Below are 288,358 nucleotides of genomic sequence, written 5' to 3'. Positions count from 1 at the left end.
GGAAAGAGAGTTAGAAACAGAGACTTATTTGCTCTTCCTGTACATGACCTGGGGTGGGGGTGGGGGTATTGCCATTACATGAACTATAGACAATCAGTAGATTTTAAATCCGTACATATATCTAATTAAATAGGAAGTTTATAGACATTATAGTTTATAGTTTATAGTTTATTTAATTTATAGACCGGCCCCTCTCCCCGTAGGGACTTGGGGCGGTGTACAGACCATTCATAATCAAAACAACAAAAAATAACATAAGACATAGAACAGAAACAACACACACACACTGTCTGTATATAAAATCCCAAAACCAATTTAAATACTTAAAAACAATTTTAAAACCCGTTTAAAACCCCAATATAAAATTTAAAAAGCCATCCAGGAAGGTTTGAATAGATGTTAAATACAGTTACGATTATAATTGTAATTAGGCCAGACCAGCTACTCGAAACAGGTGGGTCTTGAGTTTCTTGCAGAAGGAGCGGAGATCAGAGGTGGTTCTAATATCGGGGGGGAGGTCGTTCCAGAGGGTTGGGCCCATCACAGAGAAGGCCCTACTCCTAGGCACCGCCCGCCCGCACTGTTTAGCGGATGGTACCCAGAGGAGGCCCTCTCTGTGAGAGCGGATTGGTCGCAGGGATGTATGGGGTAGAATGCGATCCCGCAAATAACTAGGTCCCGAGCCATGGAGCACTTTGAAGATGACGATCAACACCTTGAAATGCACCCGAAAGGCCACAGGTAGCCAGTGCAGCTCGCGCAGGAAAGGTGTTACATGGGAGTACCTAGTACTCCCCATAATAACCCGCGCGGCTGCATTCTGGACCAGCTGGAGCCTTCGGGTGCATCTCAAGGGGAGCCCCATGTAGAGAGCGTTACAGTAATCAAGGCGAGAAGTCACTAGGGCATGAGTGACTGTGCAAAGGGCGTCCCACTCCAGTAAGGGACGCAATTGGCGCATCAGGCGAACCTGATGGAATGCCCCCCTAGCCATGGCCGTCACATGATCATCTAGCGACAGCCGGGAATCTAGGAGGACGCCCAAATTGCGTACCCTATCCACTGGGGGCAGTTGTTCCCCCCCAATGGCCAGAGATGGAACACATTGGCTAAAGCGGGGCGCCGGTAGCCACAGCCACTCCGTCTTGGAAGGGTTGAGTTTGAGTCTGTTGTCGCCCATCCAGACCCGCACGGCTTCCAGACACCGGGACATCACCTCGACGGCTTCGTTGGGGTGGTTCGGGGTAGAAATGTACAACTGAGTGTCATCTGCATACAGATGGCACTCAACCCCGAATCCTCGAATGATCTCGCCCAGCGGTTTCATGTATGTGTTGAACAGGAGAGGGGAGAGGACCGACCCCTGTGGCACTCCACACGTGAGCGGCCTCAGGGTCGATCTCTGCTCTCCCGCCAACACACATTGCGTCCGACCGGAGAGGAAGGAGGAGAACCACCGCAAAACGGTGCCCCTCACCCCTATCCCCTCCAGACGACACAACAGGATACCATGGTCGATGGTATCGAAAGCCGCTGAGAGGTCTAACAGGACTAAGATGGAGGAACAGCCCCCATCTTTCGCCCTCCAGAAATCATCCACCAACGCGACCAAAGCCGTCTCTGTGCTGTGACCCGGTCGGAAACCGGACTGGCGCGGGTCTAGATAAGTAATTTCCTCCAGGTGTCGAGGGAACTGCTGCGCCACCACACTCTCGACAACCTTCGCTAAGAAGGGAAGGTTGGAGACAGGACGATAATTGGCTAACTCAACTGGGTCTAGGGAAGGCCTCTTAAGTAGGGGCCTCACCACCGCCTCTTTCAAGGCAGCTGGCAGGAACCCCTCCTCCAGCGAGGCGTTCACCAGACCCAGGAGCCAGTCATGTGTAACCTCCCAGGTTGCCAGTACAAGCCAGGAGGGGCACGGGTCCAATAAACATGTGGTGGCCCGCAGTCGCCCACGTAGCCTGTCCATATCCTCGGCGGCAACAGAGTCAAACTCCTCCCAGATAGGTACCTCAAGACTCACCTCCGGTGTCTCCTCATGATCACTGAAGTGGACCCATTCGCTCCGGATCTGAGCGATTTTGTCCTGCAGATATTCCCCAAATTCCTCTGCCCTCCCCTGTAAAGGGGCTTCCCGCGACCTCTGTGAAAGGAGGGAGCGGGTCACCCGAAACAGGGCGGCAGGGCGGTTTTCTGCAGACGCAATAAGGGTGGCATAATATCGACGTTTAGCCACCCTTAGTGCCACAAGGTAAGTCCGTAAATGGGCTCTTACCTGTGTTCGGTCAGATTCGGCACGAGAGGATCTCCATCTGCTCTCTAGGCGTCTCTTGTGGCGCTTCATCACCCTCAGCTCCTCGGAAAACCAAGGGGCCAGGGTGGTTCGCTGCCACCGGAGAGGCCACAAGGGCGCTACCCGGTCCAAGGCCCCGGCCGCCGCACTGTTCCATGCAGCCACCAGGTCCTCCGTCCGGGAGCAGGTCAGGGCAACAGGAGGTGGCCCAAGCTCCGTCTGGAACCTATCTGGTTCCATCAGTCGCCTGGGGCGGAACCATCTAAGATCCTCTGGTTCCGCCTCCCCGCGATGGGGGGTGGCGTCAGGGAAGTCCAGCCGGAGAAGCGAGTGATCTGACCATGACAGGGGAGTGATCACCTGATCCCCTATTCCCAGATCACTCTTCCATCGACCAGAGATAAAAACAAGATCCAGCATGTGTCCTCCCTCGTGTGTGGGGCCCTGAATTATTTGGGTCAGGTCCAAGGCTGTCATGGAAGCCATGAACTCCTGAGCAACCTCGGATGATTCACCTGTCGATGGCAAGTTGAAGTCCCCCATGACTAATAGTCTAGGGGTCTCAACTGCCACCTCCGCAATCACCTCGAGGAGCTCAGGCAGGGCCGCTGAAGCATAGCGAGGAGCCAAGTATGCAATCAGCAGGCCCAACTGACTCCCTGGGCCCCATCTCACACCTAGAGTCTCACATCCGGATATCTGAGGTACGATGAATTCTCTCGGTGTCAAGACTTCCCGTATAATGACCGCTACCCCACCACCCCTACCCCGGGCACGAGGCTGATGGAATACACGGTATCCTGGTGGGCACATTTCCACGAGGGGCACACCCCCCCTCGTGGCCCAACCAGGTTTCCGTGATCCCTGCAAGGTCCGGCTCCCCCTCAGAAACCAGATCATGGATGAGGGGGGCCTTATTAACAACGGACCTTGTGTTGCATAACATCAGTCTCATGCCTCGGCTCTGTAAACCCTGACCACCTAGGATGCGGGGGTTGGTACAAACGACCGGGCGTAACCAACGCCCCCGGTCTCCCAACCGACTGCAGGATCTTCTTCTGTCCTCGCATCCACCCCTTCTTGCGACCGTTGGAATATAGGAACCCTCTAAAGGAACGTTATACTGACTCCCCTCCCCCGCTCCGCTCCCTTCCTCCTCAGCCCCACCTGTTCGCCTGGCTCTACTCCTATTCCTGGTCTGGCTAGACCCACCCCCCACCCTGGATCCCTTTAAAACATTTAACAAACATTTACACTAAAACCCCCGGAGCCTCCTCTTCTTCCACCTCTCTGGATTAATACATCCGTCATCAAGGTGGGCCCTTGAAAGGGCAGAGGGCCATATTTGCGAGTGGGGGGACTCCCGCAATAAAATCAGGTCTACCCTAGAGTAAAAGTAAACCATGGTTCAGCAGGGCCTCAGATCGAATTGAGGGTGCTATAGATATTAAAATTACTTTACAAAGATGTTAAAATAGGTGCTGCATACAGCACTGAGTCCAGGAGAAAGGGAAATGCAGAGGGATATAGGGAGCCAGGGCCTGGATACTGATGATAAAAGGCCATAAGTCCTGGGTGGGGATTATGGGTGTAGCAGACCAGTCCATCGGTCTGTAAATGGTCTATAGATGGTCAAAGGATGGGCAAAAGATGGTCAAAGGATGGGTGGGCAGTAGAGAAACAGTAGGGAGACAATAAAAGCAGATGGTCGATAGATGGTAAACCAGGGATAGTAACAGGGCTAATGGGCAATGATGAAGATAAAGGGCTGCTACCTTCGCTCCTCCCCTCTCCTTCGCTCCAGCAGCAGCCATTGCCTCTCCCTGTGTGTCCCAATATGTCCAGCACCACAAATCGCCGAGTCGCGCTGCTCCAGCCCCAGGGCCATTTCACCAACCTCCAGTGCCTCCGATGCCTCAGCCAGCCTCCAATCCTCACGCCAGCGTTTTGGCCCTTCGGCCCTTCGTCAGGCCTCCAGGGCTCCCAGCGCCCGGCTCCACGGCCTCTCCTGGCCCAACCAGCACTGAAAATGGCTTGCATCGCTCCTACTACGCCCAGCCGCTCCGTACGTTCGCACACACACCATATGTAACACACATGCCAACCGCTTTTGTCTCAGCTTTGCCCCGCCGTCCCACGCCGCCCCACACCATCCACGCCCGGCATCTCAACAGTAGAGGTGGAGGCTGAGGCGACGGAAACAGCCGTAGCAGCAGCCGGCGCTGGCTCTCTCTCCTGCTCTCCGGCTCTCTCACCCTCGCATTCTCGGCCGAGTTTTCGATCGCCAGGCCACCCTGGGGACCCGTTGGGGTCGTGATGGAAAGCCAGGGTGACCCTCTCCAGGACCCGGTCCTTCCGGCTAACGCAGGGGACCTAGTAGCATCCCTATTCACGCAGGCAAGCCCCGCACGCCTGCGGAGCTCAAGGGCAAGCCGCCATAGGTCCAGAAGCTCCTCCCACCCACCTTGGTGATATCCAAATCAAAATACAATTCACCCCACCTCCATCAAATGGATTTGAATTGCAACTAGAGCTACAATGAGATGATTCCAAAGCTGAGACATGAACGTTGCTAGGTTTCACATTTTCAGTCTCCTAGGTGAGATTTAGATTGTGCTTCCAATGATTGAAGTTGCCTTTATTTAAGGTTCACTTTACCAATTTTCCACAATAAGCATATTTTTATATCAGAAAAGAGTACTTTGAGAATGGCATACTTTATTATTTTTCTACCCTTTTATTCAAGAGTTTTCTGGCAGACAAGATGGCACCTTAAAACACAGGGAGTGGATAATATAAAGAAGGTACTTGCAGACAGACTGACTTAACCTGGACATTTGCCACATGTTTTAGCTTCAACTACTAAAGTTTCCAACAACAGCAAAGCTTACGGAAAATTCTGGGAACTGAAATCTCTACTTTGAGAGGACATCCACACTGGGGAAAAATACACTGGAATATTTTGGAGCCTATTTGAAAAGATGGCTACTACTCAGTAGAAGTCTTCAACATGTTTCCCTCTCAAGAAGACACAAAAAAGCAGAGTTATATAAGGACTTCAACTGAAGACCAACTAACAGCCATATGTAGCAATTTAGAAGTCTATTGTTATTTTGACCTCTTGAAATTATGAATGTCTTCAGATATGGATCCTATAGCTTAAAAGATTATTTGATAGCCAGTAATTCAACAAGTACACCTTTTTTTAGTACAGAGAAGTTATTGGAGCAGCTCTTCTTCAACATTTTAAATGATATGTGAGACAACATCCTGAGAACAGATCTCTTGCCATTGCAAGTCAATAGACTTACAAAAGGCTCTGGGGAGTCATCATATAGTCAGCATTGAGCAGAACATATGAAGGAAAGAGAAGGAAAGGAATAAGGCTTTAGTATAAATATCTGTTGCCTTTCTCTGTGGTTCCATACGCATAACCAGAGAATTAAGTTTTGATGAATTGACTGTGGTGCTTTCTTTGATATATTCATTTTTCTTTGTAAATGTTTGCTACATTCTGGTTCTGCTTTGGTTTGTGGTTTTATTTTTGAGGGGGTGGGGTTTGGGGGGAGGGTTCTCCTATGTATGTATATCCCAAAGGTAATTTTTCAAGAGGCAACTGGACTTTCTAGTTTTAAAACCAGAAAGTCCAGTTGCCTCTTGAAAAATCACCTTTGAGACAACCATGACCTGAATAACTGAGAATCTCTATAGACATGTGCATGTATACTTTTTTTCTCCAATATACATATTTTAGCAAGTTCTTTTTCATAACAAAATCCTTTTTCTACACAATTTGTTAGCAAGATATACATTTCTAAGTGTGGTGGTGTGGAAAAAAGCAGTTTCAGTGATGAATGAATTGTTCTGTTCCACCTATGCTCAAAGAATATAATAGCAGATTCCTCTGCTGTGCACTTCAATAACACAACTAGTTCAGGAGTGCTGTAGTTGTTTAAGAGGGATTGGAAACCTTCCATTAATGTAAAGGCAAGTAGAGACTAAAGACCTGCATTTGCGACTATAAATTCCCATTTGGGGGGAATTCTTTAGCATGTATCCTCCATAATTCTTGCCACTATCAATGCCGTTTGCTTTATGTTTTCCCCCTGCTCTGTTTGGTTTTGTGCTGAGGAGATACAAGGTATTAAGTAGAAGCTACTGATCATTTTCTTTGCTGCTCATATGCACAAATATAGATGAGATGCACAAATATAGATGCGATGACCAACCAATAAAAGCAGAAAGCGGTACCAGGGTTACAGGACTATCTTGCAGGCCTTGTCAAGTCCTGGATAACACTGACCTCTGACAGCCCCTTCCTCTGCTCCATTTGTTAGCAATCATAGCAAAGCAAGAGAGATTCAGTATAAAGTCTTACAGTAGCACAGTTTTGGACAAGGCTGTTTACTCTGGGCTTATTATAGGTAACAAGGTGCCTTGGTGAATGTTGCAATGTATATATGCACATGAGACACGAACACAATGTTATCAAAGCACAATGTAGAAAAACACTTTTTGATGTGGTGAGGAAAAGAGACATTTCAAGAACTCTGTTAGAAATTGCAGTGATAAGAGGCTGCGTTTGCTATTGTGCAAGACTGTTTCAATGTAACACAGACTTGTGTAAATCAGAATTGCCTTTGCACCCCAAAATCCATAATCAGATGAATGAAGAATGTGCAGCAGTAGAACAGCAGACAACAGAGAATGACTTCAGAAGAGCTCAATTGTCTGCTGAGTTCACATATCAAAGGCAGGAAAATCACTAAAATCAATTGGAAAAGCCATTTACCAGGAGAGGAAAGTAGAATTTATTTAGGGATAGAGCTTATGTCATTTCTTATATTCAGGCAGAACACTTCCACTCAGCATGAGGTAGTTGTACAACCTTAGGGGATCTGCCTAAGATCAGTGCAACAGACATTTGGGTTGAAATGTCACATATTTTCAAAACCTGTGCTGTAGTTTTAACGATGCTTGCATTGGATGGTTGCCATAAAATGAGGCGTTGCCTCTTGGTAATAGCCAATTAAACTATCCTGGATAAGAATATGTAGTTTGTTTCCGTTTATTGCCTAACCAATCTCCCAAATACCTTCCTTGACAATGGGGAAGGGTTCTGTAGATGATTTCAGAATGTACTACATGAGTATTTGGTAATTATAGTCTATTAAGTACAAATTCTAATAATATTATGTAACTAATACCAAGACTACCATGGACTCCTACAAATGGATCCTAGATTAGGCACAAAAATGTTTGCCTTTCAGGGAAACAAGGAGGGAGGCTGGGCCGGTATGCAGGCAGGCAGACAAGAAACACATGCAAAATGGCAGAGACTAGTCATGTCTGACCGGTAGTCTTCTAAATGTACAGGGTTTGGGATAGATTTTTTGGGATAAATTGTTTGGGAATTTTGGAACCTGTAATCGGAATACATCTGGAAAGGACCAAGTTGTGCATTAATGTCATAAACTGGGCTGAACTGGAATAAATGCTGTATAATACCCCGTTTCCCTAAAAATAAGACCTCCCCCAATAATAAGCCCAATCAGGATTTTGAGCGCATGTGATAAAATAAGTCCTCCCCTGAAAATAAGCCCTCCGTGAAATATATTGCAACACAACAGCAGCCATGAGGTGACCACGCTCGCCGCCTTCTGCACCTCAAAAATAATAAGATCTCCCCGAAAATAAGGCCAAGTGCTTATTTCGGGGGTAAAAAGAAAATAAGACCCCATCTTATTTTCAGGGAAACATGGTAGCAAGGAAGAGGAAGAGGAGGAGGGGGAGAAGGAGGAGAAAGAAGAAGAGGAGAATGCTGTGACAAGAAGATTCTCAGGTCAAGTTTCTCTTTAGCCAAGATAATTCTGCAATCTTATACATAGCAAAAATTGGGATTCATGAATTGGGATTCACTTCTACGCTAATGTGTATAGGATTGTCCTGTTTTATGGAAGATGCTTCATTTGACAGTAACCTATAAATGCTAGAAATATTAAGACTATGGTACAAAGTTTGACAATGCCCTTTCTTTTAGCAGGATTGTCATAGGTCTTCTTGGGGTGATGTATAATGCAAACCTACTCAAAGAGCAATAAATAAATTATTGTCCATTATCTACAAATATTATTTATTAATATGTACTTATATGTGCATATATTATTACTGAGAGCCAGTTTGGTGTAGTGGTTAAGGCACTGGGCTAAATACTGAAAGACCATGAGTTCTGGTCCCGCCTTAGGTACAAAGCCAGTTGGGTGACCTTGACCTCCCTCTGTCTCAGCACTAGGAAGATGGCAAACCACTTCTGAAAAAGCTTGCCAAGAAAACTGCAAGGACATCTCCAGGCAACCTGCAAGAATTTGACATGATTGAATAGAAGAAAAAAATATCCCTATTATTAACCTATAGGACCAGAAGCAGAGTTTTGCTTGTGCAATTGAACTTTCTTGCATTCTTTCTCCCACAGAATGGCAAGCAATAAAGAATACTCTTTTGTTTCAACCAGTACGTATTATTATTATTATTATTATTATTATTATTATTATTATTATTATTATTATTATTATTATTATTATTATTATTATTATTATTATTATTATTGCATCAACAGAAGTGTATCACAGCGGCCAGTTGTTTCACCGGATTTGGCATTAATTACTAGTCGGGCCCCACCCAGGGGTCTAGGACGTCGTAATGTATTTTCGTAATATGTGTGCAGATCCAAGCAGTGCAGCCTTTTGCATTTGACTGATGGTGATTTTGTCAATTTTTAACTATTTTAAATGTAATTCCAGTGCTTTTGGAATAGCACCCAGTGTGCCAATTACCACTGGAATTACCACTGCTGGTTTGTGCCATAATCATTGGATTTCGATTTTTAAGTCCTGGTATTTCACGATTTTTTCATATTCCTTCTCGGCGACCCTGCTATCACCTGGTATTGCGATGTCTATGATTGTAACCTTATTTTTCTCAACCAGTGTGATGTCTGGTGTATTCTGCGCCAGTATTTTATCCGTTTGTATGCGAAAATCCCACAAGATCTTGACCATCTGACTCTCGACAACTTTTTCAGGCTTATGTTCCCACCAGTTTGCTGCTGTTTTAATATTATAATTTTTGCACAAATTCCAGTGGATCATTTGTGCCACTGAATTGTGCCGCATTTTATAGTCAGTCTGCGCGATTTTTTTTACAGCAGCTGAGTATGTGGTCAACAGTTTCATCAACTTCTTTGCAGAGTCTGCATTTGGCATCATCAGAGGATTTTTCGATTTTGGTCTTAATGGCATTTGTTCGGATAGCTTGTTCTTGCGCAGCCAGGATTAGTGACTCTGTTTCTTTCTTTAATGTACCTGCTGTTAACCATAACCAAGTTTTTTCACTGTCCACTTTATCTTTTATTTTTTCCAGAAATTTATTATTATTATTATTATTATTATTATTATTATTATTGTTGTTGTTGTTGTTGTTATTGTTATTATTGTTATTATTGTTATTGTTGTTATTGTTGTTATTATTATTATTATTATTATTATTATTATTATTTCCTTTTGAATTTTCATTTCGTGTTGCACTGCGGCAGGTGTTATTTATTTATTATAATAAAGGTTTCTCTCTTTTCAGCTAAAAAGAGAGTTCTCAAGGTAGTGTAAAAGATCAAAGATAAGATACAACCCCCAAAGCTTGGAAGGAAGATGATAAAAGCAAATGCAGGCACTAGTTCTTAGTTACAAAGATTTTACAATGACGCATTTGGAATGAAACAGTTCAAGAAAAGGAGCCAAAAGTTGATGACTTTCTCTCTGCTCAGCTAACGGAGTAGTTCTCTTTCCTAACTTAAAAGGTTGCTTCCCAGTGTGTTTGATGGCTGCTTCTACTTCATGGAAGGGGTAGGAGAAAGTGCCCATATGTCACTCTGTCATTACATTGGATGGACATCCAGCTTGGATTCCCTAGATTTGTTTTTCCATAGCTTTTCCTATCTGCTAGTTGGTCCTGCATGTTTGAGGAGGTAATTGTAATTGCAATGGAGATGCTGTTACGTTTCTTCTACATTAGCACCACAATGTGTCTTCCCATCAAGCCCCAATTTAATTTTTCTAATAGGAGGATGCTCAAGGATATACTGGAGAAAAGAGGAGGCAACCCTAGACTTTGTTTTTTGTAATGTAGACTTAGCACTTCCCTCCTAGCTGTGCCCATCTACAGTAAAACTGAAAAGCTTAGAGAAGCAAGCTTCATAAAACTCCCAGACTAGAACCGACCAAATTTCAAGTATGTGAAAGCTGGATTCTTCCATTTAATCAAGGAATAGGAGGAAAGTTCATCCATCCATCATTCCATTGTAAACTCAGCATTCTGATTCCAGGCCTGCTCTATGGGGCTTTGGATAGAGGGAAAAAGACAATGTGGGTCAGCAAGATTTCTTTCCAAGTTCTGAAGAAATATTTACCTAGATCTACTTAAGGGTTGCATAATCCGAGATGAAATAGTATTCTGTGGGCTCTTGGATAGTAGGGTGGCCCATTTTAAAGCAAACCTCTGTGCAGCTATGGGCATTGTTATTTTGGGAGGTGGGTAAGGAGGGCTTTGTGAAATCACAGCCTAGAATCTGATAACTTACCCTGACAACTGAAGCACTGCATACTTTCCCCCCCAATCTCCTAGCTTGGAAAGTTGATTCTAAGACATCTGATGTGTCACCATATCTGATGGTGTCTATTACATGCGAAAGAGAATGATGCAAGCAAAAGAGAGATCGGTTGGTTGTTTTGTCCTTGCTTTTGTGTGTCAGAAGTCTTTGTTGCATTGGGTCCTGGTCAGCTGAGTGTGGTTGCCAGATCTCTCTTACAGTGTTATTGAAGAATCCATTGGAAAAAGAAACGAAGGCAATAAGACAAAAAGAGCCAATGCTATTATATGTATTCAAGTGTACGGAGGGAGCATTATCATTGTGAACCTTTGGCAAGGAATGGAGATGGGGAAAAGTGCAAGATATTGATTCTCTGTAGTGGGGAGAATTCATATAATAAGCAGCAAAATCAGTGGTCAATTATTTTCACGAACTTGTTCATGCTACCACTGAGCAATGGAACAAATTGAACTGACATAATAAATGTAGAATAGAAACATTGGTTAAGGGGGAAACTGTCAACTCTGGTTGAACTCTTTCCTTTGTGGGGAACACTCTTATCAAGAGTTACAAGGAATGGCTTGCTCTCCAGAATTAGAAATATAAGCTGCTGGTAGCAATATTATAGCTACTGTCAACAGCAAACACTGACAGCTTTAGAGGAACCAAATGAAGGTAGCCTTAAAAAAAAGGTTAAACTTGATTTGTTTAGCAGCTAAGAGTATATGCATCTGAAGTATTCTTCAAAACATACGTAACTGCAACCACACAAAATAGTAGCTGGCCTTTTTTTGCATGTGTGGCAAACAACTGCCAGCAACATAGCAGATGACACAAATGTACATATACATCAAGGCAAGTCAGTTCATACATTGTATGTTATTTGATAGAGATAAATAGATCACCAACAATCAAACCTAATTTGTGTAGAGATCAAGAGAGTTGAGAAAGCACAACTGCAGCAGAGGTAGATTGCTGCTGGTTCAGCCAGGATCGGGTGAACTGGTAGTAGTGGCAGCAGGAGGCTCCACCTACCTGCCTGGACACTTCTGCAGAAGTGCAGAAGTGTCGTGCATGTGCACAAGTGTGTTTACGAGCAAATTGGTAGTAAAAATAATAGAAACCCTCCACTGAACTGCAGGATTTGCACAACAGTAGCAATCTAAATCTATGCCTTTTGTTTTAGAATAATTCCCACCTACTGTCTACAAAAGTCATCTTCAAGTCCCTCAACTAAATCTCTGCTTTGAGTTGATTCCATAGTTGGGCAGAAGAAACATCGTGAGTCTATGTCTGCGTTGCTTTAAGATCTTCTTAGAACAGCATAATGATTGCTCCTGAGGATCCTATGAAGCTGCTTACAGTAGGGACACAAAATTAGGTTGTTTATGGATACTCAAGGTGGGGTATTTTTCATTTTTCATTGATATTCAACTGAGATATGGCCACATTGCAAGGGAGTTTCTCGTTCTTGTCCCAACATCATTTATACCAAAGCTCTTCTTGAACCCTGTTTCTTTTCATATATTCAAAGGAACAAGGATTTTATCTTCTGGAAAACGTACTCTGTTCTACCATCCAACAATGGAGATCTGTATAGTGGGGGGCCATTGAGACCAATACTCAAAAGTAGATGTTCTGATTGGAGCATAACTTTAGTAACACCTTCACCTACGGATACACTCAGCAGTACATGCATGACCACACAACTAATCATGTAATCACAAAAAGGCCTGAGCAAAGTCACTTCAACCTCATTCCCATCCGTTGGCAGAGAACAGGCTCTACATATCTTAATGCTACACCAAATTGACCTCATTTTATCTATAGGGAAATCCAAGTTTTATGAACAATTGTGCATGAATTCTGCTATAAAAGAGCTCAGAAAGCCCACACCGAAAGCCCCAGATTCATCTAATTAAAATCAGCATTTTGTGCTCTACTGACAGATATGACATTTGTTTCCCTATGATCCAGTTCTGTCCCTTTATTTTAATCAGAGTACACTTCAACTGCTTTTATAATTACAGTACTTCAGTGTCCTTGGGCTCTTTTTGGCATTGTTATATCACTAACAATAAGGTGTCAATTCAACTCTCCCCTCACCCTGTCAATTTCTTCTTCAATAAAGAACAATTGAATGGGGTGGAGTGGGAGACAGGTATTTATGATCTATTCAACAAACTTATATGGCCACACAACTCACACAGAGTGACTCGAAGCAGTGTACAGCAATGGAAAGCCACAATTTAAAACTTCCAAATTTCCCCACCTGCTCTCCATTGAAGCAGTAACAAACACAACCCAAGAAGCCACTTGGTTGGTTGCATTCCCAAGACTAAGGCCAGTACCATGTCTTCATAATTCCAAGGCCCTTTTTGAAAAGTAACATGATGGAGTCCAATGCAATTCTGGGGGACTGATGTTCCATAGGGAGGGAGCCACTACAGAGAAGACCCTTTTCCTTGGTCTCCCCAATGTATATTTTCTCAATAGATGGGACCTGTAACATGCCTTCCCTTAGAAAATGGGAAGATGTAACAGTGGAGAGATGGTCCTACAAATAATGCAGCCCCGAAATGCAGCTTCTGCAACAGAGGTGACACATGTGCATATTGGAGCTTGCTGTGGGTTACTGTGTTTTGAAGCAATAAAACTTCCAGATACTCTTCAAGGCAAGCCCACTTGACAATATATTATAGAGTACATTATAATAGTCTAAATGAAAGATGACTAGGGCATGGGTAATAGTCGATCCAGAAATGAGCCTAGCTGGCACACAGTATGCAGTTGTTCATTGGCCCTCCTAGCCATAACTACTACCTGCTCCTTCAGCATGAGTCAAAGTCCAGAAGACTCTCCTGATTGCACACTGGGTCTGTCTGGGACAATGCAACCCCATCCACAACCAAAGCAGAAGCTGAACTAAGAAGCCCTGATCAAACATTGTTCCATCATGCTCGCTGAAAAAGACAAATGTGCTACAGGGGAGAAAAGTTGTAGAGGCAATGTTCATTGGTCCACAGTTAGAAAATATATCACACTAGACCAGTTGTGATCTTCCTTCCTTTGTCATCGATCTGGATTTGTGCAGGTCTGCATCCTATTTTTAAATTGCATAAATGTACCAGTAATTCATTAATCCTGCTCTCTACCCATCCCGATTCCTTACAACCCCTTACAATGTTCATGAAGCAGACTATATATATCACAGATGTCAAACTTGCTGGGTCACATTGCCGTCGCATGATGTTTCATGCTGTTTTCCACCTTCGCGGAGCTGGGGTGGCTGTGGCCTGCATGTGACACATCTGGCCCGTGGTATGCCAGTTTGACACCCCTGAATGGTTCAATGGGAAAAATGGAAGTGGGATAGAGAAGATACTTGGCCCTACATGAAAGAATAAACACCATAAAGAAGATGACCAGCACCAAGGGGAAGAAGCTTTGACCACACCTCAGAATGCGCCCCGCAGGGGGCAACAGCCAGCAAAAGTTATTTAGTATTGCTGCACCAAAATAAGGCAACCTTCTTTTCACACTGTTTTGCCATGGGGAGACCCTATCAGTTTAAGCAGGAATATGAAGTGGTCACAAAAGACTGCTGTAATTATGAGCTAGTAATTTAAGAAGGCCAGTGTTGGGTAATCAAGGAGGCATATCAGGGCACACTGGTGGTGATTTCAACTGCAAGTGTGGAAAAGGACTTCAAATCTGCATTGCCATTGCTCCTTATGGCCAGCCATGGCATTCAAATGACATTCCTGCAGCTGTGCCTGCAAACTGCAGCAACTGCTGTTGCTAAGAAGCACTTTTAAGCAGGAAACCAATTATCCAAGCATGATGTATTCATTTTAAATAAATGAGAAGGAATTCTTGGGAGTGCATGATAGATTGCAAAGGGCTTCATAGACAGAGCTGCTGGATAGGCCAGTTTTTGCTGGTCACCCAGAGGGCAGGAGTTCTCATACTCAGAGAAGAGAAAAAATAGCTGTTCATAACAATGCAAAAGTGTCGTTGTTGTCTCATGGCAGCAGATACCTATGGAAAGTGATGAGCTATAGCTATTTGATTTGTCAGCATACAGTGCGTTTCATATATCATTGTAAGCATAATTCAGACCATATTTCTCCAAACTAAAGTCTCCATTTTGTATGAAGCCTTTACAGTTTAATACACCTTTTGAGAGCTCCCACTGATCAATTTGAATGAGTTAAGTAGCAGGTGCTTAGTAGTAATACCTTATCAGCTTCAAGATAAAATAAAAGTTGGGTTCTGTTCATTTTTCATATTCATCTGCCAGCAGGCAAAAAAACATTCTCTAAGACATTTATATTTAAAGAAACGAAAAGAAAAAAAATAGTTGTCTCAACACTTAAGGGAAGCTATACCACTACATCCCACAACAATCAGTTTTGAATGTAGTCTAATATAGGTAGTCCTTGACTTAAGACTACAATTAAGACCAACATTTCTGTTCTTAAGTGAGACATTTGTTAAGTGAGTTTTGTCCCATTTTATAACCTTTCTTGTCACAGTTATTAAGTGAACCATTGCGGTTGATAAGTTAGTAACATGGTTGTTAAGTGAATCTGGCTTCCTTATTGGTTTTGCTTGTGAAAAGGTTGCAAAAGGTGATCACATGACCTTGGGACACAGCAACAGTCGTAAGTATGAACCAATTGCCAAGCATCTGAATTTTGATCATATGATCCTGGGCCTGCTACAAAGGTCATAAGTGTGAAAAATTACCGTAAGTCACTTTTTTCAGTGCGGTTGCAACTTTGAACAGACACTAAATGAACTGTTGTAAATTGAGGACTACCTGAAACTCAATATATTCTTGAAATAATATTTTTTATTTCATAATGCCACTGAATTATTATTTATTTATTTATCCCATTCCTATACTGCCTAAGTGTAGGAATGTGATAAGTGACTTTAGATGGTTTACAACAAAAACTTGTCAAAAAAAGATAAAAGTATAAAAAAGAGCAGAATTAAAAGCAGAATTAAAAGATAGGGTTACAGTACTAAAAGTTAAACAGGTGGAGCAAACACTCTCATGACATCAACCATCCCCAGGGATGCCTACCGATCTTCAGCTCCCATGCCAATTGGCAGAGCCGGGTCTTAACACTCTTCTGAAGGCCAAAAGAGGGGGGGGGTGTCATTTCACCTCTGGAGGTAAGGTGTTCCAAAGAATGGGGGGCACTGGCAGAGAAGGCAAAGTGAGATCCGCAACATATCTTCCCTGCCTGATCAGGTGGGATGGGACAATATAATTGGGACAAGACAGTTCTTTAGGTAACTTGGTTCCACTTCAACTAAATCCAGTTCAGATCCTGCAAAACAGAAAACGTGGAGATTAGGTTCACACCAGTAGCTACATACAAGTGGTTCAAGCAGAGAAACATGCAGTAAAAGTGTATCCTAGTTTGAAATTGTACTTGTAGAACTAGCATCTATTCCTACATGAAATTCTCCATTGCTTAACTGAGAGAATCAAGGTTACTTAAGTGTCTGTTCTGCTGATGGAAAACTGAGGAAAAGAAGTAGAGAATGCACAGCATAGAAGGTATTGTTCAGATATGTTCTGCCTAAGCAGGTATTTGAATCAAAATTGAAAACAATTTCCACATCTTAGACCAGTGCTTCTCAATGCTAGCCATTTTAAGAGGTGCTGACTTCAACTCCCAGGATACCCCACCTAGCCAGTGATATTCTAGGAATTGAAGTCCACACATTTGTAAATAGCTAAGGTTGACAAACATTACCATAACCAAAACCTGCAGAAATCTTGAAAAAGCAAGGTTTCTTTGAACCTTCCATTAAAGTGAAATAATTTTATGTAAGAGGAGCTCATCTCCAACTGAAAACTATTTTAACTGAATGACAGAAATGTTCAATAGGACTAATAATATGGCCATGGCGCTTTAGTGCTATTAATGTTAATTATATAGTTCTCCAAATGAATTGTGTAACAATCAAAATATTAATCATGCAATACCTCTAATTAGGATTAACCTATCTGCACAATGTGCTAAGGAAACATACCTAATTATGTATCGTATTGCTGATTTAGATATGCACACACATACAGAGAGAAAGAAGGAACAAAAGATATAATAAGGAAACGACTTGCAATGTTAAGACACTTTCTGAGTTTTTCAGGGTGATTATATGAACATATGAATTAAATATTTTGCCATCTGATTAAACATGCATGGTATCCCTGTAACAAAAGACACAACAATGAAGTTAGGGCTTGTGATATGCCTGAACAATAACTGTTTTGTGTTCCTGGTTGGGTGATGTATAGCGTGGTAGGCTGCTAAATCTGGACTGCAAAACTCCCGATAACCATTAGATGCCAGTAAATGATACAGAAAAATCTGAATACTTGATGTCATCTAACGGTTGTATGGATGTTTGCATCTTAGATCTGTATTTATGTAGCTATTTCTGGAAAAAAAATGACATTAGACACTTTAATGTTCTTAAAGCTGGAAACTTACCTAGACGGTGTCTACTAATCCTGTATTGTTCCCTGTGAATTATACAGAGTACGGTAAATGGAGTCAGTGAAAGAAATGTATCCATATGAACATGTCCCTTGAGATAATATGATAATAAGAATGCCACAGGATATTTTAATAGGAATACTGGCCCAGGCAGTAAATAGTACTGCTCTTTCAGTCTCACATAGCTCCCTGTAAAAATATACCTAGCCTGGGCACTTTCCATCCTAATGAAGATTTTGACACAGAAATGGCAGAAAGAATCCACTGTTATGGTAGATGTTACATTATCAGTGAATATACAAGAAATTAGATTTCTTTCTCCCATAAGAATTGCATGGATCATATCAATGACTTAATGGCCTGTATTTTATTAATTTTTTAAAATGTTGCCCAATTCCAGAAAGATTCTGGATGGCTTACAATATGTCCAGTATGGTAAAAGAAGTAGTGACAGAACCTGGAGCTAGAGTCAAAAAAGGAATCAACATTGAGTCAAAAATTGTTCTTAGTCACAAATGGGCTAAGTCCAACTTTTCTTGAATTCCATTGGCTGTTTTATAGCACCAAAATAGTGTTAACTGTTAGTTGAGTAGATTCCTGTGTATAGGCATGAGGAGTCATAAATCAGTTTAATTGGAACTTCATGTGTAACCCTTAGTCTTCCACACACCTAACAAATATATGGTATAACGTAAACCCGACTAAAACAACATGACCATTGAGGAGCCCTGCAGTTTTTGTGAGACCCTCCTTTTTGGAATCAAATCAAAGGCTGATTTGAAGTCCACAAAGACTGCAGAAAGGGTGACTTTGGGTGGAAAAGTGTATTTTTCAGTTAAATGGTCCGGGGCCAGACAGTGGTCCAAGGTTGACTGGTCCTTTCTAAATCTTCCCTGAAAATATCTTCTGGAAGGATATGTTCACTTTGGACCCAACCCACCAGTTTTAAATAAACATATTTTGCATATATCTCGCTTATTGTGTTAAGCAAGTTAATAAGTCTGTAATTGTAAAGGTTAAGTTTGTTGTTCTTATAGAGAGAGATTGCTATGGCCTCATTCTACTCACATGAAAAATGTGCTGTGCTCTTAATATAGGTAAATAGAGCAGCATTGGAGCCCACCGATTTTTATTTTCTCTTAGCAACTCTGGAAGGATGAAATCACCTCCAGGAACTTTACCAGGTTTTAACTGTGCAATGAGATCTTAAACCTTGGCTATAGACACAGACATTAGGAGATGCATTAGAATGGGGGACCATCACTGGCTGTTTTTTAATAATTCTGAGCTGAACATGGATTGAAAGCAATTCTCCTAAATATCTGCTTCAAATCTGAAGAAGTGGATAGGGTCCTTTTTGGAATGAATTTGGACACTTGTAAATTAGTTTCTTGCACCTCTTGGCTGATACAAGTGGATAGAGAGGGAAAGACAATCTGGAAGTATGTTGTGGTAGTAATTCCGCCAGTGAGTCTTGAAGGAACTAGTAGTTTGCAATCTCCTCAAGAAACCATCGTGTGACTAGTTGTCTTAATAAATTATCAGCTTGTTTTCAACCTACCATTTTTAGGCAGGATGGTTGGCAGTGTGTTCAAGGAAACAAATTATTTGGATTCTTTCCTGTCTGAACTCATGCTTTTGTGACTATCTTGCAATGGGTTCACATGAACGAGGCAGATCTTTCAGCAGCATTCAGTCCTATCAACCATGGTATCACTGCAAATATTGGTGATTGAAGTAACTGCTTTACAATAGAGTTTGTCATTCCCAATTGGGAAATTCCATCAATACCAACTGAAAAGAGTGTGAGCCCTTGAACATTTCAATGCAAGGTAAGCCTGTAATTGGTCATCTCACCTGTATTTTTCAAAATCTACATGAAAACATTAACATATTTCTTTATTAAATCTTCAGTACCATTCCATGGCTCCAATAAAACCAAAACTAAATCATCAGTTAAAAAAAAAAAAAACCTTAGTTTGCAAGTCTCTTTTTAAAAATTTCAGGCCCAGAGGACATCCTTGTCTTATTCCCTTCTGTATCTCACATAGTTTATTTAAATTTCCCTTGACAATAATATATGCCTTCTGGGGTATATTCATCGGTTTGATTCATTGAATAAAATTTTCCTTGAAGTGCATATTTTCCAAAAGTTTTCTCAATGTCTTGATCACTTCCGGTTCCTGCTGGCGACAGATGTGCTGTCCGCCACACGTCTCCTCGGTTGGCTCGGTAAGGAGCACAGGGGGCCTTGGAGGGGTCCCCTGCTGAAAGGCGGCTCGCTGAAACCCCCCTGGAATTGGCGGGAGTGTTTTCAGCCTCGCCTAGGAGCCAGGGAGCGGAGGGGGGGTTTGGGACAGCTTCGGGCTGTCCGCCCTTTTGCCGAATGGGCTCTGGGAGGAAGGAGTTTATCCAAGGAAGAGCAGCTGAATGCTGGTGGTGGGGGAGCCATCCTGATCTCCTTAATCATAATTAAAGGATAAGCAGCAGACTACTGTAAATTCGTGTTCAATTTGTTTGAAATTGAAGATTAGAGGGGGGTGTTTCTTCTCTTTACCCCCCCTCGGATTAAGCGGCATTTGAACTATCTCTCTCTACATTGGAATGGAGAGAGAACAAAGGCTGACTCGTCACTTGAACTAACTATGTGAGAAAGATCGCTATCACAATTGCAAGAGATGATTGCTGAGCTGTCTTTTTTAAAAAAAACTTTATGGAGATCTCCATTCTTCTCCCTGTGAAAGGAGGAGCCAAGATGGCTCCTTTCCACTTTGTTTTTGCACTTACAAATGAAGTCTGCCTTTTGAAACTACCTTCGAAAAAAAAACCCTCTGGTATTGTTTTATTACCCTCTCTGAGGGAGACTGGGACCTCCCCTGTTACGTCGTCTTCCTGGATTTTGATCATTTGACTTTTCCCTTTCTGGTGTGCCTCGGTGCCTTGGAACTGTGAAGGAGAATTAACTCTTCACTTTCGGATTTGCCTGCCTCCTTGGACCAGCACAGCTGCACAATCCACTGACACCATTTTCTTTGTAAAAGACTTATATACATCTCTGAACTTAGACAAATGGTGCCTAAGAAACAACCAATGGGCAAGTCATTTTCGGCTCCTGCGTCTGCCACCTCCAGTCCAAGCATGCAGCAAACGAAAATTACTTCATTGTTACAACAAGAAGGGTCTGGAGAGAGCCCAAAAGAGCTATCTGTTACCCAAATGTTTCAAGAAATTATGAGGGGTCAAAATGAGTTGAAAAAAGAGGTGACAGATCTCAAAGAAAAACTCAGAGATGTTAAACATCATATTTCAGAAAATAAACAGAGAATTGTGGTGTTTGAGGAGGGAGAGGCTGGGCTGGGGGAGGAGGTTAAGGCAATCTGGAAGGGAAATGTAGACCTGGAAAACTTTATGGCAAAAATAGAATTTGAAAGAATGTCCTTTTTTCTCAGATTCCAGAACCTACCAGAGACAGAAAATGAAGACCTTAACGATATTATGAGTACAATTTTAGAAGAATACATTAAGAGAGACAAAGAACAGCTGTGGTGGGATATGGATCTGGTTTACAGGATTAATTCAGCATAAGCTAGAAGTCATAATGGGTCAAGGGAGGTACATGTTAAATTTCTCAGGAGGACCACAAGGGATGAAGTGCTTGGGGCCCAAAGGGAGGGACCACTAAAATATAAAGATGAAGAAATTACCATTCTTAAGCAAATTCCGAAAAAGATAAGAGAAAGAAGGAGGAAGTATTCCTCCTTATCAAAGAAATTATATAATAAAGGAGTTTGGTTTAGGTGGTTATTGCTAGAGGGAATGTTGATCGTTTGGGAGGGAAATAGAATTAGAATTAATACAGTGCAGGAGGCTGAAGCCTTCATTAAAAAACATTTCTCTCTCCTAGAGGACGAACACAGGGAAGGTAGTGAAAAGGGTAGCAAGGTACAAGATATGAAGGAGGGCGGGCTGTGGCTCCACCTGGGGACAGGGAGGTAGGAGCAATATCGAAAAGGCTCAGGTCACAAAAATAAAAGTATTTGAAATATTTGTAATTGTTGATATACTAGAAAGTGACAAAGGAAAAATGATTGAACACATGGTTGATAAAATGTAGAATAAGATTCTGTTTTTTGCTTATCTTTTATATGTTGTTTTTAATATTGTAAAAATTGTGAGATTAGGAGGGATTTCTACCACTAGCGTGGGAGCTGCCAAAATTTTCTATGTACCCCTTTACCTTTTCCCATAAATGTTTAAAAACCAATAAAATTCTTTTTAAAAAAGTTTTCTCAATGTCCAATAAATAAATAAGTCCTGTAAAATTTTATTTTATATATCAGCTAATATTGTGATAAATATTTTATAATCATTATTCAACAATGAAATAGGTATGTAATTCTTAGCTGAAATTAAATCTTGCCCTTCCTTTGGTAATAAAGCAACATTAAGCTACTTTCTAAAATTCTGATATAGCGAATCCTTGCAAAATAGCATTCATTGTGCTTTTAAGTGGATATACATTTTGATCTTCAAAATGCTTATAATTTGGTTGCACATCAAAGACCAGTTGCTTTCCTATTTTAATTTTTATGGCCTCTGATATGTCAAGAGATGCTATAAGCTTATTCATAGTTTGTTTCTGAGATTATGAAAGCTTTGGTAAATTTTAAATATTCATTATCTTTTCCAGCGGATCTTTTCCTGCCTCTTGTATAAATTTGAGTAAAAGTCATGGAAGGATTTCTGGATACTCGCATTATCTGTTAAAACAGCATTGTCTTCCTCAGTCTTAAATATCATTTTCCTTTTTTTTTCCTTTCTCAGTTTATATAACAACCATTTCCTAATTTATTTGCAAATTTGAAGTTTTTCTGCTTTACTTATTTTAATTTAGGCTATTTCTCTCACAGTTGATATAATTGTTGGTGTAAACATTTAATTTGAGATAAAATAGTAGAATATATTGGTAATTTCTGTAAATTTTCCTCTTTAGTTATGTTTCTCTAATATAGTCTGCATTTGATACTGAGTTTTCTTTTTCCCTTTTGTTGAAATTTAATACAGTTTGAGAAAAGAAAACACAGAGATTATTCATTTACCCATAATATCAATTGCATCTCTACTCCAGGTCAAACAGAAGATACAATAGAAGTATTGACAGCCTAGAGTCTGTGAGTGATTGAACATTCTAGACGAGTCTTAGACAAAATCATATAAACTTACACATAATCAATAAGAACACATACTTTATTAGAAATTATAGGAAATGTAAATAAATAATAATGAGAATTTATTTTACTGGCAAGCATCTGCTTGTAATCACTTCCAGGAGGAACTAAGTCCGAGACTGGAAAGAAGTAGCAAATGGAGTAAGTGCTTATGGCCATTTATGTCATTTGCTTCTTCTTCCTCACCTTTGCCATTAAGGAAAATTAATTATGTCTTACAAAATAGACTGATGATGATTGGGTTTGACCAGGGACGTGCGGTCAGGGGAGGCAGGGGAGGCAGAGCCTCACTGCTCTCATCATGAAAATAAAAAAAAGGGAAAAGGCACTGAGGAGCCTTCTGCACACGTGGTCCGGGAATGGGACCATGTGTGCAGGAGGTTCCTCTAGCCTCAGCCTCCCTCCTGCACAAGTGGTCCCATTCCCCGCCTTCCTGAGTCAACATGAAGGGGACCGAGGAGCGTGAGCCGCGGTCCCATGGAGCACGCTCCGTGGTCCCCTTCATGTTGACTCAGGAGTCAGGAAGGAGGGGAGTGGGACCACGTGTGCAGGAGGCTGAGGCAGCTTCAGCCTCCTGCACACGTGGTCCCATTCCCCACCTTCCTGAGTCAACATGAAGGGGACCGCGGCTCGCGCTGATGATGTCACCAGCCTCACCAGCCATAAACCTCACCGCACATCACTGGGTTTGACAGTGGCTTCCATTTGCCTAAATGGGGGGTGGGGTGGTGGAATAAATAAAAAAGATGTGTTAACAGAAACAGATGGCAGCACCTGTTCCATTTTGAGCTTGATGCTTAAGCTAGACTGGTCCTGGTTGAAATGTGGAGAGGAAACCTCTTGGGAATAATACCCAAAGTTAAATATCTATGGAGATTCTCAGTCATCCAGATCATGGTTGTCCCAAAGGTGCTTTTCAAAAGGCAACTGGATTTTCTGGTTTTTCTTTGAAGACGTTTCTTCAGAAGCTTCTTGGATAAGAAGCAAAACGTCTTCAAAGAAAAACCAGAAAGTCCAGTTGCCTCTTGAAAAAGCATCTTTGGGATTCAAAATTAAACTTGATTGAGAAGTGGGAAAAAACCCAAAGCAAACCATTTACACGTTCTTTTCAAGAAACCCACATACATTTGTTCATAAAGTTACCAAGAGCTGAGTTTAGCTTGAAAGAAACTGTTTCTTTCACTCACTTTAAATCACATTCTCAGGTGATAATTCAAAGCAACAAATCTAATTTGTTCTATTCAAAGGATGATGGGAAACCCAAATAATATCTCTGCAGGACCCAAAGCACTGTTGTTGAGCATGACGAAGAGTTGTTTTCTTACACTTAACATGTCCTACAAATAGATATATGCATGACCCATCTCCTGCTGTGGCCACCTGCACTGAGAATGCAAAGCTAAACATGCACTAAGAAGGAATAGCGATGATATTTTTATTACTCTGATTAGTTAATGTTTATGAAGTATTCAGTGGGGATCTTGATACAGAACAATTAATATATAAGTCATGAAGCCAAGACCCTGGCATGGAAACATTAAGTTTTGAAGTCTGATAAAGTGTTGAGTATTTTGGAGTTGTGTTGACTTTGGAATTCATTAAATGTTTTGGGGCCTCATGTGATCACTTCAACAGCCTGCAATAGAAAATTACTGGGGGAGGAGGGGAATCTCATTAATAGCCTTGTGCAAGGACCAGGGCCGGAGCATTGCAATTTGAATTTAGATTTCTGGATTTGTATGTTCAAGGATAAAAGGAGAATGATGGCTCATTGTCCCATGGACAAAGATATAAAGTGAGAAAACAAGTGCCCCTTGCCCCATTTCTGAATTACCAGAACTATTTCATAAAGTATGTGTGTGAGTGTGTGTTTGTCTGTGTCTGTGTGCGTGTGTGTATGCATGCATATTAAGTATAGAGAATGTAAACTCCAGATGGGAAGAATGAATAAATTAAATATGAAAGACTCAGTGTTTCTCTCTCAAACATTGCAATCTATATGCTGCACTAATCTTGAAGGTCTTCAGTAAATTGAAACTGGCCTATAGCAATTGGGGTTTTCACTTCAAATTGTTCTAATTACATGCAAACAAAATTACTTTGTACAGCATAAGCAAAATCTCCCCAAAACAGATCAGTTTGCTCCAGTTACCTACCTTAAACACTGCACAACTATCTCATCAGAGAGCTTACCGAAACCAGGAATACAATCTGATGGCAAAGTAGACACAGAACATCACCCAGCCAAATGAAATAAGAACAGAAGTTTTAGTCTCAATTGGATTCCCACTCTAAAGTATAAAGTTGCTTTCTGATATGGTCAGTGTAATGACAGTAGGGGGGCATCCTTTAGAATAAACAGTCTGTTCAAGCATCTGTCCCAGACAAGGATCAGAAATATGTCTCTCTGTAGGTCCCTTTTTTTGTTCAGACTCATGACCTCTTCTTCCCAAGTAGTATACCACCTTTCCCTCTGAAATTCTTTTTGAAAAATTGCTTTATGAAATCCTTTTTCTAGGCTGGATTCATATAATGTAATTCAGTTTGTTGTAGCCACAAACTGTACACCTTCGGATTCAATCATAAAACATTATGGTGCATTATATGGCTAGGTTCACAGAATACATTAACTCCAATCCAAACATAACAAATTATGGTTTATAGAGTGGATGAATGCTACCTAAAAAAACTTTGTGTGGAAATCTCAGTGGACTAATATGAATCAGGGTAGACAATATTGTATGAGATGTATCAATTGTCTGCCTTAGGACTTGCTGACTTCAAACAGTCACATCACTTCTTTGGTCAAGTTTTGCATTAATTAGGCTTGATCTGTATTGTTCTTGAAACTTAAGGATAATATAGATACTTGTGGGACCATTGAAACGACCAGTTCTTACTTCATGCCAAAGCTTTTGCACTGGAATCACGTACCATATATCAAAGCAAAACAAACTCTGTGACAGAGTCAAATGCACACCTACTGTAAAAGAACAAAATTTGTAAAAGTAGCATGTACACGGTGCCAGAAGAGAATTGTATTAGCCATTAAGAGCAGATGGCTAAGTAAACTGATTGCCTAAGAAGCCAAGGGACCAGGGTTAGGCGAGGAAAAGATACGGCAGCAGCATCAAATATTGCATGGCAGCACATTTAACACTGTAGCACAATGACATCAATACAATATGACAAGCAACGTAAGCTGAGTGTAATAGCCTGCAGTGGTAACGTGCAGCAAAATAATCAGAGTTCATTTGAAGGTTGAGAGACCGACCGACTGAATGTTTGGGTAAGATACTCTGGGATGTGGCTATCCTTGGTCACTTAAAAGTAAATAGCTTTCCAGCCCTATCTACCTAGATCTCCTTCAAGTCACTTTAGAGGAGGATTAGGGGAGAGATAGAAAGGAAAAATGAAAAGGATTGGTGCTTTCAGAATGAGACAAGGACACAACAGATTCTCCAGATGAAGCCGCAAGTCTCCCCCTAATTAGAAGTAACATAAACCTCCTGATTGCATCTGAGATAAGGGAAACTACAAAGCATGGAGTCAAATACATTTATAACCCTAAAACATTGCACACAGCAAAACAAGAGGAATCTAGCTATACTAACAAATCATGGGGATGGGGTGGGGAAAAGAGTATTTGATTCCTCTCATTTTGGGACTAAAGTTACAAGAAGGTAGCGATGGACCCACTCATGTTTCTCTTGTGCTGCAATTAGTAATCCTTTCTACTATCCCCGTCTATGAACTCTTCTGAAAAACAAAATAACACAAATATGTTTGTGTTGTTTATCTTGTATCTGGCTGGGAATGAACACTTTTCCAAAAATGTAAAAAAACTCAAAGACCAATGTCAATCCTTTATGAGCCCCATAGAGAATTGGATTCCCATCCCTGTCTTCTACATTTATGCATAGGATTAATAGAGAAAGCCCAGCCCCCTTTGGTATAGGCAATGCTCTGGGTTATTTTCATAATAATTAAACATGATAACTCATGGAAGCTAAAAAAAAAAAAAAGGCCAGCCAAGAAATTTGGAGAATGTTAATAAACAAAGACTGCTTAGCATGGACCATATTTCCTTAATTTCACAGATAACTCATAAAACTTCCTTCCAATTTTTCTCCATCGCTTTCATGGACCAGAGACCATGGACTCTGCACCTGAGGACAGAACAAGAAGCAATGGGTGGAAACTAATCAAGGAGAGAAGCAACTTAGAACTGAGGAGAAACTTCCTGACAGTTAGAACAATTAATCAGTGGAACAGCTTGCCTCCAGAAGTTGTGAATGCCCCAACACTGGAAGTCTTTAAGAAGATGTTGGATAGCCATCTGTCTGAAACGGTATAGGGTTTCCTGCCTAGGCAGGGGGTTGGACTAGAAGACCTCCAAGGTCCCTTCCAACTCTACTATTGTATTGTATTGTATAGGAGGCATAAAGTTGGATCTCCATTTGGCTGTGGTCAAGAGGACAGAAAAATCACCCAAATTATGCCCAAGAGATTAATAAGGTGGGAAAATAGCTTCACAGACATTCAACTTTCTGGTGTTATAGTAAAAATTCATTCACAGCTGAGCTTTGTTGAGCTTCCAGGAAGCTTCAGTCAAGTTTTAGCCTGCCAAGGGGAACCTGGCAATTACTTCTCAATCTAGCCTACAGTCCTGGAATTCCCTGGCAGTCTACTATTCAAGTACCAAGCGCCTGACCGTGGTCTGTTTCCAAGGGCAGACAAGGTTGTGTCTAAATATATGAAACCCTTTGAGCTTGAAGCTTAGACTAAATGGTTTTTCTGGAACTTCCTGACTGGCTCTGAAACGACCATATCTACTTTAAGAGGACCCCACACAAAAAGTTTTCAAATCATAGATAGGCCTCTATTTGTGATCCAAGTAGAACCCCTGGAAACATTTTGATTCTTCCTCTTAAATTTCAATTATGTAAACCAGTTTGAACTGAATTGCTATTACAGAATTAAAGTTCTAATGCTGTGGTTATTGCAAATATGGCATATATAGGCATATCTCAGAGTTAATAGCCAGCTTTACTGCAAAATGTTTTAATTGTGGACTTCTTTGATTAATTTTAGCTATTTATTTCCTTAATTTCACAGATAACTCATAAAACTTCCTTCCAATTTTTCTCCCTTGCTTTCATTTGCTTTCAAGTGGTTTGAAACAAATGCGTGGAATGACTTTTCCTTAGGAACTCTACTAAACATGCTGAAAATTCAATCTGGACACTCATTTCCTGCAAACTCACTCCAATTCAAAAACTTTGAGTGCACTGCTATGACTTCTGTTTTTTTTTTCAGTTTTCCATTTGCAATGACTTCAGCAGCTGAGCAAAATATGTTCAGACCCTGAGTGACTTCAAAATTCATATACTAAAGTAAACTTAATTTGATATATTTTTAGTTCTCAGATGTGGCCACTGCCTTCCCTATGCCGAAATGAAGGGTTGTATTGCAACTACTGTGATCTATCAATTATCAGAAAATCATTATCCTGGCTCCACAATATGTGCCCAGTTGCTCAGTTGACAGATTTCCATCATGTAATTTTATATTCTAATAAATCCAGTTACATGCTGTTTAAGATCCAGGGAATAATATAAAGAATGAATAAGTATCCAGCAGTGGCTAATCCTTTCCCCCAAAGGAAAGTAGGGCAGTCCTGTAATTAGTACTTGCAAGCAAACTTGAGATAAATAAAATTTAGACCAGAGGAAATGTTTATTAATGAGATTTTTCAGGTATGTGAGGAAGAATTTGCTTTTGTTTGTTTTGTTTTAGCAAAACCAGAGTATATCAAATCTTTAGCAAAATGACAATGAATTAAAAAACGGATTATGATGGACGTTTAAAGTACGGATGTTATAATTTTTGAAGAGGCCACTAAACATTTCTGCCTTTCATCACATGTCATCTGTTATTACAACATCAACTTCACAAGTATCAGTGATGTCTGAAATCCGAAACCAAAGCTGTAGAGTTTACATAGCATTTGGGGGTGTCTTCTGCTTAAGTGGTTTTCATTGGTTCCTTTTTCTGTGTTGTACATTCAGGCTTTGGTAGGCTAAGGGTAGAGATAAACTCTACCGATTCCTCCTGACCAGTGGCCTAGTGACATGAGATGGTCTCTGAACTTTATTATTTTGAAAGGATGCTGGCAGACTTTCCCTGTTACATTTCAAATTGTTAACTTTATACCCAGTCTCCCTGAGCCTAGATCACACCACAACAGCTGGCTGTAAAGCTCTTGAAAATTGGCCTGGTTATAATCCATGAGTCACAACCAGATAAAATTATAGCCAAGCAAGATGATCTGAACATTTTCTGTAACACCTAAAAGGCCAGGCCACAACTGACTCAGGATGCCTTGTGGTCTTCCCAGGATTATGGTGCTGGAGTCATTCATCACAAGAAAGATTACTGGACCCAGAAATATCTGAGATCTGTGTCAAAGGTATTCATAGTTAAAAATTCATTATCCTTTTATTTTCAGATATGCCCGGAAGCAGCTTGGCGTTTTCACAAAGGCAGGAGATAAACATCTTTACAGCACTTTCCTTCTTTAATTTTTTAAACTGGCACTGTCGCCTCAAGTCAAGTGCAGAACTTTCTCTGGATATTGCAATTATTCCCTACTATTATTTTGATAGGTAGTTAATTTAAAATGGAAGGCCATGAAAATTCTCTATTTTAGAAAGTCCCTAAAGTCAATCTGAACATTTTTGTGAGCTATAAAAAGACGAATGTAAGAATAATCTCATGGTACTTTTGTTACTCACATTTCAATGAGATGTGGCAAGCAGCTAATTAAAAAGTTCATTGTACAATTCTACATGCAGTAATCACTACTGTTTCTGTATCTCTTCACTGACATCTCTATTCTAACTTCCACCCGCTAGGAACATTTAGATAGATGAACTCAAATTAGGGTGAAAACTTTGCATTTTCTAGAAAATGTGATTCACTATAGATCAAGATGATAAAAAAGAAAGGGGATCCTCTGCATAGGTGGTATTCAGCAGGTTCTGACCAGTTCTGGAGATCTGGTAGCGGAAATTTTGAGTAGAACCGATAAATACTACCTCTGACTGGCCCCGCCCCATCTATTCTCTGCCTCCCAAGTCCCAGCTGATCGGGAGGGAATGGGGATTTTGCAGTAACCTTCCCCTGAAGTGGGGAGGGAATGGAGATTTTATAGTATCCTTCCCCTGCCACACTCCCAAAGCCATGCCATGCCCACAAAGCCACGTCCACAGAACCGGTAGTAAAAATTTTTGAATCCCACCAGTGATCATCTGGTGCCAGTGGAAATCTTTGCTCTTGGAAGTAACATGAACTTTGAGTGGTGAGTAATGAAAGGGTTAATCCTCTCCACAATTTGCTCCATTTTACTCATCTAGATTCTTAAAAAAAAAACATTTCATGTAATGCAGGTAGTCCTTGACTTGTGACTAAATTTTCTGTTGCTAAAAGAGACAGTTGTTAGGTGAGTTTTATCCCATTTTACAACCTTCCTTGCCACAGTTGTTCAGTGAATCACTGCGGTTTTTAAGTTAGTAACACAATTGTTAAGTGAAGCTTGCTTCTCCATTGAGCCGAGGTGGCGCAGTGGTTAGAGTGCACCACTGCAGGACAGGCTACTTCAGCTGACTGCTAGCTGCGGTTCGGCAGATTGAATCTCAGCAAGGTCAAGGTTGACTCAGCCTTCTATCCTTCTGAGATGGGTAAAATGAGGAGTCAGATTGTTGGAGGCAATATGCTGACTCTGTAAACCCGTTAGAGAGGGCTGTAAAGCAGTATGAAGCGGTATATAAGTCTAAGTGCTATTGCTATTGACTTTGCTTGTCGGATGTTTATAAAAGGGGATCACATGACCCTGGGACTCTGCAACCATCATAAATATGCATCTGCTAAGCACCTGACTTTTGATGACATCATCATGGGGAAGTCGCAAGCGTGAAAAATGGCCATAAGTCACTTTATTCAGTGCCACTGCCATTTAGAACGGTCACTAAATGAACTGTTGTAAGTCAAGGACTATAGTATACAGTTTGGCTTTTTATTTTGTTTTACATATTACATCTGCCCATCCCACCAGATCCAGAGGCAGGACATGCTACAGGTCCCACTGGCAAGGGAGCTTCACTTGCTGACTCCTAGGTGGGTGTGTTTTTCCTGTGGTGACCCACACTTTCTGGAACATTCTTACCTCTAGAAGCGAGGTTTGCTTCAGATCTTTTAAATTTCTGAAACTCCCTGGAGACCTGGTTATGGCATGAGGTCTGGGAACCCCAAGGGACTGGTTAAATTCTGAGATAGCTCCAATGTAATTAATACCTCCTCTTCACCTAATACTTTTCTTTAAGTTTTGTGCCTTTTATAATTGACATTTTTAAATATTAACTTTAATACTTGTTTGTATATGTTTTTAGTTTTGCTGTATCTGCCCACAGTGACCTGTTTGTGAGATGGGCTGCCACATAAATAAGACAAATAAATAAATATATTTTGGTAAGTTAAATAATCACACTTAAAATATTAAAAACAACGTATTAATGGAAGCCCAACTTTAGTTAACATGTAAGTATATGGAATCCAAAAGCCACCTTCGGGCTGTTTCAGATCTGATTTGGTTTTCACAGCATGCTTTGTTCATTGGATCATAGTGTTTAGAATAATTACAATAGCATACATTCGCATATTGTACTAAGAAATAAAACATGGTTTAAAAATTGCAATGATTGGATTGATGTAACTTGTTAAGTCAAAACCAAGCAAACCACATTGTCGTTTACTATAATATGTGAGACCAGTCTATATGAACACTTAGGTAACAACATAAAGACTGCATCACTCACAACACTGCAGCCATATAAGAACTGATCAGAAACACAAGATCCATATTATATGCATATGAGTGAACCTCAGCATCAATGCTAATATTCAAGCATCAACCCATATCGTGGTTTAACTTACTGGTTCTAAGCAATCAAAACTGTGCAATATAGTTATCCTGTTGATATATTTGTTTATTTATAGAGTCATTAATCCTCTGAAGAAGTAGTGTTGACCCATAGCAGGATCTTTACAAATTTAAATTTATTTTCACCTCCTACAGAAAATTGAAAGAATTCTTTTGAAAAATCAAGGGTGCGGGGGCGGAAATGAGCCTTGTTCCCATCCCTTTTCCCCACCCCGTTCAAATAGCAACTGTTAATCGGTGAATGAAGGCACACTCAGGCTTCAGAGTAACAAACAGCTCTTTATTAGTGCAAGTCAACTATGCACAATCCAGCGAAAGTTCAGTCTGACAGCAGCCCTTTTATAGGGAGCTGTCAGACCCTTTGACCAATCAGATTGAATTTCTGTTCCCGCCAGAACAGAGGACCTTAGTGTAAACTATTACCAATGTTTCTGGCATCTAACACCCCTCCCCTCTTAGATGGGCTCAACCGACTTGTGATGTAGTCACGCAGGTAGGCGGGCTTTCTGGGAGCTCGCCTAGGCCTGCGCAGTTCAGTTGATGGGTGTTCTTCAGTCAGGTCGGATGGACCTGTTGTCTCCGCGGCTTCGCCTGGTGGAAGCTCCTGGAAATTCTCACAGGCCGCAGCTGGAGTTTCTGGAGCTGGTTCACTCGGAATTCGCTGCAGGCCTGCAACATTTACAGATAATAATAATAATAATAATAATAATAATAATAATAATAATAATAATAATAATAATAATAATAATAATAATAATAATAATAATAATAATAATTATTTGATTAGCCGCAACCCTCTCCCGAAGGACTCGGGGCGGCGTACAATCAAAACAAATAAAATACAGATAGAGACAACATACATACATAAGAAACAAAAACATCTACATGTGCATGGAGGAGGTAGACTAATAAGTGAAGACAATTAAAAAACACAATTTAAAATCCCATTAAATAAAATTACCGAATTAAAAAACCCGTCAGGAGCGTTATGCAGTTATGGTTGAGCCAGGCCAGCTATTTGGAATAGGTGGGTCTTGAGCTTTATACGGAAGGAGCGGAGGTCAGTGGTGGTCCTAATATCCGGAGGGAGGTCATTCCACAGGGCTGGGCCCGCCACAGAGAAGGCTCTGCTCCTAGGCGCCGCCCCTCGGCACTGTCTGGTGGACGGCACCTGGAGAAGTCCCTCTCTGTGCGAGCGGATGGGTCGCAGGGATGTATGGGGCAGAATACGATCCCGCAGGTAACTAGGTCCTGAGCCATGGAGCGCTTTAAAGATCGTAATCAAGACCTTGAAACGCACCCGATAGACCACAGGAAGCCAGTGCAGCTCGTGCAGGAGAGGTGTCACATGGGAGTACCTAGTACTCCCCATAATCACCCGCGCGGCCGCATTCTGGACCAACTGCAGTCTCCGAGTGCATTTCAAGGGAAGCCCCATGTAGAGAGCGTTGCAGTAGTCCAGGCGAGACGTCACCAGCACATGGGTGCCCCGGTACCTTAGGAATTGAGTTATCTGTGGAAGGAGTGAATTCATGCTCCTTTTATGTAAGGCTTTGGCTAACTCATGTTGCCTAAGACTGGAGTTGGAGATGCGGCCACTGAGTTGGTCAATGTGCCGTCTCCAATTTCGACTATCCTCGAGCTCTAATAGATAAGAGCGAGGTCCAGTGATGCCTATTACTGTGGCAGGAATCCAAAGAGTTCCCCCAGCATAGTTGTGGGCATAAACATGATCCCCTATGCTAAAGTTTCTTATTTTGCCATTCGAATCTGGGGGTGATGTAGCAGAGTAGTTTGGGTGTAGCCGGTCTAAGTGGGACCTTAGCTGGCGACCCATTAGAAGCTCAGAAGGGCTTCTACCAGTGGTAGCATTTGGCGTGATGTGCTATATGAGGAGGAATGGATCAACCCGTGTTTGCCAATATCCCGGGCCCATCCTGGATAGGGCTTCTTTTGCAGATTTCACCATTCTTTCTGCCTGACCATTGGAAGCCGGATGGAATGGAGCGACCAGGGCATGTCTGATTCCCTGTTCTGCTAAATAGGTCTCGAATTGCATGGCTGTAAATTGGGGCCCTTTGTCAGAGACCCAAACTTCGGGCAGGCTGTGAGTGGAGAAACGTCTCTGTAGTTCCCTGATGACCGCTTCTGCCGTGGTAGAGGTCTAGCCATTTCGAGTAGGCGTCCACAACTACCGTAAAGGTCTGGCCATGAACAGGGCCAGCAAAATCTATGTGCACCCTACACCATGGTGCTTGAGGTCGCTCCCACTCCTTAGCAGGCACCTCTGGGGGAGCTGGTCTGGACTCATGGTACGGTGTGCAGGTAGCCACCCACTCTTCTATCTCCCTGTCCATGTTAGGCCACCACACATAACTCCTGGCCAAAGATTTCATCCTGACAATTCCAGGATGCCATACGTGCAAGGCCTCTAATACTGCAATGCGCAGTTTGGGTGGAACAACGACCCGGTCCCCCCACAGTAAACAACCATTTATTACTGACAGTTCATCACGTTTGCAGTAAAACATTTTAAATTCAGACCCCACAGGCCCCTTGGGCCACCCCCTCCACACCCAGTTCAAAATCTGTCGGAATGTAGAGCCTTTTGCTGAGTGGCGGGCGATGTCACAAGATGAGACAGAACCAACCTCAAGACAGTCAATGAGGAAGACTGGCATCTCGGGGGTAGGGTCTGCAAGCAGTTCAGGCAGTGGGCATCGACTCAAGGCGTCGGCATGCCCCAAGGTAGAGCCAGGTCGATGGACAAGGCGATAACTGTAGGCCGTGAGGAAGATTGTCCATCTGGTTATTCGCGGCGACAAAGAAGCGTGGGTAGGCTGGTCCGCAGCCAGCAATCCCAGCAATGGTTTGTGGTCCGTGATAAGTTCAAAGTCACGGCCGTAGATGTACTCGTGGAACCGTTTCACACCAGCAACTGCAGCCAGAGCCTCACGGTCCAGTTGGCTGTAGTTCCGCTCGGCAGCAGACAATGTTTGTGATGGGCACCTCAGTTCCATTGGGCATGCGGTGGCTGAGGATGGCTCCTACACCAAACGGGGAAGCGTCGCACATTAGGACAAGTGACAGGGTCTGGCTATATTGGACCAAAAATGTGTCCGCTGACAGCAGTTTCTTCACCGCGGCAAATGCGGCTGCTAGGGAGCTGTCAGACCTTTTGACCAATCAGATTGAATATCTGTTCACGCCGGAACAGAGGACCTTGGTGTAAACCATTACCAATGTTTCTGGTATCTAACAGCAACATAGAGTCAACTCTGGCTGAACTTGAAAACTAACTAGATCATCTCTACTTTGCAACTGCATGAACATGATTTTTAAAAAATGTCTAGGCTTGATGAGGAAGTTGAAAAAAAAACTGTTGGAAGAAGTTTGCTTGTCTAAAAAAAAGCATTGCCAGAGGAAAGATTTATTAACAACAACAAAACAAACAAAAAAGCAGAAAGAAAATCAAATTATGGCCAACTATTGGCCATATTTTCTAGTGCACATTCACTGGATGAGTGTAACTACAGTAAGTACATGCTTCCACCTTAACAACAAATTAGCATAAGAAGTCGGAAAGTCTACTTAATAACCTACTCCCTTGTAATCCCCATTCCAAGTACCTTGGAGTAACATTGGACTCAGCGGTGGGATCAGTGATGGGTTTCAATTTTTTTTACTACCGGTTCTGTGGGCATGGCTTATTTTGTGGGCATGGCTTGGCAGTGACCGGGTGGGAATGTGACTGGGTGGGCATGGCCAATTTAGCTACCCATTTTGCCAGTTTAGCAGTTTATTAAGCAATACACAGCAGCCCCCTTTTCTATTCTTTTTAATACTGCATGTTTTTGCTGTAGGTTTTTCTTTTTTACTAGGGGGGAGAGGTTGGCTATGCCTGGGGATTTCTGGGAATTTCTCCTCTAAAATAATCAAGATGATATAAGGTCTCCTGCTGCAACAGGGGTTGGACTAGATGACCTCTGAGGTCCCTTCCAGCCCTGGATTGCTATGCTGTTTCAAAGCATCCTCTGAAGCTGCGTCTAGTGCCAGGTTTGTGGTCCTTCCTTCCTCTCCTTTTTTTCTCTCTCTCCCTCCCTCCCTCTATCCATCCATCCATATCACATTCACTTTCCCTTACCTTTTTCTCCCTTCCCTTTCTTCCTTCCACTATTGATTAGCTTAGCCTGAGCAAGTATAGCTGGCCGCATTTTCAATAAGCTCTCAACTCCATGCCAGAGGTCTTCAAATTTGGCAACTTTAAGACTTGTGGACTTCAACTCTCAGAATTCTCCAGCCAGCAGAACTGAATTCTGGGATTGAAGTCCACAAGTCTTAAAGTTGCCAAGTTTGCAGACCTCTCTGCTCCATGCACGTGGGGATCCCCAAATGGTGAGGATTTCTTTCTTTCTCTCTTGAATTCCCCCCCCCAGCTTTTGCTCCCCTAGGGCTGCAGGGAGGCTTGCTACCCCCTTCCCCACGCTCTTTTTTGGGCCTTGCAAACCTCCTTAAAGTCTGCTGGGAGCCAAAATGGCCACAGGGCCCTCCTGCACACACCCCTGCTCTATTTTGGGCCTTGCAAGCCTCACTGAAACCTGCTGGAACCAAAATGGGGTTGGTGGGGATCCTGGAAGGGGCGGGGGAAGGGAAGGTTGCAAGCCTGGTGGGGATGGTGGGGGTGGGGGTGCAGCAAGCTCCGGGGGGGGGGGGAGGCTAGAGAGACTTACCTGTAGGCAGGAGGAGGAGGCAGCTCAGGTGGGCAGAGCAGTTGCACTTAAAATAATCTGCGCATGCGCACAACAGTAAAAAAGGGAAACATTACATTTTCCCATGAAGATTGTTCTGCGCATGTGCAGAACAGAAAACCAAGATGGTTTTCCACCACCGAGGATAGTACCGGTATGGTCATGTGTCTGCTGGAGTTACTACCTATTTGCCCGGACCGTACCATACCGGTAGGAACCCACCTCTGGGTGGGATTCACTTACCTTCCCTAGTGGTTTGCAAATTTGAGCTTGCATGTGCCGCGTCTGCCCACTGCCTTTTGTGCATGTGCTCGCACATTATGTTGGGGCAGGTGGGCGGAGTCTCCCACAGCTGAACCGGAAAGAACCGGCTGAATACCATCTCTGATTGGACTGCACTCTCTCCTGTAAGATATATCTAAAGAATACAATGGCAAAAATCAATACTAGGAATAACTCAATAAATTATGTGGAACTAAATGGGGAGTTTTAGCTGCCACCAGTGGTGGGTTCCTGCCGGATCGCACCGGATCGCGCGCTCCCTTTCGGCGCTGAACCCGGAAGTACGTTCTTGCCCCGCCCCTGGCGACGGGATGATGCTTGCCTGCGCTCCATCAGCTCGGCTGGGACCGGAGACGTTTCCTCAGCGGAGCGGAGCGCCTGAAAGGGACGCAGGCTCAGCCTGCCAGGCTGCCACCGCTCCACTGAAGACATTGCTGAGCAGAGAAATGTCTCCGGTCCCAGCCGAGCTGGTGGAGCACAGGCAAGCGTCATTCTGTCGCCAGGGGCGGGGCAAGAACGTACTTCCAGGTTCAGCGCCGAAAGGGAGCGCGCGATCCGGTGCGATCCGGCAGGAACCCACCACTGGCTGCCACCCTCCAGTCATCAGCCTGAGGGTTGGTTTACTCCGCAGCAGAATACAATGCCCCTCTAAGGCTTTAGCATCTGCCATACTAGCAATAGCAATAGCATTTAGACTTATTTATATACAACTTTATTTAGTTCTTTACCATCTGTAAGTGGTTTACTGAGTCAGCATATTGCCGCCAACAATCTGGGTCCTCATTTTACTGACCTCGGAAGGATGGAAAGCTGAATCAACCTTCAGCTGTTCAGAATTGAACTCTGGGAATGAGCAGTAAGTTACCCTGCTCATAGTGGCATTCTAACCACTGTGCCACCACCGCTCTAGTAAGTTAGACGCCAGATTCAAGGACACCATGAGGATTATAAGTGGATGCATATTAAAACCTCTTCAACTTGCTAGCTTCCTGTTCTGAGCCATATAGCACCACCAGCTACACGAAGGCAAGTGGCCTTCATATAGCTGGTGAGAAAATACAGAAAAATTGTGAACAACTCTCTCCTATCAGTGCATGCTGAGCTTTCTCATTTATCAGCCAGAAGATTCAAATCCAGGAATCCCCTACTGGTATTTGCACATGTCCCCAATATCTTTAATCAATTTCTAATGGAAAGCCAAATGGGTTGCTGAATGCCCAGACACAGTAGATATATAAATGGCCCTACAAAAAAGGTGCCAGCTTTTAACTACCATATTTTTCGGAGTATAAGATGTACTAGAGTATAAGACACACCAAGATTTTGAAGGGACAATTAAAAAAAAAAGTTTTTGCACTCTGCAGACCTCCCAAAAATGGCCCGTTTCTCGCAAACATGGGCCTGTTTTTTTTTCTTCAAAAAAAAGGGCATGAGTAGCCTTTAGGAGGCTTGTAGAGTGCTCCTAAGGGGAGCCCCCCCTCCAAAATGAACAAAAAAGGCCTGGTTTTTTTTTTGCAAAAATGGGCCATTTTTTGCAAAATGACCCTGCATAGCCTTTAGGAAGCTTCCAGAGTGCTCCTGAGGGCTGGGTGGGGGGAGCAAAATTGAGCAAAAAATGGCCCATTTTTGCTCATTTCTGCCCTTTCCAGCCCCCAGGAGCACTCTGGAAACTTCCTAAAGGCTATGCAGGGTCATTTTAGTGAAGGGGGCAGGGTTTCGGGAGGCAAAAAAATGCTGTATTCAGTAAGTACATAAGACGCACCCAGATTTTCAGCCTCTTTTTTGAGGGAAAAAGGTGTGTCTTATACTCTGAAAAATGTGGCAACAATGGACCATTCTGGAGAGGATTTGCACAGTGCAAACGGGGCATAATATCCTCCCCTCATAACTGTGTGGTCCCATGTCAAATTGTAGATCACATTGTGACCAGCTGTAAGCTGAGGGTATATACCACTCCAGTATCTGATTTTTTTAAAAAATATAAATGATGCTGTGCTTAAATGGTTAGATGGCCTAGACTTTGATGTTTGAACATACATTTTTTAAACATTATATTTTATTGTGTTCTACTAATCTAGGTGAAATGTTAATATATATTGCTAGTCCTTGTGCGATATGCCATATGGTAAATAAATAATAATACTGGATGAGGGTTTTAGCTATGGTTAATACATGTCTGGGGAATGCAGTAAGTATATAGATTAAACTAAGAGAAAGTTCATGATATGAACTTCCCAGTCTGAGTTCATGCCAGTGTAATGCTATTTTTTAAATAAAGAAGGCAATTTGTTACCGATTTGAACTCTATGTATAGAGTATCTGCTCCAGAAAGGTAGAGTCTAGTTAGAAAGTAGGTCTTTTAGTGAATCCATTTTGCACTTGGCATTTAAAAAATGCCGTAAGAAATCTCAGCGGTCAGTTCTGCCAGTAGTGTTGTCAGAAGACATTTACACCCATTTAAGTTCCTATTGCCTCAAATGATTTTCTTCTTCTGATTTGCCTACCTGCTGTTTTACTGTCGCAGGATGGCAAGTGACAAGAGGGGTGAGGCAGATAATAAACAGAAGTGAAATGGGTGGGGGGACAATGTAGTAACCCTTGGCTCTTGCGGCACAGATGATTTAAAGTTGTAGTATAGGATTTTCACATGCTGTCTTACCACTGTTCTTATAGCATTGGCTGTCCTTATTCCAAGGAGTGTATTTCCTATCTATGATACCTGTGCCAACTCTGTGGAAGGATTCATACATCTCCCAAAACACCAATGACTGTCAAATATTATTAATTTTATTAGATTACTGGGAAATGCTCCCCGTTTTTATCTGTTAAAAAACTATACATACTTGTGCCAACGATCATTTTTTTGCAATACTTTCACATGCTTACTTTAATGTAAACGTGGAAGTGTTTAAACTCAATAATTGGGGACATTTCCTTTGGGAGTATTTTCCTCAAGTTTACAAGGTTTCCTCGACTATTTAAACATGTTGCAAAAAGTAATTGATGTTTGCAATCTGGATTTGGTCCATAGAACTGACTCTATTATCTCTGAATTAGAAAAATGTCTCTTGACTGTGATTAAAGTTTTCTGATATGTTTTTTTTAAAATAACACCCACATTATCATTCTGCATCTATGACCTACTCATGAAAGTGAGTTTAGATATAAGATTTATTAATCCTACAGGTTATTCCTTCCTATTTTAAGGGAAAAAATTAAGGTATTGCTAAATATGAGCCACTGGAACCTAGAAATCAGTTGGAAGCCAGTAAAACAGGTCATATTCTACATGGTGAGATAACATCCAGACTTCAAAACTTGTTTTTGTTGTCAAGTTTGAATTCTTACCCCCAAGGCACATCAATGGGATTTGACACTGGAAATGAAATGTATTTGTGATATGGATTTCTCTGTCCAGCAAGTTATGCTAATAAAGGCTTTTTTGTGCCCTTGACTTATTCTACATGTAGTTTTTTGGTAAGATTTTTGGGCCAGAATGACTGGTCCAAAATCATGCAACTGGCTGTGGGTCTAAGAAGTAGAAGTAGAATTAGACGTAGAATTTATAGTTTCCCAGTTTCTAGCCTGGTGCTTTTAACCACTACATGAGCCTGGCTCAAAGAGTTTACCTCTCTAATATAATTGACCAATATACATAATTGGCATTAACGAAATAGGGTTGATTGTAACTGAAATTCAGGGGAATCAAGATGGATTTTTGAATACATTCACATTTATTATAGTTTCCAAATATATAAGCCAGGTGAGAAACTGCTTCTAGTCATCTCATCAACATCATCAACATAAGTTTTGACTTTACTATCCCAAGCAGTCATGAAACTCTGAGGTTATACACAACCAGATTGTTTTGCTTGCTAGGTTACAACTCTTTACAACTAATATAAATTAATTATGTTGGTTAGATTACATTTCTGGTCTTTTTTCCTCTGTTCAGAATACCAAAGATCCATTTCTATTCAGCAGCTGCTCTTTATTCATTGCTGAAATGGAAACTTGTTGAATGCTTTCTCTAGATATTGCAATATAATTAAATGCATATATTGCTTCCATTCTGACTTTCTGCCTATGGCAGAAAGACAACATTTAGGTCACTGAGAGATACACTATATGAAAACCTTGTCAAAAGAAATTTGTGCAATGTTAATGTTGTTATATCTTTTAGTAACTTGAATAGATTGGTCATTGGGTAGGGGCCTGACATATCTTCATAATGTTAAAAGAAGGCTGTTTTAGCAAGGGTTTTTTGTGTTGAAGTTTCCAGATGGAGGGCTTGAACACTAGTAATCAAAAGGAGCCTCCTAGAATTTTATCTTTTCTTCCTTAATGGATTTAAGAATTCCAAAGAATGGAAGGAACCATGCCTAAAAACAGCAGACTTACAAATGGAAAGCAGGAGGGACAAAGATTAGATACTGCACTAAACAGCAACTGGATTTGTTTAATGTTGGTTTAACATGTTGCATGAATCCAACCAAAAGTTAAATCATGATTTAATGCACGGTATGAACCCAGCAAGGAACATTTGCAAGAATACAACATAGTTATTGAACAGTAAAGACTTCATCTAAAAGTCAAAAAAGATCAGGAGATGCTGCTGCTGTTGATTCATTTAAAAATATTTACACATTCCCTTAATCCAGCCACGCTGGGCAGTACCTAGCAAAAAAAAAAAATCCATAATAATTTGTCAAAGCTCCTTTAAAGCAATAACTAGGGGATCTCACAGACTAACTCACTATGGGCCAAATACACTCAATTTCTTCCTTGTGGAATCATATCAGCACTTTGCCCATTCAACAAATAATATTCAATGAAGAATAATTTCATGGGTATCATGGGTATTTTAGAAAGTGCCTCATTCTTTTTCCAGTAATCTTATAATTTACTGAGAACTACTTTGGTCTCACTGAAGAATTGGAAGCTAAAGTTTACTGTAGCTTATCAGGAGATTGAACTGATAATAGCTGGCATATCTTGCAATAGCAGAGAGAAAGCAGAGAGAAACTATGATGGTACTATCCTTGGTTTAGTAAAGTTAGTCAATTTAAAAAAACTGGTTCCATGATTATGTCCAGAATTAAAGATTATCTGAAATTCTATTACCTGTCCTGAATTCATCAAGTAAAAAGGGCCATAAAACATTAAATACTACATGGGCATATTTTTGTTTATTATGAAGACTTTTTAAAAATAAAATTCCGAGTTGTTTTACTATGCTAGTTTAAAACCTGGGTATCTGTCTTCGTACACTTTTATTCTGCGTTCATTGCATAAATGATGTGGGTTAGGCCTACTGCCTTAATATATGAGTTATATGTGTTCACCACAATTGTACAGAAGTAGAATTACAGAACCCTTAAGATCCTATGATTACTGTGTTACTTTATTGGCACCTAAAGACTAAAAACCTGAGTCCATAAAACTTCAAAGGAACAACCATAGACAGTCTTAAAATGGCTGATGACAAAGAATACTATTGTACTAGGACCATAAAACATTTCAGTAAAGCACTTCAAGCACAGTATACAGAAGTATATCTTTTTAAATAATATAATCCTTTATGTACATCAGTATCATATTATCTGATAAGTATGGGGGGGGGGTAATCTAGTTTCAATTGCTTACATCGACTATTGTTCAAGACAGTTGCACATTGACAAATTAAATTATTAAGGAGCCTACACTGTCAGTGCTGACTTAATTTTATTTGCTTGGGATAAGCAAATGAATACGAATTAAAGGTGATTTCATTCCTACAAATTAAAGATGATTTCATTCCGGTCATTAACTCCTTTAGGAAAAAAACCTTACTACTTTGCATGGATTAAAACACAAGAATGGAGTCTGAAAGATGAAAGGATTGTCTGGCCTATAGACAGACAGCTACTAGTTGGTGAAAGCCTTGTTCTTTGCTGCTTCAGTTTAGCTCTCCATACCCTCTATTCAGCTTTACAGACTATTCAACAGCCATTTTTCCTGCAGTTATTGGCACAGCACTCCACGCATACAAGAAAGTATGATTACCGTGTGCTTTTATATGCTAACAAGCAGCAAGCTTTGAGCTTTTGGCTGTATACCAACAGCTAGAAAATTTGATCTCTACAGAAGGACCAGCTCTGTCTATGTTTATGGGTCTACATTTTATTTATAGTTCTATTCAATGATGAGAAACACAGAAATCAAAGAGATGTCTTGGAAAACTTTAAAGAACAATCAATAGGAAGAAGTATGTGCAATCATCTGTCCCTTAGAGCTAATACATGCAAAGTGAAGTGTTCCTTGTGTGAGTGTCTGTGGGAGGGAGAGACGGTGCAAAATTCAGCCAGAAGTAAAAATTCTGATTGTGCCCTAACAGCACTAAATATCTTATGAAAGCACTGTATAATTAGCTTCCAGGCAATGATAGAAGTAAATGTGAAAAACCAAATAAGGAAAGTAGGAAAGCACAAAAGGGGAGAGGAAAGGCTATAACAAAATGTAATATCTGCAATAAATGTAAATATTCTAACAATCCAAATGAATGCTTTTATATGGAAGAAAGCAGCAATGTACATTTGTTTTTTACTCTAATAATAATTACTTCTTTTTGTGCATATGATTTAAAAAAATGTAAGACAAGATTTGAAGACCATTCTTGAATTACTATATCTAAATCTATCTAATAAAATGAAATTCAATGGTGAAAAGAGTAAGGTTCTACATTTAGGCAACAAAAACGGAATGCACAGGTACAGTATAGGTGGTACCGTGCTCAATAGTAGTAACTGTGAGAGGGATCTTGGAGTTCTAGTGGACAACCATTTAAATATGAGCCAGCAGTGTGCAGCAGCTGCCAAAAAAGCCAACACAGTTCTAGGCTGCATCAACAGAGGGATAGAATCAAGATCACGTGAAGTGTTAATACCACTTTATAATGCCCTGGTAAGGCCACACTTGGAATACTGCATTCAGTTCTGGTCGCCACGATGTAAAAAAGATGTGGAGACTCTAGAAAGAGTGCAGAGAAGAGCAACAAAGATGATTAGGGGACTGGAGACTAAAACATATGAAGAACGGTTGCAGGAACTAGGTATGTCTAGCTTAAGAGAAAGAAGGACTAGGGGAGACATGATAGCAGTGTTCCAATATCTCAGGGGTTGCCACAAAGAAGAGGGAGTCAAGCTATTCTCCAAGGCACCTGTGGACAGAACAAGAAGCAATGGGTGGAAACTAATCAAGGAGAGAAGCAACTTAGAACTGAGGAGAAACTTCCTGACAGTTAGAACAATTAATCAGTGGAACAGCTTGCCTCCAGAAGTTGTGAATGGCCCAACACTGGAAGTCTTTAAGAAGATGTTGGATAGCCATTTGTCTGGAACGGTATAGGGTTTCCTGCCTAGGCAGGGGGTTGGACTAGAAGACCTCCAAGGTCCCTTCCAACTCTACTATTGTATTATTGTAAATACTTGGCCCAGAAGCAAGGTTGAATATTTCTAAAAAGAGAACAGTTGGTCAAACTTGATTGCTTGGGGACAAAGGATGGGGAAACTATACTATGAGTGGATGACTGGGCAGTAGACACTACAGGAAATATAGTGCCGTTACTCAACTTAAAACAGTTCCCTTTCTATTTCTAGAACCACTCCTCACTTTAACTAAGGGCTAGTTCTTCCATTATATGAAATGAGGAGATTATGTCAGATGTCGGGTGGTAGATTCTGCATACTGTAGTCTGAAAGAAAGGAAGGAAGGAAGGAAGGAAGGAAGGAAGGAAGGAAGGAAGGAAGGAAGGAAAGAAAGAAAGAAAGAAAGAAAGAAAGAAAGAAAGAAAGAAAGAAAGAAAGAAAGAAAGAAAGAAAGTGTTTATGCCACCTGATCTTTAGCTTGTTGGTTCAATTGCTGCAAAGAGGCAATGGTTAATTCAACTGTCACCTACATGTGGAATACAGAGGAGATGCCATCTTGTTTTTTGCTCTAGATGAATACAATAACAATAATTAGACCACATAATGTGCACAAAAAAGGTAATTACTTAACAATTGTTGATAAGAAAGATAAAAAAGTCTGGATAGTGAACATGGTAGTACTTGGAGACAGTGGAATACAGGAGAAAGAACTGGAAAAGTTAACAACATACAAAGAACTACAAATAGAAGGACTGCAAAAGCAAGCCAAGGTAGTACCAATAGGCAGCTTGAGCACAATCCCAAAACAATTGGAGCACCACTTGAACACTATCGGCATTGATAAATTCATCATCAGTTAACTGCAAAGGAAAAGTTTACTCAGAACAGCTTATACCCTGTGACAATACTTTCAACACCATCAAACATTGACATTTGTCTGTCCCAAGTATGTATGTATGTGTATGTATGTATATATATATATATATATATATATATATATATATATATATATATATATATATATATATATATATATATATACATACATACATACATACATACATACATACATACATACATACATACATACATAGTATTTGTGCTGATAAATAAATAAAGGGAGACTAGTATAGATCTATTTCAAGCTATTTAGCTCTCATCAGCTAGCCATACTCTTACTGGGATTCGAACCTGGGCTGTATTACATATTAGGCAGATATCTTAATACTGCTTCATACTTGCTTTCACCAGAGCCTACAATATTTACATATCATTTGGGGCTTATGTGGCTCTTCCTTCCTCCCTCCCTCCCATCCATACTTGTGGTTCCAAAGCAGCATGTAGAATAGATTTTTCTTTTTTAGTGCTGTCTCCCTTTTTCTTGTTCTCATCTAATATATTGATTGAGAAGAGTTGCTGATCACATTCCATGCCTAAGAACCACAATATGTCAGCTCAGCAGGACTCTGAAATTTAGTTACTGGGGAAAGGCATTGTATTCGGGGAACCGGAGAGTGCATATTGTATTACCTGCAGACTTTACTTTCCCATCATCTGTGTGAACAATATTTACAACAGGTTCTCTTTATATTATGAGGGACATGAAGAGCAGCATCTGTTAACTGGCTTAATTATGACACTTGATGCTTTTGACTTTCTCAGCATAACAGATGTTTATTTTGTGGCTGAGTGAAAATGGGAGCACTCTGAATAGACTTAACTCCCAACCTCTAAGAGTGAAGATTATTGGCTCACTTTGACAGTAACCCGGGGTAAGAATTGAGAAAGTCAGGTGAAGGTTTGAAAACGTTACAAAGACCGTGCCAGACGGAATTACTTAAGAGAACAGGGAGAGAGTTAGGTAATTTCAAGTATCTGAACTCCATGATCTTATTGAGGCAATCTCTTTCAATGAAATCTCTCTCTTTGCTTGCTTCAGTCCTCATGCGTGTTCTATTAAGTTCCGCTGGGGCTGTGACCCAGGGTAATCCTCAGAAAGAAAAATAGCTGAGTTGCTAAAGCCTCAGGAATAAATCCCATCGTGTGGAAAACTAATATCGCTGCTGTTTCTTCAGGGGGAAATACGGAAATGTCTCTTGAGGCAACGCTGCCAGGGAAGTCCCCAGAAGTGGAAGAGGGCTGTTGCTCCTCCCGAGTATTCCTTCCCCCTCCACAATTTGTTCAGCGATAAGGAGCGGAATTCGGCAAAAAAGCCGCCCAGGACTCCAAAGCATGTGCGCATTTGCTTTCACCTCCCGCTTTAGTAGATAACTACCGATAAGCGCCGAGTCAGGAAGTGGAATTGCCGGACTGGTTTACTTGCCCCGGCTCCTCTTTCCCTTTGAGGAGGCGGGGAGGGTTATTTCTACTACCCCTCGAGGAGGCGACAGATTACTCCCCCCACACACAAGCACTTTGGGTGACCTCGGGGCTACACGCTCGCCTCCCTGCGCCTTCTTCCTTCCTCTTCGAAACACGCGCGGACACGGCCCTTGCAAGGCCGCAAGTCCTCTTCCCAGGGCGGGAGCTCCGGACGCCCAAAGCGCGCGAAAGAAGCAGCTCTGCCGCCGCTCTGCCCTACTGCTCCCGCGAAGCCCAGCCCTGACGAGCCTCCCGCCTGCGGGCTCCTCCTCCTCCTCCTCTGACACCGACGCCGCCCATTTCCAACCGGCGGGCTCTAGGCTCCGCCTCGCCCCGCCGGCTGCCCGGTTTGGCTGGTTTCTGACTGTGCTTGGTGTTGCCGCTGCCGCATGCTGTTTCGTGCCGTTGCCGGAGGAGCAGGAAGATGGCGGAATCGGAGCCGGACTGCAGCGCGCTTTTGGATGAAGAGCTTTCCTCCTTCGTCTTCAACTATCTCTCCGACAGCCAGGTAGGGCTTCGGAGTGCCGGCTTAGTCTCGGGGAGACCCGCAATTCTCCCCCCCCCCCCACGCCCGGCACGTTCGGAACACTGGCCGGGATTCTAAATGGACCGCGGAGTCGCCAGGAGGGGGAGAGCCTGGAGCGACGGGGTGCTAAGCTTGCGGGGTTCAGTGTGTTCAGATCCCCTGTGCACCGACCGGTACATCTCGGCTACAGGGACTTCGGAACCCATGAGTCATTCGGGACCCCAGCTCTGCTACCTGTCAAGAACGGGCGGGGGTTACAAATTCCCTGCACCGTGAAATTTGGGGCTGGGGGATTCCGATCTGTCATGCTTCGCTGGGATGTTTTACGCAGCGGGTGCTTGATCTGACATGCACTCGAGTTTCGAGCATTAAAAGACGCCGCATGCCCGCATTTACTCTGCAGAGAATCCGGGGCGCCGGGAATGAGGGGTGTGTGGTTGCATTAAGACGCAACTTGGAAGTCTGGTGCAGAAGATCCCGAGAACAGCCATGCCTTTTTCTTTTTAAGTGCTAACGGTGCAGACTTAGATCTGCGAGGCAGGAGTGATCCCCCTTAGAGAGCGCGGAATGTGCGTTGTGTGTATATGTGTCTGTTTGCGTAAGCGTAAGGACTTTTGATTTTTTCCGTAGCGGATCTTTTCCTCTCTCGGGAATGGGGAGAGGAAAATGGAGAGCTCGCTAGTTGCCCGGCGGTCTGACACATTCCAATGCATCCAGGGCTGTGGAGCCAGGAACGCGGCCCTTTCGGGTGCCCGGATTCGTTCAAACGGCAGGGGGGAATGGACGAAAGTAGGGAGGGAGGCTGGTCCCCTACTCGCTGCAGGTTAGATAGGATCCGGCGGAAAAGAAGAAAAAAAGAGCGTTCTTTTGGAGACACTTAAGTTGAGGATGGCTCTGCGCACCCCTCTTCCCATTCATATTGCTCTGGAAACCCATCCGAACACTTTTCAGCACCACTCACACGTGGACGAGTGGATCACTCTGCTGGTGTCCCAGATAACGAGTCTGGGCTTTTGCAGTGCTGCAGAGCTGTTCCTTTTAACCTTACCTTCCCCCCAAACCTGAACGCCATTCGACTCCCCCCTCCCCAGAATTAAAAACTATGGATGGGGGAATGAGAGAGGCTGAGGGTGCTATCCATGGGAAATGAAAAGAACAGGGTACAATGTTTATTTACTCCCCCCTCCCTTCTTTGGGCTTGCTGTTGCTTTTTCTTTTATCGTGGGGAGGCAAGATTGGCAGCAATTCAGTTTGACTGTGGGAAAACAACGATAAATGGATGCTGACCCCCCCACCCCCACCCTTCCATTTTCTCTTAGGGATTTGCTGGTGGGAGCACTTAATGTCTTAGGGTTGTATGTGTGAGTCATTGCTGATTATATACCCGCAGCTTTAGGGTGAGGGTGGTGGTGGTAATCTTAGTTGCTTCAAATAAGCAATTTTGCAGATTGCTGCCCCTTTTGGACCGAGTTGCATGTCAAAATCAGATTAAGGCATTTTTGGCAGCCCTTGCTGATCACGAGCGGGTTCCTGCTGGAAGGGCAGCAGGCTGCATTCCTTTCCATGAGGAGAAGCAGAAGAGCTCTAGAGTGAAAGCTTCAAGACCATCATGATAGCTCGTCCTGTTGCAGAGTTTCCTATGGTTACAATTCCATGCCTCCCTTGTCTTCCAGGTTTCCCCATAAGTAGAAATGGCCCCAATTTGGGGAGTGGCACATAATAGTATTCATTCTTTCTTCCTGCTCTCTCTCAGGTTTCTTCTTTTAATTGATTAGAAGAAAGCTGGGGAAACTCCGTTCTGGTTTGGTCCTAGACAAGCAGGAACAGCTTGTCTAAGTCACACCAATTCATCCAAAACATATTTTGTGTTTATCTGGGAGACAGAACCAGGCTGGACCAACTCCAAGCTGGTAGTCTGTAGTTTGAACACTTCTGTTCCAGGGCCAGTACTGGAGCTTTCCAGTTTGTCATGCAACAGTGTTGACTGGGAGGGGGAGGGTGTGGATGAACTTTTCACAGAATTAGATACAAAATGGTGACATCTGGATTAGAGAAAAAGGAATGGAATATTTTGTAAGTAGGGATTTTTTTTTTACCTTGCAAGGGGTTATTTAGGTGATGCCTGATAAAGAATAAGGAAACTCTCATGGATCAATATAAAAATGTGTTTGCTTTCAGAAAATACCAGCAACAAAACCCTCAAGCAGAAAAGTTAAAGAGATTTGTACAAAACCCTCTGGTTGTGTTCTTTCAGATGAAAGATCTGACATTCTGCAGCTAGTAATATAGTTGGTACAGTTAAAAGTGGATCTTTTTGTATAATGATAGAAAAACCTGAGCTGTCTGGCCTTGTGTATTCTAAATTTGCAAATGTAAATGGAGGTACTAGAATCTGTATTTTTGGCATGTTGGATATGAAAAAACCAAGTGAGTGAGCATTTCCCGAAAATCTGAACCATGTACAAAGATTATTTTCGCAAGCTCTGATGTAATAAACAGCTTTTTGTACCTAAGTAGCATCAGTACAAATATGTAATTTAGAAGGTACATCCCCAAAACACTTCTGGTAGGTTAATGTGTGCTTTTGGTGCATTATTAGAAGGTGTTGTTAATCTCTGGATTACTTTTTCTCTTCCCTTGCTTGTGCAGAAGGCTAAAGAATTGAAGTGGCATATGATTGCTTTGGAAATGATTGGGGTTGTAACAGTGGTTTGCACTTGTACTTTAACCTCTGACGAAACTGCAGTGAAGGCTCCAGCCTTGAATGCTGTCACATGCTTTGCTTGTAACTAGAAGTGGGAGGTGGTTCCTAGGCCTGCCTCTTGACGTCACTCTCCATTACTACATTACTGTACTGAACTTGCCTCTGCTTACAGATGGGCTGCTGAGTTCTCAATGAAGTCGGGAAGCTGCACAAGATCAGATTATTTTACGAGGCTAAAGTGTCAGGAAGCTCGGAGAGAATGAATGATATTCCTGTCTTTCACCGAGTCTCTGAATTATTTCAGTTCTTTTCTGTTACTTACCATGAATACCTTCTTCCCTTTTTTTCCTTCTGCAGCAAACATTACAGGAGGAAATGTATCTCAAAGTCTTGTGAATGTTGATTATATAGTACAGGAAACTGGAAGCTCATCAATTTGAAAGTATTTAATTTTAGTTATCTAAATACCTTTTATGTCTTGTTGGAGAGGATATTTTCCAAAATGACTGCATTGCAACACTTAGATAATAGAGCCTGCAGGCTGGTTTTCTCATTGGAATGGGCCTGCTGAGCATTGAACTGATACAGTTTATGCATTAACCAGCAGGTTGCATTCTGTGGTGCTAGTTTTGAGTTTGTGTCTATTGCTGAGACACTATGTATTGTAAGATTTCTGGAATTTTTCTGTCTTAGAAGAATAGAAAGGGGGGTTCCTTTTCTATATATTAGTATTTAAAATAAAAATCACAACACAGGCTGCCCCGGAGAGTATTTCTTTGTTCGGCAACATCTTGATAACAGTTCCATTAATTCATAGTTGGAAATATAAACTATGTTTGATAAAAAAATAAAGTGGTTTACCTTCTGACAGATAATGTCCAATGAATTCATAGATTTTTTTAAATAATGCATCTTTTCATTGCACAAGCTACTGCAATTGGAATGTCTGTCTTCATTAGTTGAATGAATTAAAAGTAGGATTTTTTTTTGACAAATGCTATAAAGTTTTCTTTAGGAGAACATGTGATTTTTTTAAAAAAATGCCTTAATATATCCCTAATATCTTGGGGAATAATTTAAGAGGAAGATAAGGGATATCAGGTTGTTCACTTGTTTTACGTATTTCAGCTCTGAACAAAAATGTGGGAAAGCCAGCAAATTATGGCTTTTATAATCACTATTAATGAAGCATTCTATTTTTTCTTTCTATTTTCTATTTTTTGGTGCCCTAGATAGTTTATTTGCATTCTTGGGAGTGACAAAGTTGTCTTTTATTATTGTTCTTATCAGTGTTTCATTTTTAAAAAAATACTATGGATTTAAACTATATTTGTTCTTCCATTGTATCATAACAGTTCTTGCTACTGTATCTTTCTCATCTCCCATCCTGAATAAAAGTTTTGGTTTGTCCTTCCAAAATAAAGCATAAATTAGCAAATAAAGGAAGTAGGATTAATCAAATACACACACACACACATACACACACACATATATATTGACTAATATTTTCTTTCTGACTTAAAACTGAAAAATCACTCTACTGTATTTATCCAATCTCTCATGATTCAAATAACATCCAACTCATATAAATTTCCATAAAACTTTCTGGATTCTCTGAAACTCATGCAGCTTTCGTCGTCTTGAGTAGTTATTCTAAAACTGCATTTTTCAATTTTTATTTAACTATTTTAATATAATAAATTAGGACTTGCATCTCTGGTGATTTTGAAAAAAGTTAGAATTATTTCATTTTTTAAAAATTCTAGAATATACTTTATATTCCAGACAGGAAAGCAAGCAGCATTATATTCTTAATACTGCTTGCTTTCCTGTCTTTGGCAAATGCCATGCACAAATTGAAACTAACAGGGGAACAGCATATTCAGAAAACTTCATAGAAAGAAAACTCTTTTGGAGATACATCACTTCAGTTCCAAAAGTTAAATCCTGTTGAAACTAGTGGGATTTATTTCCGGTTAAAAGTGTATACGCTTTGAATATAAAGCTGAAACGATGTGATTATGGGAAGGCAAGAGGCAGAATGTTTAAGCTGTGGAAATAATGCCTTTGTGTGGCATTATATTTTTAAGTGAAAGTTAATCTAAATTGCTTTTCAACATAGATTCCACTCAGACAGGTGTAAATTTAGTGCCAGACAGCTGTATAGATTGGATCCATTTGTTTATTTTGAGAGTCTATAAAGTGTGGGCAGTAGTCAGCAGGCATCTCTCTCCACAGCAAAGTTATGCCAAGTTTTACTGAAGCAGAAATCTCAGCAGAATAATACTGTCAATTTAATCTTAGCAAGTTTGGCTTCTGGACTTCTTTTTATCAGAATACTTAATAAATGATTCTAATATATGCACCACGTTGCTATTGGCTAGGAACTGATAATGCCACATGACTTTTATGATAATAATGATTTGACAGTTTACCAAACCACGGATCTAGAAATACATTGTGTCTAACAGTACAAAATTTGGACAATAGTATACTCAAATGCCTATAACAATGTTGGTGAATCTTTTTGGCACCAAGTGCCAAAAAGGGAGCACTTCGCACCGGAAAATGTTCTTCCAGTTTCCGGTGCATGGATGTGAGCAGGCCAGCAAGTATTCCGGTTACTGTCATGCATGTGAATACATTGATCAGTTGGCCAGTGTGCATGCTCACGCCAGAAAACAGAAGACCAGCTCTTCTGGTTTCTGGCACTACCGCACACACATGCATGCCTGAAACACGAAAGAGGAATGGGTGACATTGCATGTGCCAGGCAACATGGCTTTGTGTGCCACTTTGGACACATATGCCATCGGTTTGCCATCACAGGCCTATATCATTCAGCTGGGTAACCAAGAACCAGAAAATCTCCACAAATGAAATCATTAGATAAACGAAGCATCATACCATGCATTTTTCATGATGGCCAATCATTTGCAAGGAGAAAATATATTTTAAAATGACCTAGTCATTTCACTGGTTCTGGAGTTAGCTTCTGGCACCAGTATCTTCTATAGTAGGTGTTTGTAACTCTTCATTTGGGGCTTCGATGAAATATGTGATATGCCTCAAGGGGCAGTTGGTGGGTCTGGAGCCACTACCCTTGAGAAGAAGACATTCTCCATAGATGTCTCAAAAGGCAACTGGACTATTTTTTCCCTTGGGGAGGAAGAAGAAGATACTTTGCTTCATCAGTTTTGATAGTGCAGAGAATGGAAGGTTCACCACCACAATTGATGAAGCTTCTTGGATCAGAAGCATAATGTTTTCTTCTTCCTCAAGGGAAAAAAACAGTCCACTTGCCGTTTGAAACAAAAAGTGAGACAACTATGACCTGGATGACAGAGAATCTCCATAGACATTTACCATAAAACTTTACAAACAGGTGATTGTAAGGATTCAGAATTGACACCATTTACCATATTTTTCAGACTATAAGACGCTCCAGACTATAAGATGCGCCTAGCTTTTGGGGAGAAAAACAAGAAAAAAAATCTGCCTCTGCCTCCCAGCAATTTGCCTCTTTGCAGCAATAGCAAACAGCCTGGTCAGCTTCAGCACAGCCTGATTTAGCACGAGCAGCTGAATGGCAGTTGGATCTGCCTCCTCGAATACTGCCTGTCAGCTGTTCTAGGCTGCGAGGATTGCCCCTGTCATTGATTGCTGCCACCACCAACCATTCCAGGTGGCAGAGATAGGAGATGGCAATGGCAATCCCTGGGGCCTGGAATGGGCTGAAAATGGGATGCGCGGAGGCCAAAAATGGGGCAAGTGGAGGCAGCGATAGGCGGAGGCAGCGATGGGTGGTGGTGGTGATTCCCACAACCTGGAACAGCTGATAGGCTGCTCTGGGAGGCAGATCCAACCACCAATCAGCTGCTCGTGCTAAATCAGGCTGTGCTGAAGCTGACCAGGCTGTTTGCTGCAAGAAGGCAAATTGCTGGGAGGCAGAGGCCGAAGGGTGGGGAGCGGTGGGTGGGTGGGGCTTCAGCAACATTTGCTCTGTAAGACTCACAGACATTTTCACCCGCTTTTTTGGGTCGGTGGAAGTGCATCTTATACACCGAAAAATACAGTAATTATCAGAAGGCATTTTTTATCTACAAGACTAGGATTGACTGCACTGGAATGACTCCAATTTAATTGTTTTGTACTTGCAATGATTGTTGACAGGCATTTTATGAACATGTCCATGAGGAACAGCAGTGTCTGCATGAATGATAAGAAATGAAAAAGAGTGATTAATATTAGTCTAAAAACGTAGCCTTATATGATGTGGAGAACAATGTGGCACTTTCATTTCATAAGAAGGGAGTATGGCCAACAGAGTTAACGGATGCTTTATGTTGATAGTTTTTATTCATTGAAGCTACTGCCAGTTTATATGGCTTTAAAAGTAAGGGGACAGTTTTACAAAGAATGGATATAGAACATTTCTGTTAATAAAGGGATTTTAAACTGTCTAGTTTAGAAACAAAATAGTACAAAATGTTGTATATTCATAATCCTTATTAACTGCCAAGAGTTGCTGGAAGTTGTGTGGTATTTTGCTATATATACAACAATGTGAAATCATAAATGTCAATTCTTTAGTTCATTGACTTCTACTTTGTTTCAATCTAGTGAGATTTATTTATTCAGTGTCTTAGTCTGTGCATGTACCTTATATTCTTCTTTCTTGTTTCCATAATTAGTATGCATATATTTAGTAAGGGACACTGACCTTCCAAACCAAAGATTTAGATGGGATGTAGAAATAATGCTAATCTGGTTAAAACCAATCACCCTGACATGGGCTCAGTCAGAATGTTGAAAAAGGTACTGGTATATGTCAGAAACAAACCTGGATATCTATACTCTCACTCTTTTTCTGGCTTATCTGTACTTTCTCTTCACCAACCTCAAAATGGAAAGTGAGCTTTTTCCACAGAAGAAGTGAGGACAATGGGCACATATTGATTGGCTTAGGTGTTCAGATTTATGGAATGCAGACTTCTAAAGAATTCTAAATAAAAAGTTACAAATGCATTGATTTAGTTTCTTGCTCCTTTTTCTTTGTTCTGAATATGATCCATTTCTTTTGTATCTATGTTGTTCATATTATGGTGCAGGGCCTATTTTCTAATAACAACAGAGAGACCTTTTCAGAAGGCAGTAGGGCTCCCAATGCCCCACCTACACAATCCTCACATTTGGACAGCCTTGTTCCTATATTGATTGGTGCAAATTTAAGAAGGAGCTATCAAAAGCCAACTATATTCATTAAAATGTTGGGCTAAAAGAAGGGGAATCCAGGATCAAATCTGTCCTCAACCATGGAAATTCACTAGGTGGATTTGGGTCAGTCACTTTATTTGGTAATAATAACCAATAATAATTTGGTTATTTGGTAAAATGGGAAGAGGGAGCACTGCATATCACCATGAATTCCTGTGTAAAATAGGAGATATAAATGTAATACATTTTATAAATATATTCCTAGATGGTTTCCTTAGAGATCATGATAGCAGAGCTTTAAAAATAAAAAATGGAACATTTCCTGGTAAGTGTTGGAGGCAAACAACCGGTCAATGCTACTGATAGCCTGGAATAATATACATTCATATATAGACATATATAATGGACACAAAGCAAAATGAAAACAAGATAAACAGAATAGTCACAAGCAGGGAGAAAAAAAAATACAGCACAAGTAGTAGCAACTTTCTTGCATGCTTGATTTACTTGTTTCTATGTACCTTTCAGAGGCAGCTTGTAGCCATGGTTTGAAACAGTTTGCAACCTAAAGATGTGGCCAAACGTATTGGTACCTACCTACTTTCCCCCAAATAAACTCAATATGTAGTGAAATAAGTGAGGGTTATTCTGTATTCTATAGAGACCATCAAGCAAACACTTTGCTTTTGATATATGACTTACCATATTCTGGTATCTGCCGAGCTGATATGATTTGGGAGGATTGGCAGGGTCAGAATTCCTTCAGTTAAACCATGCCAAAAGACTTTGGAAATGCATTTTCTCTGTGGAATGAGGTTCATCCCAGTTTTTGAATGACCCTCAGTCTATCGGTGTTTCAAAAGTCTTTGAAGATATGGCTTTTCACCCAGGCTTTTGGTGAATATGATTAAAGACCACTTTAATTCTTTTTCTTTGTTCCCCTTTGGGGGGGGGGGGGAAAACAAACTTTGTTTTTTTGACCAATTGTGTTTCTTTTGTTTTATTTTGTGTAGTTTTCTTGCTTTTTTCTTGTTTGCAAAGATTTTTAATAATTTGTAAACTGCCCCAAATCTCTGAGAATTGGGTAGTTTATATATTTAACCAGAGGAATGCTGTCGATATAGTTTACTTGGACTTCAGCAAGGCATTTGATAAAGTAGACCAGAACCGACTACTAGATAAAGTAGAAAAATGTGGGTTAGACAGCATCACCACCAGATGGATTCGTAACTGGCTGATCAACCACACTCAACGTGTAGTCGTCAATGGAATTGCATCTACAAGTATGCAGTGGAGTACCCCAAGGCTCTGTTTTAGGCCCAGTACTCTTCAACATCTTCATCAATGATCTGGATGAAGGGATAAATGGGGAATTCGTCAAATTTGCAGATGACACCAAGATGGCAGGAATAGCCAACACTCCAGAAGATAGGCTTAAGATACAGAAGGATCTTGACAAACTTGAACATTGGGCACTATCTAACAGAATGAAATTCAATGGTGAAAAAAAGTAAGGTTCTACATTTAGGCAATAAAAACAAAATGCACAGGTACAGTATAGGCATTACCTTGTTCAATAGCAGTAACTGTGAAAGGGATCTTGGAATCCTAGTGGACAACCATTTCAATATGAGCCAGCAGTGTGCAGCAGCTGCCAAAAAAGCCAACACAATTCTAGGCTGCATAAACAGAGGGATAGAATCAAGATCACATGAAGTGTTAATACCACTTTATAATGCCTTGGTAAGGCCACACTTGGAATACTGCATTCAGTTTTGGTCGCCACGATGTAAAAAAGATGTGGAGACTCTAGAAAGAGTCTGCTCTCAGAGAAGAGAAACACAGATGATTAGGGGACTGGAGGCTAAAACATATGATGAATTGTTGCAGGAACTGGATATGTCTAGTTTAATGAAAAGAAGGCCTAGGGGAGACATGATAGCAGTGTTCCAATATCTCATGGGTTGCCACAAAGAAGAGGGAGTCAAACTATTCTCCAAAGCACCTGAGGGCAGAACAAGAAGCAATGGGTGGAAACTAATCAAGAAGAGAAGCAACTTGGAACTGAGGAGAAATTTCTTGACAGTTAGAACAATTAATCAGTGGAACAGCTTGCCTCCAGAAGTTGTGAATGCCCCAACACTGGAAGTCTTTAAGAAGATGTTGGATAGGCATTTGTCTGAAATGGTATAGGGTTTCCTGCCTAGGCAGGGAGTTGGACTAGAAGATCTCCAAGGTCCCTTCCAACTCTGCTATTGTATTCTAACCATTTATTGTTATTTAAATTACCAATCAAATAAATAATATAACAAGGATGATGATAGGCTTCATTCATATAACTTCAATAAAAGTTGGGCAAGATGCTATAACTTGCAAACATAGAAATGGCCCTGTTCATCCATATATACCCTTCCTTATGCCCTGTTGGTCATATGTTGCTTTCATTTTCTCTTACAATGATATACTGTATCTTTGCCTCACCAGAAATAAATGGACATGATAAGCAAAAAGTTGAAAGTGGTGGAAGAAAATGTTAAGAAGGTTCAAGTGAGATGCACTGTTAATTTGGCAGTCTCTACAATTATGCAATTAAGATAGGATGACTGAGATGGGACAATGAGAATCCTCATTTGGAAAGATAAAATCTGGAATGTAGTTTTATGCATCCTTATTCGTATATATATATATACACCATGAAAAACAAACATCTGTAAGTCAGATTTGCTGAGGAATGCTCAAATCAATTGTTTTGGGTAGTAAATACGTGTCGACATTTGGATTTTAAAACCCCCAATGAAGTGTCTATATTTGGAGGAGCAAGAAAGAAAATCCTAATCACCATTATATTGTTCTATCTCAATAAAATATAGGGAAGGCTTGTGATCTGCTTTCTAAGAATAACATATCCCCTGCAGCCTACTGAAATTCCTACACCTATAGTAATCAGGATGGTACAGGTAGAAACCAAGTCCTATCACTCCCATAATTATATCAGATAAAAAATAACTTCACTAGATCTACAGCCATTCAAAGAGAACACTGGGGATATTCTCTTTCCTGTTCTGAACAGAGAAAAATTGGACAAATTATAGTTGTAGCTCTTTCAAAGACATTTCTGTGATTTTTCTGCCCTTATAGGGGGACAATATGTATCCTTGTCTCAGTCTCATTCTATTCTGAACGAATCTGTTTTTCTAAATTCACTTCTTGCAACATCCCCTTTTCACTTCAAAGGTTTCTCAGAAAAATAATTGGGCATTCTGACATATCCATGAGTCTTCATACATTCTGTCGTCTGGCAAGATCTGCATAATCAAAGATTGTTGTAGTATAGTCAATAAATGATGGATCTCTTTTTGATACTCACTTGGTCTTTTCACTATCCATTTTCTATTAGCTAACTGGTGTTGTATTCCTTTCCCTATTCTGCAATTGCCTGCTTGCTTGACATTTCTCATTTCATTTCTTTTAGTTTCTCTTTGTAAGAGGTTAAACAAAATGTTAAGCAAACTGAATTGATTAGGTATGCCAAAGTGGTTACTGAATGCTTATGTACCTGAAATCAAATCAAATCAGAATAACTTCAATCACAGTTGAACTTGAACAGCTAAAATATCTTTTTGTCCCCTTTTTCAGAGGATAGAAATGAATGTTCACTGATGTACTTCAGCATCCATTCATTATTTGCATTTTCTCAACACATGAGATGGTCTAGAATTTAGCACAATCTCATGTGTTGAGATTTCATGCTAAAAGCTAGGAATGTAGTCCAACTCAAATTTGGGTTTTTCTTTTGATTAGAGATTAAAGATGCCCCTTGCACATGGAAGTTTTATGAAACTGAAAATACATTATTACCCAAGAATCTTACCTACTTCAGAGAGTAATTCCATGCACTTTATCTGACATAAAGCCTTGCATATAAAAAAAGGTCAAAAAAATCAGTGACTAGGAAAATATTTTAATATCAGAATAGCTAAGGAGTTTGTTAAATAAAATTATCTTCATTAAAAATGATTAATTCTTTAATAAATGATGTTGCTAGTGGTGCTATTGAAGAACACTATAAATGCATAAATACAGATTTTGTTTGCCATTTAGTTCCATGAAAATTTCCCCACAATTATCCTCCTAAGGCATTCCTTATCTGAAATAGATGAAATCTGCATGAAGTGCCTTTAGCTCAGGCAGGTGGCTCAAGGACTTTCCCATTGAAGGGATTATTTATTAATACTATTGGATGTATGTATAGTTAATTACTTTCACAAGCATTTTTAAAAGATAATTTTAAGTAGGAAGCTATTTAATCAAGACCATCTTGATTAACGCAAAGGAGTTGGCTCTTGCACCTCAGTTTGTTCATCTCTAGCCTGCTTACAATAAAACTGATATGGCCTGAGAGAAACACTAGTGAGAACAAGAGCTTCTCATAGAATCACTCTTGCTGGTAAGGCCAAACTGGTATAACCAAGGGGAAAGCAGGTAAGGCTCTACAGGTGCAAGAAAACCTAACTCCCTCAGATGAAAGAGGTGCAAAATCAATTTTAGAGGAAGTCACCGGCAAACTTCCATTATTGCTCAGAAAACTATAAGGACCTGGCTGAAACATTTAAGCACATTTCAGTGACAGATGAAATGTTAAAAAGTAAAGTTGTTGACTAGAATTATGACAAGGCTAGATGGTCATGCAAATCTGGAGAAGTGCAGTTCATTTCCCCAAACGCTTCCAGGCATAGACTATGGAGTTACAAAGCTCCACTGTCTCACAGGAACAGATCATGAAATATTGGTGTCAAATATATAGGTTAAACTTAGAAAATTAAAGAGGTTAGTATGCCAGCTAAATCTGATCTGAAAGAAATAGAGTCAGAATATAAGATCAAGAGAATGAACAGATTCAGTACATTTACTTTATGTGAAAGAGAACCTCAGGAACTATAGGAAAGGAAAGAGACATCAGGAAAACTGAAGCAAAATTAAAAACAAAATTTTAAATTAGCTTTCATAATAAATATACGCTAATAAAAGATTAAAACTTTGAGGTACATGAAGGACATACGACAAGTGAACACAGACTTCCAAGCCAATGTCAAGTGAGAAAGAACGAAGGAAGATATCAAGAATGTCAACAAACAGAGTTCCTAAGAAGGTAAAGTGGGAGGGGGGATCACACAAATATTCAAGAATAATCACATAAGGGATGTAAAAAAAAGACAATGAGGTATTTTAAAAATGGAAAGTCTACCGAATGTCTTTACAAAAGGAGATTACAGAATATCAAACAGTTGCAAAGAGATATGTTCAGAAACCCACCCCTCTAGAAATAAAGCCTGACAGGCAATAGACCAAGATTGCAAATTGTTAGTTAAAGCGCTAATAGCTCTCTATATATTATAGCAAAAGACTTAGAGAGTAGAAAAGACACAGCTATATTGAAGAAGTGAGTTGCTAAATATAAATTATAGAACCATTGCACTAATTCTTCATGCACCCAGAGACAGACAGACATACACGCAATGACACAGTCATCTTCTGACACTTGTTTCACAGCAAGCCTGCAGCATGTTAGAAATTAACCAAATATGTAAAAACAAGGCAATCCAGTGCTAGTGTTTACAAATATATCCTTTATTTGTACAGTTTAATTTCAATTCTTAAATTAGAGCTATATGTAGAACTAAGCCCCTGTCACAAGGAGGAAGTAACTCTACTTCAGCTTAATGTTTTCCAGATCTTGGTTATTGTAATGGTAAGAGTACAGAAGCCTGTCCAAACTGTCAAAAATAATTTCTCAGAGACATTGCTTTTCTTTTTTATATTCTTTCAGATTGTGATATTGGTTCTTGCAGAGCCATTTATCAGATTAGTTATTTGTTGTTTGGATGAAGTATTACTGTACATTAACAATGTGATTTTTCCTCCTTCACAGTCGTGTTATAGCTCAGATGCTTTCTGACAATGGATCTGTTTCTGTTCTGGCTGAGAAACAAAACCAAAACGTTCATTCTGCTTTTTTTTTTCCTCTTCAGTTTCTGTTTGACTTACTGGTTGTAGGCAGACAGAGTTGATTGTCAGATGTTTGTCAAGGTTTTTTTTTTTTACTAAAATTTCCACCAATTTAGATTCTGCACTCTTTTCAAGAAAATTTAGTGCTTTCTAATAGTGCTTTTTCAGCTTCAGCAATTGACGAATGAGAAGAGTGAAAGAGAAGCTGGAATCAAAGCCAGAAATCTATTTTCTTTTTATTGTATATATGTATTTTTTCTCCCGCTTGCAGTCATCACTAAATAATTCACTCATCAGATGTATGACATTTTCTTTGATCCATGTATACAGGTATTGATATAGGTATTAATGGGAAAAATAACACCCAAAAGTTCTTATATAGTATACAGGTCAGAAGCAAGATTGACATTTTGCAGAAAACTAATATACAGTTGCAATTGGAAGGCTACAGATTTTTATCAGCAGTTCCTATTTGCTTCCCACAACTTCCGGTAAAATAATGGAGATTTGAAGATTACGAGCTGGGAAATCATCTTCAAACATGGAAAAATAACAATTTAAATAAAACTGTAAACTATGAAGGTAGATAATGAATTGTGACTCTTAATTGGTGTTTTTTTTTAAGAGTACAGATCATGCTCTCTACTTATGAATAGGTTATATTCCAAGAGGCTGTTTGTAAATCCATTTTATTCACAGTTCCAAACAAGCATATATGTATTGGACACGCTGCAAACTAATATTCTTCTGAGTTCCAGGACTTTCTAAGTTGGACTTGTGGACAGGTTTGTTCATATTGGTGAATGTACATAGCATGAAAATTGGTAAGTAATGTTTTAAGCGGTTCTTGATTGACAAGATTTGACTTCAAGGATCCTTGCTCTCCTTCATTTTTTTCAGTTTAACTGAGTAGTTCAAAACATTCCCACCAGGCCATGATCAGAGGGCTAGGAAAGTATGTGAAGAAAAGCTGTTCCTTCGGTTTAACAGAAGCATTTTGAGGCAATTGTGAAGCATCTGAAAGGAAACATTCCCCTCTTATCAAACGTTCCAACTGATTCTTTGTGGATTTTTTTGTTCTGTCTATCTCTGTCTGTTATGAATGATTCAGTACTGTTCCCCATTAGTCCATTTTGGTTTATTGTTTGAAGACTGAACTGGCAGCATCTTTATTTGTTCATACTCTGACTTTTGAGGCAAGTGATGTCAATTTATCACTTCCCAATGTCTACTTCACTTTCTTAGTTTATAAATTTGATTTATATGGCTTCTGTCTCACAGCAGTGACTCTGGACAGCATATAAGGATTAAAACAACAACCTTGTAATTTGTTAACATGGTACAGGTTACCTCAACTTACTACCACAATTGAGCCCAAAATTTATATTGTTAAGTGAGAAATTTGTTAAGTGAGTTTTGCCCCATTTTATGACTTTTCTTGCCACATTTGTTAAGTAAACCATTGCAGTTGTTAAATGAGTAATATGGTTGTTAAGTGAATCTGGCTTCCCCATTGACTTTGCTTGTCAGAAGGTAATCACATGACCCTGGGACACTGCAACTGTCATAAATGTGAGTTGTCAAGTATCTGAATGTAAATTACATGAACATGGGGATGCTGCAATGGTCAAAGGTGTGAAAAATGGTCATAAATCACTTTTTTCAGTGCCATTGTAACTTCAAATGGTCACTAAGCAAACGGTTGTAAGTCAAGGACTTCTTGTATTGAAGTTTAGTCTAAAAGCTGGCATTGGAATACCAAGATATATGTGTGACTAAGAAAAAATGGCATGGGCCTCCCCCGTCCAATATGTTGTTTGCAACCCTAATGTGCCAGGATATTGGTGGCCTAGCTCCAATCACTGATTCTCAACTTGGATATTGCATTCATGTCTGGCTTCTCCATCAGTGTTGTGGGACTATGTTGACCATGTATACCTACACTCACACAATGAAAAATGGATACTTTATGTCATCACATTTTGAGATTCAAGATCAAAATCCATTAGTTTCGAAGGAGAACAGGATTAAATATAAGGACTAAAAAACAGCATTCAGATTGCTAGGGGAAGCCCATAAATCAGGACATGAGCCACTGGTACAAGCAATAATGAAGTCCTATCCCCCACAAACATATCTGGTTTTTCTTTAATGCTCAAGGTTGTGGTACATCTTGTGTTAGTAAATTCTATAGTTTAACGATTCCAGAGGTTAGCAATATTTAACCCCAAGGCTACATTTTGTTCTAGATTATACAATATGATCAAACATCCTATGCCAAACATGATCTGTTTAGACATTCATCAAAGCCTACATTGGGTTTTAGGATTGTTGGGTTTTTGTTTTGGCTGAACCTGATTTCCATTAGGAAAAATGGTATCATATACTTGGTACGATCCTAAAAGTCATAGTTCACCTCAACATCATGAATTCGCATGACTGATTAACCAACCATTGTGACATTTGCAAATAAGGAGAAAACAAGGCAAAATGAGTGCCTTGTAACACCCTGATACAATTGGGACACAGAACACCTTAAAATATGTTTAGTTCATTTAATGGACAGACTAGCATTCAGTTTGTTCTCAGAGTCCCCTGATTGGATGGATGAATGAATGGACGGACGGACAAACAAAGAAACAAACAAACATGTGCAATAGTGAGCTCAATAATCAACCCCAATGAATGTAATTTCTATTAGTTAGGGATGGCTTTCCAGGGCTGTTTGCACACTCCATTTTTCAGTTTTTTGGCTGAATAGTTCAGTGGTTAGCAGAGCAGGGAAAAAGGTTATCTGTGACCAAAAACAGTTTGCTTCTTTATTTACAAGCAGTATTTTTTCTTTATTTAGGTAGACATACCATTGATATTTCAGTTTATGAGATCATTCACTGCTAATTACTGCCCAAAAATGTGATTGGCATAGTTTACAAATATTGTAAATGAATAAATAAGTATTAGGTGAATGAATAGAACAATATAAAATAAAATACTATCATCCTAAATAAATAAAATTACTATCAATAAAATATCAGTAAAGTGGATTTCAGGATAATAAAATTTATTAGAATTATGATGGAAAGAATACAATCATCTGCTGAGTACCAGACAGATTATTTCAGGCTTGTTTAGAATGATGATTTACAACCAAAGTATCATTACTGAAAATGCCTGTCCCCTATTATTTATTACAGTGTCACTTGAATGAGGCATCTAAGAAGAAGGCTACTTAGTCAAATACTCCAATCCTGATTTATTTAGTTTCCTCTACAGATTATAACACTAATTCCATTACTCTTTTCTCCCTAAGCAGCAAACTCTGAAGGTAGAACATATAAAACAATGTTTGCACAACACTACATAACTTGTCCCTCCCTGCAAGTTTCTAATAAGGGCCAGAGGCAGTAAAGAGAAAGAGATTCTGTGGTATGAAGCACATAAACACCATAGGCCATAAATCAGGAAGTTAGTTTAGCTGAAGGGTAGTCTTGTGCTTCCAGGGTCTTGAGTTACTCATAGTGAGTAGGTGTGTAAATCTGACAAACATATCTGTGAATAATGTGCAGAGGCTTACAATACTTACTTTTCTGTGAAGTTAAAGCAAATGGACTTTGGAGCCCTTAGAAGTACTGTATTTGTTGGATTTCTTGTGCAATGTCCTTATCTGTAGAGGCTGCCCCATAGTACCAAATCATGACTTGAGGATTGTGTTACTCCATCAGTAGGGCCTTTTTCAGATGTGGAACAGAAAGTCAAAAGCAATGATTAGAATTTTTTCTGCCTCTGGATCTTTCAGAATTACCTCAGGGGAAAAAGCCCTATTCAACAACTCCTTCAAAAGTAAGGCAATAACTGACTTCGATCTCTCTCACAACCCCTCATGATTTTCCAAATCTGTTACTTCTCTCTCTTACTGTCCTTTGCTCTGTTTTCTCTGTTCTGGAGAAAATCTTGGGAGTCACAATATTTATTTAATAACTGAAGCAAGCATAACTATTTTCCACATTTCATATTGTAAGCCAAAGAACAATAAAGCTTGATGACACTCCTAATAATATTATATCAATAAGATGCTGCAACTACAACATACCATAAAGCCTTGTCATAAAACCCAAATTAAATGGTGAATGACTTTCTTTTGAAATACCCAAAGTCCTGCCCATTTTCTCAGCCACTCTTTTATTGTTTCTCATATTTTAGTTTGTTGTTTATGTTTCCTGACTTTCTCTAATCTTAAAAATAGGAGCAAATAGTTGTTACTTCTTTGGTTGTGCTCAAAGATTACAAAGGTCAAAGTGCTTCTTTTCCCCCTGGGATTAGTATATGATAAGGCTTCTGAAACTCAGAGAAACAATAGTTTATTATCTCAGCTCACAAGGTTGTTTTAGACACTCAGAAATGGTGTGAGAGATTCTGGATGTTTGTCTCTCACCTAGTATGAATCAAGAAGCAAGAGATTCTTCAACCAATCATTCTGCATGTGTTAGATAATCAGGAAAGTGTGCAGAATGATCTCAAATATTAGTTTACCATAAAATATATAGACCTCTGGCGTTAAATTAAAAGGCAAATAATACTTGAACAGAGAATTTTCTTCTTTCAAACTAATGGACGTTTGTTTCCTAGTCCATGTTTTTATTAAAATTGCAGTGTTAAAATACAAGCAGAAAGAAAGTAGAAACCAATCAGTATCCAAATGGGAAATTTGACATTTTGACGATTGTCCAAAATTTATCATAAGGTATAAAAATATAATTTCTACCCATGAATTGAAGAAATCTTGCTCTTTATTTTCATTGCTGTATATATCACCCGTGAATTATTTGCTCCTCTGTTTTCAATTTTCCATCCTTTTTCATAACTAGAAATGACAATTGTTACTTTTGAACCTTCCTTCTCTATATAGAAGATAACACTGATTACTTTTCAAAGGTTTGCGCTTTAACCTACTGTTTAAGCTTTTCTGTGGCTATTGGTATTTGAAAAGCAGTCATTTTCTTCTGTTCTTAATGACATTAGTGAGGTTAACAAGGCTTTCATGGCCATGCTATACATAGTCAGATAATTGGAAACCAGAAGTGGGAAATCATGAAGATAGGGTTAAGTAAAAGAAGTAAAACATTCAATATATGGCCTTGAAAATGTCAATCAGATTTCAATTTCATTTGCTAAAGATAATTCAACATCTTTCTCTTAGATAGTATGTCTCTTTGGAGTAGTTTCATTCTACCAATATTCAGAAGAGCATTATTTTCTTACTGGAGAAATATATTGTTCTCCTTCCAATGTGTTGTTTCCTTCTTCAGCTTTTACTATGTGGATAGTTGAGTAGAAACAGGTATTTTCTTATGTGGCTGAACCAAATGTGAGTTGTAAATAAGGCATGAAGTTATGACTTGGGTGAATTCCATTTGAGTTTTGGGCAGGGTATGTAATTGATTGATGTCCAATGCTGGAAATTGGATGTTAAGAGAATACAGCTCTGCTATCTCTTTAAAACCTCAAATTCTCCTTCTCCTCTCTGTTAGGATTAGACATTGTCCACAGCTTTTTTCAATGGTTATGGCCTCTCCTCTGAAGCTGTGTTCAGAAGATGATATTAGGGGAATTGCTGCTTGCCAACTAGTCAGACCGCTTATACCTCACACTGTTCAAATCTGCTTGAAACATAAACATGGGAGGTATTAAGGAGTTTTGCAATGGAATTTTATCGATATGCTGATAATCTCCAGTTTTGTTTTACTACCCAGTTCTAAGGCTTTAGTTGGTGCTTTTGAGCATTATACAAGTTTAACTATAAGCTATATGAAATAGAACAAGCTGCAGTTATATTCAGACAAGACCGAAGGTCTGATTCATTGATTAAGTTTAGTTTGTTTTGAAGAAGATTGCATTCCTGATGTTGGGAACTCCCATTTGCTTAATGTAAGAGAGGTTGCTTCTTGATATGCAGCTGTTGCTGAATTTAAAGATAATGGTGATGGTGAGGAGTGGTTTTCTGCATTAATGGCTAGAATGTCAATGTGGCCCTTTCTGAGACAATTGGGACTGGGAGCAGTTAGTCCATGGGTGTCGAACTCGCTGCATCACATTGCCGTCCCATGATGTTTTGTGATGTTTTTCTCATTCAGGGAAATAGGGTGGGTGTGGCCTGTGTGTGACATATTTGGCCCGTGGGCTGCCAGGTTTGACACCCCTGAATTGTCATATCTTGATTGTATCCTCTCTTGATTATTGCAATGTGCTCTGGGAGAGTTTTCTTACAAAAAATCTGGAATTTGAAATTGGTGCGAATTGCAGAACTAATTCATTAATATATTTCATGATGTCTTTACTGAAACCTGCAGTGGATGCCAATTGCTTCCTGGACATAATTTTAGATGTAGGTGCAAGTCCACATAGTTTTGGCCTGATTATCTGAGTGATTGCTTTGTGATGAATTTACGTAGCATTAAGAGCTGCAGAGAAGGATTATCTGAAGATGCCCCTGATCAGCAATTTGGTTTTTTACTTGTATAAGATTTTCTCCTATGTTGCTAACAGCCTATGGAATATACTTCCACAAGAGTTGATTTTGGCTCTTACTCTGTCAGCAGTTAGAAAATCTGTAGCAACTTATTTCATAGATTTTTATAGATAATCAATTTTTTTACATGATGTTAATTTATGCTTCAACTTAAATAAATCTTAACCACCTGAAGTATTCACTTTAGTAGCAAAGTGTTTAAAATCGAATAACAATTAAGGATTGACCAATTAGTCAATAAATTGAAGCAGCATAGTTTATTTTGTGAATCAGTGTTTTGTAGCAGAGATGACTTTATTTGCAATATACTCATTCAGCATTTATGATGCCGGTTGTGTGTATCTTATTAAAATGATCGCTTTGGGTTTTTTCATTTACTGCATGGTATGTTTCTCCTTCACTGCTATTTTTATACTTATTGCTGGAGGAACTATTTCATAAATGCCACAGAAGACATATTATTGCAGTTGGGTGGTACCAGTACTAATTTGACAGATTTGCCTTTAATTTTGGCCCAGACCTTTTGGATAACCATTTTTTTCTGGAGAGAAACTTCATTTAGTGTTGCATATTTGCCAATGCAGAGAGAGCAACTGGTAAAATGGCTCATTTTTTGTTGCCTGCAACTCTTCAACTATCTATCTGCATGTGTGTGTATATATAGAGATACCTTCCTTTGTGGCGCAGATATTCCAGCTCAGGCGTTCCTGATTTAGATTCTGTTCTTCAGCCAAGCTGCTTGAAGTGCTAGCTGATAGGTCTTGTGATTTGGTCCCTGGCTGACTGGAGTGTGCATAAGGTTTGCTCTGTGTTTTCCATAGGGATGCAGAAGATCTCTTGGTTACTTGACTGTTTAGCTATGTGATATTCCTGTTGTTGCCTTTTAAAGGCATTAGTCTGTTAGTAAAAGGAAATATATTCAGAGTTTTGATTTGCATGGCCTGTTGGCCTCTGTGAAGCATTCTCTCTACACACAGACACACTACCCTTTTTTCTCTGTTTATGGCCTGATTATAGCCGTAAGAAAGAAATTGCTGCAGCACATTTATCAGCATCATCATGTAGCAGTGCTACTGAACTACGTTGTGTGTGTGTGTGTGTGTGTATGTGTGTGAAAACAGACTGAAATCATTGAGTTTATTATTCTGTTTGAGCTGAGGTCTCAATAAGAGTCATTCTATTCAGTGACTTGTTTTGTCCTTTTTCCGAATGGATTCATATAAATAATCTAACATAGCTTTTCTCAGTTTGGCGATAAATTTTTATTTTGTTAAAAAAAAATTAAAAAATAGTTAGGGCAGCAATAGCCATAGCACCTAGACTTACTGTATATATCACTTCATAGATCTTTACAGTGGTTTACATAATCAGCATATTGCCCCAAACAATCTGGGACCTCATTTTACCGACTTTGGAAGAAAGGAAGGCTGAGTCAACTTTGAGCTGGTGAGAATCAAAGTGCGGCTATCTTTTGATGTTACACAAATGTTAACTTATCATGTGGTCTAGATTAATAATAAGCTGTATAATATAAATAATGTAAAATAATAGCAATAAATGCCTGAAGGTAAAATTCAATTTTAAAAAAAAATGAGATTGGGTAAGTCTTTTTTTTTTCTCTTGAAAAAAAGGCCAATTCAAAACAAAGCAGGAAACATACATCATAGCAATTCACTATTGCATTTTACTTGTAATTTTGGCCTTTCAATGCTGTACTGCAGTTCTTTTGGCTATTATAGTGCACGATAAATTATTTTTACTTCTTGATAAATTCCAATGTCTGGATATACAATTAAGTAGAGCATACACATTTCTGACAAGTGATCAGTATAACACGACTAACACACACTATCACAGTTTTGTGATAAAAATAAAGTAATAGTAGAATAACACAATTTATATGAATTGATGTTCTAGCTCTTAAATTTCTTTTGTAGTAACTTGAAGTGATATTGCAAGATACTAATATTCACAAACAAAATGTTTTATTTGCTGCATTTTAAGATAAAATGACTACCTTTAATACGTTTTTTAAAGTAAAATATCTCTGGTTTATGTAATAGGATATTTAAGCTTGTTATTTCAAAGGTCACATAGATAACTAATATCAATTTCATCTATTTTAACTTCTTAGCCTCAGTTAATTCTCCCAAGACTTTTAACAAATATAGAATTTCAGAGGCAGCAATGGTATCAGGATCAAAGAGACCAAATAACTAATACTTAAAATTCAATTAACAGTCTCAGAAGCACTCTTCCTGAGCTTTGAGATCTACTAAAGGTTTAAAAAAAGCTTTCAGCAGTTCAGAAGTGCTCAGGGTAATGTTATGAAACCCAATTTACTCCCCACCAAGATTTACTAGTTATTTATAAATTGGGGCTGTCTTAAAAATATTCATAAGTAAAGGTGTCTGTTCTGTGAAATGTTAATACTGTAGCTATATTGTTTAGTGATTATAGAAATTTCTGACAGAACTGACGGGCATTGAGTTTTGAGAAGCCTGGATAGAGTATTTGCCAAAAAAACACATCCTGCAGAATTTAATTTATGCCATGGCTCAGCTCTAGCATCCATTGTCAAGAGCAGGGATCAAATCAGAAATATGTCAAATAAATATAGATGAAAGTGTTCCTGAGTTAGAACAGAGGGCATTTTTCTCACTACTTAATAAATATATAGGACTTCTCATAGATTCCCTCATACTGAGGGAAAAGCCCACAAGCTCAGATGTATATGCCCCTGGCTTTTTTTAAGTTACCTTAGAAATTAAGTCATATGATCATAATCTCTTAGATCCTGTTTTCTTTTCCATATGTAGCACCTTAGCAGATGTAAAATGCTGAGGACATACCTTCGTTCTCAATAGACTGAGTAGAGAGGCTAAGCAAGTCTTACGCAATCAGAATCCATCATGCGTACAGTGCATTAAATAGAGCAATAAGCTTTTTATGAAGTCTATTTCCACACTTGAATCTGGGATTTAATGCATGGTTGCTTAGAGAGACTGAGGATTTCAGAGGTCAGCAGAGCTAATTGCAAGGCTGAGAGCTGCTCAGGACAAGTGGGGCCAGAGGTTACCACATATACTAAGGGAAGTAAGCCAATCAACTGATGAACCAGTTGGAATCTCTCCTGCAGGGATCAGACTATAAGCTTTTAACTGTTTGAACTTACAGTGAACAGGGACATGTCTGTTGTATCATTCAGAAGGTGTTCAGAAGGGTAAAGTTAGAAAGGAAGCCACTTCTAAGCTGTATTCAGTAGATTTTGCAGTGGTGGCATAGTAGTATGGCATTTTCTATAGCCATAGATTGTGGAGAAAATACCACATAGTGTGATTTTTGCTTAAAGGCAAGTGTGTCTGAATATCAGGTTGTTAACAATTTTATGTGGATGTCCATAAGTTAATGTGAGAAAGGGTACATACGTGAGTCTGAGATCTACCTTAGAGCCCTGCATTTGGAGATTCTGAACTATCAGATATAAGTAACATATCAATTTTATATCTAATGAATTATTGATTTAACAGACCTTCCATGTATGGCTTATCTCATAAGCATTTCCTGTTTAAAAATACAGGTTCTGGTATACTTTATTTGATGTCATCCAGACTGAATTTCTTTTTGAAGAAATCTTTCTCCAAGGACAAAAATGTTGGACTACCTATTATGAATAGTCATATACTGAAAATTCAGCAGGAATCCTGATTTAGTATTACCTTGTTCAAAGTTGTGGCCAGGGAGGCCTGAATTGGAATAGAATTGTCGTATTGTGACATATATAAAGTATATGCTATATAAATATGTAGCATTCCTTCCTTAAACCTGTTTCTATGCTAAGACAAAACACACTGAAGAGCTACTCTAGTTCCATGAAGTGCTTTGTGGTGAAAGAAACACCATTGAAGTTATTTTCTTGAGGGTGGAGTAAGTATATGTGTTTTTTCAGGAAAAGGATTGACTTTTAAAAACATATGGGGGCACGATGACTCAGTGGTTAAAGACCCTGAACTTGTCAGCAGGCAAGCTGCAGCCTGGATGTGAGACCCCCAGCGCTGTGTGATGGGGCAAGCTCCTGTTACTTGCTTTACAAACCTAGCAGTTTGAAAGCATGAAAAAGGTGCGTAGATAAATAGGTACACTTCGGTGGGAAGATAACAACGGAAAATGAATTTATTATCATCATATTTATGAACGGCAGCTATCCAAGGCAGTTGCTAAATGAAGATTACCTGTACATGATTTTCAGTTTCAACGTTTTCTGCAGAGCAATCTTATGAAGTTAAAAGAAAATGATTGGCCCTAGCACATGCATCCATCTACTGTAGGCTAACCCCATATTCTAACTGTGATAGTCATGCAAGCTGTCATATAGTTCAAGAGAATATTGAGTCTGGCACTTCTTCAAAATAAATATAAAAACAGCAAGGATAGTGCCCTGAAAGTCAGATAAATCTTCAACATTCTTTTCAGTGAATTGTTTTAAAAATTCAGAATAACTCCCAGTAGAGAGACTGATAAAAAGATTGTTCTGTGATCCACTTAGTATAGACTCTTAGGTATATCCCAGTCACCTTTTTCCTCCAATTTCTTCTCTTTCCTTATTTTACTTGACAATCTTCAGCTGTCTTGTGAGAAGTGATGATGTTGTCATAGCAACCAACATGGCTGCAATCTTGTTATGCTGCTCCCATGCAAGACACAACCATAATCTAAAAATAATAATCCTTGCTCATTTCTGTGAAGAACTGATCTAGATTTTGTCACAGAGTATAAAAAGCAGATGTTTAGAAAGAGGTTTTTAAGTGTTCAGTTGAATACTAGAATTAGTAATTTTGGCAATATTTTAGAATGTCAACTTCAACTCAAAACAAAGTCGTGAAATAATAATAAATATGCAGCTGCACCATAACACCCCAGACTTAACAGTTGTCCATAAAAAAGACAAAAAAATCTGGATAATAAATGTGGCAATACCTGGAGACAAGAGAAGAGAAGAGAAAAAACTGGAGAAGTAACAAAATACAAAGACTTGCAAATAGAAATAGAATGACTTTGGCAAAAGAAAGCAAAGATAGTACCAATAGTAATAGGTGTCTTTCGTGATACAAATTAATACAATAGCAGAGTTGGAAGGGACCTTGGAGGGCTTCTAGTCCAACCCCCTGCTTAGGCAGGAAACCCTATATCGTTTCAGACAAATGGCTATCCAACCTCTTCTTAAAGACTTCCAGTGTTGGGGCATTCACAACTTCTGGAGGCAAGCTGTTCCACTGATTAATTGTTCTAACTGTGAGGAAATTTCTCCTCAGTTCTGTGCATTTCATTTTTCTTGCCTAAATATATTTACTATTTTCACCATTGAATTTCATTTTATTAGATAGTGCCCAATGTGCAAGTTTGTCAAGATCCTTCTGTATTTTAAGCCTATCTTCTGGAGTGTTGGCTATTCCTGCCAGCTTAGTGTCATCTGCAAATTTGATGAGTTCCCCATTTGTTCCCTCATCCAAATCATTGATGAAGATGTTGAAGAGTACTGGGCCTAAAACAGAGCCTTGGGGTACTCCACTGCATACTTCCCTCCATGTAGATGCGGTTCCATTGAGGACTACACGTTGAGTGCGGTTGGTCAGCCAGTTATGAATCCATCTGGTGGTGATGCTGTCTAAGCCACATTCTTCTACTTTATCTAGTAGTAGGTTATGGTCTACCTTATCAAATGCCTTACTGAAGTCCAAGTAAACTATATCGACAGCATTCCTCTGGTCAACTAATTTTGTCACTTTGTCAAAGAATGCAATAAGATTAGTCCGGCATTATCTGTTTTTGATAAACCCATGTTGGCTTTTGTCTATTACTTTGTTTACTTCTAGGTGTTCACTAATTCATTGCTTGATTATCTTTTCCAGAATCTTTCCTGGTATTGAGGTCAGGCTGATAGGTCTGTAGTTTCCTGGATCTATTTTTTTTTCCTTTTTTGAAGATGGGAACCGCATCAGCTCTTTTCCAGTCCTCTGGCAGTTCCCCGGTGCTCCAGGATCTCTGAAAGATATAATTCAGTGGTTCTGAGATCTCGTAGTGCAATCCAAAAGATCTGGAACACCACTTGAGTACCATCGGCATTGACAAAATCACTATCAGTCAATTACAAAAGAAAACGTTACTTGGAACCACTTATATCTTTATGCCATCAAACATCTGCTATTCCAGATCTTTTGGAGGAATCCAATAAGTGGAAAAAATGCAAAATCCAGTCTAAAAATCTAGATTGTTGTTGCTATTATTATTATTTTCTCCTCATAGAAATGAATAGGAGTGGCATTCCTTCCACTTTGGATCGCTGAAATTAACACCTATACAAGTATCTCAAGAAAACGACTATTCCTTTTTGAATAGAATATATAAATACAAAAGGACGTTGCTACTACTACAATCTGATATTTCATGAAGTCAAAGTAGAAAGTTCATAATTCATATGTTCAACTATATAAAGTGGACTCTGTGATCTTCATGTATTGTTTATTTATCCCAAATGTGCTTTTTCAAGAGGCAACTGGACTTTCTTGTTTTTCTTTGAAGATGTTTCTTCAGAAGCTTCTTGGATGAGAAGCGAAACACCTTCAAAGAAAAACAAGAAAGTCCAGTTGCCTCTTTGAAAACACCTTTGGGACAACTATCACCTGGATGACTGAGAATCTGCACAGATATTGTTTATTTAGGGATATGTTTGTAGGTAGTCAAAATATCTGTGTATTTATTTTCAGTTTCCTTGTTTTTGTATTGATTATCAAATATTTATATTGTTTTGTCAGTCTAAAGTAAGCCCATCTAGAATTTGCAAAAGAATTATCTTTCTTGCCTTCCATCTCACTCACCACACTAGGTTTTCTCTTTGCCAACATATTTTTTTCCTTCAGCGTGGGAAGCAATTGCTTTAAAAGAACTCTTTATCCAAGTGGGAGCAACATTGTGTTTTTCAAAGTAGGGTTTTTATATATGATTAATCACATGGTTTCGTTTTATTCTTCATTCTCTTCTAGAAGTTGCCACTTTTTTTACTGTCCCTGAGAGAATCATAGTGCTAGGAGCATTTTCTAAACTTGTAGGAAGATCAGTTCAGCAGAACTAGGGCTTTTAAAAATATCTCTAGTTGATGTCTTTATTAGACTAGAACCCCCCTTGTGCTAGACTATGATCATGCAAGTCTCTAATTTTGGAACATCTGGAAGCAAAAATACCATGTATTGGCAAGAGAGTGTCTGCAGGTGCAGTGATCGAAACAATCCACTTTAAATTGGTAAATCTCACTTTTATTCCAAAATCATAAGTTATATTTCTTGCTCCCTTTTGAGACATAGGCAGTATTTGGGAGATTGATTGACAGATTTGGAATTTTAAGGACATCTCATGTTCATGGACTAAGGAAGTGGCTTCCACATTGATCAAACGCCAGCTGTGCTAAAGTGGTCAGAAAACACTATTTACTGTAATGCAAAGTTATGAAGTTTTTCTTGCCATCTTCTTTAATTACGTTGGGAGGAAAATCCATCTGGTTCAGTTCCAAGCTGGGAGAAAGACATTGGAAATATGGAGGCTGATTGGAAAGAGAGGTTTTTAATGAAGCAGAACCACATGTGATTCTGGGCAGCTGACAAATTGGAGTTGAGAGTGGGTGGGCTTTTATACCTTCTTTGGGCTTTGTATTTGAGCTTCCTGTTCCTGTGCAAGAACATGTCCGTTAATATTCTATTGGCTATTGTCAGATTCCTATAGGGTCATGTAGGGGTCATAGCTGGCTCTATAGGCAAAAGAGGAAATACAAATCCTAGTTGTTTGTCTGAGCTAATCTGGTCAACCTCTGGGTTATTGGACTGCTCTTGGGGTCGTGCAGTGAATATCTGCTGGGCGCTATTAAGAAAGACAGAGTCTGCTTTCTGTCTTTAAGAGCATGTTTCTCCATTTTTCCTTTAGAGAAATATAATAGTCTGCCTTTTTAATATTTCCCAAAATATTTCATTCTTCTTGGGGGTAGGTGCTGACTTTCTACAGTACCTTCCAATTTGTCTCAACAAATTCAATTTAAGAATTGTTTTTTTCTTTGGTTATGTTTTCCAAACAAAGATGTGAACACTAGCCGCCGCCCCCCCGGCAAATATTGTAAATATAGAACACATTTTTGGACAGAGCTCTCTTGGAAATAAAAAATAATCCTGGTCCATTATTTTAAAAATGTAAAAAGCAAGGCAGTATGAAGAACCTGTTGTACTTTAGCACATTGATGCTTACCAACTTATTTTGAGAGGGAGGGAGGGAGAGGGAGAGAGAGAGAAAGAGAGAGAGAGAGAGAGAGAGAGAGAGAGAGAATTAATATATGTGTTAGAGAAAAAGATAAAATATTATTGGAAAACTGTGGTTTAAAATTCATTATATAAAAGATTCTTGGATTCTGCTGGGATTCAAGTGGTCTGTAATTGAAATGATCTCTAAATTTACGTTCAATTTCGTTATTCTATTTCTTCCTCTTTCTATATAGAGCAGCCTTTTGGCTCATCAGTTTCACAGCATACAAAGATCTTAGCATATTAACAGGTACATCCAAGAAACAAAGTTTTGTTTAGTTATAACCAACAGTCAACTTGTGCCATGTTTTTTTCTATTTCTCTACAGGTCTTATGGCCAGGTTCTGGGCATATTCATCCATAAAATGAACCCCAAGTTTGCATAGCATTACAACATAAAGGCTGTATAGTTTTTTAAAAAACAAACAAACTTTGCATCGCCTTTCTTTGTGCTATTAGATGTCCCAGGGAAAGTATTTTCCCATCATGAATCATGCAAATGCTCGTACTATAGTAATATAAGAAAAGCAGGAGTACTTTGAGGGTTACGGGAGAAGAAAAGTAAAAGGAGATTAGACTGATAAACATGGTATAGCTGTGTCTTCCAATACAGAAATGGCCTAAGCAAATCAGGAGGGAATGCTTTGCAGATGTTTCTGTTGATGTCCTCAATATTTTCTGTCTGAGGCATTTACTACACCTGTCAAAGGTGAGGTCAGATATGCTAGTAGTAGAAAAGATTCTTATAAAAGAAAGCATCTCTATGCATATATGTATGTAGTGATCTGTCATATGGCAATCCTACAATATAAAATTTGCAAGCAAAATTAGAATGCAGATGCACTACTTTGTTAAACATCAGATTTATTGGGACTCATTTAGGCAGAACTTTTTGCAAAACAAGCTTATGAAAGTATTTGTATTTATGCAAAGTATATGTATTTGAATATTTGAATATTTTGCCTGTGAAAGAACATGTGCGCTCAGATGTGCAAGCAGCAGCATGTATAGACACACATATATATTCCTCTATCAATGTGTGTTGTAATGTTCTTGCTGTTGCCAGTGCCATAATAGTTTGCAGCATGATTTAATGAACAGCTTTGGGAATTGGTTCCAATTCCATCTTCAATCTGACACTGTAATTAGTGCCACCTGCTTCCTTTCCTTATTCCTTTTCTGTTATTCAGCAATTGAACAAGCAGAGGAGAATGTAGGGTTCTTAGGCAGACTTAGGTTCCCATAGGGCTAAGAAAGGAAATGTGCCTACAGACAACATGGGAGAACTACAGCCCTCGTGAGTGGTTTGATAATATGAATATGTACTACGCTGAAAAAACTCTGAAGATATATGGATTCTTAGGGACCCGCTGCAATTTCCTTTTGATAAATGTAGGTTAACGTAAAGGATGCATTTTAAGACGTTTTCATAGGGCAAAGCATGCAAATGCAAGCCCCACTTCTGGTTGGAGTCCCTCAAAATCTTGTTGAGATCCCCAGAACTTTTCCAAGTTTGCTATCAAAATCAGTTTTTAATGTGATAGAAAGGATTTTTAAAAATACTTGGGGTGGAATCACATTAACTATATTTTATCAATGTAATTTAAAATAAAGTCAATTAAGAAAAATGAAACTTAATTTTTACGTCATCCAACACTTTTTCTAATTCTGGCCTTGTGTACTATTTGGAATAGTCCCCCCAAGTTTCTTCAGATCACTGTAGAATATAAGCATATAAATCCAAATAAACAAACATTAAACAAACTAAGGGTGGCCCCTCTGCCAAAAAGAAGTAGCAAATCTGTCTTCGAGTTACTGAATTTTATTAAGGTAACGTGACTTGCAAAATGAATGACATTGCTCAAAATTTGTTCCTGGGCACCCAGAATCTTTATGATAAGATGGGCAACCTTATAAATTAAAATAAATAATTTTAAATAAATAAGCCAACCAGATTTTTTCATACTAAAAAAAATATTGTTAATATCAAATGTGACATTAACAAGGAAAACATGAAGGGGACTGCAGTGCTGGTAGGAAGAGCTGAGGACATTAGTAGCATTATACTTCAACCTCTGTGGAAATGGTTTGAGCATGCTAAGTTTTTAATAAATTTGGGGTATGGCTAACAGCTTCTTAGCATTGGTTTCTTGCATTGTGGCACTTGTCAACTCCATAGAACGAAGTTCACCTTTCTTGCAGATCTTCAAACAGAACTGAGCAGCAATCTCACATGGCTGTCCTACTTAGAATTTTCTGCATTTAGGATGGGTGGGTGGACTAAAGAGGTAAGTCTTCTTTCCATGGTTCTGTAAAGCTCAGTATAAAACAGAATGAGACAAAACTGTTAAGCAAAGGTTATATTTAAATCAGACACTTAAGTTGAGTTGTCAGCTTTTTATTAGCTTTGCTCCTGTTTCTTTAAAAACTGCAACACAGAATTTAAGCTTATGACCCACCTTTGAAGGTATAACAACATACTCACAGTCATGTGATTGCAATTTGAATGCTTGGCAACCAGCTGACATTTGTGATGGTTGCAATGCCTTGTGGTTATGTGATCATGATTTGCAACTAGTTTGGAAAAGCAAGGCCAATTGGGGAAGCTGAAGTCACTTAATGTCCGTGGTGATTAATTTAACAACCATGGCAAAAGTAGTCATAAAATTGGATCTGCTCATGTGATGACTTGCTTTACAACTGCAGAGATTTACAATGGAAATTTTAATCCAAATTAGGGTTGTAAGTTGAGACCTGTTAATACAGGATACGCGGGTATTAAAAAATATATATATATTACTGCATATACTTATGGATAAGCCCATCCACAGATAAGCCCAACCCAATTTTGGGGTATATTTTTGCACCTAAAATTATTGGCTTAACTGCAAGAATATATAGTAAATTATCATAATAAGCTACGATCAGAAACCTTACACATGGCTGCCAGCTTTTGGTGAGGGGAAAGTGGATTACTACCGGCATATAAACGTAGAGATCCACACACAGAAATTTAATATGTTGCTGTTTCTGCTGTAAGTGTGTGTGTGTGTGTGTGTGTGTGTGTGTGTGTGTGTGTGTAAACAAGTCGTCCTCATGACAACAATGAATTTTCCAGTCTCAATAGTGAAGTGGTGTGGTCATTAAGCGAGACATCACATAATCATGACTTATAACGTTCCCTGGTGGCTTCCCCATTGATTTTTGCTTGTTGAAAACTGACTGGGATGGTTGCAAGTAGAAGTCATATGACCACAAGATGCTGCAATTGTCATAAAGGTGAGCCTGTTGCCAAGTGCCTGGATTGAAATCATGTTACTGCGGGGGGGGGGGGGCACACACTGTGACAGCTATTAAGTGTGAGGAACAATCATAGGTCATTTTTCAGCACCGTCATAACTTCGAATGGTCACTGAAAGAATGGCTGTAAGTTGATGACTCCTTGTACCGAAATGGGTTTGAAGCATTGTTCTGGTTTGAGCTATTATTTCATAATTGCCTGATGTTTGTCTTTAGTTCTGTGCCAGGTAGAAATTCAGGTGCTAGTTTTTCATAGATATCAAATGCATTTTATCAGAATAACTCCTAGTTAAGGCGTAAGTATTAAAGTAGGGTTGTCAGGTTGTACCAGTGCTTTCCCTTCCTTGTTTCCTTGATCAGAAATATTTGGAAATTTGGGTGTGTGTGGATATGAATGAGTGAGGACAAGCAGGGACAAGGTCAGACAGGCACTGAATAGTAGCTAGTCATGTGAGGCCAACTGTAGTCTTGTTACAACCTAGTAAAATATTAGCACTCTACATTGTAAAACTCTTGAACTTTCACCTAGAACTAATTGCTCTTTACTCTTTAAGAACAAGCAAAACTCAAAACTATGGCAGGGTTTGAAAAACAAGTAAAAGCAAACAGAAGATGAAAGATTCGCATGTTGGGAAGCTCTTTTCTTCGTAATGCGTTCTGTTCCTTCCATGATTGACATTTAGACATTGTGGAAATGATTGTGACATCTTTTTCAGAACCCTTGCTGTTTGAACAATATGAGAATTTGCAGACAGTGAATGAAAAAGCAGACACGCTGAAGGTAGAAAAGTAGTTCATTATTTCTGCAGTGGATACATTTCTCCTCCAATGTGATTATGCCTTCCAGGATGGGATAGTTTGCTCCCAATCTGAGTGTGCTGAATAAGAGAGTGATAGCTTCAAAGGTTAACCAATGCTGAAAGTGTGAATGGTGTTTGGAATTGCTTTTAGTATTCTTTTTGTTTGCAGTTACAAACCCCTCCACTTTTTTTTAAACAAATCATGTTTCTCATCCTGGTTGGAATAATATGACTACCACAGAGATGATCAAAGACTTGGATCAGAGACTTCAAGAACTGTTCTCAAGGAATCTCTTTTTGTCCCCTGTCTGCTTTTCTCTTAGAAACTCATCACCGTTTAAATACAGCTAAATCTAAGCCCGTGATGGCGAACCTATGGCACGCGTGCCCAAGTGGCACGTGCGGCACCACCCATTCCTCTTCCAGGTTTCTGGTGCGCATGCGCGCACAATGATCAGCTGGCCTTTGTGCGTGCAGCAGTGTTGGAAACTGGAAAAGCTGGTCTTCCATTTTCCGAAATCAGCATGCATGCCAGCCAGCTGATCGTCATGTGTGCATGCACACCAGCAATTGGAAGACTAGCTGGCCGGTGCACATGCTCCCTGGGCAGCTCCTCTTCCGGGTGGCGTCTCAGACAAGCTCACACTCCCTTGCATCTCAGACAAGGCTCACCATCACTGATCTAAGCTGTTCATCCTTGCTCCCATTCCTTTTACAGTACAGGCTGCTTGTCTAAGAAAGTTCAGTAATCTCTTCTGTCCCATTTCTTTCCTTCTTTGGTTGTCCTGATTGCTTGATGCCCTGGCACCTATTCTCTCTTTCCATTGTCTGCATCTAAGGCTGTTCCTTCCATTCCAGACACAAATAAAAGCAGTAAGAGAGGAAATGGATGCCAACAAGGGCTAATCAATTGTGTAGTTCTGCCTGTCTCCTGGAGTATAATTGGAGACCAACAAGGAAGATAGAGGATTCCTCTATTATTGATATAAGCTTGGTTGCCAGCACTTAAGATAGATGCCAAGTTGCAGCCTATTTGGCATTTCAGATTCAGAAAACATATTTTTATTGCAATATTATACCCCCCCTCCCTCCCTGACATCATTAAAAAGATTTGGCTTGAAGTTTAGAGTAACTGGAAACTGCCTTCCATTGTGACATCATCATCAGAAAAATGAATTAGGATTCAAAGTATCCTCTTTTGTTTTGTTTTGACAGAACTGAATTTGGCAGAATTTCATATAAATATGGATTTAAGTAAATTGTATCAAACAGAGCGATGCTTCTGAATAAAAATACAGGTATATAGATTTGGGCTTGTGAAATTTTTTTTTTTATTTCTCAAAGCCTACAGAATAAATAAATTACCATATTGTTCACTCTATAAGACACACACACACACACACACACACACACACACACACACCGCCGCCCAAAATGGATGGATATGTCTGTGCATCTTATGGAGCAAATATCGCAGCGGGGCCATGGCGATGAGGTCCTTTTACAGGGTTAAGCATAAATTATACCTAGATGTTTGTGTAAGCAAGTATCTAGTGTGGGAGAATGGCTCAGATGACTGGCCTTTTCTGTGGTATTCTCTGCTCTTTGGGACTCTCTTCCCATGTAGGTGCATATGGCCCATAGACTCCTAACCTTCCCAAGTCACTCGAGTGAGATGGGTGGTATATAAATGTAATAAATAAATAATAAAAATCCACTCAGTATTATTTCTACAAGCCTTCAATTCACGTTGATTCATATCATGCCATCTTTTGAACCTTAATTAGTTTTTTCTATTTTATTTATTTTGTTCAATATATTTTTACTCTTTTTTTTTTGTTACATTTTTGTTTCAGAGTTGTGTACTGCCCAAAAGCCTTTGGGATTGAAATAAGTTACAAATGCCATTAAATCAATAAATGGATGAATAAATATGTATTAAACAAAAACTATTTCACCATATGAAATAATCGGTTGTCCCTTAATTAATAAAATCATAAATATGTGTATATGTTATGAAAATTGAACACATCGGGTAGTTGGAGAGATTAAAATAAAGAAATAAAGTAATTTGTCAGTTCTGTGAATAGAAAGGGAAAAAAGCAGAATGTTATTACTACATTCCAATTCCTGATCCCCCAATGACTTTCTAGTTGCTCGCTCATCCTGAAGCTCAGCAATTATAATCTTTTCTGCATTAGGAAGTTATTCAGTGGGATGTAGACGGAGTTTGACGTAGTGGTTAAGATACTATCCTAGAAATCAGGAGGCTGTGAGTTCTAAGCCTCCCTTAGACATGAAAGCCAGCTGGGTGAAAAATACTATAAAATTTAAACCAGGTTAAGAACTATGGAAATGATACTTTCACTTCAGAAAACAGGACAGCAGATTCTGTTTCGTCTCAATTCTATACTGCTGGTTTGTACCTGGAAAGGTTTTAAGAACAGTCAGAATGTCCTGACCCTAAATAATAGGATCAGCCCATGCATGCTGAAAACAGAGAAGACACCCTTGCGTTGAGCTTCTCCTCAAAGGCTATATTTGCACATCCATGGTCTCTTCTTGGCTATAGTGCATAGATGATTTAGTCCTAATTGGTTCCATTTTTTAAAACTCTCCCAGCCTAGTTCTCATCTGTGTGTGTGCGCGCGCGCACAGACACACACGCGTATTTATATATATATGTTGTATTTATGCTGATAAATTTATATGTGTGTGTGTGTGTGTGTGTGTGTATTTGTGTTACAACCCCTGGTATGCCCAAATATGGGAGGGAGCTCACTACTCCCCCTTTCTGTCCTTCGGCTCATTACAGAGGACCATCTAGGCAGAAAACCATATTTTTATTTTTAATGTTGCCTTTTTATATTTGTGTTATTTATTTATTTATTTATTTATTTATTTATTTATTTTATTTTATTTATTTATCAGCACAAATACAACACACATATACACACATGCGAGCTCACACACATATCTCAAGCACTGCTTGTCAGTGGTGGGTTGCTAACCGGTTTATTACTGGTTCACTCGCGCAATGCTTCTGCTCATGCTCAGAAGCGTACAGATGGGTGGGCGGAGCCTGTCACCACCACTACTACTGGTTCGGCTGAACCAGGAGCAACCCACTTCTGATGCTTGTGTTACTGAGATTACTCATCCCTTGACTCAAATATATATCCATTTGGACATTGAGTTTATTATCTACAAAACCAGTTAAAGTTTTTAGCTTTATTGTGCTGTTTACAATGACTGTCGCAAAAAGACAATATTTTGGTGTGGTTCTTTAAACATTAAAATCAGCCTTAAAGTCCCTTCGGGGAGAGGGAGCGGTTTATAAATTTAATAAAATCAAATTTAATAATAAAAACATAAAGTATTTGCTGAGCAATCCTAATTTGATGGCCTTCAATGGGTTTCCTTGTAGATATTTTAGTATCTTAAGTACAGGTAGTCCTCGATTTACAACAGTTCATTTAAAAACCCTTTGAAGTTACAACGGAACTGAATGAAGTGACATAACTGGTTTTCATGCATCTCCATGGTCATGTGATCAAAATTCAGATACTTGGCAAATGGCCCAGATTTATGATGGCTGCAGGGTCCTAGGATCATGTAATCACTTTTTGCAACCTTTTGACAAGCAAAGTCAGTGGGGAAACCAAATTCACTTAACCACGTTAAGTAACATGTTACTAAGTTAACAACTGCAGTGATTCACTTAACAACTGTGGCAAGAAAGGTTGTAAAATGGGGCAAAAACTCCCTTAACAGATGTCTCACTTAACATAATTTTTCGGTTCAATTGTAGTTGTAAGTTGAGAACTGCCTGTAATTTTGTTTTAAGAGAGCCCTTATTTTTTAAAATAGATTAAAAATCTATTCACAAAAGTAGCCGAGATTTGTTTTGCACCTTGTTAGTTGGTTATATAAGTTGCAAGCAGCTCAGGAATGTGCTGCCCGGCAGGAGGTCTGTAACCCTCTGAGAATCTTTCAAAAGTCTTCCTCCACCTAGAACTAACCAGTGGTAGGCTGCCTTGGGTTGTCGGGGGTCATTTTGAACTCAGACTGCTTTGGGGTCTCTGAGGGAGTTGCATTTCAGTGGAAGAGGGAAACAGTTTGTCTTTAAGTTTCAGAATTAAAATGTCACGTTCTGAAATAAAAGAATATCAGATTTAGTTTCAGGTTGAACTTTTAGCTGAAGCTCGTATCTCACTTTGCCTTGTAATACATTCTTGAAAGTGAAAGCAATCATAGGGGTAAAAAGGGGCTTGGCCTATATTATCTTCATTTTGTCTTTTGCTTAAAAGATAGGGAACCTGTTCCTAAACTGTTAATTGCTGCGGATTTTGAACATCCGTTTTTCATTTTCATTGTAGAAGAAAATAGCATCAAGAACATGTGACTTTTCAAAAATGGTCTTGTCAATACAGCGTGGACCACAGCTCCAAAATCTTGGGCTGTGTTTGCATTTGTCAGCGTATACATATTTTATTCTTCTAGCTCTCCTCGGGCTACCGGTCAAATCCTTTTTCCTCCTGAAACATCTGGATCCCCATGTAACCAACATTGTTTACTTGGAGCCATGGGAGAATTTTTGGAGTGGGAAAATTTTTGGTGCATGCGTAGCTTCATCTTTGCTTCAAGGCAGGAGGGAAGGTTGCTAAACAAAATGTGAAGTTTAGCCGATTGCAGATTACAAATTAAATGTAATTTAATTTTGTAAGCTCTACAAATTATTTATATTTGGAAGTTTTCCTCTGGAGAACCAGATGGATATTTTTTTGTTAAGCAATTTGGAAACGAGAGAGCCCTTGTGGTATTTGCAGCAGTGGTGTTTATCTCCTTGGAAGCGCAGTAAGATTCTTCTTACTGGGAGAGGTGAGACAGGTTAGTTAGAACTGACAGTGCCACTGATGTTTAAGCACTCCTTGTTAAAGCCAAATGACCATTCCTATTATCTCCCTCGGTCCCTGAACTTTTAGAAACAACTGCTCTGCCAATTCTTAATCTGGTTAGTGTCTTGTCATTTTTAATTATCATATGTTTATAACAGAATAGAATAGAATAACAGAGTTGGAAGGGAGCTTGGAGGTCTTCTAGTCCAATCCGCTGCTCAGGCAGGAAACCTTATACCATTTCAGACAAATGTTTGTCCAATCTCTTCTTAAAAACCTCCAGTGTTGATTAATTTCTATCCATTGCTTCTTGTCCTGCCTTCAAATTCTCTGGAGAATAGCTTGACTCCTTCTTTGTGGCAGCCCCTGAGATATTGGAACACTGCTATCATGTCACCCCTAGATCTTTTCATTAAAGTAGACATTCCCAATTCCAGCAATCATTCTTCGTGTACTGTATTTTAGCTTCCTGTCCCCTAATGGTCTTTGTTGCTTTCAAAGCTCACTGCTTGGTTACGGACATTTCAGAATCTTTTTTTTTTAAATCCATTCCCAAATGAATGTGAAATTGTCTCTCTGGTGGACCAGGGTGTTCCAGCTACTGTGAACATTCCATTTTTCTCCTATATTCATGCTAGTGATTCAGCTTTCATATATGTCTTTTGTTCTAGTGAATATTACACATTAAACCTTTTTTAGCTGTCTTAATTACTTTGCCTTAATTTATTTACCTGTCCCTGTTTTTACTTGCACTCAATTGTCAGAATGTTTATACAGCAACATGAGTTTAATATGACTTAATTTTAATGATAACTACAGGAATCTTTCCACATTTTAAAAAAATGAAAATATGGAAACAATTCTCCATTCCACTCACTAAAAATCAGTTAGTTTAAAAATGTGAGGGGTTAATATTTTTAATTGAATCTTTTCAACAACACTGTTGCTTAGCTGTGTTGCATATTAACACTAGAAATTTATATGCATGTTGTTGAACAGTTCACTCTGTAAATCTTGCTTTCACATGTATGCACTTGTTATCAGCTGTAATATAATAAAACATTCTCTTATGACTATTATGAGCTCATAAACCCATATTTTGGGAGGACACCCATAATCAGTTACATGCTAATGTGCTGTTGATTACTTTTGAAATAAATGTTTTTGCAAATAACATTCTTTGCAGTCTTAGACAGTTTTATATTAACATGCCAGTGGTCAAGTTACTAAACTTTAACATTAAGCTTTGCAGGGGTGTGGTGAGGTCAGTGAGGTATGTTTATAGGAGGCAGAAGGGCAACAACTGAAAGTTTCTTTATTACTGTACTTCTGTGCAATTTGTGCTTGTTCTCCAAGGTATTAAAGGCATGGCATTGGAGCCTTTCCAGAAAACAAGGAATTGATATTGAAAGGATAAACTCAGAGAGACACAGATTAAGATCTGTATTTATAATTAGTGAATTAATATAATAATTAATCTCTTACAGTTACAGGTTATACAAACAAATAATTAGGAAGCGCTCTATAAACTTTCATTGTCTTGTAGCATCAGCTCTGAAATTATTATTTCCCAAAGTACTTTTCCTCAGAAAAACAGACTTCCTATTATGTATTTTAATCCTCCTTCCTCTTGTCAGGAGTCCCTTGACCCTACACCACGGGCTAAGAATGGTGACTGTTAAACAATGTCATGTTGAGAGAAGTATTTTTGGTGTAGAAGTAGATGTATAAGATGGACTTATGTTATGAAATGCTGTGTGAGTCTGTAGCTTACACCCAGAAATTCCTTAAGTGGAAAATGGGTGTGTACCTCTATATGCAGGAAACTATCTGTGAACTTTATTTCCAGATAAGAGAACAGGCGGCCAAATGTTGAGATGTGACTCATGTAAATATCTGCTTCTTAATCATGTGGGATAATGGAAAAAAACTATCCATGTGCCCAATAAAGCTGTTTTTGTGGTTGGTTTCTTGTGTAATGCTCATTGGTTTGTTACCTTTTAAAAACTTAATTCTAATTGCAAACAATTGTTAGTGATTTCTAAGCTGCTATTATTCAGAACACCAACTTTCCCTGCCTTTGTTGCTTTTCCCCCCTTTTCTTCTCTGTTCCCTTTTATTTAGTCTATGTGATCCAAATAGGAGAGCTACTGTAACTATATCTGTCTTTGACTGGCATCCGTGTCATGAGATAAGAGAATTCAGAACAAAGATACCACTATGGGATAACAGGTGTCCTAAGTTGAACCAATGTGCTGGAAGTGTTGGCACTATGAGGCAGTATATGCCTGGAGTTCCCATCCTCTGGCCCTGCCTCAATTGAATTCCATGCCAAATGCTAAAAAGTATTTGGACTAAACATTCAACTGAGACTTGTTTAAGAGCTAAACATTATTTGATGGTGGTGGAAGAGCTTGGCCAAATATTGAAAAAAGTATAATAGTTTTGGAGGAAGATGTTTACTACTGTATTTTATTTTAAAAAAACATGCAGATCTATTTGGCTGTGATGAAAGAGTCCGAGTAAAGAGACAAGTAGTTATTGAAATTGTACATGGCAGTGCATGGTTAAATGTAGATTTGAAGTGTGTCTGTGTGTCTGTGTGTTCTTCTTGTACTATATGTGGACAAAGTATTGAATAGCAACAGAATAACAGATAACAGAATAAAGGAATCTTGGAGGTCTTTTAGTCCAACCCACTGCACAAGCAGAAAATCCTATAACATTTCAGACAAATGGTTGTCCAATCTCTTCTTACAAACTTCCAGTGTTGGGGCACTCACAACGTCTGGAGGCAAGCCTTCCTACCGATTAATTGTTCTAACTGTCAGGAAATTTCTCCTTAATTCCAGATTGCTTACTTCCTTGATTACTTTCTATCCATTGCTTCTTGTCCTGCCTTCAGATGCTTTGGAGAATAGGTTGACCTATTCTCTTCTTTGTGGCAGTCCCTTTGATATTGGAGCACTGCTATCATGTCACCCCTAGTCCTTTTCATTAAACTAGACATACCCAATTCCAGCAACCGTTCTTCGTATGTTTCAGCCTCCAGTCCCTTAATCTTTATTGCTGTTCTCTGTAGTCTTTCTAGAGTATATTTTTTATATTGTGGTGACCAAAACTGGATGCATTATTCCAAGTGTGATCATACCAAGGCATTATAAAGTGGTATTAACATATGATCTTGATTCTATCTCTCTGTTAATGCAATCTAGAACTGCATTGGCTTTTTTGGCATCTGCAGCACACTGCTGGCTCATATTTAAATGATTGTCCACGAGAAAGCCAAGTTCCCCATTGATTTGGATGCATTGAAAACTTACTGGAGAGAAAAACTGCAGGGCAGATTGTATCTCAATTAAGGTGATAGCATGTGCAACAAAGGTGATAGCATGTGCAACAAAGTACAAACGTACTGAGAAAAGACTTGGGTGCTCAGCAATCCATATAGAACGAGCAGTCCATCCCCAGTGTGTAACTTTTGATCTAGTAACACCACCTATGAATTTTGTATTTAAAATTATTGGCAGGAGTCAGACGTGTATTTGTTTCTTGACTATTATAACTCATACAAAATTTTGAGTCTAGGGTTACAGCACATACTACTGTAGTTGGCAAATCTGAGAGTCATTATCCAGTTCTTGTGGCTATACCACCTTGGTATATTTTAAAGAATGTTCAAACTTTTCCATTTTTTTTCTTGTGCTATATATTGGTGAGAAACAAATTGGGCCCTTTAAATATTTGCACTATATCTCCTATAATGCAGAGACATAGACCATGTTATGCATCTTTGGGTTTACTTACTCTTTTTTTCTTTGAGTTTACTTATGTCTTTGTTTCATTGTTTCTGAAAATATTTATAGCTCATTCCATTTCTAAAGGACTCTAGGCAAGGTTCATGGTAAGTGTGCTCCAAAACATATAGAATGCATCAGTTAACCTACTTTAAACTTATGGTTAGGAAGATAAGGAGTCCTTACGGATTTACTCTGCTAATGGTTGCTGACTAGGGGGCGGTGCTCATCTCCATTTCAAGGCCATTGAGCCAGCGCTGTCTGAAGACATTTCTGCAGTCATGTTGCCATCATGATGTCACAGAGCTTTGTTACTTTCCCACCAAAGTGTGGTACCTATATACCTACACGTACTTGCATACTTTCAAATTGTTATTCTTTTTCTTAGCATATTAGTTACATCTCTTTATCCTTAAGAGTTTGGGCTCCAGTGGCCAGTGAGATATGTAAAATGGAAAGCACTCATAGGCCTATAATTTTAACTTTTAATGTGAGAAAGGGACCTGTTTTTTATAAATACATTTTAGTACCTTAAATTCCAGCTCAGTTTAGTATAGACACAATATTCTCTGTTTTAAATTCTCCATATTTAATCACTCAGAATAAGTACTATTCAAAAATTTATGCATATTTTAATTACTAATGCAGATTATAATTCCTGCCTCTTTTCAATTTATTAAAAATTATGATTGAAAGGTATTAAAATGATCACTCATCCATGTTAAGTACATTTGAATATTTGCATCAAATGAAAATTACGTTATAGAATTACTGAACTTTGGGTCATTTAATCTAAAAGGCAGTTTTAGACATGATTCTTTGGTATTAAGCTGCAATGAACTCAGTGAAACTGTGGGCCACATGCATAGGACAGTTCTGAATAGGTATACCATAACTGTATGCCCTTTTCTGTTGAAAATCTCTTACAATCCATCGTGACAGGATATTTTCTACAGCAGAGATGTCAAACTCAAGGCCGAGGGGTCGGATCTAGCCCATGGGGTCCTTAGATCTGACCCTCAGGGTCACCCTGAAAACAGCCCATTTTCGCTGGCAGAGCTCTTGGGCCACCACAGGCACCCCTGACACAAATGACGTATAGCTGGCCTCCCAAGGTCAAACACAAAGCTGATGTGGCCCCCAGTGAAATTGAGTTTGACACCCCTGTTCTATAGGGAGCTCGGAATATGTCCGTATTACAATGGCTGCTGTTTTTTAAAATCAAATATCCCTCAAAAACTCACCTTGAAGCTGCCTCTATCAACTTCAAAAGGTTGTTTGTGTGTTCCTATTTATTGAATTAAGAACTCTAAAAGTTGTTTTAGATGGTCTGTAATATTAAAATTATGGCTTTTAAATAGGGTTCCAAATTTTGTATGATGAGAACTCTGTTTAAGTGGTTCAGACCTGATTCATTACTACATGTGGCTCTATTGAATTTCTTCCGGTGTCCTTGTCAGTCTTTGATTTTTGTAAATTTGTAGATTAATTTTACCCTTTGCTTCTAAGCTGCTGTTTTAAAGTATAGAACATTACTTTTGATACCTTCCCTCCATATTGCCATAATTGTTCAGCAGCACTAGTTCATACATGCATTTGGTGATTTCCCTGCATGAAAAGAAACAGCCAAGTTCCTGGTAATTGTGAAATTCACTGTAACATTTAATCTGTATATCTGTATTCTTGGGTTCAACAGCCTTGCGTGCTGGCAAAATGTCCTAAGAAATATGTTGAATATAATAAAGCTATATAATCCCAAGTTGCAGGAGAGGTTGGTTGCTTGCTCAATATAAAAGGTGCCACCTCCAACAAATATCAACCAGATATGCATCAAAGTAACTATAGAAACTTTATAATGCTCTTTATTTCTGGGTAAACTTTGGAAGGGAGTGTTTTATGATGATGGTGTCTGTAGTGAAAGATTCTTTATTTCTGTGACTGGAAATTAAGTTGTGGGGCAGTTGAAGGTTCTAAAGAACCTAATCTTCCCCATCAAGGAGTAATGTCATCTTATGAAATACTACAAGAACATTAGTGAAGCAAAGAACAATATGATTATTGAATCTACACATTTGAAATAAATAAATTCCGAATCCTGGCAATATGTATACTGTATAAGTCATTTTGAAATAGGGATTCACCTGTATGAACTCTTCAGATCCTAGGCCACAACATTTCTAGGTATTCTTACTGATTTTCTCATTATTGTCTAGTTCTCATTACAGCACAGAACACCCTCCTCCCCAGTTTCTAATTAATTTGGCCTTGCACCTTAATTAATTTGATATGCGGTATCATACTGCTTGTGCTGCTCATTTTGTTGTAGAATTTGCAATATTTAATAATGCACTTTTTTCTTCTCTTTCCACTTCCTTTTCTTTAAATCCCTTTTCTTTCTTTTATCCTGTATCTGGTTCAGTGCTCTGGATTAGCAATAAATTGTATTTAAACCAAGCTAATGTTTACCTTCTCTTTTTTGTAGCTAAGGCAAATGTATCCACTTAGTGAACACTAAATAATGAGCTCAGTAGGAATGTAGTAGCAGAGAAAAGGAGGAGAATGAATAGCAGCATAGACGCCTGGAGATTCAAAGGAATGGGAAGAAGAAAAAATTGGAAGCCATCAAGATAAATAGTAATCCGGTAAAGGAATAGAAGTAAGAGAGCATTCAGAATAGGTATTTGCGTAATACTGTGTGGGAAGTTCAGAATGTAGGTCCCCTCTCTGTCATATTATGTAAATTTCTTCCTTGTTTTCTGTGTTGCATGTGAAGGCATGGAATGATGGAGAGAATTTTCTGACTTGATAATTTCTTCTGTATTGCCTCAAGGAGTCAATTACCGGTAATGTTCATTGCGCTAATAAAAGTATTACTTAGAAGTACAAATGGGAAGCTGTGTTTTTATTTGGCCTTTCCTATAGTACGTAAAAAATGGCTTTTTAAAGGGATTTTATCAGAACTCATATAGTAACAAATAATATTTATAATATATACATATGTGTGTGTAAATCCTTGGTCCACTGCTTCTCGGGTTTGGTAAGTATTTATGTAACAAACTCTGCATAAGTTTTCAAATGTTTTTTTAAGATTTACTCATGACAAGATTCAGGAATTCTAACCTGCTATTGTATTTATGGTTTAGGTTTCTGGAGCTGTCTGTTTACAGAAAACAGTTTTCAAACAATGGAAGCTTTGTAACTTACAAAGGCAAGCTTTTGGTATTTCCTCAAAACCAATGGTTGAACTATTTTTGCACCACAACCTCTGTATACTTTGTGTTGCAACCCATAACTATAAAATTCATATAATTAGAATGGATACATTTACTACACAAAAACAATCAAATAGTATATCAACAGGAGGACCTGTTACCAGAGTGGTATGGTAGTTTTATACTCTCTGCACCTTAAGATTTAATTCTTGAGCTGTAGCTGGGTAATATATAAGCGATTTACTCAGCAGCTGTGTTCACATATAATACTAATCCAAAGTCATAATCATATTATGACTTAGAAGAATGTAAGCGCTCAGCCAATCTTTGTTGTTAACAAAGGTTTTTGAAGGTAACTGCTGATAACTCCTGAATATTGCTATTTATGGTGTCCTGTTTAGAAATCTTATGTTTATGGGATTTGAGTTATGATTACTTTTTTCTGTATTATTAAAATTATATTTTCTTTTACAGTATTTACTGTAAAAACTTGAGATATTACAGGTTTAGAAAGCATATAACAGTTTAGTTTCTAGACTGGATGTGAACGATGGCCAAGTCTTGTCAAGAGTCACGTAGTCATTTGCAGAGGTGGTATTCACCAGATTCTGATCAGTTCTGGGGAACTGGTAGCGGAAATTTTGAGTAGTTCGGACAATTGGTAAATACCGCCTTTGACTGGCCCCACCCCTATCTATTCCCTGTCTCCCAAATCCCAGTTGATCAATAGGAAATGGGGATTTTGCAGTAACCTTCCCCTCAGGGTTAATGGGTTCCGGCTTCTGCTACTGTCAGTTCGCTCAGGGACGTGATTCGCACGCGTGTGTGTTTGATGTGCACTATGTGCATGTGTGTGCTTGATGCGTGCTACGTGGACATGTGTGCTTGATGCATGCTGTGTGCACATGCACAGTAGTAAAAATGCTTCTGTGCATGCACAGAAGCAAAAAACAAGATGGCACTGCCGTAGGCGCTGCCAATAGAACCGGTTGGGGGTGTGGCAGGCCAAATTACTACCTATTCAGCCGAACTGGGCCAAACTGGTAGGAACCCACCTCTGCTTCCCCTGGAATGGGGTGGGAATGGAGATTTTAAAGTATCCATTCTCTGCCACATCTACCAAGCCACGCCCACCAAGTCACACCCACAGAACCGGTAGTAAAAAAAATTGAATCCCACCACTGCTCTTTTGTAATATTTACAGTTATAAATACTGATGCTGTAAATCAGTGATTTTTAGTTTTCACATCTTAATTTACTTTACTAATTCACCAGTCATTCTGGCAAAGAACCTGGTCCCACCATGATAGAAGAGGAAAAAAAACCACCTGTCCTTGATTCTCATTAATCCAGAATATTTATATACTTTGAGGCATACCATTGCAATAGTTATCAATTACAAGTTTTAAAGACTTACTTAAATACAGACTTAATAATCCAAAGACTATTCTCATACCTGGATGTAAAAGACCTCAATAGTTTTGTTGCATATCTACTGATTGTCTGTGCAAAGGACTTGATTTTTATGTTTTTTCTTTCCTTTTCTGGGTGCTTTTGCTTCTTTGAAACACTTTTTTTTCCCTCCAGCTAAAATTAAGTATGTTTTGTCCTTGAGGCTTAAAGGACAAAACATTTAGCCTAGAAAGAACACTGATATTGCAGTGTTCCTCTATGCTCCCAAACAGATTTTATCAAATATACTTCCCCTGAATTCTGAAGGTGGTTTGGAAGCCTTTCAGATTAACAGATAAAGTCTACAACTTTGCCCATTTGGTTTTATTCTGTGACTTTATACGTGTGTGCTTTTGTAATAGCTTTCCTCCTTTATTAGATGCAACATGTATCTTTGGAATGTATTTGTTACTGAGCTAAACAGGGAAAATGCTCTGTTTAGGCTAAGCAAGAGCACTGCTGATTTTAAATGTTTTTATATAACAGGTTAGATACAATATCAGTTCTTAATCCTGATAATCACAGAGAGCTCCATGAGGGTCTTGCTGAAAAATTACAGATGAAAAACCTTGGGCTTGATGCGGGCAGCCCCCCTCCCTTTATCTGTAATCTACTTTTGTATAATCTAAGTAAATCACTTGGGTAGTTGAGCATCTTCATGTAAGCAGAAAGTTTGCTGCTTCATCCTAATTTTATGATATGAAATATCTCTTCCTGTTCCCTTTGGGTTTCCCCACCCTCCAGGAAAATTGTGCAACGATTGTACAGTATTTCATATACAATTGTGAGTGCTTGGGTATAGTATTCTTTTTCTTCCTGCTTTACCATGCAGGGAAATCATTCCTCTTTCAAAAATGTTGTTGGCTGAAGTGGGTTTGGTGACACTGACCATAAACAAGGAAAATACTGAGCCAAATGTTTTGTCCTTGCAATTAATAAATTTATCTGTTTTCAATAGTCTTTGATCTAATAAGTATATTGCCTTGCCAAAAAAGACTGAACATCCTTCCCAGGCCAAAACTGAAGCTTATTTTCTTATTCGTTCCCTTTTGTTCCCAACTGTTCCCCCATTTAATAACAATATCCAGAATGATCCTGATAGTGGGTAGATATTTGAAATATAAAATGTTTCTCTTGGTTGCTAGGTAAGTGGGACTGAGCTAAGAAAACGTATCTTGCTAGATTTGAAAATATGTCCCTGGCATTTGATTTATTTCTGAGTGCAATTTAAAGTGGTGATGCTTAGGAATTGGATAACTTGAGGAATTGGCTTTCTTTTTACAAATATCTAGATACTTTTTACAATAAATTTAGATTGGCTGTTAAGAGAAGCAAGTTGGGGGAGGAACCATTTGGCTATAGTGCTTTAGTTCTGAAATGCTTTCTGCAGCAATAAATTGCTTGGCATCTACTGTTATGTTTCGTGTAATCTATACTGTGATTTTACTTTTTCAGATGTTTTACAATGCTTTTATCAAACTATTAGCTATCATAAGATCTTATGGTGGAAAGGCACGATTTTCATTTTGTAGTAACTATCCTTAAATAAAATATGTCTCACGGTTGCTATGTCATTATCACATGATAACTTTGCAGGGATTTTTGTGGATGTTAAATATTTTTTTAAGACTATATTCTCTTCAGAATTTTATTTAATTTGTCCTAGAATCTAAAAGTTCCAGCATAATTAGCACTCTACCTTCAGCACTAAAGTGGGAGGCATAGATGTACATAATGGGAAGGCAAGCAGGGAAGTACATAATATATTAAAAACAGTATTTGCAGAAAACCTATTCCTGCATAATGGAATTCTGGGTTTTTTTTCTTCTTCAAATAATAGATCTAGAACAATTCTTTTTCTGTTTCAAGGAAATAATAAGGATGTTCACACAAAAGTTTATACCTTGGTCAGTCTTTTTAGATTTGTGCTTCTAGGAATCTGAGAATATGTCTGTGTGTGAACTGAGAATGTCATTGAGGATTTTTCCATTGAAAAGTGCCAGATACATTTCCTTGACAAACAATGTGACTGAAATGGCTGGTGTTTTTTTTTTACAAAGTACAGTATAGTTAACCTCAAAGGTTAGCTATATTCAAACCCTTAAACAGAGCAGTGTTTAGAACGAATTATTTGTGTTGTATTATACAATTAAATCAGTCACTTTTAAATCAGTGTACTTAACTACAAAAAAACAAAACGAGTAGTCAAACATATAAATGTATATGTATCCAGATTTCTGAATAGTCCTCCAATTGAGACTCCCATGATATAATGCATGTTCAAATATAGAAAGAGAGATAAGTTCTTCAGACCACAGAATAACTGATATAGAATGAATGTCCTTCCAACCTTGTAGTATCAGGAATTGGGTGGGTTGTTTTTGCCTAATGACCCTAACTGGGACTGTTGCAAGGCAAAGTGGTTATTAAGGAAAATATCGCATGGCTGCCCTGTTTAGCTATGGCAATTCCGACAGTCCTAGTTATAGTTATAGCTGTTAAGCAAGACATCATGTGACCGCCGCTTGCAACCTTATCCTGGCTTTCCCATTGAATTTCCTTGTCAGATGCTAACTGAAAATGTTGCAAATGATAATCTTGTGACTGCAGGACAGTGCAACAGTTGTAAATGTCCAATAGTTGCTAAGCACACAAATCGTGATCATGTGACTTTGGGAGCACTTGACTGCTCATAAGTCACTTTTTCAGCATCATTTCAACTTCCTGGCACGTGCATGCGCACTGGAAGGCTACTCTTGCGGTTTCTGGCGCACACATGCTCACCGACCACCTGGTCTTCCGGTTTCTGGTATATATACGTGTGCAAAGACTAGCTGGTCAGTCCACATGTGCATGCTGGAAACTGGAAGAACAACTGCCCAGTGCACATGCGTGTGCCAGGAATATGATCTTCTAGTTTCCTGCATTCCAGCTGGTCTTTGATGTGCATGCGCACCAGAAACTGGAAGAGCAGTTGGCTGGTGCACATGCCCACATCAGAAACCAGAAGATCATCTTCCCAGCACATGCATGCGCACCGGGAGGCTGCTGTTCCAGTTTCCAGTGCTCCCGCGCGCCCTAACCCAGAAGAGCAACGGGTGATGGTTCGCATGCCCACAGAGATGGCTCTGCGTGCCACTTCTGGCACACGTGCCATAGGTTCGCCATCATGGATATAGTGTATTAATGGAACTGTTTACAAATACCTATTGTATTATATACTTAATATTTTGTAAAGCACATATTAAATCCTCTAATACTACCAGGGGTTTAAACTGCTTAGGGCTGTTGATCTGTATTTCAGATCCATTATCTACCGTAATTACAGATAGTCCTCGACTTACATCATTTTGTTTACTAACCATTCGAAGTTATAACGGCACTGAAAAAAGTGATTTATGACCATTTTTCACACTTACGATTGTTGTAGCATCCTCCTGGTCACATGATTTACATTCAGATACTTGACAACTGACTCACCTTTATGACGGTTGCAGTGTCCCAGGGTCATGTGACCTTCCGGCAAGCAGTCAATGGGGAAGCCAGATTCACTTAACAACCGTGTGACTAACTTAACAACTGCAGTGAGTCACTGAATAACTCTGGCAAGAAAGGTTGTACAACAGGGTGAAATTCACTTAACAAATGTCTCACTTTAGCAACAGAAATTTTGGCTCAATTGCAGCCGTAAGTCAGGCAGTACTTGTCTTCTTTTCTGATGTGATTAACTATTGTGGGAAGAGAATGGGGACTTTTGATCCTGTTTCTTTTAAAAAGAGAATGTTCCTTACTATGTCTTCATGCCGATGTAATAAGAGTTCTTCTGGAAGGAGAAGAAAACATGCCTAAAGCTGGGTAGAAGTCATGTAGGTTATGTAGTAAGACTTGATTTTCCCAGCTAAGACAAATAATTTGTCCTTATTACTGTTCCTTCGAAAGTATATACTGTAATCATGCACTATGTTCATATTGAAATGATCCAGTGGTTGAGCTCAGCATGCAAGGCAGGACTTTGTACCAACTTTCAGCAGTGAGCTCTACGTCACACAAATCCTATCTTTGCTGTCTTGGGGCCAATTCATGTGACTGCTGTCTCTCTCCAAGGTGACTTTTGCAGTGAGATGGAGAGTAATCTGGTTAATAAATCCAGCACACCACCACATCATTCACCCTCATTCAGTACTGTACATATTTTTTTTTTACAATGAAGCAGAATGCAATAAGAGAGGGGAGTGAACTGCAGTGAAAGGCTAGCTTGGAGTCCAGTTTTCAGGCTAGAAAGAAGGCAGTGCACAACCTGCTTTTATCTGTCAACTCATTTCTCCTGGTGCCTTTAGCTGGCTCCTTGAAAACCCCTAAGTCTCCTGAGTAATTATTCACTGGGTATTAGATTCAGCATCAGATTGCTTTTTATATATGCTCACTGTGAGTTAAATCTAACTTTGCCTGGTCTATCTTGGAATTGAAATATCACGTTTTTGTCTCACCACAGTGTTGCAGCACCTCTAGCTCCTACAGCAAAAAGCTCCCACAGTTGATGTGTTCTTGGTTTCCTGTTTGTCTCATGTCTCTAGTAATTATAATGGTAATACTTTATTGAAGCTGTTGTAGGTAGAACAATCTGGTGTGACTAATGTTTGAGGTTTTTTTTTTTTTAAATGCTATATAACGAGGTTTCTCATGCTCTGTTGCTGTACTTGTTCCTGGTTCTTTTACATAATTCAGATTGGGTAACATGTGTAGTATAAAATAGCTGACAGAAAGTATAGATCAACTGTTTCATAACCACAGTTATGTGTTCTTTCATTCTTTTTCTCAAACACAAAAACTCCTGTCCATTGCTACATTACTTGGAATAGGTTGTCATTGAAATCCTTGTCAAGAGACTAATATTTACTCATTGTAAGTTTTTTTTAAAGCTAAACAAGCAATAAATTTGAAATAACCTCAGAGTCAAACTTTGTGTTGCCAGGTGCTATTTTCTTGCGTATAGTTCAACTAGAATCTAAAGACAATACAATTTTGCGAACACATATCAGGGAATTTAAAAGGTCTCCCCCCCCCATACACACACACACACACACACACACACACACACACACACACACACACAAACAGCAATTCATATTTATTCCAGCCAGAGATGTACATATATTTTGAAGATTGACTTGTTATTTTTGTTGTAGTATTTCCTGGTACTGTTTTTTTTTTAATCCCGAAGAATGTAGAGTCTCTTTAGCAGTAGGATTTGCTGTGCAAAAGCTTGCAAATAGAACTCTGGTTCTCATAGTCAGTAAACATTGTTCTTCTTTGGACTACAATTCTAGACTTTTGAGCAGGCATGTCAGCTTCTGTAATTCCAGTTGGCTTTTCTATCTCGCCTGTCTTTTATTACATTGCCTCTTGAGATCGACTGACTGAGTACTCAGATAAGATGGTACTGCAGCTTATATGGTGCTCTTGAAATTTAGAATTTAGTCTGCAAATTTTGGAGTATGATGTAGCAGTCTCCATTTTTTTGAGGGATTAAACACTCATAATCCATTGCCCCTGCCTATTGTGATGATGAGAAAAAGTGTAAAAAAAGTGTAAAAAGCCTTCTTATAGGAAAATTAAAATACTGTGGCATAAGATGTAAGGAAACTGTGGCATAAGATGTAAGGAATTGTAGGGTAGCTGTGCCTTTTAATAGGCTCACTGCCTCACTATACCACCTAGTACCTACATTTTTAGCCTAGTGGTATAGATGTTCCAAGATCCAGGGGGCTTGGGGTAATGAATCCTCTAGATCAGTGATGGCGAACCTATGGCACGCGTGCCACAGGTGGCACGTGGAGCCATTTGTCAGGGCACGCGAGGCACTGCCCTGTCAGCTGGCCAGCGCGCATGCACGCGCTGGCCAGCTGAGTTCACCCTTTTTTAAAGCCATTTTTTGCCCTCCCCAGGCTCCAGAGGCTTTATAGGAGCCTGGGGAGGGCGAAAAGAGCCTCCCCCGCCCCCCCCGGAGGCCCTCCGGAGGCTTCATGAGCTTCCCTGAAGCCTCTGGAGCGCAAAAAACCGGCCCTACGGGCAAACCAGAAATTCAGGAACAGACTTCCGGTTTGCTCAGAGGGTCGTTTTGAATGCTTCGGAGGCTTCGTGCCTGTAGTGTGCGCATGTGCACTGGGGTGGTGGTGGTGTCGCACATTGCATTATGGGTGCGGCACGCCTGCACACGACCTCCCTGCACTCCCCCCACTTACGGCACGCAAGCCAAAAAAGGTTCGCCATTGCTGCTCTAGATATAATACAATGAGGGACCCTTGGTGCTTTCTGAGCTTGCTTGTTTTCTTTCAAACCTTTCATTACCCAACCTAGGTAACATCATCAGTGCTAGCACTGATCTAGCACTGATGGTGTTACCTAATTTGGGTAATGAAACCCTAACCCTTCATGTCAATCCTGAGCTATATTCTCCTTTATTAGATAATGCAAGCACACCTTGTAGTAATTAATGTTTGCAATTTAATCCAATGCCTTGATATCTTCAAAATGCCCTGTCAGATCATTTATATTGTATAGAAGAGAATACATGCTAGGCATCAACAATATACTGTGACAGTTACCAAAGAATTTCAGGTGCTGACATCTACCAGTAGTTTCATCTGGAAAATGTCTTGTTTCTAGATCTGGGTCAATGAAGCAATACAGTCTGTAGGCACAAGCCTCTCAGGTATCTGCTTTGATTATGAAAACTTCAAGCTAAAGATAAGTGCTTGGTAAAATGGATATCACTAGCTATCATTGTTGTGATAGTTCTGCATCTCAGAATAATGAACAAAAATCCTAGATGTACACATATTCAGAACCATGTATTTAGTAGATTATTGGAGCTAACAGTTGGGGTGAATGTTCCAATTTCCTGAGTTAGCTTCATGTTTCATTCAAGGGAGTTGCCTTTGTGAGGACTTTTGTAACAGGGCATTGAAGTGGAGGATTCCTGTGGTTGGTAGTGACATCTTACAACAAGCTGTGGCTGTAGTTGGATGCCAGAGGAGTTTGGTTGGCTAATCATAGCAATCTTCTCACCCTGAAACATGCATAAAATAAACTTGTTGGTATACAGAAATTCCACAAGCAACTGTCTAGTAGTTTGTGTGTAGATGTGTGTGAGGGTGCCTTAAAATCAGTGTTGACTCCTGGCAACTGTCTGCAGTTTTCTTAGTAAGTTTTTCCCCCAGAAGTGGTTTGTTATTGTCTCATTCTTAGGGCTGAAAGAGAAGAACTGACTCACAAGATCTCCCAGCTGGCTTCATGCCTTAAGGCAGGACTAGAATTCAGTCTCCTGGTTTCTAACCTAGTGCCTTAACCACTATACCAAGCTAGCTCTCTGTCTAGTAGTTCCTAGACAGAAACTGCATGAGATGAAAATATATGTCCATGAGAAATCAGCACATTGCAGAGGAGATTATTAGGATAAAATAAATATAGAAAAACATCCATATAATCCAATGGTCTGCATTTTATTCTTGAACCATTTTGGACCGGATTGGGGGATTTGGGTTTTTGAGGAGAAGTAAATGAAAAGTGAGTGAATGCTATATGTTGTCCATGAGTGTGTATGTGTATTATTTCTGCTTGGTTACTCCTTTTACTAGGGTCTTTGGGCTACTAAGTGTTGGTAGCAATAGTAGCCAGGGGTGAAAAATATTCTAGGCATCTGCTCAGTAAAGTCCTCAGAATTAGACTGTACCTAGGCTGGCAGTGAGGCAGGAGTTTGTTTGGTTACCTGGGAAGTGTTTGATCCTGATACTCCTGTAAAAGTGGGCAGGATGTTTGGGTGTGGTAACCCAGCCATCTGATTATTAGATCTTTGTTCCTCCGGGCTGGTGAAGGCCACTTGGGAGGTGACATATAGTTGGGCAACTTGAGGGAGGAGGTGGTTCCAATAGCCTTGAAGGAGAGCTGTGCATTTGTGAGAGAGCCAGCACAGGCCACATATGAATTGAAGAAGACCACAGATGAGTTAGGGGAAACCCGGGAGAGCTGGCAAAGGATAAGCATGGGCAGAGGTGTGTGTGTGCTGTGGGCAGGAGCAACATACCAGAGCAACTTGCAATCTTCCTTGCCAGCTTCCCATTGACTTTGCTTGTGGAAAGTGGTCAAGGATCATGTGTTTGCAACTCCATGGTATCAAGTGCCCGGCTCATGATATTGTAATTACGATCATGACTGTGGGGATGCTACAATGGCTGGAATTTGGAGGTTGGTTGTACATCCATTTTTTCAGACCCGCTGCAACTTAGAATGATTGCTGAATGAATGGACATAAGCTGAGGACTACCTATATTCTTTACTGAACCAAGGTGAGTCAACTTGTTCCTTTTTCACATACTACTTTTTTCGCAAGCCTGAAATGTCATTTATCGTATGCTAAAATTTTTGCATATCTTTGCCAGCTTTATCTCTCTTTTCCTCTACCCTGGCATTTCCCAATCTCTCAGCGACTTTCAATACCATCAGTACTATATTCTTTTGGACACACTGGAAGGAATTGGGGCAAGAGGTACTGTGTTACAGTGGCCTCCCTCTTCTCTCTGAAGCTCATTCCAGGCAATGTTGGTGAGAAGTTGAATCTAAAATCTCTGATTTGTGGGGCGCCACAGGTTTTGGTACTTTGATCATCTTGTTTAATGTCTACATGAAATTGCTGAAAAAGATCATTTATCAGTTGAGAGTCAGGAATCATCAATATACGGATGACATTCAGTTGTTCATCTTGGCTCTTGACTAGCCATGTGATGGTATCATAAATACATAAGCAGTGTCCTGCTGGAACAACCCCTGGCCTGTCTAATCCATTAGTCTGTTTTCATGATGGCTAACCTTCAGTATAAGGAAGGCCTACTATTCTCCCAGCAGATGATTTTCAGGGACAGTCACACTGCTATCAATGCTAATAACCATTGTTCTCTTTTTTAATATAATTTTTTATTGAGGATTTTGTTTACAATAGTAAAAATGAATACAAACTCAAAGAGGAAAGAATAGTAAAAAAGAATAAAAGGTGCAAAAAAAGAAGAGAAAAGAAAGTATATAATAAAAAAGAAAAGATATATATATATATATATATATATATATATATATATATATATATATATATATATATATATGTGTGTGTGTGTGTGTGTGTGTGTGTGTGTGTGTGTGTGTGTGTGTGTGTGTGTGTTTGTGTGTGTGTGTGTGTGTGTGTGTTGTATTTGTACTGATAAATAAATAAAGTCTCCCTTTATTTATTTATTAGTACAAATACAACACAAATATAAAAAGGCAACATTAAAAATAAAAATATGGTTTTCTGCCTGCATGGTCTTCTGTGATGAGCCGAAGGACAGAAAGAGGGAGTAGTGACCTTCCTCCCATATTTAGGCATACCAGGGGTTGTAACACAAATACATACATACATACATACATACATACATACATACATACATACATACATCCTATATCCTATCCCTTATCTATAAGCAAATCCAATAAACATCTGTTCAATCCTGGTGTCTGTAAAAGTTGCCCAAACTTTATCTTTAAAAAGACTTATTTTAACCTTGATCAAATAAATCAACTTTACATTACTTCTTTTTATTTCTGACAGATTGATTGATTGATTTATAAAAATTTTAGGCCATCTGTCTTACCTCAAGGCAACTCTGGGTGGTTTACAATCTTAGTCTTAATCTTTAATTCTTTCAAATATTAGTGTATTATTTGATTTGTTTTCGATTCTTTTTTACACAGACGTTCAAGGGTTGAACAAGGCTGCTTTGTAGATCTAATAAGAAAACATTTTCCAAGTCATTCTCTTGGTTTGACATTTGTATTTGCCCTTTAATTTTTAAAAATTCAGTCAGTTTCTTTTGTACATTCTTTTGTACAACTCATTCTCTTGTTCATCATTTATAGTTCCATTTTCAGTGCTTTGTCTTATGAAACAAAATTTGTGCTCCATCTGTCATTTCCTCATTAATGATTTTTGGACATAATCTATCCGTATAACCAGAAATCACTACTGACACTATTGACATTGTAGCTATTAATTTTTGCCTCCATTCTTCAAAATCAGCTTTAATATTTCCATTGAAATGATGTTTTGTTAACTGACGTCAAAATCAGGCTTGTATTTTTTCTTCTTCTACTACGTTAGAATCTTTAGTCTTCTCTTGTGTCCAGTTTCTAAAATCATAACATTGCTTATTTTTATCAGCCAAGATAATCAAAATAATTGTAGGATTGTAAACTGCTCAGCCATATGACAGTAAGATGGGCACCAAATAAATTTAAAACTAACAAACACATATATAAATAAATCTGGTTTCCATGAAAAGCCATTTTTTACAGTTAATTCCAAAACCTTATACAAAAAAATATATCAATATTCCAAATGTAAGTTGACATTTAATTTGTTCATAACTTTCTTATATCAAAATCTTATTTAGACTATGGCTGTTTATTTCAAATTTTTAAAATTCTTAATTTTTCTTTTGTTCAGAGTTGAAGCTCAAGTCATCTGGCAACTTTTCAAAATTGTTCTGAAGGACTCTACTAGTTTTAAGATAGTTATGTCAGCCTAGTCCAAGAATGACATAAAACAATCCAGCCTACTTTCAGTACCTTATTTGTATACACCGTATAGAGAGAATCTTGCCAGATTAAACATATACTACTCTAACCTAATGGATATACTCTGAGAGAGTCTAAGGAGCAATCTCTTTCTCTTCCCATGTTCCAGGTCTAGACTGTATTGTCTCTTGTCTTTTCCCCTTCCTTGGAATTTGAACCTTCCTCTTGGGCACTGCGGTGTTACTGTATTCTACCATACCACGTTCCCCTTCATACACACATGCATCCCAAGTTTCTTTACTTATTTTATTTATTTATATCCACCATTATTATTTATTTAATAATTCAAGGTAGTGAACACACACAATCATCTTTCCTTTTCCTATTTTTCCCACAACAAACAACCCTGGGAGGTGAGTTGTGTTAAAAAAGTATGATTAGCCCAAAGTTATCCAGCCAGCTTTCATGTCTTTCATATCAAGAGTCTCCTGGCTGTAGCCTTAACCTAGCTCTCTTAACAGGTAAGTGATTAGAGAGTGAGGTTTGTAAATCTATCTATCTATCTATCTAGCTAGCTATCTAGCTATCTAGCTATCTATATCTATCTATCTATCTATCTATCTATCTATCTATCTATCTATCTATCTATCTATCTATCATCATCTATCTATCTATCTATCTATCTATCTATCTATCTATCTATCATCTATCTATCTATCATCTATCTATCTATCATCTATCTATCTATCTATCTATCTATCTATCTATCTATCTATCTATCTATCTATCTATCATCTATCTATCTATCATCTATCTATCATCTATCTATCTATCTATCTATCTATCTATCTATCTATCTATCTATCTATCTATCTATCTATCTATCTATCGTGTTTCCCTGAAAATAAGACAGGATCTTATTTTTTTTACCCCCAAAATAAGCGCTTGGCCTTATTTTCGGGGAGGTCTTATTATTTTTGGGGTGCAGGAGGCCGCAAGTGTGGTCACCTCATGGCTGCTGCTCTGTTGCAATATTTTCAGAGAGGGCTTATTTTCAGGAGAGGGCTTATTTTAGCACATGCGCTCAAAAGCCTGATGGGGCTTATTATCCGTAGAACTCTTATTTTCAGGGAAACAGGCCTGTCTGTCTGTCTTTCGGCCTGCCTGCCTGCCTGCCTGTCTCTACCTACCTACCTACCTACCTACCTATCTTATATAGTCATCCATTTTACCACAGGTAACTCTGGGCGATGCACAACAGTCATATACAGGATATTTTACACACACACACGCACGCACGCAGAGTCTAAGCCTTTCATTTCCCAGTTTTTGGTTCTTGGACCATTTGATTCAGAGGAATTTCAATCTCTGCTCCAAAAAGTGGTTGCACTATTGTACTCAAGACTGTAGGGATCTACCTGGAGCCCATTCCGGGATTAGATGGCAGCACAGGTTTTGCCCAGGTTCAGTTTCTCTGCCTTTTGTGCCCTTTCCTGACTGGGGGGTGGGGGAGCTTATGGGTGGACTCCTGCAATGCTTTCCACATGGAGCTGCCACCTGGAAACTGCAGCTGGGACCAAAAGAGTTATAGAAGCACCCTGGATGACTAGATAATTTGAACCAGTCATTATTGCCCAATATGGTCCTGGAAATAACATTGGAGGAAGAAGTCTTGCACTCTGAAGGAAAGTAAAATAAAAATCTAAGAAATGAAGTGAATTAAAAGAACGAACGACTGGCTCTATGAATGAGCCTGTATCAAACAGGAGCATGGAATCTTCTGGTCCATTTATTGCCTTGCTAATTTCTAGATCTGATAAAATGTCCACAAAAATAAACACAATATGTAATGTATGATATAAGATACAATGCATCTAGCCGAACTCAATAGAACTTTATTTGGATAAAGCCTACAGTATTCAATGTGATTCAGGCCTTAGTGTTTAGGATTGGCTTTGCTTTAGACAGTTTCTGTTTTAATTGTGGTTCCTCTTTGTATTACAACATATTTAATGCATTTGTTTAATAGAAATTATATCCTCAGCTGATTTGTTTGTATTAAGGTTTTTTAGTAAATCAAGTTATTTTTCAAAGGATTTGCTGTCAAAGCTGTTTTAAGTACGAAAACCTATTTATAGCCATTTTTTTCTCTTTAGAAAACATCAATATTTATCATCTCTGCAGCTTATTTTCTGCTTTCAGTTAGATTTGAGGGCACCTAGTGGGGGATCCATTCAGAATTTTCATTTTGGCTTATGTGTATCATTGCTCATACATATTTAAACTCTTAAGGGATTTGTCTATGTCAGTTTCAAACTTCTTTTCTTTTTCCCTTTTATGAGTTTGTCTGAGATGCCCCGCCAGCTGCTTGCTTTTATCTATGCATACTTAATTTTGCATTATTAGTGCTATCATTGGAACTCTTACCAAAGCATCTTGCTTCATTTGGTCCCACGTCCAGTAGCAAGCACGTTAATTAATTTGGATCCTATATTTAGATGCTCAGACTAAGAAAAGGTCACTGTTCTACTAGTAGAATTTGCTACAGAATAATGCTGGGATTTTTTTTTTTCTTTCTTGCTTTTCTTCTTGGAGCCATTGTTCAAAGCAGCTTTTACAAAAGTTCCATCATGGTCCACAATATATGCACTCACTGAATGTTTGGTATTCAAGAAAGTAGAACCGGAGAAGCAGCCTATCTAAGAATTTGAAATACTTTGACTGACGGATCATTCAGTTTGGCAAATTCTTCATGTACTTCCATGGAAATGTATAGAAAAGCTTGTAAATATGTCTTTCTATATTTCCATTTTCTGTATTACTTTTGCCAAAGTTTGGAAAGATTGTCAGTTTTATTGCATGTTCAAGGTCAGAGTCTGTCAGAAGATATAGTGCGATCTTCACGGCGATATTCTTCAGTGAAATAATGCAGTGAATACTTAGCAAAAGCCAAAACTTGGGTCAGTTCCCTCTAAACCAAGGAACTTTTGCATCTTTAAAACAATTCATTATATCATGCAGCTTAACCCTCACCTATCTATGGATCAACCAAAAGAAGTTATACTTTGATGGAGTTTCTGACTTGATGGAGTTTTTGACTTCCAAGGACACTGTAGTACAGCCTGAGAGTCAACGTGGCCTAGAGCTACTCTAGTGAATCTCTATTGAATTTAGGTTAGCACCTGTCTGATGTCAAATGGTATGGGGAAGGTCAATGGGGTATCCTAATTACAGGTTGTCATATCTTTCAGACAATCTTTGATGGGAATATGTGGAAATAATAAGAACAGAATAGCAGTCATGGTATACTCCAGTTCATGGAGTGAAGCGTGAGTAGAGCAAAGAGAGGCATAAATCCTGGGTTGAAAGTCCAGTGGCCAATTGCTACATGTTGCCTCCTCTTGGAAATTTTCCTTGTTTATTTTCCTTTCTGAAATGTCATTTAATTCCATAAAGAAGTCTAACGAGTTGTGATTCAGAACCGTAATATATAACTTGCTATAAAGTTCTTGTGAGTTTTTATTTGACATATCTTATTAGGAATTTAAACACTTAGAATCTGGGCAGATGCTTTACAGACCTTTTCTATTTACAGTAAGAGGTTATGTGGTATAATAGATGATCAGCACTGTTACGCAGTATCGTTTACATTGGGGCAAAATGTGCAATGCTTTTGGTTGTCTCGTGATGAGGTTGAGAATAAATAATTTGGCAGGATGGTAATTATTTAATTATGTAGATTTATATGGTCACCCATCTTGCACCCAACTCTGGGCAACAAACATGAAACCCATACACAAAAATAACAAAAAACCCACGTTGAAAACAGTAAAGAACTCAGCTAAAAGCTCCTTAATCAAGTAGACGAAACACAGATTGGGTTCTGTTAATATCTTGGTTCTACATCTGAGGAGAGAACCAAGTTATTAAAGCCTTATGAAAGGCCTACACTTTTGGGTCAACCCGAAGCTTGAAGGAGGAGACTGTCCTATAGTGCAGTTGTTATGCTAGAGAAGACGTAGCTCCTAGGTCCCACAGGAGAACATCGTTTCATAGAAGGGTTACTTTAGGACAGGCCTAGGCATTTTACAGGCCTGGGTGACATTGGCACTTTGGATGTCCCTATCCAGCCCACACGAGGTCAATTGGAAGTTAGAATAGAAATAAGTTTTCGTCAATGCGCCATGCACACAATTCAACTGTATTGCTTTTATTTTGAAAGGGGACTGATATATCTTTTTCAGTTTACGTCTGTTCATCTGTACCTGCACATCTTCACAACCCTATTGGTTCAGTCCTTCACAAAAGTCCCGGTTTCTTATGTGGCTCCTTAGGAAAATTAATTGCCCACTCTTGTTTTAGGAACTAGAAAATCACCACAAGCACTTCCTGATAAATAAATTGTGAGGTCGTATTTTTTTTTCATAGGGAAATCTGTAGCAGTTTCTGAAGCTACATTGGTATTACACAGATAAAGATGGAGGAAGAAGAAAGTACTTCTAATGTAAATTAGGAATGTGCCATAATTTATGTAAACAGTGTAAGATGATTAAATCAATATGACAGAAAGAGTTAAATGTCCCCCCCTTTAAACATTTTCCAGATCACTACCTGCTCCATTTCTCCCTGGTTACTTTGACATAAAGAAAAAATATTACATGAGTAAAATTTAAATCACATGCAATTAAGTTTGTGAAGCATGTATGTGAACAAAAGACATTTGGAAATATATGCTATTATATTTGCTATAGATGCAAACTGTTCTGATTCAGAGACACTATTTTCTTGCATGTAAGGTTTGCTGTTCCCAGCTTGCTAGCTGCCTTGTAAGGAAAATGACTTAATATCAGCTTTTTCTTCAATTAACCTTGTTCAGGTGCCTGCCTTGCATCCTTAGTACAGCAGCTTTAAAGGACACTTCAAGGTCTGAGAATCTGCTGATATGCAGTTATCAGGTGCTCAGCTATGTGCTGCATCCTGTTCATGTTGCGAAAAAGGGACAGTATCAATAATCCAGCTTCTGCCAATAGTATAATGCCATACAAAAAATTTCAGATGAATGCTCCACAGCTTTGCACTGGCACAAATCAAAATTGAAGTGCATAGGAAAAGATGTTTAAAACAGTTAATCTGTTTTTCCTGTGCACCGCTTGGAGAGTCCAAGCAGTGGGTTAATTCAGTCTGGTTGCCCTTGGACTGAGGAACTTATTTTCCTTTGACCACACCTCCTGGTATAGCCAGTCCCCAGAATTTTTCCTCAGTCTGCCCGTTCGGATGCTTCTCTATGAGTTTCAGCTGAATTGATCCCTTTTTCGCTTGGACTCTCCAAATATCTCCCTTTTAATTTTTCCTTCAAATCTCCTTTCCTTCTCCCCTTCTTTCCTCTCTCATCGTGAGCCTTTTCAAGCTGCTTCACCCTTTTATGAAGCCAGGAGGTAAGCCTGATAGTGTGGGGGGGTGCTCCATTGCCGCGCCGTTTCGAGCCGGCTTGGAGGCCCGCCACATGCCTTTATAGAGCGCAGCAACAAACGGCAAAGGTTTTTTGCGATCCTGTGTTCCCTGCCAGCCCGTTTGTTACTTTTGGCAAGTATTTTTCGTCTTTTTTGGCCTGTCCTCATTCCTAGCCGCTGCGGAGGAGCGCGCGACCGCCGACAGCACACACGGTCACCGCTTTCGCCTCCTTCTCCCCCACGCTGTTGCTGAGGCAATTTTTAGGCGCAAGATTTTCGCGCCTTTTAGTAACAGCCGCGCCGCTCAGCCACGCTTCGCCAGGAGGCCGCTGGGTGGTCGGGGGCCTTGTCCGGGGCTACCCAGCTGGCCACGACCACTCTCATCGCTTGCTAGGTGGTGCTGGTGCCTAGGTCAATCGGGGCCTTTGCACTGGCTCAGGGAGGACACTCTCACCATGCAGGCCCCAGTTTTTTTGGTCCCCTTTTTGGCTTCCAGCTTGGCCTGGTCCTCCCTGCTCTCCTGTTGGGGCCTTGCACCCTAAGCTGAGGGCCCTCCTCACCTCCTATACTCCCTGACTGTCTTTTTACTGTTGTGTCATTATTAATTATGTACTTCTCTCACGAAGGTCCCTTGTTTTTTTTTTTCTCTCATTCCAGCCTAGCCAGTCAGAACCTCTGGTTCCAACCGTCTGCCAGTGCCTTTGCATACTAGCTTGTGCGGTCATTGGCCATGGAGCTGCCCAGCCCTTTGGGGTCCATAGATGCTAGGCCAGGCCCTTCCCAGACCCCTAGCGAGGAATTCCCCTCATCTGGGGGCGGTGGAGCGGGCAAAGGCGGTGCAGGGACCACGGGCAAAAATCGCCCCAGGGCCCCGTCTGCAGCCGAGGTCAAGGATGCTGAAAGGCGCCAACGGGCACTTGAAAAACAATTTGAGAAGGCCCGGCGCCAGGCTGACAAGGAAACACCACAGTATGATCCTGGGGACTCCTTTGTCCTTCCCCTTCCCCGAGGAGATCCTCAAGCCCTGATGACTGAGGAGGTGGAATCACAGGACCTGTCCCCCAACAGGTCGCTGATGGAACCTGCTTCTCCAGCTCCCTCCTGGGCTTCTGAACAGGGACCCATTCCCGGGAAACCCAGCCAGTACGATAGGCCTGAGGCCATCCCCTCCCATCTGTGAGGGCGGGGGGAGGGACCCCGTATCTGCTGTAGAGCCCGAACTCTCGGCCCACATGCAAGACGTGGTCGCCCGTGCCATAGCCAGGGGCATTGCAGAGGGCATGCGGAAATGAGCTCACCCTCCAGTGGCTCCAAGCCCTTCTCAACCCGATCAGCCCATTCCTCCCCCGGTCACCCCTCCCTAGAATCTTCTGTGGTCAGTGAGGCCTCCGCTCTGGAGGATCCTGACCAGGAGGGGCAGGAGCTCTTGGAGGACGAGGACCTCCCACCTGACGTTCCTGCATTCTCGGGACTCTTTAACCCGAGCCTGTTTAAGTCCATACTCCATAAAGTTAAGGCCGCCGCCAGGGTGGGTATTAAACCCTAGCCCGCTCAGGCTCCAGCCGACTCAGCCCCGGCTAACCCCAACACGGTCATGTTCGATGTTCCTACCCCTCAGCAGGAACTGGTGCCGGTCCCTGGATAGTTCTTAGATCTCATCCAACACCAGTGGACCCAACCGGCCACACTGTCCTCTCCTAGCGGGGTGGACAAGAAACTGTACACCTCCTGGTCCTTCCAGTCGTGGACCCTCCCATAGCCACCCTTACCTCCAATTCTTCCCTTCCCGCAGATTTGCTGGAGGGCCTTAAGGCGGAGGATAAAAAGGCGGAGAAGGCATGCCACAAGGCCCACTTAGCGACTGCTTGGGTCATTAGGTTGGTCTCCTCCGCATCATTCTATAATAGGGCCTCCGTCACCTGGCTGCGCGAGCTGTTGTCCAAGCTCCCAGCAGGGGAGATGCGCCTCTGCCAGGATATATCCAAGGTCATTGTGGCTTCCCAGTATGCTGCTGATGCGTCCCTTAACACCACCAAGTTCGCATCAAGGGCCTTGGCGACCAACATTACATCCCGCCTGATCTGGCTACGTCACTGGCAGGCGGATCAGAAAAATAAATGGAAGTTGGCTTCTGCCCCCTTCAAAGGATCCAAATTGTTCGGGGTGGTCCTGGATCCCTTCCTCATTGAGTCAAAGGATAAGAGGAAGGTCCTGCCATCCTTGTCCAAAAATCAGGAATGCAAGTCCGCCCCTTATTCCAGACGGCAGTCCTTTCGTGCCTCAGAGCCCTTCACTTCCTCCTCCTTCAATTCCCCCAACAGACCATCCAGCCAATCGGGGGACAGATTACAGGACAGACCTGCCTTTCGGGACAGGGGTAGGTAGCAGTTCGGGTTCCGCAAGTACAACTGCGGTGGCCGTTCTGCAAGTCCAAGTGACTGCCCGACCCCATCACCCATAGGGGGTCGCCTCCAACTGTTTGCCTCCCACTGGGCCCAAACCACGGAGGACGCCTGGGTCCTCCATATTGTCAGGGAGGGCCTTTCTCTGGAATTTCTGTCACCTCCTCCTCAGAATTTCATCCGGTGTCCTACCCTCTCCTGTCCCCTAAAAAGGGAGCATATGAATCAGGAGATTCTCTATCTCCTGGAGATAAACGCAATAGAGCAGGTGCCCCCCCGATCAGGAGGTGAGGGGGTTCTAGTCCGTCCAGGGATTCTTATCCTTCATATCAACAGGAACTGTACTTCTTGGACGCTCCCGCTCCATCCTCACGGTTCCAGACCATATCAAAATTCTGGGGAGTGGCCACACCAGGAGAGGTGGTCAAAGGAAAAAAAGTTCCTCAGTCCAAGGGCAACCAGACTGAATTACCCCACTGCTTGGTCTCTCCCGCGGTGCACAGAAAAGGACCCTTCAGGTAAGCCAATGGTCTTTTTCTATGAGACTTCTTCAGCAATGTTGGAAGAAATGTCCATCTGGGTTCAGTTCCAAGTAGGGAGAAAGACACTGGAAACAATGGTGGCTGTTTGGAAAGATGGTTTTAATGGTGAACAGGACCACATATCTTGAAGATGTTGGGTGAAGAAAAAAGAGCTTGTATTCTGATTGATGTCAGACTCCCATGGGGCCATGCAGGAAAACTCTGTAGGCTGTCCTGAATCCCAGGCTTGGTTGAGCCTTGCTGGGTGATGTAATCTTCCCAGTTGCCATGTGGTGAGATGGGTAGACAGCTAATCCTACCTTTGTTGGATCTTGGGTGAGAGCATTTGCCTATGAATAGACCTAGCTATCTATTTATCTCTTAAGTGCGGACATCTGTTGTGGGCTATTGAGGATGGTGATGGCTATTAAGAATGAGTCTGCTTCCTGCCTAAAACATGTTTCTCCATTTCTCATCCAAGGAAATATAATATTCTGCCTTTTTAATATTTCCTAGAATATTTCATTTTTCTAGGAGAGGGGTGGGTGCTAACTTCCTACAGCAATGAATAATGGCAAGGAGTCAGGAGTTGGTATTTGGGGGTGAGAAGTGATTGGATGAAAACAGGTCTTGTGGCATATCTTCATTCTTCTTAAACAGTTTCATCTGACTTGATCTTACTAGCAGTTTCTTCTGCTACTAGGGAGTTTAGGAAACTAGCATATGAAATGGATTCCTTAACATTTTCCATGTTCGCCAAGCATATAAATCTGTTTCAGCAAATGTTTTCTCCAGTCTAGAATCTAATTCTCGTATCTCTAGTTCTCTTCTAAACAGTGGATTCTGACACTAATATGAAATGTTTGCTATGTATGTATGCATATTTGTTGTGCATTTCCTTTTTCAGTGAAAAATGTAGTCATTCAGATATTTGTGGTGTGAAGAACCTGAACAAATGAAGGAGGAGGAGAAGGAAGAGGAGGAGCGGAGAAAAAGTAATAATAGAAACAGTAGTAGTAAAAGAAAACATTAACCCTAATCTTAACCCTATATACAAAGCACATTTTAGTTACATATGGTCTTGCGAACAGAAGCAATATGTTCTGTACTATGAAAATTTTGACCCATAAAAAAGTGGTTTCTAGACAAGATTCCGACTTTCTGAAAACAGCAGAACAATTTCCCCCTTTTATCCCTGCACTGTAGTACATGGTACTTTTTAATGAATAGACCTATAGTGCATTGCCCAGCATCTGCTACTTGTCACTTAAATTTACACTCCAGGCTCAAGGGATTCTGGAAATATTTTTTTTGTTCTTTTTTCATAACTCAGAAGGTGAAAGTTTTGAAAAATTAAATTTCTCCTCTCTAATCAGTTTCCAGAAGGCATTCAATGACTACAAGGAATCTAGTTTCCCTAAGAATAAAATAAACACATCTTAGCCCGAACCAGTTAGCAGGGCATGTTATTTAGACATCTATTGTATTAATAGTTTTGTCTCTAGACAGTTTTGGATGGCAAGATGAATGGATATGTTTGTTTGTATGCATACTTTGTTTACACATATTTAAACTGGGTCACATTCTAAAAAATATCTAGAAATAAATCATGCTGCTGTTCTTTGTCCTGAAATATGGTTGTGTACATAGGAGAAATATTTTTTTACTAATTTTATAATGTTACCTTTCATAATCAAGTGAATAATAGTCACTTATAGCTTTTTTAGAACCTGATCACTGATATTTCATACACATTCCTAAGATAGCAATAGCAATAGCACTTATAGTATATTATAGATGTATATCCTGCTTCAATAAATACTGAAAAGTCTGCAGTTTGGCGGTTCAAATCCCTAGTGCCATGTAACGGAGTGAGCTCCCATTACTTGTCCCAGCTTCTGCCAACCTAGCAGTTCGAAAGCATGTAATAATGCAAGTAGAACAATAGGAACCACCTTTGGTGGGAAGGTAACAGCATTCCGTGCACCTTCGGCGTTTAGTCATGCTGGCCACATAACCACAGAGATGGTTTCGGACAGTGCTGGCTCTTCGGCTTTGAAACTGAAATGAGCACCACCCCCTAGAGTCGGGAACGACTAGCACATATGAGCGACGGGAAACTTTATCTTACACTGCTTTATAGCACTTTACAGCAGTCTGTAAGTGGTTTACTGAGTCAGGATATTGCCCCCAACAATCTGGCTCCTCATTTTACCCATCTCAAAAGGATGGAAGACTGAATCAACCTTGAGCCAATCATGATCAAACTCCTAGCAGTGGAATGCAAAGTTAGTCTGCAATACTGCATTCTAATCACTGCACCACCATGGCTCAAGATGGCCTGATAGCTAAATAATGCTTTTTATCTTAACTTCAGTTTTTAATTTTAAAATTATTGTAACAGTGTGATTAGATTGGTACATTTTTACATTTTAAATTAAGTAATACAGGTAGTCCTCGATTTATGATCACAATTGGGACTGGACTTTCAATTGTAAGTCATTGTGGTTCTAAGTCAACACCACATGACTGGACTTGAGTTTAGAAACCTTACAATAGTCAATAAACAAGTCACCATGATTGTTAAACAAACTGCATGTTTGTGAGTATAAACCAGTTTTATCCAATGGACATTTTTGCCATTATTTTTTGCAAGGAAACAACAAAAAATGATCCAAATATGATTATGTGACTGTGGCATCAGAGGTGGGTTGCCAATTTTTTACTACTGGTTCAGGTGCACCCCTGCGTATGCGCAGAAGCATCCAGGTGGTGGTATAGCCTCCCGCCACCGCTACTACCGGTTTGGCCGATCCAGTCCGAACTGGCAGCAACCCACCTCTGTGCGGCATGCTGTAACTATAGTAAACATGAGCCAATTGCCAAATACCCAAAATGTAATCATGTGATCATGAGGGTGGTGCTACGGTTGTTGCTTCCAGAGCACGTCATAAGTAACATTTTTGTAGCCAGTTGAAATCTCAAGTGGTTGTTAAGTGATCAGTCATAAATTGAGGACTACCTGTATGTAAACATGATGACTAGGATCAATTGGGGAAAGCTTTTTCCCAAATATATATTTTCTCAAATTAGAAAAAAAATATTTTTCTCTTAGAAACTTCTTTTTTACATTGTGTTCTCATCTTTCAAAATGATGAGTAAAAAAGGAAGGAAATCATAGTTGACAAGGTATATGTGGTAGATATGTGGAGGTCACATACTTGTATCAACAGAAGGGTCTCTTAATTATTAACAACTGTTCAAGTGCGCCTGTGTGTATGTGTATATTTGTTTTTCTTCAAAAGTAAAAAAAAACTGCTCAAAAAGTGTACAAATATTAAAAAACAAGAATACCAAGAACTGATATTTAAAAGACAATTGTCAACTTTTGAACTCAATCATATCTTACCACCTCCTGCTGATCATACCATATCTCATTTGTCTCAGGATTCTTATCCTTAGGCCTGTGGTAAATCAGTTCTGTATAATTCACATTCCTCTCATATTTATTCTAGGGTTGTGAATGATTAACCTTCAGTATGGTGTATCTTCTCACAAAATACTATGAAAAAAGGCAATAAATGTGATAAAGACAAATGGTTGTGAGGAACAGGGTAGACTATATGAATGTTTCCTTAAATCCAATTAGATTTTCTTACATTCCTATTTTTAGCACCCCAACTTCTTCTAGATATTGGTTCTTAAAGAATATCAAGCCAGGGTTTTATGATTTTAAAAACATCTTTATTTCTTTCTGTAGCCTTGATAACTAACTAAATTTCTAAATCAATGTATAATTTATCATGAAATTCAGGGTTTTTTTCGTATACACTTTCAGAGGATGGTTATATCTTTATGTGATGTCAGTGCTTTGTTATTCAAACAGTATATTGTGGAGAGAGTATCAGAAGAATACAGTTAACACATATTCTTTTAAAGGCATTGGTTTTATGTATCTTACATATCGTACATTGATGGGAAAAGAATAGAAAATATTTTGGCCTACGGGGAATAATGCCTTCTCTGTGCTTGCTCCTGGGCATGTTTCCCTAAATCTTGCAATAACTGAGTTGAAATAATAAGTGCCATGATGGAAAATGTGTTTGGTCATGTAAAAAAATCTGCAGAGATTTTCCACTGGGATGGAGTAAAATAGGTTGCAGCATGTTAAGTAATTGAAGGAAAGAGAACTATGAATTCCTTGATAGCAGTATTAGAAGTAGGATTGTTCAGTGTTTCATGTTTGAATTGGAATATGTGAGGTATAAATACCATATTAAAGATATGATGCTTTAGAAGTTACAGACCCGCAAATATAACATCTACCTACAGTTCATTTTTAAAAATATAATCTTATTGAAAGAATGTTTAACCAGATAAAAGCAATTCAAATATTGCAAAAGAAACAAGGAAATCAAGCAAGAATAGTGAATAACTAACAAAGAAAATAGGGGGGGGGATGCTGTAAACCGCTTAGAGTCGCTTCATGGGAAGATGGTTAGCATATGAATAAATAAAATTACATGTTAGTTACTTACCTTATTTTTCGCCCTATAAGACGCTCTGGAATATAAGACGCACCCAATTTTAAAGGAGGAAAATCTAGAAAAAAAAAGATTTTTGGGCTCAATTGCCACTCAATTTTGGGCTCAATTGTGGTCATAAGTTTTCTTTCTTTGTTTGTTTCTTTCATCTCTCTCTCCCACTTTCTTTTTTTTTCTTTTCTTTTTTCATTTTTTCTGCCTTTCTTTCTCTTTCTCTTTCTGTTTCTCTGTGTGTCTGTGTGTCTGTCTCTCTCTGTGTGTGTAGCTCTTTGTCTCTCTCTCCCTCCACCCCTCTCTGTCTCTCTCTGTCATTCTTTCTGTGTGTGTGTCTGTCTGTCTCTGTATCTCTGTATCTCTCTCTCCTCCCTCCTCCATCTGTCACTCTGTATGTGTGTGTCTGTCTGTCTCTCCCTCTCCCTCCCTCCCTCCCTCTCTCTCTCTCTGTGTTTCTCTCTCCTCCCTTCCTCTCTGTCTGTCACTCTGTGTGTATATATGTGTGTGTGTGTCTGTCTGTCTGTCACTCACTCAATCACTCACTCTCTGTGTGTGTGTCTCTCTCTCTGTGTGTGTCTGTCTGTCTGTCCCTCTCTCCGTCCCAACTGGAGAACAACCTTTTCTGTCCCCTTACCAGCCCATCCGGGAAGATGAGGAATGCGAGGGGGATCCCTCCCCCCCCCCCTGCGGATGGGTTCCGAACCAGCGGAGCCTCATCCTTCTTTTTAAGCAGGCAGCTATCAGAGAGAAGAAGGCAGCGCAGCTTGTGCAGCAGCCGAAGATCGCCTGCTTAAAGATCACCTGCTTAAAGATCGCCTGCTTAAAAAGAAGGACAAGGCTCCACTGGTTCGGAGCCCATCCGCGGGGGGAGGGATCCCTCTCGCGTTCCTCATCTTCCCGAATGGGCTGGTAAGGGGACAGAAAAGCTACGAACTAGCGGAGCCTCGTCCTTCTTTTTAAGCAGGCGATCTTTAAGCAGGCGATCTTCAGCTGCTGCACAAGCTGCGCTTCTTCTCTCTGATAGCTGCCTGCTTAAAAAGAAGGACGAGGCTCCGCTGGTTCGGAGCCCATCCGCGAGGGGGAGGGATCCCCCTCGCGTTCCTCATCTTCCCGGATGGGCTGGTAAGGGGACAGAAAAGGTTGTTCTCCAGTTGGGATGGAGAGAGGGACAGACAAACAGAGACACAGAGAGAGAGAGACACACACACAGACAGAGAGTGAGTGATTGAGTGAGTGACAGACAGACACGCACACACACACACACACATATACACACAGAGTGACAGACAGAGAGGAAGGGAGGAGAGAGAAACACAGAGAGAGAGAGAGGGAGGGAGGGAGAGGGAGAGACAGACAGACACACAAGCAAGGCAGCCCGCCCCCCGCAGAAGAAGGAACAGGAGAGGAGTTCGCGCCAAACGCCTCTGCAGATGATCTTGAAAACCTGCGAGGTTGCTTTCGGAGGGGAAAGACGGGCAGCTGTGCAAAGGCTTGTTTTAAAGCTGCAGGCTCCAAGGCTGCAGGTGCACAGGGAGGGCGGCAGGGACAAATGCTGCCGCCTGCCCCCTCCCAAAGCAACATCGCAGGTTTTCAAGATAGTTCGGACAGGTGTTTTTTAAAAAGAAAACCCTGAAAAAGCCGCAAGATCTGGAGAGAGATCCGGCCAGCCCGAGAAGACATTTCTGAGAAGAGATCTCACCATTTTTTGCATCGGGGCATGCTGCAAGGGGAGGCGGGGAGTGAAGACCTTTTTCAGCTGGCGCAAAGGACTTCCCCAGACTTGCTTTAGTGAGTACGGGTCCGCACCTCCACCACCACCAATCCGGAAAAGGTCTTTGCTCCCTCTCTCTTGCAGCAAGTCGCGATGCAAAAAAACGCCAAGGACTTGCGAGTGAGTGACAGGGGCGGGGCTTCCGGGTTCATGGGCCAACCAGCAGAAACCCACCACTGCCCAGGTGGCTACATTCGGCCTATAAGGCGCACCCAGATTTTCACCCTCTTTTTTGGAGTAAAAAAGTGCGTCTTATAGGTATATATATACAGTAGTTCAACTTCAAATTCTGTCAACTTCTTCTCAATTCCAAATGTTTTGTTATCTACAATAAATCTTTCTCTTAACTAATCCCTCTGCAGCCAATTGCTCTTTTGATTTCATTTTATATTCTCCATGTTACAGCTTTAAAACTCCTGAGTTTTCTTTTCCTATTGTTTCTTTCCAGTAAAACGCTTCTTGTGCTGAGACTCATAAAAGCATTTTTGGGTACAGACTGGGTTTCTATCTGTTCCATGTTCTCTATATGGCACATCTAATATAATGATTCTTAAAATCTACATTAACATCATTGTACCACAGAAAACCATGCCATCTGAATATTAGAACATTCACATCTAATTCACAAATTATCTTATTTCTTAGCAAAATCTATTTTAGTAAGTAAAATGAATTATGCAAAACAAGAATTTTGAATTTGCAAATAAGCCAGAAAAATGGTTGGCTTATAAATTGAAGAAAAAAAGAAGAGAAAATCATGATGCTTGCAGTTTTTTAAAGCAGCCGTATCGAGATATAATTATTTTAAGAGTTTAATACAGGAATCATATTATGTTTTTCTTGCTAAAAATGTTTGAAGTACAATTTGTTGGCCAAATGAAGTTAAAAGAGTTTTACCATTTCTCCCAAAGATAGGTGAGAAATTTCAGAACTAGGTGGCTCAAATCCATTTGACAATTTCAGTGTTCAGTGTCTCATGTGTTACAATGAGTGCCCATGGGGTAATCATAGTTCTGTTATTACATAGGTATAACCAATTATTAGAGTAATTTATGAAAGGAGTTTTTCCATTCTCATATTTAAGATGGAATGAGATTTCTTAAATGTATTTCAGTTGGGGGGGGGAGGAAATTACCACAAATTTAATATAGGGATTAGTGGACAATTTCACTGAAAATATGTTTTAAAAGAGTAAGAAAATCTATGTGAATAAAAGAAGATGAGAAAAATAGGATAAATATTAATGAAAAGATTGGGAGATTATAAGTATTTTGGAGAAATTTATTTGGCCTACAAAATATTCAGTTCTAGAATATAGAGCCTGTGCAATTTTTAATATATTGACTATTAGGCCTATTATGAATAGATATAGCTACCACCAGAATCTTCCTATACTCTAGTGAGTAAAGTAGAGCATTAGAATTTGGATTACCTCAATATTTCTCTCCAGATATGATATTAAGAACAATTACAGTTTCTCATTAGTGCTGAGACCAAAATTAAGTGACTCACACAAATGTGTGCTTTGCAAATATATAAATGTTCTCTTGAGAGACATTAACATGATTATTGTAAGGTCTAGTCCATTATTCACAATGTGTAAATAAACTGTTCCCTCATGGTTAGGGAAATTCTCTTATAAAATAGTGTATGGATTAAAATAAACAATAACCATTATAATCCATTGATAATTGTTGTGCTGGTATCCCATTACAAGTTTATAATAAACTTTTAATAATAAACTTTTAATAATAAACTTTTAATAATAAGAACAACAACTATGATTCCATGGATGAAAACTTGCTCTACTCTCCATATTGTCTAATGTTTTCAGGTAAGTGGCAGAGTATTTTCTGAGAAGAATAGATGCAATGAAACCGGAAGAGTTTTTTAAAATAATTTTTTGGACTTTGTAATTTGGAGTGAAGAGTAATATATTCTGTAGTTCTTGGCTCCCACAATGGTAGTTGTTTACATATGATACCCAAGAACGACAGGTTTCTATTGTGATAGCTTATGTTCATTTCATTTATTAGATTGTTCAATGTATGATAACATTGGGAATAAGATTCATAAAGTATGTGGGGTTTTCGGTACTCTTGTGTTGTATTAAGAGAAATTAATTTGGAAACCATTTTGTTTTCAATTGTTTGCCATTAATGGACAGAAGGCATATATTATAAGGCAGGATACTTTTTTTTTTTTTTTTTGCTGAAGGGGTCCAAGATTGCACTAGCTATCTTGGATATATTGAGCTGCTAAGTTTGAATTGTCCACATTTTAAAAAATGATGCCCTTCTTTAAACCGCCCCGAGTCCCTTTTTGGGAGAGGGGGCGGTTTAGAAATCTAAATAAATAAATAAATAAATAAAATGCACCTGCCCATTAAAGAAATAATTAGAATTAGAAGCTTTTTTCCCCTGGAATAGTAAGTTTTGATATGAAGGTAATTTTCATGGTGGGAGGGGGTGTCATTTTCAAAAGCAATACTTCACAGTTGGAAGCTGCACATTCAACTCAATAAATTATTTGCCTCAGTGACAAACATTTGAATTAGCTCTAAAAAGTGAACTTAATTAAAGCCAGGTTGGGGAGAGTCCACAGATGCCGTAAAAGGGTTGCATTGGACTCAGTGGAGCAGCAAACTGTAGCCTGTTGATCTGATAAGAACTGGTGTCAACTACTTCTGTAATACAGAAAGAATGTTAGACTCTCAATATGTACCAGATCAATCTTTGCCCCCTTTACCCTTAATTTTCTGCCTTCTTCCATCCATGTAATGGAAGGGGGAGGTGGAGGCTTTTTTGTAGAGAGAAAGGTTAATATACTAGAAGAAAGGAAAACACTGTTCAGGCTGCCTGAGATGTTGGCTGTTTTACATTTGTTAGGAATCCTTGCCATTTATAACAATGTGTTGCTTGGCAATGTAGATATTTCAAGACATTTACCTGTATTACTGAGTCTCAGCTATAGTAGCTGCCTTCATCATGGATTGCAAGGATACTTGACATTATGTGCATGCAAAAGTGCTTTGACGCCTGTCTAAAGTTACTGTTAATGTGGAAGACAGAGGATACTAATAGCTTTCTTGTCCATTCTTAACGATGTTGAACTTTGCAGTCACCTTAATTGTCCTTTGGGATTACTGGGATGATTTTTTTCCTTTTCTGTCCTAGTCTTGCTTAACATGTCTATCATAACTGAGGATGCTTCTATTTGAGTTACTGTATGTGAAAAGAATTGCTCAATTCTGAAAGACTTGGGAATTTCTGCCAAGTTTTTTAAAGTTAGCTTCAGGCATCTGGAGTACATTTACAGGGATAATTTTTTCTTATTATATGTTTAGATCTGCAAACACTGAGCAATGATTGTTCTAACTATTGTGCAAAGATTTAAGAGATTTGACTTCTCAGGCGATGCCGAAGCTTCAATTAGGAGTGGTTGGATTTGTATAGAGCCGCCCCATGTGGTGAGTCATTGAACTGCATTTCTGTCTCCGGAAAGACAATTTAGGACACTCAGTCCTGAGGCGACGTTGTCAAGCAAAATTTGGAAGCTTCTATTAGGAGCAGTGCCTTTTCATTTCACTTTGGAGAATGCCTTCCCATAGTTAGAGAAGGCATTTGGTGTCGACAGCAGAATCAGCCCAATACAGTTCGTTGCTTGAGGTGAAGGAGAAAAATTCCCTTCTGCTATAGCTCCAGAAACGAGACTGGCACTTGAATCTTATTGCAGCACCAATGGTGAAACTCAGGGGCAGCCGATTAGCATAGAATTGCAGGCAGGTTGTTCAAAAAAAAAAAAAGGAAAAGAGGTAGACTGCCAAGATTATTGTCCTTCAAATGACACCACTATAGTAACTGGCACTGAGACAAGCACCTCAGTTAGCCAAGTGAATTTATTTCAGCTACAACATGTTTTTTTCCCTTTAAAAAAATAATTTAATGATTGTTGCTATTTTAGTGATGTTTTGTTTCATACTTATATTCAGCTGCTGTAAACCTGGTGGATTTTCTATCTTTATTTACTTTATTTGCAACTTTGCACCATCTTTTTAAAGTATATTTTATTATTTCATGGGATAATTAAACTATAATTCATAAAAATACAAAGAACATTGATGATGATAATTTATTCTCCTCACTTCATTCTATTTTGTCTGTGGCACTTGCCATCTTTTATATTTTATTTATTTCATTATAATTTATTTGATTGTTATGATCTGCCCAAAATCAGGTGGCCTACAATTTAATAAATTAATATTATCATCATGTCATCATCATTATCCAATACATCTAAAATGTATCTTGACAAAACAATTTCTGATTTAGTATTTAGTTAGAAAATAAAGCTAGACATGTATGATGCATTCCATTGAATATATTATAATTTTCTTCAATTGGAGGACTACCCTTCTATATTTACAAATCTGAAACTGCCAATCATGAGTTGTTTTTTTTAATTAGGTGCCTAGAAAACCAAATTTATTTCATGACATTTTTAGAAATGATATACAATTTACCTATTTATAGACATACACATGTACATTTGAAGTTGAGAAGATGCTTCAGAGCATGGGGGAGCACAAATATAGCATGAGTTTGCAGCTAATTAAAGCAAGTGTATTCTTTTCCAGAATTGTGTGACTGACCTCTACAGTTGCTTTACAGTCCCAGGAAAGGATACATTTGTTTTAAGGAGTTGAAGACAAATGCTATATGTATAATCGAAAGCACTTTTTTGACTTTGAATCTAAAATGCTATACTACCTTAAAATGTACATTCACGCACAGAGATTTTCTGTAACCTCTTTTCACCTTTTTATTGCCATTATGGTTTGCAGTTTAGTCTGTAATGCCCCACTGATTGAAAGGGTCATTAAAAGTTCATAGATGGTTAGATGATTAGTTCATAGTGAACTTAATGAACCTCAAAGCAGGTTCATTGTGGATATGCAGTACAATTATCAGTTGCAAATACTTAATTATTTTTTTCAGATCAGTTTTGTTGGTCATCTGTGTTTGTGTTTTGACTATCCTGTCTAAATCCAGTTAAAATCAGTATGAATGAGACTTAGTTTTGTCACAGTTTAATTCTATCCGTAGCTTTCAATTTGATTGTGGGTAATCTTTGCTGAAATTATGTTCCTGGTGTCCTTTATTTTATCTTATTTGTAATTTGTAATAAGTTTGTAGAAACTATGAAATAAATCTGCTGTAATATTGGACTGATAAATGCTTTAGTAGTATTACAACTATTTAAAATCTCGGCTATGTGCTATTGTAATCTAAAGATGTAAAGCTTAGGGCAATAGACATGCTGTTTTTAGAATGTATTTTCCTTGTTTGGAGTGAGAAAACTGAACAGGATATGCAATTGTTGGACATTTAGGCACAGTTTTCCCAGCCTTTCTTGAGAATGGGATTTTAAGGGACTGGGAAGAGATCATATGACAGGATAAAAATACTCTGAACGTGGAGCAAAAGCCCTGGAGCCACTGCATGCTTGAGAGACTGACCTTGTTACTAGCTTCAGTTCTTGACTTTTCACCCTATATGTTCAGGGCATTTGTTTTTCAACTCCAAACATTTCACATGGTTTTACTGAGAACTAGCATCGTCAAGCATTTCTGAGAATTAGCACACCTGGGATAACACTGAGATAATACCCACAAGGATTACATACTATATTTGATTTCAGCAAAGATTTGGCAAAGTAGTCTATGATATTCTGATTAGCAAACTAGTTAAATGTGGATTAATTTTCTCAACAAGCGGATGCACAGATTTCTTGAAAACCATACTCAAACAACACCCATCAACAGTTTCTCATCAAACTGGGGAAAAAGTATCAATTGGGATGCTACTAAAGTAAGTCCTGGACCTTGCATTCTTCAACATTTTCATTAATGACTTGGATGAGAAAATAGAAGGTCTCAGATTGCAGAAAATTTAGAAAATGGTTGAAATATTTAATACCTTTGTTGGAAGAAATGTCCTTCTGGGGAAAAAGATACTGGAAACATGGAGGCTGCTTTGAAAGATGGTTTTAATGGTGGTCAGGACCACATAGTTTGAGGTCCTGGAGAAAAAAGTGATCGCATGCTTCAAGATGTTGGGTGAAGAAGAAAAAAGAGACAGAGATGCTGAAAGTCCCTCTTTTTTGCCCTCTCTGGGCTTTGAACCTGAGCTTGCATTCTGATTGGTTGTCAGACTCCCATGGGGCCATGCAGGGGCAACTCTATAGATTGTGTTTTGAGTCCAAGTTTGGTTGAGCATTGCTTCTTTCCAGTTGCCCTGTGGTGAGATGGGTAAAGGGCTAATACTATCATACCTTAATCCCATCACCCTGGAGCTAAAGGGGGAGATTTTTGTTATGTAGAATAGAGTGGCTCAGCCCTTTTAATGGCCCATTGACAAAGATGGGGGCTATTAAGGGTGAGTCTGTTTTCTGCCTAAAACATGTTTTTACATTTCTTATCCAAGGAAATATAATATTCTGCCTTTTCAATATTTCCCAGGATATTTCATTTTTCTAGGAGAGGGGTGGGTTTTAACTTCCTACACCTTAAAAGGAAGAACTAAAGCATTCTTGACAGTTTAGAAAAATGGACTGAATATGAAGGATTGAAATTTAACAGAGACAAGTGCGAAGTTCTTAATTAAGGAGACAGAAAGGTAGTAAATCAGTATCTGACTTGTGAATAATACTTGTGAGAAAGGTATTGAAATCGTAGTTTATTATGAACTGAGTACCAAGTCAATTGATGAAGAAAGAGACAAATGAAATTTTAAGCTGCCTTAAAAGAAACATGATTCTAAGCTACAGAAACAATTTTTAAAAAATTATTCTGACTTGATCAAATCCAGATGCTTGTTTGTTTGTTTGTTTGTTGGCTGCCCATTATACCACAGGATAACTCTGGGTGGCTAACAATCATAAAAAATAAAAATTGTATACACTAAAGACCTAAATAAGTTAATACAAAGCCAAACACTGCAATCCAATTAAGGATGTGGAGGGCGGAAGTAGAGGGAAGTAGGATCTCAAGTATTTAGAAAGTCCTGAATTTCAGTTCTGGTCATTAGAAATTCAGGCCAACTGAACAGAAAACAACTGAAATGATCATGGGAGTTAAAACTACCAACTCTAGGAAGAGAAACTGAAATAGCCGTTTATGTTTAGCTTTAGGAACAAAAGAGGTAGGCGGCCACATTATAAAATGTTATTAGGTAGAACCCAGGAAATATGCTTCTCTATTGCCACCTTTTTGGAACTGTACCCCCCCCCCCTCCAACCCCGTTGGTGCTGACCTTGCTTACCTTTTGAAAATCATTAAAAATTTTACTCTTTCCCCTGGGGTCAGGGAATGGTATGAAGATGGATTTACGCACAAGAATTGCTAGTATATGAATTTAGGCTATCAATGAACAGGTAAAACATGATCATGTAACCAAGCAAAAATTTACTTCATTCTTCTGCTTTTTAAGAACTACAGTTGATTTGAAGAGCTGCATTGAATGGTTTATTTATTCATTTGTTTGATTGAAATTATCTGGGCGATTATTGGCCTTATTCCTTTCCAGCCTGCTGCTAGGCTTTTAGTTGGTACCCTTCTGCAGTTTTCCAGGCATGCTGGTTAGATCTGTGAATGGGAACAGAGTTATCCATCATTCATGCAGGTGCAGGAAAGAGAGAAGAATTTGAGAAACCAGAGAATAAATGTTCTTGTGGGATGCAAGAGTTGCTGACTCTACCTTTGCACAGTTAACTGAGTTTCAAGTGTTGCCGGTTTTTTAAAAATCCTTATTTTAATGCTTTTGCAGTAATCCATGCTCTAATATGCCGATAGATTTGGATTCTTACAAGTCAGGCATCACTTCTGCATATTGCATTCTTAGTTAAAAACACTAGCAGGTTAAACTTAATAAAACCAGAAGCTATTATACATTATTACTGATAGGACTTTGATTGCCCCTACACTGCCCATTTCATCTTAGGTTTTGTATTCTATCATTAGGTAATAAGTTCTACAAATCTCCTTATCCAAACTAATTCAGTTCTCTCTTTTAATGCAGGATCTCATGAGTGCCAACTAAAATGCCCTTGTTTGGAATTTATCACAGCATTTCCTTCTGCTCCGTATAGATATTAAGTATAGGTAGTTGTCCACTTAGAAACCCATTTGTCTACTGCTCAACAAGATTGTTAAGTGAGTCACACCTGATTTTACAACCGTGGGGTTTTTTTGGCCATAGATGTTAAACAAATCACTACATTCTGTTGAAGTTATTGACTAAATCCATTTGTCTACTGCTCAACAAGATTGTTAAGTGAGTCACACCTGATTTTACAACCGTGGGGTTTTTTTGGCCATAGATGTTAAACAAATCACTACATTCTGTTGAAGTTATTGACTAAATCCAACTTCCCTCATTGACTTTGCTTGTCAGAAGCTGGCCAGAAAGATTGCAAATGGGAATTACATGATCCAAGAACACTGCAATTATTGTAAATATATGCCAGTTGTTAAGTACCCAAAATTTGATCATGTGACCACGGAGATTCTGCAACAGTGTAAGTGCAAGGATCAGTCATAAGTCACCTTTTCAGCTGTTGTGATTTCGAACAATCATTAATAAATGGTTGTTAAGTCGAGGGCTACCTGTGTAACAGGCTGTGTTTGTAATGAGATTTCTCCAACTCTATTCTCTTTGGCTAGTACTATTAACTATTAAATATCTAACTTCTGTTGTACAGGCTGATACTAGCTTGTTCATTTAAAACATATCCCATCAGTTTTAATAAGTAGCATGATTTTACAAGATATAATAAATTATTAAAGACAGCATGAAACAATTTGGCATGGATAAAAGAATACCAGGCATGGGAAAACTGTAAGAAAAAGTCTTTGCCTAAAGTCTACAGTAAACATAGACTCTACAGTAAAAAATAGATAGCAAGCAAGGGTCCTTTCCCCCAATTGTTACCTTTCTCTCTTAAGATGGTACAAATGTTCAAGTGAACATTTACAGTGAGTAAAAAATACTCTGAGTGAGTTCCAAGGCACAGAGAGAGGTCTTTAAAGATCAGCAGTAGCCTTTAAAAGCTTGAAACAAATGCCAAGAACCTCAGTGATTTTGAATTCGAAACTATTAGATAGCTTCTAAGACATTTATGGGGGAAATGGGCATATATGGCAGTGAAAGCGTAAGTAGTAATACTTATTAATTATACCTATGTGCAGATTGTTGTTATCAGTCACATCTTTTTGGTAAAATTTGAAATGAACTGAAATTAGTAGCTGAACCTTTTTTTAATGTAATGAGCAATAAGAAGGATATGTTAGCTTTAAATGGAGATGAGTCATACCGACTTGGGAATCAGTTCAACAACGTTTGCTTGTGACAGGTTTCTATGCATTTCTGAAACTTTTCTTTATCCCGAGAATAAAGATCCTAGACTACTATATAAACATATAGGAGACTTAAGCTCTCTGGCTAAGGCCAGGCTAGGAACTCAAAATGGGAACCCAATATGCCACTTGTGCTCCTTAACACTGCTGAGATTTGATGGCAGAATGACTACTTGTTAATTTCATGATTTGAACTTTCAGTATTCCACACATAGAGGGAGATAATGGGAATGGAAGCTTTTAGGCACATCTTTTCTTTGCAGCTGTAATATGTCTCCTATCACTTACTCCTGAAGTATTCTTAGGCATTCCCCAAAACAAACAAACAAACAAAGGAAAGAAGCTGAGATGGTAAACATGCTTGACTTTTGATACCAAACCTTTGCCTCCATAATGTATTTATAAAACACTTAAACCCTGAATGTAATTCTGATTGGTATATTATTTGTTTTTCTTTTCTGGATACATCAAGTCAAACATTTTGCTTTAGGTGGCCTTTTTCTTAGAAGGTTGGTCACCTAGGAAAAGCAAGCAGTAATCACAATATCACAATATTGGACCAGTAATGAAGCTTAAGGTGAAATTATGGATCAAGATCTGGAGGGTTTTTAGGTCATTAAATCCATCACCCGTTAACTTAGGTATGTGCTGTAGCTGTTTAACTGCTTTTTATTTCACTGGGGCCTTTACAAGTAAAGCTACTGATCAATTTGTTATGGCATGCATTGGAATCACCAACCCAAATATAAAGCTTATCATACAAGGTAAGGATCATTCTTCAGATTTAGCATAACAATAAAAGAAAGCTGGATAACACAGGTGACTCTTCAATAGACTTATATGAATATATATTAACAACTAAAAGGTTAGATAAACTGCTAGTCTTTTCTTTAGTTGGCATGGCCATTATCTTACACGTTTGCTGGAGAGTTGTGGATTATATTTGTTTTACCAAATCATTGTATCTTTATTTTTGCAGCAAACCTATGTAGCATTCATTTCAGAGGTGAAAGGATTATAAACTCTAATAAATGTTTGAAAATGTTTTTTAATCAAATATTACCTGATGATTTTTCTGAATGTTCATAAAAATGGGCCTGGTTTTACTTTGTTATACCTAAAGTCTTCTTCCCACTCAGATTGTTCTGTCATACTTTATATTATTGCTGTTCACTGTGTACCTCATTGCAATCCCCTTACTCACCATTGCTCTCGTCCACTCTTACGACATTTCCTGGCAGCATTACTTAGTTAAGGGGGCATGGATCAGGAGGATCATAAGAACCAAGTCCACTTCCTCAGGTCAAAAAGATTCAAACCATTCTGAGATAATAGGGCAACAATCTGCAGAAAAAAATCAGCATCCAACTAAGAATAAATTTGATCTATTTTGTCCAACAGATGCTATAAATTTTTTCTATCTGACCCAGTAGTGGGATATCTGAGCTATCTCTAACCCAAGAGGGTATATGTCACCTGAAACAAGGCAACAGGATGTTTATCTGTGGATGCAATATTGTCAGAGAAGTATTGTCGCTTCATTGCCCTTAACACCACAAAGTAGATCTTAGTAGTGGCATAACATGTGTTCAATCAAGTGCTAGCAATGCTCTAGATAACTCTCCTCTGATTTCATTTCCTTCATTTCCTCCATGAATACAGGAGAGAGGAGAAGTTGCATAGGCGCTATTTGATTCAAGGCCTCAGCAGTCCTTTAATTCCAAGTAGCCACCAAGGCAGCAGACTAGAAAAAACATCACCACCACCACCACAGCTCCCTCTGAAATACATCAAGTTCCATCCATTGATGAAGGTGGGCCAATCTAATAGGTCTTCCCTCCCTACTGCAGGAGTGGCGCTAAGAAATCTCATGGTAATCAGGGCATGATTTGATAGGACAAGGGAGAGACTAAAAGCTCCCCAATTTGCATTTACATTGTCACCGTTCCATCAGGAAAATTAGATCAGGTAAGTCCAATGTCCTGTGTTGGGCCTTGGATGATCTAGGATAGGCTATGGTTCTCATGATAACCTTAAACCTCTCAGCTGCCTCCAATCCCAGTCCCATGGAAGCAGACTGAAGTCCCCCAAGACCATACCAGACAATAAATCTGGGGAACTTCAACACTACCCCAGAAATGGAGTAAAGCAGTTCAGAAAGGGAGGTTGCTACTCAGCAGAGACTGATAGCAACAACCCCAACTAATCCTAAGAGCCGAATTTAATGAACAGTCTCACAATCTGGCAGCATAAGTGCTGAAGGCCTTCAGAGTTTCTCAGATGGAAATTGCCACTGCATTAGTCCTGCCCTGAGATCTTGGCTGATACCATACCCAAAGCGCAACTGGATACATTTCCGAGAGGTTTCCTGCCTAAGCAGGGGGTTGGACTAGAAGACCTCCAAGGTCCCTTCCTACTCTGTTATTCTATTCTACTCTATTCTGCATCCTTTTTTGTAATATGCAGCTGTTCCCAGGGTTAGATGTCCCGATTAGAAAAGGTGAGCCTTGAGATGGTGTGGCCTTGATTATATTTTGCCCCATGTTTTTTTCTGTTGTCTTAGAAAAACCCCTTTCTTGCATAAAAAAACATAAGATAATACGATATATTTATTAATGATTGTATGGATGCCATCCATCATACCAGTTCTGGCTGCAATTCTGATTTGTAATTGTTTTTTATCTGCTAGGAATATCTACTCATTTTAAGATGCAGGACACATTTGGCTACATTTTTATTCTTACCTATCTTTATTTACCACAAAGAAAGAAGGATTTTGAAATTTATTATGGGAAATTTCCTATCTCCACAAGTCTTACATCAACAGTATCAGATTAAACTGCAGATAGATGTATGGGTGTTAAAAATAGGAGGAAGCCTCAGAAACTAACACTGAAGCTAATTAATCTTTGGTAAAGTTTTTTTTTTTTCCAAATGATTTCTATGTTTGTTTAAAATGCTCTGATTTAACTTTGTTTACTTTTCAGCTATGCTTCAGATCCATTCCTTATTTCTTGGGGAATATTCCACTCCCTTTCTTCCCCATGAGTGCTGTAGGTTTAGTTATCCAACAAGTTCTTTCAAGTTTGATAATTAATTGTAACATCATTATTTTGTTCTTTATACTAAGGAAAATATTAAGTTTGTTCCAAGTTAATGGAAATGTTTTCTTGCTCTGGTAGTTTTGATGTGTTTTTGCAGCAATTCTATTTGTACATACAGATAATAGGAGTAGCCCATTGTTTCTCACCATTAGTTCAAGATTAATTACAACTTCTTGCCTGTAGTTGTTGCTAACTTATTTAAACTTTATTAATTAATGTTTTCTAAAGAACAAAATTCTGATATTATGATTTATATTACTGAAAGACCAAAGATTCTGATAGTTTGGTAATTGTATGAATCATAACAAAAATATTTCCTTTATATATAATTATCTACCTGTCAGTTGTAATAGAGAAACAAGAGTAGCAATGGTATTTATTACTGGTTTGTATCAGTGAGTAGGGCTTGATAAGTTGTAGTATCAAACAAATTTCTATAAGCTGTAGCATCAGTCATATTTCAATCACATTGTAGGGATCTGTTATTATTGGGAAGCCAAATTTATGTAAAATTGTAAAGTATTTGTAGTCAAATATGTTGCATGTATACAGGTAGCCCTCGACTTACAACAGTTTGTTTAGTGACCATTCAAAGTTACAGTGGCACTGAAAAAAGTGAGTTATGACCGTTTTTCACACTTATGACCTTTGCAGATTATGTGATCAAAATTCAGATGCTCAGCAACTGGTTTATATTTATGACCATAGTTGTGACCCAAGGTCATGTGATTTGCTTTTGCTACCTTCTGACAAGCAAAGTCAATGGGGAAGCCCGATTCACTTAACAACCGGGTTACTAAATTATCAACTGCAGTGATTCACTTAACAAATGAGGCACAAAAGGTCATAAAATGGGGCAAAACTCACTTAACAAATGTCTCACTTAACAATAGAAAGTTTGGGCTCAATCGTGGTCGTAAGTTCTATACGACTGCCTATATTGCTCCTAGTAGTACCTATCATCACAAACCACCACATGCTTATTTGTCAACAGAAAGGAAACTACAAACATTTGTTTCTGATGTTCTTTCTAAGTGTAAGCTGGTTTCCTGAGACCAGTAAAGTGAAGGCCTTAATAAGACCCTTGTGGCTCTCAAAACTGTTTGCTTTTGAATTTAAATCCCTTTTGAAAACTTTTGGTACAAACTATGGATGTTTCTTTCACCTGCCTACGGATGAATAAGCAATGGGGACCCATATAGGAGCTTTCTTGGCACCCAGGGAATCTTTCTTTCCTTTCCATAGCCCAGTGGGACATCATTCTTCTCACCTCCCTCCACCATGTCAAATATTTATGTTTGCCATTGCAAGCTGGGCTGCCTCTCCAGTCACAACTCCTGGGGAGTACTAGTCACCTCTTCTGAGGCCTTGGCTATAAATATCACACTGTCAAGAGGAGTAGCCTGACAAAAACACGAATCAGCACAACACTTATCCATTTAAAATGACATTTTGTCAAATGCCATCACAGGGGTTGGCATATTTCCTGGCAGCATTGACCTTCATGCTGACTGCCACATGCTTTGCTCTCTCCCTCTCTCTTTCTCTCTTGCTTTTCCAAACTATTATTCTTCAGAACATCTTTAATTTAACTACTCTTTGAGAGCTTTAAAGTATTGCAATCCCTATTTCTGTCCCTCTAATTTTTATTCTCTCAATTAAGAATAATTGTCTTGTAGACAGCATGTACAACGCACAAAGAGATTAACTTTCCCTGGAACCTAGCAGATTCCCCAGTATAGCTTCTGAATTGGGCCTGCAGATACCCAAAATAAATTTGGCCTAGATTACTAGATAATCACTGGAGGCTACTACTAAGACTGAAAGAGGCAAAGAAGCAGTAAAAATATACATGTGTTTCAAGAATCACATATTTATTTTTATGATGCCAAATAACTTTAACCAGAGATGTTTTTCTCTCAGAGACGAAAAGGCTTATGAAGAAAGAACAGTCTTCATTTTGATAGCTCAGTGACAGAATTTCCCAGATTGTGTTTCTTTTTCACAAAAGAGCAAGAATTCAGCTTGGAATTCTTTATCGTAGCAAAAATAGAGGGAGTCAAATTTGTTCAGTTTACTTTGCCATGATATTCTAAGGAGATATTAAGAAATACTCGACAGAACAGTTGGGGAAATCCATATCACTTTGGGTATTGCTGAACTACATCTCACAGCAATCCTAGCCTGCATGGGCAATTAGAGAGCATTAGAAATTAGAGCACAGCAGTTCAGCAATATCGGGAAGGCTACTCTGTGCTGTAGTAGAGTCATGTTTTCACCAGGAGAGAGGAGTGATCTTTTGGATATCAAAAAGATTTTGTTCTGTATTGTTCAGAACATTCAGAACTAGCTATGTGGAACTGCTACTGAATGCTGATAGTGGGGAAATCACTCATCAGAAAACCAATATTTCGAGACACAGTTGCAGCTGTCAGTGAAATAACATGCTTGTGAAAAAAATGGATTGAGGTTTTTTTTCTTTCTCACATACTACCTATCCAATGTAGGTAACAGTTAGTTTAGTATATAGATGATATAGGCTCAGTAGCTAAGACGCTGAGCTTGTCGATCAGAAGATCGGCAGTTCAGCGGTTTGAATCCCTAACACCACGTAATGGAGTGAGCTCCCATTACTTGTCCCAGCTTCTGCCAACCTAGCAATTCGAAAGCATGTAAAAATGCAAGTAGAAAAATAGGGACCACCTTTGGTGGGAAGGTAACAGCATTCCACGCGCCTTCAGCGTTTAGTCATGCCGGCCACATGACTACAGAGACATCTTTTAACAGCGCTGGTTCTTCGGCTTTGAAACAGAGGTGAGCACCGCCCCCTAGCATCGGGAACAACTAGCACATATGTGCGAGGGGAACCTTTACTGTACCTTTATACTGGAGTTTCTTATACAAGAACATGGCTGGTTGGAACTGTAAACAGGAACCCTGTTGCCTTCCAAGTATTATTCAAAAAATGTTAACAGAGATCCTGTTTTCTATTATTATTATTTTTAAAAGTAGACTTTGGCTCCAGCAAGACATTTTGGTTCAGTTATAAGTATGGGAACTCTATAATCCCATTGGTTACTGCTGCTGAATGTAAACATTGTGTTCCTCAAGGGGTTGAAATATGCATAATTGAATTGATGCACTCTCTGAAGAGATTGTCCCATCAGAAAGGTCAGTAATTCATGATAATAATAAAAATTATCTCAGTACACCTATAATCTGGGTTGCTTATAGTGTGTAATTACAGATTTCTCTGATAAATCCAGATGGTTCTCATAAAATCTCCTTGCACATGGCTTGTTTTTTGGTGTGAGGGAGAGAGGCATACATTTTATTTGACTTTAAACCTACAAGCCTCCTTTCATTTGTCTGTCCATCATTCCTATGAGGTTTGAAGTGTCTCCCCTCACCCAACATACTACATACAGATGGAATGGAATCACTTTCCTCTCTGAAGCTTCTTTGCAAATCACTTCACCTTGCTGTGCTTTGTGATACAGCTACAGTTCCCAAATGTGACTTGCTAATTTGGAGCTTTCTTGACAAGGCTGATGCTGAAGTTATTTTTATCCCTTAATGCCATTGATGGGGGACTTACTCATGAGTGGGAGACTCTGAATCAATTAGGATGAATCATTTGCAGAAGCCATGTTTTTAATGAGTGGCCTAATTGGTTGTGTTTTCTGTTTTGTGTCCCTGGTGAAATTGAGTGCTCTCTAGCCGTTCCAATAGAACAATCCTAACTTACCATCACGGCTGAGAATAGCAAAGAAATGTTTGAATTGCAAGCCATTTACAAAGCATTTTAGTAGCATTTATGCAAATAACAACATAAATCTAGTCTTCAAGGTTTAAAATGGGATTAGGTTACTGAAAAGCTGCTGTGGTCTGTCCTTCCGGCAGCATTTTTTTTTAGCTGCTGCAGCAGCTGTTAAGAAGAAGCTTACTGCTTCACAGACTAACCTCCCATTTGTTCTCTATTTTCTGCTGCACTGCCAAAAATATTTTTAAGATGCTACCATAACCAAGGAACCAGTTTCGGAAAAGTGCAAATTTAGCTTTATTCTAGCTGTACAGTCTGCTTCGATTTTGTGATAAGCTCCATTTCTTCTGCATTCAATATTCATATAGGTCATTTTCAGAATTTGGAAAGCAAACTCAGTTTGCACTGAGGTGAATCATCCTTTATAAAGGCGGAGAACCTTTTTAGTTGCAGAATTCCCTCTCCCTTTCCTGGAGGGGCAACATTAATTTAAGTAAAGATGCAACCTGGGCTAATCTATATGACATAGGGGTGAATCTTCAGTTTTCCATTAATGTTGGGAGATTTGGAAGATTCCTTTCCATTTTTGTGTTTGGCTTGCTCTCAGAAATGTCCTACAGTTTTTATGCACCTTCTTAAACCCAACATTTTCAGAGCAAAAATAGGGCTCCATTTATTCAACCCAGCTTTATCTTAAAGTTAAAAAAAAGCTCTATCAATGAGCCATAGAAAACCTACAAGAGTTTCCCAACTGTTGATTAAGAAAGGAGTTTAAGAATGTTTTAAAAGGTCTCAATTGAAATCAGTGGTCTTTTTGTAGAAGGAGAGTGGATATTTTCAAGGTCATCTCTGCTGATGGCAAAAGATGTCTGATGTCTTCCTCCCCAAGACACAACTTAATCTAGAAAATTAAGTTTTAAAATCTGTTTTCTTGATGGTGAAGGATAGTTTTAAGGTTGTTCGTTACATTGGGGAAAGGACGTTTTGTGAAGGCCTTGCTGCTTAGAGAATAACCACAAAAACAGAAATTGGAAAAAGTATGAGAAATATTTTTCCCCATTTATTAGGATAGAAATCACATATGTAGGTTTTAATATTCAAGAATTAGATTGACTACCCAATAATAGCTCTATTAGAAAACATACTGTATTTCAAATACATTGAAATGGCTGCAGATTACACATGCATATATTCATTAGTAAAGACAAATATGTTTGGATACATAAGAGTTCTAGTCTCTATGTGAAATCAGTAAACCAGAAGCATGTCTTGCAGATTAAGTGCAACTCCAGCAAGAGAATGGCTGTGGGTTCACCGTGTTTCTTGACTTGTGGAGCATGTGGCCCAGGAAGACAGCATGACAGCACTGCTTTAATTATTCCATTATGGCTTCATTTAGCCTCTCCAAAAGTCCCTCTGGATCTTATGCAAGCAAGGCTGTCTGGGTGAATGAGGTCTACGGGACATAAGGAAGCAAGAAGAAGAAGCCATCATTAAGCAATGAAGCAAACAAACAGCAGAAAATCCCAATTTTCGGTCTGCAATATCTCCAGTTAGTAATATATTTGTGTTAAAAGTCGTGGATGATCCTTTCAGAAGCTTGAATGCTGTAATCATTCTCAGTTTTAAAAGCTCAGTTGAAATACTTCTTGATTGGACATTTCATTTTCTAATTTAATATGTTCTAAATATCCATGCATTCAAATTACTGTGGAGCATGAGTGTGTGTGTGTGTGTGTGTGTGTGTATACACTTGTAGGTAGGTAGATGATAGATAGATAGATGATAGATAGATAGATAGATAGATAGATAGATAGATAGATAGATAGATAGATGATAGATAGATAGATTTTTGCTTCAGTAAAGGAAATAGGCCATGTCAATGAACAGAATAACAATTCTTGTTGAGTTTCTCTATTCTGTTTTTCTACTTTTGAGGTTTTTACTTTTAATAAAAAAATTTGTACACTTGGAACCCAACCTACAGTCCTGTGTTACATAATTTGACAACCAATATTAATGGAAAGTTGTAGATAGAGCCTTTTAGCTCTTAATTAGGTCAGTAGTCAGTAGTCCAAGTGGTACAGCATAATCTGTGTAACAATCAGCTATTCATGAGGAACATAACCATATCCAGGAAGAGTTAGAAAGAAGACTGTTCCATTTTTGGTGCCGGGATGTTTCATCCATATACTTCAGTGTGAACTAACTCAGCATTCATTCTGTACCATCAAGGTGATGAGGGATATAAATACATGCTAAAATTTCACTTCTGTAATTATCTAGCTGTCTGTCTGTCAAAAGGACGACTGTGTGTTAGCAGAGTGCATTGGATTTCAAAGTAACTGAGAGTTAAGAGTGTTACCAATTTAGAGCAAGGATCAGTACAACCTTTCATCTTTCTCACACAAAACCTCTCGTGGGGAGAGCTCCATTTTTCTGATCCTACCCTAAAGTTCACAGGGGTTGTCTTACATCTATTAAGATGTCATCCATTAGCCTATATTAAAGTCAGAAATTACCAGAAAATTCAGAAAAAAAACTTTCCCAGAGCAAGCCAGTACATTTTGCATTTTCTATTCAGATCTTGTTCCTCATGTCACAAATCTCAAAAAAGAATTGTAATTTCAGTGCTACATCTAGCTAGACATTGTCTGCCTGTCTAGTGTGGAAAGGGCTTTGCTGCTCACAGATCAATTTCTTGATTATTTTTCCTTTAATTTAATCAACCATTTTCATGACTGTTTATCAGTTACAGGAAATGCCTGTTTAAAGAACGGCGTTAGGATAATACTGTGATGACTTCATTGAAGATGAATTGCCCAACTGCTGTGCAAACAGACAGAAGTGTAGATGTCTTTGTGGCTTCATTAATAAATCAGAGTTTGAGGCTTAGAATATTTTATCATGGCTAGATTTGCCATTTGACAAAAGCAAATCCAATGTTGGGCTGTTCCTGAAAGATGGCAACACCATATTAGCACATAACATTTCAATTATATTTGAAATCTTATCTTCATTATATTGTAGTAGAAAAGCCCTCTCATCCCCTGTTCTTTTGCAGACGAAGCTGTGAACTGTATACTATTCGATCGTTGACTTATTTATGCAAGAATAAATTACTATTACTAACATAGCTCTCCAGTCTAACTATGTAAGAACTTTTAAATCTGATTACCTGAGATCCTTTGAAACGATTTTGAGAGAATTAACATTTACCTAAAATATTTATAAACCATGCTGATCTCATGATGTCAGCTCCTGGGTGTTTTTCATTTTCTGTCCCCTTTCCAAAGAAGAGTGCCATGAGGATCCTATCCAGCAAATGCCATTTAGGTTTCCTTAATAGATTTTTTTTTTAAAAAAAGGGGGGGGGGTAATGATCTGATTTTACTGAACTCCCAGTCTGGTTTTTTTTTTTTTTTTTTTTTGCTCCAGTGCACATGAATGAAATGTCTGGAATGAAAGATGGTTCAGAATTCCCAACCATTATTCTGGCCGCTTTCCAAGGCCCAGTGGCTGCTTTTCTTGCAATCTCCTGGGTAAAATTAGAACAAAGTTCACTTCTTTCACAAGCAGTAAAAGGAAATGATGAACAGTGGACCACTCAAGATACATTCCAAGTGCAGACTCTTCCAGAGTAGAGTTCTGTAGCTTCCACCTGTCTATGTCTAATAAATAGGGAAAAAATCAGAAATATCACTTATTCTGGTTTTTGTTAAGTGTTTATTCTTCCAAGGCATGTGGCCAAAGTTGTGTATTTCTTCACATTTTTAAAGCACTGAAGGAAGAAAACTGTACTCAGAAACAAAATACATGTTGCTGCCAGAAGCAGTCAACTATAAATTAGTCTAGTTCGTGGCTGTTATTACAGGTGAATGAGGCTCAGCATTGGCTTGGAGAAGATTCCTGAGCCTGGGGCCATTAGTCTAACACTGATGGATCATGATTCACTATTTATCCTTTACATGACCTGGGTCATATCAGTGACAGCAACCTAATTTCCTTTTTAAAAAATGTTTAAAGCAGTAGGTTATACAGAACAAGGATAGACAGGAAATGCAGTAAAACATGGCTGCTGTCTTGTAGGATAAGGCTAAAATTGTGATTACATTTGAATTTGTTAATCTAGATTGACAAATTTAAAGAGCTAATTCTATTGTAGTTATGAATTATGCTACTAAATTACTGAAAACCAAACACTCAAATAATTGTATTCAACATCAGTGGAACAGACAGTTGCTTTTGTTGACTTTGGATGGATGCATTTTTATAGTCAGTAGCAAAGAATACTATTTTTTTTTAAATTTCCCAGGTGACTGCTATACTGGACTTAAACAACATGGCATTGCCAGGACACCAGCTGAATCTTGCAGCTGATCTCAGCATGCAGTAGCCCAAAGAGGCATTGGATTGCAGGAGTTTATTTATACCCAATTCTGTTGGCAGTGAGAACGCATCATGACTGTAGAGATTATCAAAGGACATCCTATGTACTAGTGTCAGCTGTGCCTTGTGATTGCAATTTAGGATTTCTTCCCTTGTGACATATCAAAGACAACTGAAGAACTCACATAGTTGTAAAAGTCTTCATACATATAATATAATAGCAGTGTATATGAAAATATATTTATTTATGTATCAAATTTATATCCTGCCGCAACCACAAATGTTTTTAATGGTTCATTAGAAAAAGCAAACATAATATACCAGTATAATATCTTCTAAACCAGCACATATGTCTTCTACAGTATTCTAAAATAAAATTAGATAGGTAGATGGTAGGTGGATAGATAGATGATAGATAGATAGATAGATAGATAGATAGATAGATAGATAGATAGATAGATAGATAGATAGATAGATAGATGATAGATAGATAGATGATAGATAGATAGATGATAGATAGATAGATGATAGATAGATAGATGATAGATAGATAGATAGATAGATAGATAGATAGATAGATAGATAGATAGATAGATGATAGATAGATCCTTAAGGAAGGCAGAGTATATTATGAAAACATATATGTTCCACAGTGCAGAAAGAAAAAATAATGAAAGAAAAATGGTCTTAAGTACTACAACAGGTGTTGAACAAGTGAAAAAAAATCTCAAGGGTCGGATTAAGCATCAAGTTAAGTAAAGTATAGCGTAATCTATCCTAATCAAAATAGGACCAGTTTTTTTCATAAAGATTTTTTTTTGAATAAACACAGACAAAACACAAAAACAGAAAAAAATACAAAACCATCTTCTATTACAAATTGTAGAAAGTGTATCTATTGCAAAAACTTCCGTGCATCCCTTCCACAGTCATCACCTACAATTCATATCAAATCATATATTTTAAATCAACTATATTTATATATATTACTATCATCATACCTCAACCTTCATTTGACTAGAATTGTTTTTACGTCCTTTTATATAAAATATTCCAGATTTAAAGCAAAACCACATAATGGCATTCCATTAGCTCTTACCAATATAATCCAGTAACATTACATCTTTATAACATGTTCTAAATAAAACTTGGTTATATTTAATAACAGAGTTTCTAAACCTCCTTTCGTAGTCACCATTTGCAAATTATATCAAATTACCTCTTATCAAACGAATACATATATATGCATTATTATCATTATCAATCAATTATTTAACTATATCCATTATCACTTCATTTTATACATAATGCTCTAAATTTAACTAAATTTGACTTAATTTTTTTTATTATAAGCTTTCATTACATCAACCTGTGTCTTTCCAATAATAGTGCAGTCTTATGTCTCTTGCCATTTGTGGCATTAGTATTCTGGTTATTTCCTAGTAAGTTTTGTATGGACTTCTCTTCACAACTTATTGCTTATTGCATATCTTGTATAAGCTCGAAACCCTCCATCTGCTTCTTCGATCAGCTTATCTTTGGTTATCACTAGTGCTACTGACAAGATTTCTCTCCTTAGTTCCATCAATTCTTCTCTCTTTTCTTCTTATGTACTTTGAAATCTGGGATAGAGCTCCAATCCATCTATCTCCCCTTTCCATATTCCACTCTTTCCATTTCCAACCACGCTCAGTTCACTGTCAGTATCAACAATTTTCTTGTCTCTTTATTTTTTCCTTCAGTTTTTAGAACTCTGACCTCCACTTTCTTCATTTGATGAACATCCTCAATTTTTCCATCAAATTTTACTGTTCTACGATCTATGTTCTCCAATCTCTTCTCAATTTTCTCTGTTACTTCTAATAATTTTTGAATTTCAAACATAATCTTTTGCAATGCTAAGGTTTCTTTTTCATGTTGCGCCATTCTTCCAACTTGTAAACACTGACACTCTAGCATTCAAAACTTTTTATTAAATTTAAAGCAAGTTCATTTATAATCTTTCAAGACAAGGCTTTGTTTTCACTCCACTCCAGCTGCCACTAAAGCTCCCGAAGAGCACCTGTATAAACAACCCATGCTCTTCTCACTATCACTCTCTGTAAACAAGCTGAGGAACCTTGAAATACAAAGTTAAATGATCAAAGAGAAAAAAGAAAAGACAATATTTCCAAGCCTCCAGGCTCCAATTGGCAGCGTTACTTCCTTTCCCTCTGTTATTACAGCCCTCTTTGTATTCCTTTTATATCTTCTTTATATTCCAGGCTTAAAGAAAACAAAATTCTTAAATGGAGCAAAAAAAAAAAATCCATCCAATCCAGCATTATAAAGATAAGGAAAAAGATTTTAATCCATAGGTATTAAAAAAAAGAATATAAAAAGTAGAAGAAGAAAAACTAATCCGTTCAATTTAAAGAATAGGAAACATTTGCAAAAGTTCCATCCATAAAAGAAAATTTAAAAAAGGATAACACACTCTCCAATGTAGCTTAATTTCACCGCTTGTTCTCTTCTGATTTCAAATTTAATTTAGCTTTAATTTTTTGGGAGGTAGTCTCTTTTATAATAATACGATTTCCTCACCAGATGGACACACTATCTCTTTCCGTTTTCCTCCCGTTCCAGAGCTGTCCCAACTTCAGCAGCTTCAATGGTTGTGCTTCTGTCGTCGGCAAAAAGAGATTCTCCTGGATCAATCAGGGACTTTGCGGTGTCCCTGAAATGAGCAGGACGTACTCTTCCCTGTCACCATCTCTTCGGGACGTTTAGGTCCAAAAGGATCATTAGGCGGCAAAAGTATCAACTGCGATCTTGGAGCTCCAGTTTGAATTCTTACTGTATACAGTAATTTCCTAATGTGGGATTAAGTGCTTATTTTGCAGTTCATTTTAAGTCAAAAATTAATTGTAGCTCCTTCATTTTTGGGGGAGAGGGGGAAACGAGTATAGTTATTTCTGGCATTATATTCTTCTCTGTTGGCAACATTGCTTGAATGATTGAAGATAAAGTGTAAATGCTAACCATTCTTTTAAGGAAGGTATGGATCAGAGGTTCCCAAAAAAACAGAATATGATTCATATACTTGTCATTCTTATTTCATTTCAGAATGCTAAACATCTCCAATTCTAAAGTGTATCCAATATTTTGCTAATCTTTCTTGATCAACCTGAGTGCAGAAGAGGATTGCTAGTCTTGAACAAGTTGTACTATATAGATACTTGTATAGAGTTGGAATGCCATGACTCCCTCTTCCCTAAATGTTGATAAAGAAGAGCAGAAACTAAATAGAAAAAAATGTCCCTGACATTTGTATTCGGGGGTGTGCACCAACAATTCAAGAGAGTGACAGTGAGTAGGCCCAGACATCAGTTGGTATGCTGGCAAATCTTACAATCTCTATGCAAGATTGTTGCATGCATGCCTTATGTTATAACAAGAATACGAATACATTTCTCTTTAAACCCTGATAGTTTAATTAATGATAATTGAGAAATTATTTTGCTTCTAAACTAGACTTTGTTCAGTTATTATGGTATTTACTTCCATGTTGTAAAAATGATTCAATTGCTTTTCTTTCATACTGAGGCTCTGTTAAAGCACAAGAGCAAGCTAAGCTCCTTTTCTTACTCGGTTTGCTATGCTGCTCCCCTAATCTTCAGTGTATTAGAGAGCTTCTGAAATTACCCTTGAGTTCAGTGATGAGGAACAGGCGGTGAAACATCAAGGCTATTTTAATCAGATAAGTATGCATTTTGGTGATTATCTCTCCCGTACTGGGCAGAGTTCAGGTGCAACTTTTTTCCATACTGCTTTCAGTTTTGATTTCTTTTCAGTACTCCTTTTTTCTCCAAGATCTTCCCTCATAATCTTCTGACCAAATGTTTTTTCTTGCCTTTGATGTTCACAGAGAAAAAGAGGACTAATAGTTTACAGTTATGTTTGTTGTACCATGGGGCATTACATCCCAAACTAAATTGAAAAACGGTGACAATCCCATTTTTTTGCAAGAAGCCAACTGTAATCTATCCTAGATGAGAGAACTAAGAATACTGATGGGGAAGAATAGTATTCTGTTACTTGCATTTCTGCAATTATGAAAATCGATTGTTTTCTAGAGATACTTGGAAAAACTCAAAGCAGTTGGTTTTTCATATGCTCACTTGATCTTGTGTTATGATTAGACAGTACAAAATAAGTACATTTGCTTTCCCTCTGGTTTAGAACATTGTGTGTGTGTGTGTGTGTGTGTGTGTTCATGAATGTTAATTTATTGGACAGTGATTTAAATGCTATTACTGGTTATTACAGAAACAAAGAATGCAGATTACTTACTGGATTTTAAAAAAAAGCCAAATGCTGAACCTTCCTTGCTGAAGTCACTGAATGTGGAAGGAGCATTATACCAGCAAAGTAGTGATCAGGAACAGTTATTCCTTGTTGTTATGGTTTGCCAATCTCAAAATATTTGCTGCGAACAAGATAGCTTCACTGTTGAAATAAGAATTGGACATCATTTTCCAATGTGGACTAGTGAATTGAACTAGAATGAGATCCAGGTTTCCCCTTGCAGAGATGAAAATCAATGTAACAATTAGCAATAAAGCTACACATAGCTATGTAAAAATACCACTCTATATAGCTAGCTTAATGTAATTTTAAAAATAATCATATTCTCCCCCAGAATCAAATAATAGCCGTGCTGTACAGCACAAGTTTTCATAAACCATTATGTAGGCAGGCCTTAACATTAAAACAGTTATCCTCTTCCTGCTTACTCTTCATTCTGAATATTCAAAGGTAGAAACCTCCAACATAACCCATGACTTATCATAAACTTAGCATTAATGGTGCAGTGCAGCATTACTCTGCCCTTGGTTACTTGCTTTGTGTTGAACGTTAATGCGGTTGTGTATGCCTTGAGAATGTAGTAGAAGTAAGGCTGGTCTCAGCTGCTCTCTGTGATTGACTGGATATTTTTAGCTCAGTTCTTAGAGCGTAGATTGCCTTATGTGCGCCAGCCATTGATTTTGCTCTATTATTCTTGTGTTTTGGCTAGGTTTGAGGAGAAGGAAAAATTACAATGGATTGTTAGAGCCTTTATTGAATAGGTGTCTAGAGAAACTTGTTTCTATACAAAGAGATTGTCACCAGGGACAAGGAAATATTGAAGTTTGAAGGGATTGCCTTTTAATACCTTGAGTGTGTCAGAGCTACATTTAGGTGAAGGATGGAGCTTTGAGGTGAAAGGTATCAGGAGGAAAAGAAAAGCTAAAAAAAATAAAAGCCAGAGAGAATGGAGACCATTGTTATGTCTACTGAACCAAAATCATGAGCTTCAAATGCTTCCATGCTTCTCTTCTGACGGCATTTAAAAGTTTATGAACCATTTTGAAATTTCAACATTTTTGCATAAAGTTGACCTTTTTTTCACACAAGTCCACTTGGTATAATTTTGGTTGGTCAACCACTCCAGGAGAGGATAACAGTGGTGTTGAAATGCCTCCATTTGTGTACCATTTGCCTGGCAGTGAACTGGTGGAGACCAAATTCTTTGGATATAGTTTTGTAACTTTTTCCAGCCTGGTGAACATCAACAACTATTTTCAGAACCCTTAGGAATCTCCTTTGTTCCGGGCCATGACATAGTTCCTCATACCTGGGTTGGAAGATCAAGAACTCTCGAAATAGAATTGGACCTCCCATATTCACACCTGATTATGTCTTTGATTGAAACAGCTAACTCAATTTAACCTTTCAAATGAACTACTGATCCTTAGAGCTTCACATACTTTTTGCATACAAGTATTGGTAGCTTTGAATCATTTCCCTCAATAATTGAACAACTATAATGTCTCTGACTCATTTCTTTAATTGGGTTTTTTTAAATCAACTTTTACAACTTGTGTCAAAAACAGATCATGTTTTAGGTCATCTTTATGCAATAATATCAATAATTAAAAAGATTTATCAACTTTTAAGCACCACTGTAATTACCTCTAAGATTTTTCCCTTTTTCCTCACTGGTGTGGTAAGATTGTTTGTTTGTAAAATTTACCGGCCGCCCATCTTACTTCATGGTAACTCTTGTTATTCTTTTATGGCTGCATTGTGCTTTTGGAGTTGTTTCCCTTAAGAAACAAAAAATGTGCTGGAACTCTAGTTTTTCTGGAGCAGTAGTTCACTTTCCCTGGTTGTTTATACTGGGAGTTCTAGTCCAACACATCTGGAAGATATCAGTTTGAGGAAGACTACTCTAACACATGTCTTTGTGGCCAAGAGAGTTTCCTATTTATTATTTATGTTATTTAATTAAATCTCCCCCCTCCTCTTCACTTCTTTTCAGCTTGAAAACTATCCAAAGCATCTAAAATTTAGCCAATGAAATCAATACTGTTTCTGCCCACATTCTTAACCATTGAAAATGATATGACATAGAAGATGAGGGAAAACAGAGGAATGTTGTTGTTTTTTTTAAAAAAATGGAGCAAACTCTTAAATCACATCTTTTTATAACATCCAGTTGAAAAATATCGCAGGAAAAAGAGGTTCAGAATCTTTTATTGCCACCTGCTACAATTTCTCTTTTCACTTAAGGTGTAACTCTTTTTTTTTGGGGGGGGAGGAATTTGTAATTCTGTTTAATGCATAATGTAACATTGGAAGAAGCTATTTTTAATTTGAAATATTATGGTAAAAGGTGATTGGAGGGGATTCTATTTCCATGAGCAGACACAGACTTTAAAATGTCTTGCTGTCTGTCACCAATAACTCCTCCCTCTCTTTTTTTCCCTCCCTGAAAAAGAAAGGAACCATCAGAACTATTTTCAGGAAGTCTCAAGCCTCCTGAGACTAGGAAACAGTGGGAATGTATTTCTAAGAACAAAGAATTGTTAAATTTTGAATCTCCATAATGTTATAGTTATATGTGAATGTAGGAAATACAAAACTAATGTATTCTGAGAAAACTGGCCGAGTCTGCAGCGTTATTCCCAAATGGAAATAGTAGTAGTTAAATGAGAATATTAGTAGCAAGCATTTTATTTTGTTTATTGTAGAATTTTTGTTAGACATCTATTTAAAGTGAATAAATATAATCAGATAGTAGTAGTCACATTTTTCCATGTATTTAAATGCCAATAATCTGGAGATAAACTCGGAAAACCTAATTATAGTAAAAAATCTGAAACCCCATGATTTTTTAAAAAAAGTGGTAGCAATGCCCTAATTCAGCATTGGTGAATTAGGGCACCAATCCTGGCCTATTTAAATTTGCATTCAAAGTGACAAGGAAAAAAAAGAGTTTTGATTTTTTTTGTAAAATGATAATTCTTCCTTTTTACCCCATTACTCATGAATTTGCTCTAAAATATGCCTGGACTATATTTTATGTTATTGTATTTTTAGTTGTAAAATCACTCAGTTTCTCAATTACTTATGTATTAGCAATATATGTCTCCTTCAGATATAACAGGTAGAAAATAATATGTTTGCCTCTGGCATGAAAAATAAGTCTAACACTGTAGGCAATTTCTCAAAAAGGTCTAATTGCAGCTAAGTGATTCAGTTTCTGTAAAGCAGTGCTATTATATGTTGTCCTTGCACTACTGCATGTTGTTCTTTTCAGCCCCAAGAAACACATATGATATCAAGATGTGAGATGGAGGCTGTACATGTGTGAATGCATACAGCACTCCCCCCCTCCATATACCATATATGCACATGAAACCTCTCTCATCCAGCAGTCCTAAGACAAGGTTTCTCTACTGCTTTTAGCAATGAGGAAATGATGTGCAGCATGGATTGACCAAATGCACTGTTTCATAAAAAGATCAAGCTTTTGTAAATCCAAAGGTTGTAGTAAGGCATCTGTCCTCACATATCCTCTTTCTCAGCCTAGTTAGACAAAAGTGTAGCAGCATGGTTGGCAAATTTAGAAAAGGTCTTTCAAAGTTTGCATACCACAAATTGTCCATCTCTGTTTAAAGCTTGCTTAGAAATACCTTTGTTTTTCTAGGGCTTTCATTTGTAGCTTCTCCTCCACAGAGAGCCCTAGGGGATTAGTGTGATATTGCCCGTTTATATTTTTACATTCTTATTGATCACATTTTCATGCTGTTAAACTGTTTTTAAAATAATAATAATAATAACAATAATAACAATAATAACAATAATAACAATAATAACAATAATAACAATAATAACAATAATAACAATAATAACAATAATAACAATAATAACAATAATAACAATAATATAATTAATATAAATCTAATATAATATAAATCTAATATAAATAATATAAATATAAATAAATACAGTTATACAGTTTATTGATATCACTGTTCCTGGAGATGCCAGAGTCGAAGAAAAAGAACTAGAAAAAATAATGAAATATCGTGACCTGGCCATCGAAACTACACGGCTATGGATGAACCATGTAACAGTGATACCCATTGTCATCGGGGCACTTGGCACCGTGTCCAAGAATTTTACAAGATACATCCACAAATTGCAGCTTCTTGCAATAACACCAGCGGAACTGCAAAAAACTGCGCTACTCGGAACATCTTATATTTTAAGAAAGTACTTGGTTGATACCTAGGATGCTGGCAGCAAACCATATCAACCAGTAGCACCAGTCACTGGTATTTGTAATGCATTTTTGAATCTTCAGTTGGCTGAGTTTCATGTTTAATGAATAAAGTAGATGATGATGATGATGATGATGATGATGATGATGATGATGATGATAGAGCAGGCTAAACATACCTAAATAAGGAAATGCAGAAATCCTACATTTTAAGAACTTGAAAGAGTCAATAATAGCTTATAGTTATTTAAAAGCTTCCTTTGTTCCGAGAAGACTTGCCCTTTTTGCACTCTTTTTCATGGGGGTGGTAGGACTGATAAGTTCAACGGCCAAAAACTTTTACCATCTGTATGTATATGTATGTATGTATGTATTTATGTATGTATACATACATACATACACACACACACACACACACACACATACACACACATACAGCTGCATTAATGTAAGTGTATTATTTGCCATGAAGTAATCATGAATTTTGTAGACAGGTGCTATACATTGCAAAACTCACTATTATTCTTTCTCTCCCTCCCCTCCCCCTTTCCTTCATAGTACGAAGTCTCTGGTGAGGAACACCTTTATTCTGATTTTCCCGAGATTGATTTGTCTCCGCTGGATACCAGTGACTTTGACTCAGCCAATTGCTTCAGCGAGTTCCAGTGGTGGTGTGAGCACTCCGAAACAGAATCCAGTCAGTACAGCACAGACGACTCTGAGCTCTTTCAGGTATCCTATTATCAAGAGATCCCCTGTTACAGAGGGGAGCCTGCTGTGCAGCACGGTTTTCCCCTTCCTTTAAGAAGTGTGTCACTCTGGGATCCCAGAGTGCATTCAGCTCCTGAAAACCTTGGGTGTATGCAAAAATTGCAACAAAATTGTAATTTCAAATGTGACAGGAGTGGAGAGAGAATGATTAAATACAAGGGAAGTAATCATGTTAACTGTATTTACTTTAATCTTGATTGAGTTAAACAGCCATTCTGAGTTGCTGCGTACCCCTGCAGGAAAGCTGCCAAGGGCAAAACTGCAAGTCATCCTTACTTAACAACTGCAGTTTGGGACCAGCAACTGTGTTGCTAAGCAGTGCAGTTGTAAAGTAAAACATCACAAGCAGTGGTGGGATTCAAATTTTTTTTACTACCGGTTCTATGAGCGCGGCTTGGTGGGTGTGGTGTTGCTTGGTGGGCAAGGCTTGGTGGGCATGGCAGGGGAAGGATATTATAAAGTCTCAATTTCCTTCCGATCAGCTGGGACTCGGGAGGCAGAGAATAGATGAGGGCAGGGGCAGTCAGAGATGGTATTTACCTGTTCTCCAAACTACTCAAAATTTCTGCTACCGGTTCTTCAGAACTGGTCAAAACCTGCTGAATACCACCTCTGATCACAAGACCATTCCTGGCTTAACATATATTTGTGTAGTGACTTTTTCAAGTTACAATGGCATTGAAAAAGTTTCTTACGACTGGTTCTCAGACTTTCAACCATTGCAGCTTCCCTATGTGGTCACGTGATCAAAATTCAGACATTTGGCAACCAGCATGTATTTGTTGTAGCAACCAGGGTCATGTGATCACCATTTGCAACCTTCCAATAAGAAAAATCAATAAGGGGAAGTTGGATTTCCTTAACTTTATGAGGCACTTAAAAACTGCAGTGCTTCACTTAATAATCATGGCAAAAAAAAGTAGAGTAAATCATTTCGATCAAGAGCATGGGAGATGTGTAGAAAACTGGAAGGGAATATCAAATGGGGGCTAAGCAATTCAGAAGGATCTTGGTGTACATCTTTTTTCTGAACAGAGCTCCGTGCCCTTTGTAAAGAAAGTACACATTCTAAGATATAATTTTGGATCCAGGATTGCCACGTGAATTTAACATTTTGCATTTTTGTCTGGGCTCCTTTATTTCAAAACTCATTAAGTGCTTGCTATATCAACTTCCTTCTTTGTTAAGAGAATCAGGTGATGCCTTTGGTTAGAGAAATAGAGGACAGACTTCCTTGAAAGAGATCAGGCTTCAGATCATGCCTCTAAGGGCAAATCTGACTTGCACTAACCATGTCTACATTTGAGTACCAAGTTAAAATATTTCTGCGTCTGGATATTTCAAACTTGATTGTGGCTGTCCTATGTGACTTCAGCTGATCGGGTGAATTTTGGTTTCATTCTTCTCAATGTAGTGGTCTTGAATGAGAATCTACAGTATAATGTTATAATTTTATCGCACTGTATATGTAATTACATGCTTATATATATATATATCACTGTATAAACCCAGCTGTTTTAGAAATTCTTGCAAAAAAAATTACTCAACCAAATTTAAAGAAAAGAAATTCCCTTATCTGTCTATATATAGCTCACTCCTAGCTTAGTTATGCATCTCTTTTAACAGGAGCACCTGGGATACTCTACTTAATAGCTTCATAAGCCTATTAATTCCTTATTTTGAAGCCTGTTTTTTTTTGTTCCTTCCTAGATCAGTATGAGGAAAATGAGGAAAAGAGGCTGTGGATAGGGAGGGGATCCAGGCTATTAATATATTTTCTGCACATGATTAGTGCTCCATTAATTTGCACTTGGTTTCTAAATGGAGCAAGTGTAGTAAAGCTAATGAGGAAGTGGAAGAGTAGGAGAGGGTTACTGAGCCAATCCTCTTGTGATCTATTATTGAAGGGAAATTACAGGATGGTGCCTGGTGCATCCAGCTTTTTTTTTTTTAAGATGATGGATTATTCTTCTGTAGGTGGGAGCACTAAAGAAGAAGGATGCAGAGAAGGCTGGTGCAGGGGAAGAATAAGTTATATGACTCGAGAATGTTAATTTCCATCCTGCAGAAAGCTGCTTTATTTGATTCCCCAGCTTCAGTATCACCTTTACATCTCTGTGCATGTGGATATTTATAGACGAGGCTCTCTGTGTGTTGCTTCCACAGTACTTTCTAAATATATGTTGTCCCATTATACAAATAATGAGTTAAGACATGGTGCTGGGTGGATGGAGCAATGAGCCAGTGAATATTAAAACCATATTACATATCTAGGCTTATGAGAGGGGTTTTGTTTTGTTTTTTTGTTTTGCACAACCCATAGCTTCCTTTCCTTTCTGGGTTTTCACAAAGTGGTGCAATATTTCACTTTTGGATACATTTTATTCACACTACAATTAGTACCCTTATAATCAGGGCATGTTGCAAGTAATTGCAATAGGAGTCAAATGAAAAGTAATGCTTCTAACCACCATAATGTAAGTTTAGTTTAAAAAGTAATATATGAAATGGAAATAATCCCTGAAATTAGCTATTTTGTTACCTTATATTAACTTCTTCACATAATCACCACTGTTTACATTGCTGCCACTGATAAGCAAGCTTGATAAAGCCATCATCAAAGAACTCAACATGTTTTCTCTTCCACAACGTCCTGATAGATCCCTCAAGCTCTCTGAGTCACCACATGCCCACAAAAATGTTTCTTAATTTTTTTGGAAAAGATAGAAGTTGTATGACACCATCTTGGACTGTATGCCAGATGGTATAAGATGATAAGATGAAGCTTCACAATTGCCTCTTGGCTGGTGAGGCTAGTGTTGTCATGTTACAGCAAATTGTTTTGAGTGTGCTTCCAAATTCTGTTTCAAAGCTTTGAATGTTGCAACGTAGCACTACAAGTTAATAGTGGTGGTAGGTTCAAAGAAATCCTGTGAAATCCTATGTGAATAGCTCCGTTTGCCAGATCTTGACTTTTGAAGGTTTTTTACATAGGTGAACTTTTCTGATAATATATATTGTATAGATTGATTATTCATTTCTGGGTCATAATAATGAGCCCCATTTTTTGTAAGATATCAAGGTGTGAAGAAATTCCTCACTTTCATTCATGTAGCATGACAACAACTGCTGGCAAATTTCAACTCTTAAAGCTTTCTCAACCATAAGCCTGTGAGGAACCTACCTTGCTCAAACTTTCTGATTTTGAAGAATATCAATACTTACCTCACACATTCCTGTGAAATGTCAAGCTTGACAGCCATTTCCCTTTGAATGATCTTCCAATTATTCTTAATTAGTTAATCAAACTTTCTCCTCTGAAACTTGATTGCTGGCACAAGTTGTCCACTTTGTGCATAATATTCACATCAGCTCTTTCTAGTTCACCATATTTGCATATTTTTGACCCAATATTTTTTACCCAATGATGCATTTTATGCCTTTATTTGATTCAGTTTTTGATGCCACACAGCTCCAACTGACTGGGCAGATCACAAATTATTATTTTTTAAAAAAAAAACACCACAAAACAAGTTAAGAATGTAGTAAAGAATATATTTTCCATACAAGATAGTTATAAGATGGCAATCCAGACAGTACATAATAAATATGAATTGGAGGAAATCCATCCACCCTTTCCTCAAGGCCAGGGCAAATTATCAGTACTCATGTCAGCACAGTCATCAATATAAACAATCTGCATTTGCTGATGAATTTCAATTGGAGGGGCTCTTTCAGCAGACAAATATTCAATCATGATGAAAGTACACTGAGTATTTAATACAAGATTCCATTTCATGAATAAATAGCAAGATAACCTTTTCTCACAGCAACTTTCCACCGAGTGAAAACAGCAGATGCTAAAGAACACGTCACAACTTCTAACATGTCAGTGTTGCCATCTATTGGTGACCTACAACATTGGAGGCATTACTTTTCATTTGCTCCTCCTACCTTCAGTTTTCCTGTGGCTAAATCTTATATAGTTTAATGTGTTGAGAGAACATCAAAATGTGTCATTCAACTTACTAAACATAATAAAGAGGTTGAATATTTAGTATACAAGTTAATATGGTTTCCCAACTCACACACAGGTGACTCCGGGTGACTCATAACATTAAAATTCTCACCCCATGGCAGCAACAACACAATCAAACCAACTATTTATTTATTAAACAAATTTATATGGCTATCTACTCCCCTAAGGAAAAGTGTTGGAATTAAAAGGAAATCTCTCCATTACCGAACATAATTCGAAGACCTGGGAATAGGGAACATATTTCCTGCTACACCAAGTGACTGCAGTGGCCAAACCATGCCATGTTTATGATTGCCTGACAGGCCATTGGGGAAGAATTTCAGTGATGGAATGAAGCCTTGCCAATACTCTCCCCAATGCAAAAACTTTGTAAACACTAGGCATTTTCTGATGAGAATTGATGGGTCTTTATGTTCCCCAAATAGGGTTATCAGTTAGTATAATCTTATGATCTCTGACTGGATTTGGGGCTGGCAAAGCTAAGCATTCTATGGAAACAGTATATTAAAGCTGTAGTCAAACTCATTGCCAAACTGCTTCCCTTGAGCCAGGCTTCTATTAGGCACTCACTAGCTCCATGCAAGTGATATGTGGTTTTACCCTCTTGCCAATTCTCCCTGGTGCCATACTGGCCATGATAGAAGTGATGCCTATTTCTCCATGTGAAAGCTAAGCCAGAGAATAAAATAAAAGCAGAATTCCTGATTCCCCTTTGCTACTTCACCGTATTTTTAGCCTGCAAAGGGTTAATCATATAGCACATTACTGGTCAGTAATTTTTGCTCAGTAACAACCTGGAAAGGCTGTTTCTTTCTTTTCCAGGTACATCATCAATTTTTACAAATAGCAATGAGAACATTACTGACACCCATCAGCTCAGTCTTTTTTGGGAGGGGAGGAGTGAGGAGGAGATACTTCTGCTGCTGTTGTAAGAGCCGTTCCTGGATTCTACTATAACATCTAGAGAGTTTCTTCTTGTGTTTTTTTTTAATGGAGGTTCAAGAGAGAGTTTTAATCAGCCCTTTTCAGGGAATAGCAATTCTAAAATGCATTAAATAAAGCAGCATAGAAATGTGGTAAGTGGAGCCCTTCTGGTTACTGCTGAGTGTAATTACAGTAGGAGGCCTGACCAGCTGCAATGAAGCTTATCCAAGCAACCTCTAACTGATCTGCTGCAGAAGCTTAACTGTATGAGCAAAAAAGGGTTTGCAATTTTAATTTCCTGAAATGGCTGAAAGTTGTGGAGGAATGAATGAACAACCCACACTCCCACAACATAGATACAAATGGCAAGAACAACAGTCTTGCTCTGGATAAGTAGTACAAAGCTGGTCTGGATAAGAGCAGAGAAAAAGAATCTTAAATTGGCATGTTAACACAATAGTGCAAATACATTGGTGCTGCTCAAGAAAAGATGATTCACTCATTAATATTCAGAGTGCATGCCACAGTTTCAAGTACCCAGACCTTGCCAATTACCAGAACATGTCAAGCCATGGGCAGAAGCTTTGTCTCACCCCACCAGAATCTTCCAGGTAGGTTTTCCTGCTCACTCTTACAACATACAATCTTAGCTTATCTTGCTTTGTTCAGAATCCCACTCAATCCATCCTTGATTTGACTTAATAAGAGCCTAGCCTTGCAGGATGTTGCAAAAGGACCCAGCAGGACGTGTGTAAAACTAATATTATTGCTATTTATTTCTTACAATAAAAGAAACTACGTATACGCTGATTCCCCTGTAACAATTTTTACAGTGATAGGGGTATTTTCACTTCCTAGGATAGAGCCTCCTAGAAGTAACTGAGAAGGGGCATATTAAATTAAAGAGTGTGGGGGAAGTGCTTATGTTTGGGCGAGTTGCGTTGCATACTGTAAATGAGTTATTTAATGTAGATACTGCTTTTTATTATATAGCATAAAGAAAATGGCAGAAAAAACATTTGGTTCCTTGCATTAAGCACTTTGTCCTAGTTCAAAAGGTGAGGTGTATTAATGGATACATATCAACATGTCTTTAGTTCTTTTCTGTTCCTTCTTTTAATATAAATATCACCTTAGATTTCAGGACCTGCCAGACTAGTTGTACTATAACTGCTCATTCATTAAGAACTTTAAGAAAGATATAGTGCCTTCACTTTGCAGCTTTATGCTGTTGTTCTAAAAACTCCAGAATGACTGACAGACCATCATTGCAGGATATGTATTTTCCACCCAGGAAAATATAAACAGAGCAAGCCTTTGTGTTTCATACAGATTGAATGCACAGAGCACCATGAAAAATATCCTGTTGATGTCCTATATAAAGAAGTATTTTGCTAATATTAGAAGGAAAATATCTTCTCAAATAATACAATAGTAGAGTTGGAAGGGACCTTGGAGGTCTTCTAGTCCAACCCTCTGCCTAGGCAAGAAACCCTATACCGTTTAAATAATACTGCATTCTTGGTGCTATCATGTGTAGCATGACTTGGGGGAGGGGTGGGGTTAATGACTTCACTATTATGAGGTAATTAATGGCTGCAGATAGCCCAAAGATATGCTTAGAGTCACTGAAGACTTTTTACTTCTTTAAATACAAACTACATTTTTAAATATCTGAAAAACAGTTCATATGTTTGGGCTTGAGAAAGACCCACAAGTGATTGTACAATATCTCACAGTATTATTGTAAAAGTATGCTATATATACAGTACATAGTTTGTTGAAAACAATCCTATATCAGCCTATAATAAATAAATAAATGCACTTATCAGCAAGAAGGTTGTACAGTAAATGAAACTACCTTGCATATAAATTTGAATTAATAACATCAGTGGGAAACACTATGCCATGTATTTGAATTAGCTCTAACTGGATTAGACTAGGGTATCTAATGTTTTAGACAGCTAAGCTTTTCCCCTGTGTGTGTGTGTGTGTGTGTGTGTGTGTGTTTGTCTGTGCGACAGTGTGTGCGATATCAGTGCTTCCAGCATTCAGGTTTCAACACTTAATGTGTTATGTCTCTAGAGCATTCTTTCCATTACTAGCCTGGTAGGCTGAGGGTCAACTACATATAACTTGAACATGTGATTATCAGCTATGTCCAAATCAGGATCAGAACAAAGGTTAGTGTAGAATTTTTCATTCTTTCCTCTTCTGCAGCTCCATCTGAGAATGCAGGAAAAAGGGCTCTGCAATTTACATTGTCCAAAATTATAAATTAATTTGTTTATTTGATAATGAATGAGATAATAGCAGAGGCTGAGAATCTGAATAGGGTATAGAAGTTGGCTAAAGCAACTGCATTTCTCGTGGTAAATCTGGGTCTGAATTTGATTTGAGTATTTGCTTATATTTGGTATAATATTGTTATTTGTTGTGTTTTTAAGCAAACTTACTATATAAGCATGACTCACACATAGTGAATTTAATCACAGTTGACTCTGTTAACCCATTTTCATGTTTGTACAACACACTGAATTTTAAACATCAAACAGTCTGGAGTTTTTACCCCAGGCTAAGCTAAAATGTAATTGGCTATATCTCAGGGCATCATGTGAGCACAGCTATAGCTTTAAAGGTAGTGTAGGAATTACATGTAAGGGTGGGGTTTATTGTACCTGAATTAGATGTTTTCTTTAAGTATCCTTAAATAATGAAGCACCTTGATGGCTGTACCTTATTGCAGCATAGAGTCATGCAAATATGTTAAGACACTGGTTCTCCACCTTTTCTTCACCATGGACTCCCTTTAAATTCCTTTTGTGGCCACAGACCAACACCATGCATCCCCAATACTTAACTCAATACTTCAAATCATAACATTTCTTCAAGCCTTTATGGATTCCCCCAGAGGCCCATGGACCACAGATTGAGAACCATTTCATTAAGCATTGAAATGCTAGCTAGGTATTGCAACGTGACAAGGGAATTATGTCATAAGGCATATGAGGTTAGATACAGTATTGCTTACTAACTTCCAGTTCAATAATACTCCATAATATAATTAAAGAGCTCCAGAATTTTTTATTACTTTGAGTAACTTCATTTTTTCTAAGATCTACAAGGTCCTGATCAGATATATCTTATATTATATTTGGACAGCCACTATGCAGCAACAAAGATGCGGGGAAAATTCTAATTCGTTACCTTCCATGGATTGCTCAGACTTTCAAAGCCCAGATATGGCAATCCTAGTATCCTGAGCTCATCTTGATTGGAAATTCAGGTTTACCAGTCCTTTTCTTGACCTGCATGGATTCTAAGTAATTTCTGGCGGAGATACGTGGAAGCTGTTGCATAGTGCTGCATTCATGTGTCACATTACTTCAGTTGTATTTGAATACTTTCTTAATTTTCCCATTGAAAGTTGGAGTTAAAGTGCCTTACTTTGACTGGATTTTGTGCATTGATTTAAAATGAGTACTTTCGCAGTTTCCAATTTTATTGCTATATGAAAGATTTTCCCAGAAGTGAAAAATATTACCACATTTCAGTACTATCTAGCTACAAAGGCCAGAAGACTGGAAGATTGGAAGACTAGAAGACCCTTACATATTCTTTTCTCTTTTCTTCCCTTCCCTTCCCTTCCATTATATTACTACTCTACTCTATTGCAATTTGTAATATTTTAATATAAATGAGGAGAAATAGTAGCAGTTTGAGATGCCATCAATTAATTGAGGGGTAATGTTTTATTTGATATCAAAGAGATATTAATCTAATCCTAAGAAATTTTAATTAGAAAATGTCCATTGTGTTCAATGAGAATTAATGCTAATTAAATTGCTTAGGACAGCATAAGTTTTTTAATATTTTCAAAAATGATAACATTTAATGTTTTATAGATAGACCATAAATTTTTACTCCTAATGTTCTCTCATTATTGCATGAATTTGGGATCTTATCTGGGGTTTAATAAACTGGAATAGATCATACTTGTTGCCTACAAGTCATATATTTTGTGTTCTGAATCCTTTGTTTACCTCAGCACAAGAATTGTGGTAACTGTCTGGAATAAGAAACTTCAACACAGTTCCTCTTTGAATTCAAACTGAGTTATGGTTGATTCTATCAAATCCTGACAATACTAGGAACCCTGTTTCTACAGGTGTTATTCCATTAAATCTATGATTTGGCGTGTCCTATTATTGTTATATTTGGGGCTAGTGTCAGTGGGATTGTAAATACATTGTGTGATCAATCACTGTCTATCAAAGATGTATATATTCTTCTTGGCTCTATCCCCAGTTTTTAGTATGTATTAAAATATCAAGATTGTGATTGGGGCAAGGAGAGATATGGCTATAAGAATGACTGTACAACACTGTAAATAGAAATCTCCTGAATTATAGTAATGGTTGTTGATATGCAATGTTTCTCAGCATTTGAATCATTTTGTTTGTTTGTTTGTTTATTGGACTAAGGGCCAAAGAAACTTTAGAGCCGTATGATCAAACTTTCTATTTACTGTATGTTTAACGTTAGGCATGTATTGAATATAAATATGCCATGGTATTATCAGTTTTTCTGCCTGCTTTTAAAAGAATATAAAAAAACATCTGGCTACTCTGTTGTGTAAATAACTAGAATACGATTACAAGTGAGTTTGTATCTTGTCAGAAACACTGTGTTTTGGAAACATCTCTTCTTAATTTATGTTTTTCTCCTATGTCCTTCTGACTCTTTCCAGCAGATTATCGACAGTGAGAATGAAGCTTTGCTGGCAGCTCTCACTGAGACACTGGATGACATTCAGGAAGAAGACATGGGTCTGGCCGTCTTCAAAAATATGGACGAGGGGGACATGCCCAACAGCGGCTACACTTCACCCATCCCCTCTCCCAATCCTGCTGCACCAGTCACGAGGGGGCCTCCTGTGGCCCAAGAGGTTGATGAGCTGTCTCTAGTAAGAACCACTTCCTACTGTTTAAGGTGGATTTGGATGCGCCTCTGATAATCCGGCTGCATGGGTATGATAGGAAGCAAAGGTCTGAATTTTTTCATTATAGGCTTACAGTTATAATAGTACAAAAGCGTTGTATCTATTATTGTATACGTATACATGTTCCACCTTGTTGCTCTCATTTGATCTGCTCCGTAGAAATCTTCATCAGGAAGAATATGATTGGGATAGAAAAAGGAAAGGCATAGAGCGGGCTAGTGCATGAAAGCACATAAGCACATCATAATACATGTCGTCCTCCATTTAACGACTGGTTGCTTTACCATTTGAAATCACCACTGGTGCAGAACACATGCTTTACACCCCACAAAGCACTTCTGTCCATCATAAAATGTGCCACGCACCCTACTCCTCATATCACATGACCCTCATTTTGGCTGCTTGACAACCGGATTGCCCTTACAAGCGGTTGCACTGTCCCCTAATCACGTGACTGCAATTTGCAATGTTTTCTGCTGGTTTTCTGGCATTTTGTGCTGGTTTTCGGCAAGCCCTTCAGAAAAATGGGTTTGCACTTACGGCCGTGGCATTTGCTTAATGCGAATGACTGTTGATTCACTTAACGACTGCAGTGATTTGCTTAATGACCACCACAGAAAATGTTGTAAAATTGTGTCTTGTCACATGGGTACCTTAACTTACAAGTGGAAATCTGGTCCCAATTGTGATTGTAAGTCAAGGGCCACTATATTTATTTCAAATACTATCTGCAGTATTTGGATGCCCACTGTTCAACATTTTGTCTTATCTCTTACATTTTTCTTTGTTACTCTTTCATGTCTGTTAAGGAGATGTACATGATTTTGTAAATTGTGACTTTTTTTTTTGCGTGAGTAGTCATGATATAGAGCAAGCTGCTATGCAGCATTTTCTCTAAAATCACCAGTTCTATTACAGTAATTTAATAAATTGTTCTGAGATTTCATAGTCTCAGCTGATAGTTGCCTCTGGCCAATCTTAGCTGGTCTTGGAAATTAAATGAGATAAAAATTGAGCTAATTAGTACTTGGATGAGAGACCATCAAGTATCACTGGGAAGTACAAGATATTACACTGCTGTTGCATGGTTGTCTATGTAGTCGTTAGAAATTGAGTTTAACTCTTTAGCTCACATAGTGCCTATATAATTTCCAAGGGTCTTGAAACTTGGTCCTGTAAAGGAAACTTGTTTTCCCAAGGAAAACTGATATTTGTGGGAAATTTTGAGTTCTTAATTGAGGCATGCACTCTAGTCCTCCCTTGAGTTAGCAGAATAATCTGCAGTTGATTTTCTGTAGTTTCTATTCCTCAGTACGTGGTATTATTAACCAACCAGCAGGTGAGAGCAAAGAAAAGAATATTATGGATGACAGCCTCTCTGATAATAGAAAATATTCCTGTTTGTAATCCAGGTTTCACTTAACAAGGAAAGATCATTATGGAACTCTGAAACTTCAATGCTCCATAATGTCCTTTCCCAAAATATGCTTTTACAGGACAGGAGCATTCTTTATTTCAAGCAGAACCTTTGCACAGGATACCAGGAACATAGCTGTGTAGATTCTTGCCTCTTGTCCATCCATACTACTTCCCTGTTATCTACCATTATTGAATGTCATGATTTCTAAAAGTGTTATAGTGGCATCTAGTGGTAAGAAGTACAGATTTTCATGTCACAAATGTGTACATCTGCCTGTGTATGTCTCTACATATCACTCACACACACACACACACACACACACACACACACACACACAAAGACACACACACGCACAGTACAAATCTTTGTCTGTGTGTAAATGTATGTATGTATATGTACATACATACATACATACATTCATAGACACACACACGTGATGTATACATTGCAAAATTGAGGAAATAATTTTCATATTTTGTCATTGTAGAAAGTTTACAACTAGAGGATCAAATTAGCATTGCACGACATTGTATGAAAAAAAGTTTAACATTTTTGGTTATGGGAACTAATTGAATAGTTGTCATTTGCTTAATTGTTAAGGAGAGTTTTGAGTTTCTGGACAATCCTTAAAAAGTTGTTTTTGCTGCCATATTCCCACCAGAGTCAATGGTTGGTTAATGTTCCCATTTTGCCTTCAGTGAGTGAGAGGGGAATGTGAATTTCTATTTTTTAAAAACAGACATATTCTGGGCATTTAATCAGAAAAGAAATGTTATCAGTTATTTAAAAATAATATTTTTACTCGCATTTGGGTTTTTTTTTAATGGAATATATCTGTTTTACAGACATCATTAAACCCACCTAAAACTAAGAAAGAAAATGTTTCTTCAGATTGCTTCATGAGCTGTTGAATTAATTAATTAAAACCCTTGTTAGAATGTTACATCCAATTGATTTCTTTGGCAGGAGCATATGCCTACTTCCTGATTCATACTAAAATTAGTATCTGAAAATAAATCACAAATTATCCTAGGATAAAGGGGAAAGAGAATATTCCAAATTTTCAGAAACCAGTTTAATACTGCCAGCCATGAATCTGGAAACCTACCAGCAGCCTTTTAAAACCTGGTTTCTCTGAATGTGGGAACAGCACCTTTTCACAAACTGCTATTGAACGTGCTTTTTTCTCTTTTTTTAACTTAAAAAGGGGGTCAGAAATTTGAAATTTTCACACTGAAAAATATTCATTTTTCAACCTCAATTTCTACTTCTTTGTCTCTAGGCTGAAGAAAATAATATGCTACATACTTGTAATTAGCTTAACTTAGCTAGTATTTTAAGGTACCATGAGGTCAATATTGAAATATAATTCTACCCTAACCACTATGGCTAGCCCATAGCATACCCATCCTATGTTGTTATTTTGGAAAGAACTTCCAAAAAAATTTGGATCTTTTTTGGAAAGGACTTGCAGAGTGTTTTGAAATCGTGACTTTTAGTAGCTTTCAAATCTGCCTTTCTTGTAAAGCAGAGGTGGGGGACTATGGTCCTTTTATGACTTGTGGACTTCAACTCCCAGATTTGAAGTCCACAAATCTGGGAGTTGAAGTCCACAAGTCATAAAAGAGTCACAGTTCCCCACCCTGCTATATGGAGTAATTTTCAATTTTGGCAGTTAAGCTATTTCCAAAAAGTTGCAGAATGTTTATATTGTCAACATTGTTTCAGGGCTTATTGAGATAATATATAATTCCTACCTTTATCCAATTATGTGAAACAAATTTTATTTCTTCCACCCATTAATGAAATCTTGCTGTGCTTTTAAATTATTATTACAGTATATACACAAAAATGTGAAATCACTGTTGCCAGTTCTTTAGCTGGTGTCAGTCTCCATATGCACTGAGTTCTTCCTAAGAATTTGGGATACCATAATGTATCGGAGTTACTATTTCTTTATTATTTCCATGGGATGACAAGTTAGACTAACTGCAGCAATAAATTCAGGATTTTTTTTTAAAGCTTGGCTTTGCCAAGTTATTGCTGGTCTTCAGTCCTCCTGTGATGCATCTTCCTCATGAGCTTGATTCATGAGATTCTTTATCTCTTTTTTTTGGGTGGGGGGTTGTTGTTAAAGAAAATGATGAAATTCTACTCATGCTCAGGGGAAGGGGGGACTTCTTTATTCTCTGTCACTTTCTATAATGGGGAATATCCATGGAACCATTCCAAATCTTTGAGAATTATATGAAAGAAATAAGATGCTCTTTGTTAATGAAAGCTGTCTCCTAAACATAGTAAATCAGCTACCATACCTCTTCTGTTCTCTTACCTTTCCTTGACAGCCATGAGTATGATTTTGATATTTGATTTTCATATTTTGATTTTTATATTCTTCCTAATATATGAAGAAAGGGGGGTCTGTATGAATAATGCTAAAATAATTCTGTGGTGGGGGTGAGATAGGCTGTTAAAATAAAATATTTAACTAACCCTGTGGTTGTTAGTTTGGATCTCCACTTCACTTACCCTATGCTTGTGTTTGAGTATGGGAATTTAAGGAACTTAAAAAGAAGTGACTACTGTTCATTTATGTAGGAATTTCGACTCTTTCTTTCACCATTTCCCTTTCTAGCTAAAGAAGTTGCTTCTCTCACCATCCAATGTGCCTCCAAGCTATGAGGTTCAAAGAGAGGGGAATATATGGCGTCAAGGACCTCCTAAATCCAGACCTCAGCGATCATGCGCAAAGGTATTGTTCTTCTTGGCAACTATAGCTTTACATAATAGTGGAGTATGTTTATGTGAGATGAAATTTTTGCCAGGAATATTACACAGTTTTCATATGTTCAGATCACTAGCTCAGCATTAATTGTGCTTATTGGCAGGGACTCTCTAAGTGATGTGGTCAGTTTTTCCTCTTTATTTCCTCTTTACTTTCCAGTGAAAATAGACCAAATAATTTCTGTCACTCAGAACTCCTATGAAGGTTGAGTAGTTGTTCTCTCTGTATTTATAGCTCTCCTTCCCCTACGTTTCTTCTCACAGGCAAACCATCACAGCAACCATTTGCTTATTTCTTTCAAAATCTTTAAGAATGGTGCTGGGAATGTTGTTCTGCAAGATTGTACCCCTCCTTCTGTTTGATCCACCTGAAGAGTAAGGCATTAGAAAGGCAGACTTTGGATAAGCCATGCCAAAAAGATAGAACTTGGATCCTTCTCCATATGACGGATTTGTCATTTGTTATGAATACAATGTACAAAGTGATGGAACCATCCAGTTATTAAAGCCAATTGTTTAAAATCACACAATAAGCCTTTAAAGGTTTTCATTTGGATGAAGGAAATTGTGCAGTGTATTAAATAAATTAATTTGGATTGCACAGGGAAAGATAAGGAACATGGGAAGACAGAGCGTAATGAAGCTTGGAATGGGGATAGATATTAAGTCTTCTGTGCTTAATGTCATGTTTATTATATATGTCATGAGGACAGAAAATTGACTGAAGAATCTCTGCAATCTATACCTTACCATACTTCTGAAATATTTAAAAAGAAGCTTTTTAAAAATAATATTTTCCTCTTGTTTTTCCTGCTAGCTCTTTTGAGAATCTTCTGGGCTCTACTCTTGATTTCTGAATCAGTTTAATGTATGTCAACAGCTTATATCTTTCAGGCTTTTCTGTTTCCTGATATAGGCGGGTAGATAGATAGATAAGAAACAAAGATAAGGGCTTGTTCAAAGCAAATTTCTGTCTCTCCTGTATTGTGCATAGATGATCAAAGGTCTTTGAGGAAATCTGGAAAAGCATTAAAGCTTTAATCTGATACCGGTTTGTCCATATTTCCAAAGACTTACACCACAATGCAGTTCAAGAAATAATACAATCTGTTTCCCTCACCCCCAAAGCTAATGTTTCTTTTTATTTTCTTATTATTTTGTTAAAGTATAGAAAATTGAGTGATATACTAATATAGAAAAAGAGCTGGAAGAATCCTATAATTAAGGATCCTCCCACTCTAATCCAGTCTCAATGTCTTAGGGATATTAAGCTGGGTTTTTTTTGTATAGATTACATTCATCTATACAAATACCTCTTTTATGAGCGAAAATATTGAATATGGATGTTTAAGTGTATTTCTCGTTAAGATTACATACATTTATGACTTTTTCTTGATATTCTTTTAAGTTGTTTTCATTTTTATTGATCATTTCAATTAAAATGAACTCAAAAGAGTGGCTAGAATTACCAAAAGTATATGGAGTTTCACAGACTGGAAATTAGCACTCACGGCACAGGGGTTACTTGCTGGGTTAATGTGATTCTCCCTCTAGCTTATATCTTTGTAGCTGCTGAAATTGGTATGTATATATGAAGCTGAGCTGCAACTACTGAATTATGCATCGCAGTTAAATGATTTGTTTCTTACCATTGCCATCATGTCTGGGCAACTTGAGATACTTACTTACACACACGTGTGCACACACATACACACACGTGTGTGTGTGCTGTTAAATGCAAAGGTTGATGCTAGGCACGTTGCCTTTTGTTTTTAACCATAGTCCCAGACAAACCCAAAGTCCCCTAGCAATGCTATCGCATCCCTGCTGTTCTACCTTTCAGGCAGTATATTTATGCACACATCTTTCACTGCTTTAATTTTCTAGAAATGAAAGTAAAGGAACGTTTCCCCTTCAGCAAGACTCTTCCCACATCACAACTGTGATTCTACTCCCCTCCATTTTATGCAGCCACTTATCCCATCCAAATTGCAGGATTGGAACTTGTGCAATGAAAACAGTGAAAGGGAAAGTACTCCCATGGCTTGGCACTTTATCAGCTGTGCCCAGTATCAAAAGGCAAAGAGGAGAATGAAAAGAAGCCAACCTGTGATGTAAAATGCTATGGAACTAAGCCTGTGATGAAAGATAACAGATTCCTGCAGCGAAGGGTGGATAATGACCTAATCTCTTCTCTGATTCAGGGAGTAAAAAAAAAAAAATCACCTTAGGGATCAGAATGAAAGTCCAGCCCATACTGTGCATAAATGCTTATAAAAACTATACTTTTCAAATATAACTAACAGGTTCAAAACACTATAACACACAAATGTGCAAAGAGGGGAAGACTGTTATACCCAGTAACAAAAGAAACAATATATAGATGCAAAAGTAATTCTTAAGGGCCTTCTATTATGTCTTTCTTTCTATATTAGTCCATTAAACCCATATTTATGGATGTGAAATCAAATCTCTCTATATATCTGGTGCTTAATAAATGACTTCAAACAGAATAGAATGCCAAAGCTTTGGTAGAAATCATTTGAAAATTCCAGCCAGGCCAAACACATTGAGTTGATTAGAGCAATGGTTGTTATAGGCATCCTTTGAATAAAACAACATGCCCAATAAAATACAACTCTTACACAATTAAGTGCAGTTAAGAAACAAGATAATTTTCCACTGTGCTTATAGAGTCTAGGCAAAAACAGCTTATATGATTAAATCTCTGGAGCTATCAATTACGTTTGTTGGTTCTAATATGATGGCTATATAGGTTTGATACAGGTTATGTAGCTAATATAAGTATATAGGATGAAAGGGCAGATATACATCCCATTACTGAAACTTGGTGGGATGAAATTCAAGACTAGAATGTGGTGTTGGAAGGATATAAACTGCTCAAAAGAAACAGACCTAACAAAAGAGGAGGTGGTGTTGCATTAGTTATGAGAGATCACTACTTCCCTACAGAAATGCATAAAACCAAGGATGAAAGCCTCCTAGAATGCATATGGGTTAATGTATAAGGAAAAAAAGAATGACATTACCATAGGTGTATACTACAGGCCATACAGCCAAACAGAAGAAATACATGAACTTTTTGCCAGTCACTTAACAAATGTATGTAGAAAATAAACCAAAGTAGTGGGGGGGTGGGGGTGCCTTTAACCAACCTGAAATGAACTGGGAGACAAACTCTGCACCAAGTGGAAAATTTAATAGGTTCCTGATCATTCTAGCTAACAACTTAGTCAACCAAAAGTAAAGAGGGAACTAGAGGGACAATTCTGTTAGAAGTTTACACTTGTTATTTGCTTGTGCAAGCTGCAATTTCACTCTGTTCCTCTTTGACACTTGTTTTATGGATCAGAAATCAATATTCCTCTTTTTATTATGAAGACCTCCCTGACCATGATGGTGAAAATTGGATATTGTTATTTCAAGCATAAACCAAAGTCATTTCCACAATAATTTGCACAATATTCTATAAAACATAAACATCTCGGTGGGAATAGAAGCCAAATTTAGAGAAATAATAAGCAGCCACCAGAAAATCAGATTCCGCAAATTCTCTGGAAATAGAATAGAGCATAATGATTCTGTCTGTTAAATTACTTGTTTTTGATTTAAAGCCAGAACCTTCTGTCATTCAAGTCATAGAGAAATGGCACTGAGAATGATTCTTTCATTGTTTTATTACCTAATATGAATCTATGGCATTTGATATGGATGGTTGGTAAAATAACCCTCACACAATGTTATCTTACTGGTTTGTCAGCAATTAAATAGAGTTAAATTAAGTATTTCAATTAAGTATGATATAATTAAGACTTGAAACAGCCATTTTAGTGATGTGAAATATGTAAAGATTTGAATGATATTTGCTGTAATATGCTAACCACCTAGAACAAAGAAATGGATAAATTTTGGATGTAGCTTAACTTCCTTTTTTCTTTGCTTTTGAAGGTGGAAAGTGTCCATGACAGAAAGTCAACTTTTCCCCAGGCTCAGAGTCGGAACTGCACTGAGCTTCATAAACATCTTACTACGACCACCACCACTAGACACTGCCCGCACAGAAAAAACAGTGGGCCACTTGACAAGTGTCATGCCGACAACATTACCACCTGCTCCGTATCCCAGAGACATTACATCCAAAACGAAGAAGATAGCAATTTAAGTAACGATGCATCGAATTGTGGTAACAGTGTAGCCCCTCCTCTCTCTTCCTCCGAGAAAGGCACTGGAGACAAGGAACTTCATGCTGCAGTGGAGCTTATCCATTACATGCATACTTATTGCCTTCCTCCAAGAAAGCTGCCCCCCATTCACCCCGGTGAGGGAAAATACCAGCCTTTTCATAGCGCCTCCAAAAGAGCAAAGTCAGATCCCCCCCTGCAGCAGTCTCCACTCTGTGGGAATGACAATTGCCCATCCAACCCTTGGCATTTCTCCATGCACTGCAAACAATCCCGAACTCCGCTTTCTGAATTTTCCATCCTGAAAGAACTGCTTGCCAGAGAACTCCCATGCGATGTGAGTAAGCCATATCGATTAGCAAAACCTGTCTATGCCTCCTTGGCCAGGTCACAGCTTCACAAGTCTTCAAGAACTTCGCCTCACAATACCGGGAGGGAATTTACAGATGGATATAATAAGCCCACCACCAAAATAATACCCGAAATGAAAACTGAACTGAGACAGATTCTCAAAGTAGAGCCTGAGGCTGAAAAAGAAAGTGCAGAAGAGGATGGTGCAAAACAAGGGACTCCCATGGGTCAGGGATCCTACGGGAAGTCAAACCGCAAGGCGGACACCTCTATTTATGCAGTGCGTCGCTCTAAAAGACTCAACCCTGAGCTCAGTGTTTGGCAGTCTTTCCTTGATAAACCTCCCTCAGAACCTACCGTGTCCTCAGTGTCCACAGCAAACGCATTCGCTTCAATAGAGCCTGCCCTCTGCTCATCTTTGCAAAACTTTGATACAGAAGCACCAGCAGCGGAAGTAGAAGTGAGTGGCGCTGATGAGATGGATGGGGGATTCCAGAGTTTCCCAATGGAACTGCAGACCCCTTCACCAGAAAGTTCCAGGGAAAACGACACTTATGCAGCAATTGAGAGTCAGTGCTTCACCCCCTGCCATCAAACAGGTATGTAGGAAAGGAGAGCTCAGCCATTCTCCTGTACTGGCATTTCCACATTTCTGAAAGAGAAAAGGATTGTGCCTGGTGTGATATGGTCCCATATCTTCCTAGTTTGTCTGAATATCTTAAATACTGTTGAAGAGAAATTTCTTTCCCTAAACAAGATACATAGATAATTTCCTATAAAATTGTATATTGAAAAGGTGGGAGCAAAGAAAAGGTTTGGTTTTAATTGAGTTGACCCAGGTCTGACAAGAAATAGATTATAGAAGCCCAGTATGCTTCATGTGAGTCACACATTAGAAACAAGAAGCTTCTGAGCTGTTGTGTTCCAATTGTGTCATAATCCATCCACTCAGGACTCAGTCATATAAGGTAGGAAAATAATTCCTCCTGTCTCTGTTGCTAAATTAGGGACAGACACGGGGAAAACTGAATCAGATTACTATTTCAGCATTGAGAGAGATGATTTATTCTTTTCCATATGATGTTTCCCAAAGCTCCTCTCCTCTCTATTAATCATAGAGTGGCAACCAGACAATAAAATTCAGTGTGGTGTGGTGGATCATTTCAATATGAAAAACTGCATGAAAGAAGAATTAATCTCCTCTCCTTCATCTCCAATACAATTCATCTACTGGTTTCAAGTTTACAAAATAGAAGATAAACCATGTATCATCCATGGCTCACCTCATTTGACCATAATTTGCTTTCTCTTTTACTAATCCAGTTTATGGACAGAGATATGGCCAGTTGAATCATTCTGCTTTTCTCTGTTCTTTGTTTCAGAAGCACCACGGTGTCTGTCATTGCCCTTGGCACAAACGTAAGTGCAGTACCCGAAATATATCTTGTGAAAGGATGATCTCTCTAAGTGTCAGAAGCCAGAAAAATCTGGCAAATGGCAGTCTCAGAATTTTGCAATCCTGATAACCAAGCTGTGCCTTCAATACTGTCTGGTTGATAACTATCCTTAAATTAAGCTGCTTGTGCACTAAGAGGACTTCTGGTGCAAGAGCTTAATGTCAAAATAATCTACTACTGGGTAAAGAACTTCATAGTGCAGCTAAAGGTTTTATAGAAAGGGATGTGCAACACACACACACACACACACACACACGCATCACTTACTCTATGATTAAAGCCACATCAAACTTGGGATGTTCACCACAGGTTGCATATTATCATAAAGTTCCATCATTGCTAGACGGTTTCTATGTTAGGGAGATTTTAAGGGGAGGAAATGCATGGACAGATAGACATTAACCTGACAGTGACATGTTAATGTTTATACAAAACTGTATTTATGTATATTTCAGTAACCAAAGCTAAGGAAGAATGAGATGTTTGGATGGATGTAAACCAAACATTGAAGAATTTAAATTATATAGGATGGCTTCATAGCGAGGCAGTTTTCTTTATGCAGAAAATCTCTGCTTTCAGAAACTTGTCCGTTGGTGTGCCAAATTGCTTTATTGTGGAGACTAGATGTTAACTAGAATGAACCTGAAAGTACAATATAACTTGCTTTCTTCTAGTTCTTCATGAGGATTACATTAGCTGTGAAAAAAACCTGTGCTACGTTAGTTATAGGATCTCTGTTATGGTGCAAATATATATTTGCAGGAATGCCTTTGGTTTTTTTTTTTGCTTGGAGATCAATGGAAGGTTTTTTGTCATTTGTCATTTGTGAATAAGTAAGATTCTTCTGGCAACCATTCTGTGACTATACCAGCCACATGCTCACAAAATTTCAAAAGTGTCCCTGACTTTTAAAGTTTGTTTACTTGTGAATCCTTGTAATGGGAGTGTGGGGTTCCATGTGTAAAAATGTAAAGGGGACCTTAACAGACAATGTATAAGTTTTCAGGTTGGGTTTTATTAGTTTATATTGATTATTTGAGACCTTTTGGTAGTTTAAATGGAAGTTAAAAGAATTAGTCCCTTTCAAGCTTGTCAACTTCCCTACATAGCTATTTGGAGATGACCCTAGTTCATTAGGTACTACAAGGTGGGTGCCCATTTATCTACCCTCATTAAAAAAGTTTGCCATTTAAATGACAGCCATGAGATGTCCTCCCCATGGGACGTTTTATTTTCAAAGCTCCTTTCTATTTCATTGTGTGAATTCCTCATTTTTAATGGATGTCTTGACTTTTCTGTAACTATTTCATTCTATTCTTCTTCTCATTTTTAGAGAATCAACACTCGGGAAGCGCAGCTTTGATCAAGTTCTGACTGTAGAGCTGTGTGGCACTGCAGGTAAGGGCAGAATTTGGATTAAGTGTTTATTATTTTAAAAGATGTAACCATAGAGAAAAGATTGTACCCAAAACCAGATTATCAGATAGTAATTCCTGTATTTAATCATTAACACGAAGGAAATGGAATATGGGCACCCCTAAACCCTGTTTGATATTTTCCTTCCTTGAAAAGACAATTGCATCTTTTGAGTGACAAGTATTTTGGAACCACTGTAGCCATCTTATAAAGGCAAAAGGCTGAATATAAACAGCAGTGCATATCCCCAGATCAACTGTGCGATTTGAAGGCTCAACGAAGGGGTGGGAATGGTTTAAAAATTAGACCTACATCTAACTCCTATTATAGTGATGTCTTTTTACTCTCATGGTCTTATACTGAAAGAGTTTTATCCTTTTGCTTCCTTGGGGGAGATAAGGTCTCACACCACCAACTACTCCTCCATACAAGCCTTCGGAAGAGGACCTTTATAAGCCAGACATTCACCAGAGACCAGCCCAGAAGACTGCTGTCATCACCAGCTCTGAGCCACAACCAATGATCAGTCATAGGCCAATTTCCAGAAAGCATCAGAAAAAGCAACCAGTGCGGACAGAGCTGTATGCCCATCTGAGTCGGTCTGCTATTCGCCCTGCTCACTCTGAGCAACATGGGGTGTTGAAACGCCCTTTCTCGCGGTCTTTTGGTGATCATGATTATTGCCAAGTCTTGAAACCTGAGTATTCGCTCCAGAGGAAGGTGCTAAGGTCTTGGGAGCCCCTGAGCCATATAGAAAGCCAACACAAGAGGCAAGTGCCTGACGTTCCCTATCAGGAGGAAAGCAACAAGAGTTTTGATAAAAGCTCAGTGAAGGAGGGCAGCAAACAGCTGAGGGACCAAGAAATCAGAGCCAGTTTGACCAAACACTTTGGTCTTTTGGACAGTGCCCTGGATGATGGGGAGGAGGCCTTGTTCTTCAAAACTCCTGAATATGATACTGTCTTTGAAGACAGCTGCAGTGAGATTGGTTCTCCATTGGAAGAGGAAGAGGAGGAAGAGGAGGAGGAATACTACATGAGTCCATTGGGTTCCAACAGATGTCTACACAGTAGTGCTCTTTCTAGGACCAATTTGCACTATTGCTCCCGAAACAGATCTGATTCAGAGTCTTCATGTTGCAGAAGTAGGTCTCCGGTCAACCAGCAGGTTTTCAGGTACATTCATTTGCAATTAGTATTGTTTTGCGGGAAGGGTTTGAAATGGTCATAGTCAATTACATTGGTTTGCATTGTTGATTGCAATGATTCAGAGTATTGCACATTAAAATTTCATACACCTTAGTTACATTTTAAAATAATGCAGTGCTGTATGAATGGTGGCCCCTTCAGTCAGCCTGGGGGAGTATAGACTAAATTTCTAGAAATTTCTCAGGCAGGGTTATAACTTTTTCCTTATTTTTGCCATTGCAGTGGGGGCTACGTCTTACAAGGCTAATTTAAAAGACAGTGGGATGAATTCAAAAATCCTGTGAGCAAAGTAGAAAAGTGGGAGGAATTATTATTACTGAATTAGTTCCTCCTCCAGACCTTGAGAATCTACTCCAGTGGATTGCCGGACCTATTAGAACTGCACCAAAAATAGCCATGACAGCTGCAAAGGAAATTGGGGAAATTTGCCTTCGTCCCCTGATTCGAGAATACCAACTTCTACTGGATAGATAGCATTCCTGAATTGGAATGAGACCCTCCATGCATAGAAGGTTTTTGAGAACCAATGGGAAAAAAAGAGATACCGTGTTCAGACGGATAGAAATAAATGTAAGATTATTTGTAAAAAGATTTAAGGCCAAAACCTGTGCCCTAAAAAGATTATATCTTCAGATTTTCTAATTATATAATATGTGATCATTTACATTTGCTTACCTCTTTGCTCCAATATTTGGTAGCTATCTGGCCACCTTTTTAAAAAAATCCTCTAAATAATTGTGAATCTACAATAGCCCATGGTGTTCTGTATTGATTGTAAAATGGGTGAGGCTGTTCCTGCAAGCAAGGAGTATGTTTCTAGGAATATTTTCCTGATTAAGATTCTGATTTCTACGATTTAAAACAATTGGAATCCATTTGGGTCTGTATTTCTTGTTTTCCAGCAGACGTGAAAATGGCAAGCGTGGTCAAGAGGGAAACATGAGCAGCCAGAGACTGATGGAGAAAAAGAGAGAAAAAGCCATTGTGAGTGACGTATGAGCTCTCAATGAGATTTGGGATGAATGAAGTGGAAGTGGTAGGGTTTCCAATCTGATCAGATGATTCCTCTTTCTGAAACACATTTGAATTTTGGGAGGCAGGAATTTCTATTCAAGAAGGGGTGATACAGGAAGTTAGCTGGCTTTCCAAACTCTCTATTACTCTGTGGAAATGGAAGTGCATGCTGATGAGTGATGATTCTTCCTCTGCCAAGAACTCAATCTGTTGCCAGTTTCTTCATTTTATTCCCATCCAATATGTTTCTTTTAGATAGTCTTGGCATAGGGAGAACTATCATTCATCAGCATACACTTCCACAGTGCAATAGTGTTTGGAATCTTGAAAAAGACATGGTATCGTGTTTAAAAATCATACAAATAAGAGGAGATATACAATGGTTTAAGTAGAGAAAAAAGCTGCATTTGAGGTTGGTGGTTTGATATTTTGCATATCTTTTAATCAGCCAGATACAGATGCATTTAGCATATTTAGAGCTCATCTTTCTCCTGTTAGGAACTTTAAAGATGTTTAGCTGAGGAAACCATCTCTTATCGAAATACTTAGTCAACTGGTTAAAGATGGTGTCTGCTTCATGTCCTCTTGAACATAGATTCCTAGTATTACTCTTCCTATTCGGGCATCCTTCATATAATTTAAAATGTTAGGACATGGTTCTTATATGAATGGTTTGACATCCATAAATGATAGATACCCATGCAGCATATGAATATTTTCAGTTCTTCTGGTGAATGGGAGGCCTCATCTTGAGGCTGCGTGGAAAATCAGAAATGCTTCAGAGATTTGCTGTGGTATGATTTCCTACTCATCACCAAACCTGGTCTCCTTGCTCTGCAAAACTTTTTCTTTCCTTTAAAAGAAATTGTACGTCAGATTTAGTTTTAGGTTTTTAGATCATTTTATAGAACAATTTAAAGCTTCCAAGAAAAAAAGTGACCAGCGTTTTTAAGCCAATAATATAATTTAGTAGATTGTCCCAAAGGCCAGAAACTTCCATCAGACATCCATTACTGTGACAAGCTTTAAAAAAATCAATAACAAAAAATTTCTTCTGAATTAAATCCTTCTAAACTACTCATGTGATTAAAAAAACTACATTTTCTAATCTACAGTTCCTCTTTCTTGGATTTTCCATCCATTCTTTTCACACATCAGGTTCTTTAAAAACTTGGATTGATAATAAAAAAATATATTTTCTGACTAATGTGAGTTCAAAACCAAATGGAATAAAAGAGCTTTGGCTCCTATCTAAAATATATAAAGGTACTACTTTAATAGTAAAGTGGACCTGGAGATGTTAAGAATTTATCAGTTTAAAATATTGTACTAGGACAAGCATGAGCAATTTATTCATGTAATTAAGAGCTGTGGAGAGCTGTGGTGGCGTGGTTAGAATGCAATATTGCAGACTAATTCTGCCAACTGCCAGCAGTTCGATGCTGACCGACTCAAGGTTGACTCAGCCTTCCGTCCCTATGAGATTGGTAAAATGAGGACCCAGATTGTTAGGGGCAATATGCTGATTCTGTAAACCAGTTAGAGAGGGGTGTGAAGCACTATGAAGCAATATATAAGTCTAAGTGCTGTTGCTATTAAACAGGGAGAAGGCCGTGTAGTATACATCCAAAATCTTGCCAGCAGTATGAGCTCTAGTGAACTGAAGAAGCAATTTGAAGTGTTTGGAGAGATTGTTGAGTGTTGCATTTTGACCAAGAATAAAAGGTGAGTTTTCCTTATCTCATTATTCACCCTGGCTGAAATCATGACTATTTGTAAATTAGCTATCTTACTCTATAATTAAAATTAAAACCGGAATCTAAAGTTCAGTAGCTGGATAATTCTTGTTCTTTGGAAAAACATCTGCTCTGAGGACCATGTAAACACAAAGGTTAAGTATTAATTGAACTAGTCTACCTATTAAGAAGTAACCTTTTGCTGGCTAAATATGTGTAAGGATTGCAGTGTAAAACTCATTTTTTCCTCAGCTGTATATTTTTGTTTTGGCTAAGAAACTGCCATTAAATTATCTCATCATTTAATTGTGTAAGGACTAACTCTGTTGTATTGCATAGAACAGGGGTGTCAAACTCCCGGGCCACAGGCCAGATGTGCCACATCCACACCCGGGTTAGCGAAAGGGAGAAAAGTCACAATATGTCATGTGACGCCGCTGTGATGACGCGAATTTGACACCACTGGCATAGAAGATGCAGCACTTCTTTTAAGTTTACAATGGATTACTACTACTTAGCATATGTATTTGTGCTATATACAGAAGCAGATTGAATTTGGAGTAGTTCAATCCAAGCTTGAAAGTTTTGAGCATCAAACTCTATCTGTTTCAAGTGAAAAACAGAGCATTCAAGTTAAAAGATCTCCATTGGGTGTGTATGTACACACATACAGTTAGTCCTCGACTTACAATAGTTCATATAGTGACTGTTTGAATTTACAATGGCACTGGAAAAAATGACTTATGACCTTTTTCCACACTCACAACCGTTGCAGCATCCCCATGGTCACATGATCAAGATTTGGCTGCTTAGCAACTGACTCATATTTATGACAGTTGCAGTGCCCCGGGGTCACATGATCACCTTTTGCATCCTTCTTTCAAGCAAAGAATAGGGAAGCCAGATTCAGTTAACAACCGTTACTAACTGAACAACTGCAATAGTTCACTCAACAACTGTGGCAAGAAAAGTCATAAAATGGGGCAAAACTAACAATGGTCTCGCTTAGCAACATAAATTTTGGGCTGAATTATGGTCATACTCAAGAACTGCATGTATACTGTACATACACACATACATACATTTTTTTTTAAGTGGGTAAATTATTTTTATTCAGTGTCTCTTGTCTGTTGCAGATTCGTGTTTATATAAATAGGCAATATAGCAATGTATGTTCTATTGTGTAGGGGAAGGTCGATGTTTTGCAGTCTAATGGCTGTTAACTATCCTGAGTGGTGTGTAAGTGGAAATAAAAATAATAAATAGCCTGGCTGGAGTGTTCTCTTCCAAGGCAGCTGGGAGATGCCAATGTAATCACTGCAGTTTGATTAATAGACTCTTGGATCCTAATTCCTATAAAGTTTGCATGAGATTTAAACGAGATGCTCTGAGCTCCTGTTGGAGAGACACAGAACAAAAATAATGACAAATAAATAATGTTGCTCTGTTGGCTATGCTGACATTCCCTGTTTCATTATCCAGGGGAGACAAATATGGTGTCATCACATACCGGTGTTCTGAGCATGCTGCCTTGTCCTTGAAGAATGGTGCTTCTCTGTGGAAAAGAAATGAGCCATTGTTCCAGCTGGCTTATGGCGGCTTTGGACACTTCTTTTGGACCAGATTTACTGATTTGGGTAAGTCAGCAACCATCTTGGCCTGTTTCATCATAACAGATCTAATTTGGCAAGGGTGATTGTACTGAATCTGATTCATATATTGCAGGGTTTCTAAAACCTTGGCAATTTCAAGCTGGGTGGACTTCAATCCCCAGTATTCCCCAGCAAGCATCTCTTTCTTTCTTTCTTTCTTTCTTTCTTTCTTTCTTTCTTTCTTTCTTTCTTTCTTTCTTTCTTTCTTTCTTTCTTCTTTCTTTCTTTCTTATCAAACAAAATTATATGGTCATCCAACTCACACATGGTAGCCCTAATATGGATATTAATGATGGTGGACACTAAAAAATCCAAAGTATAAAATCTATACAATCCCAACAATCCTCATTTATTTATCTTATTACCTATATTTAATATTTATTTACTATCTGATACATTTATTTCTATTTATTAGCATTATGCTTTCTTTATACAATCAGAGATGGCGAAGGGCTTTTTTTCTCCATCAGAGATGACTGAATCAGAGCGGTTATCTGGAATCACTCACATATACTAATCATACTAATCTACTGATTATTTAATTACAGATACTGAATTAACCAGAATTAAGTAGATATATGCAACACAATTAAGCCATGAGTCAGCGTCTGCAAATAATAATAGCTGGGTTTGTGCCCATACTTTATTAAAATCAAAGAAAGCAGATTAAACATTCCAAGGATTTTTATATTTGCTCATTTTCACAGACCACAAGTGATTTTAATTTATTTTCCTTCATTTTAATTAAAGCCCTCCTCCCCTGAAAGGGGCAGACAGCAACTATTGTAATTGAAGAAAATTTAAATTAATCAACTGTAACCATGAAAAATAGCACACAGTTATGAAATCAAATATAATGCGATCACCCAAAATAGTAATCTGATTATGGAGAGTGAATTATCCAATGCGCGCAGTCCTTAACAGCTTCCAGACAGATTGTGGCCAACCTTTTTGCTTGAGGGACAGTTTGGTTCCCTCGGCCAAATGGTTTGTGACCCATCATATTTGCTGTTCAGCCTCTTCAGAGAAGAGCACGGGGGATATCTCAAGAGGCTACTCATGATCATTAAATCCTTCCATTTTAAGAGGAAGTGAAGATTTAGAGGTTTTCCATGTGGCTTGGGAATATTAGATGTAATATACATGACTTAGCTCAGGGGTGTCCAAACTTGGGAACTTTAAGACTTGTGGACTTCAACTCCCAGAATTCCCCAGCCAGCATGACTGGCTGGGGAATTCTGGGAGTTGAAGTCCACAAGTCTTAAAGTTCCCAAGTTTGGACACCCCTGACTTAGCTGATCTTCTTGGGACCATACAAGAAGCCCTTCCTTCCTTCCTTCCTTCCTTCCTTCCTTCCTTCCTTCCTTCCTTCCTTCCTTCCTTCCTTTTCTCCTTCCTCTTTTTGACAGCATTTATCTTTTCTCTGTAGCAGATTCCAATACAGAAGAGTCCTCTCCAACTCCAGTAAAAAGCAAATATGAGACCATGGATTTTGACAGCCTGCTGCAGGAGGCCCAGGAAAGTCTGCATCGGTAACAGCCTTAACCTTTGAGGAATACCTTAATACCTCAGTCAAGGCACTTCCAATATGTTTACGTTTTCAAGAAATGATTAAATATATAATAAGAGAGAGAGAGAGACTGCTGACCCTTTAAATTGATGTTTACATTGAACAAGCTGCTTCTGTCTGTGAGTTCCCATGGTGTTAATGTTCCACTGCCACAAGTTAGTATCTCTGCTTCTGATTGGTTGTGTTAGGATGAGCCTGCAAAAGCCTTCTGTCCTCTTCTTGTCCAATCCCCTTTCTCTGACTGGTCCCATTTCCGCCGTGGAGTAGCAGCTGTGTTCACCATAACTTTTATTTCATTTTTGGTCTGTAGTGTGTGATTATGAAATTGTTAATTGTGAATAGAATCAAGATTGTAAACTAATTTTTAATAGAAGAAAGAAATATATACTTATAATGTATTTATGGCTCAGATGTACTGTAATTCAGATTTATTGTACCGCTTCCTTGATTTTTAACTATGCACTGTAATGAGGCACTTGCCCCTCAGCAGATGCAGCCTTTCCAGAATGGTTCCCTTCAGTGAGTGGCTCATCTGAAAAGCATTAAAAAAAATCTGCTTGCCCTTGATTAGCCCGGGGGGGGGGGGGGTGTTATTGAATGGCAGTGTGGAATTTCTGTATAAACCATTATTTCCATTTGTCTGGACTGAATGCTGGGATCTCCACTCCTTAATCATTGGCTGCACGAGACATGAAAACTGTGATTCTGCAGTCCAAAGCGGGCTCCAAGCATTTTCCTCAGATGGCAAAAGGATTAAATCAAGTGAGAAATGAAAAGGTGACAAGGGTACGTTTTCCCCTCTTCCTTCATGCTGACGTGATAACCTGTCCTCCCAGCCAAGTAAATAGTGCATGAGAAAAGCCCTGCAAAAGTCCTATCTGATCAGCATCCTGTTTCCATGGAGCCACCAGGTGCTTCTCAGAAACTCACAAGCTGCCCAAGAAAGCAGTTAATCTACTACAAGTGGTAATTGCTGCTGAGTTGAGAAGTATATAACAGCCATTATAACTAGTAGCCATTGGCCTGTTTATTCTACATGTGATGTCTCTCGTGGGACAAAGAAGATTGAAAAGTGAGCCAGAGAAGTTAAGGCTCCTAAGCATTAGACTTCACCATTGTTTCATGACATCACCATAAAGTCACAAACGTAGAACAGTTTATTTAAGTCATATCCCCAGTAGCCTCAGGAAGAGGAACAGATTTCTGGCCATCCGGTCATTCAACCAAAGCAAAATCTCTTGCCTGATGGATAACCTGGGTTTGCAAGTCCTAACAGAAAAATGGTCAAAAGCATCCTTGCACCTTGACCCAGCACTCAGCATCAGCAAAGTATCTCTGTCCCACTTTAAATACTGCTCTCTGCCTGAGCAAATTTGAATAAGCCATACTGTATAATATATAGCCAGTAACTGTATTCTTTTTTATTATCATTCTATATGTCTGTCTGCATATTCCTTTCTTTTGATTTTCCCATGGCTTAGAACTCTATTTATTGATCAGCTTTTCCTAAATTCAAAACCCAGAGATGTCCAGGAGAAGGGAATCAGCTTTGTGTAACTTAGGCTGATTTAAAGAAATGGTTTCTGGAGAAAGAAGCCGTCGGATGAGGATAAATGCACATGGAGACCTCATGCTCATACAGTATACTGTACCAAATGCATCATTTGCCAGATGCAATGCGGCTGCTCTTGTGCTAATTCATACCCAGCAAAGGCTAGGGAGACACTAAATAAGCAATAGGAACATCAAGAGGGCACTTTCGAGTGGGGACCAAATAGCACTGCTAAGTCCTCCATCAGTCACCATATCCTTATTCTGTTCTTCACAAAGATGAGACCGATGGAGTTCAACCATCCCATGTAGATAAAATACAACAGCCTTAATTCTGTAGGTAGTTAGATTCTCTTCCCTTAAGGTCTCTTTAGCATCAGCATGTATTTGATTTAGAATAAAAAAAAATCCTGATTCTGTCCTAATTCATGCTGTCCCAAAGTCTGTTTGTCTGACTAGTCCCCCCATTCTCTTGATAAGGACTGTACATATCAAAAGCACCATAAGAATTTCTCATCCCATCCTAAATGTTTATTTCCGGGATGCGGATGGTGATCTGGAGCTTTCATAATAACAATCCTGATTTCATATGGCAGCTAATATAATTTCCATGCTACTTGCAAAATTCACTGTCGCAATGAGTTTTGGCTAACAATGTCACTTTTAACATCTCTGTTTAGGAACTTATTAAAGGATTACAAGGCCATTAGATCTTCTTGTGATCAGTCCAGAACAAAGTCTGGCTAAGTTGAAGTATCTGCTATTGACAAGTGCCTCATTGTAGCTTTGCCTTTTCTGTCCTAGTATTTCCTTACCACAATGATGTTTACATGTGATTGCTATAGAGCTTACTGTAGAATGTACATAGTGACACATTTAGGGTGGGTAGGACTGTCCTGTCCTGTGCTGTACTGATGTTTTCAGAGAACAATCAAACAACAACAACAAATAATAATAACCACCCCAGCAACTAGTAAGTGGAATTCTTCCATCTCCTGGCTCGGTTACAAAAGATATCAAAAAGTTCAGAACTACGGTTGGTCAGAGAGATGGAAAATGCATCAAATTTTAAGCGTGTTGAAAGTGTTGAATGCAGCTGGAAAGAAAGAGTTAAAACAGTCCTTCTGCTATTTGGAAGGTGCTGCTTCTAGCCCAAACTTGCTTGCAAACGTGGCTTACCTGCTTTTATAACTCAAGTTAATTTTCAGAAGCTGGACTTGCCAGTGATATTTGGGCATGCAAGACATGCTCTTTGAAAGGAAGGAAGATCCTGTAATGCACATAGCCTCTCGATCCTAGCTGTGGGGAGAGGTGCAATAAGTGATCTTTGTTTTGCCTGAAGCCTATAAAAATATATTTTTTTGTGCGAGAAACTTCACTAGGACTTTATGCAATATGCACGTATGTGCACAAACGCACACATGAATGAGAGGAAGACAATGGGGCATTGAGCCCTTCAGCATCTGCAAATTCAGCAGTGTTGAATGTAGAACCTGAGTGGGAGGATTTGCAAAGCACGCACATTTGTCCTGGTTACAGCATATCAATACCCGCAGCTTATGCTAATTGCTATTGGAAGCACAGCTAGTTTGCATCACCCACACAGGGAGCAATGTGTGAAAATCCTTTGTTCATATTTATTCTTACCGTGACTTGGGAAGTTGTAGTGTGTTGTAAGGAGAATTTTAGGCAAACTCCTGGATCAGAATACAGGAAGAACAAATGCCATCCCAAATCTTTTGAAGCAGAGAAATATACCAAAGTTTGTATGAATAAAGAAGTACAATGCATTAAACTTTTGGTATGTATGTAGAGCACTCAACTACAGTGCTCCATAAATATTGTAAAGAGTAATTATGAAAGGCTATTGAAGAAAAGACAAGTTCTGTAATGCAAAGGAAATGATAAGTTCAAATGCATAAAATACCCAGCTGTATACTCCTGTCTCTGAATGCCAGAGTATTGAATAATAGACTTGTGATCCACTAAACCAAACTCAGACTGTCATCCTGTCTCCTGATTTTGCTCCTTCCCTAGGAGTGTGAGATCCCATAGGCTTGGATAGGCAACTGATATATTATATTGTTATAATATATTGGTGGGTCAACAAATCTACAATATAACATGAGCCTTTTTTCATGCAGTAAGAGAACTATTTGTTGTCCTTAGGATGAGGAATTAAGATGAGCTTTCTATCTTGTTCCAGCCATCCTTGCTGCTAATGTGTTCTGGCAGATTCCTCCAAAGGGCAGTTACATCCAGCACATTTTGATTCTCCAAGGCTAAAAATGACTGTATGCTGCCTCTCAGCTTAGGGGATTCATTTCTGAAGGCATTGTGTTCTTTGCCCCTTTCATAAAGAGTTTGCTGCTGGGATCCTTTCTGCAAAGTTTGCCTAACTTTCTTCTGTCCATATGTTAATTATATGCATAATGCCAACACCCCCATGTTCATGGGGCAGGCCTAGCCATAACGATGAGCAACAGAACAAATCAAGATCTTGTGAGAACACATGAGAAACCAAATAAAGAAGAATCAATTGTCCAGGGTTTTTCGGAACAAAAGGGTGTATTAAGAAAGGCAATCATGAGGGAGACATTTATTTTTTTAAACAAAACTATATATGTTTGTAGGTGTGTGTATGTATGTGTGTATGAAAGAGAGAGAAAAATCCCTCCTAATTTTTTTTATAGATTTTTTTTTAAATTTTGGAAAATCAGGAGAAATACCTTAAGGATAGGAATAAGTCACAAGCCATTTATTTTCTCTTGATCCTTTAATAACGATTGCTTTATGTGAAACACAAGTCAATATTGATAAGTCAACTGAAAACTTTGGCAGAAGTAAGACAACAGTGTTGTAAAGAGATTGCACAAGAAGAACTGGATTCTGTATCTTATTTTCACTGCCAGCTAGTCAAACAGTTGTCTTGTTTTCCCTCTGACCTATTCTACCTCCATAAAACTGGTATCGGCTTTCTCTTTGTTTTTGTGGTGAACACTCAGTTTTCTCAGTAGCCCATTCAAAAAGCCATACAGGAGTCGGTATGAGTGTGTGCATGGCTGTGTTTAATATGGCATTAATTTACTATATGAAAATAGGAAGCAGTTTAGCATTTCCTTGGTTTATTTTTTACAAGATAGTCCATGTGTGATATTCTTTACCAATGTAAGCATATACCAAGCCCCATTTTCATTTCCATGTTTTCTGAACTTTTTGGAAAGAGCTATTTCTTTCTCATTTGTGCAATTTGACTTTTAAAAAAAATAAATCCCTACAGTATATCACTGATACCCATATAGCATTGGGGAATGCCCCTTCCATGATATTTTTGTGTATGATTTCAGGTACCTCTTTGTTCTGAAGAAGGTGTTCACCCTCCTTATCAAAAACAACTAGGGGCTTATTATGCATTCTGCCTTGTATTTCTGATTAGCCGAAAAACACGGCCTAACAGTGAGCAGCTGCAAAAGGGTATTACTAATTTATTCTAAGACAAATGCTATAAGAATGTTATATATATATATATATAGATAGATAAAGATGTTTTAGGGCGTATGTTGAGCAAAATGGCTTAGATTGTCAAAGCCTTTGTGGGAGTTCACATGATGAATTGAACTTCCCTATGATGCTTATAGAGGTAGTCCTTAATAGTTCGTTTAGTGATCGTTTGAAATTGCAATGGTACTGGAAAAAGCGACTTATGACCATTTTTCACCCTTATGACCATTGCAGCATCCTCATGGTCATGTCAACAAAATCCAGATGCTTGGCAACCGACTTGTATTTATGACAGTTGCAGTGTCCCGGGTCATGTAATCATCAACCTTCTGACAAGCAAAGTCAATGGGAATGCCAGATTCCCTTAACAACTGTGGTAGTAACTTAACAACTGCAGTAATTCATTTAACAACTGTGGCAAGATTGTAAAATGGGGCAAAACTCACATAACTCTCCCACTTAACAACATAAATTTTGGGCTCAATTATGGTCGTAAATCGAGGACCACCTGTATACGGAAACCCATAAAGTTAGTTTTGGGAAGAGTCTCTTAATATTAGGCCAGGTTTTAAATGTCCCAGGTGTAATATTTAAATCTCACTTATGCAAATCTCTATTATTAAAGGCATCACCATGTCACTCTTAAGATTCAGCCCAGGTAATCCTGAAAGCACGCCCGCATTATCTGCATCAATCCTAGGTTCATTTGTCGAAGAGAATCATGCATCAAGTCAGCCTATGAACCATTGTGTGCAGAAAGCTGTACAGGAATAGGAGCTGACCCAATTTTCGGTTGCTTTGCCATTGCTGCAGGCTTCTCAAATCATTTGGCAGCTTTGGAAAAGATTAGACCTCTCCATCTGCAAAGAACTCTGCGTGCATCAAAATGCACCCTGACCAGTTCAGAAAGGTGCTGTATTTTGAGGAGGGTCATACCACCACTGAAAAGCAGATTTCTTATAATAGTTTTTTTTTTTTCATTTTCTCATGCGTATGATGCCGATTGCAAGACAAACCACTGGAAAGACTGATTTTAGTACAGGAGTTGGTGCTTTAGGAAGCATTATTTCACACAAAGATGAATTCATGCCCCTCTTTGCCATGTGTGTTTATGTGTGGATGTGAGGCAGAGTGTGTGAAGGAGGCTAAATTGATGCATTTTTTAGAGAAAGGTGTAAGAATTTCACCTAAAAGAGGGGCACATTTGCTATATGTTATTTATAATAAAAATTATAAAATAAAGATTTTACTGAGGGTTGGTTTTTTTTCGTTTTTTTTCTTTTCTGGAGAACACTGCTAATAATTAGAAAGGCCCAATTCTGCCATGTTTTTACAGGTATTAACTGAGTGGTAACTTACTTCTGGGTAAGTAAAGACGGCAGAATTGACCCCTTTGTAATCTATACAATCAAGTTTTTAGTTTGGTGTTTTAAAAGAGTAGAAGATTTTAATATTTCACTTATTTTTCCCCCCAGTCGTATTCTGTTTTGTCCTTATTTATGTAATATACTTTAACCTTAATTGGCATACATTTTATGCCTTTCTTTTGTTATTGTCATTTTTTAAATAAATATTTCTTTCTAGTGTGATTTCAACGTCAACCTTCTAAATAAGAGAATGTTTTCTTGTATTTTTACATTGTCAGATTCTATAGTTTCGTAGATGATTTAACCAAATTGCTCAATGTATTCTCTATATCTATCTAGTGAGTATATAAAAGTTCTATTTTAAATTATGTAAATACTTCAGAACTGGCTTCTTTTTGAGACTCCCCCATTGCGGAGTTAATTGTTTACATCACAAAGACTGTAGACTCTCTACATTCATGTACTGTAAATAGTGAAGTGATCTGCCTATAAATAAATAAACCATAACAAATATACCATAAAGTTCATCGTGTTTAGTTTGACTGTAATTCTGTGTGGAATTGTACATATGCTCAATGAGTGGTTCAAGTCATGAATTTCTGTGTTGGTTAAGCTACAACCTGTGGTTTGCAACAAAAATTTGTTATACTTGCCTATACAGAGCTACACAAGATTTATATAGCTCCAGTATATTCAGTAGAACTTACTCTCAGTAAGTATAATGTATATAAATTAGATATGCAATCATTCGAAGATTAACTGCTTAATTTTAAGGTGTATGGTTATCCTGACTTTGCTATTTAATTAAATGTTTTTATGTCGAGACTTTTTACTTTAGTGACATGTGAGAATCACTGCTTAATTGTCAGCTTATCAGAATACATATTAATTACACTCAAAATGTTGATTTACCTCCAGTCTCTTTTCTTTCATTTCTGTTTTTGACAACTTAATAATAGGGCTTATGTTACAGCTTCACACTGTTGCTGATGATAAAAGGTATATGCCTGTAGGCCTTCTAATCATCTGAGAAATTAGAGAAATGTTGCTGATCCTGTCAGATGCATTCTTTATAAATGTGGTTTTGAAGGTTTATTGGTTCACAGATCCTGAAACAATGGGCTATTCTAACATCCTCTCCAGTTAGTTATATTGCAGCCTAGAACAAAAAATGAATTGGATTACCCCCTAACTCAAACACTTTCATTTGTTCTGCACATTCCTATGGAGTCATTAACTTCCTGGGTTCTCCTTTACCTGGAACATTTAAATTCTTGGATGATAGGTGTAAGCAGGTAAACAGGACTTAATGATTCTGCCTCTTTAAAAACTCTTTAATTTTGTTTAAAAAATTCTTACATTTTAATGTTAGAGTTATGCTGTTTTTAAATTTTGATGTTTAATTGTATATTTTCCAGAGTCCCTCTTTGAAATGTGAATAAACAAACACCATAATAGTAAATAGGGAAGGGATCTATCTGGGATTATTACTCTTACTGGAAATATGCAAAAATGTTCTTCATACCATAGAAACTTGGTAAAATATTGACAAACAAACCTCAAGGCATCTGTTCCTGGAACATGCTGCATGTTGATTCTAGGTCACAAAGGAGAGAAGTGACAAGTTTGAAGAAAGGTTCTTTCAGGTACCTAATACCAGAATGCACAGAGTAAAAACTTTAAAACCCTTATGGAAAAATGACATCATTTCTCCATAATACATTACTTTAGACTGCATGGAATGATACTTTCCAGCTGACCCTACATTGCAGATACTACAATGAGGGAGTACTATCTCCACAGGAAAACTTGATGATACCCTTGTATGTGCCTTTAAATCACTTGGGTGTGCCTATATATCCACGAGGAATCTAGTTATAAATCCTCCCCACTGTTTTCTCTGGAGCAATCAAGAATCTGAGGTAACACACAACCAGTTTTAACTCTTTTTTTTCCTCATCACACTAGCACAAGATGCAATCTTTAATTCATTACTTTTTTCCAACAATTGGAATCCATGTTTTTTTAAAAAAAGTTAGATAGACAATATGATGTCTATTTTCACTCACCCTCATGCCCACTTTTCCTTCCCCAAATGGCTTTATATCTACCTACTTACCTACCTACCCACCTATCTATACATACATGCATACGTAGATACATAGATACATATAAATATACATGTAGAGTGATAGATGATTGGAAAATACTATTACTGTATCTTCTGATATAGGGATGTTTCCTATTGTTTCTGAAATGTTGCTCATTATGCAAACAATAAAAACACTATGGTTCTTCTAAAGGGTGGAGGAAGAAATATACCAAGACATACATACAAACTGCTTGATGATATGAAGGTCCTTGGTTTTAGAAAATTCTTTAAAACCTGAGAGAGGAGGGGGGCATCTAGGGCCAGTGTTATATCTGAGACATCAGATATGTCTGTAAAATATTTGTGGCGGATGTCAGATTTCAAGTTGGAAAATGGCACCCATAAAGAATACTGAACTTTACCTAATACAGAGAGAGAGAATGAGATGTGTTGCTTTAGTAAATCCAATTAAGCAAACTCTGCTTAATACAGCCAGCTTCTATTTCCATGCCCTCCAAATATATGGAAATTGTTTTCCATATTTCTGATTAATAGCCATGTTGGCTAAAGAGTTCAGTGAGTTGATTTATCCACATCCAGAAGGAACTCTTGAGTGAAGAAGTAACTAATATTAGTGGGGAGAATGTGTGCAAATGTATTGTTTTTTTGTATAACATGTATATGTTATAAAAGAGAAGAATGGAATAACTAGCATACAAGCCCCTCTATATGACTAAATGTTATGCCAGATTTGAGACTTTGGAGTAACTTTCCAACAACACTCTTAAAAACCTAGTCAAGCTTTGGATTTAATCATAGTGCTGCATACAGAGAATAAAGTCCTTTATAAAATAATAAAAATTGCATATAGATTCAATGTGTTGAACTCAGTAGTTGCATTACTGGAAGCTGAGTGTGTATCTTTCTTTTTGTGCTGGAGGTTCATGTACTTTATAAAAATAATTTCCATTATAATGTTTTAAAAAAGAAATACAGGAAGAACATTATACATAAACAGGTGAAAAGAAAATAATAATATCCAACAAATTAATTACAAAATTGTTAGCACCAAAATGAACAAAAACAGAACAAAAATTAAATTACACAGAAAAAAATAAAATGATATAAATATCATTAAAATATGTCACATATTTAACTATAATAATGTATCAAGTTATACATAAAATTTCCTAAATCCAGTATTTGCTACCCAGGTTAGCAGTACTTTTCAAATCTCTCAATATAATTCTCTGGGTCGTTCTCTACAATGGATATAACCAAAATTCCTCAAAATTATTCATATTTCACAAATTTGAAATATAATTCAAATCAATATGGTTATCTTTAACATGAAAACATTTATCCAAACATTTATTTATGTGTATTAAATATTCTTTCAAAAAGAAATCAAAAGCAGACATGACCAAATCATATGTTTTAATGTACACTCATGTTTTTACATTGCCAACAAAGAACTTCTACAATCCATACTTTCTGAGGGATTCTGTCGTTTCAGAATAAAATATTTTAATGGATTAACTTCAGCCACAATTCCAAATAATCAAACTTAACACTTATGAGATATTCCAACTCTTTATACCACAAATAATATGAATTGATGGTTAAAAGTATTTTTTAAATTAAATGTTTAGGATGTTTTAATTTCAACAACAAAAAAAGACAGCATCTCAGGGTAGTTTGTGGCAACTATCCTGTTTGATGCATATTTAGAAATGAAAGCATAGTTAGGTTGATTTTATTGCCACTGATGTGTACCAGACAAAGAAAAATGTATTTATAGTGGTTGAAAATCATTAAAATAACAATTGCACACTAATGGATAATTCAGACTTTGTCCAAGCTTTGACAGAATATCTTCCCACCTATTTTTTTTGTAGACTTTTCCACAAAGATAACTATTCATGAGACTGGGCATCACAACTTAATCTACAATACATTTTAATCAACCCTGGGTATGTTTGGTTGCACATAAGCCAGGAAATACGTAATTATTATTATTTTTTGCTATATACTGACTTAGATATTGCTAGAATCTTAATGTAGAGATAATAATTTTTCAATAAAGCTTAGAGAGATTGTACCAAGGGAATTGATACCATCCTCTCACAGGCAAATACTAATTTAGTCATTCATTCTTTATTCAAAACAGCATATGAAATAGTACAATTAAAGAATCAGAGGCTTCCGGCCCTGGGACTTTAAATTAGGTACTACCTGAAGCAGCTGTAGTGCTAATCAGGATGATAGGTTGGATGGTTACCAGATGCAGCTAGGATCACTTGAAATCCATAAACCTGCTGAGTTTCCAGACTTAAAAAAAAATCAAGATTATTTATAGGCTTCAGAATATACAGTAAGTATAAAAAATGCATTATTTGAGAGTGGGCTCAAAATGTGCTATAACAAAAGGATCAGTAAGAATCAAGACCTTCCATTTTGGATGGGAAACTCTTCAATAGTCTGGACGGGGGGGGGGGAGTGTAGACCTCAAGGGTATTTTCTGAGAACTTAATTGAATGAACACTGATTGGCTGACCAACAAAAAGACAAAGACATGGAAGATGAATAATTACAGAATGCAAAGTATAAGAGGGCTGAGAAATGTTTAGAACTTATTGCAATTAGTTTGATCTATTTTATTTATTTATTTAGTTAGTTAGTTTGTCAAACATGTACGAGATAACGGGTATAAGTATAAACATGGACATGGACACAGGAAATGGGTACAAATAAATGGGGATAATAGGACAGGGATGGTAGGCACGCTGGTGCGCTTATGCACACCCTCTTAGGAAAGGGCTGCAGTCCACTAGCGTGGACCTTAACATTATGGGGGTTTGAGGATATAACAACAGAGTCAGTTAGTGCATTCCAGGCATAGACCACTCCATTGCTGAAATCATATTTTCTGCAATCGAGTTTGGAGGGGTTTACCTTGAGTTTGTATCTATTGTTTGCCCGTGTATTATTGCGGTTGAAGCCAAAGTAGTCATTGACAGGTAGGACGTTGTAGCAGATAATTTTGTGTACTACGCTTAGGTCAGACCTTAATCGGTGTAGCTCTAGGTTCTCTAAGTCCAAAATTTCAAGCCTGGTGGCATAAGGTATTCTATTATCAGCAGAGTTGTGATCTATTGTGATCTATTCTGGAATAGAATCACAAACAAAACCTTCTTTTCTTACCAAAAGAAAAAGACTGGCCAATTAATGGGGAATATAGTTGGGTTAGTAGGAAGTAAGCTGGAAGTTGGGACAATTAATTGCATTTCCAGTTCAAGGAGACAAACTCTTTTTAACTTATGTAACCAATTAGTTTCTTTGCTAGCTGAACATATCTGTAGCTTTCTTCTCCTGCCCCTGGCAGGCTTCAAATCTTTTATCAACCTTATAAAAGAAAAAAAAAACAGAATATTTGAATTTCTCTATAACCATTCCTCCACTGATTGTCCTCAATGGAAATCCAAGATGAGTCATAGGAACAGGTAAGATGGATCATCTGTCAACTAGAAACTACATATTTGATTTAATTAAAACAACACCTTTCAAATCATTTAATAAAAGTGTTTTAGTTGCAGGCCCGAGGGCTTCAAGATTTAGAGAGAAGAATTATGAGACAGGATAAGAATTACGACATAGGAGGATTCACTTGGATCATCAGACTTTTAAAGACACTGGGTCCCAAGCATAGAGATGGATTTACATTCTAAGAAAAAATACAAACACATTCAGAATGGATAAAATAGGGATAGATTCCAATTCAGAATGGAAATTTCACTGCTGAAGTTCACCAAGCCCACCAGACAAGTGCACATCATACTAAGCCATATTGACATTAGGCCAAAGGTAGTATATGAAAACAGATCATGACTTGAATATTGGTTTAGAGTCTTAGCCATAACTCGAAACCATGGTTTACGTTTGATTTACTTACCTAAGGTAAGGCTAGCAGGATGCAAAAATCCATATCATCACTATGATCATGTAAACGCCATTTGCATTTTTAAAATTCAGATCTGCTCACTCTGACTAAACTATGGCTTTATTTATAATTACTATTTTATGTCATCTGATTTAAGTAACTTACAGCAAATTGTATAATAAATAACATTGCAGTAATTCACAATTACAATTACAAAAAATACAATGTATTTTTCAAATACATTTATAATAACCATTATGTAGTACAAGTCACATTCTTGCTTCCTTCCAGTAACCATTATCAAATACACATTTATAATTATCTCAGCAAGAAAGGGATGTGGGGGGTTGCATAGCAAGATGCAATAAAAATGCATCAGCCCAATAGGCCAAAAGCCCAAAAATGCATCAGCCCAATAGGCAACTGCTGAAAAGGCAAAGTTCATGTTACAAAAGAAATAAATAAATAGAAGGAACAAGATCCAAATGCAGGAATCAATAAATTCCTTGGGCCTTTAAGTGTTCTCAGAAATGGAAGCAGGCGTTTACTTAAACTATTGAAAAACAAAAGCATGCATTGGCTGATTAAATAAAGACAGCCAAGAACAAGCATTGCAAAATTGAAACACAAAATATACAGGAAATAATAAGTGAATTTTGAAATAATGTAATAAAAACGAGCAAAAATGCTGGCAAGGAAAAGCATTATATGGTCAATTTCTATAAAAAGTAGTAAAAAATGAGCAGGTTAAAATATAGGATTTCTGAATACAAACTGATAAAGTCTTGGCTTATAATACCAGATTTTATTGTGCTTAAATAAAAAGTGTAGATAATTGATGTAACAATAACAGGAAATAGTACAATAGAACATAAGGAATTGGAGAAGATCACAAACTATCAAGATCTGAAAATCAAAGATGAAACATTATGGAATAAACTAGTCATGCTGGTCCCGAGGCTTATACTGACTGAATGGCATACCAAAAAATATTGGAAAATCTGCACATTAGCAATATTTCCATCTGTTAATTACAAAAGACACCACTGCTTGGATCCACATATATACCACATTGATACATTATGACATCCTATGTTCTTGGGAAGAACTTGATGTGTATAAAGGCCAACACCATCTAAAGAAGTTACAGCTGTGCTTTCCAATAATAATATTGAAAATAAAGAAATAATGATCTCTTATTACAAACCCATTTAATGCAAAGAGGCTACCTGAAAAGAATGCGCCAGTTCTGGAAAGAAGAACATTCAAAATATTTTTTTAAAAAAAGAACAGAGGCTAGCAGATAAATGTCAATTTTATAATACAAAATAAAGGATTCAAAGAACTGCAAAGATCTACCCAGGGCAAAAAAAAAAAAAATCAAATGTAGGGGCAGACGATGGGGAGTTGGCAGTAGAGAAAACCAGCATAGCTCTTTTATCACTTTTATTCCCAAACCAGGCACCTTCCCCTCTGCCTTCTCCCGAGAAACAATAAAACTAAACTGTAACTAAAAAAGATGAACTGAAACAAAAAAATAACTGGACATCTAGAACAGCACAAAAACTACCATTTACGGTTGCCTCCACTGTACGCGAGTTCCAAAGAAACAGTTGGATAAGTAGTAAGAGATGCCAATACTGTAATATCAAATATAAGCATCAGTTCACTGAACGAAACAAAACAACTAATGTACAGTACAGTGGCAGCTATAACTGAATATCTTAGATGCAAAATCAACAAAAGAAGAGAAAAGCAAACAATGTATCACAAAAATGTAAGATCAGCTGGAAAATAAGATCAGCTTGCTAAGATCAGATGCAAGCAAGCTAGAACAGATGAAGAAAACTAAGCCTCCAAAATGCTTCCCATAACAGATGTCTTCTTGCAAATAACAGGATTGCTTAGTGTTAACTATAGATGTACAGGTTGTTTTTTCTAATAGACTGTTGGCTAGATCTTAGTCTGAAAAGAGAAAAAAATTATTCCTATGAGCCAGTGGTGATTAATAGTTCAGGTCACCCTCTTCGTGGCAATAGACTTAGCTGTCATTAATCGAACAATATGGAAATATGGAAATTAAATGAGTCCTAGATATTTATTTTGCCTAATAGGTTAATTTGATTACTTCTTTTATGACACAGTGTTCATAAGCCAGCTGCTTCTAATGTCTATATGTTCCCCAAAATGTATGAGTATGCAGTATATTTCCATATTAAAAGATATCAGAAGGAAATGGGAAAGTCTCCCAATTTTCAATGTTAATTTCACAGTTTATATGTTGCATGAGTTCACTAGCCTATTTGATCACTGAAGTGCAACAGGCCAAATACCGCTATCCTATCCTACAGTATAAAAGCAGTGGTATTTTTTAATGAGCCAGCAATCCTACCCACTTTTCTTATTCTTTGTAGGAAGAAATATTAATCAAACATAGGGGAGCATTTCTATTCTAGCTTTCAGTATAGTCCTTGATTTAGCATGCTATTTTCAACTACATCCATTTCTTATTGAGCTTCACAACAAGGCATTCTATAATATTGCTCAGTTCATGTAAAGCTGTAGTCTTTATTTGAAAAGAAATCCTATGTGGATTGATCACAATCTATAAGAAAGCTAATTGGTATTGATAGATAGAACAATAGCCAAGCTCTCAAGAGACAGGTAAAATTCCCGCAGGAATTTTAATACAGTGGCACCACTTTACATTCAGAGGGAATGCCTTTTTACAGAGCGGCTACTGAATAAAACATCCATTGCAAATTATCTGCTTCGCTTCCCTTTTGCTATTTACTTAGAGTGGGAGATAAGAATAGAGAACAACCATGAGGTGAGCTCATTGTCCTCATATAACATATTATGCAGGGGTTGTTTTTTTACTGTTTATTGTTTCATGGTACAAGGCAAATCACTTTTTATGTGGAAACGCAGGTCAGAATGGTTTCTTAGTTTGCATTTTTATGTCTCGTTGTCCTAAATTTGTAATCTGAAGCACTGACTTTAAAACAGCAAATATTTGATTATGATACATGAATGTTGTAGCGTAAGTAATAAAAGTATTCCAGATTCAAGTCCACTTGTGGCAGCACCCTAGAAATCCTTGGAGTGGAGATTCTCATTCATAGGCAGGTTGTAGTAACGACAACTTTAAAGAAAATCACTACTTCAGAGACAAGAAAGGCATACATGTAGATGCAATAAATGAATACATAAAATGTACCAATGTGTCCTAGTGGAATTTTCAATCCCAGGAACAAAGAATAACACATGAAGTTAATCAAGAATAGTTTCCTTTACTTTTCTTCATCTGTAAACAGAAACTTGCCAAATTGAAGCAACTATTTGCATAACTACAGATATATTTTGGGAATAGCTATTTTAACGCTCTTCCTATTGATCAAATGTTCCAGATTGTGCTGCCTCTTGCCTCCCTTCTGGGAATCCAGTCTGCATTCCACCACTGTTTAGTATGAGTTAGCAATGTGCTGCAGCTGCCCCAAAAAATCTAAAAATGTAGTCCTAGACTGTATCAACAGTGGGCTAATGTCGAAATCAAAGGACATGATAGTGCTGCTCTATATTACACTGGTGAAATCACATTGAGAATACCGCAGTGGTGAAATTCAATTTTTTTTACTACTGGTTCTATGGGCGTGGCTTGGTGGGTGTGGCAGGAGAAGGATATTGCAAAATCTCCATTCCCACCTCACTCTGGAGCCAGCCAGAGGTGGCATTTGCTGTTTCTCCAAACTACTCAAAATTTCTGCTACCGGTTCTCCAGAACCTGTCAGAACTTGCTGAATTTCACCCCTGGAATACTGTTTCCAGTTCTGCCACAATACAAAAAAGATGCTGAGGTCCTAGAACGAGTGCAAGGAGAAGCAACAAAGAGGATAGGAGGAGTTTGTGGCTTAATCTTATGAAGGGAACTATGTATTTTTAGCGAAGAGAAGACTGAGGGGATACATGATAACAGTCTTCCAATACTGGAAGGTCTGCTACAGGTTAGAGAATTCTCAATAGCACTTGAGGGTAGAACAAGAAGGCATGGGTAAAAGCACATAAGAGGAGGATTTGACCTGTAAATAAGGTGAGAACTATCAAGCAAGCAGGACAGCTTGGCTCCCTCCACTGCAGGTTTCACGAAAAGACTGGACAATCATTTGTCCAGTTTATCAAATACTTAGGAGGAGAGGGCTTGGCTGCACAAGGCAAAAATAGCCAACAACTTAATAGCCAGTCATCAGCAGCCCAATTAACTACTAAAAAGCCACACATGACCAGGCACCATATAAATACCGCACACAGAATAGCTCAAAAACATACACTCTGCTAGACAGAAATTCCCTGAGGAAGGGCTCCAGTACAAGTCCGAAAATTTGGAAAACAAAACCTCTGGTTCCCATAACCAACCCAGATCCTGCAACATTATCCTGGGACATGTGTATTCACCTTCATTCATGGACAACCGTTTGTTTGAGATGGTGTGTGGACTCTTGCCTTAGTCAGGGGTTTGGACTGGAAGATCTCCAAGGTCCCTCCCAGCCATATGATATTATGAAAAACAAAATCTATCTAGAAGATTACTAAAAGTCAAAAACAATTCGATGACACACAATCTATCAATCTATTATCCTGGTAGCCTAATTTCCTATGAATAGCACAGCATGTATGTGACAGAAAAGACAGAGATGGAGACAATGCAGAAAGGGAAGCAATGAAGAGATGCAAACTTGTAAATTGCAAAGTCACCATCAGATCCTGTTCCATCATTGCTTGTTGACTTTTCTTGTGAGTTAACAGGTTTTGATTTTTTAAAAATCCTGATACTGTTATACTGAACTATATCTTTCAGAGATCGAACTACCAGAGGACTGGAAAAGAGCTGATGTGGTTCCCATCTTCAAAAAAGGGGGAAAAAACAGATCCAGGAAACTACAGACCTATCAGCCTGACCTCAATACCAGGAAAGATTCTGGAAAAGATAATCAAGCAACGAATTAGCGAACACCTAGAAGCAAACAAAGTAATAGCCAAAAGCCAACATGGGTTTGTCAAAAACAGATCATGCCAGACTAATCTTATTGCATTCTTTGACAAAGTGACAAAATTAGTGGACCAGAGGAATGCCGTCGATATAGTCTACTTGAACTTCATTAAGGCATTTGATAAGGTAGACCATAACCTACTACTAGATAAAGTAGAAGAATGTGGGTTGGACAGCATCACCACCAGATGGATTCATAACTGGCTGACCAACCGCACTCAACGTGTAGTCCCCAATGGAACTGAATCTACATGGAGGGAGGTATGCAGTGGAGTACCCCAAGGCTCTGTTTTAGGCCCAGTACTCTTCAACATCTTCATCAATGATTTGGATGAGGGAATAAATGGGGAACTAATCAAATTTGCAGATGACGCCAAGCTGGCAGGAATAGCCAACACTCCAGAAGATAGGCTAAAGATACAGAAGGATCTTGACAAACTTGAACATTGGGCTCTATCTAACAAAATGAAATTCAATGGTGAAAAGAGTAAGGTTCTACATTTAGGCAACAAAAACGAAATGCACAGGTACAGTATAGGTGGTACCTTGCTCAACAGCAGTAACTTTGAAATGGATCTTGGAGTCCTAGTGGACAACCATTTAAATATGAGCCAGCAGTGTGCAGCAGCTGCCCAAAAAGCCAACACAGTTCTAGGCTGCATCAACAGAGGGATAGAATCAAGATCACGTGAAGTGTTAATACCACTTTATAATGCCTTGGTAAGGCCACACTTGGAATACTGCATTCAGTTTTGGTCACCACGATGTAGAAAAGATGTGGAGACTCTAGAAAGAGTGCAGAGAAGAGCAACAAAGATGATTAGGGGATTGGAGACTAAAACATATGAAGAACGGTTGCAGGAACTGGATATGTCTAGTTTAATAGAAAGAAGGACTAGGGGAGACATGATAGCAGTGTTCCAATATCTCAGGGGTTGCCACAAAGAAGAGGAAGTGAAACTATTCCCCAAGGCACCTGAGGGTAGAACAAGAAGCAATGGGTGGAAATTAATCAAGGAGAGAAGCAACTTAGAACTAAGGAGAAATTTCCTGACAGTTAGAACAATTAATCAGTGGAACAGCTTGCCTCCAGAAGTTGTGAATGCCCCAACACTGGAAGTCTTTAAGAAGATGCTGGATAGCCATTTGTCCGAAACGGTATAGGGTTTCCTGCCTAGGCAGGGGGTTGGACTAGAAGACCTCCAAGGTCCCTTCCAACTCTGCTATTGTATTGTATTATTATCAAAAACTTGCTTATGTGCTGACATTATTGGGGTATATGCATGTTCATGAGACAATGTGATTGTGTTTTATTTCAGTGGCCTTTGGTCTTTTCCTAAAGTTTTTCTTGTTGAATTCAACATTCCATTTCACAAAATAGTTTTGTCATGATGCAGAATAAAGGAAGAGTAACCTGATCTCTTACTTTTCATCTCTATTCAGAGAGGGGGGGAGAGAGGGTGATGGAAAGAGGGAGGAGGGGAGAGAGAATGCATACAATATATATACAACAATATAGATATAAAAATTCTTGCCTGCTTTTTATATCTCTCTCCCTGCTTTTTCTTCAGTTTGTTCCCAGCTATCTGTTTTGATGTCTGATGTTTAATTAAACATCAAGCTATATTTGTTTAATTAAATTTGCTGTTAAATTTAATTTGCTGTTTTAAAGCCGATGATGTTTAATTAAGTATCAAGCTATATGTTTTTTGCCAGCTGAAATGAGTGGTTTCATTTATGCCTACTCTGAGCTGGATGTAAGGACTGACTGGGAATGTGCGAATGAGTGAAAAATACCCATAGCAATTTCCCCTCATTTCTGACTCTTAAAGTAAGGGGGGGAAATACAGGGTCATTTGCCTAGCTCCCAAAACTAGAAAAAGCTTATGAGGAATGCTTTAGGAGACTTGATAAGAACTACAGTCTATTCCCAAGTGTGGTTAAGTGCAGTCAAATTCTTCTTGAAGGGGTCATTTCCGGGACCTAGTTGATAGCAAAAACTTTGACAAATATATTGAAATCAGTACTTGCTACCTTGATTTTGAAATTTAACCCACTAGGCTGATGCTAAATAGCAAATAGTTCCAGTGTTTCTAATAATGTCTAGGCTTCCTTCAAAAACATTCCTGCTACTCCAGAAATAATCAGTTTTGAATGCTAGTGTGCAAAAATGATGATGGTACTTTATAGTACTACCTCAATTTACAAAAAGTACACAAGAGAATCAATAAGACATCTAACTCTCTTTATCTGCCTGTAGCTTCTACAATGCTTCATTTGTGGCTCCAATGCACCTCAGAATTGTTCTATCAAAAAGAGCTGTGATCTTCCCACCCTTCTTCTGCTAAAATAGAATTCATATCCTGAGTCAACCCAATATTCTTCAACCTGAGATTTCAAGCTATGTTGAACTGTACCTCCCTTATTCACCTCCAGTTCTTTCCAAAGTCCTGAGATCTGTGCAACTATTTAAAGATTTGCGTTTAGTTTTTTTCTCTCCTGTGTTTTGATATGTATGGACTAAAAAGAATTACAGACTACAGAACAACTTACATAAACAGCTAAAAATAAACCTTTGCATAAAACTATTGAAGCATTTTCTTAAATTCTATTTTGCCAACCTTATTAGAAGTAAGAGTTTATATCAAATGGGGCCATGAAAATTTGCTTGAATAGTTAGAAATGATTCTTACAGTTTTATTGTTCACTTGAACATAAACTGAAAGATACCAGAGCCTTGGATGTATAATTCCTGCACATTAAGTCAGCCTCTGGTGATGAAAATAAGTTTGGGTGAAGGTTAGCATAAAATTAAGAGATTTGAAGATGTTTGCTGTGGAAATGCTCAGTTCACCTTTAATTATTTTTTAGCTTAAAATATAAGCTATTTCTCATTGCTTTCTAAATGAAATGGCTATTTATTTATTTATTTTTAAAAAGGACCTATAAAAGGGAGTGGGCCGAATAGCGGCCACAGAAGACCTCAAGGGAAAACTTCTATGAAGTTTCCATAATTTTCCAAAATACGTTATATTAAAATGTATTGATGCAAAATGTAGTGCTTTGTAGAATGTGGTTGCAAGTGACATTTCCTTGTATAGTGGCTATGGCAGTGTTCTTTTACCTGGTACGCTCCAAATGATAACACATACTGGCTGGAAATTCTGGGAGTTGCAGTCCTAACATAGCTAAAGATGCCAAATTGGGGAACTACCAGGCCTCCTGTTCCATACTGTAGGGGAGTCAGATGCATTCAGAACTGAAATAACCAGTAAGCCCAGTAAATACAATACAAGCTCTTTGGATGAAAAAATATCCTTCAAGAAACATGACCCAAAGCACCCTTAAGCTTTTACAGCATTTAATTTCAACCCTTCTAAAAAGTCCCTTATGTACATATTCCTATTTCCTCATCTCCAAATGCATATTTTCTAAGCAATATTGCATAAGAAGTTCACACAAATAGGTAGAGTCCACAGATCTGACTGTACCCTGAACCAAGCCAAGAGTTTCTTGCTCAGGTTGTATTTTCTTATCATGAACTCAGGGCATATTTGGACTCTTGCCCAGAGTCTTGGGTGCTCCAGTTGTAAATTACTGTTGCACTGACCTCCTGCAAATATAGCATTCTTAATCTCAGGTTCACACCAGGTTGAAAATCAGTTGGCATACACAACCCAAAATAATAAAAAAAATTCAATTCATAATTTTTTTTTCACAGCATATTGTCCTACCTAATAGCACTCAGATGTAACCCATTGTGCCTCTTTGCTACATAAGCCTGAACAAATAGGATATATGACTAAGCATGTTTTAGCAATTCCAATCTAAGCCAATAGATCATATTATACTGGTACAGCCAAGGGGACTTTTAATGTTGTTTACAATGCCAATTTCCAGTCACTCAGATTGCTGAAGCAGTAAGATGGGCGACATAGAAATTTAATAAATAAACAAACAAATAAAATTCCCAGCAAAACCAAGTCATGGTATACAATTACATCCTGTTATTTAGTTCTTGCTGATACAGTAGTTTCCACACTTCATAAAGCCAACACCCACTTTTTGCAGAATTAACTATTAGGATTATCTATACATCTTTCTCAACTTGGTAACTTTCAGATGTGTTGAGATTATAACTCCCAGCAATTCCAGCTTGTTTGTTAGGCTATTGGAAATTTCTTGGAATAATAGTTACACACCTGGAAGGCACTGTGTTAGGGAAACTAGCCAACCAATTCATTAAGAGAAAGAATTGTTGGGTGTTTCAAGCATAACATCATTTTGTGCACTGAATGCAGGAAAATAAATGAAATATATGTTGATAAAGACTGCTTTGTTATTCCATTGATCCAGGTATATTCAGCATCATGGTCCTATCCCTCCTTGATTCTATATACACATTTTTAAAAAACTTAAAAGTACAAACTTTTGCTGCAGACCAAACACAATTTATTTCTTAAATTGAAATTGCAGTTTTGAACAATGTACAATGTCTCTGGCACACCAACCCTAAAAGTTGGACAATTGATTATTAGTGAGATGCAACACTGCTCCAACCCAATTCATTTTGAGAAAATCTTCAAGAATAGGATCTCTACACTCTGCACTAAGAGCATTTAATTCAAATAAGAGTCTCAGCTTTCTTTCTTTCTGTCTGTATCTGATATTCAAATTATCTGGAGATCATTATGATTTATCCTTGTAAGAAACTTATTACATTTTAAGTCTATGCCTTTAAGACTCAATCTATTTAATGTTGTCAGCATAGGACCAAAGACCCTTTCCAAACCACAAATGTATTAGAGTTTTCAGTATCTTGGATTTCACCTGAATTACCACTCATTTGGGCCACAGCAACTAAATCCATGAAAAAAGCAAGTTGTTGGAAGAACATTTTAATCAATATACCCTACATCTATTACTTAGTTCTAAATATCACTAGAAGAGTAGAGTATCAAGAATACTGAATTAATTGGATTAAACTTACTTGAAAAAATTGAGAATTTTTAGAATTTTATTCTGCAATTGTCTTATCTTACTGGAACTTTATGAACGATCCAAAGAAATGTGTTATAATTGTTGCTTTAATCAGAAGGATAAAGCAAATGACCTATAAAGCAATTTAGCCACGAGCAGGCGAACAATATAGATTTGAGAAACAAACACCAAGGTATTAATATTTTCAAGCACTACCCAACCCAACTCTAACAGCTTGAGAAAGCAAAGGCCTTAGAAACAATTAAAATCTTGGGTAGGATCTCAGTATGTTTCACCTGGCCTAGTAGGATGGTTCCCATTAAAGTTTAAAACTCTTCCTGCCACCGATATTTCTCCCTGCTCTCAACGGAGGATGAGATTGTATATGTACAAGTGACTGTTTGTAAGATGGTCCTTTGAAAAATATTTAGTAAATAACAAATGAGTCTATGGTTGCACAGTTTCCTTAATGGGGGGGAGAGGAGAGAATGGGAAGGTCCTGCCCAGTGGTGGGTTCCAACTAGTACAGCCCAGTATAGCCATACCAATAGTAGCCGGGAGCAGCAGTCACCATACCAGTATGGTGGCTGTTTGGTCCCACCCGCGTTCCATACCTGTTTTTGAAGCTACTGGCCATTTGCGCATGCGTACATAGAGTGAAGTGCCAGCATGACCTTCGACAAGCAGCTGGGTGTCGCAGGGGTGGTGGAGTGTGAATGCATGACCAGGACGCCCGGCCCCGGGTGCAGCGTACCGGTAGCAATAGCGAGGGGAACCCACCACTGGTCCTGCCCCTCTGCATGCTTACAATCTTTCTGCTGTCTACTATTAACTTGAACAAGGCCTTTGTGATGAGAACAAGAAGGCTAGGTAAGAGCAGCAATAAATGGAAATGGAAAGTGGCTTGGTACTGTACTGTACAATTGAACTTTGGAAGGAGATGGCTGGGTGGGGACAATCCATATTGATCTAAAGCAATATGAATAGAACAAAAGACTATAGATAGCAAGATGAAAAAACTCAGTCAAGGGTAGAAATGAAGATGAGCATTTGCAAAGCTGCGAAGCAAGTTGGAGGATCAGTATCTATTAGAAAATGAACTAGTTGAACCTTGCAGAAGAACCACTGCTAAAGAAAGGGGAAGTTTGAAAATTCTGGATCACTGAACAACTTACTTATTGGAAGAATATTTTTTTGGATACAGGAGGCAGAATGGAAAGAGAAATGTTATCTATGGGATTAGAATGCTTACAGAGGCAGAATCCTGGGAAGTCTAGGGTGGAAAAACTCTTTAAGACTGCTGTGTGCCTTCAGAAGGAAGATTCCCAAGGGGACTGCAATTGATCATTCACACTTCAGGCAACTGAAACATTTTCAAGCTGTCATTTCCTCTTTCTGCAAAATTTATGATCATTACATATAGCTTTCATCTATCATTTTTTAATTTTTAGTTTACACTGAGCAGTCAGTTCTCTTTTTCCCTGTGCCATTCCCGTTTTTTTCTCAGCCGAGTGGTTCCATTTTTACATATGTGCTCTGTAAAAGCATTCATGCTAATTTAGTTTGCTGACTTATTAATTATGCTATTCTTCATAGAATAGTTCAATTACTTCTGATTTACTTTTTACCAATTTAAAATTAGATCTACTAATGTAAGCATCAATATTATGTAAAATGTAACATTAGGGGGACCAGATACCAGCTGCAAAAATCCAGACAACTACTGGATGGCAGCATAGAGATGCATAAAGCTACTTTTTAATGTGTTTTTATTGAAGTTTAAAGAAGTAAAAACAACTAATACAAACTAAGAAAAATATAAAAAAAACAATGGAGAGAAAAGATTAAAAGAAAAATATAGAAAGACAAACATTTTGAAATGAAAAAAAGAAGTATGAAGAAATCACTTCCCCTTTTCACCAGAAATACAAATGATATGAGTAATTTCTCTGAAACTACAACAAAAGTTATCTTATAGTAAGACTCTCATCTCTTATCTATAAAATTTATATAAATAAATTTGCCTCTTTTCAGACAATACATCAAAAGTTTAACACATCTCTTACATAAATTCAAATGACTCTAGAGTAGGGGTGTCAAAGTGAAGGTCTGTGGGCTGAACTCGACCCACGGGATGCTTAGATCTGCGGGGTCACCCTGGAAACATCAAAGGACCAGCCCACAGTGCCTTTGCCAATGAAAACGGAGCTCGGGAGACCACCTTACAAACAGCTGGCAGAGGGTTGCAGGAAGCCATTGCAGCCAAAAACAGAGCTCCGGAGTCTGTTTTCGCTGGCAAAGTGCTTGGGCACACAAGTGACGTAGAGCTGGCCACACCCACCCTGGCACCCAAGGTCAAACACAACCTTGATGCAGTCTTCAATGAAATCGAGTTTGACATCCCCGCTCTAGAGGGTATTTCTTAGCTGAGGGAGCCAGTGTTTTTCAGAAGACATTTCCATGATCATACCATGTTTCCTCAAAAATAAGACAGGGTCCTTTTTCTCTTTTGACCCCTGAAATAAGCACTTGGCTTATTTTCAGGAAGGTCTTATTATGTTTGAGATGCAGGAGTAGGCAAGTGTGGTTACCTCATGGGTGCTGCTGTGTTGCAATATTTTCAGGGAGGGCTTATTTTAGTGCATGCGCGCAAAAGCCCAATTGGTCTTATTATCCAGGGAGGTCTTATTTTGGGGGAAACAGGGTATGGCCAACATGACTATACACCACAGCACACGGAACACTGTTACCTTCCCACTGAAGTGGTACATATTTATTTAATCTCAATTTTGCATGCTTTGGAACTGTTAGATGGACAGGAGATGGGGCAGGAATGGGAGATTGCTTTGTCATACAACTCTCTGGATCTTGAACCCAAATTTTTAATAGCTGAGTCATTGTGCTCTTCTCTATATCCAGCATATCTTTTTTTCCATATCAGTCTTGTAGCTTGTCATTTTTAAATCCACATTTAAAACAGCATTAGTTTCAGTTTTGTTCCATTTTGTATTAGTGGATCTCTTGGCCTTTAATTATAAATTAAAATAGGGCAATTTTTCATCATGAAAACAATATAGGAAGTTAGTTTTTGAGGAATATTATTTATCCATTACCTTTACAAATTAATTATGATGCAAGAAAATATGAGATTCTATACCCTCCACTGATTTACCACAATTGGCTATTGGAGAATAGAGAGCTCTAGTTTATTTTTCAGGTTAGAAACACACACACAATTTTAATTAAACATGATTTCTCTGTGATGGGCCCAGCCCTCTGGAATGACCTCCCCCCCGACATCAGGACAACAACCGATCTCCGCTCCTTCCGCACGAAACTCAAGACCCACCTGTTCCGACTAGCCGGCCTGGCCTGAATTATAGCTATTCTAATCCCTCTGGATAAAATTTTAAATTAGGTTTGACTTTGGGTGTTTTAATTGTTTTTTAATTGCTTTTTGCTGTTTTTAATTAATTGATTATTTATTTATTATATGTTGTATAATGCTTTTTGTATATCTCCTCCTTGTTATTTATTTGTTATGTAGTAAATTGTACGCCGCCCCGAGTCCCTTGGTGGAGAGGGTGCGGCATATAAAATGGATTAATAAATAAATAATAAAATGATTTGGATAACAAATTTCCTCTAACAAGCATTATTCTCCCAACAAGGAAGATCGTTCTTCACAGCCCATACTGTGTACAACAAAGTGATAATGCTGCCATATAATTTTCAACTGAACCCAATGATGTTTCTCTCCACATAGAGAGGGCATGCCTGGAGAAGGGGATTGCTCCATTCCAGCCTACATCTCTAAATGCCACACACTGCTTACTAACTATTTATTGTTCATTTTAGGGGGCAGGAAATAGCAATATCACTTAGACTTATATACCGCTTCGCAGTCCTTTACAGCTCTTTCTAAGCACCCCCAACAATCTGGGTCCTCATTTTACCGATCTTGGAAGGATGGAAGGCTAAGTCAACATTGAGCCTGGTGAGATTTGAACTGCCACATTGCAGGCAGCCAGCAGGCAACAGAAATAGCCTGTAGTACTGCACTCTAACCACTGCGCCACCATGGCTCATAAACTACAAAAGCCCTACTTTTACAGTTGGAAATGCAATTTTTAAAATTAAAATTAGGGTTTTAATTGTTCAACATTTAAAATGTATTTATTTACAATAACTTTAAATATTAAAATGTAAATGAGCACTAGCAAAGGAAATAAACTTTAAAAACTATTCAAATCAATAGAAAATAGCGACTTAAAAAGAAAATTGCAGGAGAAAACCCAATGTTCCAGTTATGAGATGAAACTCCTCTGCTGGAAATAAGTAATTCTTTTCCCAAATAAAAGAGGCTGGTTGGACACTTTGAAACTAGCATTACCCATTAAAAGAAAAACATTTCAGAGACAATTTGGTGTCAATTTTGGCACAGTCAGAAATGCAAATAAAAGCACGAATGTATATACAGTACAGTGTTTTGTAATTTGACCAGAGAAAATAGAAATGTAGACATTAAAGCCTGACACAGCACTATAGAAAATAAACTGCAGACTCCTGTTTATTCATTTTACTTTTTTCTACAAAAACAGGCACACTTTAAGCATCTATTATCCTTTTCCTTAATTTACCACTTTGGAAACTTCAGAGTTTAATCATAGTCTGATTGGGAATAATATTAGCCTTTTGATTTTTTTCCAGTCTCAATTCACAGAATAAATGGAATGTGAGTGTAAAAAAAACAGAATGTCTTACAAAAGTTGCTTTAAGACAACAGAAAAGTATCATATAATATGTATAAGGGGAAAAAAACAAAGACAACAAGGAAATATTAAGATTATACGTGTTTGTTATGCATGCCTGGAAAGGTGTTGGGCAGGACGATAAGGAAAATCTGAAATGTACAGGCAGATTTTTTATATAGATTAGATTTTTTGCTCTTTGTGGCATTAAAAATTCTATGAATGTGAGGTTTACAGTGTGTTCATCAAACAAGCATTGGCAAATAAATAGACCCGTATTATGGAATATTTTGCATGAGTTTAAGAGTGATCACTAAAGCTGTTATTAATCTTTCCATCATATCAAGAATATGAAGGAAAGCTTGTGTGAGAATCAGAGGACTTCTTAGTGAATGGCTCAACATTGACCAGGGACTAAGACAAATTGTATCATATCTGCTTAAATATACTTACAACAAAATATAAAGAATACTTGCAATGACATTAGAGGTTTGCTGATCTTGATTCTTGAATTTACGTGTACTTTTATACACAGACAATGCTGTGTTGTTGACTTAGAACCTAAATGACTGCAGTGAGAAATTGTGATGTAATGCCATGAACACTAAGATGTGTTTTACACAGAAAATGAAGTGAACAAACAAGTACATGAATAGCAAAGAAAATATATAGCGAGTAGATTGTCACAGGGTAACTGGGTTTAATTTGAATTGGAAATATATTATGATTTGCAAGGAAGACAACTTACACAGTCAGATAAGACATTGGATGCGTTTATGCCTTTTCAATATTTACAGTAATAAATACCGCATTTTTCAGAGTATAAGATCCACTACACACACACACACACACCGAAAAAAGTGGATGGAAAAGTCTGTGTGTCTTATACAGCTAATATTGTACAATACAGCAGGGGAGGGGACTTGGTGTGATGCCAATCAGCTATTGTAGAATGGGCCATAGCGGCAGTGGCGATCAGGTGGTGGCGGCGAATGGGCCGTGCCGAATGGCTGCTGCCACTGAACAGGCAGTAGGGAATGGGCGGCGATGAACCAGCAGTGAGCTGGCCACGGCACACAGCAGTGGCGAATGGGCTGCAGGCTGCAGTGGTGGTGGCGCACTGGCAGCGGCAAGCGGGCAGCAGTGAAAGTGCCAGATGAATACCAAATTGATGCTGGGAAGCAGAGGCAGATTTTTTCCCTTGTTTTCCTCCCCAAAAGCTAGGTGCATCTTATAGTCCAGAGCGTCTTAGTCTGAAAAATACAGTATATTGACAAATATTTACAGGCATATAGAGCACAATTGTGGTGTTCAGCCATTATCAGATTTCCTCCTAAGTATCCTTCCTAGAGCTTGTCTTCCTCTAGCTCTCTCGATTCTTCCACTTTTAATTCAAACTTCCTCTCCCATCAAGGGAGAGTGAAAAGAGAGGAATGGGTTGGATTTACTGTAATTTGTTCAACATTACTTGATTTTTTTTCCTGGAATTGCTCAACTGAACTCTATTACTTCCTTAAGGTCAGACTTTCCCCACTACCAGGGCCTTGCCAACAACAAAAATCCCTTTATTCTGTTTTGGGTCTTGGGTGAAGATGCCACCTCAAGCCTATCAAGGCTCTCCTTTATATCTTGCATGAAGATATAATCTCTCTAACGTCCCTGTGCAAATCAGGGGCGGGGGGGGGAGGACCAGAGTGCTGGCAGAGGGCTGAGAAAGATAGGTCAGCTACGACAGGGCCCCCTGGGGTGACGTGGGTTAAGCAATGTGACTGTGGTCAATTGTTCCATTCCATCCTAAGGCCCACTACTGAATTATAGGACTAGTGAATCCCCTTACATCAGTAGAAAATTACACTGGCATAAAAAAAATAATGTCCCTATTGCATTCGCCATCCTCCTTTTACTGTCTCAGCTTTTTGCCAGTCGTATAACTTCTATCCAAGGTCAGGGTAATTAATAGATTTTGCACAGTTCGGACATTGTAAGAGAAAAGAAAAGATACTGGTTTTATTAAGGACAAATTGAGCCTGTACCACTCATGGGCTTGGGATGAAATGAAGATGTGTCATGGAAACATGGCAAAAGAAAGAAATTTCCAGGGCATATTTCTATTAAGGTTAGAAGTGAGCTACAGATCAATAAACTGAGCTCATAGTTCAAATTGAACTGGTGAATCATAGTGCATAAATTTACCATTATTTATTTGATTTGTACTCTTACCTTCCTGCTTCAAGAACAGATTGGACAACCATTTGTCTGGAATGGTATAGGGTGTCCTGCTCAAGTAGGGGGTTGGACAAAAAGACTTCCAAGGTCCCTTCCAAATCGGTTGTTTATTGATTCTTTCCAAGCTTATTTTTTAATGTGCAGCCCAGTTTTTCCTGATTATTTCTCCCTTCGCTACTTGACTTGTATAAACAGGATTGCCAGCCCATATGCATGAACTAGCTGTTCAGTTTAATAGCTGTATCAACTTGCAGTGTCGTTCAATCTCCAATCACTGATAACCAGGCCAGAGTGGTTAGTCACGTGTACTTCATTTTCTCTCTTACCCATGTCAGAGAAGTTATATGATACCCTGGGAATGTTCACCCTGGGGTGTTTTTCACTAAACAGGCTACCCGCCTTAAGGCCCACAGTGTACTCAAGTTTTGGAAAGCATCACATTCACTTCCTGAGAAATGCCTCTCAAGTACGTTTTGCATTTTGCTGAACAGCAAAAATTCCTTGTAAACTATTATCTGTACAGTGACTATCAGAACTAGGCTTCTACATTTTAGCCACAAGATGAAACAGCTATCCTAAAAGGAATATTCCTGTAAATACCTCTTGCAGTTTACGGGGGTCAGTCTTCCTAACATTGCCGACCCTCTTCACACTCATGTGGCCTACGATGTTAAAATAAGAGAAGAACCCATGTCAGCAATTGGAATCCTGGGTGTGTTGTTGTATCTACAGAACTGTTCTGATATAGGAGTTGTGCAGCACAGCTATCAGGTATGTGGGTGGTGGGGATATGATTCGGTTGGGCGGTTTCCCCACGGATTTTACACGATCTTGATTGCTGTATAGAAATTATCCAAACTGTTTATTCATATATTTCATAGCATACTGGATTCTGGATAAGTAACACAATACTTGTGTCCACTAATTCACTGGGCAAAGTGAATCTGGCCTATCTGTAGGGCAAAAGAGGCAGGGGAAAAAATTAAGAGCTACACATCTGACATTTGAACTTAAATCAAAGTCGAATAGTATCAGAGCATTTCAACCTCCCAGGACACTGTACTGCAGCTCTTGTAGGCTTGCTGGAAAAGAGCAACACAACTGAGCCAAAGGCTGCTAGTCAAAAGGTTTCATGCTATCTCAGAAAGTCTCAACAAACACCAAGGCTTTTAAAAACATTACAGGTAATCTATCTCACAAGTAACCTACCCCTGTCTAGATACCCTCATTTTGTCTCTTTCTCATACCCATTTAAATCCTACATCCATTTAGCCACTCCATTGCATCAGACAAAATGAGGAGCAGCTGGGGAATGTGTCTGTCTCTTAATAAAATGTGTCACATAATTTGACAAAGCGCTACCGGGCTCTTCATTTTTGACTGCAAAAGTTTTTCTCCTATAGTTCTCTAGCATATCTCTTAAGTCATAGTTGGTGAGATGTTTTCTTCCATTACACGCAGCACACACTTTGACTCTGTAGGTCATATAAGAGGACAATTACAGGTAGTCCTCAACTTATGACCACAATTGAGTCCAAAATTTCTCTTGTTAATTGATACATTTATTAAGTGAGTTTTGCCCCATTTTACAACCTTTCTTGCCACATTTGTTAAGTGAATCACTGCATTTGGCAAGTTAGTAACCTGGTTGTTAAATGAATCCAGCTTCCCCATTCACTTTGCTTGTCAGAAGGTCACAAAAGATTGTCATCAGATACCGGGATCATATTACCTCACGTGGTGGACTTATATAGAAGCTAAAAGGTATTGGACTAAAATCTACATGTGGTTGGAGAAAATGACACAAAAACACATAGACTTTAAACCAGAGACTTTTTTAATTGGGTATTATACCAGATACATACAATAAAGACTTGAAATATTTGATGTAAATATCTTAACGGCAGCTAGAATTGTATTTGGAAAAAATTGGAAAAATGAGAAAATACCAATGCAGGAGGAAGTTATTCGAAAAACAATGGAATGTGCTGAAATGAGTAAATTGACATTTGAAATTAGAGAACAAGAAGATGAACAATTTTATAAGGTATGGGACATGTTCTATCAATATATACAATTATCATAATCTTGAATTGTAATGATAGAATGTGATAGGAGATACCAGAAAGACAAATTACTATTATATAGACTATATAAATTTATAAAAATGTAATGGTATATTGCTATATATATGAATTGAATATTTAGAATATTTTGTTTAAAATGAAGAAATAATAATTGTAGTTGAACATATGAGACACAATGATAAAGATGTATTTATATACATTTGATAGATATTTTATGATTTTGCATACAATTGAAAGTAATGATATATAAAATGTTGGTGAACCTGTTTTTTATATACTGCAAGAAATACTAGAATAAGATAGGTGATATTATAAAGATACGTTATTAAATAGATTTATAATGATGTAACATATAGTTGGCATACATATGAATTTAATTTTTAGAATACATGTCTAAAATGAAGGAATTACAAGAGTAAACTGAATATATGATTTACAATGATAACAATGTATTCATGTATATTGGGTTGATATTTGCTGATTTTATACGCAATTGAAAGCGGTGATGCACAAATGTTTGTGACCAAACAACATGCTAAACATATATGTAATTGGTGATATTTTTATGTTGGATAGGATTGGATTTTTGGATTTATATGCTGCCCTTCTCCCAAAGGACTCAGGGCAGCGTATAACATTACAAAACACATCACAAAAGTTAAAAGGAAATTAGATAAGTATCCAAAAACACAAACCCACTTAATATAACAATAACATTTTAAAAATTAGATAAAATTAAATAAAATTAACAGGCCAGGCCGGCTTGCTGGAAAAGCCAACTTTTTAGGGCGCATCGGAAGGACTGGAGGTCGGGGATTATGCAAAGCTCCGGGGGCAGCTCATTCCAGAGGGGAGGCGCTCCCACAGAGAAGGCTCTCCCCCTGGGGGTCGCCGGCCGATACTGTCTGGCACCCTAAAGAAGACAACTCTGTGGGATCCTACTGGATGGTGGGAGGCTACTGGTGGCAGTAGGTGGTCTTGCAGGTATCCTGGGCCAAAGCCATGGAGCGCTTTAAAGGTTATAATTAGTACCTTGAATAACACCCGGAGAACAACCGGCAACCAGTGCAGGCCACCTAAAAGGGGTGTAACATGGGAGCACTTAGGTACACCCATGAAAACCCACGCGGCTGCATTCTGGACCAGCTGAAGCCTCCGGGTGCTCTTCAAGGGCAGCCCCATGTAGGGAACGTTGCAGTAGTCCAGGCGAGAAAGGACGAGGGCATGAGTGACTGTGTATAGAGCATCCCGATCCAGGAAGGGGCGCAACTGACGTACCAGGCAAACCTGGTAAAAGGCCCACCTGGTCACCGCCATCAGGTGTTCTTCTAAACTAAGCCGTGTGTCCAGGAGGACTCCCAGATTGCGGGCCCTCTCTGAGGGGGCTAAAATATCTTCCCCTATCATCAAAGATGGAACAAGATGCACAAATCAGGATGACGGAAACCATAGCCATTCAGTCTTGGAGGGATTGAGCTTGAGCCTGTTCCTCCTCATCCAGATACGAACAGCCTCCAGGCATCGGGACATCACGTCGAGGGCATCATTTGAGTGGTTTCGGGTAGAGATGAAAAGTTGGGTATCATCGGCATATTGATGATACCATACCCCAAAACCACGGATGATCTCGCCCAGTGGTTTCATATATATGTTGAACAGGTGGGGTGAGAGAACCGACCCCTGGGGCACCCCACAAGCGATGCGCCTCGGGGTCAATCCCTGCTCTCCAGTCAACACAAACTGCGACCGATCCGGTAGGAGGAGAACCACTGTAAAACGGTGTCCCCCCTCCCAACCCCCTGAGTCATCACAGTAGGATACCATAGTCGATGGTATCGAAAGCCGCCGAGAGGTCGAATAGGACCAGGACAGAGGAGCAGCCCCTGTCCCGGGCCCGCCAGAGACCAATGCGACCAATGCCGTCTCTGTGCTGTACCCGGGCCTGAAACCTGACTGAAATGGATCCAGGTAGACAGCTTCATCCAGGTACTGGGGAAGCTGACATGCTACCACACTCTCAACAACCTTTGCTACAAAGTGAAGGTTGGAGACTGGACAATAATTGGCTAAAGAAGCTGGGTCCAGGAAGGCTTCTTAAGGAGATGTCTCACCACTGCCTCCTTCAAGGCGGTGGGAAAGAACCACTCTCTCAATGAAACATTGGTAATCGCCTGGAGACAGCCTTGTGTCACCTCCTGGGAAGCCGAAACTAACCAAGAGGGACATGGGTCCAGCACACAAGTGGCAGCACTGAGTCTCCCCATAATGTCCATGCCCTCGGGGGTCACAGGGTCAAACTCATCCCAGATTGTCTCCACAAGATTCATCCCCGTCGACTTGCCCAAATCTAACTAGTCAAGAGTCCAAGCCTGTCTGGATCTGAGAGATTTTATCCTGCAGATACTGAACAAATTCTTCAGCCCTTCCCTGCAAGGGGTCTTTCCCAGTTCCTTGGTTAAGTAAAGAGCAGGACACCCTAAACAGGGCGGCTGGGCAGTTATCTGCGGATGCGATAAGAGCAGAAAAATGTTGCCGTTTTGTTGCTTTTATTGCCATTAAGTAGGATTTAATATGAATTCTTACTAGTGTTTGATCAGATTCGGATCGGCTGGCCCTCCAGCCACTCTCTAGGCATCTTTTCTGGCGTTTCACCTCCAGGAGCACCTGAGTAAACTAGGGAGCCACCCAGGATCGACACCGGGTCAGAGGCCGCAAAGGCACAATGCGATCCAAGGCCCCAGTGGCCACCCTATCCCAGGCTTCCACTATGTTATATGTATGTTTGTTTTTGTTTAAAAAATAAAAAAAAACTTTTTAAAAAGGTCACAAAAGACAATGATCACATGACTCCAGGACCCAGCAACAGTCATAAATAAGAACCAGTTGCCAAGCATCTGAATTTTGATCACATGATCATGGGGCTGATGCAAAGGTCGTAACTGTGAAAAACAGTCATACCTCACATTTTCAGGGCTGTTGTGACTTTGAATGGTCACTAAATGAATTGTTAAGTCGAAGACTACCTGCATTTCTTCACTTCTACTTTCTTGTGCCGGGAGAGGGAACAACAACAAAAAACCCGCACACATTACAAACGGTGCTTACGGAAGTATTTTGCAAGTTGAACGCAGCGCTAGCTCCGATTTGGAAAACGCCACCTCAACGTATTGGCGGTATTTCCAAACTATTCTGAAAGTGGCGACACCAGGTTTTAGCGCGCAACCCACCTGCAAGCCTATCAAAAGCCTTCTGTGGCTACTGAACCTTTCCTCAACCTCTATAACGCGCATATATAATTGCGGGGCGCGGGGAAACAACGAAGCCGATTGCAGACTGAGCTCCAAATATCACAAAAGCGCCCAAAACTACAAGACACGTTGAGGGCTTGATGTCTTTGCTTTTTCGGGCCCAAAGATGGGCAACTAGCCCATCGGAGCTTCCCAGAAGAAAGTCTTTCTCTCTTATTGCAACTTCTCCGCCAACTTCACCAGAGGCCGCCCCGCCGGTTTGGCCAGCCGCCAAGTGGGCTGGAGCTGGGCGGCGTTCATAGGCCCGCTGACTGGCGGGAGCGAACAAGCAAGTTTTTTGCTTGTTTGGCGAAAGGCTGCGGAAGACCGACACGTTTTTTCTCCCCCCGCCCCCCCAACGCCTTTTTGACGGGTAAGGCGTCCCGAGGGGAAGGAGAAGGGGGAAAAAAAGAACCGGGTGAGTAGAGTGGCGGTGCTCCGGGAACAGGGACCAGACGCCGGTGCTTTTACGCGTGCTCTGTGCTTCTCCGAGGACTAAGCAGTTCAGAAGGGGAAACCCCGGAACAAGTGAGTTGTTCTGCTGTGGAGTTGGGGTCGTATGCAGGGAACAGATAAAAGCACTTTCAAAGAGTTGGCAGAATGTAAAGGTATGAAAAGGACGCCGCGCATTCGTGTCCTCCCATCCTTTTGAGTGTTCCCGCCTCCTCCGTGTACTCTGCGGAGTTTGCGAGTGGGTAAGCGTTTAATGGGATTTACTACGTAGACTTGTGAGGGGGCGCCTGCTCTACCATTTAAAATGGTAAGAAGACCCCGCGCGCTTTCTTGGAATGTTTGTATGTATTCTCATGAATTGCAGAGAGATTTCCCTTTAGCCCACTGAGGGTTCCCAGACAAAAGCTCAAAAAGCTGCAAAACCGTAGTTTTCTCATTCGTATTTTTGTTTTATTATATATCACTTGAAAAAGTTCTTGAAAAAGAATTGTGCTTTTAAGTACTTACTTGGAAGCACATTTTATTGAACTGGGGGAGGTCTGTTTCTCAGAAGATGGAGATTTCACTGCTAAAGCAGTAATTAATGTAAATATCAGCATGGATATGGCGTATCAGCCTTGTAGTGTTCAAAACTATAACATGTCCCAATCTACCACTGAAAAAAAATAAGGATAAAACGGGGGAGGGGGATTAAATAGAATTTAAATTAGAAGCCTAGAAACACTGATCAAAACTTAATTCGGAAGAAGCACTGCGTATGTATTAATGATATTTAAGATTGTTTTAATGAATAGAACATTGCTGATTATCTTTTAATAAGGACTTTTATTTATTTTTATCCCACCTTCATTATTTTTTGCAAATAACTCAAGGCAACAAACATATCTAATGCCCTTCCTCTTCCTATTTTCCCCACACCAACAACAATGACAATGTGAGGTGTGTTGGGCTGAGAGAGTGACTGGTTACCCAGCAGGCTTTCATACTTAAGGCAGGACTAGAACTTCCAGTCTCCCAGTTTCCAGCCTGGTGCCTTAACTTGGAATATCACATAACTAGTGTTTGATTTTCAAAAATAGATGCGGTGGAAAATAGATGCAGTCAGAAGAATGAATTACTTCTGAATCTGAGTTGGTGATTTTTTTTTCCTGCTTGCTTTCCTACTTTTCAAGTCTGATAGTTGGAGAAGGTTGATTTGACTTTTCATAGACAAGTATTTTTACGACGGTTAATTAGAATGGTATCATAAAATTGGTTTTTATTGCTTATGAACATTTTCCAACCATGAAGCTTCTGCCGGAAAATATTAGCAATAGCACTTCAACTTATATACCCCTGCACAATGTTTTATAGCCCTTTTATAGGTGGTTTGCAGAGTCAGCATATTGCCCTAACAATCAGGGTCTTCATTTTACTGACCTCGGAAGGATGAAAGGCTGAGTCAACCTTGATCCAGTGAGAAACTGCTGTTCTGTTGGCAGAATTAGCCTGCAATATTGCATTCTAATCATTGTGACACCATATTTCTACATGGATAGAGCTAAAATGGTTTCCATAAACAACATAGTATCTTAGAAAAATATGGTGGTCATAAAAACTGCACCTATTCTGGCTATGATCCTATTTATCATAACATGTACATTTATTTCATATTTTATATATGCAACCAACATACTTGTCAATTATGTACAGTATTAGGACCAGTCTGGTGTGATGTTGGTTAGAAACCTATAGATGGTGAGTTGTAAGCCTCTTTTAGGCTTTGATGGATTGTTGTGGATAAAGTAGGAGGAGGAAGGAGTTTCCTTGAGGTATGTGTAAAAAAGGTGAAAAAAAACATTACAGAATTATTTTAATATAGATTGAGATAATATATATTAAGTTCTCTGAATTTAAAAAATATATACACATATATATATGTGCATCCATATTTTGGGTAAAATATAGTTCCAGTTTAAAACTCAGAGTCTCTTGATTTCTAGGCCAGCATCTTCAGTAAAGCATTACAGACAAAACAACTGATTCTACAAGGAAATATGAAGTGTAAAACTTCAGGATAGGACTGGGGATTATAACAATTTTTATACTATAATATTTGAGGTTTTTGTTTTAAGTGTACCACTTTAATCAATGGGCAACACCTGGCAGTTTACAACAGTTAAATCGATGTAAAATACAGGTGTCAAACTCAATTGTGTCACCGACCGGATGATAACATAGCATGATGGGTTTTGCCTTTGTGGAGCCAGGGTGGGTGTGGCCGGCGTGTGACGTATCCGCCCCATGGGCTGCCAGTTTGACAGGCCTGATGTAAAACATCACCTCTCAACAATAAAATAATTGTAAAATACCCTCTTCCTTCCAAATGATAGTGTTAATCCATGTTACCCTTTCCTTACTCATCATTGTCTTTTTTTAAAAAAAACTGCCTTCTATGTAGGTTTTTTTTTTCTTAATTAGATGAATTCTACAAGAAAATATTAATAGACAATTGAAAAAAGGCAATACATGTTCTCACTCATAGTTGTAACAAAAATACTGTTATGCCTGAACTCAGGGTATTTTACTGGTTTTTTTTTTAATATTGTCAGCTCATTCCAAAATATTTAACTTTTCAAAAGAATACCCTTTTCTCTGCAAAAGGAGAAAATCCCTTTATTTTAGGCCTCTGGAAAGCCTGGGGTCTGTCACTTTCTCTCAGCCCAGCTCACCACACAAGGTGGTGGCTGTGGGGAAAATAGTAGACAGGAGCATTAGATATCTATGTTGCTGCCTTGAGTTCACCCTCCCCCATGGCAGAATAAAAAATTTAATAAGAACAAGAACAATTTTTAGGCCTCACATTTTTCATGAAGGATAGGCAAAACCAGGTTTATTTTAATTCTGTGATATAACTCTCATAACGTAATGGTGGGACAAATGGTATAAGCCTTTTTCTTTTAACTTCCAAGTGGGTCTTAATAATTTTATATTGCTTTTCTTGTTCCTCAGTGGGAAATTTAATATCTCTTTCAGTGATCTTAAGCTATATTTGAAAGAGGCTAGTAGAAAGCATAAAATACTATCTATTTCTGGGTGCATAATTCCAGTAGCCATTTGTGCAAGAATATCAAGTTAATGATTTCACTGGATTTAGTGTTCCTTTGACCCAAAGTTGAACTGATTACAATTCACATGAGTAAATTTAAACTACCTGCTTTTAATAGCCTTGTCACAATGGATACAGCTACTGAGAAAAAAAAAACGACAATAGCAAATCAACAAAGCAAGAGAAAACCAATTTGAATTGCTTGGTTGTAAAAGAAAAGCCAGTGTTATACTGCTGGAGAAGACCCAAGTTCTAATCCTCCCTTAGGTACAGAAGTCAACTCTGTGACCTTGAACCAATCACTTTCTTTGGGGCCCAAAAACTGTCAGGCTTTGCAATAATCTGGTTGGGAAACAAGCTGTCATTGACCCTTGTATCAATATGCTTTCAGATAAGAACTAGGTAAGCGCAGTGAAAAACAGGCAGACTCTGCATCCGAGCCGGACAATTGCTATGAAAAACAAAGCAACTTGACTATAGAATAGTGATGGTGAACCACTGAGTGCACAAACTGCGAAGGCACATGCAGAAACTGAAAGGTGTGCACGCACGTGAATGCACGGACACGTGCACATATGCAGCAGAGACCCAAACACCAGCTGGCCGGTGGGAGGCAGGGCATCCCAACACAGGCAGTGTGGCAAGAGGAAAGATATTTTTGTTTCGTGAGCTTCTGTATTGTCATTTGCAGGGAAACTGAAACTCACAAAAATGCCACGGAGATCAGACCTGGGACGATGGCACATGTGTCAGCACTGAGGGCTCTGCATGCCACGGTTCGCCGTCACAGCTATAGAAGCTTAATTAAAAGGAGAAGAAAGTTGCCTCCCTATTAATCTGATGCTGATGTTATCTGCGTCACATATGAATAGCTGCAGGCTCTCTATCTAAGCAGGAGGTTAATCTGAAATCTCATGTGTTCAGAAATGATTTCATACACCCAAGCAAAGTGTTTAGGTGCTTGTAATCTTCTCTCTAATTTTTTAAACCAGTATAGATTTCCTTCAAGCAATAAGCATTCCAGTGCTATCCCAGAAGGATAGCCAAATGACTACTCTACAAATGTCTATTTAGCAACCAGCAAAAAGTCACTCTTTTTCAATTGCTAAGCACCATTGTGAATGAACTAGTGGTATTGATTTAAAGTAGGTTTATCTGCTAATGGGATTTGAATTTGTTTATTCTTAAAGATTTCCTGCAGAAAAATTGTATCTGCTCGATTGGGGAGGGGCAGTCCTGTTCCCCCCCAAACATTAATAAGTAAATGCTTTTCTAGGCAATTCTGCTATAAATAAACTATTTAAAAAGAAAGTTATTTGGTTTTGTTACGTATCCCTGAGTTCCTAGTTAACAAAGGGGAAAATATTAAATACAGCTTTGTCTGAATGAATGGAATTGAATAAATGTTAGCTAATTTATTTTTAAAAATACCAGTAGTTGAGGTTTGTATGAAGTGCAGATTCCTCTGAGTAATTCATTTTACTTAGTTAAAAAGAACTTCCTTATTCTATTGCCAATATTTGAATTAATTCATAACTTCAGAATAAGAACTCTAGAGAACCGTAATCTGTGTTCTCAATGTTAGGCACTTTTGTTGACTTCATAAATCTTTTAGTCTTGTGAGTGTACCCATTAATGTTCTACATATTCTGGATAATTATTATGGCAATTAGACCAATGAGCTAGTCATATCAAAAGTGAAAGATGAGAAATGTAGCAAAATGAAACATATTGGCATTTGTTTTAAATGGGCAATTCTGCTAGAAAAAGTATTAAACTAGAGCTGGCTATAGCCTTATAAATGGTTTTATTTTATATGCAATAAGCTGCTTGTATACTGGAGAGACATTTCACTACACAATGAAATCTTTCATACTTGGACATATAAAGGTGAAATATTGTAAAGCCAGCTTCTGGTGCCAGGCAGTTTCCTAATAAACCACTTTTCCTTGATGTTGGAAGCCTTTTACTATACACAGACACTCCTTAAGTTTCACATGACAAACATGTAGTTGTTTTACTATAAGTACTTTCAAGGATATTGAACTAGGCCAGTGGTGGGCAACCTTTTTTTTCAACTGAGCCAAATCTCGCCAAAACCACGATTGAAATTTACTTTGAGAGCCACATTTTTAAAACCGAAAATACATAGGATGGTACACTGTTTTTAGTTTCAATAAGTTTTTATTGAGAATATTCTGCATGCAAGTATCCACATAGGTCGGGAGGATACAAATAACACAACTAATAAAACAAAAACTTTAGAACGATATTATTTGTTGATAACGTTAAATTCCGTAAAATTTGCCTTACAATGTAGAGAAAATTACATCCTGACATTGACTGACAAAGTCACAACCACTAATGTGAACATTGGCCTTGCATTTCCTTGGATAGTTTGAGTAAGTCAGGTTTGTATGTTGTTGTTTTTAATTTCATCTCTCTCTCCCACTTTCTTTCTTTTTTTCTTTTTCTTTCTCTCTCTCTCTCTGGCTCTTTGTCTCTCTCTCCCTCCCTCCCCCATCTCTGTCACTCTGTGTGTGTGTGTCTGTCTGTCTCTCACTCACTCTGTGTGTGTGTGTGTCTGTCTCTGTCTCTCCCTCTGTCTCTCTCCCCTCCCTTCCTCTCTCTCTGTCACTCTGTGTATGTGGGTGTGTCTGTCTCTCACTCATTCACTTAATCACTCACTCTGTGTGTGTCTCTCTCTCTGTCTGTCTATCTTTCTCTCCCTCCCTCCCCCTCTCTGTCTCTGTGTGTGTGTGTGTCTGTCTGTCAGTCTCTCTTTGATTCCCTCCCTCACTCCCTCTCTCTGTTCCTCTCTCTGTCTGTCTGTCTCACACACACACACACACACACACACACACACACACAGTGGTCACCTTGTTGAGTGTTCCAATCACATTTGAAACACTCAACAACTGGCCTGCATTTATGGTATTTTGCAGCATTCTGCAGTCATAGGACCAAAATTGGTTGTCACTCGCCGGGCTTTTGCAGAAGCTTCCCTCCGAAGCCCGAGAGGAGGGTGGGGAGCGGGCACCCGGCACACAGAAGAGCCGCATTAAAGGGTGTAAAGAGCCACATGTGGCTCCCGAGCCGCGGGTTGCCCACCACTGAACTAGGCTAAATGCCATATAAATTTGCAACTGGGTACCTATTTTATGTTCTTAAATTTAAAAGACCACAGAGCTAATAAGAGCATATTTGTTGCAAGATTTATGCAGCATAGCAGAGATCTGCTGAAACACAGTGGATAATAGTCTGGTTCTCTAGAAATTCTGCTTTCTCTTAAGCATATCTGCTGAAGTTTAGTCTCTGGTCATAGACACACAAATATTACAAAAGGGTCTTAAATCAGTCCACAGGGTGGGGGTTTCCCACACATGTGGAAAGAGACAAAAATTAGTCTTAGTCTTGTGAGTGTGGAATAAGAGTGAAAATAATAGAAAGCCACCAGCATTATCAGTAGCCAGAAACCAGCCAGATGAACTTAACAAGTTCAGATACAACAAAACAGGAGCCAGTTAATGACATTGCTTATATTTTGATCATAATATTTAGTGTGCTTATTTCCCCCCCCCCCTCAATTTCTGTAAAATTTCTGTACAAAAGACTGTTTTGAAATCAAGCTACTTAAGTGGGGTGCCACATTTGTTTGAATATTTCAGTTTTGGTATGCTTCCTGCCTCAAAATAGTGAGAAATCATTTCATTGTTTTTGGACAATTGAACAACTTAATTTTGAAGAATGCTTCAGGAGCCATCAGAAACGACAGGGAGGGAGGCTGAAGATAAATTTATCTTCCATCACCCCAAATCTGTAGATGTATCTGGGTAATACCTCTTACATACAATAGCTATAAATTTGATACATTAATTCATTGATAAATCAATAAAGGATATTTTTCTGAAACTTTGCTTCATTAATTTACCTATCTTCTCTACTGTTCTTGACTTATAAGGACATTGAATCTCAGTGTTTACCGAAAAATCAGCATATATTAGCTTAAATTGAGTGTGTGGGTGTCCATGTGTCTGTAGTCCACTGTCTATCCACTGCAGGATGAAGGCCTCTTCCACATGTTTCCAACCTATACGGTCCTAAGCGTTCTTTTGTATTGCGGGCCCAATATACTTTCAAAGTCTTTTTGAATGGATTTTGAGTTCTTAGGACTTTTTGGCATAAGTTTTCTTATAAAGTTTTCCTGACAACAACAAAAAACGTTTGCCATGTTCTTTTTCTAATGTGTGCGCATGTGTACATTTATTTCTCCTGTGCGCTGCTTGGACAGTCCAAGCATGGGTTAACACAGTCTAACTGCCCTAGGACTGAGTGAGTTTTTTATTGTTGACCACGCCTCCCTTTGCCTCTGCAATTCAGTTTTAAAAACTCAGTCCGCCCGTTTGGACTGTTGCAGGGGAGTTCCTCAGTCTTATGACAGTTATACTGTACTCCCCAAAATTAATTAACAAGTAATCAAATAATAGAATAAATTACTAAAGGTTGACACGCCAGGAGAATTGAAAGAGAAATTCAACAGCCGGAGTGACCGTCAGGAAACATTAGTAAGGAGCGCGGGGTTATGTGAGCTGCCCGGCGGCTGCCGGCGCTCGAGCTGGGGGCGGGAAACCTCCGCATCGATCAGCTTGCCCCTCTCGCGTCTCTAGGCTACCTGGGTGGAGCGCTGAGGCTCCACAGTGTAGCGAAAAGAATTTACCTTGACAAGTGGCTGCGGTGGCTACCTTAAGGGGTTCGCGCGCCTTTCGCCGCCTCCCCGAACTAGCGCCGGCCATTTTGAGGCTTTCGTGCGCTTTTTTGCCGCTTGCCTGATTCAGAGCTTGCATTTGCAAGGTTTCGCGCGCTTTTGGCCGCAAACCAGGCAATTTCAGGGCCGAGAGCTGCGCGCGCAGCGGCGGCCATTTTCTTAAGTGAAACGGCACTCCGAGGAGAGCAGGACACAACGCAAGACGTGTTTTCGCCTCAGTGACGGATACCAACAACTTGAAGGCCGCGTCTGGGATTCCAGCTCCGCCCACCTCATCTAGCTACAGGCTCCCGCCTAATCTACAGGCGGCAACGACAGGTTAGAGGGTATTGTCCCTCGGGCTTCCCTCCTAACTTTCTGTAATCAATAGGCGTTCTCAGGCCTGCTGGCCACGCCTTGAGCCCTTCTCCACCTCCATCCCAGTCATCTTACCCTGTTTTGCCGCTTTCTACCATGGCAGACAAAGGGTCAGGGGAAATGCAGGCTGGGCCTTCCTCAAAGAGGAGCAAATTAGATCTAGCTCCTAGTGGGGGCAAAGGGGGCAGGAACGGTACTAGAAGGGCATCTCCAGATCCCCAGGGCTGTGGGGACAAGGGCAAAGAAAGTAATCGTAAGAACAAGGTCCCACAACCTCCTAGGCCTGATAGGTCTCCAAACCGAATGGAGCCTTCACCAGACCGATCCCCAAGACAAACTAGGGAGGAAAGACCTGCTTCCCCCCCAGGGGTCAGGTCACCCCCCTCCTCAGGGGAAATATCTAGGGACTCCTCTCCAGATGCTTCCTGGGGGTATCCCGATTCTCCCAGCTCCTCCATCAGAGAGGAATTGGGCCCAAGTCAGGCCTTCAACACTGAAGGGGACCTTTACAATACCAGAAGGGGCAGGAAGCGTCCCGCTCCTACCCCAGTTCGTCCCAGGGAAGACAAAGGGTCCCATCTGTCTGCTGAAATGAGAGAAATAATCTCTCAGGCCATCTCCCAAGGCATTGCTGAGGGCTTACAGCAGAGGGAAGCTCCCACTTCCAGTGGAGCCAAACCAAAAACCCCAGCGAATCAAAATAGGGAGGATAACCCCCTGTCTCCTGGCACCTCAGTGGCTACTGAGGAGTCAGGATGGGAAGAAGGTGAAATCGATGAATTTGAATTATCCGCAGACGAGGATCTTCCCCCTGATAAGCCAGCTTTCACAGGGTTGTTCAAACCCTCCTTGTTCAAATCTATTTTGCATAAGGCAAAGGCTGCAACCGAATTGGGTGCTGTTCCAAAGGGTACCACCACTTCCTCTTCGTCCTCTAAGGACCATAAAGAGGGACTATTTAACGAGCCAGCTCCCACTGTAGACGAAATCCCTGTGCCAGATTTATTTCTAGACGTGGTTCAGAGGCAGTGGATTCAACCAGGCACCCTCACTAATCCCAGCGGAGGTGACAAATCACTTTATGCTGTAGAGTCTAAGATGGAGGAGGCGTTAAAGTTGCCTGAGGTAGATGCCCCGGTCATATCCCTGACCTCATCACAAAACCTACCAGCTGACCTGCTAGAGGGCCTCAAAGCAGAAGACAAGCGCTCTGAGAAGGCATGTCATAAGACTCACCAGGCGGCTGCCTGGGCCATCAGAGCATCCACCTCTGCTTCCTTTTTTATCAGATCCTCTCTTCTCTGGCTCCGCCAGCTGAGATCCAGACCCCCTTCTGGGGGATCTCGCTGGAAACACGACATCAACAAAATCATCACGGCAGTAGAGTATTCCGCGGATGCCTCCCTGAACGCAGCAAAATTTGCGTCCAGGGCCTTGGCGTCCAATGTTACCTCCAGGCGCCTCCTGTGGCTACGCCACTGGCAGGTGGACATGAAGGCGAAGTGGAAGCTCGCTTCCGCCCCCTTCTAAGGGGGACAGCTCTTTGGGGAGGCTCTGGATAAGTTTACCATTGAGACCAAAGACAAACGGAAAATACTACCAGCCACCCTTAAGAAACATGATCGCAAGGGACCTGGTTCCTTTAGGAAACAGACCTTTAGATCTCAGGACAATAACCAACCTTCCACTTCCGGTACCTACCAGAGAAACTTCTCTCAGACGGGGGATAGGGGTCAGGATAGGAATTCCTACAGCACCAGGGGCAGGCAACACCAGTCGCAGTCCTTTCGGAAGCCCTTTCGTGGCGGCCCCAACTCCCACCAGTTTCGCAGAGGGAAATGACCACCAAGGGACACCTCCCATAGGGGGTCGGCTCCAGATGTACGCTGACAGGTGGGAGGAGATCACATCAGACTCCTGGGTCCTGAACATAATCAGGAAGGGACTAGTACTAGAGTTCATATCATTTCCACAACGGAAGTTCATCCATTGCCCAATCCCCAAAAATCCCCAGAAAAGGATTCTCATGCAGATGGAAATCGACCATCTGCTCACAATAAAAGCCATAGAACCCGTTCCAAGGGATCAGGAGAGGCGGGGATTCTACTCCATCCTCTTCCTGGTTCCAAAGAACTCGGGGGGATGGAGGGCCATCTTGGATCTAAAGTGTCTAAATCAACACTTAGCATACAGAAGGTTCAAGATGCAGTCCCTCCAATCCATCCTAGAATGCACAAGGCAGGGAGATCTTCTCACGTCAATAGATTTGAGGGAGGCTTACCTGCATGTCCCAATTCATTTGGCACACAGAAGGTTCCTGAGGTTCCACTACGACGGGAGGCATTATCAGTACAGGGCCCTGCCCTTCGGCCTCTCGTCTGCCCCCAGGACCTTCACAAAAATACTGGCAGTACTGGCAGCCCACCTCAGAAACAGACCGATTCGTCTAGAATGCTACCTAGACGACATCATTATTCACTCGTCCAGCCCTGCTCAGGCGCGGAGAGACCTTCAGACAACCATCCAGACACTGGAGAAACACGGCTTCTCGGTGAACAGGGAGAAAAGCCATCTGGTGCCGACGACCCGCATCCAACATCTCGGCGCCGTCATAGACTCCAAGACGTGCCAGGTATTCCTCTCGCCAGACAGGATGAAGAACCTCCAAAACAAACTCTTGCTGTGCAAAAGGAAAAGGTCAGTGCCGATCCTGCATCTATCCCAGCTTCTGGGAATCATGATTTCATGCATACAAGTGGTTCCCTGGGCCAGACTTCATGCCAGGGAATTGCAGTGGTTCCTCCTGCCAATGCAGAGGGCCAAAACCAGCAACTCACTGCGAAAAGTAATCCTGCCACCCAAGGTGATCCGCTCCCTTGCCTGGTGGAGAACAGCAGCAGTGCAAAAAGGGTCTCATTTCAAGGAGCCCGAAAGACTAGTAGTGACAACCGATGCAAGCCTGTTGGGCTGGGGAGCACATTGTCAGGGCCAACTTGCTCAGGGCACGTGGACACTGAGGGAGGCGGGCCACAGCATAAACTGGCTGGAACTGAGAGCGGCCTGCCTCGCACTCCGTCAGTTTGCTCCTCACATTGTGGGTCATCATGTACTGTTACTAACAGACAATGTTGCTACAAAGGCTCACATCAACAGGCAAGGCGGCACACACTCCAGAAGCCTCATGCGAGAGGCAGAGGCACTGGGCAGATGGGCGGAGAGGCATCTGTCGTCCATCAGATCGGACCACATAGCGGGAACAAGCAATCGGGAAGCGGATTGGCTGAGTCGGCAGACGATCGATCACTCCGAATGGAGACTGCATCCGGACATCTTCAGTCAGATCGTGGAGAAATTCGGCGAACCGCAAGTAGACCTCTTTGCCACACACAACAACACACACCTACCCCGATTCTTCTCCCGCTATTACAATCCTCTAGCAGAGGGAACGGACGCCCTGAGGAGCCGTTGGCCCCCGGGCCTTCTGTATGCATTTCTGCCGTTGCCTCTCATTCCACACGTAGTGTCAAAGCTGTTAGCGGAAACGGCAGAACTCCTGCTTGTGGCGCCTCACTGGCCCAGGAGGCCCTGGTACGCCGACCTTGTCAGTCTCTCCATTCGCAACCCGTGGAGAATACCTCAGGAGCAAATCTCCCTCAGCCAGGGACACATCAGTCATCCGGAACCCCAGTGGCTACAACTAGCCGTCTGGCACTCGAGGGGGATCTCCTGAGGAAACAAGACTTCTCTGACAAGGTCATCCAAACTATCCAGGCGTCCAGACGACCTTCCACTAACAGAATATATGAGGCCACGTGGAACACATTCTCGGCCTGGTGCGGCAAGAACAGTGTCCAGGACTCTTCAGCCTCAATTCCTAACCTTCTTGACTTTCTGCAGGAAGGGTTGGACAAGGGTTTGGCGCCTAACACGCTCAGAAGGCAGGTGGCGGCTCTGTCCACCATCCTGTCATGTCATTCACGTCGGTCCTTGAGCCAACATCCTCAAGTGAAAAGCTTTCTGAAAGGTGCGGTGAACATCTGCCCTCAGGTGGTTCATCGTTACCCTACCTGGAGTTTGCCCTTAGTATTAAAAGCACTTACAGGGGCTCCATTTGAACCGTTACGTAAGATTAGTCTCCGTCATTTGTCACTCAAGACGGTTTTTCTTATAGCCATCACGTCCGCACGCAGAATATCTGAACTGGCTGCGTTGTCTGTAAGGGAGGACCTTTGTATTGTTCATACAGACAGGGTCATTTTAAGGATTGATCCGACTTTCATTCCAAAGATGAATACGCACTTTCACAGATCACAAGAGGTGATCCTTCCCAATTTCTGTCCCAAAGCAGTTCATCCAACAGAAAAACTTTGGCATAAATTGGACGTGCAGAGGGCAGTGTGCATTTACATTAAAAGGACCAAGGAATTTCGCCATTCCGAATCTTTCTTTATTTCCTTTCTGCCTGGGTCGCTCGGTCGTAAGGTATCTTCACACACGATCGGACGCTGGTTGAGGGCCTGCATAAAACTTTCTTATGAACACCAAGGCAAGGCATCCCCTCGCAACGTGACAGCGCACTCAACAAGGAGCGCAGCGACTTCGGCGGCATGGGCGACCCAGGCTTCCATCCTTGATATCTGCAGAGCGGCCACATGGGCTTCTCCCACAGCATTCATAAAAAACTATAAAATAGACACCTTTGCCTCAGCTGAAGCCTCCTTCGGACGAAGGGTTTTACAGAAGGTGGTTGAGGCTTCAGACTCGTTGGAATCTACCCGCCCTGGGACACAATAGCTTGGGTATGTCCCATGCTTGGACTGTCCAAGCAGCGCACAGGAGAAAGACCGTTGTCTTACCTGAACGGTCGTTCTCTGGGCGCTGCGGGACAGTCCAACCTCACCCAGGGTTTGTGCTGAAGACTGACATTGAGGAGCTACAGGCAACAGGTCTACGTTCCAAGTCTTCGTTTTTAAAACTGAATTGCAGAGGCAAAGGGAGGCGTGGTCAACAATAAAAAACTCACTCAGTCCTAGGGCAGTTAGACTGTGTTAACCCATGCTTGGACTGTCCCGCAGCGCCCAGAGAACGACCGTTCAGGTAAGACAACGGTCTTTCCAGTTTATTTTACAAACTTGGAATTTCCTGATGGCTTCTTATCCTATCCTACTCAAATCTGACCTTGCTTTGCTTTTTGAAGTCAGCCAAGATCATTTAGGTACTATCATTCACAATTATATTTAAAATAAAAGATTTGCATGTGTTGATATTTGCATAGGAAATGGTGAAAATGAAAAATATGTAGTGCAAACAATAGATACTCATATAAAGAGCATGCTTTGAAAACACTACAGTTTAAAAAATTATTTACTGTGGAATCGTGTATCTTTTACATTTTGATTCACATTCCTTGGGTAATGTGCAGTATATAAGTGCCTCTTTGTTGTGGAGTAGATAGTATTGTAAAATATTTATGTTTCTTCCTGTAAATGCAATTCTTGCAATCCATAATTGTAAAAGAAACATACAGCAGAAGGTTGTGGACAAGAGTATCCCCAATCTCTAACAGAAATGAAATTCCTTATATTACCTCTACTATTCTTTTGGAAAAACCAGTTAAACATATTTCCTTGGTATATCTTTTATAAGAAGATATTAATATTATACACCTGAAATTACTATTCAGTTTAGATTAAAAATACATTTTTGGATTACCCCAGAATACACAAGGTTTAAAAATACTTGAGTTTTTAAATAGCATATCCACTTAGTCCAGGGGTGTCCAAACTTGGAAACTTTAAGACTTGTGGACTTCAACTCCCAGAATTCCCCAGCCCCCATGCTGGCTGGGGAATTCTGGGAGTTGAAGTCCACAAGTCTTAAAGTTCCCAAGTTTGGACACCCCTGACTTAGTCCAATGCAATCAGTCTTACAGGTTTAAAGATGCTTAAGTTTTTTAAATAGAATATGCCCTTAGTCCAATCAAAGTCCAATCATGTCTTAATCCAATGCTATCAGCCTTATAGATCTATTGTGTGCATAAAAAAGAGAACCCATACATGTTATTTACGCTATATGGAAGTAAAACAGGAGGCAAATATAACAAAGTTTGAAAAACTAGGTAGCTGAAGTTAGAAGTAAAGGATTGCACTCTTCCTTCCTTCCTTCCTTCCTTCCTTCCTTCCTTCCTTCCTTCCTTCCTTCATTTATTTATTTATTTATTTATTTATTTATTTATTTATTTATTTATTTATTTATTTGATTTATAGACCGCCCCCTCTCCCCGAAGGGACTCGGGGCGGTGTACAGACAACAAGATAAAAACAGTATATAAAATTAAATAATCTTAAATACCCCTAAAATCAAATTAAATATTAGGCTGTACAGTAGAATAAAAATTAAAAACAACCTAAAAAACCTACCCCTAAAAATTTAAAATGCAGGCTAGAAGAATTAAAACTGCGGTTAGGCCAGGCCAGCTGAGTTGAACAGGTGGGTCTTAAGTTTCTTGCGGAAGGAGCGGAGATTGGTGGTTATTCTAATGTCGGGGGGGAGGTCATTCCAGAGGGTCGGGTCCATCACAGAGAAGGCCCTACTCCTGGGCGTCGCCCGCTGGCACTGCCTAGTGGACAGCACCCGGAGGAGTCCCTCCCTGTGAGAGCGAATCAGCCGCAGGGATGTATGGGGCAGGATGCGATCCCGCAAATACCTAGGTCCTGTGCCATGGAGCGCTTTAAAGATGATAGTCAACACCTTGAAACGCACCCGAAAAGCCACAGGTAGCCAGTGCAGCCCGCGCAGGAGAGGTGTTACATGAGAGTACCTAGTACCTCCCATGATTGCCCGCGCGGCCGCATTCTGGACCAACCAGCCTTCGGGTGCATCTCAAGGGAAGCCCCATGTAGAGAGCATTACAATAGTCCAGTCGGGACGTCACTAGTGCATGGGTGACTGTGAAGGGCGTCCCGATCCAATAGGGGACGCAATTGGCGCACCAGACGAACCTGGTGGAACGTCCCCCTTGCCACGGCCGTCACATGGTCATCCATTGACAGTCGGGCATCCAGGAGGACACCCAAATTGCGTGCCCGCTCTACAGGGGCCAGCTGTTCGCCCCCGATGGCCAGTGATGGAACCCACTGGTTGAACCGGGGCGCCGGTAACCACAGCCACTCTGTCTTGGAGTGGTTGAGTTTGAGTCTGTTACTTCCCATCCAGACCCGTACGGCCTCCAGGCACCGGGACATCACTTCGACGGCATCGTTGGGGTGGTTCGGGGTGGAGATGTACAGCTGAGTGTCGTCAGCGTACAGATGGTACTCGACCCCAAAACCACATGTTCTTTCTGAACATGTAGATTCAAACCTTGAAAAGCAGAAAATCAGCTCTGCATTCTTACTAATTCTTCCTCATTCCCATAACTGGCCCTCTAACAGAATAAAACTGCTTGCTTAATTGGACCATCCAGTCCCGAAACTATCTAATTCCCATGTGTTTTAGGGCTTCTTTGTTGCCCCCTTTATTATTAGGTACATCAGGAATGAGATACCTTTTTTTTCCAGTTGTCAGGAGCATTCAATGGGTTTTTAAAAATTATTTTGATAACTTTCCATGTTTTGTAGTTTTCAAGTACTTTCAGGCCATTTAAATGTTTCTTATTTCATTTGTGTTGTCATGTTAATTTACAGGAAATTATGCTATCAATATTCATCAGAGTCTTGTCCATTTCAGCCATGGAGTCTGAGCCCCTTCTTTTGTGCTTTATGTTTTAATTGTATAATTTAGATTTAACAGGTGCTAGTCCTGATTTCTTTCAGTTTTGGGTTGTTTAATATAAATTAAGATTGGCAAGTCTTATCTTTCCCAGGATTGCTTATATGAATTTTGTCTTAATAAGACTTATATCTGAATATTGGTTAGGGGTGGAAATCAAACATCTTTTCTCCATTTTTCTACAGATCCCCGAGGATGGCAGCAGAAGCCAATCACGTCCACCCAATGCTTGAATTGGCAGAGGAGACTTATGGCAAAGGGAATGATCATTCCAGGATCTCTCTAGAATATCTAGGAAAAAGCACAGATATTAAAGCTTACATGCTAAAGAAATGGAAGAAAAATTGCAGCTGTAGCCCAGCTAAAGCCAAAGATCTACTTTTCAGTTTTCTCCCAGTACTGACGTGGCTCCCCAAGTACAAACTGAAGGAGTATTTCTTGGGTGACCTTATGTCTGGCATAATTGTAGGAATTTTGCTAGTTCCACAGTCCATTGCTTATTCCCTTTTGGCTGGCCAAGAACCTGTCTATGGTTTATACACATCATTTTTTGCAAGCATCATTTATTTTCTGTTTGGAACTTCCCATCATATCTCGGTTGGCATTTTTGGTGTACTCTGTTTGATGGTGGGAGAAGTGGTAGAACGTGAATTACAGATTGCTGGGTACAAGTCAGTATTGGGTGCTTCTAGCAATTATTCTGTTACGAATGATCTCATAAATGTCTCAATGGTGTCTTGGACTGCCAATGAGACTTCACAGAAAGTATGTGATAGGAGTTGCTATGCAATTGCTGTTGGAGGAACTGTGACTTTCATAGCTGGAATTTATCAGGTAAGAAATTGCAGTTAAAGGGGATCCATGTCATCTGATATCAGTTCTTTACCTTTTGGGGGCTTTGTTTGCAAAAGTATGCAAAATTGAAGATAGGTAGATATAAAAACTGCTTAGATTTCCTCTGTCCTGTATCCTACAGACATACGGGTAAAAAAATGTAATAGTGAATAGATTGCAATTCTAAGAGCTATAATCTCAAAACAGCAGGAAGGGGACCAATTCTGGAAGGCAATTTTAGTATTATAACTATACTTTGAATTAAAGGAATGAACATCTGTAATTCTTACAGGTTGCACCAGGTTAGACTTGTATTTTGAAATTTATTTAGGAAAAATACTTCATATTCCCAAATTTAATTTAAAAATATTTTTGATGCATGTTATATTGCTTGTTTTGCACAGGATTTGCATTGTTGATCCTGAATAGAGGTATGAAGTATTTGTATGCAAACCAGGTAGAGACGGTGTGCTTCATCCTTAATACCTTTTCATGATCTGAGGCCTTGTGGCTACTATACAATCCCAGGAAAAGATACAGTTCCCTTAAGGAGCCACTAGTAGATGAGACAAAACTTGGCATGCTAGATCTGATGAACCTTTTTTGTTTTGTTTCGTTTTATTTTGTTTCATTGCCTATTTCCAATACTAAAGGTTTTTTTCACATTAGTAGGATGGACAAAAGATATTTATGAAGTGACTGTAGGGTTCTGAGCTTTCTTCCCAATAGTTTTTTTTATTAAGGATTATATTAAGCATAAAACGCATAGAGAAACCTAATATGAATGGGTAAATATAGCTGATATACTTAGATGTTGATAGAGATACAGATGTAAGTAGATAGAGCTATAGTGTGGAAAAAATGGAAAATGTCGCTCACAAAAAAGATAGCAAAAAGAACAACAGCATCCTTTCCTCTTCATCCTCAGGAAGCATATTCAACATCAGACAAAATGTATATCGAAGTAAACATGTATATCACAATTATATCATGCACAGTATAAGGGTTAAGTGGCTTTTTAAAATATAAAATAAAAAATGGCAATGTTAAGAAGTAGAAATTTAAAAACACACAAGGAAGTTCTCATAATAATAATAAGTAAACGTGTCGAAGAACCTGAAACAAACACATAGCTATTTGTAATTCTGAATAGCATAATATATCAAGTCCTATCTTATAACTGTAGTTTACCCTTGTTTCCTTTTTAAATACAGAAGTGTCACCTAATCTGCCTTTTTCTTCAGGTTGCTATGGGCTTCTTCCAGGTGGGCTTCATCTCTGTGTACCTCTCTGATTCCTTGCTCAGCGGATTTGTGACTGGCGCTTCCTTAACCATCCTTACCTCACAAGCCAAATACCTCTTGGGCTTAAACTTTCTACGGAGCAGTGGCAATGGTTCTCTTTTAAAAACATGGATAAACATATTCAGAAACATCCATAACACCAACATCTGTGACCTCATCACCAGCTGCGTGTGCCTTCTTGTTCTTATTCCAGCAAAAGAGTTAAATGAGCGGTTCAAATCAAAACTTAAGGCTCCCTTGCCCACTGAGCTCTTGGTGGTCATAATAGCCACATTGGCTTCTCATTTTGGGATGCTGAAAGAGAAATACAATTCCAGTGTGGCTGGACATATACCAACTGGATTTCTACCACCACAATCACCAGATTGGAGTCTGATTCCTAGCGTGGCTGTGGATGCAGTGCCCATAGCCATTATTGGCTTTGCCATTACTGTATCTCTTTCAGAGATGTTTGCCAAGAAACATGGTTATACGGTTAAACCCAACCAGGAAATGTATGCCATTGGTTTCTGCAACATCATCCCGTCTTTCTTTCATTGTTTCACAACCAGCGCAGCCCTTGCCAAAACTCTAGTGAAAGATGCGACAGGCTGCAAGACTCAGCTCTCTAGTGTGGTGACTGCTTTGGTCATCTTGTTAGTTCTCCTTGTGATTGCTCCCCTCTTCTATTCCCTTCAGAAATGTGTGCTAGCGGTCATCATCATTGTCAACCTCAAAGGGGCGTTGCGAAAATTTGGTGACCTGCCAAAAATGTGGCGGTTAAGCAAAATCGACACACTGATCTGGTTTGTCACTATGTTGTCTTCAGCACTGATAAGCACTGAACTTGGCCTTCTTATTGGGGTCTGTTTTTCAATGATTTGTGTCATTCTGCGGACGCAAAATCCAGAAGGACAGCTCCTTGGTCTGGTACCAGACTCTCAAATCTATGAACCTCTTTCTGCCTATAGTGGCCTTCAAGTTGAGGCAGGCATCAGACTTTTTCGCTTTGAAGCACCAATATATTATGCAAATAAAGAGAACTTTAAGTCCTTGCTATACAAGAGGACCAGAATCAACCCTTCATTGGAACTGGCAGCAAAAAGAAAGCTAGAAAAGCAAATACGTACTGAAAAATCAGATGGAACCAGTGGAAAACAAGCAGAAACTTCGGTGCAGCTTGTCACTCAGCAACTCGCATTCCATACACTAGTAATAGACTGCTGTGCAGTGCAGTTTTTGGATACAGCAGGGATCCACACACTCAAAGAAATTCAAAGGGATTATGGGAAAATTGGCATCCAAGTGCTGTTGGCTCAATGTAATCCTTCTGTGAGGTACTCCTTGCAGCAAGGGGAATATGTTAAAAAAGGAGAGGAGCATTGTCTCTTCCACAGTGTGCACCAAGCTGTGGAGTATGCATTGTGTACGTATAAGCATAATGGCAGCTGTGTCTCTGAAACCTAATGTAAGTAGAAGCTTCCTGTTTAATGACACTAATAATACTGGGCATTACATATACTGTTATCTCACAAAGTTGTAAAGGGCGATGTTTTTTTTTCACATGCTGTTGATCATACAAGATTATAAACAAATACATTTTGTACCTTTCATTTTGCTCTGCACTGAGAAAATGGTGATGTATCCTATGCATGAGTGATAACTACACACATAAGTTGTGCTTGGCCAGAAGAACAAATACTCAAAGGTTTAATGTGTCTGCATCACAAAGTGGGCCCTTCTGGTTTGGATGCCTTTAGGGCCACTACCTGCTGGGGAGGTAGTGTTACCACCATTCAGGGTGTACCTTTCATGGAAGGAAAAATTCCTGCTGCTTTATGCTTGTACTCTCTCCCTCTCCCCTCCTCACAACTCCATTGGTGCCTTGCAGGAATGCTTCTGAATTACGTGGGTGTGTCATGATAAACTATTTGAAAAGGAAATATCTCAGAAAATTGGAAATCCATCCTGATTTGGGGCATTTGTCCCCACTTTAGAAATCTCACCCCCACATTACTGAATGTGGAATAAACTGTGTCAAATTAGGTGGCCATGGGAATAGGTGTGTCATTTGAAATGCAGGTGGTCCTCGACTTACAACAGTTTGTTTAGTGACCATTCAAAGTTACAATGGCACTAAAAATGTGACAACCATTTTTCAGTTACAACCTTTCCCCATGATCGTGTGACCAAAATTCAGATATTTGGCAACTGGTTCATATTTATTACCATTGCTGTTCCCAGGGTCATGTGATCCACTTTTGCAACTGACAAGTAAAGTCAATGGGGAAGCCAGATTCACTTAACAACTGGGTTACTAACTTATCAACTGCAGTGATTCATTTAACTATGGCAAGAAAGGTCGTAAAATGGGGCAAAACTCACTTAACTGTCTCACTTAAGAGAAATTTTGGGCTCAATTGTGATCATAAGTCGAGGACTACCTGTACACTGTATGAAGAACCTACAAATAGTTCTCAAGTTATAGCTATATTGTACAGTAGATACTTAATTCTGTTTAGACTTTATTTAGGAAACAGAAACACTAACTCTTAGCAAAACTAATGGATGGTGGCCAAAGTCGTTAGAATATGTCTTTGCCTCAAAATAATTAGTTATCACTATTAAATAAGTAATCTGATAAATAATCATTTTTACAGGTAAACCATAGACTTTCATTGTACTTTTCTTTTTGTGTGTATCCCAAAACTTTGCAGAAATAACATCATTGTTTTGAAAATCTCAGGCCAGATATATGAAATTCTAACTGAAAATGAAAGCATTACTGGCACATCTTAAAGATTCCTTTCCATTGTTAATAGTGCTGGAACTGTCATAAAAGGATATTGAGGGTGTGTGAGTTTGGCAGAAAAGATCTTTGATAAGGAATTCTTGGAACTTCTGCATTGCTATTAGTTTTCTTGGCACAAAAGAGAAGGGTTGTAACCAATATTAAAGAAGAATTCCTTTACAAGCACTTCTGGAAAAATGGAAATCTGTCACAGATAACAGCAAAGATAAAATGTCTATTGAGTTACAGAGTTTCTTGTCAGATTATTTGCTGCTTTACAAATGCATATCCACAAAATATATAGAAATTTGATATTAAGAAATCTGAATGAACAATTTTAAACTTATTTCACTGACTTAGAAACTTTTCCCTTTTTTCTGAGTTATTTGGTAAATAATATTAGTAGACTTGAACAAAAGATACAGGTATTCATGAGATTAATAGCAGTCAGAGTTTCTTCTACGCAAACAGTTCCAAAAAGGGTCAGAAGGATGTTCATCAATAAAGCACAAAGACATTATTTGTCTTCCGTGTTCATTGGCATCCTGAAGGTTTCGTGAAACCATAGCAACTAATAGCTCTTGATACGGGATACTTTTCCTGTATGACTTTGTGTAATCCAGCCAAGTGTCTGACAGTGCCATAGCATCAAGAATTCATCTTTGGGTAGCTGCTGGGCTCTACCCCACCTGGATTTTTTTAAAAAAATAATTAAATTGAAAGCCTCTAGAGCAGTAGAAGTTAGAATACTATAATTTGTTTATAAATAAATGTTTGTAACTGGTTGTGTCTTAGCAGCAATTTCATTAGAGTGCCCATGATGTTTTCTGAAAATTCCAAACATGTCCAACAGCTGAAAAGGGTTATTTAATCAAACATCTAAAAACCACCTAAACTGTGGAAACTATGGTGACTTGCTTAGAGAAGTTCAGTTTGCAAATGTGCTTTCTTTTACCCATTCTGCTTATTGCCAGCCATTTGCAATTGTTAATATTAAATCCTAATGTTATGAGTGAAGGGAGACAAAAGATATGCCACTTGCTGCTTTTCCACGCAGCTTGTAATTTGTGGCTAAATCTCTAGGGGGCACAATTTACTAGAGAAGTACCTGCTTGATTTTTTAAAAGATGATTAAGAATTAACCATGTCTAACTTCAAAAGATACAGTAAATTGCTGTAGGGGTTGAATGTATTTATTTGTTAGGTAATGGTGCCTTTTCACTGTTACTTCTGCATAATAGATTACAATTTTAGGAAGAGGATTCTCGACTTTTTTTTAAAATTACCATAAAATTACTTTCACTGTTTAAAAATCTTTGATTTTGTGAAGTATTATGAAACAATATAGTGAAGTCTTATTATTAAGGGAACAATGTACATACTTCTCTCATAGCTACTAAAATACAATTCACAACTGGAAATCACACTGCAATAAACATATTTTATTGAAATTGGTAGATTGGAGGCCTTTTAAAATAAAAGGCCCACAAATCTAACAATTTCAGTACAGTATCTGGTTTACTAGACTGGAAAATTATGTTGTGACCATTCCTTCCTCTGTTGCTATTTCAACTGTTTCTTGTTGTTTTCAGTTAGTTGTTAAAGAACTGCAGATGTATTATCTCATTTGAAACTGTATTATAAAAAGTCATAGTTAAGTAGTTTCTTTTGCGTTCAGATGTATTACATGCTGATGGAAACTTTTTGCTTCACTTGAGGTTGTTACCTTTTTCCTTAGAAATATTTTGTCCTTGAATAAATACATTCTAGGGAGATAGCAGACTATAGCTATTTTCACAGGAAATAGGTGTATTTGTCAACCAGTCATCTCTGAAAGGATCATAGATGTAAATCTATTCAATGTTGCATCCAGAGAAGACAAATTGTCTACCAGTAATTTTCCAAAAATAACTATGTATGGAAAATAGTCTTAAAGATTTAAGGATTAAGTTTTCTATGTAGCTTAGATTTAAGAACAGAAAAATTCAACAGAAAATTAATAGGTTCACAGGTTTTACAAAGGCACGTTACAATATTTTTTGCCTTAGTATGTGATATTAACAGCTACTGTAGTTACTGGGTAAACTAAGATTAAGCAAAAATCATGGCTTAGTGCAGTACTAACCTAAATAAAATTAATCTGAATGAAGAACTGTTAATTTTAAATGAGAAATAATGTTGCCCTTGTAGGAAGTTAGCACCCACCCCTCCCCTTTTTGTTGTTACTTGCAAAGTCATGTCCAACCCATCGCTACCCCATGGACAATGTTCCTCCAGGCCTTCCTGTCCTCTACCATCCTCTGGAGTCCATTTAAGCTCATGCCGACTGCTTTGGTGATTCCATCCAGAATGAAATATTTTAAGAAATATTAAAAGGTAGAATATTTCCCCTAAATCAGTGTTTCTCAAACTTGGCGACTTTAAGTCCTGAATTCTGGGAGTTGAAGTCCACGGGACTTAAAGTCGCCAAGTTTGAGAAACACTGCCCTAAATGGAGGCAGAAAATCAGCCCCCTCCCCCACCTTTGTTAATGAGCCATTAAGGCCTGGGGCAGTCTATTCTACATAACAAAGATCTACCTCCTTCAGGCAGACCCATTTAATTGCCCTTCATTGCATCACCCAGTAAGATTCAACCAAACTTCGCACACAGACAACCTACAAAGTTATTCCTGCATGGCCCCATGGGAGTCTGACAACCAATCAGAATACAAGCTCAAATTCAAAGCCCAACAGAGGGTATAAATCTCTCTCTCACACACCCATGTGCTTTTTTGCCCAGGATCTCAAACCATGTGGTCCTGCCCACCATTAAAACCATCTTTTCAATCAGTTCCCAGTGTCTTTCTCCCCACTTGGAACTGTTGGGACAGTTCTTCCAACATCCTGCTTAATTTTTTAAAAATGAAACATGTTAATTTTACAGAGAATATTTCTGTATGCTAACAGAAGAGAAATTAACATCCATCAAACTTCAGTTATAAATGTGGTATCTTTCTCCCACTTAGAGATGATACTTATAGCTGTTTCTCTTGCTTCTAGAATATTTAATAAATGCAGGCATTCAATAACTGAATATATATTTTTAAATGATACTTAAAATTATACTACTAATTTTATTTTGCATTTCGCAAGATTGTAATCATAAACGTAAGCATTCCTGCTTGAAAATTTTCCCTTAATTGCCTTGCCACATTCTTACATAGCCCTAAGTAATTTTGATATTTGCTTTTTTGCAAAAACATAAAGATATGGCATAGAGCAAAAGAGGCCTGTAGTCATTTGCAATGAATATAGCCATTATCTTTCTCTGCTTTGCTAATTTATTTTTTCAGAGGCTGTTGCATTTGCAAAAGTATTTTTTGAAAACTGCTACAATTTTCCCCCACATGGTAAGCTCCATATCTTTATTGTCATGCGCAACAAGATGCCTTTTGCAGAAATTTTACACTTATTGTCTAATAGTAGTATATTCATGTGTGCCTTTCTTTTATCATCTGCCACCACAGATTTATTTAAAAGACTCCTAAAAGTCCCTGAGGGGAAAAGAACAAGATTAGCTCTGGGGACTGGTGAATCCAATGGATACAATTAAAGTGATTCAAATATCACTATGGAGCTACTTGTTTCCAAACCACTTTTTCCCTGGATAGAGTCCATCAGATGATTGGTGAAAGATAACAGTATGAGAGACATGGGTGAGATCACATGTTGATTCTCTTACTACAGTTAGGAAACTCAACTGCTACAAATGAAGCTGCTTGGTGGTTGTTGTTGGTCTTTTTTGGCAACTATGAATTCCAGACGTTGTTAGACATTGTTCAAAGGTATTTCAGTGAGAAGTAATTTAAATGTATAATCATTATTATTTGAACAGCTGTGTGCTTTATTCGGAACAACAGCATGTCAACAGAAATTAAATGTTTAATTGCAGTCCTTTGGATTGCTGTTACTATTGGCCACTATACATTGGTATATTCTTTTTAAATTAGAACAGTTCATGTTCAGTTCTGTCGTAATGCGATTGTGTAGAACTAAAAATTGGGATTTTTTTTTTTACTTTATACCATTGATTTCTTTTTTTAATGGTACACCTCCAGATATCTGGATACAATCTACATCTTCATTTTTGCTAGGCTTCTTGCTACAGATTAGGATGATAACATTTTCACAGTTGGGCTGCATTTAATATTTGGATTGGGAGAAAGGAAAGGCTATAGGGACAGGATTATTGGGCAAAACAGAAGGGCTGTTTCAGATATATCAGCAGGACTGAAATTTTCTGCCTTGGTTTTGTAAGATACAGTATATGCTGTATATTTGCTTTTTATAACAGGTGTAGGTCTACCTCAAAGACCTACAGTGCTGTGTTTCTCAGCTATCAGTTTTCTACAATCATATTGTGTAATTAAACCATGGCTCTGGGAGCCTCCTCCCATTTGGGGGAACTTCAGTTGTCCTAGGTCCTAGGAGATCATATTGAGTATGGTAAGATGTAGTAGAGGGATGCAGTGGCTCAGTGGCTAAGACGCTGAGCTTGTCGATCAGAAAGGTTGGCAATTTGGTGGTTCAAATCCCTAGTGCTGCGTAACGGAGTGAGCTCCCATTATTTGTCCCAGCTTCTGCCAACCTAGCTGTTCGAAAGCATGTAAAAATGCAAGTAGAAAAATAGGGACCACTTTGGTGGGAAGGTAACAATATTCTGTGCACCTTCGGCATTTAGTCATGCCGGCCACATGACCATGGAGACATCTTTGGACAGCACTGTCTCTTCGGCTTTGAAACAGAGATGAGCACCACCCCCTAGAGTCTGGAACGACTAGCACATATGTGCGAGAGGAACCTTTACTTTTAAGATGTGGTAATAAGGTAAAATCCTATCCAAAATGTCCAAAATTTGAAATAGTTGAGAATGCTAAGAATTATGGCCTGATGTTATTTACAGGTTGCTGGTTTGCAAAATGTTGAACCAATTTATATTTCAAATTAAAATTCTAAATTAGAGTGAAACTAATCATTAAAAAGGCATGGAGCTGCTGTCTTTTTAATGTTTTTTTCCTCTCTTGTCTAGTAAAATGCAATGACCACAAAAGTTACATGTTGCAGCTTAATAATCACTTAGAATCTTTTAACCATTTTCATGATGTTCATTTTGTAAAAGTTTCAAAATTCTGTAAAATGGCTAAAATATAATAAAATATTATAAGACCATCAGGTGGACTATATAAATCACCAATCAGATCTTTTGGGCTTTTCTTAAAAAAAACGTAAAGTGCATATAATAATTGGCTTCTTTGGAGATTGTTTTGCTCAGGAAAAAGCCATTCTTGTTCAATATTAGAGCTGCAGAACAACGGTAGGAATTGAGATTAAATAATGAACTGATATTTTAATGTTGTTCCTATAAGAGATTAATTACATGTCTAGCACCCATGCTATAAATTATTTCTGCTTATTTCATTTATCTATCATGACCTTTATAAGGTTTTTACAACTTGGAATCTGAATAAAGCTTCCAAGATTTCAATTAAGAGCCCTGAAAATTAGTATCTCATTCCTCAAGCACTTTCATTGCATTTGCCATTTACATGTCAGAGGACAGCTTGAATAAAGAGCATGGAACATTATGTTCTAGGACAGTGATGGCGAACCCTTTCGGCAACGAGTGCCAAAAAGGGGTGTGCACGCATGCATGCGCGCAGCACTGAATACCAAAAAGGGTGAACTTTGTGCACATGTGTTCATCTGTGCCATGAACAGGAAGAGAAGCTGTCCAAGGGGCATGCTCACACCAGAAAATGAACTTCTAGTTTCTGGCACACACATGCGTGCTGGCCAGCAAGTCTTCCAGTTACTGCCATGCATCAATCAGCTGGTCGGTGTGCATGCTCACACCAGAAAATGGAAGACCAACTCTTCTGGTTTCCAGCACTGCTGCATGCACAAAGTCCAGCTGATTATCATGTGTGCATGCGCGCCAGAAACCCGGAAGAGGAATGGGCGACGCTGTGCGTGCCAGGCAACATGACTCCGCATGCCACTTCTGGCACATGTGCCATAGGTTCGCCATCACGGTTGTAGGAAAATGGTTAATTTTCCAGGCTGCTTTGAAAATTGTACCTTTAAAAAAAAAAGTTGAAAAATAATTGTGCACTATTCAAATGGTCTCAAATTAATATTGATTTAATGAAGGAAAAGGGCTGCTGTTTGTACGTCATTAGAATTGCAGGATTTTTCAGTAAATGGAAAGTTTCTTATTGTCTTTATATGGAAAAATAATGTTTTTACGGAGAAATGTTATTGTACATTGTAGATTCTTATTGTTGGGTAAGGTTGTTAATTATTGCTTAAAATGGAACAATAAAACTGGATAAGTGGGTTATTGACCAATATGCAAATTAGCAGATAAGATCACAGTTCAATTATTTGTTTTTTTGTAAAAGTTGTGCAATATCCAAAGACATGGGTTGATGACATAAATGAAAAGTTTATGGCAAAACAAATGAAATCACAGGATTCGTGGGTAATGAACCCATATTTTCTTATTTGTACTTTCAGAGGCCAGAACGCTTAAATTTAAGCAGAGTGCTTAAATTCTTGGCTGGCAGTATAGGGAGATAAGGAATTAAATCTCCCTGTCTCATCCCAATTCTTTTGTAAGCTAAAAAGATAAAGGGTTATTACAAAGGAAGAAAATTGTACTCTTCCCCCATAATTGGTGAGAAGACTAAGAAAAATAATCAACAGAAGCCATAATAAGATGTAACCTCATTTGCTTTACAAAAGTTATATGCAATTTATTGCATTATGGATAAAATGTTGAATTACTTTGCCACCTGTATGATTGTACAAATGCATTTAGCTATTTTTTAAAAATATCTTAATTATGGTAGGGAGTATAGAAGAATTAAGGCATATGAAAAGTACAATATTAAAAAAATTCCTGGTAATTCGAAATCCTTTTGTCCTTAAAATTAGCAGTGCTTTGTTTTAAAGGCTGGGGTTGTTGGTTTTTTTTTTTTTTTTGTGGCATACAAAATTCTAACTGGAAATATGCATTAAATACTTTTATTTCAATTTTTTTTGCCATATGTAGAGCAGGAGAATAGTATAGTTTTCTTCCTCATTCTAACTACATAGTTACAGTAAGGTTTCATTGCATCTGCTCATCTACTAAGGCAGGGTCAGCAAACTGCGTCTCTGGAGCTCCATGTGGCTCTTTCATGCTTCTGCTGCAGCTCCCTGTCGCCAGTTGGTGCCACAATTTTGGGAGGAGTTTCTGTTTGGGGCGGGGAAGCACGTTGTGCCAGGAGAAGACTCTCATGTAAGGGGTGGGTTTTCTGGTCAGCTCCAAAATTGATAGGGCTTTTGGTTAGGGAAGGTAGAGGAAAAAGGATGCCGTGCTAGGAGGAGACTCTATGGTGGGGGAACTGGACTTCCGGTCGGCTCCAGAATTGAATGGGGGTCTTTTGGGTGGGACATTTGTGGCTCTTTGAGTGTTTATGTTTGCTGACCCCTGTACTAAGGGAAACTGCACTTCAAAGCATCTGAAAATAATTTCCTAAAAGAAGAGCAAGTTAAAAGGGAGCAGGTATTTGTAAATAAGTAGAAATGCAAATAGAAAGAGGTTTTGTCTCCTGCCTTCTAGGCAATGGTAAATATCTAAACATCTCACTTTTTTTCATTGACCAAATTGTTGGACAATTCTAGAAATAAAGATGGTTAAGGATACCCATGAATTGCAGTGGTTAAAATGTTAACAAGTCTCAAGGACTCTTGCTTTGAATTTCTCACTCAACCAAGGAGATTTCTGTTGATTTGGCAGTCATGCTCCCTAGTTCTACTTACTATAAATGTGATGAAATAAAGAGATAACTTCCATTTATATTGCCTTGAACCACATTGTTAAAAATTCTATTATTAATATATTGGTAGAGCTCAGTGTGATTAATGAATCCCACAAAATGGTTGCATTTCTCAAATTCGCACTATTCCAAGTTATTCTTCTGTGAAAAATATGGTAATTGTTTCTATCTCAACAGAAATACGTAATGAAAAAGATACATTTTATATGTTTATGAAATATTGTAATAAAAGATAAAAAGATACACTTTAAATTTATGGTTAACAAAGTTGCATAGTAATTATAGATAACAAAACAAACATTTGTCATTCCAGTATCTTATCCTATTTTAATGTTACTGTGACTCTATTCATATTGTTGAATTACATTGGGTTTTTTCTTTCTTTCTAATGTCCTAAGAAGCCTTTTTTAATGTATTGTTTTCTTCCATTATAAGTACGGTAATAAGAAACCTCAAATAAGGAATCTTCCATTCCTCCATTTTGTACACATGAAGATTGTGTGTGCGTATGTGCCTGCCTTTGAGTCAGTGTGGCTGGTGATTGTATTGGCTTGGTGCCTAAGGTGGGAATAAGATTCACGGTCTCCTGGTTTCTAGCCAGGTGTTTAACCACTGCACCAAACTGGCTCTCACATGAAGATTAGCAGAATCTAAAACTCCATCTGCAACTGAGCATACACTAGACTCTATTTTATACATGTTAGCCTTGCATAAATTCAATTTTGAGTCAAATTCAACCTGACTTTATTCAACTTTAAATTTGCACTAAATGGAATATTGCATTCTTCAAACATGAATTACAATCTACCTGTATAATATTGTTTTTTAAATAAGTTATTTAGAAACTATCAATTCAAAACACTAGCATTTTTAAAGCAAATATTTTATTAAATATTATCCAATTGCGTATTATGTCTTTTTTGTACAGCAAAGATACAAAGTGTACAAGCTAACTACCAAAGAAATGGCAAGCAAATGTTGCCTCATATGCTGCCATTTGTAGTACCACATTCCAAGTTTGAAAATGTAACTTCAATATCTTTTTCTAGTTTCAAATTTCTCAGAAAATGTTAAATCGGTTTTCATAAGATTTTTTTAAAAATAAAAATATTTAGTAATAAAAGTATTTTACATTACTGTTGCTGTGTTGTGCTTTTCTTTTGGCAGCCCCATTGAACAAATTTCCAGAATTCAAAAACTGCAGCATGTCTCCAATTACAGGATGCAGCTGGCAGATGTTTGCACAATCATCATATGAGTCACCATATCAATACACAATACAAAACAAATAATCAGCAAAGAGGAGCTATCATTCTGATCCCAGTTCTTTCTCCCAACAAATCCAAAATCTGGTGGTGATAATTATTGGTGAGCCACAGTCTGCCCACATAATATCTTTGCTCTATGAGCTGCACTAGTGTCAGACAACTTCCAAGAACCACGGTGGTGCAGTGGTTAGAATGCAGTACTGCAGGCTACTTCTGCTGATCACTGGCTGCACAGCAGTTTGGCAGATCAAATCACCAGGCTCAAGGTTGACTCAGCCCTCCATCCTTCCAAGATGGGTAAAATGAGGATCCAGATTGTTGGGGGCAGCCCTCTCTAAGCGGTTGACTCTGCAAACTGCTTAGAGAGGACTGTAAAGCGCTGTGAAGCAGTATATAAGTCTTAAGTGCTATTGCTTGTGCTATGTGCCATTCAAGGCACAAGTTTTCATCTGTAAAACCCATTGTGGCCCACGGCTAGGTTACTTGAAGGACTATTTTTTAAAAAAAAAATCTAGTTGAATCTGCCTCTCCCTGTAGATCCCAACAGGGTGCCATCCTATGGGTCCCTTCTATAAAAGAATGTCATCTGTCAGGTTGCCTTCTCAATTGCAGTGCCTACTTTCTGGAACAGCTTGCTTTAAGATTAAAATGGCCCTGACATTGCTGGTTTTTTATAAGTTATTGTATTTATATGATTTGGTAACACAATAAATAGTTGATCTGTTGGGTTTCTCTGTCTGTCTCTGTCTGTCTCTTTTTCTCACACACATACAGAGGGGTGCACACACACACACACACACTGAACAAAAGAGGAATAATTATCCCCCACCCCTATGTAGGCCACTCTGAATAGTGAACTCAGTGGTATTGCAGAGGCTGGAACGAAAGTAGATGCCTGGCCTTGACTTCAGTCCTAGTGCCATCTCTGCCATTCTAAATGTTTGCCTCACACCATCCCCCAAAGCACACAAGCTTCAGGGAAGAGCCCAATTGTTCTTGTGACACAGCGATTTCCAGGATCTGCTTACCTTCAGGCAGTGTTCTTTTCCTGTTGAAAGGCTCAAATGGCCTCCTTCAGGCAGATCCTTTGTTCCTGAACCGGTTTTGTGGAGAATGCATTTCTGCAGCCTATGGAAACTGCATAAATGGATGGCCATTCTTGCACAATTTTTGGAAGCTCCAGAGGCCCAATGAGAGCACACCCCACTGTTGGGAAGCCTCTGCAGCCTCCAAAAGTTATGTGAAAATGGGGCATGCTTTTGAGTGGAATTGTTATGAAGTGTTGGTGAATGCTTGCTGGCATGTCACTCAACGTCACTCAATCACACTGTGGTACTACAATAAATCGTTGACCTTTTAGCTTTTTAGATGTCCTGCTGTTGCCTGGATGCTAATGACAAAAAGCATGCTCTCTTCCAATTAAAATCAAATAAAACGTAACTAAGTTTCTAAACTTTTTTTTTAAACAGACGATTCATGCCATTAAAAATAGATGCGTTACAACCTCCTGTATTGTGATTCTATTCAAAGGCTAGATAACAAATATTCCTTGTATAGGATCTTATGTTAGAAATGAATCTTTGCAGGGGAAAGGAATCTGGGTGGAGTGTAGAATTTAGAACAGCATAAGATGGGTATATTATGGCATTCTGATTCCATACCCTGGGTTTTCATCGCACCGAATGTATAATGTTGGTCTTTTCTCTGTCCTGTTTTAGATTCAGAATTGAATTTAACAATGAAAATATTAAATAGCTAGGGAAAATTAAAAAGCTTAAATTATTGGAAGATGAAATTAAGCTAGTATCCATGTTTTAATGTGGCTTTTCACTATTATATTCATGATATTATATGTGTGATAATTCTCACAATTAACAATATAACAGCAATGAGCAATGTGATAAGATGACATGTCCCCACTTTTCTCTCTTACATCCTCACCAAAGCTAACCAATTTAAAGGGTTTTTTTTTTGTATTAAGTAAGACTTAAAAGAAGTTGACATTTAATTACCCTTAAAGATCTCTTCTATTTACATTGGTTGTTTCCGAATGTTTTCTAGTCCAAGTTGGAAGGAAGGATGCCTCAAACATCTGGATACTATAATACTACATATTTTGAGAGAGACAAAGAGAGAGAGAGAGCAAACAATGCAAAGGACTGCCATGTATTTCTGTTAACACATTTGCACGGACTGTTGCTTTCATGAACTGAGACTTTATGGTGACATTTAAGTTGTGAGGGTTACAACTTACAAACTTTAAGATTACATTGAGTTGAGTAAAGGGAAGTCTTTTTCACAGGTTGCAGGAGTCAAATAAAATAAGTCCAGGACTACTTTATTGTATAGCTTTATGGATTAGTTGTAAAACAGACTATATAAGCCTTCATTGATACAAACATACCTTTCACCTGCAGTTACCATTGACTTCTGTTATAAGAAGGCATCCGGTCTGAGTTTTTATATCTATTTCTATCCTTGAAATAGATGCAGAATATTAGTTTCTGTAGCAAGATGCTGCGTCTAATGACATATTAAAAACAATTATAGCAGTATGGAATACTTTTTACCAACGTGATGGGATCTTTATGGGTACATCATGGTGCAAATTAATTTCTCCTTGATCAAATTGGATGTTTTAATTATATGTAAGTAGCCATGAAACACTGCAACCCTATAATTTAAACCAGCAGTCCCCAACCTTTGCGGCTTGGTGGCCTGGCTGTGGGGGGGGGGGGGGGGGGGGAGAGGAATTGTGCCGTGCGAGTGGAGTTGTACGTTCACCTACATGCCAACCTGCCTCTCACAGCCCAGTTCCAAATAGGTCACAGCCTGATAGTGGGCCAAGCCCCAGGGGTTGGGGGACCCCTGGTTTAAGCTACCTATTATAAGGCAAAGCATGTGAAATATAATCAATGACGGTAGTGAAGATTTTCCTCTCAAAATCAAGTGATCAAACATGATTTGTGGATTTTCATTTATTTGTTTTTTTCAAATTTATTCTTTGACTGCAACTTATTAATCAATCAGATTAATCAATCAATAGAGCTAGAAAGGACTTTGGAGGTCTTCTACCAGTAGTCCAACCCCCTGCTGAAACCTATACCATTCCAAACAGGTGGCTGTCTCCAGTGATGAAGCACCTACAACTTCTGAAAGCAACCTGTTCTACTGGTTAATTGTCTCCTTATTTCCAGATTACTTCTTTCCTTGATTAGTTTCCATCCTTGTTCTTTTCTTGACTTCTGGTGCTTTTATTATTAGCCAGCCCTGGTGGGAAGATTAGCATTGGCATCGAGGTTGCAAGCTGATTCCTGTGAACTTCTCTTTTGATGTTCCTTTTACAGCTTTATACATAGAGATATTCTTACGTTTCTTCAGCATTTTAAAGAAAGGAATAAATAATTTGAAAGTGGGCATGCTGCAAATCAAAACACCAACACAGTCATTTTAATTTGAAGAAGGTTGCATTGGCATTCCAAGAAAACAAGAATAGGTTGCTACTGCCCAGTATTTGTGTGCCATTTGGCTAAGGAAAATAAAGATGAAAGCAAGACAGGGAGGAGGAATTGGGGGAGGTAGACCATTTGCTTTGAAAGTAGAAAGGGTATTGGGGAAGAATCTTATCAGCCTGTTCCTCATAGAACCCCATTTATCATAAAACCTAACCTAACCTAAAACATAACGTAACATTAATGTAACACAACATTGTAACAACATAACATAAATGAAGTTCTATCAGAGGTGGTATTCAGCCAGTTCAGACCGGTTTGCCAGAACCAGTAGTGGAAATTGTGGGTGGGCCATGGTGGGTCTGCCCACCCGCCCCCCGGCTCTTTTCTGTCCTATTTAGGGACGTTTGTTGAACAAAGCGCTTGCACGAAAGCCGGGCGCATACGTGGACGGACACACAAACACATTTACGAATCAGTAGGAAAGGTAAGTAAAAACCACCCCTGGGTTCTATGATTGGCTTTATCCACCAGAACAGCTATTATTTGAATTGGTCATTTTATGAGGGTGTTCAGGACAAGTTCCAAACACTCCCAATAAAACTACCAGGCTTAAAAATGTTTTCCATCCTATTTTAGATAGACAAGATGAAAAGAAAATGTTGTGAGTGAAATAAAGCTAACTATAAAATAATCTGTTAGTTCTAATCCAGATTTTTAAATTGAAGTAGTTAAATATATATGAAAATGACAATAAGTTCCTTCTTATTAGACCTTCAATAAACATGACAGAATGAATATTGATACTTTTGAACTTTGGTATTGGAGAAGACTCTTGAGAATACCATCAATAGCCAAGAAAAAACAAGCAAATGAACAAATTAACCAGAGTTCTCACTCAAAGTACAACTGATCAGATTCAAATTATCATACTTTGGGAACATTGTACCTAACTCTTTGAAGTGAGAGCTACAGTAGTTTCACTCTCTGTAACTATGAGAAAGATGAAAGAATAGATAAGGGGTCAAGCAGAAGTGAGGTAGAAAGACTTGATTGCAGCAGAGATACTGTAGATAAAGTATTGGAAAACCCAACAAATCCTCCTAGACTAGAGGAATCTATGAAGTGGTCACTAAGAGATGCCATCAAGTAGAAGGCACATGATCTTCGTTAATGGAGGTAGTTTTCAGAATACAATATGGTGCACAAAGAACTTGATGGTGTTTAACAGTAGTTTCTGAATGAAATAAAAAATAAAGCTGGATGTTTGCACCCATATGAGCTCTTCTGTCTCTAATTATCTAAGTGTGCGGATTCAAATAGTCACACAACAACAGTGAAAACATTTGCAGATGATGCCATCAGCTTGTTCTAATCATAATTTTGAATGCGTGACTGAAGAATACACTTCCTCCAGCAAACAATATCTGCAATTTCATATGGCGTGAGCTGAGACTGCTTCTTTGCTGACTGAACAGGTTCAGAACGGAAGTCAACATAAGCCAGCAAGTTTCTGCTGGTATTACTGAGCTATTTTAGAAGTTATTCCTCAAAACAACCCCTTCTTAATATAGCTGATCTAGTGTTCTAGTGACCTTTGCTTAGCATCGGTTAATGTGAAGTTAATTGGATTTAAAAGCTGTGTAAAGGTTAACTTTTTACAAAATCTTTGTTTCTGCACGATTCATTGACTGATCCATAATACAAGCAATCTGTTGGCCTATAACGTAATGTCCCAGAAACTTATTAAGACAAGCCCTATCTAAGAAACATCTCGTACTCATGAATGGATGGATGGATGAATGAACCCACGCATGCATACATAGACACATTAAGAGCTATACTAGGAATCAGCAATTGGGGCAATCCAAGATCATCAGGGACAGGATGTCAATATCCCTGCAATCAAAGCGAGTAGGATTTGGTTTTTTGTGTTGGTTCGCTCTCTTTCTTTTTCCATTTCTCTCTCTCTCTGTATATGTTACACTTAAAAGAAAAACTTATAAGACACTAGCTGATAACCCAGCATTGCCCAGGTATTTATTTATAGGGGGGAAATGTCTGGACCAAAAGTAATTTCTAATATTGGATATTCCCCCTTGCCAGAGGGAGCCTTCTTGTGGAGTATATGAAGCCATTACCATGGTAACTCCACTGCGCTGTACAGTAGAAGCCATTTTACGGCAGTACAGAAGAAGCCATTTAAGGCACAACAGGCTGTATCTTAACAGAACACACACCCCAAATGGTGTTAGGGGTATCTTACCCCCAAAGTATTTTTGTCATCTGTGTACCAAGTTTGGTTAAAATTGCTCAAAGCATTCCAGAGTTATATTGGAACACACACACACACACACACACACACACACCCGTGTATGTATGTATGTGTGTTACATTTTTGCTGATAGATAAATGGAGACTAGTATAGATCTATTTCAAGCTCTAGCTCTCATCAGCTAGCCATACTCTTACTGGGATTTGAACCTGGGCTGTTTTTATTTATTTATATTAGGCAGTTATATTAACCTCTAAGCCACAAGCTCTCCTCCCTTATCAGCTGAGCCAAGGAAGTGATTAAATGTTATGGCAAAGCATGATGAGAGCTAAATAGCTTGAAATAGATTTATACTAGTCTCCATTTATTTATCAGCAAATATGCAACACAAAAATGGTTTTTCTGCCTGGAAGAGAACAAAGAAGCATGAAAAGTTTCCTCAAGGAGGAATCTTAGAAAAGATTAGCGAAGAGGAATGCATGGCAGTCCATTAAATCATAGCTTACAAAGCTTTTAGCAACTTTCTGTTCTTGCCTGAAAACAACTGAGTATACATTTTTTTAAAAGTAAAGTCGAAGTATTAGTGCAATGAATGGCATACTTCACTTGATGGGCTTGAGGAGAGATGCATCAAATCAAAGAATGGTGGCATTTAAAAGAGAAACTGACATTGGAAGCAATCTGAAAGATTGCTAGAAACAAAAGACGTAAAAGATACTATGCACAGTTGGATATTAAAAGGATGGCCCAGAAGAAAAATATTCTAATCCTTCAGAGAAAGAAAAAGAGAACAGGAAAGACAACAGAGGGTTTTTTTATAGTTATAGAGGGTATATCCTTGAAGACAAAATGGAGAGAGGGAAGAGTTTAAGAATAAATGGGATTAGAGGAAGAGAATTTGAAGAAGCAAGACATTTGCAGCCATGGGGGGGAAAGCATGTAAAAGACTTATTGTGAGGAAATGGGAAGCTTAATAACAGCCACGTCTTGAGGGTCATCCAGAATATCAGAAGGAATGTAATTTACTTTTTTGCTGGGGGTGGGTGGGGGTGGAATGTTCCATAAACTGGGCACAATACCGGTTCTGTGGCTTGGTGGGCATGGCAGGGGAAGGATACTGCAAAATCTCCATTCCCTCCCCACTGCAGGGGAAGGATATTGCAATATCTCCACCCCACTCTGGGGCCAGCCAGAGGTGGTATTTGCCAGTTCTCTTCAAAAATTATGCTACCGGTTGTCCAGAACCTGTCAGAATCTGCTGAATTTCACCCCTGGCACCATGGCAGAGGAGGTATATGTCCTGGAACCCCAAAGTAGATACCTAATTGATAGTACCTGCAAATCCTGCCAAATTTAATGGGATGAAATAACTGGGGAGAGACAGTCCCTAAGATTCTTGCACAGAACTGGATGTTGGACTCAATAGCCTAAATAGCCCCTTATGCCAGTATGATTCCATGACATTTGACAGAAAGAACCCCAAGATTTGGGAAGCATCCTTATTATTAAAGACATCATTTTTGGCAATAGCACTTTAGCAGATTCACTTCATTCACAAAGTAGCCTCTTATTAAATAAGTTAAATATATTCTTAACCACAAGAGTCTACAAATTTGCCTTAAAGGCATAAAACTGTTTTGTTTGACTCAAGAGACAGAAATGTTTACTGTTTTGAATGAAAGCTTTGCTTCTCAGGGTGGTAACTTGGTCATGGAAAATACTTCACTGTTAGAAAAACATCAAGAAACAGCTTTCCCATTAAGGAGACACAGAGGTGGTAGTTATTACCCATGCTCCTGCACAGCAGCATCCATTTCCCAGCTCCTTGAACTGATCTCTGAACTCAATCCCCAAAATTAATGGTTTGGGGGATTTCATGCATTAGGGAAGGGTCAGGAAGGGCTCAGGATTTTATGGCCATCATGAAATTATTAGAATAGAATAAAAGAGTTGGAAGGGACCTTGGAGGTCTTCTAATCCAATCCCCTGCCTAGGCAGGAAACCCTATACCATTTTAGACAAATAGCTATCCAACATCTTCTTAAAGACTTCCAGTGTTGGGGCATTCACAACTTCTGGAGGCAAGTTTTGCCACTGATTAATTGTTCTAACTGTCAGGAAATTTCTCCTTAGTTCTAAGTTGCTCTCTTGATTAGTTTTCATCCATTGCTTCTTGTTCTACCCTCAGGTGCCTTGGAGAATAGTTTGACTCCCTCTTCTTTGTGGCAATCCCTGAGATATTGGAACACTGCTATCATGTCTCCCCTAGTCCTTCTTTCTATTAAACTAGGCATATCCAGTTCCTGCAACCGTTCTTCATAGGTGTTAGCCTCCAGCCCTATAATCATTTTTGTTGGGTAATGTTCCTGCGTAATCTGTTCATACTCTCCCACCCTTTGAAGGGTGTTCATCCCAAAGTGCATAGCTAAATGTCTATGGAAATTCTCAGCCATCCAGATCATGGTTGTCACAAAAGTGCTTTTTCAAGAGGCAACTGGACTTTCTGGTTTTTCTTTGAAGATGTTTAGTTTCTCATCCAAGAAACTTCTTTAGCTCTAAGAATCTTCAGATAAAATGTCTTCAGAGAAAAACCAGAAAGTCCAGTTGCCTCTTGTAAAAGCACCTTTGGGTGTTCCTGAGTTCCTGGACTTAGATCCAGGGGTGTCTCACTGTGTACAGAGGAACATGGAAATGTAGCACCTGAGCATGAAAATAAACAGTGAATACTAGTATCAAAGAAGCCCTAATTCAGGATAGGGATGAGAGCAACTAGCCAGAATAAGTATTACACCCTTATTGCAACAACAACAAAAATCATCCAGTGACTTATTTAAGGGGACCTGAACTTTGGGGAAAAACTAAGACATGTTTTTTTTTAATGTATTAACTTGATTTCATTTTTATGTCATTTATTGCTGTACAACTGGGTCACAGTCCCATGGAGATGTTAGAAATTTTGTTAAATAAATAAAGCAAAATCTATGTAAATGCTTCTGTGTCATATTTGTAGGCACTTTAAGGTCCACTTTGTTTGCATTTACTCAGAGCTGGATTTACCACGGATAGAGTTGGTTAAGATGATTGGGGTAGCATTTTTCAGTAATATATGGGATTATTTTGATCCTGTGGACTTTGACGAAATTGGCAAAGTTCTCCACCTTATGAACTCAGCCATCTGTGAGTTGGATCCCTTTACCTTCTGCCTCGTTTGAACTGTCACTTCTGAATTCAAAGGTCACTATGCTTTTTTTGAGAACATTGGTTGTACCTAACACCTTGAAGAGGGCAGGAGGAGTCTCCCTTTCAAGTTCTCTCTTGATCCAGAGACTATGGGTAACCTCTGTGTGATCAAAACATTCCCTTTTTTCAGAAAATAGATTTATGTACAGCTGATACTGTGATGATCTGGATTCCTTTCAGCATCATTTTAGACCTGGTTCTAAGATTGAAATGGCATGGGTCACTCAAGTGAAAGGATATGGCCCTTCTGCTCCTGCAGAACAATTAGCAAAAAACTATGGATCCTCAGATGGGATCCATGACTTTTTGCTAAGTAATGGGAAATGCTGGATGTTATATTGCTCCTGATGGTTAACTTTTTTCAGGTTTACAGGTGATGACTTGGCTTTTATGCTTTTATTTTTATGCAGTCATTATGATTTTATGGTTATGTTTTCATGTCATTTCTACTCTTGTTGAGTCTTGAAAAAAGAGTGATACACCAATAAGATAAACATAACTAAATATCTGGAACAGAAGTCTTCCAGGTTAGGCAAGCTTCAGTGACTAAGCAAACTGAGTACATACCCTGGCCAGGTTTAATGAGTTCATGTTTTTGGAGTAATGAACTATTATGTACAAGACTACAACAGAAGAAGCAATACAGTTCTTTAACTGTTCTTCAAAGTTCTACAGATTGTTTGGTTGCCAACTCCAAAAATCAAATTCCACCAGTGAACTATTCATCTATATGAAACTTTTCAGCATTATTTTTTTAAATCACTAGTATTTTACCACCCCTTTTAGATGAAAATCAATGTGAAACGCTCCTTTTATGCAATATTATAAAACATTGTATTAGTAACAGTCTCTAACCTTGTGTTTAAAGGTAATGTGTACCAGCCCCAAAAGATTCCAATCTCTGTCCTACTGCAACCTTCACTATAGCCATGTACTATCCCACTCCCACCCCATCCCTGGGGTCCCATCTCCCTCTGAGATATTTATTTCTATAAGACCTGATGAATCTAACATTCTAGAATATGCTAATAGGAAATATGCAGAGGTGGGTTTCTACTGGTTCAGCCGAGTAGGTAGTAACTCGGCCTGCCATGCCCCCAAACTGGTTCTCTTGGCGGCACCATAGGTGCCGGCATCTTGTTTTTTGCTTTTGCGCATGCACAAAGGCAGTTAGTATGGTTCATGTACTCTCAGGGCGTCACTGAGCGAACCGGCAGTAGCAGCAGCTTGAACCCACCCCTGGAAATGTGCTTATCCTTGTCCCTATCCTCCTAAGGGTATATTCCATCATTCTTTAGCTGGAAGACAGCTTATCTCATAGACTGCTTAGTTCAGTGTTTCTCAACCTTGTCAACTTGAAGATGTCTGGACTTCAACTCCCAGAATTCCCAAGCCAGCGAATGCTGGCTGGGGAATTCTGGGAGTTGAAGTCCAGACATCTTCAAGTTGACAAGGTTGAGAAACACTAGCTTAGTTGGATGTTCTCCAAGTCTGGTTGCCAAAGATTCCAAGCAAGACCAAAAGTCTTATAAACTCACTCCTGGGTTGATCTGGCTAAAATGAAGTCTATATACTGTATAACCTAGACAGGTGTGTGCAGTGAAAGTCCTTTGCTCTATATTTGTCTTAGGTATCGATTTATATAATACTGCATGTCTCTCTTGAAAGGATACAGTATAATGCTAAAATAAGCTTTAACATTGCAAACAGAACAATCCTTTACCTGTGGTTTATTTTTAATTTTTTTAAAGGCATCTATGGGCAGAAAACCACATAGATGGGATTTTTATTCCAATATTTTGTTTAGTAATATTAGAAACAATAACCAACACATTTGGAGCTTCTAGTTTGGGAAAAGCCAGTACAATTCTGTCATTATCAAGATCAGTCTTGGTCTGATATCCTCCAGATGCTCTGGATTATATTTTCATTAAGTCCCAACAGCTCAGCCAATGGTAGGAATGATGGGAATTCTCCAAAATATTTGGAAGGCACTGACTGGGCAAAGAGTAATATTGTGCTTCCTTCTGACACATAGTACATAAGCCATTTCCCACTGATATGCTAAAGTTCTTCCCATCCCGCATAACATTTATTGCCAATTTGTATTTTTCATCCATTGCCTCTGTCTTGGTTTAATCCTGAATGGTGCTGTCATTGTTAACATTTGTAGGCAATCAGCCCCTTTTCTACCTTTAAATTCCATCCCCCATCCCTTTGCTTAAATGTCACATTGTTACAGCCAGTAGGAAAGGAGGAATCAATCAGGGTAGCATGAGGAAGGGTCTTGAGAACATGGTGAGTTTTAACAGATGGCTGACCAGCCTCTGCTATTTTATCAGAAGATAATTAAATTGAAAAAGAACAGCACGTGTATCAGAACTTGTTAATTTCTACTGGTAGCTGCTGAGTAGGCTTGTATTGAAGGCAGGTCTACTGTTCTTCCAAAATTCTTCTCCCCCACTGCAAGTTGGCTTGCAGAGGGAAAGTGATTGGAAAAGAGTGCTAAATCCATACTCAAAAACCCAGCATCTCCTAAACCCCACCAGTTAGCTCTTTGGTGGATTTGAGAGATGTTGGATAAAGCAGAAACAATAAAGATGGATCTTTCAATATCCAGCACCTCCGAAGCATGGTGAGTCACAGCTGTGCAAAGTGGTGCTATGGACAATACATTCACCTTTAGGTCGGTAGCTTGGTGAACTGTCTTTTGGGAACTAGGGGTTTTGAGCAGCTATGCCCAGCTCTTCCCTGGAAAGTGGGTGAAGATCCCACAATGTTGATAAAGCTGAATGCCTAGGAACCCAACGGGAAAGGATTCCCTCTCCTTAGAGATCACTTGATTGTGATACCAATAGAATGGGTGGCAAAGTGCACCAGATTTAATACACTTTTAAAATGCTGTGGACTGTTGCTAAAGGAGAAAACACTGTTTTAACATGAGAATCTGATATATTTGGGTTGTGGACATGGCAGAAAAATGATTTCATAGTTTCACCTAAACAGCCCATCAGAGCCTGATTCTGAGAAGCTGTCGCCCAAGCTAAAGACATGGCATTAAAGAAAACAGAACTTTATAGTTGAAAGTCTGCATTGACTAAACAGAATAAAAACCAGAAGTAAAGAGAAGTATTTTCTCCAAGAGATCCTAGCGACAAAGTTCAAGTCAGCCATTATGCATTAGATTTTTTGAAGGAGTTGCCGTGGATAATGTGCCTCCAGGCATTCCTCTAGAAAATTATATGTTTCAACAAATGTGGAACCAAGTGTTGAAGTAACAATAATTCCCATAACATCCTGGCCAGCTTGTTTAATACAATTCAACAAACATTGTACGTATTCACCAATTTTGTTCTGATAATGTATGTTTGTTTTAAGTAGACTTTTAAAAAGTTTGATGGAAAATTAAGGAAAGCTGCAATTCAAAATTCTATTCCAGATTGGCAATCATGTTTGGGGAGTCAGGCGGACCGTATTAAGGACGCAGCATGATTCTCATGACGTGTTTCGATTCTTTGTGCTACTGGTCTATTCATTTCACTGCAGAGTTATCAAATAAGTGGACTTCAGGGCGAGGGTTTGATTTCCTCAACAAAACGTTTTGCCAAACTTTCTGTTTACTCCTGGCATAATGAAGAACGGTTACTTTTGCTGTGTGGGTTTGTCTTAGTAAACTTTATTCCCAAAAGGCACCTCTAGACAGTGTTCTTCACCACTGGGTTGTTTGCAAACTCAGAAGGAGAATTAAGCATCAGATCGCACAGAGTCAAGCTTCAGGAAAAATAACTCAAGAAGAAAAGCAGGTTGCAGGTTGACATTTCATTTCTACTGCTACAAAATGCTCTCCAAGCTATTGCCCCCAAGTAAGAAATACAAGTTGGAGGCATTTCACATGACATAAAGAACTGTCGGTTGGGAAAAGGTTAAATATTTTCTCCTCCTCCTCCTCCTCCTCCTCCTCCTCCTCCTCCTCCTCCTCCTCCTCCTCCTCCTCCTCCTCCTCCTCCTCCTCCTCCTCCTCCTCCTCCTCCTCCTCCTCCTCCTCCTCCTCCTCCTCCTCCTCCTCCTCCTCCTCCTCCTCCTCTACAAATCTCATTTTTGATTGCATGCAAAATATACCTGTATCTCAATAGGAGCTGATTTGTTTGCATGAGAAAGTATGACTTTCATGCAAAAGTATTCTAGTAGTTTTCAGCTTCCTTCTGGCCATAGAACTAATGAAAGGGAAACATTGAGAGATTGTCCTCTATATTGTATTTCAACAGTTTTTGAATTGCATATTTACATTATCTCTGCAGATTAAATCACGTTTGGTTCCGAAAAGAATCTTGAACAGGATTTGGGATGTAGAATCCTGATTCATGTTTCCTACTTGCTATCAGAAGAAGACATGGAAATCTAATGTGATACATAGTTCATTCATTTTTAATAAGATTTTTTTAAAAATCTACATTAAAAATGTATATCTATTTTTTAGGGGAAGATACCAGACTCCTGTTTTACCTATTTGTTAGAACCCTGGTGGAACAGTGGTTAGAATGTAGTATTGCAGGAAAACTCTGCCCGCAGTCCGGAGTTCGATCCTGATGGGCTTGAGCCTTCCATCCTTCTAAAGTTGGTAAAATGAGGACCCGGATTTTGGGGGCCATATGCTGACTTTGTAAACTGCTCAGGCAGTGCTGTAAAATTCTGTGGAGTTAAAGTGATATTGCCATTGTTAAAAATACCCACTTAATAAAATTACACTGCAAGTTAGCATACAGCAAAGCACATGCCTGTAATATAATTAGATTTTAAAGAATGTCTGGGGATCCTAATGGATACATTTAGAAAACACTGACAGTGGGGTCTATAACTTTGTCCTTTATTTGGAAATATGTTCAGGTACCTGGAATGAGGACAAGGGTGAGTTGTCTTGCTACTAGGCTAGGATTGATGAAGAATAATTCAACTGGTAAAAAGATGTTTAGTAACTGACCACGCCCACCACGACAGCTGTTCTGTCAGGATTGCAAACATTCATTGAAAGATCATCATGCTCTCTCAAAAAGAAATAAAAATGTGGGTTTAAATTATCAATTCCCTTAAACATTTATCTAACAATCTTGTGGATTTGGCTACTTTTGATTTAAGCCATTAGAATTTTCAGAGATCTTCCTCTAGGTGTCCTCATAGATGCAGTAAAGCATTAATGAAATATCCTTTTCAGGAGACACCCTTGGTGTTCCAAACGCAAGGCTGTTAAATTAGGAAGCAAGAACATCTTTTTTAGGCAGTTCTATACTCTTCTACTCTGATGGAATGGGTTACATATTTCCTGGGCTATTATTTCTCTTTTGAAGTAAACTTGTCCAGAGAACTTAAGAAAGAAAGAAAGAAAGAAAGAAAGAAAGAAAGAAAGAAAGAAAGAAGAGAAGAGAGAGAGAGAGAGAGAGAGAGAGAGAGAGAGAGAGAGAGAGAGAGAGAGAGAGAGAGAGAGAGAGAGAGAGAGAGAGAAAGTCCAATTTTCAAAATCTCCTTTAGAGTCAATTTCGGCCAATCAAATCTCATCGATGTTGTATAAAACTTTTGCAGCAAGCACAGCAGGTTCAAGGATTCAAAAACTGTCTGGGAGCATAAGTGTCTAATGGAGATTCTTAGTCATCCAGGTCAGTGTTGTCCCAAAGGTGTTCCCCCCCCCCCACTTCTCATCCAAGAATCTTTTTCAGTTCTGGGAGCATAATGTGGCATCTAATCCTGATTAATTTCCTGGTACTTTTTGTATCATGGAATTCTTTTCAACATTGCAGCAAGGCACTAAGAATTAACCATAAAGAAAAATTTAGACTGTGTGCCACCCTAATAAAATTATGCTATATAAATTATAAGCTTCCATAGCTACATTACATGCATTAATGGTATTGTAAGCAAATTTATGCCCCAACTTTTAGGGAAATGTTTACTTATTTGGGGTAAAAATGTTTTCACAAAACTGGAAAAATCACTTTCATAATGAATCTTGCTGTTGATTTAATATCCATAAATCCTAATACCTGGAAATCAATGCAGCCCAAGACATTAATCCAGTGCCTGTCATAAGCTAATAGGTTTGTTATTGCAAAACACTGGAAAATTAATATATGAGTTAGTCTGGATTAGAGGCATTAATAATTATGATTTATTTGGCTAAAAATGAATACACCAAAGACCTCTGAAAAAAGTCCCAGTGAAAAGCAAATTTATTTAAATCTAGTCACCACTTCAGTTTTGAATTTGTGGCTTTTTAGTATAAGTTTTTAATTTCTTTTTTTTTTTTTTTTGCTTGTTCAGTTTTGTCTTCATAATTTATTTTCAAATAGGGAAATATTGTAATATTCCCTTTGGTTCCACCTGTCACCCACACTGGTGGGTATTGATGAAATCACCTTCCTGTTCTCCCTTTTTCCTAAAACAAGAATTGGGAAATTAAGAGGGTTCAGAAGAAAAATGTGCACAAGCAGCTCTTTTTGTTTTGCAAACAAAGTTCTGGAGATCCGGATGGTTGTATTATCCTCCCTATTATTGGTTTAAATTTTTAAAAGAATCATTAATGCTCGGGACAAGTTTCTATAAAAATATGCCACTTAAATGGTGTTTGTTTTCAAAATACCAGCAAATGTGGATGGACAAATTAGTGGCAATTATGTGGAGGTAGATAAAAAGCCAACTGAACTGAACTCAAGACCATTCGTCTCCTCCTGTCAGTATGGGATTCAGTTCAAGGATAGAAGAAGGCAAAGAGCACAGGTTTGAAGCATTATAGAGTTTGATTTCTTTTTTTATTTCTTTCCAGCAAATGTTTTGTGGGAGGCAGCTGAGAGGTGCTAGGAAAGGGAAGGTATCCTCCCCCTGCCTTAGGCAATATCAGCAGTTTTAATTTTGATTTGGAAAAAGTTGTTGGTGATGATTGTTCTCTATCTGTCTGTCTGTCTGTCTGTCTGTCTGTCTGTCTGTCTCTCACTCTCTCTCACATACACGAGAGAGAGAGAGGAGGTGGGGGGGAGAGACACTTTTAGAGAATACAGCTTCTCCAGAGTCTTTGAAATTTAAAGTTGAGACGAGAAGGATATTGATAATTATTTTTGGACACCACCAAATAAGCATATAGGTCAAGATATACCTGAGTAAGAAAATGCTTCTGTTCTACTCCTGATCGCTAACTGATTACATGGGTAACATATGTGTATTGCAGAATGTGAATCCCTGTTCTCATTTTTGTAAGCTATACAAGCTGATTATTAATCATTCTTAAGCTGAGGTTAAAGAAACCTAGTTCATGCTGTTGGTGAATAAATAAATAAATGCAACATAGGTAAAAATGGTTTTAATTAAAGTACAGATATGGAGGTGGTGAATTCTAGGCTGGGAATAAAGGATTTCAGCCATATAAAGATTTGCTTGTTATATTGGCTCAACTATGTCACCTGTGCAAGATTCCAGAAAGCAGTGTTTGTGTTTTGGGAAATGTTAACTCTGTGCACATACATTTTGTGGATGGATTCAACTACTGGAATTTCACAAAATGATCAGGGCTCAGAACTCTCATGAGCTAATTCTTTTCATGTCAACAACAAAAAATAAAATAAAACGAAGGTATCTCATCATTTCTTCTTCAAATAAAGAAAATTTGAAAGAGGATTTTATCAGTATCGTACACAATGTTTTCATAGCATTTTCAAGTATTCAAATTGCATTATAAATGTTATTTACTTGCAAACTTTATAACCATTCCGGAAGATAAGTTAAAATGATTATCTTCTCTATTGCTGGGGGGGGGGGGGGAGTGGCAGGAATAAAATAATAGCTTTTTTCAAGGTTGTCTAGTAGATTCATGATACAATAAGAATTTCAGATTATACATCAAGAATTTTCATTATAGATGGCTCTCGCTTAACAACAATAATTGCGTCTTTGTTACTAAGCAGTCATCTTATGGCCACATCATTTAGTAACAGAGTCTCAATTATAAAGTGCTCAAATGTCACGTGATCATGCTGACTTATGACAGAAGTTGTGGCAGTTCCATTTCCCATCAATCAAATCTCGCGTGCTTCTTAGGCACAACCTGATAGGATCACCATTGACTTCACTTGTGAAAAGTCAGTACTTAAAATTGTGAATGGTGCTCACATGATTGCAGGATGCTATGGCCGTGGTAATTGTGAGCTAGTTGCCAAGTGCCCAAATTGCAGTAATTGGGGGACGTTGCCAATGCTTGCAACTACAAGGAGTAGTCATAAGTCTTCTTGTTCAGTGCCATTGGAATGTTGCTGAATGAGTGGTTGTTAAATGAGAACTACCTGAAGAAACTTTCCCTCTCCCTAACATTTAGCCTAGAGATACACGAAGCTGTTTCAGTAATGAAATTACTAGTGTACAGCAAGTGTCATAAAGCTGTTATGCAGTTTAGGGTATATTCTGCCCATCAGTGTACATAATGTATACTGTAAATACAATGGAGATCATTAATAGTGATGCAAAGAACCCAAGGAAAATTTTCTTCGTATTAGCGGAAAAACCTGTCACTTACTAGGCATCAGGTTAGTGATTGCCACTGGTTCTTATGACGATTCTCAAATGGTCTTTAAAATAAAAATTTAAACATCTCATATTAGTTCTGTAAAGTGGCTGGAGTAAGGATTGTTCCTCAGTGGATAATTAAACTTTAGCTCAGGGATGTGCGGTCAGGGGAGGCAGGGGAGGCAGAGCCTCACCTCTCATCATGAAATAATAATATATAAAATAATAATATCCACGAGGGTCCACGAGGGAGTTTCATATATATAAGAGGAAGAGGAGGGAGGAGGAGGAGCGCGCGCGGGACGGTGCCAGCTGGGCAACCGGCGGAGGCAGGAGGGTTCTCGGAAGCGCCAATAACCTTCCTGCCTCCGCTGTACTTTGCGCACTCCTCGCGACTGCAATCGACGTCCAGAAGTGGCAGGGGCTTGATGATGTCACCGCAGCTGCCATGCGCGGATGGACAGAGGTAGCCAGAGTGGCGCCAAGGCAGTCCGGCGGACGAGCAACCAAGGATCAGGCTGCCTGATCTTCCATCGCTCACTCGCTCTTTCGTCCGCCCGGACCCCTCGGCGCCAGTCTGGTTACCTCTGTCCGGCTGCGGCCAGCAGCGACGTCGGCGACGTCATCAAGACGAAGTGGCTTGGAGGCGAAGTGGTTTTCAGTGCTTTTCTGTGCGTCTGGCGTTTAGGTAGATAGCCGGATGTCCTAAACGCCAGACGCACAGAAAAGCAGCTGCTGTTGGGGATCGCAGAGCACGAGCCGGCGGAGCGCACTCAGGAAGGCAGGGAATGGAATCACGTGTGCTGATCCCATTCCCCGCCTTCCTGAGCATGCTCCGCCGGCTCGCGGTCCGTGATCCCCAACAGCAGCTGCTTTTCTGTGCTTTTCTGTGCTTTTCTGTGCGTCTGGCGTTTAGGTAGATGTCCTAAACGCCAGACGCACAGAAAAGCACTGAAAAGCAGCTGTTGTTGGAGATCGCGGAGCGCGAGCCAGCGGAGCGCGCTCAGGAAGGCGGGGAATGGGATCACGTGTGCTGGAGGCTGAGGTCCCATTCCCCGCCTTCCTAATGACGTCACCAGCCTCACCAGCCATAAACATCACTGCACGTCACTGCTTTAGCTGTATAGAAAAATTAAACTATACAAAAACATAAAAATTAACTTTGCTTATTACTTTGATGAACAACTGATTTCAGATAGTATGTTCACTCAGTAGAAATTTATACACATTGCAGAATATCATATTATTTTTCCTGTCATCCTGTGCTTTTAAAATATTTTCTTTCTATGTATATGCATCCATCTACAGCACTAAGATTTTTTTTTTTAAATAAAAAAATACACAAAGAAAAAATAGACAAGGAAAGACACTCATCTATTTTCAAATAATATTCAAACCATCCTACAATCTTTCTCAGGAAGCATGCCCAAACACCGGGAAACTAAAAAGCAGAAGTGAAAAAAATATCAATGTTAAGGTCTAGAACAGTGATGGCTAACCTTTTTGTTAATGCATGCCGAAAGCATGTGCATGCGTGCATGTACCCATAATGCAATGCGCGTGCGCCCCACTTTCTGCAAAATTACATTTGCTCCTTCAGTGACCATACTGGTTTAGGGGTCACTGCTACCTCTTTTCTCTTTTTAATTGCATTTTTCAAAAGTTGTTTCAATTTTGCTGCCCACTAAAATTTGGTGCCCCTAGGCTGGTACCCATTTGGCCTTAACCTAGAGCTGGCTCTGCCATGGCAGGACTAGAATTCATGTTTTCCGAGTTGTTAGCCTGGTGTGTTAATTATTATACAAAACTGGTTCTCCTAGCAAGTATTACTGTTAAAAAATAGATGTTGGACATTCGTGTTGAGTGGCAATAAAAGGAAATTCAATTCATTTGGGGCAAATACTCTCAAACCATCTAAACTGTTTGCTAAATAATCTTGTGGAAGGACAGATTTAGACTGTGATAAAAAGTCTGATTCCTATCATAGTGGAACCACTTGGACCAGTACAAACTGAACATACATATTTAAAGTTTCCGAATGTTTTTGTTTTATACTATTGCAAAAAAGGTTTAGGATGTAGGAAAAAGTTTATCAACCTTTTAAATCTTGTATAGAAGCTCAGGTGCTCTCAAAGAATAATGATGATGATAATAATAATACCATTAACATTAAATAGTTTAAATCTCAGCATTGTTAAAACTAGTAAGGTTTCTTTAAATGTTTTTAAGAGACTGCAATGTTATCTGAGAGACTGCTGAGAACAACAGCTGATGAAATTTTGTGATCGTCTGAGATGTAAAAGATTTTTGAAAAGAAAAATATAATAATTTGGGAGTTTGATCTATGCGCTCTATGGTGCTGTGAGTACAGCATACTAGAGGCTGTGTTGATAACCAACATGCATGAGGAATAAATTTAAGTTAATATGTAGAAACAAACTTTTATGTTCAAAATTTTAGTGCTGAGTTTTTATGGTTGAATTGTTCCTTTTTTTATTGTCAGACAGACATAACAATATAGGTTCTGTAATAACCGTCTAGCAATGCATCGTCAGATTAATATTCAACTGTCCCTGTGCCTAAGTCATGCACTCTGCTTTAAAAATGTCTGTGTGTCCTCTTTTCAGCTATTTTGGAGTCATGGAAGATGGCAAAATCACTCAAACGTCTGAGAACAGCAATGACACCTCCAGCTTGCCTTCTTCACAGTCTTCAGAGTCATCTTCCTACATACCTGTCAAACTAGAAGAATACGAAACACCAGGTTTCAGCATTAAGAAGCTTCTTACAAAAGCCAAAGAGAATTACAATTGCAACCAACAAAGTGTCCTCAACTTTTTTCGACAGTTGTTCCCAGTAATTGAGTGGCTTCCTCGTTACAACATCAAGGAACAACTGCTGGGGGATGTCATCTCCGGTGTGTTGGTAGGAGTTGTTTCCATCCCTCAATCAATCTCTTACGCCCTCCTTGCAAGCCAGGATCCCATTTATGGTCTCTACACCAACTTCTTTTGTGCTATTATTTACTTTGCCATGGCTACCTCGCGCCATAATTGTGTTGGTTCTTTTGGGGTTCTTTGCTTGATGATTGGGCAGACAGTAAACCGGCAACTTACTCTAGCAGGATATGATTTGGACATGGGTACAAATCTGATGGCCAATACCACAATGAATGGGACAGTTGCCTGCGACAGAGGTTGTTATGCAATCACAGTGGCAACCACTCTAACGTTTTTGGTTGGGATTTATCAGGTAAGATAAATTAACCTTTCTTTTTAAATACTTTATTTCTATGTAAGTGTCCATCTAGTCTAAGCAAAAAATGGCCTTTATATTTAGTGCTCTCAAGAGTATTTAAACTGAAAAAAATTATGCTGCTTTTAGTACAAACAAGTGTATCTCTACATGAAACCTGTAGGCCATCCAGGACTTCAGTATAATACTTCTAATTGTCCTGAGAATTGATTTAGAGAGCTTTTGCATGTAATATGCTTTAATGTGATTTCAATCATTTTAAGCCCTACTTCTGAGTTACTGGTGATTTTTAAAAAGTTGTTATTTCTAATATATTATCAAACTTTATTTGTTCCATATCTGACATCTACTTGTCACAGTCAACTTCTGTAACTAGTAATAATAGACAAAAAATGCAAGTTGAGATCAACTTCTTTTTCAATGTATTTATTTCTAAATCATGAATTCTATTTGCTTTTTCCTTTCAGATTATTCTAGGGGTCTTCCAGCTTGGGTTCATCTCAGTTTATCTCTCAGAACCTCTTCTGAGTGGATTTGTAACAGGGTCCTCCCTTACCATTCTCACGTCCCAAATGAATCTTCTGTTTGGACTGAAGCTCCCTCGGCGTGATGGAATGGGTACCCTCATTTTAACATGGATCGACATCTTCACATACATTGGGAAGACCAACATCTGTGACTTGGTCACCAGCCTGGTGGCTTTAATTCTAATTGTGCCAGTAAAAGAAATCAACAATTATTTTAAGGACAAAATGAAGGCTCCATTTCCTATGGAACTCCTAGTGGTAATTGGAGCTACACTCCTGTCACACTTCCTTAACTTCAATAAGAAATACAAATCTAAAATTTGTGGCACAATTCCCACTGGTTTCAAACAACCTGCTGTCCCAGATCTGAGCCTGGTGTCAAATCTGGCACTTGATGCTCTACCCATTGCCATTATTGGTTTTGCTATGACAGTGTCACTGTCAGAAATATTTGGCAAGAAGCATGGTTATCCTGTCCGAGCCAACCAAGAGATGATTGCCCTTGGGATGGGAAATCTGATCCCATCTTTCTTCTACTGCTTTGCTTCCTGTGCAGCCTTAGCAAAGACTTTGCTGAAAGAATCAACGGGATGCCATACTCAAATATCAAGCTTGATATCTTCGGCTGCACTGCTCCTGGTACTATTGTGGATTGCGCCTCTCTTCTATTCACTGCAAACTTGCATCTTGGGCGTGATTACAATTGTTAATCTCAGGGGAGGATTGCGGAAATTTGCTGAAGTACCCAAGATGTGGCAGATCAGCAAAATAGACACCATAGTCTGGTGCGTAACCATGCTGTCCTCATCTCTGATCTCCACAGAAATTGGCCTTCTGATAGGAGTCTGCTTTGCTCTCCTCTGCATCATCTTCCGCACCCAGCGGCCCCGAGCCACCCTTCTAGGTAAGGTGAATGACTCAGAAATCTATGAGGATCAGTTGACTTACAAGAAGATCACTAGCATTGCAAATATCAAGATCTTCCGCTTTGATACTTCTCTTTACTATGCAAACAAAGACTACTTTAAAAATTCACTTTTCCAGAAAACAGAGGTGAATCCATACCTGGTTGCTGCTATACAACAAAAAGCTCAAGCTAAAGCAAACCTGAGCAAAAATCAAAGTTGTTTTTCTTCCAAGTTGAACTGCCTAAAGGGAACCAAGACCGCAAAGGCTTCAGCAGATGGTCCCGATGCTTCGATAGATATACATACCTTGATCATCGACTGTGGAGCCATGCAATTTATAGACAGTGTAGGCCTCAGTTTGCTGAAGGAGATACGCCAAGATTACAAGAAGATTGGTATACAGGTCCTGCTGGCCAATTGTAACCCATCCATACGCCGTTTGCTCCAGGCAGGAGGTTGGCCCACTGGGATGCAGGATCCAGAGTTGGTCTCATTCCATGGTATACATGCTGCTGTGCAGTTTGCAGAGAAACAGGATGAAACTCAACAGTCGGACAGTGTGGTGGCAACAAATGCTTTCGGACCAGAAACTGAGGACGTTCCAATAGCCTTGAGTCTGGAAGAACCCCTCTAGGCTGTCTGAAACAGTATGTGAACTTTTGTTTCAAGAGTTATTTTACCAAGAAGAAAGGACTGGCGGCCAATAACTTAAGATAAGGTGCATTTAAGTGGTGACAGGCTAAAATGGTGGCCTTTACATTCCAGAGAATAATTATGCTCTGTTGTTACATTACCACATTGTCCCTGCTATGGAGATAAAATGAAGTGGGGAAAAGCTGCTTAATTTCTTTACTTAAGCAACTGTTAAAGGGAAAGAAAGGAAGATCTTCAAAGTAGGAGCTTAATTATATTTTAATCCTGCATGAAGTTGGACCAGTATTTAATCAACAAAACAATCATGAATGCATAAATAGGTTGGGAATCGTGAAGTAGTGAGTCTGACCTACATATGCAGCTGGAGAAAGTCAGGGTCTGAACTGATAGTACAGCTTTATAGTCTTTCAACGGCTGTGTCAATTTAAGAAGATACTCCCTACAAATTATGCCTTGCTTTACTACCTTATAGATTATTTACAAGAAAAAGAAACGGTAGGAAATAGAGAACATAAGCCTGATAGAGAATAGACAACTGGCAGGTGTCAGAATTAAGGACTACAAGTCCCATCAACCCTAGCCATTAAGATTGGTCAGGTATGATAGATCTGTTGCATCTGAAGAACGACAGATTGCCTACCCATGCTTTAAAAATAGCTGATCACAGTGAAAGTAAGCAATTGGTCATTCATTTTACAAACCTAAACATTGCTATCACTATATCTGTGCTCAGGAAGGGAACATGTCTTTAGTTGTATTATATCATAACAATTCAGCCCCCTGGTTTTCCTAGAGAGGCACCCTCTTATCTGACCAATCTGGGTTTGCTAAACTGTTGAGCAAAGAGGAAACTCTTAGCAGAAATCCTTTTAACTGGCACCAACAAGCTGAAGCTGTTCTTGAATAGACGGCAGAAGAGCGTCAGAAGTGAAGGGAAAAGTTGGTATTTGTTCAGAAAGGAAATGCAAAATAATATAGCTTTGGCCCCAGGAAAAGAATATTTTATTGGACAGAATATTATATAATCTTATAGATAGATTAAGCTCTCAAGGTTATCCTAAGAATGCAGCAGGCTTTAAATGGCTTTTGAAAATGACTTGCATAAAAATGCTTTCCCCTTTTCTGTCACCTCTCTAAAGATTGTCCCAGTTGCTCAACGATGGCCATTTCCTCTTAAAGAAAAAAGGGGCTGCATACAGGTGGTGGGAAGGATGTCAATCTCCCTCTTTGTTGCCCTCTGTAGAACCTCCAACCTATCTGCTGTCCTGCAGGTCACACATGGCAAAAAGTGATGTCCTGCACTTGATGTGCAGCATTGAAACACATTGAAACCTGAGCTTTAGGTTTAGGAAAAAATGTGTGCAGAAACAGCACAGGAGACGTTAACAACAAGATGAGGCTCTTTGCCAGGAAAGAGAACTGACGAAATTAATATTTACAAAAGGGTTTAATAATCCAGTGTATTTAATTTATAGGGACTCCTGTACATTTTCCTGTAAAGAACTCCTAAACTATTGATACACTGTCCTCCCTTCTGTGAAATGCTTCCTTCTTTCACTTTATTTTCTTGTATACTAATGAAACAAATCGAAAATCAAATATCTTTGGGTCATTTGTTTTGTAAGTGCCTTATTGCTCTTGTTTCCGTGACTCAACATTGCTCCAAATGACTTATTTGGTTCTCCACTTTACCCTCCCAGTCACATCGGTGACATGAACTTGAGGTAAGGGTCTGCATTTCCACATCCAGCAAAAAAAACTTGTTCTCCTCCTGATTTGTGAAGCAGGGAAGAACAAGTTCGCTTCATCCCTCAGATCAAAACCTTGTAGCCGAATATAAACATACTTTAAATAAACGAAAGGCTCTGTGCATCAATAATATTACCACCAGAGGGCGAGAGAATGACACAGGAAAAAGAGAAATCAGGTTTGTTGGTATTGAGAGAGTTATAAATGAGCAGAATATATTAAATTATAATAAATTCTCAGGCAATTGGAAAATGTATTGCACATGACTTTGCTAAAAATTTGATGAAAAAAGTAGGTATTTGTTTTCCTCTCAGTGTAAGCATGCATAGGAAAAAGCTGCCTGTCAGAAGAAGAATTTCTAAGATTATTTGCCATCGGGAGAATGGCAAATAGCATAAATTCTAAAATGGTATTTTGCATCGGCCCAGAATGGAATTAATAATGTTACATCTGAATCTATGGATAGTATAAATAGACATTTTGGGCTTTGTTGGGCTTAATGATGAATTTCAAACAGTTACTTTGAAATTATACATCCAGTGGTATCTTCAAGGTACCTGTACATCAGGTTCATTAATAGATAGATTTTTTTAAAAAATAATAACCCTTTAGGCAGAAAAAGAATATTTGTCTTGTTAAGCACCTTGAATAATTTTGAAATAGTTTGTTTTGTAACTAGAAGCAATGCATATAAATATTAGAGCTGTGCAAAGTTGCCTCAGAAGGCTGCCGCTTCCTTCAAAGGAGCAATATCTTTTGAGGCCATTTGTACAGTTGCCTCAGAAGGCTGCCGCCGCCTTCAAAGGAACAATATCTTTTGAGGCCTTTCTTCAGTTGTCTGAAGACAGATTAGCAGAGCATAAAAGTACATGCTCACAGAGGCAACTGAGGGAAAATTTTCAAGCAGATCAACAGGTTTTTGGAAGAATTAGGCCACTTTCTTCCTTTATTTGCATGAACACACTTGGCAAAGCGCCCTTTCAAAAGTTTTGCCCAGCCTCGATAAATCCTAGTTTGAACATCAAATCCAAAACTTTGTTTTCCAAGAAAAGCCTCAATTGATCTTTAAAGCATCTTCCTTTGAGCAGCAAGTAAGACGTCCAAGGATGCAATTTTGAAAGTTTCCCCACCAAAGGCTGCTGCACCACTTCAGCAACGATTGGGAAGAGAAGATTTTCTTATAGATCAGCATATGCTAATAACTAGTTAATGGAAAACCCAGCGGAGAATCTTGCTGTGAGGAAATGTGACATATTCCCTAAAGCTCTCTATTGAAATGAATGCTTTTAAACTTCCTTTAGTGATGAAGTAGTGAGATGGCCAAATGAGTGATAAGGCAAAACAAAGAGCGACTGTGGAAAGTCTAAAGAGATCTGTCTAAACTAGGAAGATCATTATACATGACTGAATGTATAAGATGGTCATATATTAAACAAGACTGTCATATATAAAAAGAGTCAATTTTGTTAGTGGTGAAGGCAGGAGGCTAGAAATCCATGACACAATGACACAAAGGCAAAACAAAAAGTTTAGACTCCCTCAAGTAAGCTCAACTCTAGGTGATGTTATAGACATTAGGAGACAAAGAAATTAATGATGCCCATTATGTTAGAAACTGAATGGGATGACCAGGCAAGACATTTGTGGGATTGGGTAGTTCTGGTATAATGGGAACTTCCATGATGGATAGTATTACAAAATAAACCAAGAATTGTGGTAGTCATACCTTTATACCAAGCTATCGTACAATCAACCTCTTGCTGAATTCTAATCAATTTATTTCCAAAAGCGTTTGAAAAGTGCAAAAATAAGCAACCAAAATAGCTAAGAGACTAGAACTACTACTCGACTTCACTCCAAGAAAAAGGTTTAAGGGCTTTAACAAGAACGAAGTAGACTGGTGAGGGATTTCTAATAGAACTGATTTGTAGTTGAAATTGAGACATACAATCACCACTGTTTGGAAGGCACCAAAAAGAAAAACTGTAAAAGGGAATCAGGCTAACATTACAGCCAGCAGCAATGGCTGTTAATTGTGATGACTATATATTGTGGAAATCATATTCATAAAGGTACTCTATTTGTGGGCTTTGGATTATTACAAGGGGGGGGGGGTGTTCTAAAATGAAAAATGGCAAGAGAAGAACAAATTGGAAAGTCTTCTTTGCCTGTTCTTCCATTCGTGTTCAATATTTTTGAAAAAAAAAAAAAGCAAAACTGAAAGAAACATTGAAGAATTTCATGTAATTTGGGCTTAAAATTCCGGAGGCACATAACTAATCACAGATGTATAATCAAGGAAGTGATGCAACCACTTGTGGATGTTAAATTCAACAGTTAAAAGGCAGAAGAGACTGAAAGGTTTCCTGGGACAACGCACTTGGGAATTGCCATTTCAGCAGTATCCATTCAAAGGAAGTGCAAATATAATTTACTGTGGCCATTGACTTCTAAAATAGGAAATGAAATAACATATGCAGGAATCTCCACCCCAAAAATTATTATAAAGAATGGACAAATTTAGATATCATGTACATTCCACTTTGGTATCCACGATACACAATTCCCTTTTCAGTTCAAGATTTGATACTATAATGCCAACACTGTATAATATCAAAAAACTTTTAGTTGCACTGAAGATCTACATTTTTCACACCTTTAAGACATAATGGAAGTTAAATTCAACCTCTTGTTAGCTAAGACTGTGCCTCTGCAGACAAGATCTTATTGAAACTACAGCTCATGTCCTACTGTACTAGGAGCCATGGTGGCACAGTGGTTAGAAGGCAGTACTACAGGCTACTTCTGCTCACTGCTGTCTACCAGCAGTTTGGCAGTTCGATTTTCACCAGCTGAAGGTTGACTCAGCCTTCCATCCTTCCAAGGTTGGTAAAATGAGGACCCAGATTGTTGGGGGAAATATGCTGACACTGTAAACGGCTTAGAGAGGGCTGTAAATCATTATGCAGTGGTATATAAGTCTAAGTGCTGTTGCTATTGCTATGCTGTACTCACAGACTCTACCTCATAACACCTCACCTGTAAAATATCCAGGAAACACCAATCTTCTTTATGTACAATTGCTGTGATTGGATCAGTCCGGTGTAGTTTCTTTCAATGTAGCTTCATTTTGTTAAACGGTCTGTAATTTTAAGCAGACTTTCACTGTTCACTGACTAATTTTTAAATATTACCTTGTCTAAATACACCATTAATTATTACATATTACCTTGTCTTTATTTTCTTTTGTTTATTTTCTTTTATTTATTTTAATGCTTCTTATTTGTATTGCCAAACTATCAATTAATAAAAATTGCTACACATAAGTCAGAGTTGGAAGGATATTGTTGAAAGAGGAAGGAGGGGATGAAAGAGCTGGAAATATCAGTAAGTGCTTTAGACAAGGAATGGAGATTAAAACACATAATTTATCTGTATTTTTACACTGATTTCTGTAGTGATCTGGAGTAAGTTTATGGATGCTAAATTAAATTTGAAAAAGGAGCAAGATTTATACAGGTTCATGTAACTGAGAGTGACTAAATCTTATTGTTGGTTTTGTTTTTCTATAAAATGCATACTTATATTAAAACTATATCAAAACAAATGTTCTTGGGATGCTTATAAATACCAAGTAGGAATGTGACCTGTATTTTTTTAGGAGGAATCTAATCTGAAAATCCAACCAGATTAGCCTATAATCCTGCCCATAGTCAGTTGGAAGTTAACCTCATTTATTTGCAGGGAGATTAACTACAATGTACATGGATTTAGATATACTGATAGATGGATAATCAGGTGAAAATGAGGCATATTCCATGGTACAGATTCTACAGAATGTAAAACAAATTTAGACGATTACCGTAAGGAAATTTGTAGAGATAAAATAGTTTCCATTCAGAATTGGATAATATGTCACTGTGGTGTCTCCAAATTCTTCAAATTAGTAAATTCTCAGATGTGCATTCAGCAGTAGCTACATAATTTCCCTCCAAAATGAAAAAAGGAGTCTAAAACTGAGTAAGGAAGGTATTATATTATTTCTTTGACAGTCTACAATGATAATATGATCAAAGCAGAAATTTCACTTGTCTGCATATATATATATAATTAGAGCAGGAAAAAAAGTGACTTTTGAATTCCTATCAGGAAACCATTAAACTGTTGATTGTTTTGCAATGAATGGGGTGGGATTGTGAGGCGAAACAACAAAAACAAAAGCAAAATGCCACATTCTGAAAATATTGTTCACACTTATTCTGCATCTAAGTTAAGATCAACAAGAAGATGCAACATGTAGGTTGGGCAACCTGCCGATTGGGTAAGGTACATTTTTCAAAGCTTGAACTTTGCTCTCGATGAGATTTCCTCTCATCTTAAAGGTCCCTAGGCTACCCTACAATCTCTCGTCTCTCAGGACTATGAAAATCTGTTCCTTGCCATTTGTTTTGATTTATAGATTGCCTTATCCCACAAAAACAATACATTACAAGGGAGCACAAGTTATGACTGGCAGCAGATTGCATGGCAGCTGTTAATTATGTGGAGAAAGCAGCTGGGCTAGCTGAGAATTTTTTTTAAAATTTTGAGTAATATTTTCTTTTTTAAAATAATCTCTGCAACAGTACTGAATATGACAGTTTTGTGTTTGATACATTGATGATATAAAAAGATAGTGAATTGAATTGTTCTTGATTTTTATCTCAATCCTAAGTGACTGGGCTTGTTTGGCTCCTAGGTCAGAAATGTTTCCACCGTTGGTCTTGGATGAAGTTGTACTTCCCCATTTGAAACTAATGTGGATGAGACTCACGTGCAGATATCAAGTGCCTTCCCAGAGGTTCATCTTGTGCCCTTTGTTTCACTGGGAACCCTTCAGATCGTCACTCATTCCCTAATTACCTAAGAGCCATGGTGGCACAGTGGTTAGAATGCAGTACTGCAGGTTAACTCACTGCTCACTTCAGGAGTTCGATTCCAAAAGGCTCATGGTTGACCCAGCTTTCTATCCTTCTGAGGACGGTAAAACAAGGACCCAGATTGTTTGGGACAATATGCTTATTCTGTAAACAATGAGGTGTTAATTCACCATCCCTCATTGGAAGTACTCACATACTTCTTAAAAAGCCACATGACCGTTGCGCTCAACTTCTGTGTTTTTCATGATGTACTTACAAACCAGTCAGTCTGATAAAAGCAGCTGTACCTTTTTTATATTTCCATTGTGATAACTCATACAAATTCAAAAGAGGCAGTCTTTGCAGTGCAATAGCAGCATTCTGCTTTTGGCACGTTGATTTCATTCATGTTGCATCAGTTGAATGTATTGTGTGCTTGGAGCCAAGGGTTTCAATAGCCATGCCTAAATTGGCTTTAAGTTTGAGATAAACAAATGGCCCATCTACTCTGCCCTCAATCTTCTTAATGTTCCTTTCCCTATGTTTCCTCAGTCACCACTATTAACTCCCATCGCCTTGGTTTCAAGATTGGAATATATCTGCCTGCTTCCCATTCTTCCCATCCCAATCCTTTCCTTGTCTTCCCTTGGGGTCATGCACTACTACTTTCCCAGCCCAGTTACTACCAAAAACATACAAGCCTGCAGGTTTTAGGCAAGGCCTGGACACCTAATTGTTCTACGAACACAACATTTGTCCATGGGACACTTTGCCCATCCATACTGCTATTCAAACGCTTACTCTAGGTTTATGAAAATGTGCAATTGTTAAATTCATTTGCTTTGTTAAACTATTGATGAGCTATTCTGACTTAAGATCTGAACGGTACTGTACCATACAATTCTTGCTGCATCATACAGCCTATTAGACATTTGCTGCAAATTGTTTGTGTTGTCAGCCAACTTTGCCTATATAAATATTGATATCTGTAACCAGACCATTTCTAACATTACCAACACAAGCACAAATTGCTCCTCAATCGACACTTGAAGTCTTAATATTTTTAATATTATCAGAGCATTTATTATTTCCTCTCAGTTTCCCCCCCCCCCCCAAGATACTAACATTTGCAGCATTTGCGTCAATTCTGCTTTTCAACATATTACTATCTCTCCCATCTATTAAAAAAATGTTCATTTTGGCATTCTCTTTCACTTCACTCAAATAACTTCATCACTTTTATTTTTAATTTCATTACGCTGCTGGAGACTATTTATCCCTTTCCATGCCGTTCAAAAACAGTAGGTTTTTTTTTTATTTCTATCCATCCCACTCAGCATTTTCTTGCCTTCTTTGAAAATTAACTATTCCTTCTGCAGTTTAACTACATGCTGCGCAACATCTTTATATTTTTCATCAATCACTTTTTACATGCATTTTTTTTCTCACCCAGTCTGCCACGTTTCACATTTCAATCAAGCATCCCCTTTCTCTTTTCAGTTCTCCAGAATGCGGGAAAGAAATTATGTCAAGGGATTTCTGGCTCTCTCTGCTTGTCTCCTCGTCTATCTGTCTGACTGTCCATCTGTCTGTGTATCCATCATCTGGATCATCTCCAAAACCAGAAGGAAATCAGGCCAACTGCTTTGGGAGGGGTGGTGAGCGTGTCAGAGAAAAGCTGGCAAAAGAAAGAATTTCAAAACTGGTTTGAATTTTTTTTAGTACAAAAGAATAAAATAAAAATAGCCAGATCCATCTGGGTGTCGAGGAGGATAAAAACCAGGAAACTCTTTCCAATGTCTTTCTACGGGACAGTCAACATATCTTGTTGTATCTTGGCATACTGCCAGCTCCTCCATTCTCCAACATTCTTCATTCCTGGTGACAAAAATGAGCAGGACTCATATTCCAAAAATCCTTGCTTAGCCTCCTTTTTCATTGTCCCATTCTGTTAATTGCATACATTTCTGTCCTTGGTAACATAATTCTTTTCACTCTGTTCCAAGCATTTTCCGTATCTTTTCCTTACAACCGTTTTCAATGAATTCTGCACTGGGAGATTAATTTACCATCTAATACTTTTTCCAAGCAGGACTTCTCTACCATCTCTTCCAGCAATTATTTTACATTCATTTCTTTCCTTTCCTTCTATAACCATTTTTCCCTCCACAGATTGCCTCGTTATCAAATAATAGCCTGTCCCACGTTCAGAACCTATCATCCGTCTTTATATTCTTCGCAAATTTTCTCCATCTTTCATCATAAACAATTGAATCAGTTGTGGATTCAGATTTATGTTCTTTCCTTTTTCTGTTTGTTTGTATGAACATAAATGTTTAAGCCATGCCATCAAAACAACCAACCATTATCTAAGCAGATACCCACCAAACTCTTATTTCTGGGTTTCCAAATAGTCTACAATAATCACCTTTTTTGTGTTCTTTCATCTCTTTCCCACCAATCTGTCCATTGCACCCAACAGAATAGTTTTTCTGTCCATTATATTTATTCAAAAAGTTTTATGGTCTCCCCCAATTCATTCTTGATTCTTCCATTATGACCATTCATTGCAACGTAACATCCACCTATTTCAATATTCACAACAACCGAGATGATCTTACTCATGCTTTCTCAGATACTAGTTATACCAGGGGTGGGTTCCTGCCGGTTCTAACTGGTTTGCTAGAAGAGGTTCCATAAATCTAGTGTGCCATTTAGAACCAGTACCAGTGGTGGAACGCCCCTTCGCTCACTCACCCCCGGGCCCCACCTATCTGGTCACTGCTGGTCCACTCGCTCTGCCCGCCCATCCGCACCATGCCTCTAAGTGCCCTATAGAGAGCCCTTGGCTCTCTATTGCTGCCTGCCAAGGAGGTAAGTAAGCTCTTTGCTGGTGCAGCGGCTTTTGGGGCTAATGGGGCTTGGATTTCCAGCCTGACAGCCACCACCACTTCTGGACATCTATTGCAGTCGTGAGGAGCTGAGGATAGCATGGAGAAGAGCGCAAAGGTTCTTGGCGCTCCGGGAAACCATGAAAGCTGCTGGGAGAGGCACGCGGCTTGGTTTAGCGTCCCTGGATGTCACAGCAGTAATCCCAAGCACGCCGATCTCAGTGTTTTTCTCATCGGGGCGTGCTGCAAGAGGGAGTGAGTGAAGACCTTTTCCGGCCAGCGCAAATGACTTCCCCGGACTTGCTTTGCTGAGCATAGGGCAACAGGCCCGCACCTCCAATCAATGCAGAAAAGGTCTTCACTCACTCCTTCTTGCAGCATGTCCTGATGAAAAAAATGCCGATATCAGCGCGCTTGGGGCTGCTGCTGTGATATCCAGGGAGGCTAAACCAAGCCACGCGCCTCTCCCAGCAGTTTTCGTGGCTTTCTGGAGCACCAAGAACCTTCTCACTCTTCTCCGCACTCTCCTCAGCTCCTCGCGACTGCAATAGATGTCCAGAAGCGGCAGGGCTGTCAGGCTGGAAACCCAAGCCCCATTAGCCCTAAAAGCCACTTCTGGACATCTATTGCAGTCATGAGGAGCTGAGGAGAGTGCGGAGAAGAGTGCGAAGGTTAGGGTTATTGGGCAACGTGTGTGTGTGTGTGTGTGTGGGAGGCTGGAGCAGTTCCGTTATGAATGGGGAACCTGATTCTGGGGATTGTCCCCCCAAAAAAAGACTGCCTGCCCAGATCTTGCGGCTTTTTCAGGGGTTTCTTTTTTAAAAAAAAGCCTCTCCAGAGGAGGAGGCAGAGAGCTGGGTGGAGGAAGGGGGAAACTACTGTTGGGTTCAGAGACCTCTGCCCCTCGTGCCGTGCTTTGCAGCTGCTGGAGCCCTGCACAGACTGGTTGCAAAGCACAGCATGAGGGGAAGAAGTCCCTGAACCCAGTGGGGCAACGCAGCTCCACCAGTAGCAGTAGTTTTCCCCCTCCTCCACCCAGGTCTCCGCCTCCTTTGCTTAGGCTCCCTGCTGGGTTTGGGGGCTTCTGCCCCCTCATGCCACACTTTGCAGCCACCGAAGCCCCACACGGACTCCTTCATGGTGCTGGGCAACCTGGTTCTGGGAATTCCCCCCCCCCAAAAGACCACCTGCCTGTCTCTCCAGTTCTTGCAGCTTATTCGGGGGTTTCTTTTAAAAAATGCCTCTCCAGACAATCTTGAATGATGCTGCCTGTCTGTCCCCCTCCCAAAGCAATCTCGCAGGTTTTCAAGATCCTCTGGAGAGGCATTTTTTTAAAAGAAACTTCCGAAAAAGCCACAGGAACCAGAGCAATGGGTGGTCAGTCTTTTTTTGGGGGGGGGGATTCCCAGAACCAGGTTGCCCAACACCCCATAAGAGGTCCACGTAGGGCTCCGGCACCTGCAAAGCGCAGCAAGAGGGGCAGCAGCATGCCGCCCTGATCAACTGGCTTATAGTTGGTGACAGGCAGCCCTTGCTAGGGTTTCTCCCTTCCTCCACACAGCTCTCCACCTCCTCCTTTGCTTAGGCTCCCTTCCCACTTGGCACCTTGAAAAGGGGCTCAACTTTAAAATGGGGCACCTTGGCCTTGGACCACCGTGGGGTTTTCTCTACTAGCTGCGTCTCGCTTTGGGTAAAGGAGGAGCAGAGGAGGTCGCAAGGCAGAAGAGAAGCTTCTTCCCCCTACCCTAAGGATCACCAGCATGAGCATGGCTCTTCAGGAGCTCAGCAACAACATGAGTAGCAATGGCGGCTGCCCACACACCTGCTTTCGGTTGAGGGCAGGCTTGTTTTGCAAAAGCCCAGCGCAGCTGAGGGTTGAAGAAACCGCCTGATGCAAAGGCAGGGACTCTTTTTGTGGGGGAGGGGGATGCCATACCTGCAATTTTTATCCCATCCACCTACCACCCCCTGCATGTCTGGGCACTATGTTGGGGGAACTTGGCCATGATTGGTCTTGAACGCCGGACATGTGCACACCCCCTGCCCACCTCCACACTTTTCCAGATTGGCTGACTGTGGAGCATGGGCCCTTTTTGAAGCCGGATTGAGTCCTTCCTTGGGATGGATGCCCATACACGAGGGGCACAGGCTAGGACCAGGTGCCTTCATCCGTTTCTCCCAAAGGTGCTTTTTTTTCCTCCAAGAGGCAACTGGACTTTCTGATTTTTCTTTGAAGATGTTTTGCTGCTCCTCCAGGAAGCTTGTTCTGCTCTGAGGAAGCTTCTGGAGGAGCTGAATGTCAGGGGAAAAAAAAACACCCTGTTAGAGATCGATGAACCGTGGCTGATTCCCTTCTGCATATCTTTTGAGATATTTAGAAAAGAAATACTCTTTAAGAAAATATTCTAATTAATAAACAAACTTTAATTAATGAAATAATAAAAGTAAATGAAAAACAAAAGTAACTAATTGGTTACATTTTGATAATGAAAAGCTACGTTTGCCAAAGTTGGCTGCCGAACAAAGAAGAGAGGAATTTTGGAATGTGTAACGCGTGCGCAATAAATCACTTTCAGATAAGAACCTTTTTTTGTTTTATGACCTGCGCAATAAAGCTTTCTTAGTTTAACTCTTGAGTGTCAGTTTAGGCAGTTCAGGCCTAGCAAACCTTTTAACATCGTGACACCCCTTCTTTTGCTAGTCTGGGCTGACGTCATCAAATCATCAATTAAGGCACATCTTCTTTCGCAGATACTCGTGTTGATTTGCGGCAAGTGGTTTGTTAAGCATGTCTGCAATCTGATCATGTGTAGAAACATATTGCAATTTAACAAAACCTTGCTTAACTAATTGCTTTGTGTTTTGATAACGAATGTCAATGTGTCTGGACCTAGAACCTGTAAAATGTGACTCAGAAATATAAACAACAGATACATTATCTTCCATCACGGTGATTGGTCGAATCGGACGTGTCCAGATATCTGTGATCAAAGCATCAAACCACGTTAGAGAATTACAAGCATCTGAAACACAAGCATATTCAGCTTCAGTAGATGAACATGAAACAAAACTCTGTTTTCTCACTTGCCAGTAAACAGGACAACCATTTAGGAACATCATGTAACCAGAAGTGCTTTTGCGTGACTTCTTGTCGCTCGCCCAGTCGGCGTCGGCAAAACAAATCAACTTTGGTTGATCAGTGTGTGTTGGTTCTAGCAATAACTTCATGTGCTTAGTGTGTTTTAGGTATTTCAACAACTTCTTAATGCATGACCAATGAAATTGTGTTGCCTTACCTACGTGTCGTGATAAAAGATTAACACTAAGTGCGATGTCAGGTCTGGTCCAACTACTAATGTATAATAGTGAACCAATGACTGAACGATAAAGTGTTTGATCCTCGAACTCAGGACTTGGTTCATGTGTTAAGTTGTGAAAATCTGTTTGCATGGGTGTCTTTGTTGTGCTAGCATCTTTCATGTTGCAATGATGTAGAATGTGGTCAATTTTCTCCTCTTGTGAAAGACTAAACCCCTTCTGTGTCTTTTCAATTTGAACACCTAAATAAGTGCTAATGTGTCCTAAAGATTTTAGTGTGAAGTATCTCTGCAAACTTTTGGCAAAAATCTCACTCATTTTCTTATTTGGACCAATATAAACAATATCATCAACATAAACAAGAATTATCTCATATGCATTGTTAGATCTTTTTGTGAACACGCATTCATCAGTTTCGGACTTAATAAAGCCCATTGAATTTAGTTTGTCAGTAAGACATAAATACCACATTAAACCTGACTGTTTCAGACCATAAAGACTTTTGTTCAGGAACCAGGTATCCCCTTCTTGCTTTCGGAATCCTGGAGGGCTTCTCACGTAGATCTCTTCATCTAGGTCTGCATGTAGATAAGCTGTGTCCACATCAAATTGAAAAACTTCTAAACCAAGAATAGTTGCAGTGGTTAAAGCAATTTTTACACTTTCAGTTCTGACTGTTGGTGAGTAAGTGTTTGTGTAGTCCTCAGGATAACGTTGAGCGAAACCCTGAGCTACAAGTCTGGCTTTGTATAAAGACTCACCATTCGGTTTCTTCTTGATTCTGTAGACCCATCGGGTGCCAATGACTTTCTTGTTTGCTGGAGGTTTTGCAGGTGTGAATACATTAAGTTTCTTTAAACTGTCCATTTCATCCTGCATTGCATCATACCATTTGTCTTGTTCTGAATCAGGAAGCTGTTTGATTTGTGTGAATGTCTCTGGAGGAAGAGTAACGTTGCAAATCAAAGGTACTGGTGATTTTGTCAGTTGCCATGAATAACGTTGTGGAGGGATTCCTTTTGTGGCCCTCTTGGAGCGTCTAGGAACAACAGACCAGTCTTCTTCTTCTTCTTCATCATCATCCTCGTCCTCACGTTCGTCGCTAGCATCAGCATCCGCGGCTTGAGAAGACGGAACATCAGGTTGTGAAGAACTGGTAGAAGGAATATCTGCCTGCGACTTGTCATCAGGCTGCGTGGCATCTGGAACACCATCTCTAGGAAAATAAACTTCAGGATCATTGGAATGAATCCTGGACCAGTCAATATCTTCCTCAAAATTAGCAGATTGTGAAATGACAATCACATGTTTAGTATCAATGAATTTGTACCATTTTGAATTATCATCAATACCCATAAATCTCAGTCTCTTTGCTACTGTACCTCCCTTTCTTCTTTGACTTAAGGGAGTGTTCACCATAGCATATGAACCAAAAATATGGAGGTTCTTGAGATCAGGCTTGTAGCCATACAGCATGTAGAAAGGAGTTTGATTGATTACACTGCTCCAAGTACGGTTGACAATGTAATTTGCATATTTGATTGCTTCACCCCAGTATGCGTTACTGAGATTGGCATCTTCTAGAAGACAACGCATCATGGTTTGTAGAACCCCTTGTCTTCTTTCTACGACTCCGTTATGAGCCGGTGTATATGGAGCAGATGTCTGATGAAGAATTCCATTCTTACGCATCCAGTCCTGGAAACGCTGAGACATGAATTCTGCACCACGGTCACTCTGGATTCTGGCGATGCGAACTTGGTATTGTGTAGAAACAAACGCTGCAAAGTCTTTAAAGATCTGAAAGGTCTCAGATTTCTCTCTCATAGGATATACAAATCCATATCTAGAATGATTATCTACAATTGTTAAAAAATACTTTCTGCCACCAAGTGTTGGTGGGAAAGGACCCACTATGTCAGTGTGTACCAAATCAAAAATGCGTGTTGACCGGCGTGTAGCGTGTTTGGGAATTGCAGCCGCCTTGGATTTAGCCTTTTTGCAAACGGCACAATCCAAAAACACCTTACACCCCTTTAGATCCAAACCTTTTGCGAACTCCGGCATCTTTCTAAGAACACGGAAACTGGCATGCCCCAATCTTCTGTGCCACTTGTGAATACACCTGGAATGCAAAGGTTTACCAGTTAGTGAATTCTCAACATTAACAGTTTCATGAGGACCCTCAGGCTTGCTTTGAGCAATCTGTTTCTGTTTTCTTTGTTTGTTGGCTTTAGGAGCCTTTGGCACAGTAACGCTTTCTCTCTCTGGGACAACTCTCTCTGGGTCTGCGTTGTGCCTTTTTGGAGTTTGCATACTTGCCTGTGCTTGCCCTTTAGGCTTTGGCTTTAAGTAATAAACACCACCAATCAGCATGGTTTCAGCAACAATATCACCATCTTTAACTAAGTAACTTGCTTTTTCGAGGTGGTGAACCTGGAACTTTAACTCTCTAGACAAGTGACTTTGACTAAGCAAATTACTGGTTGCTGAAGGTATGTAATAAACATCAGGGATGTGTGTATCGAGCTCTTCAATGTAAACAGTTCCTTTTCCCATAACCTTGCAAGTGTGGTTGGTGAAGGAATACAGTTCTCGATACTCGGGCTCTGGTTCGCCCATCTCTGTGAAAAGTTCCCTTCTGTGGGTAACGTGCACAGCTGCTCCACTATCTAAAGTCCACAAAAGACGTCTGTCGAACTTTGGATCAGGTTGTGGAACGTTGGTTATGGCCAGTGTTGCAAGCGGAGCTTGTGGATCACGCCTTGGACCACGACGACCTTGTCTTCCGCCTCTACCTCTGCCTCTGGAATCTGTTCCTCTGGGCTGGTACGTGGCGGGAGCTGGAACTCGTTGGGGACAATCCCGGGTGTCATGTCCCACACGGTTGCAGGTGTAGCATTTTGGCATCCTTGGAGCGTAGCCTCTTCCTCGGAAGGGACGTCTGGCTGGAGCCTTTGACGTTGGAGGTCGTTGCAGATGTGGGGTAGCTAACCTGATAGCTTCGTCTTCCACTAAAAGTCTGCAAACGTGGTTAACTGTGCGTTGAGCAATAGGCACGTAGTTAATCTTTGCAACAGCATCTTTCCATTCATAATTCAATGAGTTAATGATGATGCTAATCATTTGGATATCATCGATTACATGGCCATTTTGTCTCAATTCACTTCTCATTCTTTTCAGTTTGGTCAAATGTCCACCAATTCGTTCACCAGGTTTCAACTTCGAACCATGGAACTCAGACATGAGCAAACATGAGGATTCAATTGAAACGGGCCTGTAGCAATCTTCCAAAATAGCCCATATTTCTTGGGCAGTTGCATCAGGTGGAAAGATACCTTGGATTTCAATTTCCATTGACATGAGTAAAGTCGTGATAGCTCTGTTTTCAAGGTTTCTTATTGCAGGTGTCCAGGGTTGACGGGGAGGATTAAAAACCATGGAATGTGTGCCTTCTCTTCGAAGCAAGAGCGCAATTTCACTGACCCAGGCTTTATAATTCTCTCCTGACTCCTTTAATTTGGACTCACCAGTCAAGGGGGTGACTGTGAATACCTGCTGAGGAACAATTTGTTGCTCTGGTTGCAAAGCTGGTTGTTGAACCAGGGGATGCTGGGGTTGCATCATTGGCCTTTGCGTGGCAACATCAAATTGGCTTCCTCGAATTCGCCTTTGGCTTTGCCTTTTTCCATCTAGGGAGGATTCAACACCGCCAGGAGGTGTTGAAGACTTAACCTCTGGAGACAAAGTTTTGGCTTCTAAAGGACTCATAGACATATCTCTGAAAATCTGGTCCAATTGCTTAATCTTTTGCTGTAATAATTTTTCTCCGCCAGCAGATGGCAGTGCAGCTTCACTTTTTGGCTGCCTCTCCTTTTTATACGTATGCGGAAGCTCGGTTGACTCAAAGGGACCACGTGACCTCGGTGACGTGTACATGTCTCTTTGTTCTAATTGACCAATGAACTCTGTGGGGTGTGTCTTAGGCTGTTGTTTTGAAGAAGACAAGATGGCGTCCTCAGACATTTTGGGAGTGGGGGAGCTTCTTCTACTTCGCCTTATCTCCTCAAAACACACTCTCGCCTCCTTAACATATCTTTCTAAACGTTCTATTTGATATAGATAGCTTTGCATTTCTTGCTCACCATCTGGGGGAATTTCATAAAATCTGCTTTCTGCGTGGGAGGAATTTTCCTCTGCCGGCAGTTGCCGTTTAGACTTTTGCCGTTCATTAATTGTATCTTGATAATGAGGGACATTTACTGACCTCAGTCCGTAGATCTTGCCTTCTGTAACTCCTTCCCCCATTTCTGGCTCAGCACCTTGTTGCTCCTGGAATACGTTTTGATCTTGCTTCTCTGTGTCCGAGGGAGCCTCTTTGTCAGAGGAAGCTGATTCATCTGTGTTCGCCCCATCTTTCTTTTTCTTTTTTTTCTTTTTCTCCGACATTGCTAATTAGGCTTAGTCGGTTATCTTTAGATAGCATGAAGGGAAAATACAGCCATAAATTGTAACCATCTCAGCTGGTATCATCAAAAGCCAAAAACTCTGCTACCAAGTTGTCAGCCAAACCTCTGCTACCAAGTTGTCAGGGGAAAAAAAAACACCCTGTTAGAGATCGATGAACCGTGGCTGATTCCCTTCTGCATATCTTTTGAGATATTTAGAAAAGAAATACTCTTTAAGAAAATATTCTAATTAATAAACAAACTTTAATTAATGAAATAATAAAAGTAAATGAAAAACAAAAGTAACTAATTGGTTACATTTTGATAATGAAAAGCTACGTTTGCCAAAGTTGGCTGCCGAACAAAGAAGAGAGGAATTTTGGAATGTGTAACGCGTGCGCAATAAATCACTTTCAGATAAGAACCTTTTTTTGTTTTATGACCTGCGCAATAAAGCTTTCTTAGTTTAACTCTTGAGTGTCAGTTTAGGCAGTTCAGGCCTAGCAAACCTTTTAACATCGTGACACTGAAGAAGCTTCTTGGAAGAGAAGTGAAAGGTCTTTGAAGAAAAAGCAGAAAGTCCAGCTGCCTCTTGGGAAAAAAAGCATCTTTGAGACATCCTGGATGACCAAGAATCCCCAGAGACATCCAGCATCCTAGGCTTCCTTTCTGATGCCTCCTAGCCTTGCCTTCCCTCTCTTGTGGTGGCCACTCTCCCAAAGCCCATGATAATTGAGCATCAATAAGTCCTCTTGTAGTATCAAGGGTGGCTGAGGGTTCAGAGGTGGCACACACCCATGGTTTCCTGATTGCCAGGGCTATTTGGGAAATCTAAGCTGGAGAGACTTGGTCTGTCCCGAACTTTTGAAGCTGTGGGCTCTGGATAAAAGTCAAAACCTGAGCTTGATGCTGACCTAGAGGTTTTTGTTGAAATCCTGGTTTAAGTTTTGGAGAAAGACTTATTTCATCCTAAACTTATGACTGCTTTCATCAAACCTTAGAGTGATTTAGAAAGAAAGAGAGAAAGAAAGAGAAAGAGGGAAAGAAAGAGACAGACAAAGAGAGAAAGAAAGAGAGAGAGAAGGAAGGAAAGAGGGAGGGAAGAGAGAAAGAAAGAAAGTGGGAGAGATACACACAAGAAAGGAAAGAAGGAATGGAGGGAGAGTGAGAAAAAAAAGAGAGACAAAGATAGAAAGAGAAAGAGAGAGAAAGAAAGAGAAAGAAAGGTAGAAAGAAAGAAAAAGAAAGAAAGAAAGAGAAAGAAAGAAAGAAAGAAAGAAAGAAAGAAAGAAAGAGAACTTATGAGCACAATTGAGCCCAAAATTTTGGTTGCTAAGCAAGAGCGTTGTTAAGTGAGTTTCACCACATTTTCCAAGTTGGCCATGCCCATCCGGTCACATGACCACCAAGCCACTCCCACCCAGTCACATGACCACCAAGCCACTCCCTCAAAACAGGCCACACCTACAGAAGAGGTTCTAAAAATTTTTGAAAGCCACCACTGAGTTAGACCTACCCTTCATAAATATGCTTTTCTTCATCTGCTACACTCCATAGGATTATACCACAGTTTTCATTCATTTATAAAATACATCTTATTTTTCTTAGTTCCATAAATACACAGCATATCTATTTTTCTTTTATTTCATTTGTTAATTGTTATTCTTTACTATTTATATCTCTTCCATTCTTAGGTGCAATTTTTCAAATACTATGGTAATCACTAGATAGCGCCATGCATATTGACATCTGCTGCTGTTATGGCTTTGGTCAATCAGATCTTTCATATAATGCAAAGAATGTGTAGTTATGGTGAATAACTTTAGTTGTATTTGAAATCAACAAACCCCTGGCAATAGTAAGGAGAATATTATTCATCTGGGATATATTTTGTCCAGTAGGTCACAATGATAGCAAAAATCCATTTTCATCTTAAGCATATTCAGGCTATTCAATGGAAGACTATTGTATGTTCTATTTTATTGGGGACTATACCCTTTTGCCCACAACTGAAACTAAATAAAGTGTGATTGTAGTCATTTTATGAGAATACCTATGATCTTAAAATCCCAAATATATCCAGTAGCCCAGAACAATTGATTATTGCTGGGCGAGATAGTTAATTATATTATTTGGAGGCCTAGGACAAATTTAACTGAATCACAGACTGAAAGTTTAGAATTGTTTATTTTAAAGTATAGGTTAAAACATTAGTAAAGGTATGACTAGAAACAGGGTACCATTTGATTAGCTTATTTCTTTGTTCTACCAGGGAGTAATTAGTGCCACTTTTCTTCTATTTTAAAAGAAAGAAAGAAAAGAAATGCAATTTTAGCAAGTGTAGCCTAAGGGTTTCTATCTAATTCAAGAACAAATGGTGTGAAATAGAAAAACAAGCATTCTGTTCCACTCAGCAAAAAAAAAAAAAAAAAAAAAACCAAAAAAAAAACCTTCAGGATTTTAGCAAAGCAAATTCCATATTTAAAAAAACTGATTTGTTTTCTTCTTTTATTGTTAAACTCAAATGCATTTTTGTTTTTACCCAGAAGAAAGCATATACACACAAAAATTACTGTCAGTTTTGAAAGCCATTTTTTATTTTTAGCTTCCTGACTGCCACATATTTGAGCCTGGGAAATTGGGGGGGGGGGGGTATTTTTGTTAGAGTGGTGGAAACTTAGCCATAACAACAATCTTTACCCTGGGAGTCAAGGACAATTGCCTGCATCTGGATGGGAGTGACTGGGGATTGTCTCCGGTTGTGTCTGAAGAATGGATTGGACCATTTGATGAACATGTGGGTGTTGAGCAGGGTTATGAACTTTGAACTGGGTGGGGAAAGCCTGGATGCTTTCAGATTCGGGTTTTCCCAGATGTGCCAACATGACATCTCTAATAAATTGGAACTTTGAGGAACGTCAAGCCTTGGAATTTTATTTCATTGGGGGTGTTTTTTGGAACCCTGACATTTAGTCTGTCTAATTGGGAAAGTATAATTACTAAACAATATTGTATAGTATGTATTTTTCTGAAGTAATAAGCTAGAAGATATGGTATGGGATCCTTTTGTCTTTACTGGATTCATCTGAATAAAAATACTGTCCTTTTTGAGAGTTATTACTACAATAAAAGCTTAAAATGGTTTAGTTCCCCAAGTTTTGTTCTTTATTTAAGTAATCTGAAGGGACCACCCAAAACCTAAATATTTCTGGTTTCTGAAACAGTATTGTTTTGAAGTCTTTGGAGATGATAGGGTTTGAATGAGAAGGTGTATCAGTGACCTCTGGTCCTGGAAGTTGGATGTATGAAACTTTTTTTTCCAGAGAATCTCTAATATGAGCTTCTGCTATGTGTTGAAAGATTAAAAAAAAATCACCTGTGAGTCACACTTAAATAAAGAACAAAACTTGGGGAACTATAACATTATCCAGAGATACATAAATTATCAGTAGTAAGTTTTAATACAGGTAATCCTCGACTTACAAGAGTCCTTTTAGTGACCATTCAAATTTACAACAGCACTGAAAAAAGGGACTTATGACCATTTTTCACACTTATGATTGTAGCATCTCATGGTCATGTGATTTACATTTGGAAGCTTGACAACTGACTCACATTTATGACTGTTAAGAGTGTCCTGGAGTAATATGATCACCTTTGAAACCTTCTGACAAGCAAAGTCAATGGAGAAACCAGATTCACTTCATGTGCAGAAGCAAAAAACAAGATGCCGGCACCTACAGTGCCACCGGGAGAACCAGTTTGGGGTGTGGCAGACCTGGGTCACTGCCGGTTCTAGCAACCCAGGCCACCAAGTTACTACTGGCTTGGCCAAACCAGTCTGAACCGTTAGGAACCCACCACTGAATCAAGATCACGTGAAGTACTAGTACCACTATATAAAACCCTAGTGAGACCACACCTGGAATACTGCAACCAATTTTGGTCACCATACTACAAAAGAGATGTTGAGACCTTGGAAAAAGTTCAGAGAAGAGCAACTAAGATGATCAAAGGCCTGGAGGCTAAAACATATGGAGAATGGCTACAGGATTTGGGTTTGGCTGGTCTAAACTTTGATCTAACTATATCGCTCCTGACGGGTTTTTATTTGGGTATTTTAATTGCATTCAATTACTTAGGGGTTTCTAAACATTGTATTTTATTGTTTTTATTCATTAGCCGACCTCCTCCTTGTACATGTCTTGGTATATGTTTTTGTAATATGTATGTCTTGTCTATATATTTGTTTCATATGTTTTGTTGTACGCCGCCCCGAGTCCTTCGGGAGAGGGTGCGGCTAAGAAATAAATATTTATTATTATTATTATTATTATTATTATTATTATTATTATTATTATTATTATTATTATTATTATTATTATTATTATTATTATTATTATTATTATTATTATTATTATTATACGATTGTATCACAGCGGCCAGTTGATTCGCCGGATTTGGCATTGATTACTAGTCGCCCCCCCCCCCAGGGGCCTAGGACGTCGTAACGTATTTTCGTAATATACGTGCAGATCCAAGCAGTGCAGCTTTTTGCATTTGACTGATGGTGATTTTGTCAAGTTTTAACTGTTTTAAATGTAATTCCAGTGCTTTTGGAATAGCACCCAGTGTGCCGATTACCACTGGAATTACCACTGCTGGTTTGTGCCATAATCGTTGGATTTCAATTTTTAAGTCCTGGTATTTCGCGACTTTTTCATGTCCTTCTCCTCAACTCTGCTATCACCTGGTATTGCGATGTCTATGATTGTAACCTTCTTTTTCTCAACCAGTGTGATGTCTGGTGTGTTATGCGCTAGTACTTTGTCTGTTTGTATACGAAAATCCTACAGGATCTTGACCATCTGATTTTCGGTGACTTTTTCAGGCTTATGTTCCCACCAGTTTGTTGTTGTTTTAATATTATAATTTTTGCACAAATTCCAGTGGATCATTTGTGCTACTGAATTGTGTCGCAATTTATAATCAGTCTGCGTGATTTTTTTACAGCAGCTGAGTATGTGGTTATTGTTGTTGTTGTTGTTATTATTATTATTATTATTATTATTATTATTATTATTATTATTATTATTATTATTATTATTATTAAAGAAAAGAAGAATTAGGGGTGACATGATAGCAGTATTCCAGTATTTAACGGGCTGCCACAAAGAAGAGGGGCTCAAATTTTCCTATCTGAAGGCAGTAAAAGAAGCAATGGGTGGAAACTAATCAAGGAGAGAAGCAACCTGGAATTAAGGAAAAAAATCCTAACAGTGAAGACAATTAACAAGTGGAACAGCTTGCCTTCAGACACTCCATCACTGGAGATTTTTAAGAAGAGATTTTTAAGAAGAGTCACTTATCTGAAATGGTGTAGGTTCTCCTGCTTGAGCATTGCATGGACTAGAAGACCTCCAAGGTCCCTTCCAGCTCTATTCTATTCATTTCTTCTATTTGCTTTGTAAACTATCCATTTCCCTTGCATTGTTGAAATGTGGATTCAGTGGCACCATTTCTTCAGCACCCCAAGGCCCACTGACCACAA

The 288,358-nt window shown here is 39.0% G+C and overlaps 2 protein-coding genes and 1 long non-coding RNA gene across 16 annotated transcripts; 2 read left to right on the top strand and 1 right to left on the bottom strand.

Moving 5' to 3' along the window:
* Positions 1-46,836: 46,836 nt before the first annotated feature.
* Positions 46,837-177,750, top strand: PPARGC1B (PPARG coactivator 1 beta). 9 transcript variants are annotated; one of them, XM_081935508.1, is made up of 12 exons: positions 46,837-46,995; positions 148,365-148,538; positions 158,294-158,506; positions 162,598-162,714; positions 166,716-167,898; positions 168,682-168,718; positions 170,090-170,154; positions 170,573-171,347; positions 172,286-172,364; positions 173,998-174,119; positions 175,613-175,767; positions 177,215-177,750. In XM_081935508.1, exons 1-12 carry the CDS (start codon positions 46,912-46,914, stop codon positions 177,316-177,318), a joined length of 3,108 nt encoding a protein of 1,035 aa, XP_081791634.1. In that variant the 5' UTR covers positions 46,837-46,911; the 3' UTR covers positions 177,319-177,750. The 9 variants fall into 9 exon arrangements, with proteins under 9 accessions (XP_081791634.1, XP_081791628.1, XP_081791630.1 ...); XM_081935502.1 differs by having other exon boundaries at positions 172,283-172,364; positions 177,212-177,750; XM_081935504.1 differs by having other exon boundaries at positions 158,291-158,506.
* A 155-nt stretch (positions 177,751-177,905) lies between these two features.
* On the bottom strand, positions 177,906-212,260 carry LOC309383237. Its single transcript, XR_014173802.1, has 4 exons — positions 212,122-212,260; positions 207,408-207,469; positions 185,330-185,368; positions 177,906-184,930 (listed from the first exon to the last, which is right to left on the bottom strand). It is a non-coding gene; the product is annotated as an uncharacterized lncRNA (long non-coding RNA).
* A 305-nt stretch (positions 212,261-212,565) lies between these two features.
* On the top strand, positions 212,566-266,236 carry SLC26A2 (solute carrier family 26 member 2). Of its 6 annotated transcripts, none has more exons than XM_081935511.1 (3): positions 212,566-212,709; positions 228,800-229,448; positions 230,693-235,912. In XM_081935511.1, exons 2-3 carry the CDS (start codon positions 228,810-228,812, stop codon positions 232,196-232,198), a joined length of 2,145 nt encoding a protein of 714 aa, XP_081791637.1. In that variant the 5' UTR covers positions 212,566-212,709; positions 228,800-228,809; the 3' UTR covers positions 232,199-235,912. The 6 variants fall into 6 exon arrangements, with proteins under 6 accessions (XP_081791637.1, XP_081791636.1, XP_081791639.1 ...); XM_081935510.1 differs by lacking the exons at positions 228,800-229,448; positions 230,693-235,912 and adding exons at positions 262,787-263,411; positions 263,882-266,236 and having other exon boundaries at positions 212,633-212,709; XM_081935513.1 differs by lacking the exon at positions 212,566-212,709 and adding an exon at positions 212,792-212,876.
* The last annotated feature ends 22,122 nt before the right edge of the window (positions 266,237-288,358 follow it).

The sequence above is a fragment of the Natrix helvetica genome, assembly GCF_964273705.1.
Source record: "Natrix helvetica genome assembly, chromosome: 1".
Lineage (NCBI taxonomy): Eukaryota > Metazoa > Chordata > Lepidosauria > Squamata > Natricidae > Natrix > Natrix helvetica.
This window is presented reverse-complemented; position numbering and strand designations above follow the sequence as displayed.

What these genes read in the sequence shown, in the direction of transcription:
- PPARGC1B (XM_081935500.1), top strand. Translation starts at nt 46,912, where the DNA reads ATGGCGGAATCGGAGCCGGACTGCAGCGCGCTTTTGGATGAAGAGCTT. An exon ending in ACTATCTCTCCGACAGCCAG is followed by an intron (nt 46,996 to 148,364) that starts GTAGGGCTTCGG and finishes TTTCCTTCATAG; the next exon opens with TACGAAGTCTCTGGTGAGGA. An exon ending in CACCCCCTGCCATCAAACAG is followed by an intron (nt 167,899 to 168,681) that starts GTATGTAGGAAA and finishes TCTTTGTTTCAG; the next exon opens with AAGCACCACGGTGTCTGTCA.
- SLC26A2 (XM_081935510.1), top strand. Translation starts at nt 262,800, where the DNA reads ATGGAAGATGGCAAAATCACTCAAACGTCTGAGAACAGCAATGACACC. An exon ending in TTTTGGTTGGGATTTATCAG is followed by an intron (nt 263,412 to 263,881) that starts GTAAGATAAATT and finishes TTTTCCTTTCAG; the next exon opens with ATTATTCTAGGGGTCTTCCA.